The sequence below is a fragment of the Trichomycterus rosablanca genome, chromosome 8, assembly GCF_030014385.1.
Source record: "Trichomycterus rosablanca isolate fTriRos1 chromosome 8, fTriRos1.hap1, whole genome shotgun sequence".
Taxonomy (NCBI): Eukaryota; Metazoa; Chordata; class Actinopteri; order Siluriformes; family Trichomycteridae; genus Trichomycterus; species Trichomycterus rosablanca.
The window spans coordinates 8,137,833-8,348,302 of NC_085995.1; the positions used below are offsets into that span (position 1 = coordinate 8,137,833).

The window sequence follows — 210,470 nt, forward strand, 5'->3', positions numbered from 1 at the left end:
ACCCTGTAAAATTACGTGAACTTTTCATGAAGTTAAACGTAGTTTATGTTTGTTTGTTTATTGGGATTTTAACGTCATGTTTTACACCTTGGTTATACCTTACACCATGTTTTACACCTTTTCTTACTTTTTCTTATATTTGCACTGTGGTTCACTTTATAATTCACTTTAAAAATTCATTTTATAATTTATATCTTACAACTGTGAGTTGTAATCTATACTAGCCTCGCAATGTTAACTAAAATAACACATGTACCATATTTACCCTCAGGTCCTGTTGTTGTTGTGTGTTGTGGTTCTACAGATACTTTTTTTGTATAATGTGAATCTATGTAGTGTGTACTATTACTTACTTTTTTACTTTGATTTATGTAACTTGCTACAGAGGTCTTAATTTCTATCTATCTATCTATCTATCTATCTATCTATCTATCTATCTATCTATCTATCTATCTATCTATCTATCTATCTATCTATCTATCTATCTAATCTATCTATCTATCTATCTATCTACATATCTATCTACATATCTATCTACATTCATGACAGGAACGGTAGCTACTCCTTACACAAGGTTCTTCAGTTCACAGGGTTATATCAAACACAGTCCTGAACAATTTTGTATCTCCAATTCACCTCACTTGCACATCTTTGGACTGTGGGAGGAAACCGGAGCTCCTGGAGGAAACCCACACAGACACAGGGAGAACATGCAAACTCCACACAAAGAACCCGGGAACGTAGTTTATGTAAATCAACAAATACTAAACGTCAAAAGCTGTTTCAATTCCTGCACATTATTACTAATTCACTTTTTTTACATTTACATTTTTGGCATTTAGCAGATGCTTTTATCCAAAGCGACTTACAGTACTGTGACAGTATACATTGTCCAAACAAGTGAAAGATAAGGGCCTTGCTTAAGGTCCCTACAGTGGCAGCCTGGCAGTGGTGAGGCTTGAACCAGCGACCTTTTGATTACTAGTCTGGTACCATAACCAAACGGCTACAACTGCCACTTTTCCTAGTTATTATTAAAATGATCAAACTGCATTATAGGTTATAGTTGTTTCTTTCACTCATAATTTTATTAATTTATTAACCTTCAAGTGGTGCATCAGTCTATTATGCAAACTTATAACTGGGTTTAAATGTCAGCCATTGTACAGTAACACCAGTCGAGAGGGTTAAGGGACTTGCTCAAGTGGCAGCATGGCAGAACTGGAATTCAATCCCACAACCTTCCGATTGATAGCACAAAGCTCACCAGGCCCCCACTGTTCCAGCCTTCCTACTCCTCTTTGATTTGACCTGGGTTCATTTCTCACCTCCAGTCACTGTGAGAAGTTGCCCTGGCATGTTGACCCACTTAAGAACTAAACCCTAAATGTTTTGGGTGGCAAGGACCAACTGTGATCGCACACAGGATATAATGTTTAGTACAACTGGATTGATGGAAGGATATGTTTACACGCAGGGAAAGTATAAGCCAATAAACCTATTTTCTGGCTCTGAGCCATAACCTTCCACTTTGTCTGTATGTCATGAAATGTGACACCGTTTTGTGAAGCTAGCTAGCAGACAGGCTGTGGAATCCAGTTCATGTTTCTTTAGAGCGACTGCTAGGAAATTTTACTTCCTCATGCACATGGATTCAACAGCTGAATTTAGCCTGACAATCTGATTGAGTAAATTTAATTAAGCACATATGTTCATTTGATTCACGGCCCACACATGACATTTTTAGGCAAATAGACTAATAGCACCAGCAGTGTTGCAAAAAATCAGCCGTCGTCTAGCAAAATAACTTTTTCATGTTGACAAAGAATACCTAATCCACATAATCCGGACAATAAAGCTCCCAGTAATGACAAGCAACATTATGAAAATGTAATACAGTACTAACAGCCAACCCTAAATTGCTAGGAAACAAGATGATATGTTTGATTGTGATTAATGTCAGATTGCTGAGATTAAGACTAAGTGAGAATAAACTACAGCCAAACAACAGAAATACTGAGTTTAGCCATGTTCTTAAGAATCCACGGTCCCACAGACTAAACAAACATAATAAGCTACAGAGATAAGTTAAAAGCTAATAAAAATGTAGTTTTGGTAAGTTTAATTTACCCTTAGGCACAGATCCTTCAAGAAAAAAAATACACTTCTTTTCACATAATATAACAACTAACAACATTCAAGATGCTAATGCTAACAGGCTGTGTATGAACGCATACTACATAATACATGATGAATCTGATGACACCAAGGCTGGTGTGCTAATTTGACATATTTTTCAGTAGTTATATGTGGTTTGGGACAGAGCCATAACAGTATTTTGAAAGTATACTCACAACAAATTGGAAATGATTACAAGAACACTTACACTTTTCCACAGTAAAATGTGTTTTAGAGTATTTGGCATTTTGACTCATCTCAAAATAGGGGAAGTGTTATTTTCTAATTTCCTATTTTAATGTTGTGACAGGCCATTTGGGATGAGCTGTGACTAACAGAGACAACTAATAATTTATGACCGACAGCAAAAGCTACATGCTATTTATGGTGTTTTAAAATAAGACCCATGATGTATTATAAAACATTACCCTGTTAATCACATATATTTTCCCACAGAACTTCGTCAAGGGCATATTTGGGACCTTAACATGTCTGGTTTTGTGAAAGCATGTGTATGTTTCACTGTGGTTAGGGGTGTCTAAGTGGTTTGGGGGGAGGCTCTCAGCCACATCGCATTCCAGCTATTGTGTCCCCACATTCCTCAGCCTGCCCCATTCATTTTGTTTGACTGTGGCTTGGAAAGCAGGCAGTCAATGGTAAGCCTCTGAGGACTTCTGGGATCCGTTGACTATATGGGATGCAAGAGTGGGCTGGTGTTACTTTCAATGGGCAACAAAAGGTGAGCACTATATATGGCTCAGAACTCTCAGTAACGGACAAATTTGTGGCCCTGGCATGTCACAGTAGATGAATGGGACTCGGTGTAGAAAGGGAATTATGCTTGTTTCAGCAGTGCCTCTTGGAGTAACATCAGTTTCATTAACATCTCAATAGGAACTAGCCGGTGTGAAACATTTGTTACAGCTTGATATGCCACTTTACAAGTAACCTAGAGTGTCTTGGAAAAGTGTTTTCAGTCTCCACCCTCCTTACAAATTATGTTCAGGTTTGTTCTACACTTTGTTTTTATTAGAAACAGAATCAATACAAAACAATGAAAAATGCCCTACTACTAATAAAAATGTATTTCCTTTATAATTTAAGCTTTTGTATCTTTATCCAAGACCTATATTATATAGACACAAGTACTGGAACATTCCTTCTAAATTTTGAATTTACATGTTTCAGCCACAACAATTGCTAACAGGTGTTATAAATCAATTATATAAAGGAAATTGTATGCATCCACTTTTGCATCTACAGTTTAGGAAAGACCCTTTCCTGTTCCAGTATGACTTCTTTCCTGGATGCCCAATTTGGCTGGACGACCAACTTCAGGAAGGTGCCTTCCTTAAGCTATTTTTAAACCGAGATCAATGTGATCCTGGGAAAACTCAAAGCCTTACATATTGTTTTATATTCTTGCTAAGATCTGCTACGGTTTGATTCCAGTGATCCACAAAAACCTCTTTACTTAATGGCTTCTACGCCTTTTCAAACGGCCTAATTCGTTCAAATTACAACAGGTGGACTCCAATTGAGATCTAGATACATCTCAAGAATTTATCACTTCAACATCACTTTAAATTTGGACACATTTTTGTGGTAGCTTTGTGATTAAAGTACTGAACTAAACAAAGGCCCTGGACAAAACAAGGCCCTTAACTCGGAGAGTGCGATAAGAAAAAAGGAAAACTCTTATATACTCCTCTTTGTCCTTGTAGATTTTTCTCCCAAAAAAAGTGAAATGACTTATGTAATTCTGATATATAAGGTAATATATGCATCAACATGTTTAAGAATCATTCTTGTAAATTGAAGTGATCACAATGAGCTGATAATATCTGTAGAAATTAGCCCTAATTGGTGTTCTCAGATAAATCAGTCCACACAGAGTCCCCCCGGTCCCTTTATTCACCCCCACATAATGTGGACCAGTTGACCCTAAAATTGGGTCGTCCTTGTATTGCCACATTATTACCCTAAGAAAACATTCAGCCTACGCATTTCAATGGGTCTGTTTGCCCATTCTCCCATCTCCATTAACATTCAGAGTGTAGGCAGGAGTTGGGGTCATCTCAGCAGCTGCCTCTCTCTCCACAGCCCCGCTGGCTAAAGTCTGATAACCAGGCGCTCGTTTCCATTCCAAAGGTTCTGCATGAGTCCTGTGAAAGACACCGCTAGAATTAGGCCAGCTTTATCTGGCTTTAAGGGAATGAGGAGCAAGTGTAAAAAAATGATAGTCACCGGCTGTGTGGCCCTACAGTCAGTTAGGTGGCCAGATTAGTTAGGTAGAAGGAAAGAGACTGCTAAATGCGTTAGTGGGGGGATTAAAAGGTAAACATTTATGCAAAATGAGGTTTGTTTGCTGCTTTAGGTATCAGGCTTTGTAGAAGTGTCTGGCACTTTAGCACAGATTAAATGAGTGATAAATGTGACTGCATTTTGATTATGTACAATTTCTGATTGTGTCTGTTGTTGCCTGTTTGTCAAATCTAATGATTTAAGAGCACAAAACAAAACATTAAAAACTGGGACACAACAAAGTTTGTAAAATGTTATTTTTTTTAAGCGTTAGACCTGGGGTTATCACCTCTGTTAAAATATTAGTACCATCTTTATGTAAACCTTTTTTATTTCATTATTATTTAATAAATTATTTTTTTATTATTATTTTAGCCCTTCAATTATGAGAAATTGTAGCCCACTCAACTGCTGGGTTCTCACATTTGTTTTAGTCTTGCTGCTTGTTTCAGTTCTCCATCGGTCAATGACTAGTCTATTTAAAACCCTAAATTCTGTTCATTCAGTTTAATCTGTTCATCTTTTAATATATTCACTTGCTGTTGTAGAATAAAGTATAAATGTCCTGCTGCAAATTCCAATTAAATCTCAGTTTCAGCTCACAGACACATGACCTTACAATGTCCTAAAGAAAGAGTGAAATTTACAATTTTTCTTTCAGGACCTGACACAACACAGCACGCCCGAACCATCACACTACTACCAATAATTTATTTGTTTACTGTGAAATACCGCATTTGCAAGACACTTGTCTGTATACCAGATTTTTTATATCAAGATTAATATGGTTGTTGGATCACTTTGTGCCTTAAATAAACTGAATGCCCCTTTAACATCCTTGTAATTTCATCTTTTATTTAATGTATGTTCTGTCATGAAAGTTTTGTCTAGTATGACAAAATGCATTAATAGATGGAATCACATCACTGTTTATGTGCTTTTGTGGTTAATGTAATCTGCATTGTTGTCATACAGATGTAACACTGGTTATCAGAATAAGATCTTTCAGCTGGGGAGTAACTTCATAATGACCAATTGTGTCTAACTCATCAGCTAAGAAGAAAACAACTCTTAAAACCACATTCAATTACCAGCAAAACTTTAATTTATATGAAAACAGCTAAAACTGGATGTTATTGCAAAGCCAGGGACCAACTCAAAGTGTTTTAACACTTACAACTTTGTTCCAAATGTAATTTTGTGTTTTAAGAACAGTACACTTAAATTAGGGTCTGGCATTTATTTTGTGTAAGTTTGGGTGTGGACCACACCATGTGTGAAAGTAATCCACTGTAGAGGCCGGTCATTGCATAACATAATTGTTTAAAAGGTGTCACATGACTTTGTATTTTATGTTTACACTGGTGAGGAACAGTTTGAGGTAATTAAAGAAAAACAGAATTACATTTACTACACATGGAATAGTACCTTTACTCACCCTGTAGTTTTAGAAGTAATTTATTACTGAATTATTCTTATCTACTCATTGTTACAACATATTAACAAATCAATATTAATATTAATAACAATATTAACCGCCTGACCAGTCGTGGCTAAAATGAGCTGACACTTAAAGTAGTTTACCCAGTCTCTAAACAGACTGATTTTATACAATGTGTGGTCTATATGCAAGGTCTATCCTTAACCTCACTTTCCTCACTTAACCTCTGCTTTATCCTGGTCAGTCTGAGGTGGGTCGGGATTTCCCAGAATCACTGGGCACAATGCAGCAGGACAATAATCCATTGTGGGACCTAAGCTCTAGGTATACAAATGCCCGACCGACTGATAGCACCACTGGGTATTCAAACCCAAAATCCTAGCTGTAGTGAGCTAGCATAATATAGCATAGCATAGCTAGCATAATAAACCCCTGCACCACCCAAGCGGCCACTTACCAAATATAACAAACCAAATGGACTTTGGTCCAGAACAAGCATGCAAGTGTTAAAAATACTCGTGTTCAAGTTTGGATGTTACACACACTGTCACCACATACTTGACATGCCTCCATAAATCACAAATACTGACCAGCCAAAGGAAGAAAAAACGTCTGAGCTCATCACTGGAATCAAAACTGGTTTAAATACCCACAGATTCTCCACTACTATGCAATCAACTGTAATATAAACATGTCATGTGTTTAAGTACTTATTAATACAATTCACTACAGACTGACAAGCAGTTAGAAAATTAATGTACGATGAATGGTAATCAATGCTTTGCCTTTATTTTTTCTGATGTCATTTCTGAAGTTGGGGTTTACTCGAAATTAAATGCAATTAAAAGATGAGAATGCAGTAAGACGTTTTATACTTCAGTGCCATGTATTCTGCCAATATATGCTTATATTGTATTTTTTATTATAAGGTAATTATACAGATATAACAGGATCACTTAAATATTTCTGAAAATTCATTTCTAATTTTAAATTAAAAAAAAAATGTAAATATTGAAAAAAATATAATTTAAGCATTTATAAAACCACTGTTTAACGTATTTTTATTTGAAGGCAGCTGTTTGTACAGATGATATCTGGATCTGAAATTTCTTGAAAAGAGACATTTCTGACTTTCTGAGATCTGTACTGAGACCTCTCCAGATATAGTCGATCATAATCAGTAACAATGAATAAGAAGGAATATAAATATAAATTATATATGTATATAATCTATACATTATAAATGACAGATTATGAATATGCCGCTACTAGTCTATAAATCACTGAATGGATTCGACCCAGGATGTACCTCAGATATGTTTAGAGAATATAAAAGTAGATCTCTTAGATCCATGGACTGAGGTAAGCTAGTTGAGCCCAGAGTCCAAACTTAACATGGTGAAGCAGCATTTAGCTGTTACGCTGCATATAACTGGAACAGACTGCCAGGAGTTAAATGTGCCCCAAATGTAGAAATGTTTAAATCCAGGTTACAAACTTTCCTCTGTTCTTGTGCCTATGATTGAGCTTAGAATTTTGCACTTTAATAGTATTGCACTTTAAGTTTATTTTAAAACCTGGATTTTTATGTTTCTTATTGCACTTTTTAAAAGCTAATTTACTTTATCTTTTATTTTTAGTTTTTCATGTTCTTATTTTTTTTTATTCTTCATGTAAATCACTTTATTTGTCTGGTTTTAATTTCGTGTTCTTTTAATTGTTTTAATGCTTTAAAATTTTTCTTATGTAAAGCCCTTTGAATTGCCACTGTGTGTGATAGGTGCTACACAAATAAACTTGCCTTGCCTATATAAATTATATAAATATATAAATTAAATACAATTATACATTTTCAACCGCAAATCTATGTTAATGTATTATTTTGTGTTTATTGTCAGATTGTTATAATAACCACAATATTTATATAAAATGAATGACATGACATATACAGGGGTTGGACAAAATAACTGAAACACCTGGTTTTAGACCACAATAATTTATTAGTATGGTGTAGGGCCTCCTTTTGCGGCCAATACAGCGTCAATTCGTGTTGGAAATGACATATACAAGTCCTGCACAGTGGTCAGAGGGATTTTAAGCCATTCTTCTTGCAGGATAGTGGCCAGGTCACTACGTGATGTTGGTGGAGGAAAACGTTTTCTGACTCGCTTCTCCAAAACACCCCAAAGTGGCTCAATAATATTTAGATCTGGTGACTGTGCAGGCCATGGGAGATGTTCAACTTCACTTTCATGTTCATCAAACCAATCTTTCACCAGTCTTGCTGTGTGTATTGGTGCATTGTCATCCTGATACACGGCACCGCCATTGGATGCACATGGTCCTCCAGAATGGTTCGGTAGTCCTTGGCAGTGACGCGCCCATCTAGCACAAGTATTGGGCCAAGGGAATGCCATGATATGGCAGCCCAAACCATCACTGATCCACCCCCATGCTTCACTCTGGGCATGCAACAGTCTGGGTGGTACGCTTCTTTGGGGCTTCTCCACACCGTAACTCTCCCGGATGTGGGGAAAACAGTAAAGGTGGACTCATCAGAGAACAATACATGTTTCACATTGTCCACAGCCCAAGATTTGCGCTCCTTGCACCATTGAAACCGACGTTTGGCATCGGCACGAGTGACCAAAGGTTTGGCTATAGCAGCCCGGCCGTGTATATTGACCCTGTGGAGCTCCCGACGGACAGTTCTGGTGGAAACAGGAGAGTTGAGGTGCACATTTAATTCTGCCGTGATTTGGGCAGCCGTGGTTTTATGTTTTTTGGATACAATCCGGGTTAGCACCCGAACATCCCTTTCAGACAGCTTCCTCTTGCGTCCACAGTTAATCCTGTTGGATGTGGTTTGTCCTTCTTGGTGGTATGCTGACATTACCCTGGATACCGTGGCTCTTGATACATCACAAAGACTTGCTGTCTTGGTCACAGATGCGCCAGCAAGACGTGCACCAACAATTTGTCCTCTTTTGAACTCTGGTATGTCACCCATAATGTTGTGTGCATTGCAATATTTTGAGCAAAACTGTGCTCTTACCCTGCTAATTGAACCTTCACACTCTGCTCTTACTGGTGCAATGTGCAATTAATGAAGATTGGCCACCAGACTGGTCCAATTTAGCCATGAAACCTACCACACTAAAATGACATGTGTTTCAGTTATTTTGTCCAACCCCTGTATGTCTGACTGAGAAATCTGAATAGAAAATCTGTGAAATCTCTGAGGTTAATGAAATTAAATACTTACATGTAAAAACTGTTCAAAATTGCTGTGCACTAAACATTAGGTAAACACCACAGTGACACCATTGGTAATACACTATAGTAAATTTGTGTTCTTTCTGAATATGTATTGAAATACAATTTAAAATGCAAATAAAGATAGAAAGTGTTTCATTTGTAAACTGTTTTTAATTAAAAACAAAAAGATTGAATGTTTCAGCTTTCAACTTTTTTTGTAAATCTAGGCTTATTTCTAATTTGATGCCTGCAACACATTCCACAAAAAAAAGTTGGAACAGTGTCTTTTTTGGGGATGTCCTTGCTTGTTTCCACATAGCAATACTAAGCCACATTATGCCCATGTTACTGAAGTGTGGCTTTGTATATGAGTGCAGGTGCTAGACTAGCCTGTCTGCAGTCCAAACCTGTCTTCCATAGAAAATGTGTTCCAGATTACTTTTTGCTCTGGAAGATGTTGCAGCCATCAAATATTTTGAAACTGGGGCTGTACAAAAGATTTCTAATTAAGGGTATAAATGCATTAAACACATTATTGTGCTAAAATCCAAGTGGATTTATTGCAGTTTTGTTGTTTAAATCCAGTAACAGCCTTGCTGTGATTTCAGATATCAAAGTATGTTGTTTACATGAACACGTCAATAATCAGACAACTGCAAAACTCAATCACAATTCGATTATTAGAGGGTATGTAAACACGATCAGTATGGTACAGCCTGCCACTTTGAAGACTAAAGTGTGAAATTTGAAAAAAAATTCGAGGATAAAAAAGGCAGCACAATTGTGAAAGGGAAATTTACCATTCTAATAAAATGTTATCTTTGCAAATGAAAAGCAGCTGGGCATCACCCTGCAGCGAGAGGGTTTCACAACGACACACCAATCCCTTGATCTCCTGCAAGGATCATTTACTGCAAAGGAAATGAGTGGCAGAAGTGCACAGCAATGCAGTGTGTATTTGTGTTGGTGTGTCTCTACTTAAAGAGCGTCCAGAATTCAGACAGACTCCGCATCCACTAAAAAAAAAGCACTATATTTTCTCAGACCCAATTAGTCAGAGTTCTAACTCCTTAAAAAAGTCCATTAAATCATAAAAGCATGACCTCTCGAAGAAAAAAAGAGGGTTAGGTCCATTGCCTACAGGAAGCTCTAGTCTTTGTGTAGAAGACTGTGTAAAACTTCAGAAGGAAATTATGTGGCATGTAAAACAGGTAAGTGCAACGTGAGATCAAGCACACAGGGGTACAGTTCAAATATGCTGAGAATTTAACATGCTCTGGGGGAGTAATGGTTATGCAACTAAACATGTCCTGAAGTGGAAAAAAAAGATGTTAATTAAGTAAGAGTGGAGATAGAGCAGACAGAAAGAGAAAGGGTCCTCTGTCCTCGGTCTGGATCATCTTACAAGAAACAGTATGTACAAAGGGGCAGCTGTGGTGTCCGTTTTAAATCACTGGCCCGACCAGATTGAAGGAGAGTCAGAAGCAGATGAAGAGAAATTTCAGACGGGAGGATGCATATAACAGATCAACAGGTTCACTGAAGTCCAGACAGAAACAGAATAATAGACAGCAAGAAGATACGGACAGAAATGGAAAAGCGCTGTGCAGCTCCAGGTACAGATGCTATGTTGTGTGTGTCTGCAGCAAGTCTTGGGGTCAGGAGCAGCTCGTGAAAGGTCAAGTCGTCCATCGCCAAATTATCTGCCAGATCTGAAAAAGAAATATGAGAGAACTGTCAGTGTTGTTACAATGCCTGTTTTTGGGAAATAAAAAAAGAAAACACAGTGTTTGATATCAACAGCAGATATTTATTCACTGATTTTTACTAGACACTTTGTCAGGGTTAGGGCGCAGTCACATGAGAAGTGGCAAAACCGCTTTTGTGCCGGATGTGATATTGCTTCCTATGGAGTGTGACGCACTTTTGCCACGTTTTTTGCTGCAGCATTCAAAGTTCACCTGATTGAACTTTGACCCAGACCCAAACAATGCTTAACGTGAACAAAACTTAATGTGACTTATTGTATTTAAACAACAATCGAGGATTTCCATTAGTGGAGAGAACTTATGACCGGTAATAATTAAAAGAGGTTTAGTGTCCCTTTGTCACAAGTTTAAAAGTAAAACAGGAGGAAAATCCAACTAAACACAGATACATGTGGAGCTTTCAGAGTGAATTTGATGGTTATTCCACACAAATGCATATTGGTCTCATATTCGCACTTTGATGACGTTTTACCGCACCGCTCAAGTCAAGCGCTGAGCAAAGTGACAGCGAGGTTTGTGGTGACCAAAGCGCAAAACGCTTCTCATGTGAATGCGCCCTTAGGGTTGGAGTACTGAGTACCGGGAGGAAATCCACACAGACATTGGGGTAACCATATGTGACCATAGAAGAAAATCAAACCCAGGTTGCAAACTCTATTTATTAGGAATTTCAAAAACAAATGACATCCCTTTTCTACATATTCACCTTCCGATAAATTTTTCCCAGCATCATACCAACTTTTTTAATGCCATCAGCAAAAATGTTTTTGGTTGAGCGTGTAGCCACTGATGCATTATCACATGAAAATCTTCTTCCCCTTAAAGCTTCTTTGACTGCCCAAAAAGGTGGAAATCAGATGGCACTAAATCCGGACTATAAGCTCTCTCTCAGTCTCTTAGACATGACCAATTACTACTCCTCCCACCCTCACAGTTTCCAACCAAAATATAAAAATGCAGACATTTTTTGAAGATCCCTCATAGATTACAACTGATGTATACATATATTATTAATTTGATGGTATAAAAACTTCTAAATATGTAGGTCTAGTTATACTGCATTTAATAAAAAGGTACAGGTATAGTGTAGTATAGTAGTAATCTTTGCTAGAGTCATGCAGATATCCCAACTCTCAGCTTTCAATGATGAAAGAGCCACTAAAAAGAGTCTGCCAAGAAATACAAACTGTTAGAACTCAGGTGACACTGCATACAGTCACGTAAGATTTACATCATCATTGGTTTAAAAAAAAATTCCACTTTCTAATGTGATTAGTACCACAATTACTTGGGCTTACTCAAAGCGCTTTTTACTTTGACAGCAGCATGTATAGGCTGGTTTATGTTACAGTTCATGAAGGCAAAAGATGCCTCTAGGTGATTGGGCTGGTGAGGCAGTCTGAAAAATGCAAACCAGATGCACCCAAAAATCTTAGTAATGTAGATTTATTAGAATACTAGCTTATAAGAAATGGAAAAAAGGACTTCTGAGTGTATTTCCAGTTGAAAGTACATGTTATTTTCAAAAAACCTTACCCGGCTTACTGTGGAAAAACTGTAAATAAAAGAAAATATCAAAAGAATAAACCAATGACAGAATCTTGCTGTTACTGGATTTTACAAAATGCCCAAGCTTTTCTGTAAATAGGGTTTGTATAAAGAAAACAGCTGCTTTATGCAGTGTTATACAACAAAACTGTACAGTTATACAGTGGTTATGATCATGATCAGCTTTGAGAACATTTAGTAGAATATGCTTCAAATACTTCCATTTACATGAACCGAATACAATTTTAAATACAATTTTAAAATTAGAAACCACAAAATCACAAAATCAGTGTAGATATGTCAATGAAATGTTATTTCAATCTTTAAAAAATACACAAACTTATTAGTATTTGGCATTACTAAGACAAAAGTATAATTAGAGAGACATAATTTGCTAAAGTGTAAATGCATAGTCTCAAAATAGCACAGCTGGGCTGTTATGGTGAGGATTGGGGAAGAAAGCAAGTAAAGAAATCAAGACACATCTCATCACATGACTAGTTTTGCCAGCCTAAATCTGGCAACCTTACTTGTAAATGTATGTAATCATTGATAACCTTGGGCACTAGTAAAAAGGGTAAAAACTACTGCTGCTAGTGTGCATGGAAAATTAGTGTGACTGGCACACACAGTTCCTCAGAGCACAGAGGCTCAAGTGTGACAGTGACACAACATGAGCACAAGCTTTAATCAAAGTAAGAAATTTTAAAAGGGCTACATTGTTACTCTGACGTCAGGGCGGCACAGTGGCTAAGTGGGTAGCACTGTCGCCTCACAGCAAGAAGGTCCTGGGTTCAATCCCAAGGTGGGGCGGTCCTGGTCCTTTCTGTGTGGAGTTTGCATGTTCTCCCTGTGTCTGCGTGGGTTTCCTCAAACAAACAAACTCTGACATCACCTCAGGCTTTTGATAGCAAACCTTTATGTTCTTTGATGCTATCAATTGTTGTTGCATTGCAGACACTGTGTGAATACATGAAGTCTATCACACCTACAGTCTTCCTCACACAGATTCAGACAGCAAATCACTGGTGTAATTGTAGCTTTATTGTTATGCTACTTTAATATGTCCAGGTGCAACACAAGTGCCCTGTTATAGTCAAATAACAGATGAGGTGGAGGAAAAAACACCACAAAATAGAGCAGACATTATGCTATAACCTGAAATATAATACAGAATTGTGAACAACAACTTCCACAAGATCTTGAAGGTTATTAGAAATGAATGACACTAGCATTACAGCTATAGGATTAAATGTCATTTAATAGATTTACAGATACTGTAAAATACAATTTTTCATACCCCTACCACCCCACCCTACCTGTATTTCATCACTTGATCTTAAAGCAGTCAAATCTATTCATTTTATAGTTCTTGTTTTGCAAGTAAATACACAAATGTATTTGTAATCATAATGAAAAATGCAATGTATTATGTCTAAAAAGATAATGCCAGGCCCGATCCTAACAAAGTTTATTGTATAGGGCACTGAATGATGCCTCACTCAAACTATATAAAATACTTGTTAAAATAATAACAGGTTTGGCCCTCAGTTTGGCCCTCAGCTGGTCTAAAATGCTAGCTTACCATAGTGGAGCTACCACTCATTCAAGATAGTCAGTTACCAATGTCTGAAAAAGGAAAGGTTGGATGGAAGGGCTGTTTTTTTCTCTGGTGTCTGGTCAACGTGTCAATATGTGTAGAATTGAATATATATATATATATATAGGGCGTATCATGACTCTTTATATGCTAAATGGCTTGTGATAATCACCTGCTGGCTGATGAAAAGAAGCAGCAGGTGACTGCACAAATGTCAGAGTGGGCAGGTGCAAGTCTGCGGCTCTCCTTGGTCTGCATGGGGGTGGTGCAATTGGTAGAGGAATTGTAATAAGCAGCTGGAAATGATGAGATATGGAAACAGAAAAAATATAAACGTAAGCATTGAAAATGAGTAAGAATTATAATAAAATGTGCCACCCAACAACACAAGGGTGTCAATCCATGGAAAGGCACCTCATACTTTTATTTACTCATACATTGGAACAATGTAGAACAGCCAATCTACCTTTAGGAAGGTCGAAAGAAACCAGAGTGTCTGGAGGACACCCATGTGGACATAGAGAGCGCAGCTCTTCACAGACAATGACTGAAGGGTAAGGATTGACTTTAGGTCTTCACGACCCATGTTCCTGTGTGGGACCCATTACCAGCTAAGCCATAGTGACATCTTCGCTTGATATCTTTCTTTTCTAAATGTATTGTAAAAAATACCATTGATTTTAATGCAATATGTTACTAAATACATTTGAAACACATATTTAGTCATGAATAATAGAACAGAATGCCTTTATTTGTGATATATACATTTACAGGTGTACAAAATTCTTTTTTTGTGTGTATCCCTGCTCATTTGGAAGCTGGGCTCAGAGCGCAGGGTCTATTGTACGGTACACCTGGAGCAGAGAGGATTAGGGGCCTTGCTCAAGAGCCCAAAAGTGGCTGAATGGCAGAGCTGAGATTTGAACTCTTAACCTTTCTGTTAATAGCCCAAAGCTCTACACACTAGGCTACCACTATTCCCAGAATACAGTTTTAAAACATTCTGCAGAACCCAGCGTGTGTGTATACACTGTAACATCTGCACCTTCTACCACAGCAGCGCAATTTAAACAAAACTTTCCTTTGATAGCTGCAATCAACAATCCACTGCACCAGACTACACAACCACACTAGACACAAGAAAACCACAAAATAAACATTCTACCGCTCAAGAATCAGAGGCCAATTAAAGTTACCCTCTACTTTCAAATGACTGATTGCCAAGCAGTGTTTGATTCTGTTCTTCTGTATTCATACTTGTATATTTTTCTATAACCAATTTAAAATAAAAGACTGATTACTTCCAAAAAAGCATGAGATTTCAGCTCTAGTGTGACATCACAGTCGAATCCTGAGGACAATGTGTTATAGTTAATTTAATTTAATAATAATAACAATTTAATAATAATAATTTAATTTAATAATAGTTATAGTTATTTTTAATGTAAATGTAATACAATATTTGGACTTTTTTGGTTACTAATTGGCGGCACGGTGGCAAGAACAGCAAGAAGGTCCTGGGTTCATTCCCAGGTGGAATGGTCCTGGTCCTTTCTGTGTGGAGATTGCATGTTCTCCCTGTGTCTGTGTGGATTTCCTCCCAGAGTCCAAATTCATGTTCGCTTGTTTGTTTGTTTATTAGGATTTTAACGTCATGTTTTACACTTTTGGTTACATTCATGACAGGAATGGTAGTTACTCATTACACATGGTTCAACAATTCACAAGGTTATATCAAACAAGGTTAGTGTCTTCAGTTCACCTCACTTGCATGTCTTTGGACTGTGGGAGGAAACCGGAGCACCCGGAGGAAACCCACGTGGACACGGGGAGAACATGCAAACTCTGCACAGAAAGGACCCGGACCGCCCCGCCTGGGGATTGAACCCAGGACCTTCTTGCTGTGAGGCAGCAGTGCTACCCACTCGGCCACCATGCCGCCCCTCCAAATACATGCAGTCAGGTTAATTGGAGATACTCAACCCCCCTAGGTGAGTGTGTGTGTGTGTGTGCGTTTTCCCTGTGATAGACTGGAGACCTGGTTGTGGTGTCCTGCCTTTTACCCATAGAATGTGACCCACTGTGACCCTGAATAGGATAAAGCAGTGGTAAAACAGACATTTAATCAAGGGTTACTAATAGCTGAATAACTTAAAGGATGCAAATTGTGATTTTAATGCTAAAATCTCATTCACACCTGTGAACAATCTAGCAGTTGTGTAGCCGGCCAAATATCTTGGCCAGTGCTGAGCTGAAGACAGGGCATGAAATTGCTTTAAGTGTACAACATAACATATCAAAATACTACTATCGCTAACTTAACTGCACTACTGTGACATATTATTTTGTATAAGTAGAGGTGAATGTGAAACAGCCAAAAATGTTGGGTGTTGTGTTTTATGTCAAGCATCTGTTGCTCAGAATATGTCTGCTACATGTGTAAATGTGAATATATTTGGACAGGTTTGGGTACTATTAAATAAAATACTGAGGTTAGCCAGACACTGTAATTCCACTCGTCAATACTCACACAAAAGTGAGCTGCAGTATGGGGTGGGATGTCAAGAGGACAAAGGAGTCTTTCCAAATTGCATATTCATAATAATATACGGTGTGTTCAGGTAGGGCAGTAATCCCCAGCGGTGCTACGGCCGGTTGGGCGTCTACATACAGACATGATTGGCTGTGTCTGAAGAAAAAGTGTCACCAGTGCCCTGTGATGGATTGGTGTCCAGTTCGGAGTGTGTTGTGCCCAGGGATTCCATGGAAGCCAGACCCACCACGGCCCTGCTCAGGATACTCTGTATAACTGTTGTTCCTGCTGCTCTGAGGTACTTCTGTACTTATTGAGTGACTGCGAGTTTCTTTTATTGGTCTGAGAGCACTTGGATGGTATCCCTGGGCCTCTTGTCGGACATTCTAAACAATTTCTGGATTAGTCCCACATTATAAATGGCAAAGTATGTCATCATACCACTAGCAAAGTACTGATTTGGTGTAGCATTTAGTACAACAGTATGTACTTTGGGACACAGAGTTTATTTAAACTCAGTCTTCACATATGCTGAGATGCTTATATAACTTAAACACTTTTTACCATCCCATGTCCACTCTATTTTACATTCCTTCATGTGGCTCTCTAGACTTATATTCTCATTATGAGATCATGTCTGGCTTTTTGAGACCAACACATGTACGAGCCAAGCAAACTATTTAACCCACGCTGTTCTGTGCTGGACTTGTAGATAATGAAAAGTCCTGTCACAAATACCAGGACTGCATGAAACTTGTATAGCATTCTGAAGTTATCATCCCATAGGGAGGAAGTCCAAGATTTGCACCAGCAGCTGTAGGCAAAAAACGCTTGTGCCTTACTGAATTCCGTGTGTTAGGACTGGCTGGCAGTGGAAACCAGGCAGGGTGCAGAAAAGGCAGAGAGAGGGAGGCCTGATCTTGGGGGTGTTTAAATGCCCAGGGGCCCATTTTAGTGCTGCCACCTTTAAAAGAGTTGAAGGAGGTGAACAAATAAAGCTTGGGCGCTGAACACTCCTTGAAATTTCTTTTCAGTTACGACAGCTCTTGAATGTGAGCCAGGGGACAATTAACTTTTTCTTCGCCGGCATCTACGGCCAGGGCAGCAGTCAGGGCGCACATCTAGACTCAAAGGCCGATTTGTCATCGTGACAACGGCACACTGTACCGCCACTCCAATTAAAGCAGAGGTGCAATTCGATATGGCTTTTTTATACACTACGCCCTGGTCGAGAAAAGTGAATAACCAGCAAGTCATGCATGCAAGTGTGTGAAAGCATTGTTCAGTCTATAGCAGAGAAAGTGTGGTGAGCTCCAAAAGCCAGTGAATCAACACGTAAAAATCTTGGCTTTCAGATAGATTTGCTGAACAAAAAAAGGGGGGAAATAGGGGTGGGTAACTACTGATGTTAAACACTCCTCACATATAGTGTATAAAAAGGTCTTGTGCTGCTGGTTTTCAGAGCAAGCCAACAGGGAGTGAGCATTATTGAAAGACTGCTGGGTCCTTGCTTCTCAACACTGGGACTAATTATATGGAATTGTAACCATGTGAGTGTGTGAGTCCAGGGACATGGCTTAAGCTTTCTTTTTTTCTTTCTCAAGGTTTCTGTAAAAATACTAGATATATGAAAAAAAAAGTATTGAGTAGATCTGAGAAATCATGTACTGTTTTACCCCCCCCCCCCCCCCCCCCCCCCCCCCCCCCCCCCCAGAAAACCCAAACTAGTGTTTGAACAAAAATCTTAAATAACTCCAGATTTTTAACATGCCGTTTTAAGCATTGATTATTTAGATACCTATAATGATTTATTCAATCATTCTCAATCACTTTATCAGGGTACCGGTGAGCATTACACATTTATTTACACCTCAAGGCAATTTAGAACAGCCGATCAATCTACTGGCCTGTTTTGGAGAGTTAGGGGAAAGCCAGGGTACCCTAGAGAAACCTGAGGTTGGAAATTATGTAAAATAAATAGTAATCCAAGGTGGGGTTGGTTCAGTGAGCCTACTGTGTTCCTATCAGACTGGTTACAAGAGGGCATTTGTGTGTGCTAGCTCATAAGAGAGTGGGTCTGTTCGAAAACTAGTGAGCTGCCTTGCTGCCTATTTTGGCAGCTGGTTAAGTTTGTTTGTTTGTTTTATTAGTATTTTAATGTGATGTTTTACACTTTGGTTACATTCATGACAGGAACGGTAGTTACTCATTACACAAGGTTCATCAGTTCATGTTTATATCGAACACAGTCATGGACAACTTTGTATCTCTAATTCACCTCACTTGCATGTCTTTGGACTGTGGGAGGAAACCGGAGCACCCGGAGGAAACCCACGCGGACACGGGGAGAGCATTCAAACTCCACACAGAAAGGACCCGGACCGCCCCACCTGGGGATCGAACCCAGGACCTTCTTGCTGTGAGGCGACAGTGCTACCCACTTAGCCACCGTGCATAGAGAGGATACTAATAAGACATCGAACTCATAAAGCAGGTTATTCACACTTACACATTACTGCGATTACCGTGATTATGTCACCACAGTTTTGCTTACTAAGCTAACGCAGTTAGCCTCAGGCCATTTAAACCAATGTTCTAAGGCAGAACAACCCGCTACTATGCCAGCTAACATCTCCCTCTGTGTACTGAAAACGGTTAAACTGTCATCGACAAACCCAAATGTGCAGATAAATGACACTTCTGCACCTTCATATAAATTAAAAATCATTAACAATTTACTTACACTTGAGAAGAACTCAAATCTGCCAAGCTGAATGCTGGGATTGCCGTCACTGCTAAGGAAGCATTGGATGCTCCCTTGTTATTTAGGCAGTTTATCGCTTCAAAATAAGGCACCTCATAAGGCAACATTTTTAGGTATCTAGGAATTTTGACAGACTTCTTCTCGGGAGCATGTGTAGGATGAAGTAAAATGCGTCTATGTAGATCACTAGCTCATTAGGTTTGCGAACCGACCCAGTGTAGGGGCAGTGTTACCTCAGCGCTCAGTACGGGCCTAGAAATCCAATGTCTGCTGGTTTAAGTTGCCAAGTTGACACTGTTGGGCCCTTGAACAAGGCCCTTCACCCACACTTGCTTGCACTGTATTCAGGAGCACAAGTGCAATATGATATGACTAAAAGACACTAAAAGCCAAAAACAAAACACAAAACTTAAAATTAATAAAACCAACAGTGAATAGGGGGCAATAGCACAGCAGGTAGTGTAATTGTTGCACAGCATGAAGGTCCTGGGGACCTGGGTTTAAACCTCACACACTATTACTGCCTGTAGAAAACATACCAGTATTTCCTGCAGTGTCCTCCTGGTTCATAGATGGTCTTCAACCCCCCACCATGGCTATCAATTTTCTACTAGATGGCCCCCTAAGGTCAGCACCACGCCATCATGGCCTGGCTGGCGTTATCACAGAATTTCAGCTCTGGTTACCACACAGGGTGAAAGGTCAAAAGGCAGCCATTGATTGTCCATGGTGAACATATCTGGCTCAAAGCTAGAAGTGCACTGGATAAAACACAAACAGAAAGCAACAGATTCATCAGGTTTATGGTTTACCCTTACAGCGGAGAAAATAGGCCGCTAGAATAAAACTACTGTAGGGTTAGTGGAAAGGAGACTCTTTTGTTTGCTTGTAAAGTTGTAAGCCTTTGTAAGCTAGTCAGAATTATTTTTTGTGTGTCAGGTGAGAGTCACCGAGAGTGTTTGAGCGGTAACACAAAGAAAGCCTCAACACAAAAGAGGAACTTCCTAATGTACTATAAGCCTGTGTTAGTTTCTACTCATTTTGGTACTTTTCTCATCCCTAAAAAAAGAAAAAGTCAAACCTTTAAGAAGTTCTGAACTGCTTTTACGGGACGTTGTAGCCTAGCAGTTAAAATAATGGCCTAGCAATCAAAAGGTCACTGGTTTAAGCCCCACCACTACTAGGTTGCTGCTGTTGGACCATTTAGCAAGGCCCTTAACCCTCAATTGCTTAGACTGTATACTGTCACAGTAGTGTAAGTCGCTTTAGATAAAGACGTCTGGTAAATGCTGAAAACGTAAATGTAAATATTACAGCTGAAGTTGTGCCCCAGAACACATTTTGTACATTCTACAGGAAATAAATTAAAAAATAGCAAAGCACTAACCTAGTGGAACAAATAAATACCAGACATGTAATGTTCTATGTCTAGAGAGCTTGAATTATTGAAAAATATTACATTGCCAACAGACTTTGGAATTCGATGAGAGAAAGCATCCCACTGCCTTCACCAGCCTCATCTAATAACCAACCATAAATTCACCGCAGTGCATTCCTCAAGCCAGTACAACTCCCAAGCTGGACACCATTTATACAACAGGTGCTTGGGAAAACAACATAAAAATCCATCCCTATATTCTCTGTGTTTATCCTGCGGTCATGAGCCCTATACAGGTGTGCCTCAGTACTACACGTTTGGTGGAATGCGAGTCTTAAACACAGGTGCTTCTTATGAAACAGGGAAATGGTTCAAATGCAGCTGCGTTTGTTCAGCACACGCTTATAAAAATCCACATGAATGCAAGAATTCGACAGAGTCTTCTTTTGAAAGAGCAAAATATTGACTCGTCTATCATCGAAAGGAACTTGGACACAAACGTTTACGGTAACACTGTCTGGCTTAGTACATATTATTAGACGTGGAGGGCACAATTATATGCACTTTCACATAGATCAAATTTTCGACTCAGTAGAGCATAAGCAGACAGTGTTGACGGCAAAGAGAGCATATCAAGTCCAAACTAGTTCAGTTCAAAGTCCTTTTCAGATTGTCTATCTATACAAACACTGTGAGATAAGCCTGGTGTGTGTGGCAAGAAGACTTTTTCCGATGTTAATACTTGTGCACAAAATGACATGAAACAAAATACCACAGAAGGGTACATTTGCATCCTAGAAATATATCTACATCATTACCATAAACAAAAATACCAATATTCAAAACATTTATGAACATGTACAAAAAGAAAAACACTTTTACATCCTCTTGCCATGCTATATCAGCAGGCTGGCTAGCGACAGGCTATTATACAACATTAGGTAAGATATGTCACAGCTAAACATGAGTAATATTTCAGTATAGGACTCATGATTTGAGTACATGATTAAAGACAGACATGCTAGATAATGAGCCTGAATTGGTCATGAGTAGAAACAAGTGTGACTTTGGTATTTGACATTTTGGTCCATGTCGACATAATTGCTTTACGTAATTACAGCAGATTTGTCAGCTGCACATTCGTGCTGCAAATTCCCTGCTCCACTACAAATTTCTTTTTGCTTTTTTGGATTTAGACTGGATGACAAGGGAGCAGACACATCTCCACAATAGGGGCCAGTGGGGCCTGGCACCACCCGATGTGTAGCTGAGGAGCAATGCACAACATTGTCAATAAATAGGGGTGGCACGGTGGCTCAGTGGGTATCGCTGTCGCCTCCCAGCAAGAAGGTCCTGGGTTTGATCCACAGGTGGGGCGGTCCGGGTCCTTTCTGTGTGGAGTTTGCATGTTCTCCCTGTGTCTGCGTGGGTGTCCTCCGTGCACTCCGGTTTCCTCCCACAGTCCAAAGACGTGCAAGTGAGGTGAATTGGAGATACAAAATTGTCCATGACTGTGTTTGACATTAAAACTTGTGAACTGATGAATCTTGTGTAACGAGTAACTACCGTTTCTGTCATGAATGTAACCAAAGTGTGTGAAACATGACGTTAAAATCTTAATAAACAAATAATAAATGTTTGAATTAATGCTGTATGTATGTATGTATGAGCATGTATATGTATAAATAATATTGTTGGATTGTTGGGCATTTATTACATATGACAAAATCTTCCTGTACCTGTTACATAAAGGCCAGTACTTCTCCTAGCAGTTTTCGTTTGGTGAGCATATAGCAAGCCCCACAGCCTTCGTCTAATCAAGCACTGTGTGCATGTTGAATGTGTATCAATAATGAGCCGAGGGGCACAATCAAGTTGGCCCCATGCTCACAGCAGCCAATTAAAATAGCTTTACATAGGCCTACATCAAGACGTTTAGTAAACCTTGATTACGTATCAGTGCTGCTACGCAGTTAGCCATAGCCATCACAGTTCTGTTAGCCAGCCACTACTAATAGCAAGGCAATCAAAGTCAACAATCAAAGTGAATCAAGTCGACAATTTAATACAATTTAATTTTTTATTTAACTGAAAATTTATCGGGGCGGCACGGTGGCTCGGTGGGTAGCACTGTCGCTCCACAGCAAGAAGGTCCTGGGTTCGATCCCCAGGCGAGGTGGTCCGGGTCCTTTCTGTGTGGAGTTTGCATGTTCTCCCTGTGTCTGCGTGGGTTTCCTCCCATTGTCCAAAAACATGCAGTCAGGTTAATTGGAGACAATGAATTGCCCTATAGGTGAATGGGTGTGTGTATGTGTATGTGTGTCTGCCCCGTGATGGACTGGCACCCTGTCCAGGGTATTACTGTGTGCCTTGCGCCCATTGAAAAGCTGGGATAGGCTCCAGCACCCCCCTGCGACCCTAATTGGATAAGCGGTTAAGAAAGTGAGTGAGTGAGAGTGAGTGAGTGAAAATTTATCAACAAGTTTGACCAGATGAAAGATCATTTGTTTTAAGCAATGAACGTTACATTTTTGGGACAGTGGTAGCCTAGTGGGTAGAACATTGGACAATCAGTCGGAAAACTGTCGGTTCAAATCCTGGCTCTGCTGTGCAGCCACTGTTGGGCCCTTGAGCAAGGCCCTTAACCCTGTCTGCTCCAGGGGCGCCGTACAATGGCTGACCCTGAGCTCTGACCCCAACTTCCAAACAAGCCGGGGTACACGTGTATATGTATATATGACAAATAAAGGTATATTTCTTGCTTTGTTACTAGTGAGGCTGTTTAGCATCATTACAAGGTGAATTATTTTGGCTGTAGTTTAGGGCACAAAAAGGTTTGGGTTTCCCCGCTCGGAAATGTCACTTTGGATGTGTTATTACAGTGGCAGACCATAATAATCATATACTGCTTGACAACTTTGGATTTGTAATGTGATGCTCTATAGAAAGGTTATATACCAGCTGTTTAAGATCAAATGCCATTATTGGTGATGTCACTCATATTTCTGTTCTCACTTGTGCTATCTCCTTTATCTCCTGCTTTATGTCAATGGGTGAATTTGTGACTTCATCGCTGAGGTGCGTATGTGTTTGGATTCATTGGTTTCACTTACCAGTTGGATACTTGCCCATACAGAGATTATTGTGCCCCACCAGGCTTTCTGTGCCACTGCATGTACTGTACACTGGAGTCATTGTAATTTACATGGAACTATGTTAAGATGGCATGTGCTTTGTGACATTATGCTGGAAGCAGCTGTTATAAGATGTATAAACTGTGGCCAAAAAGGAATGCAACAATTTTAGGCTGTGCCAAGAAAACATTCCCCCACACTATTTGGCACCCAGAACTGTAGACGCAAAGCAGTTTGGGTCTCTGGAGTCATGCTCGGGACACATCTTGACCAGACCATGTGCATGTGATGTAGCAAAGATGTACATTTATCAGACCTGGCAACACTATTTTAACCTCAAGCGTCCAGTTTTAGAGTGGAACCTGATGTGGCGTTCCGCTGTTGGAACTCATCTGCTTCATGATTTGATGCGTTGTGCTGTTCTAAATGCACGGTTATAAAGAGTGGCCATTTGAGTTATTGTAGCCTTCATGTTAGCTTGAATAGATCTGCTCTTTTCTTTTGACCTCAGTCGTCATGAAAGCATTTTTTACCCATAGAACCACAGTTGAGTGGATGTTTTTCTGTTTTCACACCATTCTCCATCACCTTGACACTGCTGGATGAGAAAATCCCAGGAGAACAGCAGTTTCTCACATACACAAGTCAGCCCACCCTGCAACGACCACGTCATGGTCAGGTTCACTCAGATCACATTTTTCCCTTATGATCATGAACCATGTGTGTATGATTTTATGCATGACACTGCTACCACAAGACTGATTAACTGAATAATTACATGATTGATCAGACGTACAGGTGTTCTTAACCCTTTAATGGTCTCACCACAGACCTCTTGGTTTCTTGGGACTATACCAACAACATACAATTAAAATTTTTTATACTAGCACACACTACTTTTTAATGATTTTTCAGCAGTTAGCTTCAAGCTGACATACACTGATCAACCATAACATTAAAACCACCTCCTTGTTTCTACACACTGTCCATTTTATCAGCTCCACTTACCACATAAAAGCACTTTGTAGTTCTACAATTACTGACTGTAGTCCATCTGTTTCTCTACATACTTTTTAACCTGCTTTCACCCTGTTCTTTAGTGATCAGGACCCCCAGAGAACCACCACAGAGCAGGTGTTATTTAGGTGGTGGATCATTCTCAGCACTGCAGTGACACTGACATGGTGGTGGTGTGTTAGTGTGTGTTGTGCTGGTATGAGTGGATCAGACACAGCAATGCTGATTGAGTTTTTAAACACCTCACTGTCACTGCTAGACTTAGAATAGCCCGCTAACCAAAAATATCCAGCCAACAGCGCCCCGTGGGCAGCATCCTGTGACCACTGATGAAGGTCTAGAAGATGACCAACTCAAACAGCAGCAATAGATGAGCGATCGTCTCTGACTTTACATCTACAAGGTGGACCAACTAGGTAGGAGTGTCTAATAGAGTGGACAGTGAGTGGACATGGTATTTAAAAACTCCAGCAGCACTGCTGTGTCTGATCCACTTATACCAGCACAACACACACTAACACACGACCACCATGTCATTGTCACTGCAGTGCTGAGAATGATCCACCACCCAAATAATACCTGCTCTGTGGTGGTCCTGGGAGAGTCCTGACCATTGAGAAACAGCATGAAAGGGGGCTAACAAAGTATGCAGAGAAGCATATGGACTACAGTCAGTAATTGTACAACTACAAAGTGCTTCTATATGGTGAGTGGGGCTGATAAAATGGACAGTGAGTGTAGAAACAAGGAGGTGGTTTTAATGTTATGGCTGATGGGTGTTTTTGACCAAAGACTAGATACGACCCCAACAAGATTATTTAAATACAGCTTATTTTTACCCAATATATAGACTCAAAATAAGCTCATCCAAATGGTTGAGCAGACCATTAAATGGTTTATAACGTGGCTAGTTGATGCCTTGGGATCATGTAACATTTCATGTTCATATTTTATATTTTACTTTTTACATTTACATTTACATTTTCAGCATTTAGCAGACGCTTTTATCCAAAGCGACTTACACAATGAGCAATTGAGGGTTAAGGGCCTTGCTCAGGGACCCAACAGTGGCAACTTGGTGGTAGCGGGGCTTGAACCGGGAACCTTCTGTTTACTAGTCCAGTACCTTAACCACTGAGCTATCACTGGCCACTTTTTGATCATGTTATACGTGTGTCCTACAATTTGCAGAAAAAATGCCACAATTAAGTATGTGTTGACAAAACCACTTTCACATTAAACGCTATATATTAGTAGTTAACCACTTAGCCACAACGTCCTCCATAAATACAGCGTGTCACATTAAGACGTAACTCTGAGTAACTATATGGGTTAGTGGATCGCTCACGTTCCACTGTGGATGATTAGTGAAAGGAGTATAAGTTTCCACACCCATGTTCCCGACCACAGGGCCGCTCCAATCCACAGGCCTGCCAAGAAAAACGTGCCAACCCTGAGGAGGTTACTGCACACAGCGCAGAGCTGTATCAAACATCCATTTACTCTAACTGCCAATTGCTATCCCACTGCTGGGCCCCTGGAATGAAAAGTACAAGATGTGTAGAAAGAGTAAGTCGAGGCGAGTGAGCTCACATATGATCTTGCACGGAAATCATCACTTTAATTCTTACAACGTTGCTAGGATGAGTGGAAAAACGTTTCCACATTACAACACCAATCCAGTCTTGACAGATTACTTGTAGCACTTAGGCTTATTAAATTACACAGATTGTAAAAGCCCTGACTGTGTCACCTGTCCAGCATGGTGGTGCAGTTGGTGGTGCAAGTATGTGCCTTACAGCAACATGGTTCCTGTTAAAAGCCCTATTCACACGTGTTGTGGGTAGCCGGTTCCATTATTTTACCTCTGTGATACCTCTAGAGTCTCGGGAGGGGCGTTTAGGCTCCTGTGTCTTTTCTGATGACTCAAGCAGACCAACGCAGTAAATATGACTACGTGTTTGGGAATAATTGATTCCTTTCCTTGAAAGCTGGACCGCCGCGGCGCCATGCCAACATTCCCCACTGTGCTCTCAAAGGACCCCTTTGTGGGCCAAATGCAAGTCAACAGCTATTAATTAGACCCACTGGTGTCCGCAGCGGGATGACCAACGTACTGCTGGCATAATACTGCTCTCAATAAAGCCTGACACAATTAGATTTGCCCTCATCTATTTTTATCCCAGAACTTCATATAGAGCAATGTTAGATGTGTAGAATAAACTGGACATGTGAGAACCCAGTCCTTATTTAATGTATTCTATAAGCTAAACAGCAAATAGAAATCTTGAATAAAAAAACAATAAAATGTACACAATTTTCCAGTCACAGCAAATGTATTTATATAGCCTTGACATGTTTCGTGTCTAACCTTTGCTTCTTTGTTTTGTCAATATAGATACTACATCGATGTCTGACACAGACAACGAAGGTCTATGTGACAAAAAAGTATGGATAACATAAACTTTCATTAGCTACAAAATGAAAGAAGCAAAAGTCAGACACCATGTATTGGAACATCGAGCAGGATATCAGACTCATTAGTAACTGCAACTGGCCCTTATATTCCACTGGCTTGTGCAGTCAAAGACAGTTGTTGTAACAGGAGCCATTCTAAGCCAGAGGTGACCTAACCTAGGCAGTGTAGCTGTAATTTCATATTTGTCTCTACTACGTAATAATATACAAAACTGAGCTCTGTGGTATGTTCAGTGCATTTTAGAGAGTAGCATCCTTCTGTACATCTGTATGATGAGATCTGTTGTTTTGACATGACCATACATGATGTTGTTTCTGTTTTACCCTTAACTAAATTCAAAGAAAGTGTTACTTGAGTCAAAGTACCAGTTTAGATCTGTTTTGTATCAACCACTGTACCACCGCCTGCATCCTAGAATGTTTGGAAAACACACATGCTGAATTCCAAATGACTTCCTTTTTACTACTTATGCTCCATAACACAAAAACATTAGACCCTCAAGACAAGAACAAAAACAACGAGACCAAACGTACTTACACAATTAAGTGCTATATATTAGGGTTAGTGAATATAAACTTTGCCTATAAGTCAGCAACACATCCTGAACAGGGCACCAAGAAATTAGGCCCTTATATTCCACAGGCTTGTGCAGTCAGAGACACAGTTGTTGTCACAGGAGACATTCTAAGCCAGAGATGGCCTGACCTAGGTAGCTGTAGTGTGGCCGTAATTTCATATTTATTTCTACTACGTTATAATGAACAAAACTGACCAATGATGTAACTTCAGTGCATTTTGGAGAGTAGCTATATCTGTGAATCTGTATGATAAGATCTGTTTACTTTTTACATTCTTTATGTTCTTGACATGATCAGAATCTTCTTATTTGACTTTCAGAATGAATTGATGTTGCTTCTGTTTCACCCTTAACTAAACTTAAAGAGCTAACATATCATTTAGCCAAAGTGTTACTTGAGTCAAAGTACCAGTTTAGATCTGTTTTGTATCAACCACCGAACCACCGCCTGCAACACAGTATGTTTGGAAAACACACATGCTGAATTCCAAATGACTTCCTTTTTACTACTTGTGCTGCATAACACAAAACCCTTAATGCAAGAAAAAAAGAACATGACAATATATATATATATATATATACATATATATATTTATAGTTTTATAAAGTTATATAGTTAATAAAGTTTTATAAAGTTGTCACCCCCAATTGCAACTGTATAAACATATGTACATGTGTATATAATTATATACATTCCATATATACAGTATATTATATATATATATATATATATATATATATATATATACTGGTCATAAAATTAGAATATCATGAAAAAGTTGATTTATTTCAGTAATTCCATGCAAAAAGTGAAACTTGTATATTATATTCATTCATTACACATTACACAGACTGATATATTTCAAATGTGTATTTCTTTTAATGTTGATGATTATAACTTACAACTAAACCCCAAATTCAGTATCTCAGAAAATTAGAATATTGTGACAAGGTACAATATTGAAGACACCTGGTGCCACACTCTAATCAGCTAATTAACTCAAAACACCTGCAAAGCCTTTAAATGGTCTCTCAGTCTAGTTCTGTAGGCTACACAATCATGGGGAAGACTGCTGACTTGACAGTTGTCCAAAAGACGACCATTGACACCTTGCACAAGGAGGGCAAGACACAAAAGGTCATTGCTAAAGAGGCTGGCTGTTCACAGAGCTCTGTGTCCAAGCACATTAATAGAGAGGCGAAGGGAAGGAAAAGATGTGGTAGAAAAAAGTGTACAAGCAATAGGGATAACCGCACCCTGGAGAGGATTGTGAAACAAAACCCATTCAAAAATGTGGGGGAGATTCACAAAGAGTGGACTGCAGCTGGAGTCAGTGCTTCAAGAACCACCACGCACAGACGTATGCAAGACATGGGTTTCAGCTGTCGCATTCCTTGTGTCAAGCCACTCTTGAACAAGAGACAGCATCAGAAGCGTCTCGCCTGGGCTAAAGACAAAAAGGACTGCTGAGTGGTCCAAAGTTATGTTCTCTGATGAAAGTAAATTTTGCATTACCTTTGGAAATCAAGGTCCCAGAGTCTGGAGGAAGAGAGGAGAGGCACAGAATCCACGTTGCTTGAGGTCCAGTGTAAAGTTTCCACAGTCAGTGATGGTTTGGAGTGCCATGTCATCTGCTGGTGTTGGTCCACTGTGTTTTCTGAGGTCCAAGGTCAACGCAGCCGTCTACCAGGAAGTTTTAGAGCACTTCATGCTTCCTGCTGCTGACCAACTTTATGGAGATGCAGATTTCATTTTCCAACAGGACTTGGCACCTGCACACAGTGCCAAAGCTACCAGTACCTGGTTTAAGGACCATGGTATCCCTGTTCTTAATTGGCCAGCAAACTCGCCTGACCTTAACCCCATAGAAAATCTATGGGGTATTGTGAAGAGGAAGATGCGATACGCCAGACCTAACAATTCAGAAGAGCTGAAGGCCACTATCAGAGCAACCTGGGCTCTTATAACACCTGAGCAGTGCCACAGACTGATGGACTCCATGCCACGCTGCATTGCTGCAGTAATCCAGGCAAAAGGAGCCCCAACTAAGTACTAAGTGCTGTACATGCTCATACTTTTCATGTTCATACTTTTCAATTTCTAAAAATCCTTTTTTTGTATTGGTCTTAAGTAATATTCTAATTTTCTGAGATACTGAATTTGGGGTTTTCATTAGTTGTCAGTCATAATCATCAACATTAAAAGAAATAAACATTTGAAATATATCAGTCTGTGTGTAATGAATGAATATTATATATATATATATATATATATATATATATATACTGTATATATATACTGTATGTATATATAAATATGTCACTACATACAGTGACTATATACTGTATAGGCACGCAAGTAACAATTTACCCTGCCCTCCAAACTGTTGTTTTTTACCTTCTTTTTTAGAGGATTCAAGTATTAATTAGGGGGATCAGAACTCCCAACCCCCTGTAATTCAAATCATGATAACAATGACATTGGAGCTGTTTAAAAAATATATAATAATCAAAAGACATCAATGATTTAATATAAGCTGTAAAAGGGCTGAGAATTTGCAGCTATTATGTCTTCTAGTTATCAGCCAAGTTGGTCACTAGATAAATAGATGAGTACCGGTACCATCCACTGGTTGGAGTCCCTAGAGAACATAGACATGCTGACAGACAAGCCACAAGAGGTTGTCTGGAGTCAATTAGCTACATCAGGGGCGTTTGGCTTTGTAAATTAAATTCCTGAGCAAACAAACATGTTTTGGGGAAGAAGCACAAAATCAATCAGATTTATTAAGGCTCATTTCTAGTCTACACAAATGAAGGCAGATTTCAGCCACCCCCTTCCCAAAAAAAACCCCTGTAGGGATGACCTCTGAAAAAGTTTAATCATATGAAACAATACAAGATGACGGCGTTTAATTCCAGCTATCAGCTTGTGTGCCTTACAGTGGAAAGCAGGAAGGACCCTCAAACCTTCTGTAGCGACCATTCATCACTAGCTTGTGCACATCAGACCAGATGCTGTTTACACAGATGGCGGTTGAGTCTCATTATTTTTGAGAGTGTGTGTGGTTGCTTGGATGTGTGTTAGCTGTGTTAGTGTGGGGAGGAACCGATGTTTATAAGTCATGAGAGAAGGGCGGGAATGCTGCACAATGCTCCAGATCCACGGCGCTGTTTCTCAAGGCAAACTTCCTTGGCTACGATCGGGATGATTTGCAGATGAGCTGGTGCCGCCGCTGCAGTTTCCTCCCTGGAGGAAAACAACCCATCTGCTTCATTTCTCTTTAATGAGCTCATTTCCCAAACAGGCCATTAACCAATTTAAATGTGAGTCCATACAACTGCAGGTAGAATGCTTTACGATTCAATATCATTCCATCATACACACTGTCAGATTACTACACCATCTAGCTCACTTGAATCAGATCGAGTGCATGAGTGGGTTCCCAGACAGCATTCTCTTATCGCTAGAGCTCTGTAAATCAGGGCTTAGAGGTGTGAGCAAAAATTTATGAAGTGATGCTACATATATTTTATTGTAAAAGTCTTTTAACTTAGTAGACTGAAGTGCTTTAACTGTGCAGCGTTTGCAAGCCAAGCTTTTTACTCATCTGCACCAATTACTGTTTATCTTTTACAGTGCTTTGAAAGTAATTATCCCCATGAACAATATTTACATTAGATGTTTCAGATTGTAAGTCTAATATATAAAACACTGTCCATTATGTCAGCTCAAAAAGTCAAATCATTTGAATAAAAAAAGCAAAAAAAAGAGCATTGAAAACACACATAGGTGGAATAGAAGACAATATCATTGGCCAAATGTATGTGGACACACCTCCTAATGATCAAGGTCAGGGGTTTTAGCCACACATATTGACAATGAATGAATGAGTTGCAGAGGTCAGTGGCTGTGATTCGAGGTGATGTTTACAGATTAATCACGTCCAAAGTGTTACACCAAAAGAGCCCATAGGAAAGAGTTGCAGAGAAAATGCCCTATATGAATAAGACAAGTCCGTGCTTGCGAAGAATGTGCGAAATGAAACTAAGGTGGAATTTCCCCCTAGACGAGTGCATTTTCTGGCTTCAATTCTAGACAGAATATTTGGTGCAAATCTAATGAGGCACATCAGCCTAACTAAAACATATGATGGTGTTTCCCATCTACCACACAGCACAGATTGTATTAAAATGCTCTTCAGTGTCTATTGAACATCTGTGGTAGCGTGTATACACTGATCAGCCATAACATTAAAACCACCTCCTTGTTTCTACACTCACTGTCCATTTAGTCCATCTGTAGTCCATCTGTTTTTTTACATGCTTTTTTAACCTGCTTTAACTCTGTTCTTCAATGGTCAGGACCCCCACAGGACCACCACAGAGCACTCAGCACTGCAGTGACACTGACATGGTGGTGGTGTGTTAGTGTGTGTTGTGCTGGTGTTGTATGAGTGGATAAATTTTGTGTCCACTCACTGTCCACTCTATTAGACACTCCTACATAGTTGGTCCACCTTGTAGAAATAAAGTCAGAGACGATCGCTCATCTATAGCTGCTGTTTGAGTTGGTCATCTTATAGACCTTTATCGGTGGTCACAGGACACTGCCCACGGGGTGCTCTTGGCTGGATATTATTGGTTGGTGGACTATTCTCAGTCCAGCAGGGACAGTGAGGTGTTTAAAAACTCCAGCAGTGCTGCTGTGTCTGATCCACTCATACCAGCACAACACACACTAACACACCACAACCATGTCACCACCATTTCACTGCAGTGCTGAGAATGATCCACCACCCAAATAATACCTGCTCTGTAGTGGTCCTAGGGGAGTCATGACCATTGAAGAACAGGATGAAAGAGGGCTAACAAAGCCTGCAGAGAAACAGATGGACTACAGTCAGTAATTGTAGAACTACAACTTTTTATGTGGTAAGTGGAGCTGATAAAATGGACAGTGAGTGTAGAAACAAGGAGGTGGTTTTAATGTTAGGCTGATTGGTGTATCATAAATCTCTGGAGAAATAACCTGGCAGAACTTGAAGAGTTTAAAAAAAAGGAATAAACCACAATTACTAATCATGTGTCCAAAAAAGCTGCCAAGAGTTATTCAAGGACTAAACTTGGGGGGATTTTTTGGTCCTTATTGAAAAAATAAAACATATTTTTTTACTTTGTATTTACACATTCCCAAAATATTTTTCAAAGCACTTTAAATTAATTTTAAGTATCAAAAAATTCTCAAATTTTAGATAATTATGAAAAAAAACATTATTCATTCTAATTTTGACCTATGGTTTAAAAAAAAACGTGACATAACTAAGCATGGAATTAATGCAATTTACACCCTAGCAGCTCCTTTTTGGCGAATTAAGAGCCAAGTTGACTATAATCAAAACCGGATGCTCTGCTCCTCACCTATCAGGTGGTGAGGGTCAAAGGTGCCACCTGGACCCCATTAGCATTCCAGCCTCCAAAATGAATGAAGGATATGACAAGTTCTGCACGTATTTGAAGAAAGGAATGCGAGCGTTTGGACATGCATATAGCTCTGGTGTCGCTCAGTGTCTCAGTTTCTCACATCAGCCTCTCTCTGATTCTCGTCATATCTGAAGAAATTTGGAGCCAGCCAGAACTTCGGGAAGGCCCAGGCTCTAGTGGTGAGCTGCGTGTTTCACATTGCAGGAATATTTCCACACTCTATTTTGCTAACCTCTGCCTGCTGATAAAGAGCCAAAGACGTCTGAAGGAAAAAAGAGAGACTTATGTGCACTTACAGTGACTGAGTGTCTGCTGAGCGCTGAAGGAAAATCATGAGAGCCCACTGCGTGTGCGGTGCCATACTTGGGTATCAGAAATCCCTGCAGGGAATCCTTTGCATCAGACTTAAGACCTCAAATGACAGCTTCATTTGTCAACTTTTCTTAAGTTCTTAAGTGAAAGCGTAATCAAGTGGAGGTATGAAACGTAAAGCAGAGAGAGACTTAAACTATACAGGAGCTGAGAACAGACCACTTCAGTCTGGTTTATACACAGGACTGGGATTTTCCAAATATGGTCGATGGTAAGAACGGGCATAAGCATGGTTTAGAGAGAAGGAAAAAAAAAGAACAGAGCTAAAAGGATCCAGACTAAAAAGGAAAAGAAGGTACAGAACAGAGAGAAGAAAGAAAAACCCACTAAGTCATTTATAAGCAACCTCTGGTCAGGTCTGGGGTACCCTGTTGTGCAGAGGCACTTTAAAACCTGATTGGAATCCATTATCTTACAATCTATCCTATTTGTATGATGATGTTCAAACACACAGATGCTTATTTAAGTGATTTTAAGACGTGTCCCTATTTGACTAGCTGGCCTATTTAACATAGGAGTAAAGATTAGAAAAAATAGAAAACTGCTGCCATACTGTCTTAACATTAAGTTGTGGAAAGCATTTTCTCCCATTTTTCTCCCGATTTTTAGCGTATCCAATTACCCAATTGACCTCTACCCTGACTGAGGAGAGCCGTGACTAACACACGCCCCCTCCGACACGTGTGCAGTAGCCGACTGCATCTTTTCACCTGCATGAGGCGAGTTCATATGCCGATCAGCACTGTGTACGGAGAGTCACACCCTGATTAACACATTATCCCTCGTCTCTGTGCAGGCGCCATGAATCAGCCAGCAGAGATCGTAATTGCACCAGTTATGAGGAATTCCCTTCCGGCACCCGCCCTGAATGAACAAGCCAATCAGCCGGATAGCAGAGCTTTGAAACGATGAGTTTGAGATGTCAGCTCTAGAGTGCTAGCGTGTTTTACCTTATGCATTTTCCCAATTGTCACTCAATCTAGTCATATCCAACTACCCTATTTGCTCCTACTGACACAGACATTAACTACTGACTGAGGAGGACTCCCCTCCAAAAACGTGTGCAGTACCGACCCATATTTTCACCTGCACGAGGCAAGTTCATATGGTGATCCGTTTCACCCATAAAGAGTCAGGCACTGATCCCCATCATCCCCCGCCTCATTGTGCAGGCGCCATTGATCAGCCAACAGAGCCCACAGTTGCAGCAGTTAGAGGAAACCCTGTTGAGCCACTGTCCCGCCCCTTACTGACACACAGCCAATCATGTGCCTGTGTAAGCACCCGGTCAGCTGATATCAAAGCTGAGATTCAAACTCGAGAGCTTGAGATCTCAGCACTGGTGGGCTAGTGTATTTTACCCCTGTGCCACCCAAGCGCTCTTTCCTACCAGTCTAAAAGAAGACTCAAACCACATTCATCTTAAGGAAGGAAGTTAAGGCTAATGTAAAAGTAAACAGTGTAACTGCTGTTTACTTTTGTGCCTTTTATTGCTTATGAAGTTATGTCTGCCAGCCCGCTAGCTAGCATCTGTCTTAGAAAGCTTGGCAACCAATGTTTGAATTTTTCTATACACATCAGACTTAGTACCAAAGTTATAGATAATATGGTCAAAAATAACTATTTACTGGTCAAAGCTAATTAAAGGTCGACTTTACCAAATTCTGCTGTCAAGGTTCCCAGTGTCGATTTGCTCCAGACCCCAGCTCCAGAAGACACACCCATTAATCATTTTAACAATTTTATCCTCGACAGCATCACAATGGGTCAAAAACAGGGTCCATCACAGTGTATCACACACTCAATTACTTACACGCACTTGCAAGCAGAGACGATTAATGCCAAGTTCACACTACACGACTTTCTGATTTGTCGGGTCACTGTACAGTTCACACTACACGACTGAATCTTTTGCACTCGGGAGTCTTTCAGTCGGTGTATATTTCACACTACACGACTGATCGGCGATAGGGGGTTTCACACTACACCATCTATCACCAACTGGAATCACAGGCGAGCTTCTCTGGTCTCCCAAACTACGTTTTGTCACGAAAACAAACGTGAGAAGTGACGAGGGGTTTAATGATACCACGTCCAAAAATGCACGTCAACAAGTAGCGTGTGATCAAAGTGTTTGTGCGCTGATGTGCAGCGTAAAATCAAGGAGGAAAAAATAAATGAATCTGAGTGGATTTGGCAACACGAACAGTATGGATTGTTCTATAGTAAGTTGGAGGTTAATTAATATTTTTGCAATGCAACGTTGGTGTTTTGTAGAGAACGATCAAGTCAGAAATACTGTAAAACGTGTGTGTGCCGGTGTGTTCTGATATAAACTATATTATGTCCCTGTCTATATTATGTACCGGTACCCTCCTCTCCTGCGTTTCCCCTCACACCGTATCTTGCGTTCTCATTGGCTGTTCGACAGAGCACTCATTGCCAGACGTGCAACTGAGATCAGATATCTGACATGCTAGATATCTCAATCCGGTCGCCGAGCGCTCGGCGAGCCGGTCGGATCGAGTTGTTGGATAGTTCACACACAGCGACTAAGTGCCGAGTTTCGATCGCCGAGCGAACGCCGAGTTGCTCCCGAGCCGGCAAATCTAGCGCCGACCAGTCGCCGAGCGAAATCTGGCCAAAAATCGTGTAGTGTGAACTTGGCATTAGAGAAACAAGTTCACCTGATTGCATGTTTTTCAATGATACAAGGAAACCAATGTACTCAGAGAAAACTCATCCAGACATGACATACAGTAAACCTTAGCTTTAAAAGGTGTGAGGCACCAACACTACCTCCAGGTGGCTGATGGCATACACTGCTTTCTATGCCATCAGTATAATGTGATCATAGCTACTTGATGTTTAAGTGTTCGGAATAGCCAGACAGGACAGATGTCCAGACTATATGCATGGTTGGATGTCTGGACAGGTTACAAACAGACATCCTGCTCTGGAATAGTTTTGCTCTCTGGAATGTCCCACAGAATGCACAGAGGTTAATTCCACAGCTAAAGAGGGAATAGGTTGGACGAGGAAAGGTTCAGATGCTTGGAATCCAGACCAGAGCGAGTCATTATCAATCAGTCATTCCAGAACATCTCTGATGTGGTTGACTGACTGACAGCTCTGACTTAGCAGGGTCTGAGTCCAGGCCTTAGGCTGTCCGCACCTTGTTGCTGGTTTGCTGTTGATTCTCTCAGACCTCTCTCCTCTCTGTAGAGGTTTGTGAAACCAGATCCATGTGGTCTATTTGCTGGCACCAGGCACAGACAAGCCTCTTTTAATTTTAAGAATCTGCCTGCCGATGACCTTTGCCATTCTGACCCCTTGTTCCCCCAGGCCTTTTTGTCCAAAATGGGATAAAAGGATGAAGGTTAACTGTATTTACTGGGTCATCAGCAGCTACCAAGCTATCAGTTGCTATCTTTGTACCTGTCCTACCAAGGATGCCCACAAGGTCTACAAACAGCAATGAGGCACACACAGTTCCACCTACCTGCAGGTGCAGGTGTGTTTACTAAAGATCTATACAAAGCAAAACCCCTTTGATCTATTACAAAGAAATTTTTCTAAGGATTAGGGGTGGGCAACACAGCCTAAACCCTCCATAATGATATTAGTAATTGTATATCATGGTTTCAGTGTATATGATATAGCCCTTTTAGAGAAGTGGAAGAATTTAATGCTTATGTTACATTTTAATTCAGTTTAAAACTTTCTTTTCTTTTATATTTTTGGAACAGGGTCTAATTTGAGGAGGTGAATCCCCTCTGGCCATTAATCACTCAAAAACGGGCCTCTCTGTATCTATCAAGCACCTGACCAGCAACTAAGGTCTCTGTGCTGGGCTCAGACATAATAGGTAACTTATAATGAAAAGAAAGTATTAGGAACCAGCTTTGACTTTTTATTATTTCACACATTAATTATACAGCTTTATTATATATTTGGATGTAGAAAATTATATACTGTTATTGTATAAATCTCAATGTCGTAATAGTTTTTGCATATTTTAGTTTTGGCTTACTGTTTGGCATGTTTATCAAGTCAGAAATGTTCCTAATTAATTAAAATGTTTACTAAAAAGAAGGTCTACCAGAATTAGAAGGACACAAAGGACAATTAAATCACAATTATTAATCATCAGTAAAACATTTATATTCATGATAGGCTATTTGTGTTCATTTGAAGTCCTTGAATTAAATACTAAATATTTCCTCCCTCTTGTTTTCTTGATTATTTCTATTGGGCGTGGATTAAACCAGTTCTCTGGTTGATTAGAGATAATCAGCACATAATCAGTCATTAGTGCTCAGGTGGTGCACCGGGATATTCCACTAGCACACCAGCGCCGAGATTCTAAACTCTTCGGTTCGACCACCGGTCGGCTGGGCGCCATCTAGCGGGCATAATTGGCAGTGCCTGCAGGGAGGGATGACGGACTATGTGGGCTGGGTCTTCAAACGCTGTGTAAGGACCCTGATTGGCGGATAGAGACGCCTGTGCAGAGTGCATGAATGGAAAAGGGTTCCGTTAAGTGCTGTGCGCGAGTTGGAGAAGGCGTGAGCAGCAATTTACCCACCTCACCTGCAAAAAATCGGGGATCCCCCAGCAGCGGAAGACAAAATGGGAAAAAAATACATAAAATATAATAATAATAAAAAATAAGTCAGTTTTCTGCATATCTCAAATTGATTTATTAATGTTGAGGTAAAAAGTCTATTTTAATTTTAATTAATGCAGAGCAAAATCTGTATTTTTTTCTTCTTATTTACTATGTTAAGACCAGTCACTCTTTTTTTAATTAGAGCTGTCGATTTCCGGCAACAGGAGCCACCGCGAACAAAGTGCCACTTTATGCAAATTAAGAGCAAAGCAACATAGCAATTACTAATACTTACTGAGCATTAAGCAGACCAGTATGCTTATTCTATCCATCACAGTGAAACAATATGCTCTGTTTTTAGTTCGTAAATAAATAATAGCTCCTATATGAAAGAGAAACACATTGTTGCGAGAGTCAGACTTCCACAAAAAGACAGCAGCAAACTGTACATTTACATTTTTGGCATTAAGCAGACGCTCTTATCCAGCGAAGTGCTTCCATAGTAAACCTTACTCTAGTTTAAGTAAACAACAGTCCAAGAACACAAATCTGCTAAATCTGTACAATGATGGACTTTGCAGGAATGGAATTTATAGATGAGTGATTCCTCTCCAGGATTTTATTTTTAGTGGGAACACGTCTGATTTGTGGTAAAAACCAGGTGGGAAAGAATCTGATTTATATCTGATTTGTGGTGAAATTGTTTTATTCTATACACTTTGTAGATACTAGCCAGTAAAGTACACTGTGAAGTACTGCCATGGCATTTTTCTTTTTTGCTTGGCATGAGTTAAACCATGCCAGCAAAATGCCCAAAGGCGATGATGACGCTTCCAGTGTGAACACAGGGCAATAAGCGATCAGCGATTCAGGTGGCAAGAGGTATAAAAACGATACCGGTCCGAATGTAGGGTTAGGGGTTAAGTGGAAAAGCACCTCAGTCTCCAAAATCTCAGGCAGAATAAGGTGACAGAATAACAAATTGAAACCTAGCAGGTAATCTTTAAATAAAGAAGCAGCCTAAAAATGACTGACATTATCCATTCAGATGAGATTAAAATCAGAGATATTATGATGTTTGCATATTGAACAGTTGGCTAATCCAAGGATAAAATGTTTCACCAAAAGTTCAGCGTGTAACTTGTGTGAAAGAAAACGTCATTATTTTCTATAATGATTTACCAACAAAACGTTCATGTTTGTCTTGCCGAGTATTGAGTCACCCTGGAAAGTCTCAGATATCTAACGAAAGAGCTGTTGGGTCTAATTTATGAAATATATCCCTGGCTAAAAGAGTCTACAGATACATAACCAAAATGTTACACACTAAAGCTGTGAATTAATAGTACAACTGTTATTTTAAATTTCTATATATAATAAAAATTACTTTGACAGAAATACAGAATACAGAAAAAAAATCAGAGAACATGTGTACATGGACAGTAAACCCATCTAATGAACAAACACAAGTGGTTGAAATGTACATTTACCAAATAATATGAGATTTTTGACATATACAAGGTCTACTGGGTCTTTCAGCTGGCCCTGCTGATTGGATCACACAGTGACCAAATTACTAGTACAGGTACATTGGTAATTTTTTTAAGGTACTCAGCACATTTATTTTATTTTCATTAAGTGAGAGGAGTAAATCCACCAAGTCTAAAGTTTTAAAAACATTCAGACTCACCACTAATATGTGACATGAGTTTTATCTGTATTACTGCCCATTTACCAGTATTAGTGCTCATTATTGACTTTCCAATGCAGTGGACACACTAGATCTAAGCCTTACCTATGAACCTCTGCTGGTGCTAGCCATAGAACCACGGTTGGAGGGACAACTCCCGTGGTCATGTTTGTTCAGCTGGCCCAGCTTTGTCAGTCAGTATCCAGCTCCTTGTTCCTGCCCTTCAGCTGTTATTCTTTGCCTCTATTTGATTTCTTTGCATTTGTACGGTTTGTTGGCTTTTTAAAGCTTTGTTTCGCCTCGACAGAACATCCAGCATTTTCCTTTGTTTTTTGTTCTTTGACAACAAGAAGTTCAAGAGGTCAGTGATGAAAGTAAAGTAGCAATTACCTTCGCATCGGGGTGCAACTTGATTAAAGTAGGACATAAACAGAGAAGCATTTGACAGTTAATTAAATGGTGAATTAATAATCTGTATGGGGTTTCAATAATTGACTTGCATTGCTGGGGGTTTGATGATTTACTCTGTTGATTTCCCTGAACACCCAGTGAAAATGAGAACAGTTGGAAGTGGAATTTAGATCAATTCCCTAGTCATTAGCAAAATGTTGTTTGCATTATTACTCATTCAAGTTCAGGTAATTTAAATAGAGGCAAATAATCAACTGAAGATCAGAAAATGCAAAAATAGCCTCACAGAAAGAAGGCCCTGGGTTCTATTCACAGTTGGGCGGCCAGGGTCCTTTTCTGTGTGGAGTTTACATGTCCTGTGTGCATGCAGGTTTCCTTTGGGTGCAAATTGAAGCTACAAAAATTTCCCTAACTGATGGACTGATGAGCCGTTCATTGTGTTTACTGTTTTTCGCACATTGACCCTGACCAGGGTAGAGTGTGGTAAAACAGACAGTGAATTAATTAATAAAGCGAAACATGTACACTGCACTTCTCTGGTAACTATTTCTTGTTTCTTTTGTTTAGCAGTAGCCTTTTTGCTACCCTTTAATAAATTCCATAGTTGTGTGGTCTCCTGTATGCTGTGGATTCGTTAATAATTAGGACACTTATTCTAAACACTCAAGAGACATCTGCTCCTTTTGGATAAATCTTTGCTAAAGTACTTGAACAGAGTTTATTAGTCCTGACACTCGGGTCAATTTACCACAGTTTACATTTTTTCTGTTTGGTGATGATGAAAAATATGCAATAACTGAAGCAACTGAAAAGGCGCAAATACTTTCTCACACCAACATTTAGTTCTTTAGTACAGTGGCCCCAACCACCGGGCCACGGACTGGTACCGGTCCTTGGGTCATTTATTACCGGGCCGCAAAGAAAGAATAAATAATTAGAGATCGCTACAGGAGCAATTAAATTTTCGATACTCTTCGGGTGTTACTGTCCCCAATCACCACTAGGTGAGAGCAGCATCTTGTTTCAGTGAAAAAAGCTATATTCTATAGTTATTCTATTGTAAATCCTTCCTCCCCCGTTGGTCCGTGAAATTACATCTTATATGAAACCGGTCCGTGGTGAAAAAAAGGTTGGGGCCGCTGCCTTAGTACACAAGCCTTTTGGTAAAACGTGATTCACATTTTAAAGACTGACCTGCAAAGACACGTAAACGTTTGCGTCGTGGGGGCGGCCCGAGTCCTGAAACTCCAGTGCATTCATCTTCATCATCACAGTCGCCACTCTCCAGACCTTCTTCATCCTCCATGACTTGGTCCTGTCTGCTCGGATCTCTTTTTGCAGTTGCCCCTCCTGGACGAGCCCTCCATCGCTTCTCCGGTAATGTCACCACTCGTAACAGCTGGAGAGACCATGAGGGAACATGGATTAGGAAATTGCAGCGCTAGTTAACAGCCTGATTTAAGTGACTTTAAGGTGATCTGAATACTTTATTTAATATTTACAAAATTAAATAAAATATGAGTGATGAATCGTAATGCCATTTTTTCTTATTATATACTAGAAATATAACTACTATTAAAAATACTAGAAAATATGCTGATTTAAATCAAGTTTAAAAAACACTGATACGAGCAATGTAAGACTGGATAGGCTGTGGGATTATCACATGAACACACTTTTTAATCAGTAAATCAGGTGAATAAGAAATAGCTGATGCCATTATGATTGGTAATAAAAGAAACATTAACACAAGACTCAGTCACTCAGAGTCACTCAGTCAGTAAAGAGCAAAGATGACTTATAAAGATAATTTTTAAATTATTAATTTATTAAAATAATTATTAGGAAAGGTGACCGTAACAGATAAATATGCCTCTGTCCCAACTTTTCTGTTTGTACATTTGTGGAGGCTTCCTTGCTTGTGTCAAGACAATGCCAAGCCTCATAATGCAGACGCAGCAAAAGAATGCATATGCTAGACTGGCCTGCCTGCACTGAAAATTTGTGGCGCATTATGAAGCATTATGAGCAGATATTATATTATGTGAAGCAAGGGCAGTGATTAGTGGTAGCTCAAGGTTTAAGGTACTGGACTAGTAATCACAAGGTTGCTGGTTCAAGCAACACCACTACCTTGTTGTCATTGTTGGGCCCTTAAGCAAGGCCCTAAACCCAGAATTGCTCAAAAAATGTATTGAGTCATAATTGTAAGTCGTTTTGGATAACAGTGTGTGCTAAGTGCTGCACAATGCACTAATGTAAATGTTAATGTAAAGCAAGAAGGGGGGAAATAATCAATTTGCCTGCAACTTTTGGTGTCCTTAGTTCACAAATAATTACACATTGTTGTTTAACATAAATATGACATAACAACAGTAAACATGCCCCTCTCCAAGTTTTCTGAGATGATGATTAATTGAAACGTTAAATATTTTGTATTTGTAGTATTTTAAATGGAATACAGGGCAAAAAGACGTGCAAATCCTTGCTGTCTGTTTTTTATTACCATCTTTCCTCCTGTCCCAGCTTTTTCAGAACTGGGGTCGTAATATTTCTAATGATGGTAAAATATAGAGGCTCCTAGATCATTTTAGTATTTTCCTAAGCATTAAAATCCTACTCACACAAATCACTATTCTACACAGATTATTTTAATGGAATTACCAGTTCGGAGGAGCTTTAACAAATCAAATATTTTATTTAACTGCACCGTATCTTTACTTGTGAGAAATGACTATAATTTAGCTGCTTTGAAGAGGGGATGTGTATTTTTTGGCAGGAGTGCTCTGACAATGCTGTCTGTGACTGAAGACACACACACAGTGTTTCTGAGTGTTTATATGTGAGCCCTGAAGCTAAATATTTTGCATAAACTGACATTATTACTGCTTGTTACTATGATATAAGAATATAATCAAAATAAAATACAAAACGTTTATTATACACCTCATTTCCAGAAAAGTTGGGACATTGTGGAGAATGCAATAAGTCCCAGAATCTTTGATTTGTTCATTCTCTTGAACGTTTATTTAACTGACAAGAGTACAAATAATTATTCAAATGTTTCAGCTGACCAACTATTTTGTATATATAAACAAATAGTGAGGCGGCCAGGTTGGCAGCGGGATATTCCACTAGCACACCAGCACCGAGATTCTGAACTCTTCGGTTCAAAACTTGCCGTTGCCACTGGTCTGCTGGGCGCCATCTAGCGGGCATAACTGCCAGTGCCTAGAGGGAGGGATGACCGGAATATGTGGGCGGGGTCTTCAAACGCTGTGTAAGGACCCTGACTGGAGGATAGCGGCGCCTGTGCAGAGTGCATGGGTGGAAAAGTCTGTGATTGGATACAAATGGGTACATTACTCATCTGAAAGTAGCATGAGCATGAAAATGATGAATTATCGCGGTTTTTTAGTCTGTTTTCAGCGACTTTCTGTCAGCATTATTAAATTATTAGACTTTATTAGACTCAATATCGATATACTATTTGAATTTTTAGAATACAAAAATATTAAACAAGTTGGGATAGGGACCAAGGAAGAGTAAAACATTTATAAAATATTTAAACCTTTAAAAAAGTCCACAATAAGCAGGTGAATCGGTAACAGATGAGGGAATCATGATTCATCAAATGATTCATCAAGATTCACCAAATGCATGACTTCATGAACTTATATATTTCTAACTTCTATATTTATCAGGAGTGCAAATAATTTAGGTCCTTCACCATCTACTGTACATAATATTATAAAAAGATTCATATGCAAAGGTGTATATTGGGATTTTTGAGATACGTGCTGCAGTCCAGATCTGTTTTCTATTTAAAGTGTATAGCGCATCATGAAGAGAAGAATCGGACCACAGAAACCACAGACTGTTGACCAGCAGAAGTTTTGAATCAAGCAAGAATGCTCAAGAATTCCACTTGCAAAACTGCAACACTTAGTATCCTGGATTTCCAAATGATTAAACAGTGTAATTAATAGGAAAGGTGACCATAACAGGTAAATATCATGCTGTCCCAACTTTTTAAAGTTACGTTGCAGTCATTAAATTAAGGGTCTGTTCGAAAACCTAGTGATCTCTCTACATAGATGCATTTTACGTCATCCTACGCGTGCTACTGAGAAGAAGTCTGTTTACCTTAAAATGCTGCCTACTAAGGTGCCTTATTTCAAAGCAATGAACTATCTAAATAGCAGGGGAGCATCCAATGCTTACGGTGAAGGCAATCCCAGCATTCAGTGTGGCACAACTTTTCTCACAAAAAATGACAAACATGGCGTACAAATGTGGAGCAACGAACGAAGTTCTTTTCAAATGTAAATAAATTCTCATTGATTTTTAATTTGCATAAAGGCGTACAAGTGTCATTTATTTGCAAATTCTGGCTCGCCAGTGACAGTTTAACTGTTTTCGGTAAACGGAGGGAGCTGTAAGCTGGCTAACTGTGTTAGCTTAGAAAGGGAAAACTGCAGTGATGTAATCGCCGTATTTGCTGTCTAAGTAGTGTGTCTGAATAACCTGCTTTACGTATAAGTCAATGTCTTATTAGAATCCTCTCAACTTAGGCTAGGTAGGCAGTAGACAGCAAGGCAGCTCACTAGGTTTTCGAACCCTATACTTGTTTATATTTACAAAATACAGTAGTTGGGTAGTGAAAACCTTTATTTGTAGGTTTGTCAGTTATATAATGGCTCAGGAGACTACTATGAGACTATTATATCCAACTTTTAATGAATCATATGTGCAGGAACTACATTCATTGTCTGTTTTACCAGTGCTTTATCCTATTCAGTTTTGCGGTGGGTAAGATTCACTGAGCGAAAGGTAGGAAACACTGTCGACAGGTTGCCAGTCCATCACGGTGCAAACACACTCTCTCTCTCTCACACACACACACACACACACTTAGGGCAATTTTGCTATCTCCAATTAACCTGACTGCATGTCTTTGGACTGTAGGAGGAGACTGGAGCTCCTGAAGGAAACACACATGGACACAGGGAGAACATGCAAACTGCACACAGAAAGGACCCAGAAGCCACAGTTGCTGTAAGGCAACAGTGCTACTCACTGAGCCACCCTTTGTAGGAACTTGTGCAGGCCAAAATGCAAATTCAGTACCTCTGCTCTTGCATTCTTTATTTACAAAAGCTAAACATGTGGTCATGGAAAGGCATTGAAGGGTCAGAGATTTATTTTGGTAACAATATGTGGGAACCCTGAATGATTTACATTACATTTCCCAGTCTGAGACCCTTATAACTGATAAAGCAGTAAAATGAGGTGTCTGTTATCAAATGTTTAATACATGGGTTGAATATGCACTTAATCCATGCCAGAACAATTTCTTTGCAGTGTAAAGAATGTGAGGACGTTAGAGTAAATGTGGACGTTCATGTTTTCCATAACAAATAAATTCTACGGCTTGCCAAAGTAAATTGCTCAGTGTTCCATGCTTTCTGCTTTTCCTTTCATCTTCACCCTTCTCTTTTTTACTGATTTCCTTCCGATGCGTAGACGCTAACATGTGCTCGTTTTTGGGTTGGGTGGTTTTTTTTGGGTTGTTTTTCTCACAGAAGAAAATTAAAATCAGATGGGTCGTGCCCTGGACAACTTCGCTCAGAAACAAATCATAGAAGGTACGGCCCATGACAGGGACTATAATAGAGCGAAAGGCGGAGAGCGATAATCATTAAATTGCATCAACGCGGGGCAAAGGGCCGTCTTAAGTTCTCCTGCAAACCAGGCATGTGAGATTGTAACAGCGGCTTATTCAGCGGAGGTCAGCCGGGACAGGCGTACGTTTTTCCACCAGAGTACCACACAGACCTCCTTTCAGGTCCAGATACTGGTAGCATACAGCACTGTTTCTCTCTGAAAGCACCTTAACATGGTCACACTGAAGAAACTAATGAAAAACACTGATTCTTTTCCAGGCCGCTTACCAAAGCGCAAACGAATCAAACAACATCTTTCAGAGGGCCTGACCAGCAACCTTTACAGAGTGCCACCTAGTGAGATTCCTATTTACAAATGAATGTAAACAAATCTAACACAAGTGTTCCTCTCTTACCCCGGCTTGATTTCCAAAAGGAAAAGACATTTAACCTATTAGACATAGTTATTGTACTGTATATAAAGTTGGATCTACATGAATAGATCTACAGTGTGTCGCAACAGCATATAAAGAATCTCCACTTCTGATATTTTATCTTGCTCGAGAGCTTCACTTTATGTTCGCATAAACAAGTACTTTTAACTTGGTGCCTATAATTCCAAGCAGCTTGTCTGTTTACATTCCTCTCCTGTTTGAATATGGAATTTGATTTGTTTTGAGGTTTGTCTGATGTTTGTCTGATTGCGCCTTGAGCTACTAAGCAGGGTCCTTACACAGCATTAAAGACCCCACCCCATTTTTAGTCTGGTCTTTTTCCCACCCAGCAGACTTAAACCGGGTTTCCATCCAAACGTTTTGCAAGTGTAAAGCGCATTTATGAAATATCGGCAGAAAAAAAAGCGGAAAATGTTGCGTTTCCATCAACTACAGTTATGCGAAAAAACCTTTACATCACGTGAGAGACGTCGGGCAGAACGAGCAATGGCCCGTCTAATGTGGGCTCAAATCTCCGTGCCACGGCGACGTTCACCCCGCATCTGGGAACGTAAACGCACTAAACAATTTTGGGAGCACATTGTGCAGAACCATTTTTCAAACGAACTTTGGATCAAGAATTTTAGAATGTCAAAATCAGCCGTTGATGAGCTATGCACCATGATCGGGTCATTGACAGTCATTCAGTTTTAATATATATATATATATATATATATATATATATATATATATATATACAGTGTATCACAAAAGTGAGTACACCCCTCACATTTCTGCAAATATTTTATTATATCTTTTCATGGGACAACACTATAGAAATCAAACTTGGATATAACTTAGAGTAGTCAGTGTACAACTTGTATAGCAGTGTAGATTTACTGTCTTCTGAAAATAACTCAACACACAGCCATTAATGTCTAAATAGCTGCAACATAAGTGAGTACACCCCACAGTGAACATGTCCAAATTGTGCCCAAAGTGTCAATATTTTGTGTGACCACCATTATTATCCAGCACTGCCTTAACCCTTCTGGGCATGGAATTCACCAGAGCTGCACAGGTTGCTACTGGAATCCTCTTCCACTCCTCCATGATGACATCACGGAGCTGGTGGATGTTAGACACCTTGAACTCCTCCACCTTCCACTTGAGGATGCGCCACAGGTGCTCAATTGGGTTTAGTCCATCACCTTTACCTTCAGCTTCCTCAGCAAGGCAGTTGTCATCTTGGAGGTTGTGTTTGGGGTCGTTATCCTGTTGGAAAACTGCCATGAGGCCCAGTTTTCGAAGGGAGGGGATCATGCTCTGTTTCAGAATGTCACAGTACATGTTGGAATTCATGTTTCCCTCAATGAACTGCAGCTCCCCAGTGCCAGCAACACTCATGCAGCCCAAGACCATGATGCTACCACCACCATGCTTGACTGTAGGCAAGATACAGTTGTCTTGGTACTTCTCACCAGGGCGCCGCCACACATGCTGGACACCATCTGAGCCAAACAAGTTTATCTTGGTCTCGTCAGACCACAGGGCATTCCAGTAATCCATGTTCTTGGACTGCTTGTCTTCAGCAAACTGTTTGCGGGCTTTCTTGTGCGTCAGCTTCCTTCTGGGATGACGACCATGCAGACCGAGTTGATGCAGTGTGCGGCGTATGGTCTGAGCACTGACAGGCTGACCTCCCACATCTTCAACCTCTGCAGCAATGCTGGCAGCACTCATGTGTCTATTTTTTAAAGCCAAGCTCTGGATATGACGCCGAACACGTGGACTCAACTTCTTTGGTCGACCCTGGCGAAGCCTGTTCCGAGTGGAACCTGTCCTGGAAAACCGCTGTATGACCTTGGCCACCATGCTGTAGCTCAGTTTCAGGGTGTTAGCAATCTTCTTATAGCCCAGGCCATCTTTGTGGAGAGCAACAATTCTATTTCTCACATCCTCAGGGAGTTCTTTGCCATGAGGTGCCATGTTGAATATCCAGTGGCCAGTATGAGAGAATTGTACCCAAAACACCAAATTTAACAGCCCTGCTCCCCATTTACACCTGGGACCTTGACACATGACACCAGGGAGGGACAACGACACATTTGGGCACAATTTGGACATGTTCACTGTGGGGTGTACTCACTTATGTTGCCAGCTATTTAGACATGAATGGCTGTGTGTTGAGTTATTTTCAGAAGACAGTAAATCTACACTGCTATACAAGCTGTACACTGACTACTCTAAGTTATATCCAAGTTTTATTTCTATAGTGTTGTCCCATGAAAAGATATAATGAAATATTTGCAGAAATGTGAGGGGTGTACTCACTTTTGTGATACACTGTATATATATATATATATATATATATATATATATATATATATATATATATATATATATACAGTACAGGCCAAAAGTTTGGACACACCTTCTCATTCCTGTGGTTTTTCTTAATTTTTTTTTAATTTTCTACATTGTAGATTAATACTAAAGACATCCAAACTATGAAGGAACACATATGGAATTATGTAGTAAACAAAAAAGTGTTAAACAAACCAGAAAATGTTTTATATTTTAGATTCTTTAAAGTAGCCATCTTTTGCTTTAATGACAGATTTGCACACTCTTTGAAATTTTCTCAACCAGCTTTATTAGGTATCCACCTGGAATGGTTTTCAATGAATGTTTGTGCCTTGTCTAGAGTGAATTTTTGGAATTTGTTGCTTTTTTAATGTGTTTGAGACCATCAGTTGGGTTGTGCAGAGGTAGAGTTGGTAAAATATAAAACATATTCTGGTTTGTTTAACACTTTTTGGTTCACTACATAATTCTTCATAGTTTGTATGTCTTCAGTATTAATCTATAATGTAGAAAATAAAAATAATCAAGAAAAAACATTGAAGAGAAGGTGTGTCCAAACTTTTGGCTGGTGTGTCCAAACTTTTGGCCTGTACTGTATATATATATATATATATATATATATATATATATATATATATATATATATATGTACAGTATATGCGTGTGTGCGTGTGACTTAGAGCTTGAAACGTCATCGTTTATTCGCAAAACCCGTTTCCATCCCCTTTTTTCGCATTTCGGCGATGCAATATTCTAACCTTTCCACCTCGTTCAAGCGTGAAAACTTTTTTTGCGATATTTGGGTCTTTTTTTGAATTTTGAGCTTTTCCATCCAGGTTTTTTAATGCGCATTTTCAAAATTCGCAAAAAGTTGGTGGATGGAAAACCGTCTTTAGTGGCCAATTTTGTCTGCTGCAGGCACTGCCAACTGAGCCTGCTAGGAGGTGCCCAGCTGACCAATGGCAGAGCAAAGAATTTCAGCACTTGTGTTGGGATTTTTTAATACTACTTAATCCAACTGGCCTCTTTATTAGGAACACATACTCCGTAAGCACTAATTCTACGGGTACATGCACAGTGTTAACCTTCCACATCTCATCAGTGGCCACATTCTGATCACAGGATGCTGTTTGCTTTATATTTCTATTTGGCGCTCTATTGTCCTGCTGGCATTGATGGAAAGGTTTTTAAAAATCCCAAAGAACACTGCTGCCCCTGCTACATTTATTGTACATTAAGTCCAACACATAGTACCCTGTCATTACTACAATTGTGTCACTGCAGTGATGAGAATGATTTACCACCCAAATAAGATCTGGTCAGTAGGGTTCCTACTGGATCCTTTTCAAATGATAAATGGGGTTGGGGAAGGGGGGGGGGGGGTTGACAAACTACACAGAGCAACAAATGTGCAACCTTCAGTAATTGTATAACCACAAAATTCATCTGTAAGGTGGGTACATCATATAAAATAATCTATGACTGAATGTTCAAGATAGGTGTACCTAATAAAGTGCTCGGTGTAAATAACTGTGCTGTCAAGTTAAACACACTCCTGGTGACCATATGAAAGGCATTTTTCTATCCTGTCTTGTGTTTGGACTTTTAGACTCATTCATTGTTCCAATCTGTCTTGTTGCTGGCCGTCCTCTTCCTCCTTTACCTTCATATATTCCAATATGAGGCTTAACGCATACTAATTACCTTGACATATTAATACCAAAAATATTTCTTAAGTTCAGAATGTTATAACCCACTACTGCTGGGATCAAGGGTTTGAATCCCCAGAGGTGCTATCTGCCAGTCAGGCGTCTACAAACAGGCATGATTGGCTATGTCTGGGGGATAGCGAAAATTGGTGGTAGTTAAAAATTCAAGATGTACAGCTTTTTTCTTCTGTACTATAATTATTTGAATATGCCGTAAAACAGGAAATATGATTGGCTTTGTATGGCTTCCTCTCTTATGGAAATGATTTTGTAAGCAAAAGTACCACAACTCTTCTCCTTTTCCCCCTATGCTAGATTTTTGGGTTTTTAATGTATCCGGTTTTCTCCGGTTTTAGCAGCGGGTTTGCATGTGCTGCATGTGCCAGAGGCCTCAACGCATTTCCCTCTGAATTCCTTCCCAAAAATGGCTGCCTTGAAACCTGCGGCGGTTGAGGGGATTTAAAAACAAACCCAATAAAGAGGAGTCCCAATAAAAATTAAAAAGGGAAGGAAAGCTTTTCTCACTTGGTGCTCTGGTTGACGTAAGCTCTGTAAAGAGAAGCATAAGCTAACAGTGCTCATGAACTCCTTTCCCACTAGCATGCGGGTACACACACACACACACACACACACACACACACCGCAACCGGCTGTGGTGGCACGGAATGCTTAAGCAGAAAGTGACTTTGTGTTCCAGGCAGCCGACCTAAAGCAGAACAGTCACCGCTAATAAAAAATACGCCCTTATTGTGTGTATGTGTGCAAGACTGTTTATTTCACAACAATGCAAATGTAAGAATGGAAGAAAACAAATACATGAAAACGTATTAAAAAAAATCAACAACAAGCCTCATAAGTTAAGAAATGTTAAGGTTAAGAAAGTCCCCTCCCCCTCTCGTCTCTCTGTGGTTTGAGGACATGGGCTGCTAAAATTCTTTGGAATGTAGCGGCGTTGAACAACACAAAACATGCAATCAGTGCGTCTGAAGCCCTGTTCTTCCACAACATTAAGTCACAAGGCAAAACTGAGCGGAAAGGTCCCGTTCAAGGCTGCCATGTGGTAAAATGTTCAACACAGGCAGGAGCGTACATGTCAGTACGGTCATAAAAACAGCACTGTGGTTCAGTATAGCACTGCATCATATTCAGCTGCAATGCTATATACAGTGCCATGTTAAACTATAGAATCATATACTTTGCCTTTATGAACTGCAGCAGTGTATATGGTGGGCGGTTGTGACCTAGTGGTTAATACAAAAGAATATGATAGAATAGAATATAATGCTTTTATTTGTCATACTGTATATACATATAAACAGTACAATGAAATTCTTTCTTCGCATATCCCAGCTTGTTTGGAAACTGGGGTCAGAGCGCAGGATTGGCCATTGTACGGCGCCCCTGGAGCGGAGAGGGGTAAGGGCCATGCTCAAGGGGCCAACAGTGGCTGCAAGGCAGAGCTGGCAGCTTCCTTTCACCTGCTAGAAGCAAAGTCTCACAGAAAGTCGTAATGAGTGTGTATAGACATGCTATGCCCCTCCGTGATTTCCCCACCAGCCAAGAGAGGCCACATTTGCAGCAACAAACCCAATAACAGGAATCCAGTCAATCTCCTTGTGTCTACCCAGCCAGGTTGATAGCACAGCTGAGATTCAAACTTGAGAGCTTAAGATATCAGCGGTGGTAGGCAAGTGCATTAGCCATGCAGTGCGTCATCCAAGTACCCCTGTAAGTGTCATTACAAACTATAGTCAAGTGTCTGTGCCAAAGATGAAAGACCATCCAGACTGAGCCAACATCTTTCATGTTAAAAGGGTGCATCAGTGCCCATGGCTTTGGTGACTTGCATATGTGAGTCGATACCACTAATGCAAAGGCGTATATTGGGATTTTAAAGAGACACATTCTGCCATCAAGGCAACATCACTTCCCAGGAAGACCATGATTATTTCTGCCAGGCCTCATTCTGTATGCACTATAATTGTAGACACCAAATGCATGTGCTTGACTGTCCTGCCTGCAGTCAAGAAGAGCATGAAGCATGAAGAGAGGAATCACACGATGGTGACCACAGACCCGTGTCAAGCAAGAATGGACAAAATATTCCACTTGCAAAACTGCAACAATTAGTGTCCTCCAGTTACCAAACCATTAACAAGTCTCATTAATAGGAAGAGTGATGGGACATGATGCTAAACACGCAGACAAATTTGAAGCAGATCAGTGGAAACACTGAAAATCTTTCCTTTCTACTTTCAGTTAAATAAAGATTAATGAGAATTAACAAGTCACAGATTCCTCTTGTAAAGCGTTTTATAAAATGTCCCAATAGGGTTCGTAGACAAGAGGCGTATAAATGATATAGTACTAATGGCAGCATTCACAGCTTGGTTGCTGAAAAGTCATTGCAGAAACTCCCTGTTTTACTATCCAAGTCATTCCTCCAGTGAAGTATCGTCTCAAAAGTCATTAAAATAAACCGCTGCCAAATTTCTTGTTTTGGTTTTTAAACAAAACTCTTGTATACAGTAACAAAGGAGTCAGAGCCTAGCAGACGACTTATTCTCTCCCATGAGTGAACATGTTTTTTTTCTATTATTTGTGTAACCACAACACAACATGGAGGCAGCTCGATAGGGGCAGTAGATTGTGAAAGGCCTTGGGTGAAGGATGTCCAAGGGGACCGAAATAATGCCTGTGGTTTGGTTCCTCGTGTCATCCAACAGTGTGTGTATGTGTGTTTGTGTATTTGCTGAACCAGAACCCAAACCGGGTCAAAATGTGGAGACATCTTTCCTTAAAGAAATGCTTCAGAGATCCTTAAACAAATCTTTGTTTACCACAAGACATGTATTGTATTGTTGGAATACCTATGTGATTATCAGGGCAGTTGTAGCCTAGCGGTTGAGACACTGGATCAAACCTCACCACTGCTAGGTTGCCACTGTTGGATCCTTGAGCAAGGCCCTTAACCCTCAATTGCTTAAAAACTGCATACTGTAAGTCGCTTTGGATAAAAGCGTCTGCTACATGCCTAAAATGTAAATAAATAGTATTACCACTTTCCCAGTATTAAAAATAAAATAAAATCTGTTTATTCAAAACTAAGTTGTCATAAGAATTGGGACAGTCAAAATATGCAGATTTGGAACTTGGTATATTTGATTAAATACGTATGTTTATAGTTAAACCCTACACATAAGTCCATTTTGAATAGGCAATTTTTGCTATCAGCATTGTCAGAAAAGCAAATGACTATGAGGGTTCTTCAAAAAGTTTCCGCAATTTTTAAAAACTATGTATTAAGTATTTCAAAACATACTACATATGTAACTACATAGTAACCTTCTGATGCCTTTAATGCCATCAGCAAAAAATGTTTTTGGTTGAGCGTGTAGCCACTGATGCACCGCTGCTTTCACATCATCATCACATGAAAATCTTCTTCCCCTTAAAGCTTCTCCGAGCAACCAAAAAGGTGAAAATCAGATGGCGCTAAATCCAGACTATAAGCTCTCTCTCAGTCCTTCTGACACGACCAGTTACATTCCTCCCACCCTCACTGTTTCCAACGGAAATATAAAAGTGCAGAAGATCCCTCGTATTTAGTGCATTGTATTAGCTTTTTAAAGTCAGACGGGTGTGACCGTCTCTGACCCTTCTCAGTCAGGGTGGGTGTGGTGCAAGTAGATTTTGTTACAAATGGGTATTAGAAAGGACTGAAAATTCTGACCCATCCAATCAGTCCATCCAATTCAATTTAGTACATTTTACAACTAGAAAGGCGTTTAAACCTTTTCAACAGTTGAGGTTTGATTTGATATAAGAGCGAATCTACAGATCTTTACACACAAGAGTTATACACAGAGAGTTCAGACTGCTGATTCGAGACTCGCCCTCACCTCCCCTCCGTGTGTATGCGTCAGCTGACTGTTTATGTATTGATTTAATGCGCTGCATCAGATATTATTTACATTTACATCTACATTTTCAGCATTTAGCAGATGCTCTTATCCAGAGCGACCTACACATGTGCTTCCACAGTGAACATTTCCATACTCCGGGGGTTTTCCAACTTTTTTCAAATGACCCACATTTTGTCCATGGTTTTTACTGTGACCCAGGTAACAGATCAAATTCATCAAAACAAAACACAAGACAAAATTTACTTAATTAATACAAAATATGGTAATCTGGTCCCACTGGGGTTTACAAGGTGTAATGTAAAGCCTGAACAAGGGGGCATTTGTGTAAAAGTTTATTTGAAGTGCCTGTTAACTTAGTTTTTTAAATTATTTTTTTCCAACCTTTTCCCCCTAATTTTTCTCGTGTCCAATTACATCCTTACATTGCATCCTCCACTGATTCAACCCTCCACCGCTGACTGAGGATGCTTCTCAACTGACACACGCCCCCTCCGACACGTGAAAGTACAGACTGCATTTTTCACCTGCATGAGTCATATATACCGATCAGCACTGTGCACGGAGAGCCACACCCTGATCAGCATTATTCCTCATCCCTGTGCAGGTGCCATCAATCAGCCAGCAGGGGTTATGAGGACCCATGATCCGGCTTGTCCCTGACCCTATGAACAATAGCCAGTCATTGTTTATGCAGCCGCCCAGCCCAGCCGGGTGGCAGAGCTGAGTTTCAATGCGATGTATTCAAAAACCCAGCTCTGGTGTGCTAGCGTATTTTACCGCTGTGCCACCTGAGCGGCTTGTTTTTTTAATTATTATTATTTTGGTCTGCGACCCATTTTTTTGGCTCACATCCCACCCAAGGGGCACGACCCAGGGTTTCAAAAACCCCGCCCTACTCTAGTTCAAGACAGCTTAAGACAACAGTCCAAAGTATAGGTAGAAAATGTCTCTGTATAGACAATATAGAAGATTAGTAAGTGCATGTTAGTTCTCAACTTAAGTGCTCAGTAAAGAAGTGGGTCTTTATTTGTCTTTTTGAAGAAAGTCTTTTGAATCATGAGTCACATTTTGTACTCAGTGATACGACAGTGATTTATTTGGCATTAAGAAAGAACAGCTTTGGGAAGACGTTTACTTAATCCACTTTCATTCTAAATCACTATTTATGTTATTATCTAAATAAGCATGTGTAGTCTGTTTGGGTGGTTGAATAGACGCTTCGAATGGGTAGAATGGGTAGAGGCAGTTTGGAGATCCTTAGACAAGACAGGTGCATGAATGAGCATGTTTGAGGCATTTGCCCCAAAAAGAATACTACCTTAATAAATAGTGTGCACTATTTTCAAAATAGTAAGGACATACACCGATCAGGCATAACATTATGACCACCTTACTAATATTGTGTTGGTCCCCCTTTAGCTGCCAAAACAGCCCTGACCCGTCCAGGCCTGGACTCCACTAGACTGGCACCAAGATGTTAGCAGCAGATCCTTTAACTCATGTAAGTTGAGAGGTGGGGCCTCCATGGATCGGACTTGTTTGTCCAGCACATCCCACAGATGCTCCATTGGATTGAGATCTGGGGAATTTGGAGGCCAAGTCAACACCTCAAACTCCTTGTTGTGCTCCCCAAACCATTCCTGAATCATTTTTGCTTTGTGGTAGGGCGCATTATCGTAGAGGCCACAGCCATCAGGGAATACCGTTTTCATGATTGACCCATACGCAACAAACTGCGATGCACTGTGTATTCTAACCTTTATATCAGAAACCAGCATTAACTTCCTCAGCAATTTGAGCTACAGTAGATCGGACCGTATGGGCCAGCCCTCGCTCCACACGTGCATCAATGATCCTTGGCCGCCCATGACCCTGTCGCCGGTTTACCACTGTTCCTTCCTTGGACCACTTTTGATAAATACTGACCACTGCAGACCGGGAACACCCAACAAGAGCTGCAGTTTTGGAGATGCTCTGACCCAGTCGTCTAGCCATCACAATTTGGCCCTTGTAAAACTCGCTCAAATCCTTACGCTTGTCCATTTTTTTCAGCTTCTAACATCAACTTTGAGGATAAAATGTTCACCTGCTGCCTAATATATCCCACCCACTAACAGGTGCCGTGATGAAGAGATAATCAGTGTTATTTACGTCACTTGTCAGTGGTCATAATGTTTTGCCTCGTCGGTGTATAGTGTCCATACTATTTTAAATATATTTTTTCAATCTTGGTATGTGACTTGGAATGCAGGCTATGATGTGCGTAACAGATTTTACAATCAAGTCATGACTACATAGTTTCATTTTCTGACTGCACACATGATTATAATGCATCACCACATGTTTTAAGTTCATTTCTACAGTTTAAACTGAGTCAGTGTTTCAGGGCTCTTATTTGAACTGTAACTTTAGTAAAACACCAACACTAGATATTTTTTCTGTGAGACTATGAGGCTCTTGTATGCCTGTGTGTTGATAAAGGTGTACATGATGAACCAAAGAAAGCAAGTAGTCCTGTTTTGATAAGTTTTGGGCTGCTCAAGCCCTTTCTTTGGACACGTTTGGGCATGTGCAGATGTGTCGGCTTGTGGACTGAAGCTCAGATATAGTGAAGCTATGACTGTTGCCGAAACCCATGACTAAAGAGCTTACATGCTGTGCCATTGTATGCTTTAATTAGGAGCAGTATGAGCACCTACCGACCTTTTCAGTGCCAACCTGAAACACTTTAATAAAGGAAAAATGACCGATCTAATCAAATAAGCTTGGTGATTAAATGCCTGCATTTTTCACATTGTTACATTATTACCTAACATCCACTGGGAGATTTGGGGGTTTATATTTACCCAAGAGAGGGTCCAGAAAACATGATAATCTCTATAAACGATAATGTCTATCTGTCTATTGTGCTGAACAAAACGGCTGTTCATTGTTAATTTGAAATTAAATACATGAATTTAAAAAAAAAACATGAACACGTTGAGTTTAAGGGAAATGTTGAGTTTAAGGGTATACATTTCTCGACGAAGGGTGTTGAGTTTCAAAGATTTTGAGTTTAGGGGACGTTGAGTTACAAGGTACCACTGTAATCTACCTGTTGATGTTCTGAAAGTTTTGACATGTCTTTGTGACTCCATGATTAAAAGATAAAGCTTGATACCCCTGGTCAAAGTACTTTTTAGTTTCTTAATTCTTTTTGGAATGTGAAAAAGTACTGGATCTAAAACCTGAATCTAATTATTAAGCTACCAAGTCCTCAATTTTTGACCCATCTTGTCAGTCCTAACATGGTATTTAAGACTAACAATTTAATTCAGTACTTCACAACTAAATATGTGTTTAAACTTTGTCAAAATATGTTATTTATACACCACTAGGATGGCACAGCAGTGTAATATGCTAGAGTTTAAGTCTTAGCAATCACCAGCCTGACCATGCACTCATTAGACACAACTGGCTGTGCATGAGGGACGGGAGGTTGGATGATGATTCACCTCCTTGCCACTGCAACAGCCAATCCCACAATCTGGTCAAAGCGTCGACACAAGCGGTGGAAGAATACTGAGAGATCCTCTGTTTAAGCACACGGCTGGATGGTGTAAGGATGCAGCCGGCAGCTTCAAAGGTGTCAGAAAAGCTTTGGGCATGTAGTCTTTCTCATCCAGTGAGGGTATCACGCCACAGTTCTCAGAGAAATTAAGAATACACATGTTGGGCTCCCAGGTGGCACAGCAGGCTATTCTGCTAGCACACCAGTGCTGAGATTCTGAACACCCCAGTTCGAATCTCGGCTCTGCTACCAGTCGGCTTAATTGGCAGTGCCCGCAGCAGACAAAATTGGACACAGAGTCTGCTGTGTGGGAAAAAGGCCACTGTGTAAGGTTAGCAGGCCCTGGTTAGCAGGCCGAAGCGCCTGTGCAGAAGCGTTGAGAACTGTGCATGTGTCGGAAGGGGCGTGGAGCAGGCAAATATACCCTCCTTGAACGCATCGGGGTCCCCAGAAGTAGAAGACTAATTGGCTACGCTAAAGAAAATAGGAGAAAATGCATAAATAAATAGAAAAAAAAAACACGTTGGGTAGAAAGAGGTAAAAATCCCCAAAATTTGACTAGGTGCGACAAATGTATTTAAAAGTACATTAAAGATGCTAGCAACCATGTCAACCATGGTTTTGGGACCAAGGAAGTAGCTTTAGCCTTATTGGTATGACACTTGTCACAGGAATGGACATGTTTAAAATAAAAAAATAGCTTCATTTTTGAGTGACAGGGTCGATGTATAATCTTAAACTGGATAAGATAGTGTCATATGCTAGCTAAGTACAAGTAGTTATGGTCCAGTGCATCTGAATGTTAGCTGCTACGCACTGAGCCACAGCATATGAATATATCTTGCTCTCCTAAATGCTAACACTGCAAAGTTCATCAAGAACTAGCATGTTTAAAAAGTTCTCAAGTAATCTTCTACCTGTAGGTATTTGCACAAATGATTGTATTGTGTTTAGTGTCGTCCTACACTTGTTCTCATCCGTTATAGCAGCCACAGTAATCTTAGACAGCAGAGGAAACTGAAGACAGCTGACACACTTTCATTCGCCAGCAGCGTCAGTTTTGCGCCGGGCGGGACGTTCGGAGACGGAGACAGAGACGGAGACCGACTGCTCCACAGGGCATTTAAAACTGGGCGTGAGCCACATTTACAGTGAATTATTATGCTCCATGCACAGTTTTCTAGGTCAGTTTAAAATCTAAAACATGTTTCGGAATTCTCAGATTACTTGCTGACTGACCCTCCAGCCTTGACTGCTGATGCATTTTTGGATGCATTTTTAACAGAAGAATTTTGAAATAAGACAGACATGCAGTGCTTTTTGTTTTTTTGCATCTGTGCCTGTTAACATAGAAACAATTATTTCCTCATGAATGCGGGCATTTGTTTAGTTAAGATCTCTGCTAAAAACCCTCACTTGTGATGTAAGCATCGCAGGATAAATCTGATAACCGTTTAAAAAGAGGCATTTGCTTCTTGCCCCTGGGCTTAACACGTTACCACTGTGATTCCCAAAGTCATGGGGTCTAGAGCTATCTCTCTGACTCTTTACACCTACATGTACTCATTCATTTCCAGATCCTGCCTACTAGGAACCACTGCACAACAACATTTGACGTGTTTTAGGGGATGTGAATATGATGTGCTATATTTTTATCACCCCATCATAGGACAAACACATGACTTTCATATTTACTTCCTCTTGGTTGATGACTAACTACAATTTGAATATATTAATATACTGTATATGTTAACAAAAATACATTCAGCTTAAACCGTTGTGTCACCTTTAAGTAGCTCTATAAGCTCCCCAATTTTCACACTTGAAAGAACAGTAATAATACCCCTTGGAAAATGACTCACTCAAATGCATGTGAACGTCTCAAGTAGGAAAATGTCAAAGTATTTGCAATTTAGTAATAAAAGTACTTCAGGCGCCCAGGTGGCTGCGGGATATCCCACTAGCACACCAGCGCTGTGATTCCGAATGCTCCAAGTTTAAATCTCAGTCGACTGGACGCCCCCTAGCAGACATAATTGAAAGTGCCTGCGGCAGACAAAATTGGGCAGTAGTCTACTGGGTGAAAAAAGACCGCGGTGGGGTCTTGTGGTCTTTGATGCTTTGTAAACACCCTGGTTAGTAGCCAGTGGAGAAACGCAAAAAGAATAGCGAGTGACTCTCCATATGCAAGACTGGCCTCACACACTAATCCACCGAAGTATGAGTGAATAAGAAGGGGTCAGTGGACTGCACATGTGTCGGAGGGAGCGTGTGTCAGGTAAATATACCCTTCCGATGCGATCAGGGTCCCCAGCAGTGGTGGGCTTGCTTAATAGACTCCTGCACTACCTGAGCACCTTGAAAATATTATTGATAGTCATTTATTAATTTAATCATGAATTTTGTGTGTCCATATGAAATCACTTGAAGCATATTCTTACAAATCACTTATTTTGGCATATTTGTAAATACATATTCTGGTCATTTCTGAGTTAAGGGGGAACTTTAAGTGTTCAGGGGTGGTCGGTATATTCTTTATCTAAGTCAGGACAATTTTAACAGAGGTGTGTGGATTGACTTCTCTTGTCAAACTTCAGGCGTCTTATCAATAGGCCCTGACACTAAGCAGTCCTTTCACACTCTGTGTGTGTGTGTGTGTGTGTGTGTGTGTGTGTGCACACTCCCGTTCTTTCCCTCTTATTGTGACGACTCAGGTTGGGAGGCCCCCCATAACAAAAGTAAAGAAAGGTGGAGAGGGACCCAACCCTCACAGGGAGACCCTCTGATGACCCGCCGCAGACAGGAAACAGGAAGTCGGACCTTTGACCTTCCAGAGAGGCTCCCGTAGCGCTTCCTGGCACGAAAATCGCTTACGGAGAGCTGTGCGAGCAACGCGGGACTCGGACGGGCCATGAGAATGAAACGGCAAGGCCGAACTCTCCCAGGGAGCCCAGGGGAGGCTCCGGTTACACTGCAGCCTGGGAAAAGAGCACAGGAATGCTGCCACCTGTAGGTCTGTTTCCTCTCTCAGGCTACAGGCATGGAGAGCAGAAACTACATGAGCTGGTGGATGGTGGATGTTTAAATACGCTGTTTCATTTTATCAGCTTTACTTACTATATAGGAGCACTTTGTAGTTCTACAATTACTGACTGTAGTCCATCTGTTCCCCAACATACTTTTTCTAGCCTGCTTTCACCCTGTTCTTCAATGGCCAGGACGCCCACAGGACCACCACAGAGCAGGTATTATTTAGGTGGTGGATCATTCTCAGCACTGCAGTGACACTGACATGGTGGTGGTGTGTTAGTGTGTGTTGTGCTGGTATGAGTGGATCAGACACAGCAATGCTGATGGAGTTTTTAAACACCTCACTGTCACTGCTGGACTGAGAATAGTCCACCAACCAAAAACATCCAGCCAACAGCGCCCCGTGGGCAGCGTCCTGTGACCACTGATGAAGGTCTAGAAGATGGCCAACTCAAACAGCAGCAATAGATGAGCGATCGTCTCTGACTTTACATGTACAAGGTGGACCAACTAGGTAGGAGTGTCTAATAGAGTGGACAGTGAGTGGACACGATATTTAAAAACTCCAGCATGCTAAAAAAGTATGTAGAGAAACAAATGGACTACAGTCAGTAACTGTAGAACTACAAAGTGCTTCTATATGGTAAGTGGAGCTGATAAAATGGACAGTGAGTGTAGAAACAAGGAGGTGGTTTTAATGTTATGGCTGATCAGTGTATGTACATATACCTGGTACAGTACAATGGAATTGTCTTTCTACATATCCCAGCTTGTTTGGAACTGGGGTCAGAGACCAGGGTCAGCCATTGTACAAAGCTCCTGGAACAGACAGGGTTAAGGGCCTTGCTCAAGGGCTCAACAATGGCTGCATGGCAGAGCTAGGATTCAAACTCTCAACCTTTTGACTGATAGCCCAAGACTCTACACACTAAGCTACCACTGACCTTATACAGGATCTTTAACAGATGAACTTAACTTTTGCTCTCAATATCTTAATGACCAATAAATAACCTGCAGTAGATCAGTCAGTTCCAGAAGCACTGGCACCTCAAGAGGAAATTGGTAAAACAGTCATAAAAAATATCTTTCTGGGAAGGAGGATGGTAGGAAGGGCAATAACTTCTCAAAGTAGCATTTAGGGGTTACCTAGTCTCTAAATGCAATGACCATATCAGCAAACTATTTAGAAGTCTTGTAAAAAGTAAACCTCTGTTCGTCTAACCACAAATGTGAGCAATTAAATATCGTTTGCAAGACTCGACTGTACTTATAACTGTGACAGGAACCAGGTTTTATGATTATATGAAATAAAAATTGAGATTTTTGGCAAGTAAGATGGGTTTCGCATAGAAAGTACTATTATAATAGTCTATATACTATATAAAGTCTCCTGTTTCCCATTGTTACTTATGATGAAGGAACCTTTGAGGCTGATTGTTCTCTATAGTCTTCACATTTGTTGTACATGCTAGACAGTATGTACCTATACTACTGGAAGTACACCAATTAGATATTAAGTAAGTAATTAAGTATGTATGTTATGGTTAAGGTTTTGAATGTAGCCTATTCTAGAAATGTTTATAAGAGTTCCAACCTTAGACTACTGAGATTGGCTGACAACGTTTTTGGACCAAATTTTTTTCTACTGGATTCCCCCCCTTTATCACCAATCTAGTAATTTCCAATTCCCAATTGTGTATCCACTACTTATCTAATCAAGAGTTGGATCACCACATGCCCCCTCTGACATGTGTACAATTTGCGACTGCTTTTTATCACCTACCAGCGTTGGGTTCTGTATTGCGTACAGTGAGCCATGCTATGCACCATGTGACAGCAAACCACCCCCCTCCTACAGGTGCCCAACCAGTCCCGGAGATTGCACATCACAACGAAAGCAGGAAGATACCCTGTCCAACCTTTCCAACAGCCGATTGTGTTTGTGGCTCTGCTGATATTCAAATTTGCAAGTTTATAGACCACAGTGGTGTGTTAGCATGTAAGACCACTGCACCACCCGAGTGGCCTTGTTCCAATTCTTTATTAAGCCATGTTTCTAAAAAAAGCAGATGTCCCTTGTAGTGAATAAAGTCTGGCTTTAAGAGATTAGAGTATATACAAGGGAAACATGGGCCCAGTTTAATGTAAATGACCTTTCACTGAAGATTTCATAACTATTTTTTAAATAAAGTATTTTCTAAATGTAAAGTAACACCAGAAAATGACAGCTTTTTATCACCAATCTAGTCATTACCAGTTCCCAATTGTGTATCCGCTACCACTTGCACAACCCTCGATCTGATCAAGAAGAGTCAGATCACCACATGCCCCCTCTGACAAGTGTACAATCTGCGACTGCTTTTTATCACCTACCAGCATTGGGTCTGTATTGTGTACAGAGGTACAGAAACCACCCCCCTCTCGCAGGTGCTCCAACCAGTCCTGGAGATTGCATATCTTCCCTCCCTCAAACACAGCCGACTGTGTTTGTGTAGATGCCTGGTCAGGCTGGTGGCTCTGCTGACTTTCAAGTTCAAACACCACAGTGGTGTGTTAGCATGTTAGACAAGTGCACCACTCAAGTGGCCTTGTTCCAATTCTTTATTAAGTCAAAATTTCCTAAAATGTCTTTTGTAGTGAATAAAGTCAATAGAGTATATATAAGGGAAACATGGGCCTGGTCTAATGAAAAAATATCTTTCACTGAAGATTTCATAAATCTTTTCGAAATGTAAACACTTATCTAGGATCACCAGCTCATTCATAAAATCAGACAGAGACTGGAGCAAAATGCATAACGTTATCAGACATTAGACTATAGCACCTTTGGGATGTGCTAAAGGGAGTGGTTCACAGCACAAATATGCAGCGGACAAATCCTCAGAATCCTGTAATTCAATTCAACATGGACTAAATTATCAATGGAATGTCACCAAAAGCCAACACAAAGAAACTGAGACTATTTTAAAAGACCAAAAACACTTACTCACTCACTCACTTTCTTAACCGCTTATCCAATTAGGGTCACAGGGGGGTGCTGGAGCCTATCCCAGCTTTTCAATGGGCGTAAGGCACACAGTAACACCCTGGAGGGGGCGCCTGTTCATTGCAGGGCAGACACACATACACACACCCATTCATTTACAGGTTAATTCAGTGTCTCCAATCAACCTGACTGCATGTTTTTGGACTGTGGAGCTACCAGAGGAAACCCACGCAGACACTGGGAGAACATGCAAACTCCACACAGAAACGACCCAGACTGCCCCGCCTGGGGATTGAACCCAGGACCTTCTTGCTGTGAGGCGACAGTGCTACCCACCAAGCCTTTCATAGCATTAGTATGGTGTCTTAATACAACAATCAGCAAGTGTACATGTTTTACATTTAATTTAGAATAAAACCAACTGTCCCACTTGGTAATGTAGGGAATTCTATTGAAATGACCGCCCATGGTAATCATGTATGCATTACAGATACAGAAAACATATATAAGGTTGAAAAATATTACCGTTTGACTTGAACCATGATGTAGAATAGAACACCTTTATTTGTCATACATACATATACATGTGTACAGTACAACGGAAGCTGGGGTCAGAGAGCATGGTCAGTCATTGTACAGCGCCCCTGGAGCAGACAGGGTTAAGTGCCTTGCTCAAGGGTCCAATAGTGCCTGCAAGGCAGAGCTGGAATTCAAACTCTCAACCTTTCAATTGATAGACCAATGCTCTACCCACAAGGCTACCACTGTCCCATGTAACCACCAATGTAACCACCAATGTAACCACCAAGGCAAGGGCTATTCAGTATATGCAATCCTAAGAACGATTTCACCCAAAGTAACACAGCAGAAAAGCTCCAGACCCTGTGTACTAATGAAGTGTCACTGAGAGAATCCAGACCAAAGTCAGGAGCAATGTTACAATACCATATGCTCACAAACTACAGAAATAAGAGCATTAAAAAAAAGCATTATGTTTTCCAGTCTTACACAATCAAGAATCATCTAAACCACAGTGCTGAAACAATCCAGTCCAGCTCTGGCTAAAAACGTGATGGAAAGGTCATTGCCGTATGCAGTTATAATTGTGTGTGTGTGTTACTGTAGTTGAACAGATGTTGTGGACGTCTTTAGTGCAGACAGGGCGTGTGTAGAGCACAGGGAGCAGGATGTGAATGTGTGCTGGAATGTGAAGCACCAAACTCTCCTAGCATACCTGCTGCTTGTATTCAGTTACTGGATCTAATTAAGAAAAAAGAAAAAGATGAAAAAAAGAGTGGAAGAAGGACAGAGCACAGGGGCGTCTCATTTCCAACCCTGTCTAGCCAGAGACAGGACACAAGGGGGTGAATGGAGAGAAAAACAAATTCTAGGAAGAAAAATAATGGAAATACAAAATAAGAAGTGAGAACAAGGGTGAATATTTAGACAGGGAGTGACAATAATTAAAAAAGAGTGGTACCAAAGGACAGGATAAAAAGAGACAAGAAACGCAGCACTCCTTCAGACCCAAACTCAAGAGATGTGTTTTATTTTCCCAGGACATTCCGTATAACTACGCCGCACCTTCTCACCTCTCTGGCCCTGCTCGAAACACTTCTCACAGTTTGACTGAAAGGTCCAGGAACCAAAGGCCAATCAGATAATTGCAGCATTTTGATGCAGGACCCTGCGCTCGATGGGAGCGAGGCGGTCTGCTAAGGTAATTCTATCCTCTGGGAAGTCCAACAGATGGTCTCAATAAAGCCAGAGACGGCAAGACATGTTATACAAATATTAAAGCCTAATTTGACAATCAATGTTAGTGAAACTACATACCGATGCAAGACAGGACAGATTACATACGTATACAACCACAGGCCACAATTCTTTCTCCTTTTTGCCCCCTAGAGTGCCTTTAATCAACACACGCACAACTAGTGGAATTCATCTATAACATAAAATATGTCAGTCATGTATAAAGAATGTATGAAATACTGCACAGAGAAACAACACTATTACCTAGCTGTAGCAAGTAAGACTATAGTAAATGTTCTTATATGAAAAGAGTAATGGTATAAATGCTAGAAATTTTATTTGGCAATAATTTATTTATCAGGTTTTCCTGCTCTTCAGTCTTGTTCCTCGGCTGCTCCCGTTAGGGGTCGCAGGCGGATCGTGATCAGCATTATTGATTTGGCACAGTTTTTACGCCGGATGCCCTTCCTGACATGACCCTAGCAGCTAGGTACCTATAGGACAATTCAGTGTCTCCAATAAGCCTGGCTGCATGTTTATGGACTGCGGGAGGAAATCGGAGAACCCGGAGGAAACCCACGCAGACATGGGGAGAACATGCAAACTCCACAAGGAAATGACCCTGACCGCCCCACCTGGGGATCGAACCCAGGACCTTCTTGCTGTGAGGCAACTACCTGCGCTTCAGTATGCACTCGATGCAGCAATAAAAATAACCTCTTATCATAAGTCTCTTTATAAGTCAGTTGAAGCCTACTGGTTAAGGTACTGGACTAGTAAGCAGAAGGCTGCTGGTTCAAACCCCACCCCTGCCAGGTTGTCACTGTTGGAGCCGTGAGCAAGGCCCTTAACCCTCAATTGCTCAGACAGTGTCATATTTCTTAAATAGACAGTGTGGCTACTCGTGGTAACCAGGGCAGTTGTAGCCTAGCAGTTGAGGTACTGGATTAGTAATCAAAAGGTCACTGTTTCAAGACCCACCACTACCAGGTTGTCACTGTTGGGCCCTTGAGCAAGGCCCTTAAGCCTTAATTGCTTAGACTGTACACTGTCACAGTACTATAAGTCGCTTTGAATAAAAGCGTCTGCTAAATGCAGAAAATGTAAATGTAACCGTATACGTTTACTTTCCAGTAAAAATGGTAGCATCACTTCTTTAAATCAAGCATTTTCATCGGCCAAACAGTGCTAATGTATGCTATTGTATTAATAGTTTAACATGTTCCTATAGCATAGAAACCTCTCATAAATTCTCATAGATAAACTTATATATGCTTATAAGTCATAGAACGCTCACAAGCTGGATATTCCTTTATAAGGTCACTGTTTATGTGTGTGTGTGTGCGTGGGGGGGGGGGTGTCCCTCATAATCTAAAAAAGCCTTACCCTTGTGTTCTGTTGACATCGACTTTACTGCCTTATACTTTGGCATACCAGAGATATCAGTGTTGTGCGAGTCAAATACAATTACATTGTGTTCAAAATTAATCAAATTAATTAACCAAAATAACCAAAGAATTTTGCAAAAGGTTGTGTGTGTGTGTGTGTGTGTGTAGGAGAGTCAGCTGTACCCTCAACACCAGACAGAAAGCAGAGGTTAGTGGAAGTTAAAACTGAACCAGCGACAAGTAACCCTGTCTCAGCCACTGTCCCTCCCTCTACAGACATGCCAATTAAGTGTCTGCGTAGACCGGCTGGCTGATAGCAGAGCTCAGATTCGAACTCAAGCGCTTAAGATCTCAGCACTGACAGACTAGCATGTTTTACCACTGTGCCACCTGAGCGCCCCACTTTCTGTTTCTTGATATAATGATTGGCCAAAAGCATGTGGACCCTCCTGAATTCTGATGAGTTCAGGTGTTTCAGCCATACTCACTGATATGTCTATGAAATTAATTATATACTTATAACGTTGTGTTAACAGTTTGGGGAAGGCATGATTGTACACTTGCACCCAAAGCAAAGTCCATTAAGAGCTGAAGGAACCACAAGAGGATGTGGAGGAACTGCAGTTGCCTGAGATAATCAAACATCAATGCCTGACTTTAGACATGATTTATTAAGTAAATTGACACAAATTTATACACACACAGTCCAAAACGTTGTAAAAAACGTTTACAAAAAATTATAACGACATACAGGTAGGGTAGGGTGACGCCAATGACATTGAAATGGGAAGTCCTACAAGCTCTTGGTCTGGTGTTTAGCCATATTGTGGACATTCCAAAAAAACAAAATGAAATTTGTATTATATACAATAATAAACAAATGAGAGTGAAAAACACAGAACTCTTTGAGAAACATCCTGAAAAATCAGCTGACAAGTCTTGATATCTGTAGATACTACTCCAAACATTACCATGTGATGACCTACTTACTCATGGAAAAAATCTAAACCTGGCTCAGATTGTTTATTGCCGGTTTCACTGATTAATGCTCTTGTAAACCTGTTTCATATGTCACTGACAAAGATGAATTAGATGTGAAGGTCCTTGAAAGATCAACCTAAGTACAGTGTTGACAACTTACCAGCTTACACCATTCCAGATACTAGAACTCCCACAGGGATTTGATCTGGACCATAAAAGAGCTATTGACAGCATTCTGTCTGTAAGTGTTTATTACTAGTTTTAGAGCTGATCATTACTTTCATGCCGTACAAATTAATACCCTTTAAATCGAAATCTCCCAGTGTTTGGAACATCAAGTCCACAGCTAACTTGATCAGCCAGGAGAAGTCATGGTTCAGCATGCAGATAGCACACATGGTCTTTGAACATTCGCCGACATTAAATAGCTTTAGCACAAAGTCATTTTATTTTCTCTGTTTATAGAGGCGAGTTCGTTTTGAACTTGGCCCTCGTCGGGCATTACATCAGCCATGTTTAAGTGTGAGAAAGCAGATCCAGAAGAGCTCAGGGAGGCTAAGGTTTTCTCCATTCTGTTTCATCTCTATAAAATATTTCAGGATGTTTAGCATAGTCCCTGCAGTCACAGAGTAGCAAGAGGTGCTAATCAATGCCAAACGTTCTGCCACAAAAGCTCCAGTACCGCTAGACTCAACAAGCCACGTGAGACAGGGCAGTCACGGTCGGTTTTGAAACAACGCGTCCGAAGCTGGAAGAAAGTTCATAGCTTCATAAAAATACCTCTGTCAACACTCAGAAATGTTTCATAGCGGTGAATCTAAATGATGGAGAATGAGGAGGAAATGTAGAACAGAGGCTCACAGCTGGGCGTCTGAGAAGATCGGCTCAAGCTTCAAAAGCCAAAAGAGATTTTCCTCTGCCCTTACATTAAACAGACTTTACCAGGAAAGGCTCTCTCTGAGTGCACTATTTGTCTCTATGGACATGTGAGCTTTATTTTGACACCTGACCATGATGTTGATGTTGGACATCCAATTTCAAATCCATGGGCATTAATATGAACTTGATCCTCTCTTGGCAACTATAACAGCGTTCCAGCTTTGACTCTTCATTAATGGACTGCAATCAGCATTTCAATTCACCCCAAACACCTCAAAAACAGTTAATAAATGGTCTGAGAAGCAGGTCTCCAAATTCTCCAGATCTCAAAGCATCTGGATTGTGGGATGTTCTGGCAAACAAGTCTGATTCAAAGTGGCCCCACCTCGGTTCCTGACACCACAGGACACGCCTTGATGGGTCAGGGCTGTTTTTGAGCAAGGGGGACTCACACAATACTAGGCAGGTGGTTTTAATGTTATGTCTGATTGTTGTAGTATTTAAATCTAAATATTATTAAGCGTATGATTTTTAACTCTGACACTAGCATTAAACTACGGCCATTATCTCACTGGCAAGGAGTCAGATCTGATACTTTATTATACAAAAAAATCAAGATGAGGAAATAAGGAATAAAGAAATATTTGACTCTTTTAGGTGTGAATAAGTGACTAAATGAATGGGTGAGTATGTGATGTGATGCAATTGATTGGTGCTCCAACCTGTGATTGGCGTCCCATAAATGCCACGTGCCCAGTGTTTCTGGAAAGGCTCTGTGACTCATAAAGTGGTTCATAAAACTAATAAATGGATCAACAACCACACAGGATTCAACGTTTTGTGTAGTATTTTGTAATTATTGGTAATTCTGCTGTTTTTTGTTGTTATTGAAGCAGTTTAAGCAGTACTTAGTGTGTGTGTTGAGGGTTTGTAAATTTACCAGATGCATCTGGTTTAAAAAAAGAGACAGCTTAAGTAGAGGCAGGTCAGTGGCTGATATATTTTGTAGAAGCACTATGCAGAGGAAGCGATTTTTCACTTCAGGTCAGCGAAGGATTGTAGCCCTGTGGTTACATATGACAATCCCATCAATCAGCTGCTGTTATATACAGTATGTATTGTTGCAGTTTAATAGATGATGCACTTTGCCAAGTGGCTAACACACAAATTCTGAAAATTGACATTTTGTTGGCTGAAAAGCTTTAATTAAATTATTATTAATATTGTTATTATAATTACTCAACAAAGGCAACATTTTCCCAACAGCATGATTTCAAAACAGCGTATTAGGCGGGTAGGCTACATGCTTTTAAAATTGTAGCAACAGCATGGGAAAGACCCTTGATGTCAAGGCCCTCCACTGACCTACAGAGCCCTGACCTCAACCCTACTGAAGACTTTTGGGATAAACTGAAGCGGATGATTGCAAACCAGGCAGTTTCAACATCAGCGCCTGACCTGTTTGCTATTTTGACTAATAGGGCACCAATTCCCACTGACACAATCCATTATGTGGAAAATCTTTTTGTAAGATGTTGAGGTTGTTTCAGCCACAAACGGAAGTAGTGGGATGTCCAACAAGCTTGTAGTTAAGCATTAACATACTTTGGTCAAACAGTGTATGTGTTCAAATGACTGGAATCCCAAGCCTGCCATTGAATACATGGTCCTTAAAAGTCCAATTTCCTCTAAATTCCTGAGCCCAATGCAGAAACACACCTAGGACAGGACACCAATCCATCACTAGCCTTACCCCCTCCCCAAGACATAGCCAATTAAGTCTGTATGTGTATTTGAACCCTGGATCCCAGCGGTAGTGGGCTAGTGTAATTCACCATAGCTACCTAAGCACCCATGTATGTAAACAATTAAAATCTAATATCAAAAACAATAATGGTGTTTTAAGAAATCTGAATTAAGCTTAATTCAGCTTCGCTAATTATTGAGTTTAGGTGTTTCAGCCACACCCACTTTTTTGGCATTTTTCCCAATTTTTCTTGTAATCTAGTCGTATCCAATTATCCGATTGCATTATCCTTCCTCTCTACTGATGCTGATCTCCACTCCTGATTGAGGAGAGTGAGACTGACACACGCCCCCTCCGACATGTGTGCAGTAGCCAACTGCATCTTTATACAAGGCGAGTTTATATGAGGATCAGCTTTGTGTACGGAGAGCCACACCCTGATCAACGCATTATTCCTCAACTCTGCAGGTGCCATTAGTCAGCCATCAGTTATGAGTTACGAACAACAAGCCAATCGTTGTTCACGTAGCCACCCAGTCCAGTCAGATGGCAGAGCTGAGTTTCAAAACCAACAAGTTCAAAATGTCAGCTCTGGTGTGCTAGCGTGTTTTACCGCTGCGCCACCTGAGCGGTGCCACACCCACTTTTAATATACTTTGTGGCACCAGTTTAAAAAAGGTTTTTTTTCATCATGTTTTAGCATGACTGTGTTCCTGTGCTCCTATTTTGATGAGTTTGTTGTGGAGAAACTTCAGTGATCTTATCTCCTCCCTACTGATCACTGCTGGGATAAACTGGAAAACTAATTTGAAGCCAGGCCAGTGAACATCAGTGCTTGACCATAGGTACAAATTCCTAGAGGTGCACTAACCGAATCTACTGGAAAGGGTTCCCAGAAAAGTAGAGGCATTTATGTTCATGAACAGGGTGCCAAATCCATATTATTTTCATGGTTTTGGAATGGGATGTCCAAAAGCTTACGGTCTGGTGACCACATATTTTAAGCCATATGGTGTACAAAGGGTAGTTCGTTGCTCATAAAATTTAAGTGTTGATTTGGTTTCTCATGTATAATACTGTGACCAGTGGCGTCTTGGATGAACCTCAAACAATGTTTTTTTTAGCTAAGATATGACACAATTTTGCCCTCAGTGTTTAACAATTAATGCAACAATTAATAATTACTACATGATTTACATGAATTCACATCTGTATCTGTGTAGCACGAGCCAGAGAAACCAGAAGCATTTTTTTCCCTGAGCACATCCACCAAGCCAACGTTTTTCCTCATCTTTAAAAAATGTTCTGTTTATGTCTGATTTTCGCTAAACGCTTCTACATGTGTGTTTGGACTCTGCGGTTGCTTACAGAATCATAAATATTCACCAACTGTTTTATAGCAACATGTCAATTCTGTTAAGCAGCAGTGCTCAATTGGCCAAAAGGAGATTTTCTGACATCACAAGAGTGTAGTTTTTTTTACACTGCTGATTGGCTGATAAAAAAAAATTTGCTGAATCATAATTGGCTCAAATCATTATTGACAGGTAAGCCCACCTATTCACTTATACAATTTCTTAAGTGTTAAATGCCATATAGTACATGGTACTTTAAAGTCATTAATGTTCATGTTTTACTATCACTTTTATCCTGGTCATGGTAGGGGTAGGTTGAATTTCCTCTGAATTTCTTGGGGCAATACAGTAACACATCTAAAACAAGACACCAATTCATCACAGGATCCCTCACCCCCAACCAAAGTAGGCTAGTGAATTTACCATTGCTGCCTAAGCACCTGTGTACGTAATGAATAAAATCGATTATATATTGGTGTCAAAAATAATATTGGTGTTTTAAGAAATCTGAATTAAGACAGCAAGAAGGTAATTTAGCTTTGCTGTATATATGCAGTTTTATATGACTGTTACAGTAGGGCTGACCAGTATGGCCTAAAATTTGTTTCCATATATATCAAGGAATTTTAAATAAATTCTAATACATTACAATTTTTAAAACCTTAATAATAGTTACATGGTACAAATATAGTATTTATTCCTAATTTGGAAAGTTTACAATTACTTCTTTGACAAAACATCCCTGTTGGATAACTTACTGAGTATGAGATTGTAATAGACCCACCTGCTGTACAGCTCAGAAGAGAGTGCAGACTACATTATGATGCCCACCTGCCATGCCTCTGTGAGATGACTGACAGTGTTATTTCCTTTAACCGACATCTCAGCAGCTCACTGAGCGTTTATTCACTCCAGCTGAATGCAGGTGTGTCGAATTAATCACAGCTTCTTCGCCAGAGAACGGCTGCGACTTGCGGCGACTCTCAACTTATGGCACCTTTATACGTGGACCCCACAGATGGAGCCAGACTGAATGAGGACTGCATCAGTTATTGCTGTAACTGCGTTTTAGCCACTGCTGGTTTCTATTGGGTTTCCTCTCTTTATTCTGTTTTTGAGACACACTGGTGGACTGAGTAGCTGGCACATTTGTGACAACTGGTTCTGAGTCTGTTTCTATCCCTTGTCTGTCAAACAATCAAACAGAGAGGCCAGCAACCCTCTGGCAAAGAAGCCATGATTAACATACACATCTTCACCTAACGTGAATTTTACATTTTATACAAAGTGACTTACAGTACTTTGACAGTATATTGTCTAAGCAATTGAGGGTTAAGGGCCTTGCTCAAGGGCCCAACAGTGACAGCCTGGCAGTGGTGGGTCTTGAACCAGCTCTTTTGATTTTCTTTGACCAAATCTTTTGATTACTAGTCCAGTACCTTAACTACTAGACTACAACTGCCCTGAATTAACACTCAATGAGGTGCAGAGACTGCCATTTATAGGAACTAACACAGTCAGTCATCTGTACCACCTTGCCCCTTCTGCCAGTAGTTAGTGGCATAGCAAATGGGAAAAATACTTTAGAATGGGCCCATTACAAAGATAGCAAACAATGTTCTTCCTCCTAACCAGCATATGCTGCTATTTATGCAGATATATAAAAACATAGACGTCCTGTCAGCGTAGATGTTTATGAGGGTGGTGGATGTGTTTATCACTGTTTATATAGAACTCAGGCTTTTCGGGTGCACTCTTCCTTCACAGCACACTCAGCTTTATAATCAATGTGGGCAGCGCATTGCTTGTCTCCGTACAGCTGATCCTGATCATGTGATGCTGTTTAAGTGCATTCTTTAGTCTGTGGTCATGCCCATGTGTGTAGGAAGTCCAAACACAATTTTAAGCCAAGCCCAGTCTGTCTGATTAACATAAAAATAAGTCCAGTCTGCATGAGGTAATGCAGCGGAGTAATTAAGAAAATAACGGTTTGTCCCAGAGAGACGTGACCCTTCCCTGGACCCCTGGACTTCCCCATGTCCTACTCCGATCTGCCTCTCCTTCCTGTTTAAACAAGAGTACCATGTTAATCCACTCAGACAAGCCTGTTGAGCGCAGGGCCTCAGTGGACTTCTCACGCACACGCACACACACACTCACACAAACTCTACCCTGCCTGCACGGGCATAAAATATATACAGAATATATATCGTATAGACAAAAGTATGCAGTAACTCCTGTTAATGATCAAGTCCAGGTGTTTAAGCCTCAGCCACACCCACCGCTAATACGTTTCCACAATCAGTTATTCAAAATAAATTATATGCCTTCAACCGTGTTTGTGGAAGGCGCTTTCCTGTTCCAGCATGACTGCACCCCTGTGCATGAAGCAGGTTCCATAACTACATGGTTTTATGAGTTTGGTGTATAGAATTTCCAGTGGCCAGAACAGAACCCTGACCCTAATGCCATGTATGAACTGGAACATTGAGTGCAAGTCAGGCAATTTTGTGTCTATAGCATTGGCAGTGCATTAATTACACATACTGCCACCCTAAAAGACTTATTTTACTATTACCCTTATGCCAAAACCCCTCACAAATTGCTTTGTCTTTGCAGAGCTCTTTGCAGAGCTTGGCTTGAGCGGTGCTGTAAAAAGTCATTAAAGTGCAAACATGAGATCAAATCTACCCTGAAAGCATCCACATGTTTAGCTGTATTTTCCTCACTGTTTCACTTTTAAACTTGAGTTACAGCTCGGGTGCTGTGAAATTGTGAGAATAAGCTTCTCTGAAAGAGTCTAACATACTTATCATTAAAAAAAAGCTTAACGTGGTCTAATGTACTAAAAGAACAACACAGGAACACTGAACCTCTCTTAATTATTACTGGTCATAAGTTTTCTCCACTAATTAAATTCCTCAGTCGTTGTTTTAATACAATAAGCCACGTTAAGTGTTTGAAAAAGCCTGAATCGCTTTTATCGCTCCATATTAAACGGTTCGTCTCATTGGAGGCGCTTTAAAAAGATCAGCGGCAAACGAAAAACACAAGCCCAACGCTTGAGCCCAATGCGGCACACTCCATAGGAAACCACGGCACAGCTGGCGCCCTAAAATGTTTGTCTCTGTGACACAAAGGTAGTTCAGATCCATCAAGAGAAACCACATTTACGGAAACACACGTCAAAGCTAATATATGACCCATTTCTTATATACTCAGAATACTGAATTCCACATGTTGTTTTGACTGTAGTACAGATTTGTTTTGAAGATACCTGCAGCCTTCATCCCGGAAGAGCGCTTCTACAAAGCCCACGGTACAAGCGTAACAGGAAGGTAGTGATAACACGTGCTTTGGACATGAATTGAAGTGAGGATTGTTTTCCAGACGTGTGCTTGCAGGCTCCCACGGTCATGACTCACCTGGTTGATGTGTTTGAGTTTGTCGATGATCTGGCTAACGACTGGCTCGGGGTGCTTCTGCTTGGAGTCTGAGCCATGTGGGGGGTTTCTCTTCAGCCCTGGATTTGGAAACCTGTATGGAAACATCAAAGTCGCGCACAAACACAAACACACACACACACACACACACACACACACACACACACACACACACGTCAATGCTGTGTTCAGCATATGGCCTGTTGCCTGTTCAACCAGCAATCATGGGCTTTATTGCCACCTAGTGGTGATTATTAAAAGTGCAGGAATTGATCGTGTAATAAATTAGACAAATAAAATTAAAAACTAACTAAATTGATCTTTGCATAGTAGCAGACCATGTTGGAATAATTTACCACTACTGTACATTTAAAAAAAATGTGAAAAATGTTTAATTACATTAACGGATACATTTAATTAAAACCCAATTTTTTTTTCTTTAATTAGGGTGCAGCACTGTCACCTCACAGCACGGAAGGTATGGGTTAGATTTCTGTGTGTGTCCACCTTTCTGTGTGGAGTTTGCATGTTCTCCCTGTGTCCATGTAAGTTTCCTCCGGGCGCTCTGTTTTCTCCCACAAGTCCAAAGACATGCAGTCAGGTCTTAAAATTATATCTACTTCTATCTGTGTGCTCCGTGACTGGACTGGCAACCTGTCCAGGGTGGTCTTCTGTGGATTGTATTTCTGCACTGATTTTTTAAGTGATGCCTTTGGGACCTAGGTTTAATCCTTGCCCTCAGTCACTGACTTTGGTCTGCATGTTCCCCCTGTGTTAATGTGGTCTTCAGATAATCTAATTTCCTCCCACTTATCTAAAAATTTGCAGTAGATAAACTGGCTGCTCTAAAACGCCTGTCCGTGGGTAAATCTGTGAGTGGGTGATGCCCTGTGATTGTCTACACTTTGTCCGGGGTGTATCCCTGCCTTATGCCAAGTGATTCCGAACAGACTCTGAATTTGATACTGATAAGGATTTAATGATCTAATTTCACTAATTGGTTACACCCAGAACATTAAAGGCCTGCAATAAATACACCCTGGACCTGGCACCAATCCAGTTAGGGGCAGCACACAGTGCCATGTTCACTTAAATCTTTCCATCTCAGGCAGAAAACAGCCAGAATAGAAGGTGTACTGGCAGCTGTAACTATTTAATGGATTTTTTACTATTTTATGGATTAACATAAAACTCTCAGTTGGATTGTCTTAATGTTTATGTATGTATATATACAGGAGTTGGACAAAATAACTGAAACACCTGGTTTTAGACCACAATAATTTATTAGTATGGTGTAGGGCCTCCTTTTGCAGCCAATACAGCGTCAATTCGTCTTGGAAATGACATATACAAGTCCTGCACAGTGGTCAGAGGGATTTTAAGCCATTCTTCTTGCAGGATAGTGGCCAGGTCACTACGTGATGCTGGTGGAGGAAAACGTTTCCTGACTCGCTTCTCCAAAACACCCCAAAGTGGCTCAATAATATTTAGATCTGGTGACTGTGCAGGCCATGGGAGATGTTCAACTTCACTTTCATGTTCATCAAACCAATCTTTCACCAGTCTTGCTGTGTGTATTGGTGCATTGTCATCCTGATACACGGCACCGCCATTGGATGCACATGGTCCTCCAGAATGGTTTGGTAGTCCTTGGCAGTGACGCGCCCATCTAGCACAAGTATTGGGCCAAGGGAATACCATGATATGGCAGCCCAAACCATCACTGATCCACCCCCATGCTTCACTCTGGGCATGCAACAGTCTGGGTGGTACGCTTCTTTGGGGCTTCTCCACACCGTAACTCTCCCGGATGTGGGGAAAACAGTAAAGGTTGACTCATCAGAGAACAATACATGTTTCACATTGTCCACAGCCCAAGATTTGCGCTCCTTGCACCATTGAAACCGACGTTTGGCATTGGCACGAGTGACCAAAGGTTTGGCTATAGCAGCCCGGCCGTGTATATTGACCCTGTGGAGCTCCCGACGGACAGTTCTGGTGGAAACAGGAGAGTCGAGGTGCACATTTAATTCTGCCGTGATTTGGGCAGCCGTGGTTTTATGTAAAAGTTCATTAAATAACCAATAATCATTTTTCTTTCTTTTTATATATCATTTTTTTTGCATTTTTCTCCCATTTTCTCCCAATTTAGTGTAGCAAATTTATCTTCCGCTGCTGGAGATCCCCGATATTTTGCAGTTGAGGTGGGTATATTGCTGCTTACACCTCCTCCGACCCACGCGCAGCCCTCAACAGAACCCTTTTCCACCCATGCATCCCATATTCCGGTCATTCTCTCCTTGCAGGCACTGCCAAGTATGCCCGCTTTTTTTTCCTTGCCACTGTTGCCCTCAGCTTGCTCAACAGGGGTTTTTGTATCTGTTCGTCCTGGATTCTGTAAAGTTGCCTTGAGACAATGTCCATTGTGAAAAGCGCTATATGAATAAATTTGACTTGACTTGACTAGATGCCACCCAGCCGCCCAGTGGCAATGCCGAGTTTCAAACCGAGGAGTTCAGAATTCAGAGTTAATAATAGGACATCAAATCCAAATCAATGGCCAAAAAAAAAACAAAAAAACACCAGTAGCCGTTTTGATATTGTGGAGACACTTTGCTTGTGTTTTATTTGTAAATGTAAAATAGCTAGAAGATTTAAACAGTGTTAGCTAAGTGGTTTAGATAATGGACAAATAATCAGTGCCAAGTTGCCACTGTCGGCCCCCTGAGCTGGGCCCTTAACTCTCTATTGCTTGTATAGTATTCCAACACAACTGTAGGTCCCTTTGGTCACTGAATTATTTGCCACATGTTTTAAATGTACTGTGGTTTTGGCATTCATGTGATCATACCTACAACCCTTCTTACTCTAGTAATGTGTGTGGTGTGTAGCTCTGCTATTCCTCTCCTCTCACAAAGAGCCAGTTGGGCTCATGTTCCAGTAGATTACTTCCTATTAAAATGTAATTAGTGTTGATGCATATATGAACGCTAGGACAGACGCTGAATCGCTGTTACACCACACTGCTGTTCAGCCCACACTGCTAACAGAACACAGAACACATACACTTCTCCTGTCTCCACTGACAGAAAATTACAGGACAGTATGTTCATCACATTTCTGTCATGTCAGTGCTGTGCTGTTAAACTAAAAGGCTGATATTGTAAAATACGAGCCACTGATGCACTGCTGATTATTATTATCACATGAAAATCTTCTTCCCCTTAAAGCTTCTTTGAGCATCCAAGAAGGTGGAAATCAGATGAAGCTAAATACGGACTATAAGCTCTCTCTTAGTCTCTCAGACACGACCGATTACTACTCCTCCCTACTTAGGTTCTAAAGCATGTATAGATTAAAATCGTGATTTCAAACTGAATCTTTAAGCAACAACAGCATCGTTTATGTTTACCTACAAGCATCAAACATTGGATTTTCATTATAGCACAGCTAAACACAAGCCTGTCATTACTTGTATTGGAATTTGGACCAAAGCATCACACTTTACCACCTAGACTTTGGAAACCATTAGTAAAAAATTTAGCTATTTAATTTAAAGAGCATTTGTCAGCCAAGACAAAAAGGACAGGCTAGCAAAACTCCAATTCATCCCAAAGAGCTATTTGCAGGCCACTGTAGATCTTCTACACCAAGCATGCTGAACCACGTTTTTAACTCTTACTTTGTGCACAGGGGCACATTCACGCTGGAACAGGAAAAGTTCTTCCCCAAACTGCTGCCTCAAATTATACCTGTGAGTAATTGGTAGCAGCTTAATAATTAGGAGGGCTGTTCAGATATTTTATCCATACAGTGTAATTGTGATTTGGCAAGCTTGGACTGTAAGAAAATTTAATAACAGAGCTCCAAAAATCTTTGGTGTCATGCTCCAAAATTTTAAAAATAGCCTCCCTATAATGAGTATGGAATCTGTAAAGGAATTAAGGTATAAGTCCATATGATTCCCATGGCTTTAACATATTGCATATTTAAGATATATTTAATACCTTGATGATCTTATTTTATTACCATTCCCACATCAGACTGAACACAGTACCCAACATGAACAGAAATAAGTTAGAAATAAAGTTGATCATGAGCTATTTTGGGTAATGACATAACCCAGAACACTCTCCATCCAGCCATTTTCCAGTAATTTTCCCTCCTTCATTAGGTTAAATGACATTCGCTTACTTATTTATTCTCCTTATTAGTGCTGATGGAAGCCCACCCTCTGCTCTTAATTATCACATTAATAATACACATACTCCATTAGAGGAGGATGTGATCTGAGGATAAAAGAGATTACATATATAGGAGCCGGGGGGAAGGATGGGGAAGAGAGAATGAGAGATAAAGCACTAGGGACCACAGGAAGACGAATCCATCAGCACTAGAAGCCGTACATTTTTGCCTTAATAGAATTAAATAGTACTCTAAATATCATTGTGTAAAACCTATGATTAATGACTGTAAGTGGCCTAATACGGGTCCTACAAAAAACAACGAAGTAAAAAGAATGAAAGACCCGACTAACATGCAGTAAAAATACTTAATAAGAACTGATTTTAGGTGGTTAGATTTTATTGGTTCAGTAAAGGTAAATAAACTATGTCAAGATACAGTATATAAATACATGTATACATGTACATGTACATATATACACATACACATTTTTTTCTTAATTATTATTTTTAGTAATAATAATAATAAGGGTGTTATTACACTAGCCCACCACTGCCGAGGTCTCAAGCTTGTGAATTCAAATCCCGGGGAGTAATATCAACGTCCAGGGGGAGAAAGGTTAAATTAGCTTAAGTGCCACAGTACAACTGTGCTGTCTGGTCAAGGATCCCACACTACAGTCCATAGTGTGTCTCTCAGAACATGATACTGTGTCTGAGGTGGATGAAAAAAAAATGCAGCCACCAGTTCACCTGTTAATTGCTATTAATTAGAAAAAAAATTAGAAGGGTGTCACAATACTTTTGTCTATATAGTGTACATTAATTTAACGGGATGGGTCACTATTAAACTGACTTATCAGTTGGGCATGTCCGAAGAAACAGAGGCTGGATGGGGAATTGCATAACTGGTCCAGATGTGTTAGGGTTCTCTGTAAAGATCCGCTGCTGACTGGTGTAAAGAATCAGTAGGCAGCTGTGCATTTCGAAGAAAGCAAGGGTATTGTGCAAGCAGCAGAGTCTACCAGAGTGCACTGAGAAATTGAAAATACCAAAATTGGGACATTGTAAAGCAAAAAAAAAATACTTTCACCTGGTGACCAAGGACAAGCACAGCACAGCACAGCACAAACCACTTCTGTTTAAACGGGCTATTTTTTACTGGCTAGCTCGCTGTGATAGTGCTGTCTTCTGATCCCACAGGAAGAGCACAGTAAAGCCTGCTTTATTCTACTATTTGTACAGGCATTTGTTCTCTCCAGGTAGTTACAATGGCACTTTAAATACCTTTGAAGGTGGTAAGGTGTAAAAGAAGCTTGTAAAAGTCACTATCCAGTGCAAAAGAGACTGAAGTCTCTCCCCATCTATGGAATCCAAATTGTGCCCAATGCATCCAAGTCCTCCAAGGGCATTTCCAAGGAATATTTTATTGATGTTGATGTTATACTGTACTAAGGTAAACAAAAGTGTACACTATATGGCCAAAAAGATGTGAACACACCTCCCAATTAGTGAGTTTGTGTGTTTTAGGTACACCCATTGATTCCAACTATGTGGAGACAGTTTGGAAAGGTTCTTTCCTGTTCCAGTATGACTGTGCCCCTGTACTCAATGTGAGGTTAGTAAAATCAAGGCTTGACGAGTTTGGCATAAAGAAATTCCAATGGTCTTTGGACAGCCTTAATGACAACCCCATTAAACACTTCTGGGATGAATTGGAACTTTGATTGCATACCAGGCCTGTTTGCTCAATATCAGTCCCAGAATTTACTTTTTTGTTTTGATAAATGGTCACATAATTTCCAAGATTTTGTGTAAAGCCTTGCCAAAAGAGAAGAGTCTGTTACGGCTGCATGGGTTTGGGAACTCTATATTGATGGCCATGGTTTTGCAAGGGATGTCCAACAAGCTCATGGCCATGTGTCCACATACATTTAGCCATATAGTTAAAAAGACCCTTTTAAGCTCTTATGTTAGCATGGATACACAAATGCAGTCAGGATTGTTAAACAGTTTGTATCATACTGGCTCAGGTCAGAACCAAGTCATTGTAATAAAACAAGAAGGACACAGAGCACAGTGAAATATAGCAGATTCCAAATTGGGTTTCAGTGGGTGTATCGAGAGTCAGGATGAGCTGGTGAATGCGATCGAAGAAGCAATTAAACAAACGGCAAGAAGCAACAGCTCTGAAGACATTAATAACCCTTCACGCAGCCTAAGTCAAGATTTACTCCCCTACACCTGTCATCCAAGGGATGGGGTGCAGAGCTCATCACTTCTTAACAAACACAACCTTCAGCTCACCTACATCCAGTCTGTTCCTCAGGCTCACAGCACAGCGGCTTCCAAATGCTTCTCCAATAAACTGTACCTCAGAATTTCATTACAAACACTAATATATCTTTTCTCCGTTTATTATGAGGTGGTAATATTCTCAGAAGCACTGTGATATGATGGATGTGTAACAGTCTGCCATATTTCTCATTCATTAGCGCTACAGGCTGGCGCACTTCAGATGAAAAAAGGCATGATTGATTGTATTTGGGTCACTGACGTAATAGATGCAGAATGATCCCAAATGGGTGTAAAAAAAACAATCTAAAAGCAGTCTTGGGATTTCGATGATTTCTGCAATTGATTCAGAAATATTCATACACAACTAATAATTGAGTCATCTAGCTCTTTTTATTCTGAACAGCCATGAACAAGCTTCTGGCACAACTTTAGGCAGAGTTTAACCAAGTGAGTCATTTTTCTGGGACAAACCCACATTTGAGGTTGAGGTTAGAAATGTTGGAAGCTTAGGTTTAGCCTAATCTAGACATTCCAAATTCAGTTTTGATGTTTTTCTTGCATCATTGTGACTTCATCTAAAATTCAACCTCCTGGTTAATGGTTGGAGGTTAGACTGGAGGTAAAATTGCTTTCGCTTCATTCCCCCAATTTTTTGGAGTGCTTTTGTTGGTGATCAGCCCCCAGTGCATAATACTATCACAATACTATCATAATACCATTATAATACTATCACTATCATCAATGGTATTCATAATAGCTATTTATTTTTTAACATTCAATAACATAGTTAAATGGTTATTGATTAACTACTTCATACACATTGCCATTGTGCCACCAATTACATGAAATTACTTTGACAATCAAACAACCTTTGTTTGTGCGCTGATGTGTAGCGTTAAACGCAAGTAGGAAAAATAAATGAATCTGGGTGAAGGAGTGGGTTTTGGCTACGCGGCCAGCAGGGATTTTATGTTATGCAGAGAGAGTTGGAAGTAAAATAAATATTTTGCAATGCAACATTGATATTATGGTTCGGTGTGGACGATAAGTCACAAATACTGTAAAGCTTGTGTGTGACGATGTATTTTGATAAAAACTATATTATGCCTCTGCCCCACACATTTATTTTGCGACCCACTTCTGTATTTTGTGTTCATAACAATACAACCTGATCGCAACACCTTTCACACTACATGATTTTGAGTCACCGACAGGTCCAGATATTTAACATGCTAGATATTTTTTTTGAGCTGCTCGGATCGAGTCGTTGAACAGTTCACACATAACGATCAAGATTTTTGAGCCCCGATCGACCGCTGAGTTGCCTCCGAGCTTCCACATCTAGCGGCGACCTGTCGTCAAAGGAAATCAGGGCAAAAATCATGTAGTGTGAACTAGGTATTAGCAAGAAGTGAGCGTCTACTTCTGGGCTTTATTTCCTACTCTGGTTAAAGGAAAACCTCTTGGGAGCTAAGGTCACTTAAATATGCCTCAGCTTCCATTCCTAATTTGTAAAATCTATGAGATTCTTTCTGAAATATGTACAGAACTTTCTAGACATGTTTGATATGAACATGAATTAAAATTCCTGCCTTTCAGTGCCACTACATGACTGGCTGTTTGAATAAGACATAAATGAGCAGGTGTACAAATGTATAACTAATAAAGTCGTCAGTGAATTTATTTTCTATATTTATTACATTATTTTAAAGCAAGATAACAAAACTGAACACAAAAAATGGACGAAAAACGGGAAGAAATTACAACTAGTGTTGATGTAAACAATGGCGCTGCTGTTATTTACTCACTTGTCTGTCATTTCCTGCCCATTCCAGCAGAGGGAGCCGTTGAGTGTCGCTGGCTCTCGGCTGCACAGAGCCTCTCCTAGATTAGCATAGAAAACACTGAATCCTCTCAGACTCTGGATAAACTCTCTGAAAATATAAAACAACAAAATAAGAAAAGGTTCAATAATAAAAAGGTAAACAATGAAACAAACAATGTAAGCGGTACAAAATGGGGATAAAGAGTACTAAAAATATAAGGGGTTATAAGGTGAGCTTGAAATCTGATCCACTCATTTTCTACTCTGTCAGAATAATTAGATTTGTATTAGATTTGTAGTGTTTCAATGGTTAATCGACACGACCATCAGACTGCACAGCGTGCCATGCCGGCCGAGTCGCATTCATCTGTTCATCAGCGAGATAGAGGGTGGAAGCGCTCAGGATGGAGGAGGCAGAAGGCGACTCAATGTCACTGTCACACCAGGATATGAAGCCAGTGTTAATGAGCCTTTCTCTGTCAGCATCTCCTCATACAAGTGTATCTGCTTCCACAAATGCAACACACACAGTCGATCACTTACACGTTCTTGACGTTTTACTAAAAGCTGAATTATTTTGTATGCTCACATCAAAATATAGTTATACTGACTTCTGTAAAATAAAGGAAGGCACCAAGTATGGATGCTACAATGGTATCAGAATCCGATTTGACCTAAATCCTCAATCCTGTTTATGATTAACTATAAATAAAGACTTATTGATGCCCAGTGCATCCAGTAAAAATTACATGGAACAGTGGTCTTTTGCCATGGTCAGAAAGGGAAGCCAAATTTTCATCTTATGCGGTAATCCAAGAGCCACCATTAAGTACGCCTGCCAGAAAAGAAGCCAGCAAAACACAGGCTTCAACATCCACAGAGAAGCTGGATGGACATTACAATATAAAGGATGGGCCAAAATGTCTTTATATCAAAGTGAAAGACTAGTGATGTCTAGTTAACTGAAGTGGCTAATAACTGGCACAATCAGTTATTAAGTTTGAGGGGGAGATTACTAGAAGATTACTAGGTGTTATGTAACTCTTTTTCTTCTATAAATGAAACAATCACATCATGGTTATGTGTTACCCATTGTTCTTGTATTGTATTATAGTATCATATTTTGTATGATAATCTAAAACCATTTAGATTATCCAAAATGTAATAAAAATATACAGTTTCATAACATTGTGTGTATAGGTGTATTTGTATGTAAAGGAATTTGATGCCTGTGCTTAAACAGACACGCCCCCCACATCAATCATGGAAAGCCCCTAACCCTGATTTACCAATAGGCTCTTCTAAGTACGGTCTTATAAGTGAGTATAATAACACAGCTGTGTTATTGTGCTTGGTTTAATAATTAATATGCAATTTATAGCATTTTTACCTAACAAGACTCTAAGGTGCAATTTGAACACTGAAAAGAGTTTTTAAGAACTGAATATAGAAAGGTTATTAGTATTTAGAACAATTGGTGATTCTAGTTACATAACAGTGTTATAATACTTTAATTGTAATGAGTAGTCATGACAGCACCCGACATCTAGCATGTCAGTGTCATGATGAAGATTTAGAGTAAAACTTTACTCCTTACTCATTACTCCTGAGTGTTCTTTAAAGAAAAACATTCACTTCTGGATTGTTTTTTGCTCAAAAGCATCTTTGAAAACAAGAACACTGACAAAAACTGGACCAATTACATCACTGTGTCTCTATAATACCTACCTGATACAGAGGGCGGCACGGTGGCTAAGTGGGTAGCACTGTCGGCTCACAGCAAGAAGGTCCTGGGTTCGATCCCCAGGTGGGAGTTTGCATGTGTGGAGTTTGCATGTTCTCCCCGTGTCTGCATGGGTTTACTCCGGGTGCTCCGGTTTCCTCCCACAGTCCAAAGACGTGCAAGTGAGGTGAACTGGAAATACTAAATTGTCCATGACTGTGTTTGATATAACCTTGTGTGAACTGATAAACCATATGTAATGAGTAACTACTGTTTCTGTCATGAATGTAACCAAAGTGTAAAAACAGGACATTAAAATCCTAATAAACAAACAAACTTGATACAGACATGTTAGTTATTGGTACCTCTTTTTTCCTCTTTTTTCAATATGATAGAATCATGACATGAAGGGACTTCTCCAAACTGTTGCTACAAATTTGCAAGGATCTAATGTCGTATAATTGACAGAATACACCTTGTAGAAATGGGTGTGGCTGAAAATAATCAGGTAGTATTTATTTGTTAGGATTTTAACTTCATGTTTTACACACTTTGGTTACAGTCATGACTGGACAGGTAATTACTGGTTACACAAGATTAATCAGTTCACAAGTTTAATGTCAAACACAGAGCTCCCGGAGGAAACCCACACAGACACAGGGAGAACATGCAATCTCCACACAGAAAGGACCCGGACCCGGAGATTACTCCACCTGGACCTTCTTGCTGTGAGGCAACAGTGGTACCCACCAAGCCACCATGCCGCCCAAAATAATCAGATAGGGTGACCACATACTTTGGCCATCTAGTATATTTAAAATTCCCGCACTCTATCGCTTTCCTAACCGTTTATCCAATCAGGGTCGCGAGGGGAAGGGGGGAAGGGTGGTGCAAGGCACTCAGTAACACCCTGGACGGTGCACCAGTCCATCGCAGGACAGAAACACATACATACACACACACCCATTCATCTATAGGGCAATTCAGTGTCTCCAATTAGCCTGACTGCATGTTTGTGGACTGGTGGAGGAAACCGGAGCTCCTGGAGGAAACCCACACAGACACGGGGAGAACATGCAAACTCCACACAGAAAGGACCCAGACCGCCCCACCTGGTAATCAAACCCAGGACCTTCTTGCTGTGAGGCGACAGTGCTACCCACTTAGCCACCATGCTGCCATATTTAAAATTTTATTATCAATTTCTTATAGAAAATGGAAAATGGATTCCTATCAGTTGTAGAATTTGCACATTTATTTGATTGCACAAGCCTCGAAAACAGTCCCTCTAAAATGTAGAACAAAGGTAACTGGCAGAGGATGGCACTGACGGTAAAGTCCTCGAGAGTGCATTCAGAGTTTGAAAGGAGCTTTGCACTAAAGATCTATCTATTACAGCCTGCCAGTCAGCTCTAACAGACGGCAGTGGGTTATCCGAGTTGTACAAATGCGCCATAAGTGGCTCCAATCATTATTTCAGCATTACATAACATATTGACTTCCTGTAATTCATTTTTTTTCCAAAACAGAGCAAGTATAGCCAGGAAGCACGAGCATGATGCCAAGAGAATAATGTAAAAGCTGCTGAGTGTGATTAAGAATTTGGTATTTCAGCCACTGAAGCACTTACAAAATAAAAGCCCATAACTTTGGCAAATGTTGATCAACTTTTAATATTCTTTCACTGCTGGACACAACAACGTGGTCATTTTACTGATTTAAAATATTGTTTACCATGACAACCATTTGTGTTTCCGCTCAACAGAGGCAAACAACAATATTGTAACATAAGATTAAACGTTTTACCAGTGAGGACAGAATTTTAATTAAGAACTTATACTGCTATGAAATTACTAGCCAATCAAATTGCAGAACAACACAGCCATTCCTGTCCATCAAAAATTTCAAATTTCCTTTTTTTTCAAACCCAGATAAAATGACGATGTAGCGATGTTCATTTTTTCATCACCTAATACATCAAATCAATGTTGATCTCCAATGATAGAACCTTTTTATTTATGCACATCGATTTTATGCTGATTTAACACTGATTCAATGTTATTTTCTGCAGCTCGACCCTTCTTCCAAATTCAGGTATGTTACCATTGATGTTATTGGCGTCCATTAGAAAATGCATTGCAGTGCAATGATGGTGTGTTTGTGTGATTTTTCAACATCACTGGTAAACTGACATCTTATTAAACCACATACATAGTTATCAAACGATATCCAAAAATACAAAATTGGTTTATCTCTTCAGCTGTTGTATTCTCTATTGTAGTCTCATATGGATAATTTGAGAAAGGGGAAATAAATTCCAGTTGTTAAATAAGGCCGTTTTGGGTGGCAGCTAGATGTGTTTCCATTATTTCCTTCACTGGAACAATCTCTGATTGGCTGATGCTCAACCAACTTTTTAAACAGACAAGGAGTAATACTGATACAAGGCCATGTGACAAGGCCATGCATACTATCTCTCAGCATCTCATCTATATCATTAAACTCAATGGCATCAATGTTTTAAATGATGCTATGATGTGCATATGAATCCAGCCAAGTCGATTTTAAAATAAATCAACCTTTGGTCAAAAATATGTGAAGTTATTGAAATTAGACATCAAAACACAACATTGTAAACTACGAGGGATCTTCAAAAAGTGTCCGCACGGTGAGGGTGGGAGGAGTAGTAACTGGTTGTGTCTGAGAGACTGAGAGAGTTGCTTATAGTCCGGATTTAGTGTCATCTGATTTCCACTTTTTTGGACGCTCAAAGAAACTTTAAGGGAAAAAAGATTTTCATGTGATGATGATGAGAAAGCAGCGGTGCATCAGTGGCTATGCGCTCAACCAAAAACATTTTTGCATTGTATTAATGGCATTAAAAGTTTGGTACGACGCTGAGAAAGATGCATCAGAGGGTGACTGTAGAAAAGTGATGTCATTTGTTTTTGAATATCTTAATAAACAGAGTTTTAAAAAGTACCTGCGTCGTTCAGACAGAGTCTCGTCTGGATCAAAGTTGACGGGCTGTAAGACGAGTGCCGGTTCCACCGGAGCCATCAGTGCACGAGCCACTCGCTTGGGTTTGCGTGAACACACACTGCTGACCTGAGAATGAAAGACAGTAAAACACTTTGTCACACTACAACAAAACATGAAACAAATGGATTCTTATTAAGGAAAAAAATGATCTTAATTAAAAAAAAAACATTTTAATCATTTTAATTATTTAGGGAACAAATTATTCAAGGTCCAAATCACCCTTTTAAGTCAATTTAGCTAATTAAACACAGCCAGGCTTGATTTAGACAGTCCTGAATATACATCACACTTATTGTAAGCCCAACACTATAAACTTAATATTAACGTGGATGCAATTTAAATGCTTATAGATTTTATAGAACCACAATAAAAGCCATTATCTTCACATAGGAAACCAGGGGTTGTGGTGAATCTAACCACAAGTGGCTCAGAGACAACTCATCCAGAAGGTCCAAAGATCTAAGATCTAAGGTCCAAGGTTTCCCAGCAGAACATTGCCCAAATCATCACACTGCCTTCACCAGCTTGTCTTCTTCCCATAGTGCATCCTGGTGCCATGTGTTCCCCAGGTAACCGACGCAAACGCACCAGGCCATCCACGTGATGTAAAAGAAAACGTGATTCATCAGACCAGGCCACCTGCTTCCATTGCTCCTTGGTCCAGTTCCGATGCTCACGTGACCATTGTTGGTGCTTTTGGCGGTGGACAGGGGTCAACATGGGCACCCTGACTGGTCTGTGGCTGTGCAGCCCCATACACAACAAACTGCGATGCTCTGTGTATTCTGACAACTTTCTATCAGAACCAGCATTAACTTCTTCAGCAATCTGAGCTCCAGTAGCTCGTCTGTTGGATCAGACCACACGGGCCGGCCTTCACTCCCCATGTGCAGCAATGAGCCTTGGCCACCCATGACTCTGTCACCGGACCACTTTTGATAGATACTGACCATTGCAGACCGGGAACACCCCACAAGAGCTGCAGTTTTGGAGATGCCCCAAAACTAGCAGAATATTTGATTTAAAGTAGTACTACAAAGATGAGTGAGCTAACACACAGTAATGTAAAGAACATCAAATTAAAGAAAGTGGTGTGTCCAGAGAAATAAAAAGTTTTTTATTAGTTTAAATGTATTGTGCATTTATTTAAGTTACTTTGTGTAATAAGTTTTGTTTAATGATCTGAAATCATTCAGTGTGACAAATATGCAAAAAAAATGTTTTTGGGGGCTTCTAAAAGGGGGCAATAACTTTTTCTCACCGCTGTATTTGATCTTGTTTTAAATGTGGCTCAAGCATTTTATTCCAGCAGGCAGAGTTAAGTACAGTGGACCCTTGAGTCACAAACGTTTTACCATACGAACATTTTACAGGTTACAAACGATCTTTTTTAACTTAACGTACAAACAGATTACGAACCGAAGTTCACGAAACACGTGACGTCACAAACAAGTTGACTACGAGTCTCTCTCTCTCTCTCTCTCTCTCTCTCTCTCTCTCTATATATATATATATATATATATATATATATATATATATATATATATATATATATATATATATATATATATATATATACACACATATACAGTGAGCGAACATTCGGACAGCGGACAATGTTTTTCCGGTGTTTTCTTTATATTTTGTAAAATTCTATATTAAAATGTCCCAGAGAAGGTGCAGAGAAAGCGTAGTTTTTTGTTGTTGTATAATTACTCCTGCCAGTAGCTGTCACTGTGTATCAGACAGAGGGGACAGTAAGTAAGAGAGAAGAAGAAAGTTATTCTTTCGTGAAATTACACCTACAAAATACAACGCTATTGAAATAAAGAAGGAGATAATAGAGAAATATGAGAGTTATTGTTGTTTCTGGTAGATACAATGTATTATGGTGTACGGTACAGCACGCGTACTGTACTGAAATGTGATGTGTGTTCATGTACAGTACAGTACTACTGTGTATTGTTGTTTATTATTGTTTATTACAGGAATGTATATTCTATAATTTAAGATTTAAGGGCAAATATACTTGTATTTATAACAAAAAAGAGCATTTAAGCATTTAAGAAAGGTTAGGTAAGGGGGTGGTGTGGGAGGTCTGGCACAGATTAATTCTGTTTACATGATTTCTTATGGGAAAAATAGGTTTAACTAACGAACATTTTGACTTAAGAACAGCCCTTCGGAACCAATTAAATTCGTAAGTCAAAGGTCCACTGTACCCAATACTTCATTTATCATACCCTTGTCAACTCACCATTTTCCTCTGGGGAAATTCCCATTGACATCTTAAGAGGCTTTGAAGTGTAAAAGTTAGGGTTAAAACCAGTTTAGGAATGCAGGGCAGGAGAAAAGTCATTTAATGAGCGAGATGCCCCCGGAACTTTTTTCCTCCTTATTCAGCTTATCACTTGCTATACCACATGTTCTTCTGTTCTAATTTGTTTATTTGTGCGACGGGTGTCAATAGGATTTCCGTAACAAAGCAACACGGTTTCCTAACTCGTCAGCTACTCGCACCTCGTTCTTTTCCTAATCATCAGCCCGCGTGGCCTCTTGTTCATTTTGATAAATGCTGTTGTTTCTCTATAGGACGACATCATTTAATACACGAAGGCCCTTTCTGTGCCGCGACGATAACAGAAAGCTTCCATTGTATTCCGGTGCAATAAAAATGCAAATACGTGTTTCTGTTTAGCTGGTGTTTTAATGAATTGCCACTGGTTTAATTTCCCAGGGGGCCACTGGGACTTAATTCTTAATTCTAGGCTGAATTCTGCTGTGTAACGTTAGCGGCTAATTGTGCCCGGTTGGCGCTAAGTGAATATGTACAATGCACAAGCTGCAGAATACTGATGGGACGAAGCTGATCCTGGACATCTTCATCCATTAAACCAAGTTTAATCCGGTTCTGTTTTTTATGAGCACTTTATTTTCTATTATGGCTTATGCGAGTATTGCTTATTGCTTCTTATTGTTATGAAAAGCCAAAACTTTGCATTTATTTCTTTATACATTTTTACAAACTGCTTCATTTTGGTCAGGGTTGCACTGGGTCCAGAGCCACTCAGAAATACTGGGTTCAAGACCATTACAAAGCATCTCTCACTCAGTTACCTAGCGTAAATTGAAAGCAGGAGATTTATACTTTGCATGTTTTTGTCGTGGAGGTGGGAGCATATGTACACAGACCTGGAGAGAACCTACAAAACTCCCTAAAGAAAATAACAGTGGTGATTAATCCCAGGTTTACAATAAAAAAGATTAAATTACGTTTAAGGAGCTGTATGGTGGTGCAGTTGGTAACAATGTTGCCTCATAGCAGGAAGGTCCTGGATTTGATTCCCTACCCTTTTTGTGTGGAGTTTGCATGTTCTCCCTTTGTTACAATCCCTTTGTATTTACCATTTTTATATTACACTGCGAGAGAGCAGAACTTGTCATAAAGTTAGCGATAACAAAGCCCACCCATTTAGAGGGAAGATGTGATTGGTCAATTTTACTGTCATTTCAAATTGGTCTTTCATAGAAAAACAAATGTAAAGCATGCTGAGAATTTAAAGCTGGAGCGACTTTCTTTACACTGACAGCAGAGGGTGAGTTTCTTTACTCTAACCCCTCACACTCTGAATAAGCAGGTATGAAGGATTTATTTGTTTAAATTTACTTAATATTATATATTATTTACTCACTGGACTTACAGAACAGTGGCTTTCCCATAATCCTTATAAACAACATTAACTTTCAATGTGACAAACGTAAAGGATGCCACCTTAATGCACAGCTCAACGTGAGTAATATTATTGTGAAATGGACACAGCTGGTAGCCTAAAGATTATAAGGTGCTGAGGTCCTGAAGCGTGCAATACTTATAAAACATCTGTCATAAATTGCTACATGTACTGCTAATTCTAATCTGCCTTTGGAAGAAATTGAAGTGCATGAACTGTTCATTAAATCCTTTGTGGATTATACAGGTTATAAGCCTATACGCATCCTGCACAACGCCTGGCTGCAGTGACGTTAAAACCACACGTCAACATCTTGCAGGTGTTAGTTCCAACGAGGAACTATAATATAACATATTTTTATAACTTAAATTCAGTTTATAACCCACTTTTCACCCTTAGGTCACACTGCATTAAAATTGTGCACAAATGCTAGACCGGCCTGCCTGCGGGTCAGACCTCTAATGAAAATATGTGCAAAAACCAACATTATAGGTTCTTTATGATTGCAAACCTGAGGACATGCATAACAGAAAATTGTCAAAAATCGGTCCTCAGGGGGGCGCCCTCCTCGGTTCGAAACTCGGGGTAGCCACCGGTCAGCTGGGTGCCATCTGAGTGCCAATTGGCAGTGCCTGCAGCAGATACTAATTGGCCACCGTATCTGCTAGGGCAGGACAACCGGACTATGTATGGGTGGGTTCATACGCCGTGTAAGGACTCTGATTGGAAGAAGAGACGCCAGTGCAGAATGCAGGGGCGAGAAGAGGAGGGCTGTGCATGTGTCGGACAGTAGGTAGCCTAGTGGTTAAGGTACTGGACTAGTAATTAGAAGGTTGCCGGTTCAAGCCTTGCCACCACCAAGCTGCCACTGTTGGGTCTCTGAGCAAGACCCTTAACTTTCAAATGCTCAAAAATCGTGTTCAGTCATAATTGTAAGTCGCTTTGGATAAAAGCGTCTGCTAAATGCCAAAAATGTAAATGTAAAATGGAAATGGAAGAGGCGTGGGCAGAGACATGTTCTCCTCGGATGTAATCAGGTACCCCTCAGCAGCGGAGGACAAATTGACTGCACTAAATCAGAAGGATAATGGGTAGAAAAAAAAGAATGATTACCACAAGTGTTCTATTTTTTGAAAACCAAATTATGGTCGTCCTATGTTGTCTCTTCTATATAAACTGGTCTTCCCTGTAATAAACTGGAAGTTTACTCTGATTGTCTGTGTGTGATGAGGTTCTTCCCGTGCACACTCAGGTTTTACAGGGTTCTTTATTTCAAACATATAGCAGCAAATGAACCTGAAGTAGAAGATCTGAATGCTAAGACTTCTTTAAGATCTCTTGCTGTTACTCAATCATATGTCGTCCTAACCATCTAATCCTTCCAGCGTGGATCCAAAGCAACTCTGTTTAGTAATGAAGCCAAAAAGAACTGGGGCGTCTAATACAAATTTATATTCACATTTCCATGCAATCCTGATGCAACACGGTATATTTCAGTGCAAGTCCAGACTAGTTCTGCAACACTCTCACACACACTTAACACACACACTCGCATCACACACTCGCACCACACTGCATGTCCATTTTCAAATTGAACCCCACTCACCCAAACACACACTCACACTTCCCAACTCAGACCACTGAACTCTATCTCTCTGCTTCTAATGTTCTCTCTCCCTCTTGCATGTCTGCTCTGGGGAAATCATTAGTGGCTGGCCTCTGCCAGTGTAATTCGGTGTGTGCAGGGCGGCCCTTCTCGCCCCTGGCCTTGATTAATGTGGGGCTTGTGCGTTCCTGTTTGCGTGTGTCGGGTGCACATGCGGGGCTCGAGGGACCTGTGGTGCAGGGAGAGTGTGTAGAGATTGTTTCTCTCATTAGCAGAATATTAGTACCAGGGAGAAACAGGAGTCAGGATTGTGGTTAACACAAAGCCGAGAAGATAAGAGTCATGTCAACAAGCAAGTTCTGAAATTCTTATCATCTATGTTTTATCTGTGTCTCCCACACAGATGGGGAGGGACGGTGGGAGAAAGAGAGGAGGCAGCCAGACATAAAGCTTACACAAGTACAGATCCAAACTACAACATTTATATACTGAAATACACACTCCCAAACACATGCATACATGCACACTACCTGCAAAGTAGCCATGGCGGGCGCTTGGGTGGCGCAGCGGTAAAACACTCTAGCATACTAGAGCTGACATTTCAAACTCGTTGGTTTGAAACTCAGCTCTGCCCATCTGTCAGGCTGGGCGCCTACATGAACAACGATTGGCTGTTGTTCATACAGGGTGGGATTAATGGCACCTGCACAGAGTTGAGGGATAACGTGATCAGGGTGTGGCTCTCCATACACAAAGCTGATCCGCATATGAACTCGCCTCGTGCAGGTGAAAAGATGCAGTTGGCCGCTGCACTTGTGTCAGAAGGGGCGTGTGTTCGTCTCAGCTCTCCTCAACCAGGGTGGAGATCAGCATCAGTAGACAGGAAGCGTAATGCAATCGGATAATTGGATACGACTAGATTGGGAGGAAAATTGGGAAAAATGCAGAAAAAAATTGCAAAAGTAGCCATGGCAAGTGCCACTTTACTGTGCCCTGGTGAATGATCTTCATCTGCTCCATTTAGGAGTCGCCACAAATGACATTTGTCTGCATATTTGATTTGGCACGGTTTATACCACAGATTCAAAAGTCTTCCAAAAGCCTGTCTAGCACACTGGTTGCACAATTGCTGAGTTGAGTTGGGATCTGGCAACAGCACAGACCAGAGGATTTGATTAACACCATTTCACACTCATTTACTGACTTATAGGATGGGGAGGGGTGTATCATTGTGTTCTAAAAGAGACCACTCTTACCAGAAAGCATTATTATTGTTAGCATAATCTATTTTATTGATTTGCAGTGACCCTTGCCTCTAAGAAGCAAGTGGATCCAAACCAAAATGCCCCCCACCCCCCACACATTACTAACCAGAGCCACTGGGCTCACTTCATTGTTCTGTTCTCTACATGTTCATCACATGTGCAGTCGCCACTGTTTGCCAATACTTCTGTACACTATACTGTATATAAAAAATTCAAGCAGATCAGGTTAGAAGGTTAACTGTGTAAGTGATCGGTTAAGAAATTATAGAAAAATGGCAAGGAAAGTTAAGAGTTCAGCGAGTACAGTCAGTGAGTACTACACCATCAAGAGCACTTAGAACCTTCAGGCTATGTAAGAACTCCCAGCACTGCAGTGACACTGACATGGTGGTGGTGTGTTAGTGTGTGTTGTGCTGGTATGAGTGGATAAGACACAGCAGCGCTGCTGGACCTCACTGTCCCTGCTGGGCTGAGAATAGTCCACCAACCAACAGCGCCCCCTGGGCAGCGTCCTGTGACCACCGATAAAAGACTAGAAGACGACCAACTCAAACAGCAGCAATAGATGAGTGATCGTCTCTGACTTTACATCTACAAGGTGAACCAACTAGGTAGGAGTGTCTAGTAGAGTGGACAGTGAGTGGACATAGTATGAAAAATCTCCAGCAGCGCTGCTGTGTCGGATCCACTCATACCAGCACAACACACACTAACACACCACCACCATGTCAGTGTCACTGCAGTGCTGAGAATCATCCACCACCTAAATAATACCTGCTCTGTAGTGGTACAGTAGGGGTCCTGACCATTGAAGGACAATGTGAAAGCAGGTTAACAAAGCATGTAGAAAAACAGATGAACTACAGTCAGTAATTGTAGAACTACAAAGTGCTTCTATATGGTAAGTGGAGCTGATAAAATGGACAGTGAGTGTAAAAACAAGGAGGTGGTTTTAATGTTATGGCTGATCGGTGTAACTAAAACTGGAGAAATAAGGGTGTTTTTAAACTTTGAATGAATTCTAACCCTACCTTACAGTTACTTATGAATGAAACACTTAAAATTATCTCAACAGTATGAAAGAATATTTAGGCATGACAAAACCCAAGTGATTAATTCATTTATTTATCCATTCATTTTGACTAACCACTTAATCAGGGCTAAGATAGTTCTGGCACCAAATTAAACTCCAAGCAGGAATTCATACTAGAGATGGTGTCAATCTCACACTTACCAATTCTAACACATATACACACCTAGGGGAAATATACAGTAGCCAATTCTACCCTACCACATGATTCTCAGACTTGGAGTAAACAAAACGTAATACGAATGAACAAAGTAGCCTAAGGCAGCCAACACGGACAGAGAGAACAAAGAAAAATACACAGAGAAGAAAACAGATCATAGGTCCCCTGGACCTTGGTACTGAACAACACCAAGAACCAAAGATGCTTCTGTATTATTCGAATTGTCCTCCTTAAGCCCACACTTAAAAACTTGGCATTTTCTGATGTACGGTAGGAGTTGTTTGAATAATTGCTTCTGCGTGGACTGAGTACTGGCGCATTCTCAAATTCTGCAACAGACTGAAACATTATTTTTTCTGTAGCATGCGTCCATTCACGTCCACATCCTTTCATTTCTGACCGTGTGTTTGTGTGTTTCCATACTGTTTTTCCTTAATGCCGGCCTTATTTTTTCAACCACTTTCCCAATCCCCTTACATCCCACTCTCACCCAGCGTATCTCCCTCTCATACCCGATCATCATCATTCATTTTATAATTCTGCTCAGTAACTGGTAAAAATAGTGCTTCATAAATCACGCGTCCACTCTTTGTCCATATCTCTCACTCATTGATGGAAGAGAGCAGAAAAGTAATTATAGAGAATATGGGCATGCTGCATACTGACGGAGGAACTAATGAGTGAGGTTATTCGGGGTGGCTGAAAAGCTTGTGCCATGTTCGTATGGCGTATGATGGTGGAGCGAGTGAGAGGACATGATGGACAGTCCGGTCATTTATTTAACGGTAAGCATCAACAAAAGTGTCCTGTCTGGACACGCTTAATTAGCCTAGCATAATCTAAATACTGTAAATAGCATGGAATATAATCAATAAAGAGCAATACACTAGCATTAAACCCTAAATACACACACTCACAAGTGCACCCAGATTAACGTCACACACAGGGTTTTATTTTTTATTATGCAAATGCAAGCATCCTGCATTTCCAAGACCAGAGATGCCTAATTGCTAATTTGGTGGTGTTTAAGCTCAAGGTTCTTAAGGTTTCTTAATGTTTGTTGTAGCCAGTGACATCTTTAATTTATTCTCCAGGCCACCCAAAGAGGATGGGTCCCTGCTGAGTCTGGTTCCTCTCAAGGTTTCTTCTGTAATTTTGTACGTTTTTCCTGTCACTGTCACCCTTGGCTTGCTCAACATTGCTTTTTGGTCTGTTGGTCCTGGATGTTGTAAAGTTGCTTTGAGACAATGTGTATGGTAAAAAAGCTCTATACAAATAAATTTGACTTGACTTAATTTAAAGAGCTTAAAATATTACAATCCCACTCCAAACACCACCCCTCCGTGCCACACCCATGCTACATTAGAAGGGCCCCAGACTAGCACACACCTCAGAGATCTGAAGCCAGTGACCACTTCTGTTACTGCCCTGCACCTGCGAGGTTATAAGATATGAACCCAATTGCAAAACACTTAACCAAGGTAGAACAATACTGTGGCTGAGGAGCCACAAACAAAAAGGAAAAAAATATCACTCACTCACTTACTTTCTAAGTCCCTTATACTAATCAGGGTCGTGGGGGGTACTGGAGCCTATCCAAGCTCTCAATGTGCACAAGGCACACAGAAACACCCTGGACAAGGTGCCAGTCCATCACAGAGCAATTTTAGCAGCGCTAATTACCCTGACTGCATGTCTTTGGACTGTGGGAGAAAACTGGAGCACCCGGAGGAAACCCACACAGACACAGGGAGAACATTCAGCTCCCCACAGAAAAGACCCGGATCACTCCACCTGGGAATCAAACCCAGGACCTTCTTGCTGTAAGGCTCTGCTTGGACTCTGTGGTAGTGGTGGTGGGTGAGCATGTTAAGACTGCTGTGCCATTTGTGCCATGTACTATCCAGTGTTGTCCTGACATATCTGCATGTCTGTTGTATGTTTGCAAAATTATTATGTCATTCTGTCTCTGTGTTCATTTTAGCGTGAATCAATATGCAGACCAAGTTGCTTTTAGTTGCCGTGTAAAGAACAACATAATTAGCCTTACTAGTTTTGCGATGTACCATGAAGGATGTTGTATTTCTTCTTATTAGAAACCAGTGATTTGACTAACTGCTTATTAAAGATCCCTTTAGACCTGAGTCAGGTGAGATTGAACACAGCACAAGCAAAAATATGCTGATAATGAAGTTTAGTAGGTTGGGAATTAAAGTCATTCAGGTGTGGGATAAGTTAATTACATAGACTAATGTACGGGTGGCTAACAGTTCCCAAATTGGTTAAGTTTGCACAGTAATCAAGCTTATGTGGCTGAAATCCTTACTAACAAGATCAGCTTGGATAGATTAGCACTGGAAGTAAACTAAACTTCATTACAGAACTAATGAAACAGTATTTGCTGAACAAATATTCCACAGTAACACCTACTGCAGCTCACACAGAGCCTGATAAATACACAATGTGTTGAATTATACTTTTTAAAGCATGTAAAAAGCCTTAAATATTCACATGATACACTTTTAATACTGGATTTTGATTATTTTAGATTAGAAATAAAATGAAAATGCAGTTAAAGCAAATAGCTTGCTGCTGACAACTTACTCCTTAATGTTGACCTGAGCAAGTATTGAAATTTAAAGTCATTTTCAACAGCTGTTTATTTGAATTGGGGCCTAATTTAAGCCTAAGCCATTGGGGGTTGAGGGCCTTGCTCAAGGGCCCAACAGTAACAACCAGTGACCTTTTGATTACTAGTCCAGTACCTTAACCGCTAGGCTACAACTGTCCATTTGTCATTATTATAATATATATATATACAGTGGAACTTTGACTTACGAGTTTAATTCGTTCTGTGACCAAGCTCGTAACTCAATTTGCTCGTATATCAAATCAAATTTCCCCATTAAAATGAATTAAAACGCTATTAATCCGTTCCAGCCCCCCAAAAACCACACCGATTAAATAAGTAAAATGTACTTAACAAATAACAAATAATGTATAAAAAAAAAAAATACATAATAGAAGAGAATGTAAAGAAATAAACCTTGAAAATCAGACGAAGATGCTGGTGGAGGTGGAGATTGGCGGAGGAAGTTGGGGGAGTGTTTCATTTTGTGCTCTATTACTTAACTTACTCGCTACACACTTAATGCTACCGTATATTGCTAAATTTAACTTACACACTTTGCTAGAGTTTATCGCTAAACTTAATTGCTACTTCTTTTTTTTTTTATTATTATTTTTTAATAATTATTTTAATCTTCTTTACTGACCTTTGGCTTTTTCACCACACTTTCCTCGCTTTCACTAGCTTATATGGCAAGATAACCAGGTGAACTGAACGCTCGCTGGGCTACCTAGTGGCGGGTGGCATAAGCTCGCTTGCTCGTAACTCGGATCTCGGCTCGTATCACAAAGCAAAAAATCGAACAAGTGACGGCTCGTATCTCGGAAAATTCGTAAGTTGGGTCACTCGTAAGTCAAGGTTCCACTGTATATATTATTATTATAATATATAAGGCAGCCAGGGTCCTTTCTGAGTGAAGTTTGCATGTTCTCCCTGAGTTTCCTTCCAGTCTCCGGTTTCCTCCCACAGTCCAAAGACATGCAGTCAGGCAAACTGAAGCTACTAAAATTGCCCTGAGTGTGAGTGTGAATGTGTGTGTGCTCTGTGATGGACTGGTGATCTGTCCAGGGTGTTTCCTGACTTTTGTCTAATTAATTGGACACATTGCAACCCTGACCACGGTAAAGCCCTGGTAAAACTGACAATCAGTGAATGAATGTGAACTATGAACAGTTTGAAGATAGCTGAGTTTTCTAAGTTGCTGTAGAAACCTGAACTACAGTTAAGGAAGCACACAACCCCACAGTACCCCCCCCCCCCCCCCCCACACACACACACACAACCCACACACTCCCCCACACACACATCAGACACTGTCACTGTCTGAATCACAGCAGGATTTTAGCAGGATTTTAGGTACCAAGACGAGGAGTACAGTAAAACTGTAAAAAAATAAGGAATCATTAATATATAAACAAGCAATATATGAGTGTCTGTGTGTGTGTGTGTGTGTGTGTGTGTGTGTGTGTGTGTGTGTGTGACTGATGGAATATGGGGTGTAAAAGTAAAACATTCATCACAGTCCCACCATACAGAATTTGGATACAGAACAAGCTTTAGCACCAGTACTTCTCAATATTACATGAGCACTTTACCCTCACATGCACACGAGCAAGCGGAGTGTGTTAGTGCAGTTAAACTCCCTGTGCCCTGTTTAAAGGGTCACTGCTGAGCAGCGAGAGAGGTGGCACATGGGAGCTCATCAGGGACGGCTTCCTCAAGGTTTCTGATGATACTGCTGCTGTTTAAGCATTTTACAATGTGATTACACAATTTCCATGAAGGATGTGGGCGTTAAACCGAGAACAAATAGATTTTCAGCAGTTTTTATATCCACCGTTCAGGGAATCATGCTGGAAATAAAAAGAGTGCTACACAATACGGCCACTTAATTGGTGAGCGCAGGTGGCAGCTAAACCTGTCGTTAAGTGGTGTAAAAATCTAATTATATCATTATTAATTGTTTCCAATTAATTTGGGAGTTCCTTTCCTGTTCCAGCACTGTATTATCATGGTCAAAACACACTCTATGAAGACAGGTTGAGTTGTGTTGGCCTGCACAGAACCCTGACCTCTTTACAAACATTACAAACCTTTGGGATAAACTGGAACATAAATCACAAACCAGACCTTCCTGTCCTTCTTGTCCAATAATATGCTTAACCTTACACATTTCTTAACCAAACAAGCTTAGGAGTTGAGGGTTGGGAGTAGGGGATAGGGGTTGGGGATTTGGGGTAGGGTTTAGGGGCTAGGGGTTGGGAGTAGGGGTTAGGGGCTACGGGTTGGGGTTGGGAGTAGGGGTTAGGTGTTGGGTTTAGGGGTGAGGGGGAAGGGGTTAGGGGTTGGGGTTAGGGTAAGGTTCAGCGGTTAAGGCTATGTTTAAGGTTTAGAGTAGGGGCTAGGGTTAGTTTTAGGGTTAGGTTTAGGGGTTGAGGGTTAGTGTTAAGGGTTAGGGTTAAAGTTGAGGGTTAGGTTTGGGATTAGGGGTTAGGGTTAAGGTTTAGCTTTAGGTTTAATGTTAGATTTAGGGGTTAGGGTTAAGGGTTAGGTTTAGGGGTTAGGGTTGGGGTTAGGGTTATGTTTAGGGTTAAAGGTTGGGGTTAAGGGTTAGGGTTAAGGGTTATGGTTGGGTTAGGTTAAGTGTTAGGGTTAAGGTTCGGTTAGGGTTAAGGGTTAGGTTAAGGGTTAGGGTTGGGGTTAGGCAGCTTTTGGAAGAAACTCACACAGACACAGTAAGAACATGCAAACTCCACACAGAAAGGACCCTGGATGCCAGGTCAGGTAAACAAACCCAGGTCCTTCCTGATTTTTGTTTGGGTAGTAAATGTCTGCATTGCTAAAAAAATGTATAAAATTATTATATCTCACCTGTGCATTTATTCTGCTTTTAGTCCCCACAATGTGCCTGAGAGCCATCCGGACAACGACATGCAGCCTGAGCACCACCGCCTCGATGTCATGCTCTCCTCTCATAGTGGCTGCCAAGGTGCCCAGCCCCTCCACATACGCGTGCCAGTGTGGCTGCACCTCAGCCGCCCCTGCAAGACACGTGCCCATGGTGCTTAGGCAGTTTGCCTTGCACGGCCGTGCCTCTAACAGCCCCTGGCACAGTGGGCAGTACCACAGGCGGAGCAGGGCCCGGCCGCATTCCCTCCCCGCCTTCAGATGCTGTGTGGTGTTGACCACTTCTATACCCAGGTTAAGCGCCTGGAGAAAGAGACGCGTGGCCAGCAGTGAACGCGAGAGCCGCGTCATCATCAGTTTGGGGTAGGAGCCGAACGCAGAGGCCTTGTGCCACACTTTATTTAGACACTCATCTGAGACGCCTGCTGTCGCCCCGTTTCCCAGGAGGCGTCGGTAGGCGAAGAGAAAAAGCCGGGAGTAAAAGGAGGTCACCATGTCGTCTACGTTGGTGTCTGAGCCCAGGATGTAGAGGGACATGTCCAGGAAGAGCTGTGTGACGGCGCCGTTGCCTGCACCACCCAGGCCTGGAAACTCCTCTCTGAGCAGGGTGAGGGTGGAGTTACGACCCAAGCGCAACACCATTTCGAAGGCCTCTGACAGGGAGAGAAGGAAAAAGAATAAAGAAGAATAAGTATCAAGCTTATCAGACTTTTTATATACTATACCATTAAAATAATGTATTTAGAAGAATACATGGGTGCAAAATGATTACACTGTTATGCCAAATTCTGACCTCTATTTGCATATTTTGGCAAAAATTTAGATTCATCCGACCAGACAACTGTTCATTTTCAGTGAACATGTGCCCACTGGCCCCAGCTTCTGCCACAGTATTAGCTTACTAAGTTAACAGAGTTAGCTTTAGACCACATGTGTCAAACTCAAGGCCTGCGGGCCTAATCCGGCCCACCATGTCATTTTATGTGGCCCGCATGAGCTTAAAAGACGTATGATTATCTTAAAATACACTGTAATATCATACATAGACTGCATCTTCCACAATGCATGCCAATTTTGTGACCCGCAAAGTGACCACATCCCGCCACTAGATGGCAGTGTTTCCACATCAGTGTTAACTGAGGTGGTTTTCCAACAAGTGATGCTGAGAAATATTTACAAATAATCCCAGAATGTACAAGAAAAGAAAATTGAAGCAGAAGGATGGGAAAGTGAATACAAGTTTGTGCTTCAAGAAGAAAAAATTATACGTCTCTTGTGTTATGAGGCAGTGTCTGTGGTAAAGGAGTACAATATAAATGTGGATATACATTATAAATATATGATATAAATTTGGCATTTTGACACCCAACACAGAATTTAGCCTCCAAGAAAAACATCAAATTGTCCAAGAATTAAAAGGCAGACTGCAATCACAGCAGGATACGTTCAATCAGCCCTTCAAGGGCCACCATAATGCAGATGTGGCCCTCGGTGAAAATAAGTCTGACACCCCTGCTTTAGACCATTAAAACTGTGTATTGAAAACTGTTACATTGGCACTAACAAACCCAAAATGGCAAATAAATTGTATTAGTTACACTAGCTTGTCTGTGTTATAGGTAGAGCTTTGGGCTAACAACTGGAAGATTAGTGGTTCAAATCCAGCCTCTGGATCTATCAATAGTGGTCCAAGGAAGGAACAGTGGTAAACCGGTGACAGGGTCATGGCTCACTGATGCATTGATTGGTCCGATCCAACAGACGAGCTACTGTAGCTCAAATTGCTGAAGAAGTTAATGCTGGTTCTGATAGATAGATAGAAAGGTGTCAGAATGCACAGTGCATCCCAGTTTGTTGTGTATGGGGTAGCAAAAAGGGGGACCAATACAATATTAGGAAGGTGGTCATAATGTTATGCCTGATTTGGCGTATACTCTCACAGTACTGTAAATCGCTTTGGATAAAGGCGTCTGCTAAATGCCGAAAAATGTAAATGGGTCTATCTATGATGCTCCTTTTATACCCGTATATGATAGCACACACATTACCTCAATGAAGCTAAATACATGTCAATTACTGCTGTCTGATTTTACATGCATTTGCGCTACTGTCCCAACTTTTCTTGAATTGGGTTTAGACAATCACAAGCAACCATTCAAGACATTTAACTTCACACGTCTAACTAATCCTGTCACTGATGACAGACTGCAAAATAAAGAATGTTAAGCCTTCTGCATCAGTCGGAAACCACATTTTTTCCCAGTGACCATCCGACAACAAAGGCTGCTTTTTAGCCATCTTAAAAAAAACTTAAAAGGAGAGCATTCTGGAGGCTGTTTGAGATGCTAAGCCTTAGACATGCTGAGAGAAGAAAACAGCACAAAGTGGAAATCAGGCCTACAAAATAATCAGATGCAGTTCGGGCTCTCGGTGGAGTCTTATCAGTAACGAGGCGAAGCGTGGCTGCTTCTTAAATAAACACAAGCATGAGGGGGGTAATAAGAGGGACATGGTGAGAGGGAATAAAATGAGCAAGCAGGAGGGGGGCATATCACTGAAACTGACTGTACACACTTAATTATTTAGTTCTTGAGAACTAAGCCAGCAGAAGAGTGAGGAAGAGCACGAGGAAAGTCATTCACTCATTTATCATCATCACTTCATTCTGAGCCTAGATACGGTAGGTCAGCAAAGACAGGAATTAACCCAGTTCGTGGGTACAACGTAGTGCACCAAACACTCAGCCGTTCGTTTACTTGTTCCCACCTAATGGGGCAATTAAAGCAGCAAAGCTGAGACGTGAAAATCACAGTACGTGGAAAACCCATACATGCCAAAAACTCTTTACAGGCAGTGACCAGAGGTTAGGTTTGAACCTGAGGTTTGAACCTGGTACACTGATCAGCCATAAGATTAAAACCACCTCCTTGTTTCTACACTCACTGTACATTTGATCAGCTCCTCTTACCATATAGAAGCACTTTGTAGTTCTACAATTACTGACTGTAGTCCATCTGTTTCTCTGCATGCTGTTTTAGCCCCCTCTCACACTGTTCTTCAATGGTCAGGACCCCCACAGGACCACCACAGAGCAGGTATTATTTGGGTGGTGGATGATTCTCAGCACTGCAGTGACACTGACATGGTGGTGGTGTGTTAGTGTGTGTTGTGCTGGTATGAGTGGATAAGACACATCATAACTCCTGTCCACTCACTGTCCACTCTATTAGACACTCCTACCTAGTTCCACCTTGTTGATGTAAAGTCAGAGACGATCACTCATCTATTGCTGCTGTTTGAGTTGGTCATCTTCTAGACCTTCATCAGTGGTCACAGGACGCTGCCCATGTGGCGCTGTTGGCTGGATATTTTTGGTTGGTGGACTATTCTCAGTCCAGCAGTGAAAGTGAGGTGTTTAAAATCTCCATCAGCACTGTTGTCTGATCCACACTTGTAATTGTAGCCTAGTGGTTAAGGTACTGGACCAGTAGTGAAAAGGTAGCTGATTCAAGCCCCACCACTGCCAGGTTGTCACTGCTGGGCCCTTGAGCAAGGCCCCTAACCCTCAATTGCTTAGAAAAAAATACTGTCACAGTACTGTAAGTCGCTTTGGATAAATGCTGAAAATGAAATACTAAATGTGCAAACAGTATTACTGGAATACATTTGCCAGCACTATTACATTCAATCTTTCTAATTACATTATTAAAATATAAAATATTCATTTTTAAACTAACGAAGTACACCTTTAAGAAGTCTGGCTCATTACTACAGAGGTCAGAGAAGTTAAAGGTGATCCAGAGGAGCAGGAGACTCTAATTAGGCCGTGCTCCTGGAGTGCCGTGAGCCGGGCATGCTGCTCAGCAGACTGTTTGCAGCCGCACTCATTAACTGCTCCATCCATCTCAACCTGTGAGTCCTGCTGTCAGGAGCTACGCTGTTACTAAATCAAAACAAGCTATAGAACTATATGACATTCACTAATGGAGTCTAGATAGAAATCACTTAGCTGCGAGTAATGTAATAGACTGGTTAAAAGATTTAATGCGGCCGTCAGTGACTCCCATAAACTAAAGTACGGGCTATAAATGCCGCCTATACGGTGTAGATACTGTTCATGGTCAGGACACCTTTGTAAAGTTCTTAGCATCTTATTCGAGGTTAACAAAATATTAGAACAATTTCTATATCATGACTTAATAAATATTCATGCATTTAATAAAACTATTATTAACAATAATAACAATACTGTATGGCTGATGTAATGCCTTTATTTGTCTTATATTCATACACACCTGTACAGTATGAAGACATTCTTTTTTACACATATTACAGCTTCTTTGGAAGCTTAGGTCAGAGCAGAGAGCTGGGTCAGTCAATGTACCTCACCCCTTAAGTCAGGAGAGGCTCAATAGCCCAACAGTGGCTGCATGCCAGAGTCAGGATTCAAACCCATAACCTTCAAATTAATAGCCCAAAGCTCTACTCACTACGCTACCCCTTTCCAGTATTAATATTTATGTTAACATCAACAACAACTATACTTGGTGGCATTGCGGCAATGCAGGTAGTGTTAGTGTCACACATTTCTAGGGTTCTCATGTCAGTGTGGCTTTCTCCATGTGGGTTTCTCACTTTCTAAAACATGCCAGTGGTTACATTTTCCAATTTAAATTGACTTTATGTGAGTGAGTGAGTGAGTGAGTGAGTCAGTCAGTCAGTCAGTCAGTCAGTCAGTCAGTCAGTCAGTCAGTCAGTCAGTCAGTCAGTCAGTCAGTCAGTCAGTCAGTCAGTCAGTCAGTCAGTCAGTCAGTCAGTGAGACAGAAAGTGAGTAAGTAAGTGAGTGTTTTACTATGAACGTATTATTATCATTCAGTGAATGTATTATTATTGTTATTATTATTATTATTTTTATCATATTATTACTATTATTATTATTATTATTATATCTGTGAATGTATTATTATTATTATCATATTATTATTATTATTATTGTTATTATTATTATTAATATTTATTTTCATTTGTTATTATTATTATTATTATTATTATATGTATATTTATTTTTATTTATTATTATTAGGGCTGTCAAACGATTCAAATTTTTAATCGCGATTAATCTCAGAATTTCATATAGTTAATCGCGATTAATCGCATTAAAAAAAATCTGTGTAAATGTTATAGAAAACAAGGATTTTTAAGTGAAATGTTACAATTAAAATGGTGAACACATTTTATGCTAAATGTACTTATGTTAAAAACTGCTGGGACAAGAGAAAACTGTAAGGGAGTTTTATTCACTCACATACTAGGCAGTAATACTATCCAATGGTTTGATGGACGTTTCTACACGAAGTGAGTGTGTTTTGACCCTTTGGGGCTTCCATAGTTCATGGACAACGTGCTTGACTCAGCTGTCCGGTATTCTTTACCGTAACAGAATAAGTTAATAAAGTGTTCTGCTCCCGACAACTTGTGAATATAGCGTGTATTTATTTCTTTATTATGCAAGTGCAGATGCTACGACGCTCTTTTACATTTTGTTAACAAACCGCAAATGAAAAACGGTGACATGTCCGACATTAAAAAGTTTGTTCTACCAGTCAAGTCTCAACATGAACTAGAATTTGCGTTAACGGCACTATTTATCTTAATCGCGTTAAATTGAGATTGCGTTAATGCGTTATTATCGCGTTAACTTCGACAGCCCTAATTATTATCTATTTATTTGTAGGAATTATTATTATTATTAATTTTCATTTATTATTATTATTATTATCATATTTTTGTGCATTTATTATTATTATTAATTTTAATGTATTAAAATCAATTTATTTCTAGGAATTACTATTATTATTTATTTTCATTTATCTTTATTTTTATTATTATTATTATTTTCATTTATATGAATCCATTACTATCATATATTTTAATTTATTATTATGTATTTGTTTCTAATTAATTACTATATTTATTTATTTTTTATTTATTTATTTTATTTAATGCCAGCAACAACAAAAAAATTGGAAGCTGCTAAAAATCAAATACACAGGAGTAAAAGAAAGAGATTTCAGTTCTACAGCTCCTTTAATTCTTCTATGTCTCTAAAAGCCACTTAATGCAAATTATGTGCAGACAAATCATCTGTTTGGATTGCTTATAGATGAGAGAGTGAGTGAGCAAGAGAGAGAGAGAGAGAGAGAGAGAGAGAGAGAGAGAGAGAGAGAGAGAGGAGAAAGAGAATCTCTCTCAGTGTAATGATTTATTTTAGTAAAAGGGTCATACAGATCGCTTCACTTCTCTGTGCCCTCACTGCCTTTGTCCGATCAGGGTTTCCATCGGCATGTCCTGTATCAGGTATCAGCTAATGGAGTAAGCAAAGTTGACTTACACAGCACAGCCATGTACTGAACACAGAACTCCCATCTATTCTAATGGATTACAAATTCTCTTCATTGGGAAATCGCTGCAGAGTGACCTTATTGAGCAGAAAGCTTCTGTTAGATCAAATCCATTATACAGATACAGCTATATGAATTTACTATCAGTATGTCTGTGCTTGAAAAGAATTTATATAGAGAATACATGTTTTGAGTCCAAGGGTCTGTCTGAAAACCTACTGATCTCGCTACATAGATGCATTTTACGTCCTACTACACACGCTCATGAAAAGAAGGCATGTCTAAATTCTTAAAAACCTTAAAATTATGCCTATTGAGGTGCCTTAATTCTGAGCAATAATCTGACTGAATAATGAGGGAGCATCCGATGCTTCTTTCAAAGAAAGGATAGATAGATGCAGGAAATGCTACAAAAGCAAACCTGAAAGTATCATGAGTTTATTAACAGCTTGGAAAAGAAAGTTGCCTCTGTCATTTATGGGCTGCGTCTCAAATTGTATTTTGCTTAATAAATAGCACGATTTAAATTGATGCTGAGTCCCAGGTGCTGAAAAATGTTGACACTGGGCACTGTGACATTGGGCAACTCTGTACATACTACACAAGCCAATTGTAATGAAGTTTAGTGACAAGTCCAACCTGTCACAGGCACCTTTCTGACAATTAGATTGGACTAGAAATCTATTGCAATGTGTAGTAAGCAAACAAGCCAAGCTAAAATATGACGAGCACTGTGCAGTGTTTTAATAACAGACTATCTAACACTAAATCAAACCAAACTCCCAATGATACAGTAATAAATACCACCCTGATTTGCTCCAGCAGCTAAAAGGTGCACAGAGTGGAGACGCTACACACATCTAGAATATCTGATTTCTACTCAGTCAGGTCATTTATCACTAATGTCAATGGATGTGTAACCTAGGAGAGCTGATACCCCCGTACCCCGGGCGAAAAATAGATGAGCACCAGCTATGATCATTCTCTGACACTGCAGGTGTAATCCATCAGGAAAAGCGGGGTGGCATGGGACATAAAAAGCAATCTTAAATTACAGCCACAGACTCATTTAAAACCTAAATATGGAAGACACTTTATTATAGGTACTTAAGCGTAAGACTTGTACATATTGGCTGCCAAATGGACCTTTAAATGCAGAATCCATTTGCAATGTCAAAGCCCAGAAGATTAAAATTAATGCAGAGTCAAAAATGTAAGTGGAATGTAAATGTAAGGACGTCAAAGGTGCAGAAATGCATTTTCTTTTTTAAAACACCAAAGGACAAGTTTTTTTTTCATAAAATGCCATAGAGAGGACAAGGTTTCCCCCCCCAAAATGCCACAGAGTGGTCAAAATTTCCCCCCCCCCAAAATGCCACAGAAAGGACAAGGACTAAGAAGGGTACATCACTCTTTGCATTAATAGAACCTCAAGGCAGGGGTTGTATAACAAACCACTATTATAATGTAGTTTACACTGTTGGGACACACCTTCTAATTTTTGAATTCATGTGTTTCAACCACATCATTGCTAACGTGTAATAAATCAGTTATAAAAAGCAAATGATGTGTTTAGGGATGGCCCTTTCCTGTTCCAGTGCCCCTGTGCACAAAGCAGGGTCTATGAAAGCTTGGTTTAATGTAACTCCTGTGGCCTGCACAGAGCCCGAACATCAGCCCCACTGAACAGCTTTTAACTGAAACATCAACTGAGGCTTTCCTGAACAACATCAGTGCCCGGCCGACAAATGCTCTGTTAACTAAATGGACACAAATTCCCACAGACATACTTCAGTCTTGTGAGAAGCCTTCTCAAATGACTGATTGTTGTTATAACTGAATAGTTCACATATACAGTACCTCTATAATGTCTTTTATTAAAGGGATGTTTAACAAGCTCCTGGTCAGGTATCCAAATACTTTTGGCCACATAGGGTATGTTCGAAAACCTAGGAAGATCTCTACATAGACAGAATTTAAATCATCCTATGCGCCCTCCCGAGAAGGAGGCTGTTCCAAATCCTAGATGCCTTAATACGCTCACTAGTAAGCGTTGAAATCTTAAAATTTCAACAGTATTTTGCGTGGAGAACGACTGAGCATTCGATGCTTTCTTAGCGGTGAAGGCAATCTCAGCATTCAGTGCGGCACGACTTTTCTCACAAAAAAATAACAAAAATGGCGGACGATGCAAAGCAAAGAACGGACTTATTTTCAAATGTAAATAAATCATCATAGATTTTTAAGTTGTATAAACGTGTACAGCTTGTCAGGGACAGTTTAACCATTTTGGTACACAGTGGGAGATGTTATTTGACATGCTAGCGCGCTGTGGCACCTCATCCCATTGGATTGAATGGCATGATGCTAACTGTGTTAGCTTAGAAAGCGAAACCCGATGTTATCGCTGTCTAAGTAGTGCGTTCGAATAACCTGCCTTATAAGTAGATGACTTATTACAATCCTCTCTACTTAAGCAGCTGCCTATGCAGACAGTAAGACAGCAAGGCAGCTCACTAGGTTTTCTAACACACCCATAGTGTTCCTGCTGACAATGTAAATGTCTATTGCTTAGATTGTGGCACATTATAATTATACTGTTAGCTGACAGTTCTGCTAATCCCAAGTCAACTTAAAAGAACTGTGTTACACAATTCTCATGAAACAGAAATAAGAGGATCTGATTAATCATGAACACAAACATTTGTGTTTATAATTAAACGACACAGCATGAATACAGTTAAGCGTCTTAGTTTTAGTTGACACAAAGCAGACAAAGATAACACAATTAACATTTTCTAGTAAATTGGGACGCCGCTTAGCCATAACATTAAAAACCACCTCCTTGTTTCTACACTCACTGTCCATTTTATCAGCTCCACTTACCATATAGAAGCACTTTGTAGTTCTACAATTACTGACTGTAGTCCATCTGTTTCTCTGCATGCTTTGTTAACCCCCTTTCACCCTGTTCTTCAATTGTCAGGACCCCCACTATAGAGCAGGTATTATTTGGGTGGTGGATCATTCTCAGCACTGCAGTGACACTAACATGGTGGTGGTGTGTTAGTGTGTGTTGTGCTGGTATGAGTGGATAAGACACAGCAATGCTGATGGAGTTTTTAAACACCTCACTGTCACTGCTGGACTGAATACATCCAGCCAATATCCAGCGCCTCGTGGGCAGCGTCCTGTGACCACTGATGAAGGTCTAGAAGATGACCAACTCAAACAGCAGCAACAGATGAGCGATCGTCTCTGACTTTACATCTACAAGGTGGACCAACTAGGTAGGAGTGTCTAATAGAGTGGACACAATATTTAAAAACTCCAGCAGCGCTGCTGTGTCTGATCCACTCATACCAGCACAACACACACTAACACACCACCACCATGTCAGTGTCACTGCAGTGCTGAGAATGATCCACCACCTAAATAATACCTGCTCTGTGGTGGTCCTGTGGGGGTCCTGACCATTGAAGAACAGCATGAAAGGTGGCTAACAAAGCATCCAGAGAAACAGATGGACTTCAGTCAGTAATTGTAACACTTCAAAGTGCTTCTGTATGGTAAGTGGAGCTGATAAAATGGACAGTGAGTGTAGAAACAGGGAGGTGGTTTTAATGTTATGGCTGATCAGTGAAATTGCGTGCCTGTATACAGCATTATAGGACTTTGGCTATTTTACCAACCCCTTACTGTAAAATATTGGACTAATTTCTTTACATTTTTTATTTCAAGTTTCTTAAGTGGACTTCTACATTGTGAGCCAAAAGCCAAATCTACAAATCAGCTAATTCATTCTAAAACATTTCTGCCATTTCAGCAACTGATGAGAACACAGATCCGAAAATTATGCAAGGCTGTTAAGTGGAATATGGTTATTTATCATCTTTACATCAGTACACTGTGGTGGGATCTTGATCAAATCTCAATAATGGAGGGGACATATTTCCCCTTAATATATATTGTGATTACAGCATTGCAGCATCCACAATGAGCTTAGAGAATGCAGTGTGAGAAAGAAGCCCCTGCTCCCCAACTGGCACATTAAAGCTTGGTTAAATTTGGCTGCCATAGCAGAAGGTTTTATTCTTGCACAGCTTCCTCTAAGTGTCTGGCGCCAACTGTGTCCCATCAGCTTCTTTTGCATGGCAGACCTGTCGTTGGTGATTTCTAGACATTCTAACCACCTATTTCTTTCACCATTAGATTACAGTTTGGAAAGAAAGGGAAGGAGAACAATGTTCTGAAATTCAAAAGGGCTTTATTGTCATTATATAATTCATGTAATGAAACTACAGAAGCTAAAACCAAGCATAAGACCAACGTTTAGTTTAATAAACTGATAAGAGCAACAAGACGTTTGTTTGTTTATTAGGATTTTAACGTCATGTTTTACACTTTGGTTACATTCATGACAGGAACGAAAGTCACTCATTCACAGATTCATCAGTTCACAAGTTTAATGTCAAACACAGTCATGGACAATTTTGTATCTAATTCACCCACGCAGACACGGGGAGAACATGCAAACTCCACACAGAAAGGACCTGGACCACCCCACCTGGGGATTAAACCCAGGACCTTCTTGCTGTGAGGCAACAGTGCTACCCAGATCAACAAGACAAAACAGAGACGACCAACAGTACTGGAAAAATTCACACAAGCCCAGATGTAATATTGCACATTTGAATTGCTTGTAGTTAATAAATGATTCCACAGGTGGTCACTGCACAAAACAGTGTGTGGATGTTGGTTGTTTAAGGTCCTTGTAGACCAGGGGAAGAAACTGTTTCTAAGTCTGGAGGTATAAGCTTTTCAGGCATCAGGTCAAACTAATGAAAAGCGGGGATGTGAGGTGTCTCTAAGGATAGAGAAGCATCGGCTAAGGCATCAAGAACTGGCAATATCATCCAGAGTGGGCAGAGGGCACCCGACTATCCTCTGAACAGTATTTATGATCTTTTGCAGGGCTTTCTTTTCAGCCTCTGTGCAACTTGGATACCACACACTTATGCAATATACTAACACACTTTCAGTGATAGATCTGTAGAAAATCATCAGAAGCTTCTGATCCAATTTGTTTTTCTTTAAAACTCTAAGAAAGTTAAATTGCCACTGGGCCGTCTTCATTACAACCTCAGTGTCTGTGGACCAGGAAAGCTCTTCCAAAATGTGGACCCCAAGGAATTGAAAGGAAGACACTGTGATAGAAAATTATGAGTAAGGGGCTTCTTATAAAATCATAGAAAAGTATTTCACATATTTAAAGTGTAAGATGGTTTTCACGTATCCAGTAAGAAGGTTTTAAGAAAACAGAACAATCAGATAGAACGTGCAAACCTAAACATAACAAGGACATCACATCACAAGACCAGAATTATTTAGAACACAGCAGAGTCTATGGTGCTATGGCGCCAAGATGTATCTTCTTATTTTTGAATAACACGTGTATGTAAGAATCATCCTCCTGATGATTCTCTTGTGTCCGACTCCGAGGAGGAGGGGTTGTTGATGGAGAGGGCGATAGAGGTATAAAAAGACCTATGTAAAAACACTTAGTGGTTCTTACTGCGGTACGCTTCTATGCTGTATGTAAGAATCCACAATTGTGCTTTCATTAAACTTCAATCCAGCTAAAAAGAATATCGTGTCTGAGTTAGCTTTCTTTTTATTTCTTTATACATTTTCTCCCCTTTCTCTCCCTTTTTAGCGCATCCAATTTCCCGATTGCGTCATGCTTCCTCTCCACCAATGCCGATCCCTGCTCTGATTGAGAAGAACGAAGCTAACCCACACCTCCTCCGACACGTGGGCAGCATGCCGTATGCATCTTATCACCTACACTTTGACGAGTGCAGTTCAGCTCAACGTTGTGTACAGAGAGACACTCTGAGAGCACTCTTTTCTCATCTCTGTCCAGGCGCTGTCGTAATTGCACCAGTCATGAGAGAGAGACCCCATCCGGCTTAGTCCTGCCCCTATCTGAACAACAGGCCAATCGTTCATGTGGCCTCTCAGCCTTAGCCAGCAGGCAGAGCTGAGATTCGATACGATGTATTTGTTTTTACCGCTGCGCCACATGAGCGGCCTTAGGGTTGCTTTCTGACAGGAAAAGTTCCACAACAAAATTGGCGACTCCAGAAGGGACGAGTGCCGCTGTTTCCGGCATCCTGAGTTTTGCTTTCTGACAGGAAAAGTTCCACCACAACACCCTCAACACAGTCCATGTTTTTAAGGAGAGAGACATGAGCCACTCTAGATCTGTGGACGTCTATGATTATCTCCTTTGTTTAATATCAAGTTATTTTATGAGCTAGTTACCTCATTCAGCTCTGATGAACAGCAGAACGCAGGTATTATTTTCTATCAGGCTTTAATCAATATATTCATGTCGTAAGCACTTATTCTAAACAACCGGCTTGTCTTGAGTGACAAAGACATGCTGCTGAGTTCCAACTCCACCGAGCAGACCACTCGGACATCAATCAGCAGCTCATGAACTCATTATCCCCACTAGGAACGGATCATCAATAAATTAGCCGTGCAACAAGCACAATCAATTTTCCTGATGGAGCGTCACCTCTCGCCGCCAGAGAGGGCAACGAAGAGTAGCGGCACCACCTGGTCATTTCTTCTAATAAAGTCGTTACCCGCCAGATGAGAGCCTTGCTTTATACATCATCTAAATGTTATGTTCAAGCCCATCGGCGACGTTGATCAGGACCGAGGAGTTTATGCACAGAAGAATGTAAAAATAAGTGGATTATGATCACTCAGATGAGCCTGTAACCCGAGATCATTCACATCCACCTGTGGAAAATTGCTGTCTGCGGGTTTAGCCCGAGGCAGAACACGTCTGGCCGCAAGGTGCCGCAGATCGCTGTGCGGGAACACAAATCACACCGAGAGGGGGGTGGACTTTCCGGTAAGGAAGCAGACGCAGTTCTGGTAAGGGCGCAACAGCATCGTTCAAGCCACAGGCCTACGGAGTGATGGTTCATCAGACAAGGGCATTAAGTTACCCATTTACTCAGACCATCGCTCATCTCTGCCGGCTTCTATCATTCTCAGACAAATGGGCTTCCACAAACAGATGGACGCCTGACCTGAACGCATCAGCAGATCCTGATCTGCTCTGTCCTCATTCAGACAGGAGGTTCCTCATTACACCAGCATCACATGATCCGACCTAATCTGAGCATAATCTTGTGTAATTATTGCTGAATGTCACTTTGTTTTTCAATTATAATGGCATTAAAAACGCTTTACAATATTTTTAATATATATTTTCTGTTTTTCTTTCCAAAAGCAGTGTAAACAAGTGTCCGGTGTGATCAGACCCTTACTGATGCTGTTGAAAGTGTCCTCAATTTTTTTTGCGCTGTATTTAAAATCGGCTGCAATGTGAATTAGAAACAAAGAAAGACAGAAGGCGTAACCATGAACTGAACAATGGGAGAACCAAATGTACCAGGGAAGTGGGGGGGGGGGGGGGGGGGTCCTTAATTCTTTCATATATATACAGTGTATCACAAAAGTGAGTACACCCCTCACATTTCTGCAAATATTTTATTATATCTTTTCATGGGACAACACTATAGAACTAAAACTTGGATATAACTTAGAGTAGTCAGTGTACAACTTGTATAGCAGTGTAGATTTACTGTCTTCTGAAAATAACTCAACACACAGCCATTAATGTCTAAATGGCTGGCAACATAAGTGAGTACACCCCACAGTGAACATGTCCAAATTGTGCCCAAAGTGTCAATATTTTGTGTGACCACCATTATTATCCAGCACTGCCTTAACCCTCCTGGGCATGGAATTCACCAGAGCTGCACAGGTTGCTACTGGAATCCTCTTCCACTCCTCCATGATGACATCACGGAGCTGGTGGATGTTAGACACCTTGAACTCCTCCACCTTCCACTTGAGGATGCGCCACAGGTGCTCAATTGGGTTTAGTCCATCACCTTTACCTTCAGCTTCCTCAGCAAGGCAGTTGTCATCTTGGAGGTTGTGTTTGGGGTCGTTATCCTGTTGGAAAACTGCCATGAGGCCCAGTTTTCGAAGGGAGGGGATAATGCTTTGTTTCAGAATGTCACAGTACATGTTGGAATTCATGTTTCCCTCAATGAACTGCAGCTCCCCAGTGCCAGCAACACTCATGCAGCCCAAGACCATGATGCTACCACCACCATGCTTGACTGTAGGCAAGATACAGTTGTCTTGGTACTTCTCACCAGGGCGCCGCCACACATGCTGGACACCATCTGAGCCAAACAAGTTTATCTTGGTCTCGTCAGACCACAGGGCATTCCAGTAATCCATGTTCTTGGACTGCTTGTCTTCAGCAAACTGTTTGCTGGCTTTCTTGTGCGTCAGCTTCCTTCTGGGATGACGACCATGCAGACCAAGTTGATGCAGTGTGCGGCGTATGGTCTGAGCACTGACAGGCTGACCTCCCACGTCTTCAACCTCTGCAGCAATGCTGGCAGCACTCATGTGTCTATTTTTTAAAGCCAACCTCTGGATATGACGCCGAACACGTGGACTCAACTTCTTTGGTCGACCCTGGCGAAGCCTGTTCCGAGTGGAACCTGTCCTGGAAAACCGCTGTATGACCTTGGCCACCATGCTGTAGCTCAGTTTCAGGGTGTTAGCAATCTTCTTATAGCCCAGGCCATCTTTGTGGAGAGCAACAATTCTATTTCTCACATCCTCAGAGAGTTCTTTGCCATGAGGTGCCATGTTGAATATCCAGTGGCCAGTATGAGAGAATTGTACCCAAAACACCAAATTTAACAGCCCTGCTCCCCATTCACACCTGGGACCTTGACACATGACACCAGGGAGGGACAACGACACATTTGGGCACAATTTGGACATGTTCACTGTGGGGTGTACTCACTTATGTTGCCAGCTATTTAGACATTAATGGCTGTGTGTTGAGTTATTTTCAGAAGACAGTAAATCTACACTGCTATACAAGCTGTACACTGACTACTCTAAGTTATATCCAAGTTTCATGTCTATAGTGTTGTCCCATGAAAAGATATAATGAAATATTTGCAGAAATGTGAGGGGTGTACTCACTTTTGTGATACACTGTATATATATATATATATATATATATATATATATATATATATATTTTTTTTTTTTTTTTTTTTTTTTTTTTTTTTCTTTATACATTTTTTCCCCTTTTTCTCACTACTTTTCGCTTGTCCAATTGCCTGATGGCGTCATGCTTCCTCTCCATTAATGCCGGCCCTCGCTTTGATTGAAGAGAACTGTATGCATTTTGTCACCTACACCAGATGAGATCAGCCGTGGACCAGCCCTGTGTATGGAGAGACACACCCTGATCAACGCACTCTCTCCCCGTCTCTGTGCAGGCGCCATCAATCAGCCAGCAGAGGTCGTAGTTGCATCAGTCATGAGAGAGTCCCTATCCGTCTCAATGTCCTGTCCCTATCCGGCTCAATGTCCCACCCCTATATGAACAACAGGCCAATCGTTGTTCATGTGGCTGCTCAGCCCAGCCGGCAGGCAGAGCTGAGACTCGATACGATGTATTCGAGATCCCAGCTCTGGTGTGCTAGCGTGTGTTTTTACCGCTTTAATTCTAAAACATTAACGCCTTGTAAACAACTGATGGAAACACTGACGGATCCAAACATTACACAAAGCTAGTAAGTGGAATATCAGTATATTGGGGGAGGGGCATTTTAGGCCTGTCTAGATATGGGGGAGGCATGTCCTTGGGGTGACTACTTACAAAGTATGTCATACCGATTTCCCTCTAGTACTTACATAGATCTTTAAAAAAGGGCACTCAGGTGGTGCAAAGGTCTAACGCGCTGACCCATCGCCACCAAGATCCAAATTCCAATCTCAGCTGTGCTATCAACTGGCTAGGCACCTCATTCCTGCTGCTATTTTACGGCCTCCACTGGCTGGTTAAGGCACTTGCACAAGTTTTGATAAATGATGGATGGCGGTACGTGGTCTGTGAGACTTAGCCTTTGGCAAAAGAAAAGAAGCTGTCAGTGGCTGCATGTGTGTCTGATGAGGCTTTGAAAAACATAAAAAAGACCACCTTTAAGTAATCACACAACCACACACACACACACACAAGCAGTAAGTGCTGGGAGAAGAAGGTGGTAGACTGCATGAAGGCACAGAAAACGTGCCAGAACTCGTCCAGAGAGATTCGCTTTGAAACCCTAATCAAAGGTAGCCAGAGTCTAATGATGGCAATCTCACAGTCTCACGAAATACTCAATGAAACCAGCCCTGGTAGCTCACTGCGTCAAAAAGACTTCACAGAGACAAGACAAGCACTAGCATGAACTTCAGATGATCACAGATCAAGAATCAGCACTTAACACACCAATCTCGCAGAATATACCATCCTGGCTAAAGCAGATGAGTGCTGGACTCATATAACACAGATTAATACTCAGTTCTTTAATCAATCATACAGTGTCTCAGCCCTCTTGACTCCTTTTCTAGGCCACTCATGTTTCAGCGTGGAAGTTCTTCTGGATCTGTTTACATTTACATTTTCGGCATTTAGCAGAAGCTCTTATCCAAAGCGACTTACAGAAGTGCTTCCACAGTAAAAAATTTCCCTACTGTAGACAACAGTCCAATGATACAAATCTGCTGAAACTCTGCAGCACGTAGTCACGTTTCGTGAGCTGGCTTGGTGGGTATATAAGGTGTGCAATAAGCTGTCTGCACATACAGTGGTGTGAAAAAGTGTTTGCCCCCTTCCTGATTTTCTGTTTTTTTGCATGTTTGTCACACTTAAGTGTTTTGGAACATCAAACCAATTTAAATATTAGTCAAAGACAACACAAGTAAACACAAAATGCAATTTGTAAATGAAGGTGTTTATTATTAAGGGAGAAAAAAAATCCAAACCTACATGGCCCTGTGTGAAAAAGTGATTGCCCCCTAAACCTAATAACTGGTTGGGCCACCCTTAGCAGCAACAACTGCAACCAAGCGTTTGCGATAACTTGCAATGAGTCTTTTACAGCGTTCTGGAGGAATTTTGGCCCACTCATCTTTGCAGAATTGTTATAATTCAGTTACATTAGAGGGTTTTCGAGCATGAACGGCCTTTTTAAGGTCATACCACAGCATCTCAATAGGATTCAGGTCAGGACTTTGACTAGGCCACTCCAAAGTCTTCATTTTGTTTTTCTTCAGCCATTCAGAGGTGGACTTGCTGGTGTGTTTTGGATCATTGTCCTGCTGCAGAACCCAAGTTCGTTTCAGCTTGAGGTCACGAACAGATGGTCGGACATTCTCCTTCAGGATCTTTTGGTAGACAGCAGAATTCATAGTTCCATTTATCACAGCAAGTCTTCCAGGTCCTGACGCAGCAAAACAGCCCCAGACCATCACACTACCACCACCATATTTTACTGTTGGTATAATGTTCTTTTTCTGAAATGCAGTGTTACTTTTACGCCAGATGTAATGGGACACACACCTTCCAAAGAGTTCAACTTTTGTCTCATCGGTCCACAGAATGTTTTCCCAAAAGTCTTGGGGATCATCAAGATGTGTTTTGGAAAAATTTAGACGAGCTTTAATGTTCTTTTTGCTCAGCAGTGGTTTTCTTCTTGGAACTCTGCCATGCAGGCCATTTTTGCCCAGTCTCTTTCTGATGGTGGAGGCATGAACTCTGACCTTAACTGAGGCAAGTGAGGCCTGCAGTTCTTTGGACGTTGTTGTGGGGTCTTTTGTGACCTCTTGGATGAGTCGTCGCTGCGCTCTTGCGGTAATTTTGGGTGGCCGGCCACTCCTGGGAAGGTTTACCACTGTTCCATGTCTTTGCCATTTGTGGATAATGGCTCTCACTGTAGTTCGCTGGATTCCCAAAGCTTTGGAAATGGCTTTATAACCCTTTCCAGACTGATAGATCTCAATTACTTTCTTTCTCAATTGTTCCTGAATTTCTTTGGATCTCGGCATGATGTGTAGCTTTTAAGGATCTTTTGGTGGACTTCACTTTGTCAGGCAGGTCCTATTTAAGTGATGTCTTGATTGAGAACAGGTGTGGCAATAATCAGGCCTGGGTGTGGCTAGAGACAATGTACTCAGGTGTGATAAACCACAGTTACAGTATGTTTTAACAAGGGGGGCAATCACTTTTTCACACAGGGCCATGAAGGTTTGGATTTTTTTTCTCCCTTAATAATAAACACCTTCATTTAAAAATTGCATTTTGTGTTTACTTGTGTTGTCTTTGACTAATATTTAAATTGGTTTGATGTTCCGAAACACTTAAGTGTGACAAACATGCAAAAAAACAGGAAATGAGGAAGGAGGCAAACACTTTTTCACACCACTGTATATCCCTTGTTGCTGTGATGGGTAAATTGTCTTCACTGGGGTGGATGGGATCTTCCAGTAGGACAATGTGACATGTCACACAGTTAGAAATGTCCAACATGGGTTGAAGTAGCATGACCAAGACTTCCAAGTACTACCCTGGCCCCCTAACTCCCCAGACTTGAACCCAGTTGAGCATCTGTAGGACCAACTCAATCGTCGTGTTCGCTCCTCCCCTACACCCCCTTCAGCAGCTGTGGGATGCACTGCAGTCAGCATGGCTCCAGATACCTGTGACAGTCTACCAGGACCTTGTTGAGTCACTCCCAGCCCATCTGCTGACTACGACTATGTAGTTTAAAAAGTGTCCATGTCTAAGTCCAATTTTTAAACCAATCATAGATCTCACTCACTCACTCATTCACTTTCTTAACCGCGTTTCCAATCAGGGTCGCAGAGGGGTGCTGGAGCCTATCCCAGCTTTTCAATGGGTGCCAGGCACACAGTAAAACCCTGGAAGGGGCGCCAGTCCATCGCAGGGCAGACACACATGCACACACTCCAATTAACCGGCCTGCATGTTTTTGGACTGTGGGAGGAAACCGGAGCTCCCGGAGAAAACCCCCCACAGGGAGAACATGCAAACTCCGCACAGAAAGGACCCAGACCGCCCCACCTGGGGATCAAACCCAGGACCTTCTTGCTGTGAGGCATCAATGCTACCCACTTAGCCACCGTACCGGCCAATCATAGAGCTGTAATGAGAAAATAAAGTTGCTGTACATCATCACTTTCCAACTAACCTGATAGAATTAAATTAAAAGGAACTGGCCAAATAGCTCCACCGCATCATGCAAATGAATTGAGACTTTAGAATTCAAACAGACAAATGGCTGCAACCAAGTATTAAACAAAGGGGATTAAGACCTAAACTGTTTTAAATAATATTAATTAATATTGTTCTTTCTTTTTAGACGTTTTTTAGGAAAAAGACTATTTAAGCTGATAAAACACCTTTTCAAGACGCTGTGCATAAGCTTCATCACAAAGCAATATTGGAAATCTAAAGAGCACGTAGGATAACAGGAGTGAAAATTTAAAAAAATAAAATAATAAAAATAAAAATAGAATGATACATTGTGGTCACTGCCAAGTCCACAATTTCACGGATGGTTTTTGTTTTAAAACAAACACAAAGCCTGTCCTACATCACTCCAAGACCTTTTCCATCTTTCCTCCTCCTTCTGCCATTTCTAAATATCACACCCATCCATCTAGTCACCCTCTCCCTTCCTTCACTTCATTTTTTGGAGATTTAACAGTATACACACATTAGCAGTGGGGTCGTATTAACAGGAGCGTTAGTATGAGTTATGATGTTGACTTGCTCACTTTTTGAAGTGGTTCTTTAAAGCCTGATAAAAGAGCATGACCGTGAATTCAAAGGCAGAGCGGTGATGGGACAGATGAAGGTTTTCATGTCAGATGTAACAAGCACTGAACTAGCAACGGTGGGAGAGGAAGTGGAAATGAGGGGGAGAAAAAAGAAACAGAGGAACAAACAGTGAGGAGACACATTGAGTTCATTAGTACTCGATTCATGAAAAGTCAATGTGGCCATGGAGAGCTGCTCAGTATCTCAGTATGTTCTTCATCCTTTTAATTTCCTTAAAAATCTCCATATGGGACAGTAGTAGCCTAGTGGGTAGAGCTTTGGACTATCAATCGAAAGATTGTCGGTTCAAATCCAGTCTCTGCTATGCAGCCACATTCTATCTAGGTGCTGACATGTATTTGGTTGGCGTTACATATCAGAAAGACAATAGATCTAAAACATAAATGTTTAGCCGGCTGCTTATACTTTTACTGTCTTTCCACATGTAAGATTTCCGGCATCATGAGTTTTACTGGAGAAATACTGACTTGACAGACAAAATCAATCAAGCAGAAGACAGCACGTCTGTCAGCGTCAGTTCAGGCCTGATCCCAATTAAATTCTTGTTCTTACACGCTTAAACAGTTTTTACACATGGGAGTAAAATGTAAAGCTGGTATGTCTTAATTAATTACCATTTCTCATCTTTTAACACTTTCTGGAGGGTCGGTCGAGGTTAAGCATATAATAAAAATGTGTTGCTATAAAGACAAAGGTATACATTTTTATGCTCACTTAAAACGATGAGTACAGTGGTACCTTGCAACCCAACGTCCCCTAAACTCAAAATCTTTGAAACTTAACACCAGTCGAGAAATCTCAACGTTTCCCTTAAACTCAACATGTTTTTATTTAATTTCAAATTAACAGTAAACAGTAGCTTTGTTCAGCACTGGGTTTGAGCCGTGCAATAAAACATCATCAAAGTGAGAATATGAGATGAATCTGCATTTGTGTGGAATAACAGTCAAATTCACTCTGAAAGCTTCACATGTATCTGTGTTTACCTGGATTGTACCTCTGTTTCATTTTTAAAATTGTGTTATAACTCAGGATTCAGTTTTTAATTTCAGTGTTTTTATGTTATATTTGTGTTATTTTCAGTGTATAAGTGTCAACTTTTTAAACTCAACACCACTCCCAGAACTAATGTATATATACTAGAGATGGACCGATCGGAGTTTTTGGCACCGATTCCCATCTCCGATGTCCTTTCAGGGACATCGGCCGATAGCCGATTCCGATCGGGGGGGGGGGGGGGGGGGGGGGGGTGATTAGCAGTAAATAAACTTAAAAAGAGCCTCATAGTAAAGATAAACCGGAGCAGCGCGTGTGTGTGTGTGTGTGTGTTTGTGCCTTTAGAAGATACGCTTTGTTCACAGTATCGCTATAAGTGATTCATTGATTCATGAGTTGATTCGTTTTTATGTGAAGCGTAAGTTTCTCTTCTCAGTTATCTCTCCGTGTTTACTGTTATTAATTAAATGTCGTGGTTTTAAATAAACACCAGCTACTACAGAACATTTTGTGTGACTCTCTTACATTAAAAAGCTTAATTAAAAAGCTTAATTAAACTGCTATTACCACAGATCTGTAACCGACCGTCAGACTCGTTCCGTCTAAGCAGCTAAAAGTTTTCTGATCCTAAAAGTTCAGCAGATGATCCTGAACTAACGAATTTGGTAATGAATAAACTTTTGCCTCTGATTGGCTCTGTAACGTTTTCTGTTCTCATCTACATCACAAGTAAGAACCGCTTACGATTGACCAAAGTGAACCAGGAGTTTATATAACGTGCTGATAGAATCGACTCAGATGTGACCGGGTTGAATTATCTTTTTAAAGTAAATATTACAATCAGCAAAATTACATCGTAAGAGCTTTCACGATGGTTTCTGTACGATTGTTGATGAATGGTGATGTGATGGTTGGTGCTTCGTAGCTCAAAGTCTGGATCAATCCACTGAGCTGTTAACTTAACATGGTCTTTATATATCACACAATCGGATCGTCTACATTTAGGAAATATCGGCCGATCGCCGATAGCATATTTTGATAAAAAATCGGCCGATACCGATTCGTAGCCGATCGATCGTCCCATCTCTAATATATACTGTATATACTGTATATATCTGATACCACCAGTAAAAATGCTTCTGTTTAAGTCTATTTAATTTATTAATATTTAAAACGTTTTCATTTATAATTACCATGATAATTTAAGTACACAGTCGAATCTTTAAAAGTCTTTAAAATTTCTTTTTTAACAGATTCTACCTTTTTCTCAAATTGTTTTGCTAATTATATGATTTGGTCTTAAACTTTTGGCCCCCGTGTTCTCAAATTAACTCTGTAATAGAGTCAAAATACTTCAATGGTACTTTGAGTCAAAATAATTTAATGGTACTTTGAGTCAAAACACTTGGGTAAAGCTGGATTTAAATAATCTTGTTTGGGCCGTATCTACTCCTTGGTTGACGTGTTAAACTTAAAGATGTTGAACTTAAAAATATTGGTAGATGATTCTGTGATTTTAAGAACAGCCTTTCTAACCTACAGGGGTTGGACAAAATAACTGAAACACCTGTCATTTTAGTGTGGGAGGTTTCATGGCTAAATTGGACCAGTCTGGTGGCCAATCTTCATTAATTGCACATTGCACCAGTAAGAGCAGAGTGTGAAGGTTCAATTAGCAGGGTAAGAGCACAGTTTTGCTCAAAATATTGCAATGCACACAACATTATGGGTGACATACCAGAGTTCAAAAGAGGACAAATTGTTGGTGCACGTCTTGCTGGCGCATCTGTGACCAAGACAGCAAGTCTTTGTGATGTATCAAGAGCCACGGTATCCAGGGTAATGTCAGCATACCACCAAGAAGGACAAACCACATCCAACAGGATTAACTGTGGACGCAAGAGGAAGCTGTCTGAAAGGGATGTTCGGGTGCTAACCCGGATTGTATCCAAAAAACATAAAACCACGGCTGCCCAAATCACGGCAGAATTAAATGTGCACCTCAACTCTCCTGTTTCCACCAGAACTGTCCGTCGGGAGCTCCACAGGGTCAATATACACGGCCGGGCTGCTATAGCCAAACCTTTGGTCACTCGTGCCAATGCCAAACGTCGGTTTCAATAGTGCAAGGAGCGCAAATCTTGGGCTGTGGACAATGTGAAACATGTATTGTTCTCTGATGAGTCCACCTTTACTGTTTTCCCCACATCCGGTAGAGTTACGGTGTGGAGAAGCCCCAAAGAAGCGTACCACCCAGACTGTTGCATGCCCAGAGTGAAGCATGGGGGTGGATCAGTGATGGTTTGGGCTGCCATATCATGGCATTCCCTTGGCCCAATACTTGTGCTAGATGGGCGCGTCACTGCCAAGGACTACCGAACCATTCTGGAGGACCATGTGCATCCAATGGCGGTGCCGTGTATCAGGATGACAATGCACCAATACACACAGCAAGACTGGTGAAAGATTGGTTTGATGAACATGAAAGTGAAGTTGAACATCTCCCATGGCCTGCACAGTCACCAGATCTAAATATTATTGAGCCACTTTGGGGTGTTTTGGAGAAGCGAGTCAGGAAACGTTTTCCTCCACCAGCATCACGTAGTGACCTGGCCACTATCCTGCAAGAAGAATGGCTTAAAATCCCTCTGACCACTGTGCAGGACTTGTATATGTCATTTCCAAGACGAATTGACGCTGTATTGGCCGCAAAAGGAGGCCCTACACCATACTAATAAATTATTGTGGTCTAAAACCAGGTGTTTCAGTTATTTTGTCCAACCCCTGTATATGTCAACTTGAAATCATCCATGAAAGTGTGTTTGGTAGAGGCTCATTAAAAATACTGTGTGCACTAGTAAAACAATATTTTATTGGTGAGACCATTAAAGGGTTACGGCTGATGTTCTGCACATGCACTCACTGCTTTTCTGTCATTTTAAATCCAAAATGCTAGACTTCAGAGCCAACAGAACAGTGTTATTGACAAATTCCACTAGTTTTTAAGGGTCATGAGTTCCACTGGACAGAATTACTGAATTGCGAAGCGTACAAGAGCAGCCAGAGGCGAGGCATCTGTATTGCTACAGAGGCGAGACATGAGGCAAGGCATGTGTGACTGTCCTTGACCTCCCGAACATGCACATACGCCTTCAGACAAATCCTCCCTACAGCCATTCCAGACCTGGTAGGTAGAGTAATATATCCTGGTCTATTGTTAAAAATTATAGCGTTCACCCTCATTTGTTGCTTTTTTGGCACAGGATTTTTAATAGAGTCAACTTATTCTGGAAAGGGCTTAGCCTGATATATTCACGCTGAACTAACTGTGTGTGTTTTGAGTCATTTCCCTGCTGGAACACTTAACTGGTTAATTTTGAGTTTGGATGCTGTAGATTCGCTTTGAGACTATGTCTATTGTAAAAAGTGCTGTACAAATAAATTTGACTTGACAACTTAATCTAGTCCAATTTCTACATCACACCAGTTACACATGCAGTAAAACAGTTGAAAGGAATAATACTACCACCACCATAATTCATTTCGGTGTTTAATTTTTTACCTTTTCTCCTTCTTTAGTGTTTTTGTGACCTGCCTGTTATCAGAAAATCTACATTTAGCAGACTTTTTTTTCCAAAGTAACCTACAGGACTGTGACAGTACACAGTCTAAGCAATTGATTGTTGGCTTAAACCAGAGACTTTTTAATTGTTAGTCCAGTACTTTAACCACTAAATTGCAACTGCCCCATAATTTTTCCAATTCACCTCACGTACACGTCTTTGTACTATGAGAGGAAACCCACACAGACACAAGGAGAACATACCATCTGCACACAGAAAGGACCCTGACCCTTCTACCTGGGAATCAAACCCAGGACCTTCTCACTGTGAGGTGACAGTGCTACCCACCAAGCCACCATGCCGCCACAAGCCTTCAGTCAATACAAAAGAACAGTTGTAGGATTCACTGATATCCCAACACTACTATGACTAAATCATCAGCATTTTACTTCAACTGTACATGTGGAACATAAGGAGTATAAATTCTACCCAGGTTTCATTGAGGGGAAATGGGAAAGTCTGTGCCAATCAATATTACCATCAATAAACAGTTTACAAAGTCAAAATAACAGATAATTAGCTTTAATCACTCTGTATTGATAGTTAGCGATTTAGTTGAATTGATTTTGGCTTTAAAGGTATCATTATGTTATGAAATGCCACCCCCCACTCCGTAAACACAGTATATAACAGTATTTGTGTGACTTTGTCTTTGCCTTCTATTTGTACAGCCTGAAACACAGCTATTAAACATGGCTTACAATGATCAGACAAATGCCACACTTATTTTTAATACAAATTCAAAGCAGGGGGTTTAAAAATCAGTAAAAAAGAAAAAAGAAGTCAATCATGTGCCGTAGGGCAGACATTTAAAACAGATCCTTCCACTTCCTATCATGGTCTGTCAGGCTAGACCCCCTCTTCCGCTCTGTCTTAGCTGAAGCAGCAGGTAGCCGGGTTGAAAGCTCCTGTCTAGCTGGAAGGCGGCGTTGCTGTTATTAGCACCAATCCCGTGCCCCTCCGGCCTCTCCGCTTTACAGGGAGCTGATCCTCCAGCCGAGTAGGACATTAGTTCCACACCACAAAGCACTCCTCAAGTGCAAAAGCCCAGTCAGGTAGGATCCATATCTCAACGCTCGCCTTGACAGGTCTTTCTGTCAGCTGTGATAAATGCAGGACGGGTGGAAGTCGCTGCAGGTGTAGGGCCAAATCAAAAGACTCAGAATTTTCTGCTTCAATAATAACTTACAATGTACGCTAGTTAGCGGAGCTGGAAAATATGATCAGAATCAGAGAGCAGGGTGTGGAAGAGGTGATAAAGAGTGACAAAGACAGAAGTAAACAAACATAATTAAAATGGTGATGCTGCAGCTGTCACACTCCTTACTTCTTACCCGTCCATGTTTCTGTCTGATCGTTTGTCTTTACACCTTATTGTTTACTACATCGACTACAGTCCTCACAGTAATAACTTATGTTTACTGAGAAGCCGCCTTTGAAAAGTAATAAGTTGCATTTATGTCGCACGTTTGTAATAAAGGTCGCTTTACACAGCGGGAGTAAAAACATGTAGGACAGAAGAGGAGGAAGAAAGCACTGAGATAAAAGGTTGGTTTTAGCTCAGTTTTAAATAAAGAAAATAAAAAGCAGAGGAGCAGATTTTGTGGTAATGAATTCCATAAAATTGAGTGGGTAAGACCAGTGATGGCATAGTTACCTTAAAAAAGTAATCTGATTACTGATTACTGCTTTAAAAAGTAACTTAGTTACTTTATGGATTACTTGATTTTAAAAGTAACTAAGTTAGATTACAAGTTACTTTATTAGTTATATAATGCGGAATATTTTGAAGATATTCCTTTGCAATACTTTATCATTTGGCTGCCAACTAGTGTGTACTGATGAGACTCAATTGAATCCCAGAACATGCTAGTGTGAATGCATGGAAAACAAATTTTAATTTTCTTTCAAGAATATGATACAGACTGACCAACACTATTACGCTAAATCAGCATTGAAAATTGACTTTACTTTTAATAGCCTTCTACAATGCTGGAGCTTCTTAAAACGGAAGATTTTCTTTTAAATAGAAGTGTTATTTACCTGCTATTAAATTGTTTTCCAACAAAATCCGCCCAATTTGCCGGATAATCGCCCAATCTGGCAGTGCGCAGTGTCAGCTGGCGCTTTTACTCGTAGCGCGCCACGAATACTACTAAATAGTACTACTGTACTTCTGTAATTGTGTTGGTGGTTGACATTTATGTTGAGTGTATTACTGCACTGTTTTGGTGAAGAACTACTCATCTGAGGTGCGCTGCTCCTGCGTGCAGAAATGCTTCCGCAAAAAAATTGCCGGCAAAGCGGTGGTGGGGGGGCCAGGGGGGTGGCCGAAGATTACTTTATGGTGGCCATGGCAACCACTGGCCACCCCCTGGCTCCGCCCTGCCAAGAAGAAAGCAAAAATATCTTTTCACTAAGGAAAATGACAAAAATAGTAACGCACAGTAACTTGGATAAGTAACTTTAATCTGATTACTGGATTGGAAATAGTAACGCGTTAGATTACTCGTTACTGAAAAATGTGGTCAGATTAGAGTAACGCGTTACTAAGTAACGCGTTACAGACCATCAGTGGGTAAGACACACATTTGCACCGCCATATCCAAGCCTACATTTTCTTCTTTGATATTTTCATTCTTATATTTATACGTATTACCTATATGTACGTGTATATCGGTTATAATCTAAATGATTACTATTTATATTTTATTATTATTATTATTGTGTATGGTCATACTCCTTCATACCTGTCTATTTGTCTGTCTGTCTGTCTATCTATCTGTCTGTCTGTCTATCTGTGTCTATCTATCTGTCTGTCTGTCTATCTATCTGTCTGTCTGTCTATCTGTGTCTATCTATCTGTGTATATCTGTCTGTCTGTCCATCTATCTATCTGTCTGTCCATCTATCTGTCTGTCTGTCTGTCTATCTATCTATGTGTCTGTATATCTGTGTATATCTGTTTGTCTGTCTATCTATCTATCTATATGTGTCTGTCTATCTGTAGCTATCTATTTGTCTGTATGTCTGTCTGTCTGTCTGTCTATATGTGACTTTCTATCTGTCTGTCTATCTGTCCATCTATGTGTCTATCTATAAGTGACTTTCTATCTGTGTCTATCTATCTGTCTGTATGTCTGTCTATCTATAACTAATCTTTAATTAAGTCACAGACAAAAGACCACTATCAGAAGATCTAAGTAATAATGCGCAACAGTAAGGGTGTAGAAGTACAGATAGATAGATCGGTGCAGACCATGTATAGGGGTGGCACGGTGGCTCAATGCATAACACTGTTGCCTCACAGCAAGAAGGTCCTGGGTTTGATTCCCATGTGGAGCAGTCCGGGGCCTTTCTGTGTTATGTTCTCTCCATGTCCATGTGGGTTTCCGCCAGGAGCTCCGTCCAAAGTGCAAGTGAGGTGAATTGGAGATACTAAAGTTGCCCTTGGATGTGTGTGTGTGTGAATGTGTTTTGGTGTCTGCCCTGCGATGGACTGGGTGTCCAAGGTGTTTCTGTGTGCTCTGTGCCTATTGAGAGCTGTGATAGGTTCCAGCACCCCTGCAACCCTGATTAGCATAAGCGGCTTAGAAAGTGAGTAAATGAGCGAGTGAGACAATGTTTAGATTCGTTTGTCAGCAGATGAACTTTAAACTGTATACAGTGCGGGACAGGTAACCACTGTAGCTGATAAAAATTATGTAAATAAGCATAGTTTTTTATTCATTTTGTAATATCTTCATGATATTACTGTACAGTTTCTAGAGAACCATGTTGCTTAGACAATTTATGCTCTTCAAAACACGTCAACACATTCAAACACTTCTCGAGATCCAAATTCTTTACAAATGCTGAAGTATTATTTATTTGCGAACCTGATACTCTGTTTGTATGTGTAAGAAAAGAGTCAAAAGTCCCTGATCTATTGGGTTAACACAGACCTGATTGTTTGAATGCCTACATATACAGTATATGTAAAATTTTGCCGGTTGATGGCTTACTGTGCTGGACCATAAAAAAAACAGTGACAGGTCTGTGAAAGCAGAGAATAATTTTCACCTAGCGACCGGGAAGCTTCTCAATCATAAAATATTCCCCCTCTGTGTCACACTTATTTACAAGCACAAGCGATGATGTGTTTACAGTTATTTTGTCCGTATCCCGCCGGGACACTGATTTCCAACACGTCTGATTAAAATGCTTAAGCTGAGCTGGGCTTCGAAATTGATTTGAGTGACGGAATATCTAAAAACAGAAATATGAACTGTGTGATGGTTGGGAAATGGGTCTCCTTTGTTCTGTGTGCACAACTATAAGAGACAGAAGAGAAACTGAACGAGAAGGAAAGAAATAAGGAAATCAGTTCCCACACAGCTGCTGGATCATTAGAGCAGCAGAGCTCTCCGCTGGTTTGTTTGTTTCTTGTTTGCTTGATAGCAATGACATTAGCGTAGGCGTGGCATGTCCCGGCTTCTTCACGTGTCGCTTAGATCAAAGGAAATTCTGAACACCGCACTCATCTCTGGCACTTTTATTTCCCAGTACTTGCCACACAACTTTTTAAACTGGATTGTTATTTGGAGCTGTGCTATTTACCACACAACATAGTCTCTGCTTTATTAACCTGCTTTCATGATTCAATAAACTGCTGTTTCTGATCCACTAATACCAGAACAACACACACTAACACACCACCACCATGTCACTTTCACTGCAGTGCTGAGAATGATCCACCACCTAAATAATACCTGCTCTGTGGTGGTCCTGTGGGGGTCCTGAGCATTGAGGAACAGGGTAAAAGCAGGCTAAAAATGTATGTAGAGAAATAGATGGACTACAGTCAGTAATTGTAGAACTACAAAGTGCTTCTATATGGTGTGGAGCTAATGTTATGGCTGATCGGTGTAAGGTCCCACAGTTGACAGTGCATGTCAAACCAAGCACAAACCAAGCCATGGGGTCAAAGGAATTATCAGGGATCAGGGAAGACGGGCCTTGGCCAGGGAGGTAAGCGCGAAACCCGAGGGTCACTCTGACAGAGCTCCAGCATATCCTTGTGGAGATGAGAGAAGATCAATTATCCAGGCAGCACTCCGCAAATTACGCCTTTATGGTAGAGTGGCCAGATGGAAGCCACTCCTTAGTAAAAGGCACATGACAGGCCTCTTGGAGTTTGCCAAAAGGCACCTAGAGGACTCTCAAACCATGAGAAACAAGATTCTCTGGTCTTATGAAACCAAAATTGAACTTTTTGGCCTGAATAGCAAGCGTCAAGTCTGGAGGAAACCAGGCACTGCTCATCACCTGGCTAATGGCATCCCTACAGTGAAGCATGGCACTGGCAGCATCATGATGTGGGGATGTTTTTCAGCAGGGCGGGGCGACTAGTCCTGATAGAGGGAAAGATGAATGCAGCCAAGTACACCGAGATCCTTAAAGAAAACCTGCTCCAGAGTGCTATGGAACTCAGACTGGGGTGAAGGTTTACCTTCCAACATGACAACTCTGTAAATGTCCTTGAGTGGCCCAGCAAGAGCCCAGACCTGAATCCAATCGAACATCTGTGGAAGTAGCCGAAAATGGCTATGTACCGACACTCCCCATCCAACCTGACAGAGCTTTCAAGGATACGCCACGAGGAACTTACCATTAAAGAACAGGGTAAAAGCAGGCTAAAAAACTATGTAGAGAAACAGATGGACTACAGTCAGTAATTGTAGAACTACAAAGTGCTTCTATATGGTAAGTGGAGCTGATAAAATGAACAGTGTATACATATATATATATATATATATATATATATATATATATATATATACAGTGTATCACAAAAGTGAGTACACCCCTCACATTTCTGCAAATATTTTATTATATCTTTTCATGGGACAACACTATAGAAATAAAACTTGGATATAACTTAGAGTAGTCAGTGTACAACTTGTATAGCAGTGTAGATTTACTGTCTTCTGAAAATAACTCAACACACAGCCATTAATGTCTAAATAGCTGGCAACATAAGTGAGTACACCCCACAGTGAACATGTCCAAATTGTGCCCAAAGTGTCAATATTTTGTGTGACCACCATTATTATCCAGCACTGCCTTAACCCTCCTGGGCATGGAATTCACCAGAGCTGCACAGGTTGCTACTGGAATCCTCTTCCACTCCTCCATGATGACATCACGGAGCTGGTGGATGTTAGACACCTTGAACTCCTCCACCTTCCACTTGAGGATGCGCCACAGGTGCACAATTTGGTTTAGTCCATTACCTTTACCTTCAGCTTCCTCAGCAAGGCAGTTGTCATCTTGGAGGTTGTGTTTGGGGTCGTTATCCTGTTGGAAAAGTCAGTTTTCGAAGGGAGGGGATCATGCTCTGTTTCAGAATGTCACAGTACATGTTGGAATTCATGTTTCCCTCAATGAACTGCAGCTCCCCAGTGCCAGCAGCACTCATGCAGCCCAAGACCATGATGCTACCACCACCATGCTTGACTGTAGGCAAGATACAGTTGTCTTGGTACTTCTCACCAGGGCGCCGCCACACATGCTGGACACCATCTGAGCCAAAGAAGTTTATCTTGGTCTCGTCAGACCACAGGGCATTCCAGTAATCCATGTTCTTGGACTGCTTGTCTTCAGCAAACTGTTTGCTGGCTTTCTTGTGCGTCAGCTTCCTTCTGGGATGACGACCATGCAGACCGAGTTGATGCAGTGTGCGGCGTATGGTCTGAGCACTGACACGCTGACCTCTCACGTCTTCAACCTCTGCAGCAATGCTGGCAGCACTCATGTGTCTATTTTTTAAAGCCAACCTCTGGATATGACGCCGAACACGTGGACTCAACTTCTTTGGTCGACCCTGGCGAAGCCTGTTCCGAGTGGAACCTGTCCTGGAAAACCGCTGTATGACCTTGGCCACCATGCTGTAGCTCAGTTTCAGGGTGTTAGCAATCTTCTTATAGCCCAGACCATCTTTGTGGAGAGCAACAATTCTATTTCTCACATCCTCAGAGAGTTCTTTGCCATGAGGTGCCATGTTGAATATCCAGTGGCCAGTATGAGAGAATTGTACCCAAAACACCAAATTTAACAGCCCTGCTCCCCATTTACACCTGGGACCTTGACACATGACACCAGGGAGGGACAACGACACATTTGGGCACAATTTGGACATGTTCACTGTGGGGTGTACTCACTTATGTTGCCAGCTATTTAGGCATTAATGGCTGTGTGTTGAGTTATTTTCAGAAGACAGTAAATCTACACTGCTATACAAGCTGTACACTGACTACTCTAAGTTATATCCAAGTTTCATGTCTATAGTGTAGTCCCATGAAAAGATATAATGAAATATTTGCAGAAATGTGAGGGGTGTACTCACTTTTGTGATACACTGTATATACTGTATATATACACCCTATATTGATATACAACTTGAATAAACAAACTCATAATAATTAGGTACACACAATCCAAGCAGTTACAGTGAGGTCCATTGGCTTTACGTAAGTGTACGTCTGTGAACCATTAGAGGCTTCTTTGTGGACCACTTGTAGTCCCTGAATCAGTGATGAAAAAACCAGTATATTAATCTATAATCAGATGAATTTAAATAATTAGGCTGAACATTTCGAATGAAGGATATGCTTATTAAATTGAAGCTAGCATCACTACTTCACAACTGTACCTTTTTAATAATAATGCACATTATTTACTTTAGTAAACTTACATAGTGAGAAAAATGCCCGCTGGCGGCATGAGAAGCAAAATAAATCAAACCGAGGTTTGGGATAATAGTACACATTATTCGTACGCTTTAAATACCCAGTGCTACTTATTACCTTCACTATACAGTCTGAGCACATGTGCTCACCTCAGCACTATATACATTATTACACTGAGCGCTCGGCCGATACAATAACAACAACCCTCCGTTTAATCATAGCAGCAGTCAGGAGGGACGGGACCTCGCTCAACTTTTCTCCTTCTGCATTTTTTCTTATTTTCTCTCACTCCGAATCTGTTTTTCGGTCTTGCCCCCCACAGTCAAAGTGATGAATGGGCGAGATCTGGCATCTGGATGCCCACCGGCGAGTGCCAGGGCTCTTTCGGCAACTCTCCTGGATCAGGAGGGAGGGAGGGGGGAGATTAATTAATCGTGTGTGCAGACATGTGTGTGCATGTGTATATGGGGGAATGAGGTTGATGGGGTCTTTAAATAAACGCCGCAAAGGTGCAAGCGAGAGCAGCCAGAGGTGAGGCGAGGCATGAGGCGAGGCATGAAGCGAGGTATACGTGACTGTCCTTGACCTCCTCAATGTGCACACACCCTTTTAGACAAATCTCCCCTTCAGCCATCCCAGACCTACGAGGTAAAGTAATATATATTGGTCTATTCTTAAACCCAGAGCACAACGCTACTCCTTCTCATCAGTACAGCATCACAACACTGTGACGAAGAGGTAAATGATCTGCCCCCGCTACCAGTATGTCCTTCAGACCAGCCGAATATGCCCTTCTCAGCATCATCTCGCTATAGGGAGCTCTAGGGATTGAATCATCTATCTATGCCCATAGGCAGTTCTGTGCATGGAAAAAAATTGCGGTCCTGGTTTTACATCCTTCTTTTTGTCCAAGGCATAGAGAGTAATTTGTTCCAAAACGACAGCTCCAGGGGACAAAAGTACCTTCTCTGAGACCCAGCCTCCCTCACCGAACCTGGGCAAATTAAATGTATAGATTCGAGCGAGAGTGCCACCCCACTTGGCTGAAGATCTAAGTTTATTTTAATGCACGGTTTGATTAAGCGCTATCAGAATAACTGTCCCCAAAGGACATACTTTCATAGTGTAAACACACAGAGAAATTACTCACACTCTCTGAACGCCAGCCAGTGCACCCAGTAAACTAGATTATAATGTCAGGCGGTGTCGGAGCAGAGCTGAAGACATCTCTGGAGACATGGGGAATTGATACATCGGAGGAGAAATGATGGAGGGATAGTCCCATTTGTCTTCCACCCCGATAGACGAGTGCAGTGACCCAGATAGAGCAGACGAGAATAGGAACAAGGTTGGGGAAGAACAGATAAAATAAAGGGAGAGTCAGGACAAAAAGGGCAGTAAAATTACATTTTCTTCTCTGGATCAGTATCATACTTCCTAGTTTCACACCTAATCTAAAGAATACAAGGTTTAAAATATCTAACACTTTAGGATAGAGGATATAGAAAAATTAAGTCTGGAGGGCCATTCATGACTGGGTCAGATATTATTCAGGTATTTGTTCCCAGTCTGTATTTTTAATTTACAATAAAGTTCACATGGTGTACCAAAAAGGATTATTCAAAATGCAGTGTAGTGTATTATGATAAACAGTAGTGTCAGTAGTGTTGGTAAGGCGTATATATAGGGCGTCTACATACAAATATGATCGGCTATATAAGAGCCAGGATGGATTGGCGTCCTGTTTGAGGTGTATTACTCTATTCCACCCAGTGATTTTGGGGAAACCGGACCCACTGTGACCCTGGTTAGAATAAGACAGTGGTAGAACATAAACACACATACACACACACACACACACCAAACAATGGGATTTATATATCCCTATTCGGGGTGTATTACTCCATTCCACCCAGTGATTTGGGGGAAACCGGACCCACTGTGACCTTGGTCAGAATAAGACAGTTGTAGAATAAAATACACACACACACACACACACACACACACACACACACACACACACACATACACACCAAACAATGGGATTTATATATCCCTATCTAGGGTGTATTAGTCCATTCCACCCAGTGATTTTGGGGAAACCGGACCCACTGCATCCCTGACCAGAATAAGACGGTGGTAAAGTGCACGCACACACACACACACACACACACACACACACACACATATATATATATATATGTATATACATGTATATATATATATATATATATAATATCTATATATAATATCTATCTATTATATTTACATTTACATCTGAAATTTTAAATATATTATACATTATATTGAAAAAGACTAAAACACAAATTTAAAATATATATATGAATTGGTTTGGGCTCTAACTAATAAACAAACACATAATAATTAGGTTCACACAATTTTCAAAGCAATTACAGCGAGGCCTTTTGGCTTTACGTAAGTGTGCATCAGTGAACCATTACAGGCTTCTTCGTGGACCACTTGTAGTCCCTGGTTCAGTGATGAAAAAAACAAACATATAAAAAGTAGAGGGTAATAGGAGTAGAGGGGAAAGGAAGGAGAAGGTCAATGTATTCTTTTAATCTTTTAATAAAGATGCAGTTCAATAATACTCATATCAGAGCTCTGATAGCATCAACTGTGAAAGATGAAGAGAGAATCAAAGAAAGATTTTATTAGCTTTCAAAAAGTGAAGATCAGATAGGTTTGAAATGATGAAGGAAAGTATAGATAGCATACTCTGACTGATGGGGAATTACCTTTTCACACGTCAACATCCTACTAACTGTGTTTTTATATGTACAGGTATATTAAGAGACCAGCAGCTCAATTTCCACACTATATGAGGCGCACTATAGAAACTGCTATTCATCTGGGCTTAGCACCGAAAATACAACGAATCCATTTTACTACGATAAAAACACGCTGGCATTCGGTCACATCAATAAATGGTTTTCGTTAAGTTTTAACAGTAAGCACAGCAGTGCTCATACTGACCCATTTCTACAAAGAACCTCAGCAAAAGCCCATCAAAAGCTTCCCACGGGTTTTTTTTATCTACTCTGGTGCATAGCAATACAATCGTCTCCATTGGCTAAATATAGAGCTAAACTACACGGAGCAGAGCGGGAACGAGCCGGGCCGAACGACCTGTGGGTTTTTTTAGTGCTCTCATCTTGACTTAATGCTCTGATCGATTTGCTTTGTGTTCATAATCCTAGAGACACTTGTTTTATTAACATCAGCCCTAATGTAAACCCTGTAAACCCAGCACTGTTAAATACTGGCACTAAGGTCAAAAGTCTACATACACTCCGAATTAAATATGTATGTTGCGACAGTCATAAAATATTATAATTTATTTCACAACTGGTCTTTTTAAGTGGCTGACTGATTGGAACATATTTAGAAGAATTATTGTTTGTCACATATACATATAAGGTGTCCCGCTGAGTCACAACACAATATCATTTACAAAACAAACAAAAGCTGACAACGCAAATACAATTACATCACTGAACGTTAAACGTTAAACCAAAGCCAGATTCTCTGTACTACACTGCACGACTTTATTGTGTGCTTTTTGCTGCTTTTGCTGCAATGTTCATGAAGATAAAAAATTATAGAGTGCCCCCTAGTGACCAGGAGCATTTCCGTTGTGGGCAATGTATTTGTGTTTTCCTTAATTTTGTTGTGTTCTCCCCTAATGTAATTGCATTCTACCTTAAAGCATTTGTGTTGTCTCTAAATATATTCGCGTTTTCCCCTAATGTTGTTGTGTTGTCCTTAATGTATTCGCGTTTTTTCCTTATGTTGTTGTGCTGTCCTTAATGTTTTTGCATTCTCCCTCAATGTTTTTGTGTTCTCCTTTATGTATTTGTGTTGTCAGCTTCTGTTTGTTTTGTAAATGTTATTGTGTTGTGACTCAGACGGCCACGGTAATACCTGGTACATTACAATGAAATTATTTTTTCCACAGATCCCATCCTCTTCGGAATGCTGGGTTAGAGCACAGGGTCATCCAATGTACAGCACCCCTGGAGCTGAGAGGGTTAAGGGCCTTGCTCAAGAGCCCAACAGTGGCTACATGGCAGAGCCAGGATTTGAACCCACAACCTTTCAATTGATATCCCAAAGCTCTACCCTCTAGACCACCACAGTGCCACTGTGTTTTGTATTTGTGTAGAGTTTTGCATGTTCTCTCTGTGTCTGTGTGGGTTCCCTTCATGAGCTCTGGTTTCCTCCAACAGTCCAAAGTCATGCCGTCAGGTTAATTGGAGATACCAAAAATTGCCCTAGGTATGAGTGTGTGTGTGTGTGTGTGTGTGTGTGTGTTTGCCCTGAGCCCAATAGAGGCAACTTGGTGGTGGGGCTTGAACTAGCAACCTGCCGATCACTAGTTCAGTACCTTAACCACTATGAACCACTGCCAAAAAAAGCTAATATTTTCTATAGGTCTCTATATATTTCCTATAGATGTGAGTAATACTCACTGTCCTGGGTTTATTACTGCCCTAAATCAGAGTGGTACTGGACCCACCACAACCCTGATCTAAATGAGGTATTAAAAATAAGGGAAATGGGAGAAAAACAGATGGACAAAATGGAACAATGAACTGTCCAAGGTCCTGAAACTTGTAATCATCGTGTAATCATGCCTGGACTACACTACAAGATTCAGTGTATGCAATCCTAACTAATCCTAAAAACAAGAGTGAAAGACTTTTTAAGTGAGTTAATAATCCATGAAACAATCTCACTATAAAATATCCTCACTAATAAACACGAAACACTATTTTTGGATTATTCTTGAAAAAAAACAACAAGAGAATGACTGATTATCAGAGCCTGCCACACTAGAAGCATTTTTCATTTTTAATGACCTTTTTTTCTTGGATAAACACTCAAAAACCCAACAAGCTAACATGACTGATATACTCTGATCAGCCATAACATTAAAACCACCTCCTTGTTTTTACCCTCCATTTTATCAGCTACACTTAGCATATAGAAGCACTTTGAAGAGAAACAGATGGACTACAGTCAGTAATTGTAGAAATACAATGGTCAGGACTCCCACAGGACCACTACAAAGTAGGTATTATTTGGGTTGTGGATCATTCTAAGCACACAGTTGATTTAGAAAGTATCCAGACCCGGCCGCTCAGGTGGCGCAGAGGTAAAAACACACGCTGGAACCAGAGCTGGGATCTCGAATACATCGTATCGAGTCTCAGCTCTGCCTGCCGGCTGGGCTGAGCAGCCGCATGAACGACGATTGGCCTGTTGTTCAGATATTAAAGCCGGATATGGACTCTCTCATAACTAATGCAATTACGACCTCTGCTGGCTGATTGATGGCGCCTGCACAGAGATGGGAAAAGAGTGCTGTCAGGGTGTGTCTCTCCGTACACAGTGCTGATCTGCACTGCACTCGTCAAAGTGTAGGTGACAAGATGCATACGGCATGCTGCCGACGTATCGGAGGGGGCGTGGGTTAGCTTCGTTCTCCTCTATCAGAGAGGGGATCGGCATTGGTGGAGAGGAAGAATGACGCAATCGGGCAATTGGACGCGCTACAAAGGGAGAAAAAGGGGAGAAAATGCATAAAGAAAAATATATTTTAAAAAAAGTATCCAGACCCCTTTGACTTTTGCACACTTTGCTGTCTGATGGATTTGATTTTGAATGGATATAATTGCAAATTTACCCATCAGTCATCAAGAAAATGTATTGCATGCGTCTTCTTGGATAAGTCTCTACAAGCTTTGCACACCTGGATTCTTCATTGTAGGTCCTCTTCATCTCCATCAGATGGATACATTGGATAGAGCGTCTGTGAACTCCCATCTTCAGATCTCTTCACAGATATTCGATTGGATTTAAGACTGGGCTTTGGTTGGGCCTATCAAGAACATTCAAAGACTTGCTCCCAAAACCTTTGCATTTATCCTTTTTTCCTCAATCCTTACCAGTCACCCTGTTCCTCCTGCTGAGACTCACCCCCTAGAGTCTGACTCTAAATTTAAACACTGTGGCAAGCTTCTTCCATTTACTGATATCAATGCTTTGTTTGGGTCAATACCTGAAATTGAGTATCTGAGCAATCAGTTTTTTTCTGCAATGAGCCAAAACAGTGACCAGAAGCTGATTATGCAGGCCTCACACATGTACTAGTGTACAGTAAGACAATACTATTACAATGCAAAGGTGAGAAAATGTGACATGATTAATCAATATTAGGTCATATTTTATGATTTTTGTATTCCAGGTCTGGACTTAAAATAAAAATCGTTATAAATTGGCAGGACTGGCTGTGCTGTTATTTATATCAAACAGGGTAAGTATGACAGGATTATTGGATTTAAGAGGGTTAACATTGGATTATACACACCTCACACAGCATCTATTAAGACCAGTCTGAGCTCAGGACAACGTTCGCTTTATCAGGAGGAGCAAATCGGCCTCAGAGTCATTTTAAATCCTTCAGTAGTGTCATCCAGAAAGAAACTAACATTACACACTGGTCAGAGCTTAAAGCGTTTTCTGTGCATGTGTATGAAGCCACTGACAGTGTTTCCTGTCTCTCTTGTCATTCATACACATTAGAGATGACAGTGAGGTGAAAGTGAAGAGCTCAGTGACAGTCATGCAACACATTTGAATGCATAGCGAGTGCTAGAAGCTGTCTACATAGATAAACAACCCATGAAGCTGCCAGAGTAGTTTTACAAGAGATGAAACCTTATTAAGCTTTAAATGCTAATTTACAGGGTACATCCTTTTTTAATACAACAGGGTAACAGGGTGGGTCGTGCCTCACCATGCAAATGCAAGACTTGAAAATAAAACCAATGAGAGAAAAGCAGGTTTTCCAACTAAGGAGCTGGCAAATCTGTGAAAGACATTCGTGATGAATAGAAACACTTCCACCTGGAGCGAATTAACACTTAGCAAGGTGTTGGTCAGTTAGGGGGAACTGACAGGTCAATCATCTACACCTCCATGCCAGCCATATTTAGCAGAGGTCAAATAAATCCATTAGCACCCTTGTTTCTTATTAAGTATGTACTTCTGCTCCCGTAATGTGCTTTGAGCGGTTTGTGGCTTTGTTTAGGATTGGTTGTATTACTTTTATTACTTTATTTATTCATTCATATTTTTGTCCAGTCTATTTCCTCGGCTGCTCCCGTTAGGGGTCGCTGGAAGATCGTAATCCGCATTATTGATTTGGCACAGTTTTTACGCCGGATGCCCTTCCTGACATGACCCTCCCTATTTATCCGGGCTTGGGACCGGCACTACAATACACTGGTTTATGCATCCTAGTGGCTAGGTACCTATAGGACAATTCAGTGTCTCCTATTAGCCTGGCTGCATGTTTTTGGACTGTGGGAGGAAACCGGAGCACCCGGAGGAAACTCACGCAGTTCTGCCCTGGATAAGTCTCCTGCAATTGGGTTCTACACCTTATACCTCTGTTACATAGCGCTCACCACCCTGTGACACCCAACTACAGTGGTACCTTGTTACTTGACATCCCCAACTCGAAATATTTGAAACTCAATGCACTTTGTGGAGAAATTTGTACCCTTAGACTCGACGTTTCCCTTAAACTCGACGTTTCCCTTAAACTCGACTGCCGCTTTGTTCAGAGCTCGGCTTGAGCGGTGCGGTAAAACATCATCAAAGTGCGAATATGAGACGAATCTGCATTTGTGTGGAATAAATGTCAAACCCAGTCTGAAAGCGTCCACATGTATCTGTGATTAGCTGGATTTTCCTCCTGTTTCACTTTTAAACTTGTGTTATAGCTCGGGTGTCTGAGAAATGGTGAGAATCAGTTTATCCGAGTCTAAAACACTTCACATCATTATAATTGGATTGTATATCTGCAAATAATTAGTGTATGGTGTATGTGTGTTTTTATATTTTATATTTCTCTTATTTATTATATATATATATTTCAGGAATTTACCGACTTCTGTTAACACATAAGGTGATCCAAAATTAATCTGGTTGTTGTACTAGGACTCAACATAGCAACTATAAATTTTGATAAACAGGCTGTTACTACCAAGATAAACTTGCACAATGGAAAAGGGCCAACGACAGGCCTCAGCAAGGAGGACGCAGTAACCTAAAATCCCAGTATCTAAGCCAGGAACAAATCTGTCAGTTGGAGGCCAGGTAAACTGTGCCTGATAATCCTCCCTCACACACGGATCAACTCTGCAGCGCTCTCCATCCACCCCTCTCCACACGCCACACCACTAATCTGTTCACCTGATGTCATAAGGAATAGCAGTGTCCCAGCCAGCCATTATCCAGCTGCAGGGGGGGATTCCCAAAGCAAAAGAGAACGTGTTTCGGGTTCAGGTTAAACTAACAGACTTATCTTGTTGCTTGTTACGGTTTAAAAAAAATACCCTGCTGTTCCAGAAGCACATTACTGTGATGTACACCACCCAGCGCTGCTAGTAACAAAAGACCTGAGAGGAATTACCATCGACTCTTTTAAGCAGCAGGGCAACAACCACCGGCTCTTCTGGGAGCTGCTGTCCACGAAGTGGAAGATTAAAATCAATATAAGGTTGATGTTGACAGACATCAGGGAGCAGATCGGCTGCGGAAGGCTTGGATAAGAGTCGTGCGAGGGGAAAAAAAGCATCGTGAACAGAGCTGTGATAGAAGGAGAAAAAAAAAAAAAGCTGACTGCCAAAAACAGCACAGAACTCATTTCGGGATAATGGATGATTTCTGAAATGCTGATGGCAACTTCCAGCAGTGCCTGGCTGGACATACGTCTCCGGTTCCAGACACCTTTTTTTCCTCCCTCTCTCTGACAGAAAAGTTTCTTCCACACTCAGGCATGAATGATCCACCTTTGTTATCTGAAAGAAGCGATTGCCACTGTCTTCAAAGCCAAAACACATAAATAAAGATGACAAATTGAAGCAAAAAACAACAAAAAGTGTCGCAGTCGGGTGCTGGGTAACCACAGGAGACTTAGAAAGCTTCAATGCAGCCTGGCATGCACTATATAGAAAAAGGTATTGCGACATGCCTTGTGTTCTCTGAATTCATGCGTATCAGTCACAACATTTGCTTACAGGTGAAATAAATCAGTAATATAAAGTAATTATATGCTTCCAAAATTTCAGCAACAATTTAGGGAAGGCAGAACCCCGACTTCAGCCCCACTGAACAGCTTTGGAATAAACTCGAACATCAGTTGAGGCTTTTCTTTGACCATTTACATTTTCGACATTTAGCAGATGCTTTTATCCAAAGCAGTACACAGTCTAAGCTTGCTCAAGAGCCCAGTAGTGGCAACCCGGCAGTGGTGGGCCTTGAACCGGCAACCTTCTGCTTACTAGTCCACATCAGCACATCAGTGCTGAGATTCTGAGCTCCTGAGTTCAAATCTCGACTCGACCGGTCGGCTGGGCGCCCTCTAGCAGGCACGATTGGCAAGTGTCTGCAGCAGACAAAATTGGCTTCTAGTCTGCTGGGTGGGAAACTACTGGACTAATAAGAGGTGGGGTTATCAACGCCACCTCAGTGTACGAACCTTGGTTCCCCAACGTGCCTCTACAGAAAGTGAAATAGCGCAGAGATCAGGGCGTGGCTCTCCGTATGTGAAGCTGACCTCAAGTGCAAATCCACAAAGTACACTGATCAGCCATAACATTAAAACCACTTCCTTGTTTCTGCACTCACTGTCCATTTTTGTAGCACTTTGTAGTTCTACAATTACTGACTGTAGTCCATCTGTTTCTCTGCATGCATTGTTAGCCCCCATTCATGCTGTTCTTCAATGGTCAGGACTCTCCCAGGACCACTATAGAGTAGGTATTATTTGGGTGGTGGATCATTCTCAGCACTGCAGTGGGGTGGTGGTGTGTATGTGTGTGTTGTGCTGGTATGAGTGGATCAGACACAGCAGCACTGATGGAGTTATTAAACACCTCACTGTCCCTGCTGGACTGAGAATAGTCCAACCAAAAATATCCAGCCAACAGCGCCCCGTGGGCAGCGTCCTGTGACCACTGATAAAGGTCTAGGAGATGACCAACTCAAACAGCAGCAATAGATGAGCGATCGTCTCTGACTTTACATCTACAAGGTGAACCAACTAGGTAGGAGTGTCTAATAGAGTGGACAGTGAGTGGACACAGTATTTAAAAACTCCAGCAGTGCTGCTGTGTCTGATCCACTCATACCAGCACAACACACACTAACACACCACCACCATGTCAGTGTCACTGCAGTGCTGAGAATGATCCACCACCCAAATAATACCTGCTCTGTAGTGGTCCTGTGGGGGTCCTGACCATTGAAGAACAGGGTGAAAGCAGGCTAAATAACCATGTAGAGAAACAGATGGACTACAGTCAGTAATTGTAGAACTACAAAGTGCTTCCATAAGGTAAGTGGAGCTGATAAAATGGACAGTGAGTGTAGAAACAAGGAGGTGGTTTTAATGTTATGGCTGATCAGTGTATGTGAAAATAAGAAAGAATTGGTGGACTGGTGACTGAGTGTCAGGCGAATATACACCCTCCTTAGACGCCGTTGGGGTATCCAGCAGTGGATTGGCTATGCTAAATTGGGAGAAAATGGGGGAAAATGCATAAAAAAGTCCAGCACCATAAGTATATGGACACTTTAAATATCTAACAATATTAGCTGAAACTTTTTGTACACAGTATCGACCCTCCAGAGGGCTTTAGTTTATTTGTCCCTCTTCAAAAGCTTTTCCTCCTGTGCAGCTGAGCACTAATGAGAATAGTGAAATGTTAAACTCAGCAAGCGTCTTTGGCCCAGACATCGAACAATCCAAGACAAAATATATCAGCTACCTCCTGCTGGACGCTTCAGTGAATCACACACACACACACACACACCAACACACCGCAAGCAAGAGCAAAACGACTGAGAAACAGATCAATACCCCATCCTAATGTTACACCTCATCCCGACACTCATTCACCGGTGAACCACTGTCCATCTGAGCACCAATTAGAGAACCGAGTGGGTTTATTAGACGCTGCTTGTGTGTGAACGCTCTCCACCATTAGGACCGGCAGGTTCTACGATGTGAGATCAGAGAAGATGAACGTCGTGTCGAGGGAGCAAGAAAAAAGTGGCTCATATAATCAGGCCACGCTGGCTGTGATCCAACAGGTGGTCAGATCAAGCAGGCACGATAATTAGACACGCTGGAGCAGCGATGATAGAAAACACAAACACACACACCTATTAGAGCTGGGCTTAGTCAACCACAAAGAAAAAAAGATGCACTCACTTAATCACCCACACCCAGACAAACAGCCGTGCCAGTTCAACCACAACTACTCATTAACACACAAGTGTACAAAATGTACCTGCCACAAGAAAATCAAGTCCCGCAGCACCTGCTCCACCTGGCACTGGCAAAATAAATAGAGGAACGTATTCAACAGCAGTCAATTCAGATGTCTAATAACCACCTACAGTCTGGCTCCAATTATCCTCCCAATCTAGTCATATCCAATCACCTGATTGCATTATGCTTCGTCTCTACTGCAGCGCATGACTAACACACGCCCCCTCCGACATGTGTGCAGTAGCCGACTGCATCTTTTCATATGGGGCTCTGAGTCACGCACTGCTCCCCATTATCCCCCGTCTCTGATGCAGGCAGCATCAATCAGTCAGCAGAGGTCCTAAGTGCATCAGTTTTGAGGAATCCCCTCCGGCATTAAACCCTGACGGACAAACCAATAATTGTTGTTGGCGCCCAGCCTGCCAGTAGCAGAGCTGAGATTCAAACTCATGAGTTCGAGATATCGACAGTCAATTCAGATGTCTAATGACCACCTACAGTCTGGCTCCAATTATCCTCCCAATCTAGTCATATCCAATCACCTGATTGCATTACGCTTCGTCTCTACTGCAGAGCATGACTAACACACGCCCCTCTGCATCTTTTCGTATGGGGCTCCGAGTCACGCACTGCTCCCCATTATCCCCCGTCTCTGATGCAGGCAGCATCAATCAGTCAGCAGAGGTCCTAAGTGCATCAGTTATGAGGAATCCCCTTCGGCATTGAACCCTGACGGACTAAACCATTAATTGCTGTTGGCGCCCAGCCTGCTGGTAGCAGAGTTGAGATTCAAACTCATGAGTTCAAGATGTCAGCTCCGGTGTGGTGGGGTTTTTTTATGCATGCATTTTTCCCCCTTTTCTCCCAATTTAGCATAGCCAATTAGTCCTCCGCTGCTGGGGATCCCAATTGCATTCGAGGAGGGTATATTCGCCTGCTCTATGCCCCCTCCGACACATGTGCAGTCCCTTCACCCCTTCTTTTTTGTCTGTGCCTCGGAGGCTCCTCCACTTGTGCACAGGCACCTCGGTCTGCTAACCAGGGTCCTTGCACAGCGTTTGAACACCTTGCACACTTATTCCGGTCTTTTCCCACACAGCAGACTAAATGGCCAATTTGTGTCTGCTGCAGGCACTGCCAATTGTGCCCGTTAGATGGTACCCAGCCAACCGGTAGCAGTGCTGAGATCCGAACCAGGGTGTTAAGAATCCTAGAGCTGAATCCTAGCAGAATATCCCGCTGAGCCACCTGGGCGCCGCTAGCGTGTTTTTACTGCTGGGCCACCTAAGCGCCCCCAACGTACCTTTTTATTAATGAAGCCATGGACCCCCTCGGGTCATTAAAATAAGCCCCTGTCTTAAGTACAGGTTTTACACAGTACTTAAACTAAACACTGTTTAATGAATCAGCTGGGGGTACACACTTATGCCAGTTGCAATTAAAATAAATAGAAGGCAAGGATTTTTCTGAACTCCAAACATGATAAATGTACATTCATTCATTGTCTGTTTTACCACCGCTTTATCCTATTCAGGGTCACTGTGGGTCCGATTCACTGGGCGAAAGGTAGGAAACACCCTGGACAGGTCGCCAGTCCATCACAGGGCTTGAACAGTGTGTGTCTGTTTGCCCTGTGATGGAATGGCAACCTGTCCAGGGTGTTTAATACCTTCAATACATTTAGGTTGATTTTTTAGCTCCAATTAACCTGACTGCATGTCTTTGGACTGTGGGAGGAAACTGGCGCACCCAGGGAAAACTCTGGTTTGAGCTGAGATGAGAGCTGAGGTTTATTAAGATAGCAGGAGGCTTGGAGAAACGTGGAGCTGCTGGACAGTGAGATAAGTGTTGAGAAAAGGCTGGAAACTATCTGACAGCACTGAGTACAGCTGAAACAGAGCCTGAAGCTACACAGCTCACAGCCAGGTAGCCAGCGAGCAGCCTTACTGATGAAGAGGAAACCAGTAGTCCCTCCAGCGATACTCTCCACTCTTTTCATCTATATTTTCACTCCAAACATGCCTGGCCTGTTAAGAGCTCATGCACTTACACAACCAGGACTTCACACCAGACCAGAACTAATAAGCTGTGATAGCGTGGACTTACAGATCCAGATACATCCAAAGTTTCACCCTTGGTCTTATGGCTGCCGGAAGCTAGCATTTAACTAAGCAAGTTGTAACTATAGCAGTGACCCACCACATCCTAAGTGTGTTCATTATTTTAAAAGAAGTAAAACAACTTCTTTGAGGATCATTAGTTTGTGTTAATGTGCTGGCATTGGTACTTACAATTAGGACCAAATACAATACAAGCAAATGAGAGCTAAGAGCCATGCCTACTGTTGGGCCCAACAGTGCCAACTTGGCAGTGTTTGTGCATGAACCATTGTCCTTCTGATTACAAGTCCAGTGATGTAAACATTGACCATTTTTTTCATTCAATACCATTTACATTTTCAGCATTTAGCAGACACTTTTATCCAAAGTGACAGTATACAGTCTGAGCAATTGAGGGTTAAGGGCCTTGCTCAAGGGCTCAACAGCAGCAACCTGGCAGTGGTGGGGCTTGAACCAGTGACCTTCTGATTATTAGTCAAGTACCTTAACCACTAGATGCTACAACTGCCCAGACCAAATAATTGTTTAAAAGCAATAAAGTATAAAGTATAAATAAAGTATTGTGCCTGCATATTTTCCCTCACTGTATATAATTTGGATATACATACAAAGGAACCTCGATTTAACGGACCTCCATTTAACAGATTTGGGATTTAACAGACAAAATCTGGAAAACCTGTCACGCGGGGCTAAGGACCGAGACAAGAGGGGCGGACACACACGCAGAGATGATTTACCAAAAACTAGTTTTATTTATAAACAAAAAGCTAACAAAACATGACCTAGAAACATGACTTAGCATGACTTAACAAAACCTAGAAACATGACTTAACAAGACCTAGAAACAAGACTTAACATGACTTAGAAACATGACTTAACAAGACCTAGAAACAAGACTTAACATGACTTAACAAGACCTAGAAACAAGACTTAACAAAACCTAGAAACATGACTTAACAAGACCTAGAAACATGGCTTAACAAGACCTAGAAACATGGCTTAGCATGACTTAGAAACATGACTTAACAAGACCTAGAAACAAGACTTAACATGACTTAACAAGACCTAGAAACAAGACTTAACAAAACCTAGAAACATGACTTAACAAGACCTAGAAACATGGCTTAACAAGACCTAGAAACATGGCTTAGCATGACTTAGAAACATGACTTAACAAGACCTAGAAACATGACTTAGCATGACTTAACAAGACCTAGAAACATGGCTTAACAAGACCTAGAAATATGGCTTAACAAGACCTAGAAACATGGCTTAGCATAACTTAACAAGACCTAGAAACATGGCTTAGCATAACTTAACAAGACCTAGAAACATGGCTTAACAAGACCTAGAAACATGGCTTAGCATGACAACAAGACCTAGAAACATGGCTTAGCATAACTTAACAAGACCTAGAAACATGACTTAACAAGACCTAGAAACATGACTTAACTTGACTTAACATGACAAGAGACCTGAGCCACACAGAGCCAAACCAAAATAGTAGTCCAATAGTTCCCAAAGTCCCAGCCCAGGACCAACCCTGAGGCTTGAGGCTCAGAGCTCTCTCTGACTGAATGTGCTCACCGGGGGGGGGGGGTCTGATTTTTTACAATTTAAAAAGCGTACCAAGACCAGTAGTTCAGTAATCAGTCGCTAGCCGGTACACATCTCTCTGTTTACATGAGTGATGGGCTTTGTTTTGATGGGAGGCTCACTTTGTTCCTTAAGTTTTATGCTTAATTTTTGCAGGTTCTAGTTCTTAGTTATGGCTTTGAAAGACAAGAAAAGTGTTAAGGGAAACACAGTGCATCTAGGTATTGCTGGTGTGAAAAAACAGACCTCGCTGTTTCGGACAATCACATTTTACTTACCAGTGCTCCCTCCTTTAAGTCCGTTAAATAGAGGTTCCTCTGTAATGTCTCTTTTGCATAACAACCTTGCTGACTAGTGAGGGCTCACTGGCTACATCTTCATACCGGCTAAACTGGACAATATTGGGCTAGCATATTACACTAACGTATGACACTAATAGTTGCAGTTTTGTAAGTAAAATATTTGTGTATTCTTGCTTGATACAAGAATTTAGCTGCTCAACAGTCTGAGGTTGTCGTCGTCTGATTCTCCTTTTCATTCAGCACTGTGCATTTTCTACAGAATAAAGATCTGGACTGCAGGCAGGCCAGTCAAGCACACGCATTCTGTGTATACAAAGCCGCACTGTTGTAGCTCATTCTTTTTATTGGGTTTTACAAAACGTCCCAACTTTTTTGGAAATGGTGTTTGTATTTTAAGTCAAAAGTTATTTATTTTAACCATTCATTTTAGTCTAATTACTTTTAGAGGTGCTTATAAAGTGCTCATAAAAGCTAACACCTTCACTTAGCCTATTGTCTACAGGAAGTCTTAACTGACAGCCTTTATAGTCGCTCTCTGAACAAAACACAGCACACATCATGTCTGCTAATACGTTTTCACAAACAAATCCCTTCTGAAATTCAAAATTAGAGGCTGAAAATAAAAAATAATCCTGAGAGGCATTTTACTTTTTATTAACAAGCCACTCTTTGGAGTTCTGAACAGTGTGCTCACTATAAACACTTCACACACTGTTTCAGAGTCGACCGCAGGCTTCCTGCAGAGTTTGGGCAGTCAAAGCAGTCATACAATCCATAAAAAACAGAATTGGGTAGTAAACAAGCCAAGCTGTAGGCTAGTAAAGCTGCAGTCAATTTTCGCATCCATACAGTAGGGACTTCAGTAAAGAGTCAGTCATACTAAAGTGGCGATTGGTCAGAAATGCTCAGGCTAATGTTGTTCGGTTGTTCTGTCTCGCAGTGACAAATCTTCCCATCTTGGATAATAGAAGGTTATTTTTTTTAAAGGTCTGTGTATTCTCAGAATTTTTACCTCAAACAATCTCACCTTAAACATTCAGATTGTCAATGCTGCCTTTATTCAAAAAAACACTATGCCTTTGCAACCAATTCCACCGTGGCCGTCTTGTTACACAAACAACAGTCAACGTGGCAAAGGTAGGCAGTGAAGTTGCAGGCGTTGGAAATATATCAAGGTTTCAAAAGAAACACTGAAACAATGAGAAAGAAAAAGAACAAGGGATTGCTTGTGCAAGAAAATCCACTGAGGGAATGCGATCTAGTGCTCTGTATGCTTTTTACTTAAGATCAAATACAATGGAGCACACATTTTTAAAGCTTTTTGGAGCCACTGACTTCTTAAATGTGTAAATAAAATCTGAACCTGCTGTATAATTGCAAAAAAGATTCATTTTATGACTACAACAACTAAACTCACGTATTCTGGTCTTGATAGTGCCCACAGATTACCATATGTTGATTGTTTTGTGTATTTTAGTGAAATATTTTTCACAAGGGTCATCAAGGGCAAATACTGGTGAAATGAAGCCAGGAACGACAATGGCCATGGCAAGGATGGTAAAATTGAAAAGGATATGAAAAAACAAGTCAGTTAGCACCATCACCAGGCTACGACTGATGAAAGCCTTGGTCTGGCCAGTAGCAAAATAAGGTAAAATGATGAATGAAAACAAAGATTACAGTTGACTGGATTGGAGAATTTATTGGCATGACCGTGGGTTCTTACAGCAGTGGAATAACTAAAGAAAAAGGAACAGAGCTGTGGCCCTCTCTTTATACTGCTCTATCCATATCACATTGAGTGTTGGACTTTGGAACCTCCATTCTGTGCTAATTGTTGTTTCTTATCTGCTTATAACAGCTTAATGACAGGCATGTTGCTTATCTCTGTACTTTAGACTCCCAGCCACATCTCAAGCAACCACATGACTAACAATTTAATGCCCAAGCAGCCTAAAACTAATATTCAGGTGACATTAGTGAGCATAAAATCTACAACACTTTACACAACACTACTTTAGACTCCCAGCCACATCTCAAGCAACCACATGCTGCATAAAACTAATATGTAGCACGTGGGTCTAAAACCGGGTCTAAAACCAACCTGGGAACTACACTAGGAACTAGGCAGAGAAACACCCTAGATAGGGCACCTGTTTTCTCAGTACAGCTAGGGGTAAGGGTGTACTGGCTTCTACTGGCATGCTTGTAGGAGGGCTGAGGAAATTAGAGTACCAGGAGCAAACCCACTGGGAGGGCAAAGGAAGAATAGGCCTTCAAAGAATAACTCCTAACAGACAGGTAACCCAGGTGGGCAGTAACCCAGGGTACCCAGAACCCTAAAGATGTGCCCTATATGCCCTAATCCTAATAAACAAACAAACATGTGCCCTATAAAAGCCCTGACCATTCTGACTAGATGACACAAACCCAATAGCCATAAAACCAAACTTCTACACATTCCCATACACTCTATACACAGTGGACAACTTCTGTCCAGCAAGGGCGTGATGACATAAATCTGTCGCCTTCACTGCTCATTGACGAAAGGTGATACGCAGATGGTGCACATGCACTCATCCCCACTCTCAAACAGCTTAATGCCCACTGAGGGCACAGGTGAAAATGTGGAGAGTGTGTGAAAACAGTATAGCTGACAGATGGCCCAGTGGCGACCAGAACGGCATGGCGGTAACAGAACGGTCGGCAGGCCTCGAGCACCACGGGCAGTGAGGAGCAGAAGCTGCACAGTGGGACGCAGAGCTTCTCCACCTCTAGTCTACAGGAGCCATGACTTTGCTCAGCCAATCACAGAACCACACAGAGGAAGGAAGAGGAGCAGTTGGAGAGGGGATGAATAAAGCACTCTGATAACAGATCTGCTCTCAACATGACATAAAGGAAGCTGGCGAGAGTGGAAATTAATCGGAGAGAGGGTACGGAGAAAGAAAATATAACAGGTTTTTTTTTATATACTGTCAGGAAATTACATGAAACATGTTAAATTAACACATGACTTTTATTATACATCACAAATAAATAAAATTAATTTAAAGTTGTTGAAAAGCCATCAAGGCACCTTCAGCATGAAATTATTAACTTTTAGCTACATTTCATTCTGCTGGTCCATTTTTAAGCTTTTTCTCTCAACAAACCTACCAAGTTTAAGAGGATTTCTCTAAAGGATTCACAATCTTAAATACTTATATATTTACAATAAAATTCAAGACAGGACATTGGCTAAGCCATGCGAGCACAGAAGTTATTTTGGTTCGTCCAGAACAAAATAGAATTCCTCTGCAATACATCCCTCTGTATCCCTTCAATTAAAATCACATTATATTTAATTATATTTTTACCTCATTACTAGCCCCATTCCATTTTTATTTTTATTTTTTATTTTTTTATGTTTTGCATCCCTGAGAAGCAGGAATTTACTGTAGGTTTTAAGGAAAAAAAGAAAAGAAGTAGTATGAAAATAAAAAGTTAATGCACCGGAGGGGCTTGGTTTTCCAGAAATAATATTGAATAATTTAACCAGCAGGTTAAAAGTGCAAGTGTTTGTAAAGTGGAACCCACTCTCACCCTGTCATTCCACCTGCTCGGGTTCTCGTCAGTGATGTGTGTCTGGGCACGGGGAGACATCGCAATTAAAACTACATGAATCTGTGACCTATTTATGACTTCTCAAAATGTAACAATTTGGAGATACTCAGAGAGTAGCTCACACCCACATGAGGCATGGCTGGCATGGTGAGGTAACCTGCTGGCTGGCTGGCTGGCTGGCTGTATGTATGTATGTATGTACTGTATGTATGTATGGATGGATGGATGGATGTATGGATGGATGGAAAACAAGTGAGTACAGGAGTAAATGGTTGAGCAAGGCAGTAGCTATGAATTGAACATGAGGGTGGAGTTTCCCACCATTCTAAAACATTCCTGTCATCCATAACTGATGGAGACACTGACAGATCCAAACATGCCAAGCTAGCAAAAAGGATCTGTTTATTTATCATTTTACGTCACTATATTCAGGGGGACACTTTGAGCATATCCGAATATTGAAAGGGGCTATTTATCCCACCAGTGTGCCAGTGCACAAAAGAAATACATTTCATTGACAAGATTTATAAGTAATTTCCCCTAACCCAAGCCCAACCATAACCATAACCCTAGCCCTAACCATAACCCCAACTACAACCCCAACCCTAACCATAACCCTAGCCCTAATCATAACCCTAACTATAACCCCAACCCTAACACTGGCCCTAACTATAACCCTAGCCCTAACTATAACCTTAGCACTAATCATAACCCTAACACTATCTATAACCCTAGCCCTAACTATACCCCTAACCATAACCCTAGCCCTAGAGTCCTTTACAACTCCAAGTGGTCTGTCCTATGCCTTTTACTCAATAGTAACTTCCTTCTTGCCGTTTTGCCATAAAGCTCTGATTTTAGGAATGCTGCAGTGATGGTCGTCTGTCCAACAGGATCTCCCATCTTTACACAGGACTTTTGGAGCTCAAAGCACAAGCAATGACTTCATTCTGTAAAGTAATAAAAATGGTAAAATAGTGAATTAGAATGCTCTGGACATAAAAGGCATGGCTTGAGTTGACCCCTGAGTGACATATTTACCCCCATCTCCTCTGGGTGTAAGGGAGAGTGTTTGAGTGACAGGGTTATCCTCTCAGCTCCAACATGTTCTGTTCTTCAGGGAAACCTGGTAGCATGTTCAGCCTCAGTAAACAGCTGAAGTGGCAAAAGCTCCTCAATTATTAATGGAGAAAAATTCCCTCAGCTAGTCAGAGTTCCAGCCACAGTCCACGCCTGAACACCTCACTCAACTCGCTTTTACTGTAATCAGCCTTCGCCCTGACCACTGACCTGGACTGAAAAACCAGTTCTACTGAAGCAGCGCTGTTCTGCACTTTGTACACTTCAGCTAAATGTCTATGCTGCTAACAGGGTAATAAAATTATACTTTGTTTAAAAATGCGAGATGCCCTACAATGAAAAATGAGTGGACAAGTTTAGAAAGAATGTTAACTGCTCCTAATAAGTGTTCCAATATTCAAAGGATTGAACCACCAAAGTACCATTGATTACAAACCAAAATTAACCACCAAACCAAATTTACAACCAAAGTATTATTGGTTAAGAACCGTATTAATCACCAAACCAAACTTACAAGCAAAGTACCATTGGTTAAAAAATGCAGTTTTTTTAAGCTCTGTTTATTGAAGGTAAAGTTAACACTGGTACCATAATCCTGTCTGACAACAGAAGAACTTTGGAACTCCGGCTATCAAGCTTGTATAACAGGGATGTCTGATGTACGATTCAAAGGATATTTGCTGCCTGTTACCATTTTCAAAACAGCGCACTAGGAGTTTTAGAAATAAAATTAAAGTTCGCCCACTATTAAACAGCCATTAAACTGTTTGAACTCTGGGTGTTGCTATCGCATAAAACAAATCTAAAACGCTCCCCATCTTCTTTCCCCCACCTCAAAACATTAACGTTACACCTACATTAACGTTCTCGAGTTTTTGGATAAAAATGGCAACTCCAAAACTAGAGCAGTCATAAACCAAAACTAATGCAGAAATCTGAAATGCAGAATATTTTTTAATAGTTCAGAGGGAAGTCTGTACATTCAATTTAAAGAAGTACTATAATCTTTTTATTAGGATTATAAAGTGGTGAGTGAAATCGGCAAAATCTTAGTTTACACAACACTGTCAAAGACAGATAATTAGTCACTCAAATATAGAGGAAGTATAATTGTTAGTAATCAAGTAGGTCTGTTATATTTTTATTTGTTTTATTTAAAAAAGTTTGTGGCTGGTGTTTGCATATTTTATACTCCATCTAGTTCCCAACAAGAGAGGTTTGGACACCCCTGCTGTATAAGTAATAAACAATTTCAATAAACACTCAGGTGGCGCAGAGGTAAAAACACACGCTGGAACACCAGAATTGGGATCTTGAATACATCGTATCGAGTCTCAGCTCTGCTTGCCGGCTGGGATGAGCGGCCACATGAACAACGATTGGCCTGTTGTTCAGATAGGGGTGGGATATTAAAAGCCGGATAGGGACTCGCTCATAACTAATGCTGGCGCCAGCACAGAGATGGGAAAAGAGTGCTGTCAGCGTGTGTCTCTCCGTACACGGTGCTGATCTGCATATGCACTCGTCAAAGTGTAGGTGATAAAATGCATATGGCTGCTGCCGACGTATCGGAGGGGGCGTGGGTTAGCTCGTTCTCCTCAATCAGAGTGAGGATCGGCATTGGTGGAGAGGAAACATGATGCATTCGGGCAATTGGACGCGCTAAAAAAGGGAGAAAAAAAAAGCAATAAACAATTTGTGCATAAAGTTTTAGTAAAAAATACAACAGATACAGAGAGCAGCTACTGTAGTAGACTAGGTGGCGCACAGCAACATGATTCCTACAATACGCTAATATTAAAATCCCGTTTTGTACATGCTGTTGTACTATTGCACTGTAAATAAACCCAGAATAAAAGTTCAGCACTGTTTTTAATTTCTTTATTAGTACTGGTTACTGAGACAGTGTTGATAAGAGCGATCGTAAATCAAACACCACATTAAGAGCATTAAAAAGCCTCAGGCAAGTGCTTTTTCTATACACACCACACACATATTTCATTTCTTAAAAATCCCAACTCCCATTATCCTCTTTTGTAAACTCCTCTCCTACTCCATCTGTGTCGGTCAGAAGGGAAATGCATTATGAATGAAAGGGCGCTCAATCAGGAAAAAAATCAATGCTAACAAGGTCCGAGTTAACTGCGGCGGGAAACTGGTCTCTCCCTCCCTGTCTGCCGTCTCACTTCACCACACCCACACACACATACACACACACATACACACACACACACACGTCCGTGACCGACAGTTATCAGACTCTTTCAGCCTGATAAACAAGGAAATCTCTGCATCTAACTGTGTACTCATTCACAACAAACAGGGACAGGAGGGACAGTAAAGGCGTCACCTTGAGTTTTATACCCATCAATCATTAAGGCTGGTTGTCAGGTGCAATGGCAGCTCCTGTCTTCATCACACCAGCTAGCTGCAGGACTGTAACTCTAAGCTCTGTAAGCTCTGTACCAGCGTGCGCATACGTTGATTCACGTCTATCAAACATCAAGGCTTGCCATCTTCCAAACATTTCTCTTCACAGTAGCCCACCCAAGCAAAGTGCTATTCTCCTGCCCTCTGAGGAGTCCTGTCCACTTCTCACACTCGTGCCAACACATGCCCTTAAATTGCTCCCGGCTGTAAATTATTCATCAGCTCATTTACACACAAGAGGAATTCACGAAGAAGCATATGGACAAGGGGATGGTTTGTTTTAGACAGACACCTCTTAGTGTACTGGTGGCCCTCAAGAAAATGAGAAAATAAAGGAATAAATTTATTCATGTAAATAAAGCTTTAAGCTTAAACCAGGAGCCTTCGTGTAAAACAGAATCTTACAAATGTGATACCTTAATAAGAATCAAACTTCTTTTTATTTTTGGCCTTATTTAATATGCTTTTTGTGTTGCAATCAAATCCAGTCCAAAAACATTAAACACATTGTGTCTGAGGCTGGCATGACGCCGCAGCTGGTAGAGTGGGTAACACAATGCAACATAAATCCTGAGGCCCTGGATTCAGTCCTAAATTCAATCTTAGGTTTTATGCAACCTACAAAAAACATGCAGAAGATAAAACAGATTTTTTTAGTTACCTCTAGGTGAGAGAGTGAATAAGTGAATGACTAAAAGTGTAAGTGCAATCAGTGTTTTAAGGTGGTGCCAGTCCCTAAGTGGTTAGTAAAAATAAATAAATAAATAAATAAATATATTAATATCATATGTACAGTTATACAGAGTTACCAGTACAATGAAAAAGGGGCTTGCATCCATACAAATGGATTCTTGACGAAATCGAACCTCTTATTTGAAGCCCCTTAACCAAACTGAATACACGATGAGAAGAACATAATTGGAAAAGACAAATCTGCTTGGAGGAGTAAACAAAGAAGAGAACGACCAGCAACAAGATAGATGATACAATTAGACAAACAATGAACAAGACATTAAAAAGCCTAAAGACCTAAACGGAAGACAGAATGTTCTGGAGAAACACCATACATGTGGTCAGAATCCCGGGCAGTAATAATAATAATAGTAATAATATCCATACAGAAAAAAAGAAGCCAAGATGGGAAATGTAAATCTATTCAAAAGTGTGAGTCTACATGTACTATACTGCAAAATCTAGGTGGGTGCTGGAGCCTATCCCAGCTTTTCAATAGGCGCAAGGCACACAGTAACACCCTGGATGGGGCGCCAGTCCATCGCAGGGCAGACACACATACACACACACATATTCACCTATATGGCAATTCAGTGTCTCCAATTAACCGGACTGCATGTTTTTGGACTGTGGGAGGAAAACGGAGCTCCCGGAGGAAACCCACGCAGACACGGGGAGAACATGCAAACTATGCACAGAAAGGACCCGGACCGCCCTGCCTGGGGATCGAAAGCAGGACCTTTTTTGCTGTGAGGCGACAGTGCTACCCACCGAGCCACTGTGCCGCCTTAACAGAAACTGTTAGAGCTAAATGATGTTTAGACTCTGAACACAGACACACACACACACACATTCATACTTAGGACAATTTTAGTAGCTCCAAGTAACCAGGCTGCATGTCTTTGGACTTTGGGAGAAAACCGGAGCTCGAAGGGAAAAAAACCCAGACTGGGAATCAAACCCAGGACCTTCTAGTTGTGAGGCAACAGCACTACCCAACAAAGCCACCGTGATGCCTCAAATTTTACAGCTAATTTTACATTTAAAATAATCAGCACCCACTCGTAAGTCTACAATAAAGTGTTTTGTTGTTGTTGTTTCTTTGTTTTATTTGCTTTTTTAGTTAAATGGCTTTTTAGGCTTTTAGGAAATACTGTTTTCGGTTTCCTACAACCATCCGTGTTGATTCGGTTGTCTCTTTTAATCTTGAGTAATTACAGCTGAATTTATGATGCTATTAATCTTCACAAGAGCCCTTGATCACTAGCTGCATAACAGCCCCAACGCATCAATTATCCCCCCTAATATTTTCCACAGTGCATGAAGCAGTGTTATTAGATTTGCTTCGTGAGTTTCGGTTTAAATGCTAAAAACAGACTTGACATAAACCCTTAACTTCATGCCAGAAAATGCTAAAAGAGCCATAGGTGCTGAACAAGCACTGACCCAAATTCCCTAAAAACCTGTGGCCTGAGGTGAGAATTAATCTCAGGTCTCACGTCCTTAAAACCATCACGTCACCGCACTGGAATCCTTAATTTCTGCATCATCATTATACACACAAACTACAATTATTTTAATGTAATATATTAATGACAGGCTTTTCTGTTCCATGAAATATAATAATGTGGGTTTTGCTTGTATTCAACCTCTTTTCTTGCAAAGAGGTTTCTTTAGTGTGGTCGGCATGATGGGTAGTGCTAACGCCTTACAGCAAGAAGGACCTAGGTTCAATTCCCAGGCCACATGACCAGGGTCCTTTCTGTGTGGAGCTTGCATGTTCTCCCTGTGTCCATGTGGGTTTCCTCTGGGTGACATGCAGTCAGGTTTATTGGAGCTACTAAACTAAAAATTGACCTAAGACACCAGTGCTGGTGTCTAGTGGTTAAGGTACTGGACTAGCAATCAAATCAAAAGGTCGCTGGTTCAAGCCCCACTACTGCCAGGTTGCACTGTTGGCCTTAAGCAAGGCGCTTATGCTTTAATTGCTTAGACAATAAACTGTCACAGTACTGCTAAATGCTAAAAATGTAAATGTAAAATGTATTTTAGCTCTGCTACCAGTCAGCTGGGCACCCATTAGCAGGTAGGCAGTGATGCAGCAGACTGTGTGGGAAAAGACCGGTCTTAAAAAAAGGGGGTGGGGTCTTCACCTGTACAGAAGTGAAAAAACACAGAGATCAGTGAGTGACTCTCCGTGCGCAAGACTGGTACCATGCACGAATCCACCGATGTAGGGGCAAATAGGAAGGCGTCAGTGCTCTGTGCATGCATCGGAGTGAGCGTGTGTTAGGCAAATATACACTCCTTGGATGTGATTGAGACCCCCAGCAGCTGAGGACTCATTGGATATGCTAAACCGGGAGAAAAGGGAGAAAATGCATGAATAAAATGCTAAAACATGTCCCTAAGTGTGTGTGTGTCTGTGATGGACTGGCAACCTGTCTGGGGTGTTTCCTGCCTTTCACTTAATGAATCAGATCCATCACGACCCTGACTAGGAAGAAGCGGCGGTAAAACAGACAATGAATGACTGAATAATTGATGATAAATTGTTTAGTTGTTGAATGGTAAATTTGAATAATTTAAAATTTTAAATATTATCCATCCGGATCAGGGTCATGGTGGGTCTGAAACCTATGCAGGCATCACAGGATGCATAGAAGAATTATACTACAGACAGAATAAACACTTCCCCAGGCATCACGCACTAACCTGATCTCTTACTTACACCTAACTGCAATTTGCAAGTACTTCAGTATTTTAGTTCATTTTTTCAACTCGAACTCTACAGAAAGTTACCAGGGCAAACCCAATTACCCAGTTTCCCTGGACCTTCAGGACCTTGTAATGCTGTGGCACAGACACTACCTGCTGTGTCCCATGCCTCCCTAATGTTTATTTTATACAATTATGGTGGCCCATTTTCTTGAATGATGCCTCTAATTCTGCACTGACTGTAGTGCTCCAGTGCTGCAAGTTCTGCCTTTAATTTTAACTCATTACAGTGGATGAATGAACTCATCAGATTTGAAGGCTAAAAACACTCCGAGTGAGGTTAAAATTTAGAAGCTCTAGGGTTCTACCACTGTGACCTCTCACCACTGGCTGAGTTGTGTAACCTGCTCAATAATGAAAGGTGCCAGATAAAAAATACATTTCCTGGACTTTAAATGCAGGGATAGCCAGAGGACAGGAGAGGACTAGTGTCCTGCTTACCAAGGTAGAAAGCTGGGAGTCAACGAGGAGAATACACAGAAATGTCAAAGGTGCTAAAAAGCAAACACCAACTGATCCCAGATACAAATACAGCTAGAAGACCTTGATTTTCAGCAGCAGAACAAATCATGACTGAAATTCAAACTCAAAAGAAAGTCGTATCCAAATTAAACTAAAAAATTTAGTCTTTGAGTTTTTGAAAAGCACTAAATAATAGGGATGTCCCGATCACGTTTTCTTGTTCCCGATCCCGATCCCGATTATTAATTTTGATCCCGATCCGATACCGAGTCTCAAACCGATACTTGTATTTTCTAGATATTGTCTAGATAAGAACTGGATAATACTGTTCACACAGTGCACACTTCAAGTACATAACAGTTATTCAAATTAATCCAGTGTACATGTTTAACAACTAAATAGCTCTGCCGTGCTGTAGGAAAAAATGCTGCATCCAAGCTATTGGCTTAATGTTTTGTATTTTTACAAAATCAATCAAAATGAGTGAGATAATTACAGTTTTACTTTAAACTTTACATTCGAAGAAAAAAAATCTGTTTAATGCAGTGATACACTAAAAATGAACAGAAATCTGTGTAGCAGCTTAACTTGAATATAAGAAAAAAAGTTACTTAAAAGCATTACAGTAAAACCTGAATACCAAAATAAAATGGAAAGGCTCTTTTGTTATGAAGGAAAGCCAGTTTTTAAAGTGCTTGTATTGTGACAATGGTTTGATGGACGTTTCTATGCGAAGTGAGTGTGCTTTGACCCTTTGGGGCTTCCATAGTGCATGGAATAGCGTGCTTGACTCTAGCTGTCCGCTATTCGGTACCGTAACAGAAGTTCTGCTCCCGACAATATGTAAATATACTGTGCATTTATTTCTTTATTAAACGAGTGCATTACTACGTTGTTTTGTAAACCGGAGTGATCCTTGACTCACACACTATATAAACAGTAAAATTCTACAGTAATGAACACAGCTCTGCTCCTACCGCCTCATGAAACGATCACATTGCAGACATTACACTTCGCTGTTGGACTTGTTTCACTTTCCAATTCAAACTATTTCCACACAGCGGACGGACATGCTGATGTAAAACAAAAGATCGGGATTACGATCGGGTTTAGTAAAGCCGATTCCGATCAGTTAAAAAATGCCTTGATCGGCCCCGATCCCGATCTTTGAGATCGGATCGGGACATCCCTACTAAATAAGTATAGTGTATTATTATTATTATTAGTTCAATTGTTGAATTGAACAAATACAGCCCTCCTACCCCCACACTTCAACAACATTGCAATAACAAGTACTGATGTGCAATATTTATTTATTTATTCATTCATGTTCACTATTCACTTCAATCAGTTTAAAATTGCGATAGGTACAAAGCAACCCAGAAACACCGGGCGCAAACCAGTAATCCAGGCTGGACAGGAAGTCGATCAAGTGCAGGGCATCTGTCACTCACTTACTTACTGACTCATTACACTCATTAACTCACTCATTCACACCTATAGATCTTCTAAAACATTAATTAAACCTATTACCAGAAAAGCTGGATTTTGTAAAACACAGAAACAAGTAGAAAGAAAATATTTCCAGTATTTTCACAGATCAACTTCAATGTATTTTGTAAATATGAACACATGTAGAAATTGATGCCTGCAACACACCATCAATAAGCAGGTTTGTTGGTAACAGGTGAGAGAATCATGATTGGGTATAAAGAAAGGATCCACCAAATGATCAGACTTTACAAGCAACGATCGGTCATGGCTCACCACTTTGTGCCAAACTTCAGGAGAGAATTGCAAATCAGTTTGCAAATAATTTTGCATCTGCAACAGTTTGCATCTACTGTTCATAATACTGTAAATAGATTCAGGGAATCTGGAGAGATCTCAGTCTGTGTAGTGCAAAGCTGGAAACCACTACTAAATGCTCAGATGGTATTGCTTGAAAAACCACCAGACAGTGAATTTAATAAATGCGTTTATTTAGTCATCTATATGCCCGCATCTACACGACATGATTGGGTACATCTAGGAGGGGGGATGGTTGAAGCACTGATCAGAGTGATCCTGCCATGCACCCCTTGGAACCACATCTGTATTACTGTAATTATGCTGTGATTATACTGTCTGTATGAGTTTACTGGATTTTTTATTAGTGCATGAGTATATTGTAATTTAATATACAGTGCATGTGAGTATACTGTAATTTAAAATACAATGCATGTGAGTTTACTGTAATTTAATATGTAACCTAATACACAGTAATTAGTAGTAATTAAGAGTGTGTTAGAGTATTTTACAGTTGTACTAAATGTTTACTGAGATATTAGATACAGTAACTTGCTAATTGTTGCAACCACGTTGATGTAACTTTACAGATGAATATTTTATATTGTATACCATTAAATAAAACTCATCCATTAAAGTTTAATAACTGTACTAGGTATTATTTGAAGGCAGACAATGACCTTGTACAGAATATCTCCACACTAAGAATAATAAGTCCGTTGTGAACCTTTAGCTGTGTTTTCAGCGGTTAGATGAACGTTCATTCAGCCCATTGTTAATCTTCTGCTGCATATCCTACTGTTCTCGCCCAAAAATGCTCTGCTCAGGAGCATCAGCAGCCTGAAACGACTTGAGTATAACAATGACCCACTCGATTACCATAATAAAAAAATCAGCTTTAGTCTTAGCGGCAGAGACGGGCCCAGGCTCGAGAAAGCCTCATGTCCAAATTTAACTCGCTGAGAGTTTCTCTGTTTCCTTGTGAGTTTTCCGGCGCGATAGCGCGGCCGCTTTTGAAGTCTTGAAAATAAAAATGCAAATACGCCCCATGCAGCGTGGAAGAATTGCCGCGCTATCAACACAGGCGCAGCCGCTAAAGTTGGAGGGAATGAGCCAAATCAAACACCAGACGGACAATTACACACACCAACACACAGAATGCACAGGACAGTGGGTACGTTTTAGTAGCCGAGCGAAAATCAAACACCTTAAAGTGTGTTAAATAGCAATATTATGCATGAGGAAGCATCCTGGGTGCGGTACGTCGAGCAGATAAGAGCAGACAGTTTACAAATGTTGCTGGAGGATTTCTCACCCAGCCACTGTAATGACAAATATTACAAAAATGGGGCACAATACAAACACGGGTGCACTTTTAACATGGAAATCTCCGGAGCAGACCTCCGAGCTGAAGTGAGAGCTCATAAAAGCTGAGAGATGATTAGCAGTTTTCATGAAAATGTGACATTTACCCTCAGCGTCATGGGTTGTTTCAGTTCTCTCTCTGGGTTTCACCATCTGTTTTATCGCGACTTCAATCCCCTGCTCCAGTGGCTCACTCTCATTCACAAACCACAACCATTTAACCTGCCTGCTATTTCAAGGAATAACTGCCACACCACAATCAATGAAGGGCTCCTTCAGGAATTCCTAATAGACAGAAAAGCAGTGGGTTTTCGATGAAGCACGCCAGTGTGTTCGGTATTAACTAGGGCTGTCATGCGATAAAAAAATTTTATCGAGATTAATCGCGATTAAAGAGCCAAATTAATCGTGATTAATCGCAACTAATCGCAAACTAATAATTCAGCAAAATTTGAACAGTTATGCACATTTTTATTGCAAGGACCATTTCTAGATGCAACACCAGTGATGTAACTAGGAGCTCATGGGCCCCAGTTAAAAAAAAAAAAGTGAGGTGAGTGGTTGAGTTCATGTCTTGGAGGACCCCAGAACCCCCCCCCCCCCCCCCCCCCCCCCCCCCCCCTTCCCTGGGCCCTGGTGCTTAAGCTTTCTGGCTAACCCAGAAATTAACAAAACAGACATGATTTTCTGTGTCATCTATTAAGAAAAGCTTTTAATACTGTGTTGTGCAGAAACATGACTGGGAAATATTGTTCTAAATTACCATTTAAACACCTATAAATATCTAAAACAATCAAGTTATCAGACATTATATATAAGTTATTGACTGTAGCTATAAAAAGTGTTAATTAATACAGTCCATGTAAATGCTTAGATCATATGAATATCAGATACAAATGTGTTTTTAAAAAACTACAAACATCACAAATATAAATCATGTTTATAACCATGTGATAGAATAACCTGAATAAACTGTAGAGATGAAACATCACGCAGTTTCACTTCTGTCTCAAACAGTACCTGAGGGAAGGGAGGAGGATATAAGCGGTTTTGATGGACAGGTCTAGCAGCCAATGAAAATACTCGTTACAGAGACTGCGCGATTTCATTCATCTTTTCATCAACACGTAAAAATAGTGAAAACCGCTAAAAGTAGTTTTTCATCGGACAGCGACGATAATTTATTACTTTTTTCTGTTTGACTGCGCTGGCGGGTCACAAGTAATGCAGTTTAAAACAGAAGATGCGGGCCGTATAAAATCAGATCCGGTGTGGACAGAACACCCGGACTTTACACATACTGCTATATACAGTCCATGTGCAGTTCTGTGTACAGTTCATGCGCTTTATATCCAAATTCATCTGAAATACAGTTCATTACCACAGAGACACAGATTTACGTGGCACAAACAGCCAAATAAAAATAGTTAGATACAATTTTTTAATCTTGATTAATTTTTTTTTCATCGCGCTTACAAACCAAAGGGTGATGGGAGATAATAACACCCGAAATGGGTTCCCTATGTCCGGTCTACTCCGTAACTTTGTTTTGGTTGCCATCACTGCAGAAAATCCTACTGAACAGAGGTAGGATGTTGGGAATGGAAGCAGTGCTTCCATCGCTTTTGTAGTGATCGTTAATGATTTAGTCTTTCTGTGCTCCCTGGTAATAAATGACTGGTACCGGTCCGTGGCCCGGTGGTTGGGGAACACTGGTCTAGCACACAGCACAGATATATGAATCAATCCCTGATCCTGACATCCCTCCCTCAGACAGGGCCAATTATCTATTATTAGCCTGGCCTGGTTGGCAAGTTGGAGTCTCGGCATTGTCATGTCAAGTCAAGTCAGGTTTATTCATAAAGCTCCTTCAAAGACCTTAGGTGCCATCCAAGGCGCTGTACAATAAACTCAGAACAATAATAAAGCAAATCAATGACATAAAATACAGTAAAAGACATATAGCAAAATAAAAATCAATGTAAATAAAACAGTTGGCACAGAAAAAGCCATGCTAAAACCCAAAAGCCTGTGAAAATAAATAGGCCTTCAAGTTGGTTTTAAAGCGATCAATTGTAGGGGACGCCTTAAAAAAAAGTGGCAAGCTGTTCCATAGTTTCGGGGCAGACACAGAGAAAGCCCGGTCACCTTTGGACCTTGTCCGAGTGCATGGGACAGTTAAAAGTCACACAAATGCAGATGCATTGCCACCAAAAAGTGTAGCCTAGCATAACAAACTGCTATGCCCCTTCACATTTTGTACACCTACATAAGATAAAGACTTAAATTTTTGCTTAGTTAATGCTGTCTATTAAAAATGCCAGTTAAATTAATTCCCAACAGCTGATGCTTGGTTCCCATTGAGAGCGCAGATACAGTCTGTACTGAGTAAGAGCGCCGATTTGAAACCCCCCGAGTGAGCATGTGCCAGCTCTGTGTGCAGCCACATTCAAAGTTACTAATCCAAACTTTATTCATTTATATAATGTATATAATGAACACTGAATCTGTTACACATTAAAATCACAAACAGTGAAGTTTTTTAGTGTGGAGTCTTTGTGTGAGTTTTTTTATATTTTTCTACATACATGATGTGGATATTTTGCATCATGTGCCAGTATGAAAGTAAAATGCTGCTTATCATCTTGTAGTAATTACAGTAATGTTATCAGGAGGAGCTGTAACATATCAACTGCATTTTACTGGCTTGGGTAAAGCAAGAAGGTCCTGGGTTCGATCCCAAGTGGAGCAGTCGGTTTCCTTTCTGTGTGGAGTTTGCATGTTCTTCCCGTGTTACCTCTGGTGCTCTGGTTTATCAGTCTGTTTAATTGGAGCTACTAAAATTATTGCCCTAGGTACAAGTGTGTGTGTGTGTGTGTGTGTTTGTCCCGTGATGGACTGGCAACCTGTCTGGAGTGATTTCCTGCATTTCGCCCAGTGAATTGGACCCACCATGACCCTGAATAGAATAAAGCACTGGTAAAAACAGATAATGAATGAATGAATGGTTAGTTAGTACTTGTAATGAACTGTTCGCTACCAACTAGTAATCTAGTAATTACAGTAATGCTATCAGGAGTAACTGCAATTTAGCAACTGCTATTTTTTAGCATGTTTAGTTAGCAGGTGGCAAGGTGGCTCTGTGGACAGTACAGTCACCTCACAGGAAGAAGGTCCTGGGTTTGAATCTTGGGTGGAGCGGTCTGGGTCCTTTCTGTGTGGAGTTTAAAATCTACATTCTGAATGCTGAATTGGTTTATTTCACAGTGTTTATGACCATCTTACTGTTCCACATTACTGCCATGTTTGGAACATTAAGCTGTTTATTAATCATTAAAGCATGTGTGACTTGTTGATATGAAACTCAGTGATGTGTTTAATGTTTTGAAAGGACACTAAGGTTATCGGTTAACCATTGATGATCAGTACTGGTTAAAAGAAATTGGCCAAATATATACATCCCAAAATTCTTTGAATCAGTTGGGTTAACCTTCATAGAGCTTAACAGTGAATTTAGTTTTCCAGCAACTTTGGTTTCATTTCACCTTTTTCTAATGACATTTTTACTAAAACCAATTTAATAAAGTCTATTAAACCAAAGTTGCCTTTTTACACTAACTGCTTTATCTTGGTCACAGTGGGCCTGGCTCAATTAAAACACAGTGTGCAAAGCAAGAGCACATCCTGGAACAACCAACAATGAACTCACACTCATTCACTCAAAACTAAGGGCAATTTAGAGCAGCCAACCCACATTTTGCTAGTTTTTTTGGTAAGTAGAAGGAAACCGGAGTACCTGGAAGAAACCCACAAAGATAATGACAGTCCATGGAGGCAAAAATCAAACCCAGATTCACTGTGCCACCCAAGAAAACTTATAACTACAATAAAGAAAATCAATTGATAGATAGTATGAATAAAATAATGGCTACCTGAGCTTTAAAAGTCATTGCTTCTTAATCTAGACAATGATGCTTTATCACATGAAATAGAATCCTCCCTCGTACTCCATACAAGCCTCTTCACCACAACATTGTACTGGGATTAAAATAAGATCCCACTACACCACTATGCTATATCAGGTAGCTCCGTTGACTGCAGTGTGGTTAACATTCCTGTCTGGAGGTGTCTGCAGATGGGGATTTTGTTGGAGAGCTGCCCAACTCAAGCCTGGAGAGCTATGTTTCTGCAAGGCTGATTTTCAAACCCAGTGTAAACCCACTTGGCTCTGACCTCGAGATGCCTCCTAGGACGTTCTGACCTATGTGTGCTGGTGCTAAAGCCAGCGCCGGTGCCCAATTTATTCAGTCTGGCATTTCCACTGCAAAAACATGCTCTCAGCTGGAAAAAGTAAATTCACCTTGGCCCCATAAAACGTAGCATCCTGATGACAGAAGCTGGGAGAATATACTGTCCTCAAATAGAGCTGTTTAGTGATGTGAGCTCAACCAGAAAATGTATAAAAGAAGCTTAGTGTAACAGGGTTTATTTTAGATGAGCCATCTAAGTTTCTTAACCCACTGAAATGGGTTACACTAGATTTCAGTAGATAAATTTAATTAGTAGCATTTTATATCTCATTTTGCATTTTGGTCTCTCCTGCCTGTCCTGTTCAACGACTCGATCTGAGCGGCTCGCAGAGCGCTCGCAGACTCAAGAAAAATATCTAGCATGTTAAATATCTGAACCTGTCGGCGATTTAAAAATCACCTAGTGTGAAAGGTTTTGCGATCATGTTGTATTTGTTATGAATGGGAAACAGAATATGAAGACACATCCACACAAAGTCCGACCCCCACCCTGCAGATATGGTGGGCAATTAATATCTGCTGCAGGCACTGCCAATTATTCCCGCTAAGTGGCGCCCAGCCGACCGGTGGCAACGCCAACTATTGAACCAAGGAGTTCAGAATCTCGGCGTTGGTGTGCTAGAGGAATATCCCGCTGCGCCACCTGGGCACCGAAAAATCGACTTTTAGTGAATTATTCATTTGAACAAGTAGAAACAAATATAAACATTGCTAAGTATAACCCAAAACCTAAGGATACAAAGATCACACCAAGACTTTAACCAACTAAACCAGTGTCTGCCAAGACTCTTAAGACTTAAGAGTTTGTAAAATGCACTGTTACAAATGCTACTATAAAACTTGAGTTGAGTTGAAAAACTAATTATAAGTAGATTGAAAAAGATGCTATAATGGCCAAGCCTATTCACACTCATCAGGCAAATGATGCATGAAGGGCTTGCTTGTGAGATGACACAGCCTCCTTTACCATCATTAAGTTATTAAATTTGCCCCAGGCAGGGAGTAAACAGATTTGGCTGCCTTTCATGTCTGGCTGTTATTGGGTTATAGAAAAACTGAGATGGAGAACTAAATCATTCTATAGATATGGTGAGACAGGCTATTTTGAACAGGAGACTGAGTGGAAAACAGAGCAAAGAGTCGAACTTATAGTTCAGTAATGCACTAATAAGAAAGACGAGAACAATGTGTACAAGTTCATTACATCGGATTAATAACGTCTAATTGCAAAATTGCGAGACGTGAGACGTGGTTGTGTTCATTTACATCGAATGATTATTCTATAAGCTACGCCTAGCATACAGATGAACTTTAAGGGTGCACTTTGACAACACCACAAAAAAACTAAACTAATCGATTTTCAAAATCATTAGCTGCAGCCCTAATTGACACCCATTACGTAAAAAAAGAAAATAGCTCCAGTCTCTTAATGAACACTTACGACGAGTGCTAACAGTATGTGTTCCTAATAAAGAGGCCAGTACATTTAAACCTTGTAACTCGACGTCCCCTAAACTCGAAATCTTTGAAACTTGACACCCTTCGTCAAGAAATTTGTACCCTTAAAGTCATTGTTTCCCTTAAACTCGACGTGTTGACTTTGAATGGTGTGGTAAAACGTCATCAAAGTGCGACTATGAGACAAATATGCATTTGTTTTTTTTGTTGTTTGTTTATTTTATGCATTTTCTTCCATATTTCTCCCAATTTAATGTAGTCAATTTGTCTTCCGCTGCTGAGGGATCCCTGAATGCATTCGAGGAGGGTATATTTCCACCTCATGCCTCCTCCGACCTGTGCGCAGTCCTTAGCGGACCCCTTCTTATTCACCCATGCTTCTGCACAGGCGCCTCTCTATCTGCCAATCAGGGTCCTTACACAGCATTTGAAGACCTCACCAACATAGTCCGGTCATCCCACACTAGCAGACACGATAGCCAATTAGAGTCTGCTGCAGGCACTGCCAATTATGCTCACTAGATGGCGCCCAGTCGACCGGTGGCAATGCTGGTGATCTCGGCGCTGGTGTGCTAGCGGAATATCCCGCTGCGCCACCTGAGCGCCTCGAATCTAAATTTGTGTGGAATAACCGTCAAATTCACTCTGAAAGCCTCCACATGTATCTGTGTTTATCTGGATTTTTGTCCTGTTTCACTTTTAAACTTGTCTTACAGCTCGTGGTTCTAAGAAATTGTGAGAATCAGCTTCTCTGAGAGAGTCTAAAACGCTTCTCGTTAAAAAAAAAACTTGTGTGACGTAATGTAATAAAAGAACAACACAAGAATACTAAACTTCTCTTAATTATTACTTCATATAAATTCTCGTTGTTTTAGTACAGTAAGTCATGTTAAGCTTTATGCACCACCGAACTCCAAAGCTATTTTGCCCCTTCTCATGTGAATGCGTCTTCACTGAACGCAATACAGTATTCCAAGATCAAGCATCTCCACATAAGGAAACAATAAAGAAATAAAGGTTTTATTGATTTTTAACTGTTTTTAATTGTATTTCAGTGTTGTTTATATTATATTTGTGTTATTTTCAGTGTACAGGTGTCAAAAACATCCCCATTATTTTACATTAGCATAAAATATATGCAGTTCCACGGGACCATGGAACTGATTAACAGGTTCCCCATACATCCTTATGGGAAAAAATACCTTGAAACTCAATAGCTTTTAAACTTGACGCCACTCCCAGAACCAACGATGTTGAGGTACCACTGTATTTATTGACTTATTTTTTAACACAGACACTTCAACTCTGTTGCTTTAAATATTCCCAAGAAGAATAAGTACAGAAACTCAAGTACAAATCCTGCTCGAAGCTAAGTGTCCCCTGCTTAACTTTTAAAACTCTAAACGTACAATTTCTTTTTTCAGATGCCCCTAATTAAGTATAATAATTAAAGTCATAAACCTAGCTCAAGTGCACTTTAAAGTGTGCGCCATCAAAGATCAGGACGTACGTCTGATTATGACGGTCTAAGTGCTGGGTAAGAGAAGGTCCTTGTAATTAGGCTGGGGACTTGTTTGTTAGACGGTTCTCTGAGTAGTGCATGAATAATTCTTCATCAGGTTGAATATCTGTCATGAGCAGTTATGAGAAAAGCATTGAAACGGACAGTGTCTGTAGGGACAACAGGTATTTTTGATTGTCATTTAATAAAGTTCCAATGCATATATCCATCCACTTTCATTTCCTTTGACTTTGTAACTGGTTTAATAATCTGCAGGAGAACAGAACAGCCCAGTATGCGACAGAGGCTTATCCACCATGCTTACAGAACAATCATAAAAGGTAAGTAAAGCGAAAAAAAGTTAATGAAAGAAGAAGTGCTTGAGTTACATAACGGTCTAATGAGTTAGCCTACATCCACTGAGAATTTAAGCTCTCTTATTTAAATCCCAGTCTGTGCTATCAAACTGGTTAAGCATCCAAACAGGCACGATTGTCTGTGCCTGATGGACCAGCTGAGAGAAGAAATACGGTATTCCAAGATCTCCGTGATTAAGAAGCTTAATGAAACAATATAGAAGGAAAAATTTTGCCGCATCTCATGCGCCCTAACTGAACTCGCAAAGCAATATGGTATTCCAAGATCTCCGCGATCAAGGAGCTTAATGAAAACCTTTAGCTTTTCTTTGAAAGCTCTCTACAATTGGCCTCTGACTGCTGCAGACGGCATTTTTTAAGACCATGTCGCCAACCAGTGACTGGACCAAATACGACTGAGGTCCTGCACGGTTATATGAATGGATATTTTGTAGAAATTAAAAAGGATCATTTATAAACATAGTTTTAAAAACCATGCATCTACTTAAAATATTGATGTTGACACATATTTAGGTCGACCAATCGCAGCAGCCTTAACGTGCATAGCCAATTCCCAGACTTTAATTAATAACAACAATAATAATTCCATTCATAATTAATACAGGATTTAGAATTCACAACATTCACCACAATGATGTAATTGTTTCTCACCTTTTTCAAGCCGTGATTGCCAACAATGACTTTGGAACAAATTACTAATTAATGTTATTTGTTCGAATAAATAAGTACTCAGACAATAAAACCATTCAGTGTCATTTTGAAGTGGATACATGCACTGTTAGTATAATGAAGAACAAAAACTAAAGTGGTTGAATGTGTGTTTTACCTCACCAGTAAGAGGCTTATGTTTGCTTGCTGGTATTAAAAAACGACATTGTGTTGCTACATCTAACAAAAGCAAAAGAAGAAAAGCTTAAAAGTAGCTGCTCTTAAAAGTGTGTCATTGTGCAAGCAGCTTGTCTCCGGATCCAGAACAGTCCCACTGACAGAGCCTCTTAACTTTTATGATAGTTTGACAAAGTTGAAAAGAAAATGAACCTTCAAAAGAAAATGAACCTTGAGAGGTGTTTTTTGCGACAATGTGAGAAAGCCAGGTCGGCTAGGGGAGGGGCAGTCAGGGCTGCTGGGAACATGGATGCCGGAATAGAGATGGAGAGTCCCTTTGATCTGTCGCTGCAGCAAAAAGTACAAAAAGATAAAAAGCCATGTGAAGAGGAGTACAAAAAAATGCAAGCAAAGCTGGCTCGCTATTCCCAACGGGACGGTGCCAGGGCATAAAAGACGAGATAAGAGAAGGGTGTTTTAGAGATTCTGTGGCCTGCTTGGGGAGTTCTTCCAATCCTGGCGCTGAAGCAATTAGCATTGAACCACGGTGGTAAGTAGACAAGAGCCCGGCCACCGCCACTACCGCTAACATTGTTAGTGTAAAGCAATTAGCCAATGCAACCAACTCGAGTCTAATAAGACAATTAGTTTAGCTGAAAAATCAGGAGGATCCATTTATCCAAAGTTGTCCTTTGCCTCACAGTAAATTGATTAGGAATCCGAGGATCAGATTGGCTGTAGATAGGAAGTGGCCAATTACCAGCTAAATATGACATCAACAGATATTTCTCCAGTTCGGCCGGTAGTGAAAATCTCTTTGCACACGCTTTTGCTTGGCTAAAACCCTTAGTGTATATAGTAGCCTTGACAAATTTGAATATTGTGTTATATGATTAAGGCCCTACCTAATTAACGGCCGTGAAAATTGTGTCACAGACCATGAAATGAGCCGTTTCCCGTGTAATATGCAACCGGTTTGTGTACCGTTCAAGTGCCTCACATTTACTGGTTAATTTGCACTATGAGGCGGTCCTAGCAATCCTACGGCAATTCAGTTAGCAATCGTTCAATCAAAATGTCCAAGATGTCAAAGAGTAAAGCAGCTAAAAACACGACACAGAGGGTGTGCTAAATGCCAAACCTACCTGGCCTACTCGACACAGGTAGTGCATAAGGGAATTGGATATACCAAATGAAAACGTGACAAAAAATATGCATCTGGTCAACCTGTTTTAATGCAAATCATATATAATATAAAATTCAGTCCAAGCAAACCTCTCCTTGAGTAAAAAATGGAGACTTAGTGCCGCTCAGGTGGTGCAGCGGTAAAACATGCTAGCACAACAGTGCTGACATTTCGAACAACGATTGGCTGTTGTTCATACAGAGTGGGAGCCGGACAGGGACTCCTCATAACTGAGGCAATTACTACCTCTGCTAGCTGATTGATGGCGCCTGCACAGAGATGAGGGATAATGTGATCAGGGTGTGGCTCGCCGTACACAAAGCACAGAGCAACTTACTAGTATAGCTGCCCACCATTTGCGACTCTTTACGACCACAATTAACCGTTTACTTTATTGTGTGTACTTCCAGCATCACAATGTGCCCTGTCAAAAGTAAATTCAGTGGTGGCACCAATAGATAAAGTTGTGTAGAGTGAACAGTACTGCGATCTTTGTTTAAAGAATGCAATGATGGATAAATTGATTGGATAACTTGATTGACTGACCTTGAAAGAGGGCGGCGTTCTGGATGATAAGAAGTTTGAGCTGGGCGGTACTGGCCTGCAGGTTGGACTCCATGTTCTGTTTGGCAGTGAGAAGGTATCTCTCTTCCATCTTGCGGGAGCAGCACGTAAGACCCTTCGAATGGCACACCTGCAGATCTGAGCCTGTTATCAACAAAAACAGAGAAATCTGTAATCCATCACTCAAACACGTAAACAAACGCCGCTTCCTCTGAATTTTACCGTGACTCTGTTTGCCTAATGAGTTCGGTTCACAGAAGAGCACCGGCATATAGCTTGTTTTCACAGAAGCAATTGCTTGTAAAGCTTAACCTATGAGGACCTGAAAGCAAATCCCAGGTGTGCTTTATAGCTGAGCAGAACAAATAGCCGACTTAATTGGAATGAGCCGTTTCATTTCTGCGCAAAATATATCGAATCGTCTCTCATTAAGGAAAGAATTTAACAGATAAAAAAGAAATGAGCTCTTGTGTGGGTTTTTAAATGAGTTTTCTTAATTGGATGTTGCAAGTTTACTACCAACACCTACCTTGTATATCACAGGAAGGTGAGAAGTTGAATGTCAACGTGGAAAAATGTTAGTTTTAGTTAGCTTTTTTGGTTAATATTTGTCTAATTGAATAATAGTGGCATTAAAATGAACAACCCAAAATTAAACGTGACTTAATTTGTAACATTCTTTAATTAAAAAAATTAAGTAAAAGTTTTGTGTGAAAAACTGTGATGATGTTTTCATGTCACACAATAGGACATGAGGGCGGCACAGTAGCTAAGTGGGTAGCACTGTTGCCTGACAGCTAGAAGGTCCTGGGTTCGATCCCCAGGTGGGGCGGTCCGGGTCCTTTCTGTGTGGAGTTTGCATGTTCTCCCTGTGTCTGTGTGGGTTTCCTCCGGGTGCTCCGGTTTCCTCCCACAGTCCAAAGACATGCAAGTGAGGTGAATTGGAGATACTAAATTGTCCAGGACTGTGTTTGATATAACCTTGTGGACTGATGAACCTTGTTTAATAAGTAACTACCGTTCCTGTCATGAATGTAACCAAAGTGTAAAACATGACGTTAAAATCCTAATAAACAAACAAACAATAGGACATGACAGATACCATTCTTAGATAAATGGCTAAGACACAGACCAGAGGGCCTTGGATTCAAAGCCACAATGTAAAGATTTCATATCTTTGTAAGGGATAAATGGTACAAATATTAAAAAAGAAAAAAACATTTCTATCAAAATTGTAACAGCATAATTTGTCCCATTTACAATACGCAAAAAAGCATGAGCATGAGCTCTGTTGATCATCTGTACTTCATGGATAACCTTTTCTTTGAAATGAGATATTAACCTATATAACTGGGCTAGACTGTGGCTCAGTGGGTAGCACTGGTGCCTCCAGGAGCTCCGTTGTCCTCCCACAGTTCAAAGACATGCAAGTGAGGTGAATTGCAGATACAAAATTGTCCATGAGTGTGTTTGACATTAAACATTAACTGAACTGATGAATCTTGTGTAACCAGTAACTACCTGCCCTATCATGAATGTAACCAAAGTGTGTAAAACATGATAAATAACATACATAACCACTCTTTGGGGCTGTATGAGTAAAAGGAATCCTACAGATGCTACAGACAATACATCAGACCTGAACCAAAGCTCTGGTGGACACTGGTTAAACAGCATGAATCCATGGATCCTGCCTGCCTTATGTTAACACTTCAGGCTACACGTGGTGGTGGTAATGGTTTGAGCACTACTTGGTTTCCACAACAGACTGAGTATTGTTGGCGACCGTATGCGACCCTTTATGGCCACAATTAACCTTTTACCTTATTATGGGTACTTTATGCATCACAATGTACCCTGTCACAATGCACAGATAATTTCAAACTGATTTCATGAATGTAAAAGTAAATTTAGTGAGCTTATTTGTAGATCTTTATCCAAGAGAACCTTCTGGAAAGTGGTAGAACAGGAGATTCAAACCAACTAACAGGTATGCAGCAATTACAATGGATAGTGCCCGAGTTCCGGGTGGATAGTGCCCGAGTTCCGGGTGGAGAATATCTGCTCCAAATGCCCCATATATTAATGTAAATATTATAAATAAACATATTTCACTCACTAGCTTTGCGTAATGTTAAAATCAGTCAGTGTTCCCATCAGTCATTAATATAGCAGGAATGTTTCTTCCTTCCCCCTGTAGATTTGGTCCCCCAAATGTTTAAATTATGGCTATGACCTTGATAGTATTGCATATTTATATATCATTTATTCATCTACGTTGGTGGCTTTTAACTTTTTATTAGCTATTATTAACAAGCCACAATAATACGCAAAATCTGGTCATGTAATGTGAACTGCACACATGTATTAATGTATGAGTTATAATAGCTCTATAAAATTTCTCTGCAGTCTGAAAACAATTAATCTATAGTAAAGTAGCGGCTCTGTCCAAATCAGGGTGTTGGCTGGGTCAGCTTCAGTAAAAAGAAAATGCATTTTTCTGCCATGCTTAATCATTTATTTTACATAAAAATGTATTAATGTAAACCAAAGGTTATAATCCTGCACCCAGTGAGCCACATGCGATCGGCCCCATGTCTGTGCATCATGTCTGTGATTAATATGCATCAATGCATTAACCCGTAGACATTTTTCTATCATCGGGCAGTAAATATTGTCATATCACCCAGCTCTAGTATATACATTACCATCCCCAAGTCCTAAAGAATACTATTTATTTGCTCCTACATTATTTATCAGTCTGAGGTCAGTACACTCTCTGCTGCTCATTAAAAGTGAATGAAGATCAATCTTTATGTGTAAATCTTTAAGGACAATGAGTCTGCTGTGTCATCAGAATAAAATTTGTCTTATTAATACACAAAGACCCAAGTACAGATCCAAGTACTAAGACTGTATAGAACCAGGGTCCAATTGTAAACTAAAATATGTACAACTTAAAAGTTGGTAAAGAATTTGTATCTTTTCTATATGAGTGATTTGATTCTATAGCTGTGCTGATAATGTGCTGATACTTCAGGTTTTACATTCACTGAAGATTTTGCATGAACAAGCATTTACATCATTACAAGTAGCCACATCTACTGATGACACTCTAGTCAGAATGATTAAAAGCTGGACTAATGGTCATCATTATTTTTGATAACTATTTTAATCCTGATTAACATTTTGCTTCTGATTTGGCTAAATAATAATGATAATCATGTTAAACTTAAACAACAGAGGAGATTTTCTTTAGGCTGTACATTATTAGCCTCTGTTATAATCAGCTGCATACATTTTAATCAAATAAATAAAAGAATAAATGTAATCATAATTAATTAAGGGTTATTATGTCAAATGCAAAATATAATAGAGCTCTATAATTAATTGTATACAGGATGATTATACAAGGTTCTTATAAATTAGCATAAATAGTAAACATTACATACACAGTATGATTTGCTTTTAAAACATTTCATTATTGTACTTTATTATTTTATATTATTTAGCACTATGATTTATTACAAATATGTATAATCAAAGATAAAGACAAAAGCTAAACAGTAGCTAGCCAATATGGTAGCTAGCATGGGAGGATCTAGGTCTAAGTAAGTAAGTATACATATATACAGGGGTTGGACAAAATAACTGAAACACCTGTCATTTTAGTGTGGGAGGTTTCATGGCTAAATTGGACCAGTCTGGTGGCCAATCTTCATTAATTGCACATTGCACCAGTAAGAGCAGAGTGTGAAGGTTCAATTAGCAGGGTAAGAGCACAGTTTTGCTCAAAATATTGCAATGCACACAACATTATGGGTGACATACCAGAGTTCAAAAGAGGACAAATTGTTGGTGCACGTCTTGCTGGCGCATCTGTGACCAAGACAGCAAGTCTTTGTGATGTATCAAGAGCCACGGTATCCAGGGTAATGTCAGCATACCACCAAGAAGGACAAACCACATCCAACAGGATTAACTGTGGATGCAAGAGGAAGCTGTCTGAAAGGGATGTTCGGGTGCTAACCCGGATTGTATCCAAAAAACATAAAACCACGGCTGCCCAAATCACGGCAGAATTAAATGTGCACCTCAACTCTCCTGTTTCCACCAGAACTGTCCGTCGGAAGCTCCACAGGGTCAATATACACGGCCGGGCTGCTATAGCCAAACCTTTGGTCACTCGTGCCAATGCCAAACGTCGTTTCAATGGTGCAAGGAGCGCAAATCTTGGGCTGTGGACAATGTGAAACATGTATTGTTCTCTGATGAGTCCACCTTTACTGTTTTCCCCACATCCGGGAGAGTTACGGTGTGGAGAAGCCCCAAAGAAGCGTACCACCCAGACTGTTGCATGAGTGAAGCATGGGGGTGGATCAGTGATGGTTTGGGCTGCCATATCATGGCATTCCCTTGGCCCAATACTTGTGCTAGATGGGCGCGTCACTGCCAAGGACTACCGAACCATTCTGGAGGACCATGTGCATCCAATGGTGGTGCCGTGTATCAGGATGACAATGCACCAATACACACAGCAAGACTGGTGAAAAATTGGTTTGATGAACATGAAAGTGAAGTTGAACATCTCCCATGGCCTGCACAGTCACCAGATCTAAATATTATTGAGCCACTTTGGGGTGTTTTGGAGAAGCGAGTCAGGAAACGTTTTCCTCCATCAGCATCACGTAGTGACCTGGCCACTATCCTGCAAGAAGAATGGCTTAAAATCCCTCTGACCACTGTGCAGGACTTGTATATGTCATTTCCAAGACGAATTGACGCTGTATTGGCCGCAAAAGGAGGCCCTACACCATACTAATAAATTATTGTGGTCTAAAACCAGGTGTTTCAGTTATTTTGTCCAACCCCTGTATATATACAGTATATATTAATTTGTTTATGCATTTTGTCCCCGTTTTCTCCCGACTTTTTTCCAATTACCAAACTGCATTATGCTTCCTCTCAACTGAAGCCAATCCCTGCCCTGACTGACGAGAGCGAGACTGTCACACGCCCCCTCCGACCTGTGTACAGTAGCCGACTGCATCTCTTCAAAAAGTAGTAATTGGTCGTGTCTGAGAGACTGAGAGAGAGCTTGTAGTCTGGATTTAGCTCCATCTGATTTCCACCTTTTTGGATGCTTAAAGAAGCTTTAAGGGGAAGAAGATTTTCATGTGATGATGATGTGAAAGCAGCGATGCATCAGTGGCTACACACTCAACCACAAACATTTTTTTGCTGATGGCATTAAAAAGTTGGTATGACGCTGGGGAATGCATCAGAAGGTGACTGTGTAGAAAAGTGATGTTTGTTTTTGAAATTCTTAATAAATAGAGTTTTTAGTGTAGAAACTTTTTGAATAAGTTTCACTTGTAGGTTGCTTTGCTTCAACCTTCCTGTCCAGTTCCTCCCATACAAGCTCAATGAGATTTAAGTCTGCAGTCTGTAAGTCCGGCAATTCCATGCTTCAAGGACTAACATGTTGTTCTCGTTTTCAAAGGTAGTAAACACAGTCTGGAGGAATGTTTCAGTTTATTGTCTTGCTGTAGGATGAACCCCTGTCTAACCAGACATTAATCAGAAGATATTGCATGGCATCGTGAAATGCTGTGGTAAACAAACTGGGTCCAGATTCCAGTCAGATTGTGCAAGTCGGTGACTTTTAAGTCAGCAAAAGTACAAAAACCTTGCACGAGGAACTGAAGATTAATCGGCCAGTCGTCTGTGATCCACTGGTGGTGCTGTGCAGTTCACTCACTCACTCACTTTCTTAACCGCTTATCCAATCAGGGTTGCAAGGGGGTGCTGAAGCCTATCCCAGCTTTTCAATGGGCGCAAGGCACACAGTAACACCCTGGACGGGTGCCAGTCTATCGCAGGGCAGACACACATACACACACATACACACAACCATTCACCTATAGGGCAAGTTTGTGTCTCCAATGAACCTGACTGCATGTTTTTGGACTGTGGGAGGAAACCGGAGCTCCCGGAGGAAACCCACGCAGACACAGGGAGAACATGCAAACTCAGCACAGAAAGGACTCTGACCGCTCCGCCTGGGGATTGAACCCAGGACCTTCTTGCTGTGAGGCGACAGTGCTACCCACCAAGCCACCGTGCCGCCCACTGTGCAGTTCACTAGTCAAAATAATGCAGATGTCTTAAACCTTGTAACCAGTAGTTTATTATTGTATGTATCTTGTATTGCAGTCTTGGAATTTCAATCATTTCTGCAACTGTTCTTTTTCTAAAACTCCATGACTAAACCACAAACTTTTTTACAATTTGAATGTGACTTTATAGGTTTTTGGGTTTTTTAATACAATATTTATTTGATGGTGTAAAAATGATAATTTGAGAAAAAGCTTTTGGTCAGAAAATAAATAATGAAGTTATTTTTTGACACTCCAAAGAATAGATCCAGTAGCAATGACAAAAGTTTAAAAAACACTTACTCTGTTAATTCCTCTCCAGCTAGAAGTCACAGCCCATTTAAATGATCTCCCAAACTGTGTAATAAAATACCACAGGTTCTAAATTATAAGGGTCCAGACAACTTATACAGAAGAAATGCAGTCCTTTCCCAAAGCCCAATCAGTTCAGGTTAATGAACTCCACTTGCCTCCCCGTACACCAATAACTACCGGAGCTTTAATTCTTTTCTCATTATTTACTGAAGAGTACAGCACAGAGGACCAGGAGGCTGCATGCTGTTGTGTTTGTCTGCTAGAATGTGTCTTTATGCTTTAACTACTTCTTTGAGTTCATTAATCATAACACAGGGCTGCATGGTGGCACAACGGGTAGCACGGTCACCTCACAGTAGGAAAGGTTTGGATTTGATTCTTCAACCGGATAGCCACCCTTTTTTTGTAGAGTTCTCCCTGTGTCCTTATGGGTTTCCTCTGAACCTACAGCGATCCTGACCAGGATTAAGTGGTGGTAAAAACAGACAATGAATGAATTAATTAATTAATCATTATAAACCACTTTCTAGTTTTTTTTCCGGCCCCTTTCCCCTTCTCCCCAATGTTCAGTTCATGACTACGGCCTTACTGTGTGGACAGGATCAAGTATATAACACTGTCTTACTGACTACAAATCACACAGAGCCTGCAGAGCCCCATTGAGAAGAAACATCTGCATGCTAACCATACTAATCTACCGATTTTAAAAGACACGCTGTGCGATATCATGAGCGCTCTGGGTCAGATTATACAATAAAAGTGTTTAACAACAGATCTGTGAATACACTGGCACATTATGAATCACAAAAACACATTGGCATAATTGTGGCAGCTTTACATCTAAATAAAACTGCAACCATATTAAACCTAAAATGTATTAAAATTAAACACTCATAAAGCACCAAATGCAAAAGTTTGTACTTTTTACATAAACTGATGTTATAGGCTTAATTTTATGATGTTATGTTAAATATATTAGTATGTGATCAAGTATTCAGAAATGAAAATTTTCAACAGTTGCACCCTAAGTGTGAATTATACAGTGGCAACCGGGTTATATATTAGCTAACTAACGAACCCCACAAACTGTTGTTTTACCTCTTGTTGGGGGGGGGTCCTAATACTAATTAGGAGGGTCAGACCCTCCAATCCCTCCAGTCTCTACAAGGTTTTTAAACATGGTAATGTCATTTCTACTCATCCAATAGTAGGCATCAAAACAAAACAACCTGGTATGCAAATTTAGGGTGTCAAAAAAACAGAAAACATCAGCTTTCTTGCCAAATGACACTGGAGAATCATTAAACGAGTTCATTAGGAACATCTCATGCAGACGTTTCACCTAAATGATCATGTTGACATGTGATTTGCAGGCAGCTTCTATAGTGGCTACGGCTTTTACAGGATGAACTACATTTTTTGTAAATGAAACTAAGGGTCCATAAGAGAAAATTCTTAATAAGGATATGCTTTATTTTGAAGATTAAATAGTGAGCCTGTCAGAATGATTTGAAGGACACCCCCCAAGGACCTGTGGTAAAAGCAAAAAGCTACAGTATATCATGATACAAATACATCTCTACTTAATCTCTACTTAAGTTTATTTAACTGTTTGAATTCTAGCAGTTATTCAGGATTTTACCTAAACTGAGTTACTGATCTGCAACTAAGACTAAAAATATAAAATATATAGACTAATAATGGCTAGGAGAATGTAAACTTGTTTTATGTTGATTTTTTTAATGCATTTTACTTCCATTTTTCTCCCAGTCTAGTCGTATCCATTTACTCGATCGCATTCCACTTCATTTGCTGCTGCCGATATCCACCCCTGACTGAAGGCAGCCGTGACTAACACACGCCCCCTCCGACACGTGTGCAGTGTCGAGTTTATACAGGATTGCGTACGGAGAGTCACTGATTTCCATCATTCCTCGCCTCTCTATAGGCACCATCAATCAGCCAGTATAGGTCGTAACTTCATCAGTTATGAGGAATCCTCTCCAGCAATCCCGTACTGGGAAGACGAGCCAATTGTAGTCAATATAGGTGCCTTTTCAGCAGAGGTGAGATTCAAACTTGAGAGCGTGAGATGTCAGCTCTGGTGTGCTAGCGTGTTTTACCACTGCACCAGCCAAGCCACAAAAAATTACTAATGTAATTATTGTTTATTGTTATTGTTTTTTTTTACTTGTGATTGATAAAGCATCAATGCATTAATGCAATGCAGTGTTATCAACACAGACTTAATTAAAAGAGATGTTTTACACAGCACACAAACTGTCATCACAGAGTGACAAAAAATATTTAAGCTATGTGAAGGCATAAAGGCACAACAAGACATTTTAATCCAACATGACTTACATTTGTGACAGTCCAAGCAATTGAGGGTTAAAGGTGATGGATTACTAGTTCTGTACCTTAACCGCTGAGCTTCCAGTGTTATGGTTTTTTGTCAGTAAACACACTGAACATATTTGGGATGAATTAGATTGTCCAACATACAAATGCTTTTTTTGATTGAATGGGCACATGTTCTCCCTAACAGTCCAAAATTGGAAAGCCTTTCCAGAAGAGTGAAATCTTGTGCATCTTACTTTATATTAACGCCGTTTTTTGGCCATATATTGTTTATCACAGAATCATAACTTGTGCAAAGACGGAATCTTTCCAGAACAGAGCTTCTAAACTGAAAGCAGACAGGTTGTATTTATTTAAGATGCTCAGGGAGTGAAACTAGGTTGACTGATAGTGCTATAAACAACCATCAGAGGTGTAATAATTCGTCGGAGTGCACACAGAAAGCACAGAGGACTGCGAGATATAGATGGCGGAGCGGAGGGGGGCAGACGACACAATTTGGAAAGAGACGAAAGGTGTCTGGGCTCGATGTGCATGGATCTGTATAAAGCAATTTGGAGAAACATCCTAGGTATCTATATATAGATGTCAGATCTAAGGAGTTACATGGACCGTAGTGACACCACAATATTGATATAATTGCCTGATGCTAAAAGATGCCACGGGGCATCAGAAAAAGCATGGAAAATCTAACAGAAATAAAATATTAAAATAGGTTATTCCATGGTTGGCTAGAAATACAATCTTACAGATTCCAGTGAAGTCGTCGAGGTTTGCTTAGAAGCTCGTAACATTTAACTGTCAGATTATAAAACTTAAGATTGCCTATATATAAAGAGGGCAACTTTATTGAGGAAAAACATTATCAGATACACTGAGACATTTATTTAGACGAGATGCTCCTCCATGGGAAAGAATATTAATATTATGGAAATGACCTGTGTGCAGCTCTCAACTTAAATGCCAAATGTGGAAGGTAAAAGACTGGAACAATTGGACTCATTGTTATATTTGGGAAGAAGAGTATCAAATACTGCACATGTGCTGGTGATATGACGTCAATAATGGCAATGGGCGTCAGTTAACGGTCAGTTAACACCATCACCAAGCTACGATTGATGAAAGCCTTGGTCTGGCCAGTAATCACTTATGTATGTAAAGTCTGGACACTGAAGAAAGAGGAAGAAAGACATGGAGGAGGAAAATCTCATGGAGGAAGATGATGAGCAAGTGTACAAGATGGCCAGAACATAAAAGGTGCTACTGAACCATATTAAGTTCTACAAGTTACGATACTTTGGTCATGTGATGACATACCCACATGACAACATTGAAGACAGTGTTATTACAGGACATGTGACATCATCACAATGTGGATTGTATTATCAGGAGCTAGTCTGCTACAAGTGAGACGAGACACAGGGCATTGGAGAAAGCTAAATCATCTGTGCAGCCAACCATCACAAAGCAATGATTAGTGACGAGTGGTGATGTGACATACCTTGAAACGCAACACCTTTAAAACTCAATGCCAGTCCCAGAACTAACTGATGTCGAGTTTCAAGGTACCACTGTAATTGATTTATTTTGTATAACTGTTAGCACTGGGTGTGACTCAAACACCTAAACTCAAAAATTACAAATGATGCCCACATTTATTTGGCCATATAGTGTACATGCATGATAATCCAGCAGTAAACCGGAAACATGTCGGCAACTCAACTCTGAATACCTCCTTATTATACAAAGACTGGGCGCTAATTATAAGAGCAGATTCAGAACTAAGAATAGCAGTGGACGTTTATCAAGCAAATGACCTCCTTTCATTTAGTTAATGTCATGAAACTACTTTCTCAGTTATTGATTGGGTGCTTCATCAGAGCAGAAGAAGCCCTTTGCTCCAGACTAACACATTACACATTCAGAACTTTGAATCCCAGCGATGCTGGCAAGAAAGGTGTGGGACAGTATCCAGAACTACTGAAGCATGTGAGAACAAATCAGCACAGATCATCCTCAACCCTACACTGCTCTGCCCATCACTGCTCGGTTGTTGGCAGCAGGAGATGGTAAATGACCTTGAGAAGGTCATAGAATTAGTGAATGCTAAAAAAAAACGGCCCTGCCTCAAGCTAGTATTCAGCCTAAGTATTCAGCCTAAGTATTCAGCCTCCTCAGATAGGACATTTAAATATTCAAATGATCTATAAAACTGCATCATTATATCAAAAGTTCATAGTAATTCATCAATTCATCAACTGAATAAAATAACTATATAATTAAAATAGAACAGACATACAGTTTATGGCCAAAAGTATGTGGACACATAATTATGAGCAAGAAGGACATGGGCTTAAGTATAGTGTTGGCCCTCACTTTTCAGATGTCACAGCCTACTTTGTTCTGAGAACGCTTTTTACATTCTGTGTGTCTGTAGGAATTTGTGCCCAACTCTGCCACTGGTCAGCTGGGCACCCCCTTGCAGGCACAACTGTTTGGAAAGGCCAAACTAAAAAGGGGTTGGTTCCTCAACACTGTGTAAGAACCCTGGTTAGTAGCCCGAGGCGTCTGTACAGAAATGGAGGAACGCTGAGATCAGCGAATGACTCTCCATACAAGAGACTGGCCTCACACTCTAATCCACCAAAGTATGGGCAGGTAAAAAGCGTTCGGGTGGCTCAGGTGGCGCAGCGGTAAAACACACTAGCACACCAGAGTTGACAGTTAAAACTCGTCGGTTCGAAACTCAGCTCTGCCATCCGGCTGGACTGGGCAGCTACATGAACAATGATTGGTTGTTGTTCATACAGGGTGGGAGCCAGATAGGGACTCCTTATAACTGATGCAACCTCTGCTGGCTGATTGATGGCGCCTGCACAAAGTTGAGGAATAATGTGTTGATCAGGGTGTGGCTCTCCGTGCACAAAGCTGATCCACATATGAACTCGCCTTGTGCAGGTGAAAAGATGCAGTCGGCTACTGCACACGTGTCGGAGGGGGCGTGTGTCAGTCTCGCTCTCCTCAATCAGAAATGGAGATCAGCATAAAAAAAAACATCTGTAACGACCCAAAATCTACTAGAACTTGGGTGATACAGTCAAGCAAGCTTTGAGCTATTTCTCCAACATCAATTCCATGACCTAAATGGCCACAAATTCCCACAGAGACACATCAAAATCTTGTGGAAAGCCTTTACATTTACAGCAATTTAGCAGACGCTTTTATCCAAAGCGACTTATAATTGTGACAGTATACAATCTGAGCAATTGAGGCTTACGGGTCTTGCTCAAGGGCCCAACAGTGGCAGCCTGGCAGTGGTGAGGCGTGATTACTAGACCAGTACCTTAACCACTAGGCTACAGCTGCCTTTTACAAAACAGTGGAGGCATAATGACCCCATATTAATGTCCATGACTTTGGAATTAGATTTCCAACAAGCTCAAGGTGAGGTGTCCACATTCTTCTGATAATGTCATGGATTTCTAGTATTAAAACAATAAAACTCACACACAGGGCCACGTTATGAAAGGTAACATAACGAGAAAGAACTGTCAGATCGGTCAGCCAGCGACTCTTTTTTATGCTCGCTGACAGCCTTAATATCCTAAATCAATACCTGCAAAAGACTGGCGACAGATACGATCAAGCTAATTTCAGACTGCAGAGCAAATTTATTAAGCTGTCAATAGCCAAACCACACAGAGGGAGAGCGCAGGTATGAAAGGGGAGACAAGGCAGGCGGATTTGGCAATTATCTGCAGTAAAACACAATTTCTGGCCGTCTTTTGCGCACAGATGATAAATGGATTTCATTAGAAAAGTTTGGAGCAGAGAGGAAATGTGAAGGCCTACAGGGATAGATTATTCCCTACAGAGAGCCATGAACAAAGACTATTTCATACTGTCTAAACAAAGACCGCTCATGAGGACTGATGTGAAAGGTTGAAGCTCTACACAGATGGGACAGAGGAAGCTTCTGCATTAAGTCTCTCAGATAAATTATCCTGTCTTGTTGTTCAAAGTTCACAGTGTTCTACACGATCTCATGCCATCCTTATATAGCACCATCCCATCTTCCATACCTCAAACTGTGTCCTGCAGAGCGCCATATGCATCCCACACAGCCTTCCTCCCTTTCCTCCTTCCTAAACTTTATTTTTAACATCCACCACCTACTGTTCGCTCACTGTGTGTCACCTGTCCTGGAAGCCCTCACTGTCTCTTTGTTGCAAAAAGCCTTTTGTCGTGCAACTGGATGCAAAATGAAAGAAACTTACCTCGGCAAACTATCACCATCGCTGTCACCCTACGTTCACACTAACAGGCAACAAGTCGATGGTGCTCATGGTTTGTCTCTGTTACCGTGTAAGGACCGGTTGCTGTTGTCTCTTGAAAGGGGGTACTAACCAGGTAAAAAATATACAGCCTATTTTATAATATTTACATACCAACACTGCAACCCATGTCAAGTGTCAGTGGAGCAACAGACAAGTGGTGGAGAGGATACCTTGATCGTTCATACATGTCAAAGCTCTTTGTGAGAATTTGAGGCTGTTTTGAGGCTTAGCTGCCAGCACTACTTTAGTTTGGATTTGTTTTTTTTTGTTTTTTTTGGATGATTGCTTTTTTCTTGTCTGGTTTAAAGGTTTAAACCCAAACATTTTCAACAGACTGACTCTAAAATCTTATGGAAAGCCTGTCCAGAAGGGTGGCATCTCTAATAGCCACGAAGGAGGGGCCAACTCTATGTTAAATCCCATGGTTTTGGAACGGGAGGTCCAACAAGCTTATAGACAGGTGTCTAAATACTTTTGCCCATGTTGTGTAACTATGAAGTGTAGAAACTTGAATATTTTTGTTCATTTATTCATTTAATAAATGCTTTTTCAGTCATTAGGACAGAAACACACTCTGTTCAGGGTGCCAGTCTATCACAGTGCATCACCCAGCCAGTCCACCTTCTGCATGTTTTATAGCCAGAGTAAACTCATGTAGACACAATGCCAAACTCCTCACACAGAGACTGGAGGCAAGATTTGAACCTAGGTCCAACATGTGCAAAGAAGTAAATTAGGGTCAAATGGCTTTAATTACTTGAATGTATTCCTTTTTTCACATTCCACATCATCATTTGATACAGCTCCAAAGATATCTAGAGGGTTTTATTTTTAATAGCCTGCTTTCAATCACTGGTCCCTGGCCAACAATACCATAGCTCAGGGGGTTATAATCCATTACATTCATATGAACAACCTGAACCAAATTATTACTGCATAATTACAGAAATTGTGGGGACATTTGCCCTGTTTCAAGGGTACTGGAGTACTTTAGGGGCTGTTTAATGCACCCTGATACAGACATGATAAGTTTCAATTTCATTCAAAGACATAAAGTCTTGTTCGTGTCTTGTCAGTAAATCGAAACTCAAGAGGGAATTCTTGATCCGAGACGCACACAGAACATATCTGAGTATCATTTCTGACGCCACTATAATAATAATAATAATAATACATTTTATTTATATAGCGCTTTTCAAGATACTCAAAGACGCTTTACATAAGACAAATAATCAAAACAAATACGTACATACACCATACAAATCATAGTACAAAATCAAAATAGTACATCAACATCAAGAATAATTAAGATAAAAACAAAGAGAGCAGCATAAGACAGTTCATTAAAAATTAGCTAAATTATGAGAGAGAACAACAAATATAGAACAATTTCTTAAAATTAGACAGAAACAGGACAGATTTACATGCAATCAGGAAACTGAAAACTTTACAAGTTTTAGGATCTAGGACTTCACATTTCTGTCGTGATCTAAGTATAAAAACTATTAAAAAGAATAGCAAAAATAAAAGCATTTATTTCGTGTTGTTACAAGTTAAATGCCATATTGAATAGATGAGTTTTGAGAAGTGACTTGAATTTGGACAGGTCAGGACAATCTCGTAGGTGTTTGGGGAGAGCATTCCATAAAGATGGAGCAGCTATGGAAAAGGCCCTGTCACCCCAGGTCCGGTGCTTGGTCCTAGAGGGTATGGACAGTAGGTTAGCCTCAGAAGAGCGAAGGCTACGGGAGGGAATGTGCTGATGGAGCAGGTCGGTGAGGTAGGATGGGGCCTGATTATGGAGAGCTTTGTGAGTGAATAGAAGAATTTTGAATTGAATGCGTTGAGCAACGGGAAGCCAATGAAGTTTTTGTAGAACAGGTGTAATATGATCACGGGAGCGAGTATGAGTAAGGAGGCGAGCAGCTGAATTCTGGATATACTGAAGTTTTTTTAGGATTTTGTTAGATGTACCATAAAGGATGCTATTGCAATAATCAATTCTGGATGTAATAAAAGCATGAATCAAGGTTTCGGCGGCAGAAAAGGAGAGTGATGGACGTAGACGTGCTATGTTTTTTAGATGAAAGAAAGCAGTTTTGGTGATGTGATTTACATGGCGGTCAAAAGAGAGGTTGCTATCAAAAATTACACCAAGATTTCGGATGTTAGAAGACGGAGACAAAGTGTCATTATCAATGGTAATTTGAAAATTTTTTGTGGTTTTTGCCAGGGTTGTAGGACCTACGATGATCATATCTGATTTTTCACAGTTTAATTTGAGGAAATTAGCTTTCATCCACAATTTCATTTCAGTGATGCAATTTGTCAGAGTGGAGTGAAGTTCAGTATTAATGGATTTGGAGGAGATGTAAAGCTGAATATCATCAGCATAGCAGTGGAAATGTAAACCATGCCGACGTATGATGTCACCAAGGGGGAGCATATAAAGAATAAACAAAAGGGGACCTAACACTGAGCCTTGGGGAACGCCTTGGGACAGTGGAGCAATGGCAGAACTACAATTGTTGATATTAACAAACTGTTGTCTGTTTACGAGATATGACCTTAACCACAAAAGGGCAGTACCAGTGATGTTGACAGAGGATTCAAGGCGGGACAGAAGAATGGAGTGATTAATGGTGTCAAAAGCTGCAGTAAGATCAAGGAGGACGAGAATATTAATTTGTCCAGAGTCTGAGGAAAGAAGAAGGTCATTTGTGACTTTGAGGAGGGCTGACTCAGTGCTGTGCTGGGGGCGGAAACCAGACTGAAATGATTCAAATAGATTATTGGAATTTAGGTGATCTTTGAGCTGTGAGGCAACAACACGTTCCAGTATTTTCGACAGAAATGGAAGATTGGAAATGGGCCGAAAGTTACTCATAATGTTAGAGTCAAGTCCAGGTTTTTTAAGTATGGGAGTAACAGCAGCCAATTTGAGTGATTGAGGGACTGAGCCAGAACTAAGAGAGGAATTGATTATCTCTGTGATAAGTGATGAGATAACTGGAAAACAACCCTTAACAAGTTTTGATGGAGCAGGATCCAAAACACAAGTGGAGCTTCGCATCCCTGTTAAGATCTCAGATAGGTCCAAATGAGACACAGGTGAGAACTGAGACAGAGGCTGGGTAATAAATTGAGATGAGATAGGCGGAGAAACAGAGATGACAGGGGAAACTGTCAGAAAATTGTGGATATTCTCAACTTTTGTTTGAAAAAATGAGAGGTAAGAGTTACACTTGTCAACTGTAAAGGAATTGGTAGTATTGTCAACTGGTTTGAGAAGTTTATTTATTGTGGAAAAGAGAGTCTTAGGATTTGTTGATCCAGCATGTATGAGTTCGGAATAGTAAGTGGATCGGGCTTCCGTAAGAGCGTCTTTGTAATGTTGAAGATAATCAGAATAAATCTGATAATGTACTGTTAGACCGGTTTTCTTATAAAGTCTTTCAAGCTGGCGTTTACGGGATTTCATTTGGTGAAGCTCAATTGTGTACCATGGTGCGGAATGACTAAATGAAACAAATTTGGTTCTCAAAGGAGCCAGCTCATCAAGACATGAGGCGAGTATGTCATTATAGTAATCGACAAGGTCAGATGAATTACTAGACAGTACAGGACAGACAGACATCTTTTTAACAAGAGAATCTGAGAAAGCAGAGGGAGAGATATATTGAAGATTCCTGAAGGATATTTTACGTTTAGCTCTAGTGATGGGCCTAGTGACCTCAATGTCCATGATGATTGTCAAATGATCAGAGACAGTAAGGTCATGGCTGGACGGCTGATGAACTAGGACACCAGTAGAGCAGACAAGGTCAAGAGTATGACCTTTTTTATGAGTTGGAAAATGTATATGTTGTGTGAAATTAAAACACTGTAACAATTCCAAAAATTCCCTGGCAAATTTACAGTTGTTGTCATCAATATGGATGTTAAAATCACCCATAAGCAGTACAGAGGATGAGAGGGCACTAAGCTGGGTTAAAAAATCTGAAAAATCAGAGAGAAAGGAAGCGTTTGGCTTTGGCGGACGATAAACTACAGCAGTGACCAGAGGAGTAGGCCCTGACAACTTGAAAGCCAGGTGTTCAAAAGAAAGAGCAGCAGGAAAAGACAAAGTGGTTATTTTAATATCATCCCTATAGACTGCAGCAACACCACCACCTCGCCCTTCCATACGAGGTTCATCAATATACGAGTATCCCATTGGCGTGGTCTGATTTAACATAAAATAATCCAAGGGTTTATGCCAAGTTTCAGTGAGACAGAAAAAGTCTAGTTCACTGTCAGATATAAATTCACTAAGTACAGTACTTTTTGTGTTGAGTGAACGAACATTAAGCAATGCCATTTTCAAGTGGTATTGTTGTGTAGTTGGCTGTGAGGAACGAGGAAGAGAACGGAGATTTGCTAAGTCCACTCCGCGTTTCCCATCCCACTCCGTGGACAGCGTTGTCATGGAGACTACACCGCTACTGGTGTGCAAGGCAGCAGCGCTCTGATGACGTGTTTGCGGAGCGACAGTGCGCACGGCTGACCAGAAGGATGGAATAGCGTTACCGTTTCGAAGATAAACAAGCTTTCTCCGGGAGCCCCTGTGAATATAACGAGGCCGGCGAAGGAGTCCAAGCTGTTTGATGACTGAAATACACGATGGAGTAGTGCAGTTGTTGAACTTCCTCAGCTGGTCAACGGAATAGTTCAACATCGTGCCGATCCCAGGAAAACTCATCCACCGTTCACCACCGGCCGCAGACGCGATGTACAGTAGAAAGAACAAAAAGTATCAAAAGCACAAATAAAAGTATCAAAAGTAACATAAAAGAAATAGATCCACAAGGTGTGTAAAAAGATGAAAACGAAAAACGATAAAAATACAATAAAATACGGTAAAATACGGTAACGGTAGCGGCAGCCAAATGCGCCAGCGTCCACCATCACCATGGCAACTCGAACTATGTCCTCGAAACAACACAATGGTTGTATAATATAAGCGTGGCTGTAAATAATCAATACTCTCTTTGTCCCGGAGCCACATAAGCACAAGTAATGCGTTCCACAATTAAAGCTATTAAAACCAAACAGCCGATTGTGGCAGAGCATCTCGGTTTCAAATGTTAGTCCAGATCCAGCACGCTAATGGACGATAACTCTGTTATGGTCTCTTTTACATGAAACAGGCTGCCGAGAGAGAACAGTATGAGAGTGGTATCTATTCCCTCCGCATAAATCCCAGGATGGTCCATCTCCTGCTGGAGGTGACCTTCTCTCCTCTGCTACTAATTACTCCAGCACTAATTAATTACATGCGAGGACCTTGTTACAGTTGTACTCAATGCAGTCATTCTTTAAACATGCTGACCTACCGACGGGTAACAAATGAAGAGAAAAATCTGATTCAATTAGAGAAGAAGCTAAATGAGAGATTCTGTAAAGGCATTTTGCTGGCATAGATTAGATTTATTAGTCCACTCTGAGGGAAGGGATTGGCCAATTTATTAAAATTATTCTGAGTGATCACATGATCAATATGATAATACATTATCATTATCAGTGCCTATATTCACAGGATATGGAAGTCACTTGTCACAAATCCAGCCTCTCTGTGCTCCTGGAGTGCTCCTATGTGCCACGCCCCTCTCTCCAGGAGCACATGTTAAAGGAGTGTGTTTGTTTTCAACTGTCAAGCTAACGCCCCTCATCATGATTGGTCTACTGCTAATTGTCCACAGCTGCACCTCGTTGTAGGTGTAATGCTAAGAGCATTTAAGCAAGCAGCTGTGACTCCTACAGCGGAGACTATTTTGGTTCCTAGCTCATGTTAGTCTGGACTGGTCTTGTTCATGCTGTTGTGTAGTTCGTGCTCTTGTCTAGTTCGTGCTCAGAAGTCAAGTTAAGCGTTTTGGTCTTGTTCATGTTTGGTGTTAGCTTAGCTTAGGGTCGAGTATAATTTAGTCAGGTTTCTTGTGTATATAAATTAGCAATTAGCTTAGGCCATGTGTTAGTGCAGCGGTCCCCAACCTTTTTTGCACCACGGACCGGTTTCATATAAGATATAATTTCACGGACCGGCAGGGGTGGGGGGATTTAAAATAGAATAACTGTGCTACTCACAAATGAGCTTTTTTCGCTGCAATGAGACGCTGCTCCCACCTAGGGGTGATTGGAGACAATAACGCCTGTAAAAAAAGTAGTGTTTTTATTGTTGATGTAGCAATCTCTAATTATTTATTCTTACTACTGCTGTCTAAGTAGTGTGTCTAAATAATCTGCCCTATGATTTTGATGTCTTATTAGAATCCTCACTGCTTAGGCAGCCGCCCAGAGAGGCAGTAGGCAGCAAGGCAGCTCACTAGGTTTTTTGGACAGACCCAATGGGCCAATGTTTTGAATACAGCTTCCAAATAAGGCACCTTAGTAGGCAGCATTTCAAGGCATCTAAGAATTCGGACAGCCTTCCTGTCAGGAGAAGGCGTAGGATGACGTAAAATGCTGTCTATCTAGAGAGCTCACTAGGTTTTCGGACAGACCCAATGTGTCAATATTTCGAATTTACAGTAGCTTGGAAATAAGGCACCTTAGTAGGCAGCATTTTAAGGCATCTAAGAATTTAGATGCCTGGGTCTATGTAGAGAGCTCACTAGGTTTTAGACAGACCCAATGACGACTAGGAAAAGGTGTTTTATCCACTACAGTTTCAGACACTTCTAGAAAGTATGCTAAAGTTCACAATTGTGGCAGCTCAGCCTCAATGCCGTACTAAAACAACTAGAAAAATAAAACAAACTAAAGAGCTTATGTCTTGACTTTGGCAAATGACGACAGAAAGCAAGGTTTATAAGTTTTATAAGTGCCAGTGCAAAGTTTTAAGCCTGAAAGGTTAGTGAACTGTCCTTTATGCTCTGTTATCCAGCTCTCATAAATATGTTCAATCTTTTCCTCTGTAGCACATAGTAGAGGTTAAAAATCCATTCTGGCTTTTTGGTTTCATGGCCCCTTGGCACCACAGGGAGCATCATTAGAATTCAGGTCCATCTCGCCACGTCTATAAAACAGCGCTTTTGCAGCGGAAGCCAAGCACTAAGCATTTCTTCCTTATGTACACCGATTGGATTGTGATATAATTTATGTCCAGCAAAAAAACAAAACAATACCCATAGTGGTTAACTACTTTTTTCCATCCCACTCACAAACATCAGTAAGCACAGCAGCTGGCAACAGAACTGATAAGGAAGTGAACCGGCATTCATGACAACATCCCACATACCAGTATGGGCACCTTACAGAAGATGTGTTTGGGTTTACCAGAATCATAGCCATGCAGTTTGTTGGACTTCACTTCAGAGAGACGTGTAGCTGAAAACAAGCAGTACCAGATATGTTTCTCCTACTCAAACTGAACCATGAACCCAGAACTGCATAAATAAAAGTTAAAACGTATCTTCAGCTTTTAGGAGAGGAAGGTAAAAAGCTTCAATCAAATCCACAAGGCTGTGTTTGGCTGATACACAGGCCAACATGTAAATCTGTTGAGCACCAGCATGCACACCAACCCCAAGCACTGCCCACAGTGTTGGCTTCTCATAAAGTCGACCCGAGAAAACAATAAAAACATGAAAAAGTAAAAAAGAAGTGACTTACTGTTGCATTTGTCTAATGTTGAGAATGTGGCTTCCATAGCTGTCTCATCAAACAGTTTCTTTAGCTGTGGTATGCATTTGCTCCCCTTTTTTTCTCCCTTTTAGCTCGTCCAATTGCCCGATTGCCTCACACTTCCTCTCCACCAATGCTGAGCCCCGCTCTGATTGAGGAGAATGAAGCTAACCCCCGTCCCCTCTGTGGGCAACAGCTATATGCACAGGTTGTAATTGCATTAGTTATGAGAGAGTCCCTATCTGGCTTTAATATCCCACCCCTATCTGAACAACAGGCCAATAGTTGTTCATGTGGCTGCTCAGCCCAGCCAGCAGGCAGAGCTGAGACTCGATACGATGTATTCGAGATCCCAGCTCTGGTGTTCCAGCGTGTGTTTTTACCGCTGTGCCAACTGAGCGGCTCAATTTGGCTATTTCTTATATTAAAAAGACTATTGTATTGGCAGCGATGTGAAATAAGAACGTTTTTTGCATATTAAGCTATACAATACAACACAAAATACAAAAACAATAATTTTTTTCAAGGGCTTTTCGTTGTACAAAAAGGTGTTTTAATCATTTAGTCACAAAATTTGTGGGCCTGCAATCACTCTGATTTTTAAGATGTGTATAGCCTCTTCTGAGGTCGGATACATTTGCCAATACTCTTTGATCTATGCCATTATTATAGTAGAGCAGGGTATTAATACATGTCATTTTTTTCCATCAGTTCTGCATTAATAGAAAAGGGACATGTCACTAGTGTCAAACCCTGAAACCTACACAACAAATGCACATAAAATAGACTTTGAAATAACAATTACAAACACAGATACACAAATGAATTCTGTTAGGTTGTTTAACAGCGTGTGTTGGCCATTAAAAAGTCCTGATAATTTAATTCTATTAGGCTGTTTAACTGCATGTATTGGCCATTAAAAAGCCATGATATTTTAATTCTATTAGGTTGTTTAACAGCATGTATTGGCTGTTTAAAAGCCCTGAAAATTAGAACTTTTATATGTGTGTTTTTAAAATAACAGCCAGCTAACAGCGTTCCCAAGACCAGCTTTTAACGCATCCATTAATATAATTCAGTTCATTTCTTTTTGCAATCACATGTGCCAAATAAGGTTTTTATATTCCAGGATGACAGTTTCTCCATGCGTACTGCCAAGATTATTCGAGAGTTGGAGGATGAACACCTGTGGTAGCCTAGTGAGTAAAGCTTTGGGCTATCAATTGAAAGGTTGAGAGTTTGAATACCATTTCTGCTATGCAGCCACTGTTGGGCCCTTAAGTAAGGTCCTTAACCCTCTCAGCTCCAGAGGCACTGTACAATGTGCACTCTGACCCCAGCTTCCAAACAAGCTTAATGTACACCTGTATATGTATATATGACAAATAAAGGCGTTCTATTCTATTCTACTCTATTCTAACCAAGCAGGACTTGTCCTAGTGCATTCAAAAAAAAAAAGATTATAGCTGTACTGGTGGTAAGGAGTGGTCTTAGTCCTTATTAGCTCCCTCATGTTCAATACAGTGTCATACTGTAAGTTCTACTGTTTTGTCCACAGTCATGCTGGAACAAGGCACAGACTTTACAAACTTTTGCTGTGAAGTTAAAAGCATGTCATTTCTTTTATGCACTTGATTTTACACACCTGTTCGACTCAATTACTCAATATAATTGAATTACTTTTTTAAAACAGTGTAAGACAACAGCTTCTGCCTTTTCTTTGTCTATGTGATGAAATAGCCAATGATGACATAAAGCTCACTTTACTGTGGACATAGTTGCCCATGGGTTTAGCAGCTTTCTGACTTTGACAAAAGACCACATCAATAATGTAGGTTGACCCAGTATATTTAGTGAAAACCCACAAGAAGAAGAATGCCTTTGTTTGTCATTTATACATATACAGATGTACACTCACTCCCTTTCTTTTTTTTTTTTTTTTTTTACCCCTTTTTCTCCCCCCCTTTTTTAGCGCATCCAATTGTTCAATTAGCATCGTGCTTCCTCTCTGTCTATGCCGAACCCTGCCCTGACGGAGGTGATTGAAGCTAACCCGTATCCCCTCCGAAACACGAGCAGCAGCCAGATGCATCTTTGCCACCCACACATTGACGAGTTTGGCGCCACCTAGCGTTGCATGCGGAGAGACACACCCTAAGGGCACCCTCTCCCATCTCTGTGTAAGCGCCTCCAATCAGCCGGCAGAGAACGCAATCGCATTCTGACAGAGAGAGACCCACATCCGGTTCTTTGTCCCACCCCCCACATGAGCAACCGGCCAATCGTTGCTCATATAGCCACTCAGCTTCGAACCGGTAAAGCAAGGCTGGATTCGATACCACGCTTCTCAGAATCCAGCCCTGGTTGCAGCGCGTTTCTTTTTACTGCTGCGCCACCTGAGCGGCCCACACTCACTCCCTTTCTTAACCGATTATCCAATTGGGGTCGCATGCACGGGGGGGCTGCTGGAGCCTATCCAAGCTTTTCAATGGGCGCAAGGCACACAGTAACACCCTGGACGGTGCGCCAGTCCATCACAGGGCAGACACACATACATACACACACACTCACCTATAGGGCAATTCAGTGTCTCCAATAACCTGACTGCATGTTTTTGGACTGTGGGAGGAAATCGGAGCTCCCAGGGGAAACCCATGCAGACATGGGGAGAACATGCAAACTCCGCACAAAAAGGACCTGGACCACCCTGCCTAGGGATCGAACCCAGGACAGGACAGTGCTACCGACGAGCTTGTTTGGAGGCTGGGGTCAGAGCGCAGGGTAAGCCATTGTACGGCACCCCTGGAGCAGATAGGGTTAAGAGCCTTGCTCAAGGGCCCAATCAACAGATTTGAAAATTCAGTCACAGAAAAAGAAAAAAAATCCTGACAAGTGTATGTTTCACTTTAATTATAACAGTTTTCAACTTACATATATTGATTTGTGGATATGAAATATAACTTACAATAAAACAATGTAAATACATCTACCTGTAAATAAATGACCTCATGCACAAAAATGATATTTTAGTTCACAGCTTTGGGGTCCTGGGTCCGAAACAAAACAGCAATTTGTAAAACATGATACAGAAAACAACCGATGTTTCCAGGATATCAAAAGTCTTAGGTGCATTGTTGACTAGTACACCTAATCTGGAGGGCAAATTTAAAATCTGAACACGTGCAAGTGCAAAACATTCTGCGAGGTCAGAACAGTTCATTTCGAATAAATGGTGAATGCATCAAAACGAGTAAAAATCATTAAGAAGAATGCGTATATCAAAGATATTTACAAAAAGGTGTTTTAATCATTTAGTCACAAAATTTGTGGGCCTGCAATCACTCTGATTTTTAAGATGTGTATAGCCTCTTCTGAGGTCGGATACATTTGCCAATACTCTTTGATCTATGCCATTATTATAGTAGAGCAGGGTATTAATACATGTCATTTTTTTCCATCAGTTCTGCATTAATAGAAAAGGGACATGTCACTAGTGTCAAACCCTGAAACCTACACAACAAATGCACATAAAATAGACTTTGAAATAACAATTACAAACACAGATACACAAATGAATTCTGTTAGGTTGTTTAACAGCGTGTGTTGGCCATTAAAAAGTCCTGATAATTTAATTCTATTAGGCTGTTTAACTGCATGTATTGGCCATTAAAAAGCCATGATATTTTAATTCTATTAGGTTGTTTAACAGCATGTATTGGCTGTTTAAAAGCCCTGAAAATTAGAACTTTTATATGTGTGTTTTTAAAATAACAGCCAGCTAACAGCGTTCCCAAGACCAGCTTTTAACGCATCCATTAATATAATTCAGTTCATTTCTTTTTGCAATCACATGTGCCAAATAAGGTTTTTATATTCCAGGATGACAGTTTCTCCATGCGTACTGCCAAGATTATTCGAGAGTTGGAGGATGAACACCTGTGGTAGCCTAGTGAGTAAAGCTTTGGGCTATCAATTGAAAGGTTGAGAGTTTGAATACCATTTCTGCTATGCAGCCACTGTTGGGCCCTTAAGTAAGGTCCTTAACCCTCTCAGCTCCAGAGGCACTGTACAATGTGCACTCTGACCCCAGCTTCCAAACAAGCTTAATGTACACCTGTATATGTATATATGACAAATAAAGGCGTTCTATTCTATTCTACTCTATTCTAACCAAGCAGGACTTGTCCTAGTGCATTCAAAAAAAAAAAGATTATAGCTGTACTGGTGGTAAGGAGTGGTCTTAGTCCTTATTAGCTCCCTCATGTTCAATACAGTGTCATACTGTAAGTTCTACTGTTTTGTCCACAGTCATGCTGGAACAAGGCACAGACTTTACAAACTTTTGCTGTGAAGTTAAAAGCATGTCATTTCTTTTATGCACTTGATTTTACACACCTGTTCGACTCAATTACTCAATATAATTGAATTACTTTTTTAAAACAGTGTAAGACAACAGCTTCTGCCTTTTCTTTGTCTATGTGATGAAATAGCCAATGATGACATAAAGCTCACTTTACTGTGGACATAGTTGCCCATGGGTTTAGCAGCTTTCTGACTTTGACAAAAGACCACATCAATAATGTAGGTTGACCCAGTATATTTAGTGAAAACCCACAAGAAGAAGAATGCCTTTGTTTGTCATTTATACATATACAGATGTACACTCACTCCCTTTCTTTTTTTTTTTTTTTTTTTACCCCTTTTTCTCCCCCCCTTTTTTAGCGCATCCAATTGTTCAATTAGCATCGTGCTTCCTCTCTGTCTATGCCGAACCCTGCCCTGACGGAGGTGATTGAAGCTAACCCGTATCCCCTCCGAAACACGAGCAGCAGCCAGATGCATCTTTGCCACCCACACATTGACGAGTTTGGCGCCACCTAGCGTTGCATGCGGAGAGACACACCCTAAGGGCACCCTCTCCCATCTCTGTGTAAGCGCCTCCAATCAGCCGGCAGAGAACGCAATCGCATTCTGACAGAGAGAGACCCACATCCGGTTCTTTGTCCCACCCCCCACATGAGCAACCGGCCAATCGTTGCTCATATAGCCACTCAGCTTCGAACCGGTAAAGCAAGGCTGGATTCGATACCACGCTTCTCAGAATCCAGCCCTGGTTGCAGCGCGTTTCTTTTTACTGCTGCGCCACCTGAGCGGCCCACACTCACTCCCTTTCTTAACCGATTATCCAATTGGGGTCGCATGCACGGGGGGGCTGCTGGAGCCTATCCAAGCTTTTCAATGGGCGCAAGGCACACAGTAACACCCTGGACGGTGCGCCAGTCCATCACAGGGCAGACACACATACATACACACACACTCACCTATAGGGCAATTCAGTGTCTCCAATAACCTGACTGCATGTTTTTGGACTGTGGGAGGAAATCGGAGCTCCCAGGGGAAACCCATGCAGACATGGGGAGAACATGCAAACTCCGCACAAAAAGGACCTGGACCACCCTGCCTAGGGATCGAACCCAGGACAGGACAGTGCTACCGACGAGCTTGTTTGGAGGCTGGGGTCAGAGCGCAGGGTAAGCCATTGTACGGCACCCCTGGAGCAGATAGGGTTAAGAGCCTTGCTCAAGGGCCCAATCAACAGATTTGAAAATTCAGTCACAGAAAAAGAAAAAAAATCCTGACAAGTGTATGTTTCACTTTAATTATAACAGTTTTCAACTTACATATATTGATTTGTGGATATGAAATATAACTTACAATAAAACAATGTAAATACATCTACCTGTAAATAAATGACCTCATGCACAAAAATGATATTTTAGTTCACAGCTTTGGGGTCCTGGGTCCGAAACAAAACAGCAATTTGTAAAACATGATACAGAAAACAACCGATGTTTCCAGGATATCAAAAGTCTTAGGTGCATTGTTGACTAGTACACCTAATCTGGAGGGCAAATTTAAAATCTGAACACGTGCAAGTGCAAAACATTCTGCGAGGTCAGAACAGTTCATTTCGAATAAATGGTGAATGCATCAAAACGAGTAAAAATCATTAAGAAGAATGCGTATATCAAAGATATTTGCAACACAGTCAATAAGGTCATGGTCCCACAGATTTTCTGTCCACCCTCAAAAATGAAATGTCAGTGATTTTGATGAAACAAAAATTCTGCTATAGCTAGCAGTTTTAAAAGTCAAAAACCAAAGCAATTTACCCTCATGCTTTATTGTTCCCTTTAACAGACGTGCCTCAAAGACATATGCATTCATGCATTTAACCTGATTAGAGGCAAGAACGCATACTTGCACTGATTCGTTTAATGTCACCTGCCACCTTATGTTGTTGTTTTTTCTCTTTACAGAGCCTGGGGGAAGCCACAGACCATTTCTCCCAAGCATACTGTGGGGGCCAAAAGTCTGAGAATACCAGCAAACATGAAGACTTAATATGTGCAAAAAATATAAACACAAAATGTGATTTTTTAAACTAATTATTCTTATTACTAAGAGATCATTTCCAAATTTCTTTGATTGAAACTGATCCTGTTGATTCCTTTGTACAAAATTTCTGTTTTTTATACATTTACATTTTTGACATTTAGCAGATGCTTTTTATCCAAAGCGACTTGCAGTACTTTAACAGCATACTGTCTAAGCAATTAAGGGTTAAGGGCCTTGCACAAGGGCCCAACAGTGACAACCTGGTAGTGGTGGGGCTTGAACCAGTGACCTTTTGATTACTAGTCCAGTACCTTAACCACTAGGCTACAACTGCCCTATGCAACTTCTCCCAAACTGTTATACGATTTGACCAGCTGTAAATGACACTAGCTCGCTACAACTGGGATCAAGGATTTAAATCCCCAGTGGTGCTATTAGCCAATTAGGTGTGTATTTACAGACATAAATGGCTCTGTCTGGTGGGTTGGGGTTAGGGTTAGGGTTAGGGTTAGGGACCCACCGCGACACAGACTAGGATAAAGCCATGGTGAAAACGCATTTTTACTAAACAGTCAGGCGTGATGGTGAAGTGGTAACCAGTTAAATTAGTAGTTCAATAAACCACCAGTAACAGAATAATTTAAGACCAAATTCACCAGAGTACCACTGTTTTCAGGGCATCCCTTTCTTCATTTGATCCACTGTGGAGAGTCGCCAAACATTACTGCAGGTGCATATCGACATTCCGTTTTATATCTGATGGATCCACTCCAACAAGTTGATGCATAATACATGCCATGCTTTTAGGACAGGCATGTACGACTACTTTAATACTCATTTCCTGTTCCTGTAAGTTATTCCATTTCATTCCACTCTAACCCCTGAGAGGGTCATATGTTAATATTTCTTCCTCTGAGATAATGGTGGAGCATGCAGGGCTATGCAAGTTCTTCTGTCCAATTTGTAGAAGCTGATTTACATTGCAAATATGATGAATTTAAAAAAGGAATATTACATCTTATTAATGCCACTGTGTGGAGGTGTTCGTTAGTTAGGCCAAAAGTTCAGTCAGGTTTTTTCTTTGCTTTATGTTTTATGTTGGATCACCAGCACATCTTAAATTCTTCACCACAGCACAATAATATACACCGATCAGCCATAACATTAAAACCACCTCCTTGTTTTTACACTCACTGTCCATTTTATCAGCTCCACTTACCATATAGAAACACTTTGTGGTTCTACAATTACTGACTGTAGTCCACCTGTTTCTCTGTATGCTTTGATAACCCCCTTTCATGCTGTTCTTCAATGGCCAGGACCCCCACAGGACCACCACAGAGCAGGTATTATTTGGGTGGTGGATCATTCTCAGCACTGCGATGACACTGACATGGTGGTGGTGTGTTAGTGTGTGTTGTGCTGGTATGAGTGGATCAGACACAGCAATGCTGATGGAGTTTTTAAACACCTCACTGTTTATATATAAAAATATATCCAGCCAACAGCGCCCCGTGGGCAGCGTCCTGTGACCACTGATGAAGGTCTAGAAGATGACCAACTCAAACAGCAGCAGTAGATGAGCAATGGTCTCTGACTTTACATCTACAAGGTGGAACAACTAGGTAGGAGTGTTTTATAGAGTGGACAGTGAGTGTACACGGTATTTAAAAACTCCAGCAGCGCTGCTGTGTCTAATCCACTCATACCAGCACAACACACACTAACACACCACCACCATGTCAGTGTCACTGCAGTGCTCTGAATAATCCACCACCTAAATAATACCTACTCTGTGGTGGTCCTGTGGGGGTCCTGACCATTGAAGAACAGGGTAAAAGGTATGTAGAGAAACAGATGGTCTACAGTCAGTAATTGTAGAACTACAAAGTGCTTCTATATGGTAAGTGGAGCTGATAAAATGGATAGTAAGTGTTGAAACAAGGAGGTGGTTTTAATGTTATGGCTGAACAAATGCTTTTACATTTTATTTATCAAGTTTTAGGGAATGGTTGACGTTTCAATAACTCCCTAGCAACACAGATTCAGTACTCATTCTGCAGTGGAATTAAGATGAACAGTACAGGTGAGGCAGAACTACAGAACTATTTTTGCAAGCCATGCTTCATGTTTTTGATTTTCTACTTGAATTCCTGAGCACAGGCAAAGTGGGATTAACAGCATTTGAAGCAAGACGGGAGAGACAAAGAGTCAACAAAGCACCTTGTCCATGCCTGTACCTAAAAGCTCTCTAGTGGGAAATGTGCCTGCGCCTTTTAACAGCATGGTTGCCTAACAGTGACCAGACGATATTACATAGATTTAAACACTTTTGTTTTCTTTATTTAATATACTTCAAGTGCATATATCTACTTTAAATTTACACACAATGTGTTCATATAGATGATAAAAGAATAAACAGATATATTTAAATGATAGTGTAAACAAGAACAATAATACTTAGTTGCATACAATTATAGCTTTGCAATGTTTATGGTAAGAAATGATAAGCTTCTTAATGACAAGCTTTTTAATAATTAATAACAAGAGCAAGGCCCTTAACCCTCAATTATATGTGCATTGTATAAAAAGCTTTGGATATACAGCATCTGCTCAGTGCCATAAATATAAATAAATGCAGCTGATACGTACAGCATAAAGACCTGAATGACTTTTATAAGGACCAAATCATTATGGCCAGATGACTACATATCTGTAATAAACACCAGAGGTGCTCACAGGCAGCCATGGTGAGTACCCACCAATTGTGGTCTGCTAAGTCCTGTTTAGGCACAAACACAAAATGAACTCGTCCTTAAACACCCCTTGTGGAGGTTTTATGTTACATCTTGTAAACCACAGTGGGATCAGATTGCCACCATTTTTTTAAATAAAGTATATTTTGTGTTTTGTTTTGATGCATTGTTTGTGTTGCCTGGGTTGCAGTAAAAATCACAGATAAAATGTGGGCCGCTTAGAAAAAAAGTTTGAAAAACCTTGATGTACATCACTGTGGTGCTGTCAATTGCTTACTGTTATGACTGTTGTTCCTGCTGTCTTCTCTCCTACCTTTCTTATCATTAGTCTAAAACCACACTGCCCAAAATCCTCAGACTTTAGGAGCGGAACTAAATCTATTTCTTACAAGAACTTTCATTTTATTTATAGACTTAACATGTAGAACATACATAACGTGTGTGGAATTCTTCACACGTGTGTATGTGTGTGTTAGTGTGTTTGAGCATGTAAGGTGTCCGAAAGACTCAAAAGTAAACACTCAAATCATCTGATGACCACAAAGAGTCAACTGATCCCAGGTCCTACTTGCCCCAGCATTGCATCTACATTTGTTTCCTCAATAAGAAGAATAAATGCATTCTAATAAATGTTAATAAATTACAAACTCAAGACATTGGAAGTACTGGAAGTGGATATAAGCAGTAGCAGTAGATTAAGTAACAGAATTTGAGAATTTCAGAATGCTTGTGACAAAAGTTAACATTTTGTTATTTACTCATTATTCCCCACAATTAACTTTTTTCAGACAACTTTAGCAGCCCATATACCCTCATACAGGAAAAATATAGATTTATCACAAAGTTTAATGGGTTAATATTTGAGATCCAAGAGGAACAATTAAACAAACATTAATCATTCACATCATTCACAAAAATGAGTTAAGACTGGAGGTGTGAGTTAAACATGTCCTGCTATATAAAACACTATATAAAACACAAATTCCTCTCTCCATATATATCAGTTCCTAAACCAAATACATCCGTGAAGTGTATAGATGCATAAACCTAGTAAATGATTTAAAAGATTCACTATAAGTTTGTGTTTAACAATGCATCAACCCCAAATAAAACATATTAGAAAAAAAATCAGTACTGTTGTTAAATTTCCAAAAAATGGGTATCCAGCAAATATCAAGAGCACTATCATCAACAGCAAAGCAGAACAGAGACCCAAGGGTAACGTTCATTATTATCTGGAACTTTGGTGTCCCTAAAGGGAGTGACTGGTCCAATAAACTTTGAGAGATTGTTTGATAACCTTTATGTTCTTCAGTGCTTTCGGCAGTATTTTTCTTGACAAAAATGCAAAACTACATGATTAGAGGAAAAGATTCTGTACTCATCATCCCAACTCTGAAGTAGGATGAAGGGTGCATCATGGTTTGCTACCTCAGGACATGGTCATTTTCCATGTATTTAAGTTTTCTGTACTTCATCACGGTCATGCTCAGTTTAGAAAATTGTGTAAATGCGGTCCTCACTATTAAACAAGTATGAAGAAAAGAAGCACATGGCTGATATACCTGAGACAGGTGTTTCTGGAGCCCACTTGGTGCCCGGGTACAGAAACTGGAAGGTTGAGCGCACTTCATGGCACTTCAGTGTCTGACCGTTAGATGCAGAAAGCGGCAGAAACAAGATGCCCAACACCAACGACTGGAACAAGTTCACTGCGCTCATGGTCATTACAGGACAGCTGGAGAAATCCTGGACTAATTAAAACAACGACTGATACACAGACTAAACACGACAGGTTAGTTTAAAAAGTCGATGCGTCCGTCAACATGATCTGCGTCCCGATTCTCACTCCGTTTGGTTTAAACTCCAGTGATGAAAGGATCGTTAAGACACACGGCAGCCAAAACACATTTCTCGTGGTGGTCTAGATCTTTACTAGATCACCACGGTTCCTCAGTACTTGTAGGTAAACAGCAGAAGTCCTTTGCTCGCCATAGAGAAACAGTGAACATGCGACCCGTGTGTTCTTTATAAACTCCTTCCATTCGCTATGGCAGCCGACGGGTTGCCAAGTCTGTTACAGACAGTGCTGAGTGTGTTGTGTGCTATTACACCGCCCTCCAGTGTGCACTCAACATCAACTGTGAAACACTACAGTATTATAAAGAGGATTTAGACTACATTTAGGGTCTAGATGTACTGTAGAAATAGGCTATGCAAAAGTGCAGACACACCTGACCAAGTTTTATATTTTAATTTTCAAAATGGAATTAACAAACACACACACACACACACACACAAACACCACAGCAAAGTGTTGTTTTTAAATATGCTAACTGTTCTTGTTAGTGTTAACACAAAATATTTTACATTTAATAACCTTAAGATAGTAATTATTACGTTTTAAGGTGAAGTTTGGACATCCTTTTTTAATATCTCGTCAGACCCTAAATGGCTTGTCAGGGCTTGTTAGTCAGGTCAAGAATTGTCATTAGCCATTAGCTGAGAATTCCAAAGCATTAGGCTAAAAATCTCTCTTAGCTGAATGAGACATAATAGCTATTTGGTGCCCACATGAAACCTGTTAATTCATTTCTTTATTGTCTGTTTTACCACCATTTTACCCTATTCAGAGCAGCGGTGGGTACAATTCACTGAGAAAAATATAGGAAACACCCTTTTTAGGTAGCCCGTCCAGCACAGGCCACACACACACACACACACACTCACGTTCACACCTGAGGGCAATGTAAGTAGCTCCAATTAACCCGACTGCATGTCTTCGAGAGAAAACCGGTGCACCCAGAGGAAACCCACAAAAACACAGAGAGAATTTGCAAACTCACACAGAAAAGTCCCACCTGCTCGATCTGGGAACCGAACCCAGAACCTTCTATGGTGACAGTGCTACCCACCGAGCCACCTGAAACCTGCCCATGCCTCCAAGAAACCTTTATTTATAAAGAACTCAAAGCCCTTTCAGCTGCCTTTTTTTGCCTAATTTACCTTCCCAACTTTCCACTTTTCTAATTAGGAAATGGCAGGTATTTTCATTTTAAATCAAACATGTTATATTGATATAACATGATATAATGACGCTATAATGATATAATGAAATTAACTTTTGCAAATGATCTAAATGTTAAATTTAACAAGTGACCAGTAACTGTGCATTTAAATGTCCAAAAGTAATGGAATTTAACCATTTTACAAAAGAACATTGTAAAAGTATATACTTTAGATGCATGTATATAGATTTTCTTTTTTCAAATACAAGCCCCAATATCAAACATTCCACCGTATATTTAACTGAACTCATTTTAAGTCTTGCAAAATAATTAAAGGTCAACACCTTTGCATACCAAAGCTCAGCACTACTGTCTGAACATTTACTTGCATGCTTATTTTAGCAATCTTTTGTTTCTTAACCCATCAAAACTATGTGCTAAATTTTTTTTTATTTTTTAAATGTTATAGTCAAGCAAAAATAAATTTACCATGTCAGGATTTATAAAAGGTTCAAAAACTTAAAAATAGTTTATGGGAAAAAAGAATATGTGTAAAATGTATATTTTGTCATGTGTTTGTGCCCCTAATATTTCATAGGTTACAATGATTAATCTCCTTACAAATTCTTAATACCTATAATAAAAGCTAAGCATTTAGTATTCATTTTAATAAGACTTCAAAACACTATTTAAAATGTTTTATTTTAGAAATATGTGACCACTGATCTACATGTACATCAAAAAGTTGTTTATTTGGAAAAAAAAAAAAGCTTCAGTCATATGGTTATGTTATGTAGCTAATTAGGCTACTTACATGTAACTGCAATAATTTACATTTCTCTTTAAGGTTATGAATTACAATTCATTACTTTTATTAGAAAAGCATTTAAAGAACAGTGTGTTCATTTGTCACTTAGACAACAACAGTTTGCAACCAGATCATGCTGTATTATTAAACCTTTCCAAAGTGTTACCATTTTATTTACTGTACATTGGTCTACACTGCCATCTGGTGCAATCCATATTCACTACACAGACAATAATTAGGTTGCACAGAACCTGATTAAAAACAAAAAAATAACACTTTATGAACACAAAAAAGTCAGTCTGGAAGTCATTAGTTCTGGCGGATTACAGATGGATACCGTGCAATTTTTATTAGAATCATTAGGCATTATTAAAATTGCAAAGTCATCCACCCGAAAACAGCAAGACAAACATTTGCATGCAATTAGTACAATACTACCAAAGTTGCAAACCCATGCAGCCTAAATTGCAATTATCTAAAACATGACATTATCAGAGCATAATTTAAATCTTTAGTGTTTAAAAACCAGGGCCTCTTTTTTATTACATATGCAGCATGTTCCCTGTAACAGACAGTTTTGCATGGATTTGCACAACATAATGAATAAAGCTGGATGCAATCCTGCAAAACTCGCTGTCGTCTTGTACAACAGGGCCCTTCAGAGTTGCTATTACTCTACTGAAGCAGATGTCCGGCAATACATGAAGTGCACACACTACAGTAGATCTGTGCCCACTACCTGCACTGTGAGCACTTTGGAACTGCCAGGACAAGCCATTTACCCACAATAAAAACAGTAATCATTTTTATGGGTTCCTGTTGATGAGTGTACACTATCTCCTGCCAGAAGGAGCATCTAGCGCAGTAGATACTACACTACTTCACTGACTACACAAGATGCACCTTAGCAGGAAAAGTGTAGACATGTTGCTTATGGGCATTCTTACTAAATCAATACGGAATGTCTTTGTAAGAAGCAGAGTCCACAGTAATCTTCATAAAACCTGTAAAACAAAAAGATCAAACCATTAAAAGATGTCCAAACACACAATAATGGGATAATTAAACTGATCTTAAAGGACTTATTAGGGATTAGTAAAGGAATGCCCCCAAAATAATCTTTTTGCTTGTGACTTCGGGGTAAAAACTGTTAAGTGGACTAAACATGCATAACTTAACTTTAAAACATCTTATAAAAACTGTTTACTGAAGAGTTTACATTGGTAGAAGTTTTACAGATGAGAAAGGTGTGTGACATTAAAAATTAGTTTCTTGATAAGGATCAATGCATCATTTAATCTTGCAAACATAAACTGGTTTCCCCAAACTGATAAACTTAGGAACACTGGGGTTTGCTAATACACAAGCCTTAAAATCATTTTTATTAATGTTTAGCTTCTAAAAACCATTTAACACTTCTGCAAATAAGCAATATATGTAAAGAGGACTTCACCACATCACTGAAAAAAGCACTAAAATTTGAGTCTTTGGGATTCAGGCTTGATCCTTGTCTCTGGTCACTGCCTATAAGGAATTTTGATTGTTTTTCCCATGCACATGTATTTTTCAGAGTACGTCCACTTACCAAAATTTGCTAAAAATAAGATGTACCGGCTGCTCTACATTTACCCAAAATGTAAGCATAAATGTGTAAACATGTGACGTGTATTGTAAACGTGTGAGTGTGTTACCCTGTGTCAACTGGTCCAGTTTACCAAGAATGTGTTGAAGTAGTAGTAAAAATATGGTCAATAGTATCTTCACCTTTGCAATTATCAAATATATTTGCAAAGTAGCAGAAATGTGAGAAGAAATTGACAAACTATGTGTGTGTGGGGGGTGATTAATATCAAATTTACAAATGTTTAGTTCCATCCTGATTTGAATAAAATTTTAAAGGGTCTTTATATGACTATGTTCTGGTATAAATGTTCAGAAGCAACAATCCTACTTTACTGGTGTGATCGGTGTGCCTCCAACAATATTTACTAAGAAGTAAAGTGTAACCATTGTTCTTCTG

At 40.6% G+C, this 210,470-nt stretch overlaps 1 protein-coding gene across 1 annotated transcript; it reads right to left on the reverse strand.

Annotated features, from left to right (window-relative positions):
* Positions 1-10,717: 10,717 nt before the first annotated feature.
* gpc3 (glypican 3) lies at positions 10,718-206,356 on the reverse strand. Its single transcript, XM_062999806.1, has 8 exons — positions 206,200-206,356; positions 174,629-174,790; positions 102,190-102,878; positions 88,779-88,903; positions 84,056-84,181; positions 75,748-75,859; positions 41,744-41,948; positions 10,718-10,893 (listed from the first exon to the last, which is right to left on the reverse strand). Exons 1-8 carry the CDS (start codon positions 206,354-206,356, stop codon positions 10,718-10,720), a joined length of 1,752 nt encoding a protein of 583 aa, XP_062855876.1.
* Between the last annotated feature and the right edge of the window lie 4,114 nt (positions 206,357-210,470).

Excerpts from the sequence above, each read along its gene's own strand:
- gpc3 (XM_062999806.1), bottom strand. The coding sequence starts at position 206,356 with ATGAGCGCAGTGAACTTGTTCCAGTCGTTGGTGTTGGGCATCTTGTTT. Across the intron at positions 174,791-206,199 it reads TCCAGAAACACCTGTCTCAG|GCTCAGATCTGCAGGTGTGC; the intron begins GTATATCAGCCA and ends TGTTGATAACAG. Across the intron at positions 75,860-84,055 it reads GGGCAGGAAATGACAGACAA|GTTTCCAAATCCAGGGCTGA; the intron begins GTGAGTAAATAA and ends GTTTCCATACAG.